Below are 263,554 nucleotides of genomic sequence, written 5' to 3' on the forward strand. Positions count from 1 at the left end.
TAACACCCCCTTCAAGCTGGATGGTGTGGATTGAACACATTCAGCTTGGGAAGCAGACGTTGAAGATGAGTGACAGTGATGGGCTTGGTAAGAAAGTCACTTGGTTGCTTAGAGGATGATATATGAAAGAGTTTGATGAGACCAAGTTGAACTTTCTCACGAATGAAGTGACAATCCAATTCAATATGCTTGGTGCGTTCATGAAAGACTGGATTGTTAGCGATGTGACTATCACAATATAAAGAGATGGGTGGCAAATGTGGAATATTCAAATCACGGAGAAGAAATGAAATCCAAACCAACTCACTACAAGTATTGGCCATCGCACGATACTCTGCTTCTGCCGAAGAACGGGAGACAGTAGGTTGCTTTTTAGATTTTCAAGAAACTAGACAACCTCCAAGCATAATACTGAAACCAGTGACAGAACGGCGAGAGTCAGGGCATGATCCCCAATCTGAATCACAATAAGCATGAAGCTGAGTTGAAGCAACTGTGGGAAAATGAAGACCTTGCCTTGGAGAACCCTTCACATATCGAAGGATACGAAAAACTGCATGCATATGAGCATCCGTGGGATGTTGCAAGAATTGACTCAACGTATGAACAGCGTAGCTAATATCGGGCCTCGTCAAAGTAAGATACATGAGACGACCAATGAGACGCCGATATAAAGAAGGATCTGAAAGACGTAAACCAGAACTGGCAGAGAGATGCACATTCAATTCTGTAGGGGAGTCAAGGGGTCGAGCATCAAGAAAACCTGAATCTTGTAAGAGATCAAGAGCATATTCGCGTTGATTGATAGCCAAGCCAGCATTAGAATGACTGATTTCCAGCCCCAAAAAATACTTTGGTTTGCCCAAATCTTTCAACTTGAAACAGGTGTGAAGATACCGTTTGATGGAATGAATCAAAACATCACTTGTCCCACCAATAAGCATGTCATCAACATACAGTAAAAGAGCCACAAAATCCTTGCCTTTCTTCAAGGTAAATAGAGAGTAATCACTTCGTGACTGACGAAACCCAAAGGAAAGAAGAACTGAACAAAACTTTGCATTCCATTGTCTCGATGCCTGTTTGAGCCATAGATAGATTTCTTTAACTTGCAAACAAGCTGAGTATTTAACGTGTGATACCCAGGAGGTTGCAACATGTAAACCTCTTCATTCAAGTCACCATTAAGAAAAGCATTGTGCACATCAAGCTGGTGCAGAGACCATTTGTGCATGGAAGCTAGTGCCAAGAAAATGCGTACAGTAACAATCTAGACAACTGGAGAAAAAGTTTCGGTATAGTCAAATCCAGGTTTCTGACGAAAACCTTGTGCAACCAAACGTGCCTTGTATCGTTCTATGGAACCATCGGGATTGTGTTTGATTTTATACACCCACTTGGAACCAATAGCACGACGACCAAAGGGCAAAGAAGTTAATTCCCAGGTGTGATTTGCTTCCAAGGCATGAATCTCAGAGTCCATGGTAGAACGCCATGCCAAATGTTTGACAGCCTCATCAAAATCAGGTGGCTCACGTGTGGCAGAGATAGAACATAAATAAGAAGTATGAGCAGCGGAAAAATTCAAATAATTTAAATACTTACTGATAGGATAAGATGCTGAGGGCACAGTGCCAAGAGAAGTCTTGGAGGGAGACATGCTTGAAACAGAATTGCAGTGATAATCCTTGAGGTAAGATGGAGCTTGGGTAACACGTGAAGACCTGCGAATAACGTGTTAGGAGTCACTTGGTATTGGTGATGACGTTTGTGTCTGAATGAGAGGAATGGTAGGATTGAGTTGACCAAGAATAGACTTTGAAGATGGTGATAAAGAGGCAGGTGGAGAAGAGTCAATGACCAAAGGTGAAATGGGTTGAGAGGTAGAGGTCCAGGAAGCTTCCATGACTGAAGGCAAATATGGAGAGGAAGACTCTATAGGAGTTATATCCACGGAAGGAATATGATGGAAAGGGAACTTGGTTTCATGAAAGGTGACATCACGAGAGATAAAAAATTCATGCGTTTCTATGTCAAACAGCCGGTATCCTTTTACCCCAAAAGGATATCCGAGGAAAATACAAGCACGTCCCCTAGCATGAAATTTGGACCGTGCATGTGGGATGACTGCAGCATAGCAAAGGCACCCGAAGACTCGCAATTCATGGAAGTTAGGTGGTCGATTGAATAGGATTTGAAAAGGAATATGTTTGTCCAACTTTCTGGTAGGCATGCGGTTAATAAGATGAACTGCTGTAAGAATGCAAAAACTCCAAAAATTTTCTGGCAAATTAGCATGGCATTTGAGTGCCCTAGCTGTGTTGAGAATATGTTGATGTTTGCGTTCTACCACCCCATTTTGCTGTGGTGTGTAGACACATGTTCTCTGATGAACAATACCCTGGGAAGAATAAAAATCCTGCATTTGAAACTCAAGTCCATTATCTGAACGAAGAATTTTGATTTTGGTGTTAAAATGTGATGCAACATAATTGCTGAATTGCTGAATGAAGGAATGTGTTTCTGATTTTGAATGCATCAAATAAACCCAAGTGGCTCTACCGAAGTCATCAACAATGGTAAGAAAATATTTATAACCATCAATAGAAATTTTGGAGTGAGGACCCCAAATGTCTACATGTATTAATTCAAAAGAAGAGAAAGTTTCAGAGACACTAATTCCAAAAGATTTGCGCTTCATCTTTGCAAGAGGGCAAATAGAACAAAAATCAAAAGAATCAGACATAGGTTTGGGCAACAATGTGCTGACTGAAGATGATGGATGCCCCATTCTGTGATGCCATATCATAGACTTGTCAGAAATGGTGGATGGAGGCAAAACAGAATGAACTAGGGTTGCAGATGAACGCAGAGGGTACAATCCTTTAAGCATGTTCCCCATTCAAATCTTCTTCGAGGTGACTGAGTCCTGCAACATACAAGAAGAAGAATTAAAGATGATGGAACAGTTTTGAGATGCAGTGAGTTTGCTAACCGAAATCAAGTTGAGTTTGAAAGTGGGAACACATAAAACTTGATGTAGAGTAATGTCATTTGGTAAACAAATTTTGCCAATATGAGTAACCTGGTGTCTCTCCCCATTAGGAAGAGTGACGTAGCAATGAAGTAAAGGTTGTGCAAGAGTGAGAAGCTCCATAGAACACACAATGTGGTCACTAGCACCACTGTCTATTAACCAAGGACTGGAATCAATTGTGGAGAATTGACAGAGAGATGTTGAATTGGACCAATTGGTACCTGTAGTAGCGGATGTACAAGATAGTATAGAATTTATATTGGATGTACTACCTGAAAGATTGGGGGAAGAAGAGCTCACACCGCTAGCTTGTTGAGACTGTCCAACATTCTGGGACATAGTAGAATTCAATTTGAGAAAGTTCATCAATTGATTACACAAGTCCGGAGACATTTGAGAAGAGTGTGGTGTTGAATCCATTGGTTCAGCCTTAATTGCCAGTATCAGCCTTAATTGCCATAGCAGAGGCCAACTCGATTGATGGAGTAGCTGAATGCGTCAAGGACAATTGATGTTCCTCATGCAAAACGATAGCCAAAGCCTTTGTCCACATAGGTAAAGGATCCAGTGATAGAATCTGACTGCGAACAGCTGTAAAACACTCATTTAAACCCATCAAAAATAACATGGTTGCCTCCTTTTGTTGATATCGCTCAAGGGCAACTTGAGCACCACAACTACAATTAGGAATGATATTGTAGTAAATAAGCTCATCCTAAAAACCTTTTTGCTTAGTATAATATTTAGTCACAGTGAGTGTTCCCTGACGGGCAGTTGCCATGGATTGACGTAGTTCATACACCCGAGTATCATTAGATGATGCATATCTGGTCTTTAAATCCAACCAAAGATGACGAGCTGTGGTGGAACTCGAAAGGCTAGCACCAATGGTGGAAGAGACACAATTTAAGATACAGGTGACCAAAAGACTATTACATCTTTTCCAAGCCCCATAACGTGGGTTATCAAGATTCAGTGATGGATAGGAGCCATCTAGTAGGCTGTGCTTGTTACGGGCTTCAAAAGCAGTAAAAAGAGTGCGGCTCCAAACGTGATAGTTCTCTTCACCGAGGAGAGCAAGTGAGATTAACTTGTTCACAGCATAATCGGCAGTTGTGAGAATAAGTGGGTCATCCTGGACATTTGAAACTACTGGAGAAAGAACAGAGGAAGTATCACCTGATTTTAGGGCACCAATAGTGACATCAATAACAGCTCCAGCGGTGGAGGGAGAAGCAGACATGACGAACTTGCTAAATCGAACCAATAATGGTGAAGATTACACAGTTAAGAGAGCCAATGAAGCTCCGATACCATGAAAAGATTGAAAGACCCTGAGGAAGTTCAGAGAGAAACTTGGTTTGAAAGAGATGAATTCTCATTAGAACTTAACCAGAGTTAGAAAGGACCTCTTATACAAGGAAGAAGAAAACAATAAAAAATACAATTGAACCTCTTTACACGCAAAGACAACCTGTCTATATATACACAACAGTACTCTCAGATCTTGCCTATACATGCCTATACATATATACTCATAACATATTCAACTATGTACACACGCCACATACACACCAACACAACTTAGCTAAGAGAGCTTTCATGTATCCTGACTTTAATGTTTGGATTGAGGAGGATCCTAGCGATATTATGTCACACATCCAGCTGTAGAAATAAAGGGCTTGGATACAACTACAGAACCATGCCTCTTTTCAAGGAGAGTGAGTTTTAGCTGCTTATTTTGCTTACTGTTTAATCTGGAGAGAATTTTTGTTTTAGTGCTTCAATTTCCCTCATTGTGTTTTCTTTTTAGTATTTATGTAATCCACCATTTTGATGGCCCGAGTGCCTCTTTTGGCCTCCAGTTCTTTTACCCGATTTTGGGTTCTTGAATATATATTTGGTCATTGACCTTTTCAAAAAAAAAAAAGAAGCTCTCTTGATCGATCATGGAAATCTAGCCAGTTTCTACACTCACGTACGCGTAATCAACGGGTGATCCTCCCCCCTACTTTGCCCGTTTATTCATTACTTTCTAGAGGAAATCTCCATTCAAATAGGGCGGCCATTCTTATTTCTGTATATAAATAATCTACATATTTTCTTTATCCCAAAAATGTCTATTTCATATTTTCATGATTCATCTTGCCACTACACAACATGTTATGGACCTTATGGTAACTAAGGGGCGGCCCTGGGCCTGGGCGAGCTGGGCCGCCGCCCAGGGCCCCCAATTTTTTAGGACCCCAAATTTAAAAAATTTTAGTTATAGGATAGTTTATTTTAAAACTAATCCCAACCTACTTTAAAGCCCACAAATATCATTTATAAAGCCTAAAAAGAATTGAGAGTTAAAACAAACTAATAAAAGTGAGGGGCCTAACCCAATTAGAAAGTAAGAAAGACCACTTAAGGTTTTAGACTCTTAAAAGTTAGATCAGCCCATAAAGAAATTAAGGAAAAAAAAATCAAAAGCCTCTTCAAAAATCAAAAGACTTTTTAAAGTGTGATCCTTTTTATGATACTGATGGAAGAGATTTAACTGTAGAATCAAAAGTTTTGTGTAACATTTTACCTAAAGAAATAAAAAAGCCTATTTAAATACTAAATCATTTGCAAACAATGGATGATGGTTTTCTAAATGCATGGATTGCGTATAAAATATTCTTGACTATTCCAATAACGGTAGTATTCGCAGAGAGAAGTTTTTCAAAGTTAAAGTTGATAAAATCATATATTCGGTCCACCATGTCGCAAGAAAGGTTAAATGAGTTAGCTTTGTTGTATATTGAAAGTGATTTGATGAAAAAAGTTGATTATATTAAGGTAATTCATGATTTGCATATCAAAATGCTAGAAGAGTCATATTTAAGTAATTTTTTTTAGAGTTAAACTTTTAAGAACTATATGATAATAACGAAAAAAAAATTAAGTGGCCCCTTTTTTAAAGTTTGCCTAGGGCCCCCGTAAACTCATATACGCCAACCTGGTCAAGCTGTGATAACGTAGTTTGATCCCTTTTTGGTTAACTTAATTGTCTATATCTATTATCAACTTCTTCAAAAACTACGGAAGACTTAACTTTTCGAATCCTATAATTATATGTATATAACTATATATTATATTTCTCATTTGACATCAATCATACGGGCCGCCCTTGTAATATAATGGAATTATATGATACTATTTAATTAATTAACCAATCACATCTTAACCAATAATTAACTATAGTTGCTCTCATATCTCTCTCCCCTTTCTCTCTCTAAACAACTCTCTCAAAAAACTCTCTTTTCTCCATGGTAGTACGGGGACGAGTTGAGATTCAACGCTTCTCCTCCTCCCCAAATGTAACTCGATCAACTAGTATTTTTTTTTGTTCTTTTGTTGATTTTCCTTCCAGATCGAGTGGTTTTCTCCTCAAATTGGTTGAACCGGGAGACAAGTCCCGTGATATATTACTTTGCTCAAGATTTCTTGAAAGCTGCTGCTAAGGTTGAAAATTTTCTATATATAGAGAACTTTAATTAACTCACAAAAAACCAAGCTGTAAATCATAGAACTTTATTCTTAAATCATAAGTACAAACCATGACTAGAACACATATGACATACATATACATACATATACTGCTTCTTCTTCATTCTACTATGCATCACACCGCACGCTTATACATACATATGTCATACATGCACGCACATACAAAGCCTTAACAAAACTAACACACCATGAGTGAATATAGTATGAGGTACATAATTCATCACACATTTATTATTATTATTGATATTTTACAATCCAAGTTATTATATATTGAAATCAAAGGTTTCAAGCACTGAGTGGGATCTGGTCAACGAACAAGGCCTTGACGTAGTCTTTGGAACTTATTGAATCTGTGTATTTATCGCCAAACTTGTAAAAGAAATGAGAAGTGCGTGAAAGGTTGACAACTGCCATGAGAAGATGCATGGACATGTTATTTGGTCTCAGCATAGGTCCTTCATTAATGTCCTTCCATGCATCTGCGACTTTCTTCTCAACATATTTGACTGCTTCGCCCTCAGAAGCGCCATATTGCTTCATATACACCTCCACTCCTGATGCGGCATCACCCCTTTTTTGCTCATCCTACAACACATATATATATATTATGATCGATATATATATAACTTTTGTTAAAGTTACATATATGCACCTAGCACATTTAGTAATTAATTTGTACCTTGTGGGACACTATGTCGTTCATGAGACGACCGATTGCCATTAGAGCTCGAACCATTTTCGGATTACTCTTCAACCATTCAAATGCATCCACTCCTGCTATTTCACCCATTCCTAGAAAAGATCCTGACAGAATTGTATGATAACTGCTTGAGATTAATCCGTTTTCCAAGTATTCATCAAATGTTGGAACAATGCCTGTGTGAAACCATTCCGCTTCAAGATGATAGGCTCTCGACACTTCTTTCATCTAACAATTAATTAGAAAACAAGTGTTAATATATATATGTTTTGCAGGACATAATTATAGACCAATTTGAATTAATATATATATATTTACCGCATATTTTGCATAAGAGACAGCATAGGATCTCCCTTCACTTTTCAATTGATTCTCAAATTCATGATAAACATTCAAAAGACTGCTATACAGAAATCTCATGTATTCTGGTAGCTGATCAATCTCGTCGATGTCCCACCTGAAAATTAATCAGGAATTAATGTTCATAATAATAAGAAAGATAGAATACACATACACAAGAAAATAGAATATTTGTAGGTGCATGTATGTATACCTATCTATTGCATCAGTCAGCAGCCGAAGTTCTTCAATTGTACCATAGAGATCATATGTGTCATCCAAAATTGATATCATTGTTATAAGTTTGGTGACAATTACTCGAGCATCCGAGTAACGAGGCTCAGAGTAAGTCCCAAGAGACCACATGTGAATTTCTGCTATTCTTTCTCTTGCGTACGGAAAGTTTGAAGGAATGTCCAAAATATTGTACCACCTGCGTGCATTTCAAATATATATATATATCAATTGCATAAATTTTGAATTAATTAATCTTTTTATCGCTTACTACGTACCTTGAAAGTTGGCTGAGCTCCCGTTGGTAGAACAACTGCACTAGATTATAATCTATTTTGGCAAATTTGAGCAACATTTCATTGCAACAATCATCTTGTTCATAGAAAGAGATGTATTGTTTTGATTCAATTCTTGGTATGCCCTTGTGAAAGGGTTGTTGCAAAGCATAAGCTATATGTTTTGCAAGAGGAGATTCACATTCACTTTCTACAAATTTGAGGAGGCGAGAACTCGTGTAAGCAAGAGCTTTGTCCAAAATATTTTCTCCATGCGTATTCAAATGAGAAGCTTCATACAAACTTAGCATGCCCTTGATATCGTTAACTAAACTTTCCTTGAATTCACCGTTACTATCCTTCAACTTGTCGAATACATCTGGAATGAATATTCAGAAGTAAGTAATCATAAGACAGAAAAAATTAAAACATAGAAGAGAAGAAATATATTTAATTTATTGACTAACCGCAAGACATTTTGTAACCAAATTGTCGAAACACTCGAAATAGAATTGCAGTAGTGTCGAGATCACATACATCATTTGGACGTGCTAGATTATGCATGGAATCAAAAGCTTGATTCAGAAAATCCCCAATCTCACTCTCAAAGTGGTACGAGACACCAAGCCGACATAACAAGTTGATCAATTTGACTGTTTCCAGGTTGTTGGCTTTGGAATCAATCAACATATTTTTCACATGCACTGTCATCTCTTCTACTTGTTTTGTGTATGATTCAAATACCTACAACGTTGTCAGGAGACAGGAGTTAAAGACGCTAATAATCCAATTATCATATAATTAATGAAGTAATCACAAGTCATATGGTGTCATTGTATTGAATATTATAACTTAATTAGCTCGATAGATTCATTTCAGCCAACTCTACCATTCTCAAACGGAGTGTAAAGCTAACATAATTAAAGAAAACTAAAAGATGTGACTGGTTATTACTGATTCGTCCAGGGAAATGGAAGCAAAGTAACATGGCCCCCATACAGCAGCATGATAATTTGCTGTCCTGCGCAAAGTCTCTGCAGCAGCAGCTGGTTGAGCTTTTGTTGCCATAGCTAGATATATAGTGTCTATATATATATATATCGAGAGAGAGAGAGAGAGAATTGTGGGTGCGGAAGTGATAAAATATAAGTTGCAAGTGATGCTATTTATACACGAAACCTAGTATCAATGAATATTAAATTATATATATATATATATATTCACGCTGTAGCCTGTATGGATTGATCTCTTATGCGTACGTAGGGCTGCTGTAGTATAATAATCCATGAGAGGTTAATCAATTGTTGCATAATGTTACTGTAGTAGCCTGTATGGGTTGATCAATTATGCGTACGTGGGGCTGCGGTAGTGCGTTAATTTTTGACTGTATTATTATGTACACGCCACACATAGAGCTTCGTCAAATTCAGGGAAATTTAGCCAGCCCCCAGAATCACGTGCCCGTAATAAACGTACATGCATACGCTAGCTAGCTTATCTAACAAATAATTCCTATGAAATAATTTATTACGTGAGCGTATGAAGAAAATAATTTTATACATAAATTCAATATTACACAACATGTTATCAATTCAACGATAAAACTCGAATATAAAAAGTACGTGAAAACAAAAGAGATAAACAATACACAAGATTTAACAAGATTTGACACACATTGTCTATGTTTTTGGGCAAATAACAACGAATAATTTCACTAATATGAAGAAGATTTAAAAAAAAGACCTTTTGAACTCAATAACTAACTATCAAATCTCTTTCTGTCGGACTTTCACACTCTGAAACCCCTCTTTGGCTCTACATGGCACCGTCCCACTATTTGCAACTCAACACAACAACCTCTCAAAACCTACGAATAATTTCTATTTATAAAGAACTGTCCCGATAAAACCAAAACTATGACTCTTGTCCGGATAGCATGAGACCTGTCCGGACAGCTTTAGGGTCTTCCTCGAACGGCTAAACCAGGAAGGAAACTCTGCCTCCAGTTGCACGCCTGCTCTCGGAACAACAACTCCATACAACATCAATTTGAGCCAAAACTCCACAAATACACTTGTACATTAGTATTTCTTGCACTTTCAATTATTACTGCTCTTTAGTAATTTGTGAAAATGGATAAATATATTATATTTGTTGAGTATTTGGATGAGTTGTAGTCAATGAGCATTAATTCAAACAAACCAAACATTCAAATAATTCCCCAAACAATGGGCGATCCTCCATTCCTCCCTACTTTGCTCTTTGTGCTATCCTAGATTAATTCAATGATTCCCGAAAGCAGTCACATACAACTTAAATGATGTGCAGTGATTGAGACTTTAGTCAAAATTTTGAATTATAACAATATTCCCTTTATTCGCTACTTTCTAGAGGAATTCTTATATATTCTTAGTTGTCTCCATTCAAATGGGCCGGCCGCGCATTGATATATAAGAAAATGTATCCAACTCTTTATGTATCTCAAATTCATCCAAAGTCTATCTAGCACGGTGAATCAACAAGCCTACATGGCGTAAATTTAAAAAATATTATCTCTCACAGTTCTATTTTGCTATCAGAAGCATTACATATTCTTAATAAATTCAGTTATAAGATGTAATTAGACAACATAATAACGAAAATCAGTATAATTCGACAATGTAATAACGAAAGTCAATGTAATAACAAAATTCAATGTAATTAAATAACGTAATACTGTTATGACCGATTATGAACAAAAATGTTAGGGATATAAGTCATTTTGATTTTGCTATGGCACAAATTAAAAAAAAATGTTAGGGAAATTAAGCCTATATACATGGAGTAAATTATTTATTTATTTATTTATTTTTATCTCTCTCAATTCTATTTTGCTATGGCACAAATACCCTACCCTCTCTATCAAAGTTAAGTTCTAGTTGCGAGAGAAATAATGATTTCTCTTGCTCTTCTTCCACGCCACCCACCTCCAAGGCAGTATCTGATATGATCTGTGGCATAATTGTAATTAGTCTTTGTTTAGCAGTTAAGGGTGGTTACTGAGTAGTTACTTTGCTGTTAACTTGCTGATGTGGTCCAGTCTGTTATCACGTGGGTATATAGTTACTTTGTGTCAGCTAGGGAGAATATCACGTGGGTATTGGTTTGTATATAGTTACTCTTCCTTCCTGTTGAGAAGGCAGTTAATGAAATAAACAAGTTCTGTTCTGCTAATTTCCTCTGTTCTTTCCATTCCCTTTCCTCTTGCTTGGTCTAGGTTGAAGGAGGCTATCAGTATCTAACTCAACCTCCAGGAATTCCACCGTGAGTTCTCCCTCATCGCTTTCTCCTTCATTGCCAATAACGAGCATGATAGATTGATGTGGCTCACATGGATCAACGTGAATGAAGATCTGAGTCTATTTATATGATATCTGGGTCTATGGATCTGTCTTTCCAATTGACTAAATGGATAGATCTGGGTCTATTTTAATAGAAGAACGGAGGGATCTGAGAATTTTTCGGGATGGGTGGGGCTGAAATTTTTCATCCTGAAATTAATTGAAATTTTCTTAATATTGACCATTCGTTTCATCTAACGGTAAAAAATATTGGGCATCCACTTCCCTCTTCTTCCCTTAGGCTGAAATTTATTTTCTATAATTGGTTTGCATCTCCAAGAGCAATGCAAGATTGGTTTCACTATACGAATCAAGAGTGGTGGTCGTCGCACGTGGAACGTGGGTCTTCGCTCAGGAGAGCAGTGGTCGTTGTCGTAGTCGCTTGGCCTGTCCCTTGCTGCTCGAGACTCCTCCGAGACTCTGTCTACCTACTGACTTGTCTTTACCTAAGAAGTCCCACATGTCTTGTGGTTAGATCGGAGATTCGGCTTTCACTATTTCACTAATAGAATCAAGCTGTTGTTAAGTTCAACGAAGGAAAAGAGAAAGGGATAAATATTGAAAAAGCTCCTGTGTTTTGTATTTTGGATCAATTAAGCCCCTGATATTTTTTTTGAGTTAAACAAACCCCTCAATTATGAGAAATGGTCTAAACAAGCCCTTCTGTCAAAAAGCTGTTAAATGATGCTTATGTGGACTTTAATATCTTATGTGGCTTTGATTTGATATAAATAATTATATCTCAATGACATGTCACTTAAATCAAAATATGAATTAAATTAAAAAATCTTAAATTACAAAAAAATCACAAATTCTCTCTCCTCCCCTATCTCTCTCTTCTTCCTCCCCCCTCCCCTCACTGTGCAAAGTCTAATCCTATGTTGGTGCAGGCCTGGAGCAACAATGATACTCTATATACTCTTTCCAATAGGGCTGTCAAAAAAACCCGAGAAAACCAAACCGACAATTTGATCGGTTTAATTATTTTTCTTTTTTGAAAACAGATTGATTGATTTTTTTAAAATAAAAAACTGAAATAATTGGTCGGTTTTGAATATTTTTATAAAACTGATCGGTTAAAACCGACCGACCGTTATTAGAAATATTATAATATATAATATATATATATATTATAATGATTAGTCATTAGTTTTTAATTTATATATATTTATATACAATATATAGTATTTAATAATTAGTCATTAGTATTTACTTTACTACTTATGACTTAATAGACATGAACTTTGAGATTTATATTAGGGAGAAGTACCACAGAGGCCCCTGTACTTTGCAAAACGGGTTATTTGAGCCCCTTTACTTTTTTTCGGGTCATTGAACACCCTCTACTTGCAAGAATGCGCTACGTTGGCCCTTGTATTACATTTCCGTTAAAAAAAAGCTGAGTTGGCAAAAGAAAATGACATGGATTTTATTTAAAGAAAATTGAAAATGACATGGCAATTGATGGGGTTAAGTTACAATCTCACACACAGAAACCCTAAATTTGTGAAACCCTTCTAGAGAGACATTTGAGAGGAAGGAGTGTCGTCGATCATCGATCTAGGTTTTGTCACAACTGGGTTTGATTTCAGATACAATCGTCGATGAAATGTCTCCAACGAAGGTCAGGGCTGTTCGGCGAAAGAAAATACAAGAGGAGGTGAGTTTGAGATTAGGGTTTTTTGATATGGGTTCGATTTGGGGTTTTTAGGGTTTATTTTCTCACATGGTGTCGATTTTGTTTTTCAGTACTCTTCTAGTAGCTCAGATAGTGAAGTTGTTCCTGAAGATAACTCCTCAGAGGACGATGAGGAGGTGATTGTTGTGAGGGAGAAGGTTAGAAACTACAAAAGGGGATGGAAGGATGTATATCTACTGCAAGAGAGTGACAAAGAAGGTGAAGATGATGATGAGCAGGTTGATGATGAGCATGATGATGAGCAGGTTCATGAGGAGCAGGATGATGAGCAGAATGATGAGGGTTTAGGTTATGAGGAGTACGATGAGGAGCCTGGGGAGAGCGAGAAAGGTGTTGATAGTGATTATTTAGACTCTTCTGATCCAGGAAGTTACAGGGATAGTACAGATGAGGATCCAGAGGTGCGGGATGATGCAATTAGAAAGAGAAGCAGATTTCCATCATACAAAAAGGTGAAAGGTATTCTGAAATTTGAGCTTAGCATGTTGTTCACTAGTAATAATGAGTTTAAGGATGCTGTTAGCAATTATGCTATAATGACTAGGATTGACATTCGATTCAGTAAAAATGAACCTAGTAGATGTAGAGCCAAATGTAAGGGAGCTACTGATTGTCCATGGTTGATATTTGCATCATATAGTAGACAAGTGGATAGTTTTCAAGTAAAGACCTATGTCAATGAACATACATGTCAACCAAAAAGGGGTTTAAAGTGGTTAACTACAAAGTACATGGTGAAGAGGTTCTATGGCTTTATTGCTGCCCACCCAGACATAAAAATTAGATATCTGAAACCCTTTATGGAACAAGCTTTGGAATTAGATGTGAGCTTAGGCCAATGTAAAAGGGTGAGGAAGACTGTATTAGCTGATTTAACGGGTAGTTGTGTAAAGGAATATGCACAATTAAGGAATTATGCTGAGGAGTTGATGTTGTCTAACCCTGGAAGTACTGTCTCATTGCTTACTGATAGGCAAGATGAGAATGGACCTGCTCCATTCAAAGCATTCTATTGTTGTTTTAAGGCATGTAAGGAGGGATTTATGAAAGGTTGCAGACCAATATTAGGAATTGATGGATGTTTTTTAAAGGGATTAGTTAAAGGGGAATTATTGACAGCAATAGGCCGTGATGGGAATAATCAAATGTTCCCATTAGCTTGGGTTGTGGTACTGGTTGAGAACACTGAAACATGGACTTGGTTTCTGAATTTGTTAAAGCATGATTTAGGTACTGCTGAAGGTGAACTTTGGACTCTGATAAGTGATAGACAAAAGGTATGTGTTTGTGTATTTTCAGTTAATGATATCCCTATCTTAATTGTATTTCATGTCCATTACTCATTTCTTGTATTCTTTGTTGTAGGGCTTGGTTGCTGCTGTAGCTGATACATGGCCAAAAGCTTATCACAGGTTTTGTTGTAGGCATTTGTATGCAAATTGGTGTAAGAATTATCCAGGCAGACATCTTAAGCATCTCTTCTGGCAGCTGGCCAAATCAACCAATATGTCTGATTTTGAGCTTAACTTCAAGGAGATTGAGAAGGTGCATCCAGCTGCTGCAAAGGATTTGATGCTTGTGCATCCTAAGTATTGGAGTAAGGCATACTTCAGTCCATGGTGTCAATGTGATTCATGTGACAACAATCTCTGTGAGGCATTCAATGGCACTATTGTGGAAGCTAGGAGCAAAAGTATAATTTCAATGCTTGAGGATATTAGAAGGGCAATGATGAGGAGAATTAGGGACAAGAAGTTGGGAGTAAATTCATGGAAGCAAGAATATGGACCACTTATTCATAGAAGGTTGATAAAAAATGTAACAGATAGCCATTTATGGGTGTGTGAATGGAATGGAGGAGGAAGTTATGAAGTGAAAAATGGGAGAAGTCAATTTGTGGTGAAATTGAGGGATGGAACCTGCACATGTGGGGCATGGCAGATTTCTGGAATTCCATGTCCCCATGCATCCCGTGCTACGCATGCCAATGGTGAAAAACCTGAGGATTATCTTGCACTTTGGTACAGGAAGGAGACATACTTGAGAGCATATCAGGTACCAATTGAACCAATTAGAGGGGAGAACATGTGGCCGAGGAGTGAGCAGGACCATTTACTACCTCCTAAGATGAGGAAGATGCCAGGGAGACCGAAGAAAAAGAGGAGAAGGGAACAACATGAGACTGTCAACAAAACCAAATTGACACGAGAAGGGAGGATTATGACTTGCAAAGTGTGTAAGGGCAAGGGGCATAATGCTAGGAATAAGGCATGTCCTGGTAGGATGACTTCCAGTAGCCAAGTTAGTGGCTTAACTTCAACAAATGAACCAAGGATGACAAGGCAAACAAGTCAAGCATCCCAAACAAATGAACCAAGGATGACAAGGCAAACAAGTGCAGCCGTGGCCTCAATGCAGGGAGGATCTAATGAACCAATGCAGGGACAACCTAGCAGGACTAGGCATGTCAGTCCTTTTCACAGGGAATGCAGGCCAAAAACCAAGCCAAAAAAGAGGACATTATTGACTGGTCTGGGTCTCTACATTAATCCTAATACAGGTCGTTCAATCCTAAACGTAAGTTTGATAATTTGCATTTTCTAGCATGCAGATGTATTGTATGTTAATGTCAAAGCATTATTTTGTTGTTTAATATTATGGTGTTTTTTTCCTCAATTTTTACAGCCTGGGACTTCTATGTCAAGGGTAATTGACCGTGGAAGTGAGAATATGAAGAACAAGAAGCATGGAGTTGATAGAGGGTCATCTCGTGGGCAAATATGATGTTGCTGGCATGTTTTTGTTGTGTCCATCTCTGTTTTGATTTATGTGTATGTTTTGTTGTTGATGTTGGAACTGTTTAATCATATTTTGTAGTATTTGAGGATGGCTTGTGTAATGGATCTATTGGAATCATGTTTATGCACTGAATCTATTTGACTCATTTTTATTAATGGATGCGATTTTTTGGAATTCGAGGGTGTAATTTGACCCATTTGTTGAAAATATGAGGGCCTAAAAAACCCATTAATTAAAGTACAGGGGGTTCTTTGACCTTAAAATATGAAGTTTACAATCATTTCAACGAAATTGTAACATATCTACTTTCATAGTAAAAACAAAGAATTGGACACGTGTCATTATTTTATTGGCCAATGACACGTCATCGCCTAGTCAACATATTATAACTTATTAGAAAAATCCAGCTCAAATAGATAACTGCCACATAAGCACCGTTATAACAGAAGTTGCTTGAGGGGCTAATTTAGCCCATTCTTGCAAGTAGAGGGTGTTCAATGACCCCAAAAAAAGTAAAGGGGCTCAAATGACCCGTTTTGCAAAGTACAGGGGCCTCTATGGTACTTCTCCCTTTATATTAATATATTTAGATAATAAGTATATATTAATATTGTATATATATATATATGTATATAATTATGCAATTTGGACTACATTAATTATTTGAAATTAATATGAGAATGAGATATTGAATAGAATGCTGCGATTTCAATAGTCTGATTTACGTATTGATTGTGGATTTTTTATGGATCTACTTATTGTACATTTCTTTCTAAATTGAGGTATTAATCGAAAAACTGACCAAAGTGGAATGGTCGGTTATAACCTCACTATTACAAAAATCGATTGGTCATTGGTTTTCAGTAATGAAAAAACTGAACTTTCGATCCGGGGATGAATATACCAAATAACCGACCATACTGACCGATTGACAGCCCTACTTTCCAACCCTGAAACCCATTTCTCTCAAAAGAGAAGTACCTAGAAATCCAGAAAAGAGGATACCCAACAATCCACCCAAAAAAGCTTGATATCCAGTTGAGGAACAATAGGGGAAGAAGGAGAGTGTTCTTAAGACTTGGTTGGAGAGATCGATAAGGTCTAGCGTGGTTATTGATGGGGATTAATTGTAGAGGATCACAAAGTTGATTTTAAACAAGGAATAATAAGATATTAGATGATGAAGAACAAACCCAATTGAAGAACCTACTGGTATCCCCAGACGCCAGTTTTAGATGAGCCATGAGACCATTAGGTTCTGCCCATCTACTCCTTGCTTAGCCAGACAATCAGCAACTCCATTAGCTTCTAGCTCTCCATGTATGAATAAACTCAACCCGATCAAGAGACTCAACAAGATTAGTTATGGCATTGATATCTTGATCAAATTTCCAGAGAAGGGGAGAAGTCTTTTGCAACCAAGAGACTGAATTGAAAGAATCTGATTCAATTATGAAAGTATTACCTACGGAAAACTCATGCTCCACCGTGATCTCCAAGGCCTTTCGGATGGCTTCGATTTCAGCAGATGTGGCATCCAGGTTTATCAGAGGGCCTGAAAAAATAAAGAGAGTCACCATTGCTATTCCGAAGCACTCATATCCTCCTATGCCAGCCTTATTTAGACAAGAGGACCCATCGGTGTTCCATTTTAAGTAACCCGGAGGAGGGGGTTTCCAGATTGTTAAAGGTCTAGGATTTTGATGCAGTTGAGCTCTGAACTTCACCCCTTCACTAGCTTTCATAAGCTCAGGACCACTGTATGGAATCAAAACATTAATTGCCTTTAGCCATAAGCCATATCTAACAAAAATGAGAGACTTCAGTAGCAAAGTAAGGCCATTCTTCAAATACTTGACAAACAGAGCTTGGTGGGCACCAAGACATGCCCCACCAATTCATGATATAGTACCAGATTGAACTTAACCCCTTTATACTCTAAGAAAAGATGATCAATGGTTTCAGCTGATAATCCCTGATGAAGTGGACAGTGATATTATCTTATTGCTTCTCCCCCCTACATTGGCAACAGTGTGGAAATATTTATTGTTCCTGTCTCCTGCTTTGATCCATTTCACACGCGACTTTTGCCTCCACAATGACTCCTGATATCTACTAAGACTCCAGAGATTGTCCATAAGATTCTTAAGGCTGCAACCTTCATCATTATCCTAGACTCGATTCTCCTTTAATTTTTTGAAACTTGTCAATTTCTGCTTCAATGCTTCTAAGCTTCTCAGTAATGTTCCCAAAAGTGTTAAGATGATGATAAATTGTTATTAAATCTCAGCCATTGGCTGAAAATGGATGGCTGAGATTTAATGAATTTCAAGTAATTTCAGCCCCCTTATCCCGTATTTTTCTATGAGATTGTGGGCCAAAAGATGTGCATAGAAAAATATTTTAACCCACAATCTCATAGAAAAATTAAGATGGATGGAGACTATGCACATATTTTGACCCGACATCTCCAATATTTTTCTATGCACATATTTTGAATGTCCAAATGATGTACCAAAACTACTAAATATGTACAAAATATGTTCAAAATAATGATGTATAGCTGCTAATGTTCAAAATATCCAGCACCTACTTTTCTATGCACATATGATATATGTATAGGTGAATAATGATGTATAGGTGAATATCTAAAACCAAAACTACTTTGCTCTTCTTGCTATCCTAGAAAAATATAAAAAAAAATATTTTTCTATTCACATATTTTGACCCATTGGAGATGCAGGGTTTGTTTCGTGTCGATAGATATTCACCTATACATCATTATTTGAATGTTTGTTTTTGTTTCACAAAATTTGACCTTACCAACAGCTTCCAAGAAATCTTACAATCACTTCGTGCCTCCTAGGCCAGATTCAAACTCTGGGTCGCATCTCCACTATACGACAGATCTGATTGGGGACCGGTTTAACACCCACAACCCTGTGAGAAAATACCTCAAATAGGTATTTGGTAAAGTAAGATTTTTTTTTTTTTTTGGTAAAGTAAGAGCTTTGTACATTTGGTTGAAGCACATATGTATATTATTTTCAATAAACATATGCGTTTTCAATACATGCATGTACATAAGTTATAAGAACTTGTACAATTTTTTTGTAAATAGATGTTCAACATTAAATGAAAAATACACACATTATTTTTTTAAATATATTTATTTATCACTGAATTTGTGACGGCAATGCCTTGAATAATCCTAGAGATTCAGGGGGTGGAGGTGTTATTAGAAGTAGCTTTGGCATTTTTGCGGCTACTTTCTCTAATTTTTATGGCCCTAATTCCATTACTTTTGCTGAGATGATGGCTATATATGAGGGTATAAATCTTGCTGCTTCCTTAGGGCTTGCAAACCTAATTGTTGAATCTGATTCTTTAATTGTTATTAACATTCTTTCTAAGAGCATGAGTTGCCCTTGGAATATGATCTACTTGAAGAGAGCTATAGCCAAAAATTATATGTCGCTGGACATCAACTTCAAACAAGTATATAGGGAGCTCAATGGTGCTGCAGATTTCCTGGCTTCCAAAAGTAAAGTTTCTGTAGTCTATAACAGTTTCTGTAATCTCTCTCCTACCGTTAAGGGTTTGCTCCAGATGGATAGATTGGGGATCCTAGCTTTTCCTATCAGAAAATAAGCTTCTTGTGGGTTTTCCGCTCATTGTTGTGTGGTTGGTTGTGCTTTAATTGTGTTTTTTTTTGTTCTTATTGTCGAGTTCAGGTTCATACCCCTCTCGTTTCTTGTAAGCCATCGAAGAGAGACTTTTTCTCTTCATTGATTAATAAAATTCCGGGCTAATCCTATTTCTTAAAAAAAAATTGAATCTGTATGAGCATAAAGCAACCCCAGCTAGGGCTTTGGGCACACTATAAGAAAACGTGTATTTTACGACCGAATTTGCCGCAAAATAATGAAATTCTATTGCAAAACATATATGCAGCAGAATTTGTGACGAATTTTTTTTACCGCAAAACTGCTCTTTATAAATATTTTGTGGTAGATTTTGCGATGAAAAATTAACAATGGAAGGCCAGGTCCAAGCCACCATGTTTGTGAGAACTTAAAATGGCTCAGTCTATTAAGCTAAGCCCATCATTAGTGGGCTTACGTTCAATGGAGAGGATCTCTATTAGAATTTCCAACCCATACACATCAACAAATATTGTCAGTTTTGGGTCGTCCGGTTCCTATAGATACATCGGGCACACACGGCTTAGCCTTCTCAGGGCCACCCATTCCAATAGTGTTCTCGTGTTAAAACTACCACATTGGTAGTTCCGTAGTTGCTGGAAATATAATTCAACATATAAGGTAGGCTAATAACCTTAACACATAACAACTGGTTTTTCAAGTAAACCTTGAAGGTTGGTTGGGCCGGGCCTTCCTGGCCTAACTCAGGGAGGACAAATTCATGAGAGCCCGATTCCAATGGGTTCAAAGCGTACAAACTATTATGTGTGGGTGATGACCCAAATTATAAGATCTCGCAAAAACACGTTTAACTGTGGAATTACTACGATATATTTTCCTTCAAGAAAATGCATTTATGATGGTAAAGAACTAAAATCATCTATATATGTTAACAGAGTAATGAACGCTATCATTTCAATGAACGCTATCTTGTTCAAAGTTGATATGAAGCTTGGATGTACATCAAGTTTTGTAGATCTGAAGCTTGGACTCGCCTTTCCTTCCCAACATGAGTGTCTAATTCTTGTTGAGCTGTATGTAACACATTAGGGTTGTTTAGCAACAAAGATAAAGCCCATGTCAATGTTAGCGATGTTGCATCTACTGCTCCCATTATAAGTGACTGCACAATTACAACTTAACTTATTAGGACTTGAATCACAATAAGAATAATAAAACACCAGAAAATGATAAAGATCCCAGCACTCTGGTATTCCAATTATCTTGATTGTTGAGTTAGACACACATGATTCAAGTGAATTCGTGGGCTCCACATGTTCCACATAATGCATATGAAATTCTATGCATAAAACTTATTTAGGTTTTGTGTGGGATGGATTATTGATTCTACATCATGTTGTGGTTATAGACAGATTGAAATGCGCTACTGCCAATAATGCATTATGACAAAATGGTAAAAATAAATAAATTTTAAAGGTGTTATTTTCATAATTAAATATTAGTATGGAAAAAACACTAAATGATTCTAAAATACTTAGGGTGCGTTTGGTATGGGAGTAAGAATTTGGGGGTATAATTTGTTACCCATGTAAATGTTACAAGGGTAATAATAATTATGGAGAATAATTGTTACCATTGTTTGGTAAAGAAGGGTAAAATTTACCCAAGCATTCATTACTCTTGTTTGTTACGGCTATACGTTACTGGTGTAATACCATTACCTTTGTTTGTTATTATTGTAATGAACCAAACTAGAAAAAAGTAAGATCATGTCTTTTTTTTATAGTTACGACTATCATGTATCAAAATTTAAAAAATATAGATAAATATGCATATATATATATACACACACACAGACAGACACATATTATATATATATATAAATTTCTAGTGTGAAATTCTCTTTGTTGGAGCTTATTTTCAATTATCATGTGTAAAGAGTTTTTTGAGGATTTAATTAAGGGGGTAATAGGTTAGAGTAAAACTTGCTATTACTTTTTATTACCCAGGTCTCTCCATCAGTAAACTTTATGTATAAAAAATAAACTTAATTACTAAAATTTATTACAGTAGTAAAAATTATACCGACAAAACAAACACAAGTAAACTTAAAATTTAATTACCCTTGTAACCATTACATTCCATTACCCCTCTATCACACACACCATAAATATTAAAATTTTAAAGGTGTTATTTCTATAACTAAAGGTGTTATCATCTTCTTAAATGATTCTCCATGTAGGCATGGTGATTCATCGTGCTACATAGACTTTGAATGGATTTGAGATGCTAGAGTTGGATACATTTTCTAGTATTATTGTCTATCTCAATGAGTGGCCGGCCCATTTGAATGGAGATAACTAATATTTCCTCTAGAAAAGTAGTGCATTAAACGGGATATTCAGATTAATTTGACCAAGGTTTCAATCACTGCACATCATTTAATTTGGATGTGACTGCTTTCGGGAGATATTGAATTAGTCTAGGATAGCAAGAAGAGCAAAGTAGATAGGGAGTATCATCCATTGGAGATGCTGGGTTTGTTTATTGTCGATAGATATTGACCTATATATACATCATTATTTGAATATTTTGTTTGTTTGAATGAATGCTTATTGACTACAATAACTTTAAATGGTCAAAAAAATAATATATTTATCCATTTTCACAAATTATTATTATATCCATTTTCACTAATTACGAAAGTGCAGTAATAATTGTAAGTGCAAGAAGGAGCAGTGTGCTAATGTATTTGTGGGGTTTTGGCTCAAATTGATGTTGTATGGAGCTGCTGTCCGGAAAGCAGGCGTGCAACTGGAGGCAGAGTTTCTTTCTTGGTTTAGCCGTTCGAGGAAGACCCTAGACCTGTCCGGACATGTCTCATGCTGTCCGAACAGGAGTCGTAGTTTTGGCTTTATCGGGATAGTTCCTTATAAATAGAAATTATTTGTAGGGTTTTGAGAGTTGTTGTGTCGAGTTCCAAACACTGAAATAGTGACGTCGAGAGCCAAAGAGGGGTTTGAGAGTGTGACAGTTCTAGAGAAAGAGATTTAGTGGTTAGTTCTTGAGTTCAAAAAGTCATCTCTTTTTTATAAATCTTCTGCATATTAGTAGAAATATTCGTTGTTATTCGCCCGATAACATAAACAGTGTGTGTCAAACCTCATTAAATCTTGTGTATTGTCTCTCTTTTTTGTTTCCATATACTTTCTATATTCGAGTTTTGTCATTAAATTCACAGTACTGAGTTTACGTATAAAATTCTTTTCTTCATACGCTCCCGTAATAAATTATTGCATGGGAATTATTTGTTAGATAAGCTAGCTCGCATATGCATGTCTCTATGTTTATTACGTGCACGTGAGTGTGGGCACTGGCTACATTTTTTTTTTCAGAAATTCACACCTCCTTTGTGTTTCGATTCCGTAGATATATCGATTATCCTCATGAGCTTGTTCCTCCCAAACCCAATAAGTGAGCTAAGCGCAACTTGTCAAGTTTGGGAAAAGGCCTAGTTAACAAGTAAGGGATATGCTTGTCCTTATTAAGGGTATTATATCCACACATCTAATCGATGTGGGATTCTAACACTCCTCCGTACTTGTGGGCTAGGTTATGCCCGATCCAACAAGTGGAGTAGAGGTCATGCCCAACTGGACCGAATTCCTCTGATACCATGTCAGTAATCTACACCCCCATACATGCCAACTATATTGTCTGCTTTGGGGTTTCGATTCCCATGGATACATTGGATTGCCCTCATGGGTTTGTTCCTCACCAACCCAGCAAATCGGCTAAGCCCAACTAGCCAAATTTGAAAAAAGGCTTAGTTAATAAATAAGGGATGTACTTGTCGATTCTCATGGATACATCGGATTGCTCTCATGGGTTTGTTCCTCTCCAACCTAACAAGTCAGCTAAACCCAACTCGCCAAACTTAGAAAAAGGCTTAGTTAATAAATAAGGGTGACCCATCGAGGATTCTAACATTTCCATGAATTTGACCAAGCTGTGTGGCGTGTACATAATACAGTAAAAAATCAACGCAGTACAGCAGCCCCACGTACGCATAATTGATCAACCCATACAGGCTACAACTGCAATATAAATTTATATATAGATATATATATATTATTCAATCATTCAGACTAAATTTTGTGTATATATAGCAGCACTTGCAACTTCATATTTCATCACTTCACACCCACAAGTAGTCTTACTTGCTCTGTATTCTCTTTCTATATACACACACACACACTATATCTAGCAATGGCAACAAAAGCTCAACCAGCTGCTGCAGCAGAGACACTCCGCAGGACAGCCAATTATCATGCTGCTGTATGGGGGCCTCGTTACTTTGCTTCCATTCCCTTGGACGAATCAGTAATAACCAGTCACATCTTTTAGTTTTCTTTAATTATGTTAGCTTTACACTCCGTTTGAGAATGGTAGAGTTGGCTGAAATGAATCTTGTGATTACTTAATTAATTATATGATCATTGGATTATTAGCGTCTTTAACTCCTGTCTCCTGACAACGTTGTAGGTATTTGAATCATACACAAAACAAGTCCAAGAGATGAAAGTGCATGTGAAAAATATGTTGATTGATTCCAAAGTCAACAACGTGGAAACAGTCAAATTGATCAACTTGTTATGTCGGCTCGGTGTGTCGTACCACTTTGAGAGTGAGATTGAGAATTTTATGAATCAAGCTTTTGATTCCATGCATAATCTAGCACGTCAAAATGATGTCTACGACCTCGACACTACTGCAATTATATTTCGAGTGTTTCGACAATTTGGTTACAAAATGTCTTGCGGTAAATCCATAATTCCTTATCTTCAATGTTATTATTTTTGTCCTTCTTATGATTAATTTCTTCTGAATATTCATTCCAGATGTATTCAACAAGTTTAGGGACAACGACAGTAATTTTGAGGAGAGTTTAGCTAACGATGTCAAGGGCATGCTAAGTCTGTATGAAGCTTCTCATTTGATTACGCATGGAGAAAATATTTTGGACAAAGCTCTTGCTTACACGAGTACTCGCCTCCTCAAATTTGTAGAAAGTGAATGTGAATCTCCTCTTGCAAAACATATAGCTTATGCTTTGCAGCAACCCTTTCACAAGGGCATACCAAGAATTGAATCAAAACAATACATCTCTTTCTATGAACAAGAAGATTGTTGCAATGAAATGTTACTCAAACTCGCCAAAATAGATTATAATCTAGTGCAGTTGTTCTACCAGCGCGAGCTCAGCCAACTTTCAAGGTACGTAATAAACGATAAAAAGATTAATTAATTCAAAATTTATGCAATTGATATATATATATATATATATATATATATATATATATATATTTGGAATGCAGGTGGTACAATATTTTGGACATTCCTTCAAACTTTCCATACGCAAGAGAAAGAATAGCAGAAATTCATATGTGGTCTCTTGGGACTTACTCTGAGCCTCGTTATTCGGATGCTCGAGTAATTCTCACCAAAGTTATAACAATGATATCAATTTTGGATGACACATATGATCTCTATGGTACAATTGAAGAACTTCGGCTGCTGACTGATGCAATAGATAGGTATACATACATGCATCTACAAATATTCAATTTTCTTGTATATGTGTATTCTATCTTTCTTTTCAATTGATTAATTTTCAGGTGGGACATCGATGTGATTGATCAGCTACCAGAATACATGAGATTTCTGTATAGCAGTCTTTTGAATGTTTATCATGAATTTGAGAATCAATTGAAAAGTGAAGGGAGATCCTATGCTGTCTCTTATGCAAAATATGCGGTAAATATATATATTAATTCAATTTTCTAGTCTCAAATTGGTCTATAATTATATCCTGCAAAACATATATATATTAACACTTGTTTTCTAATTAATTGTTAGATGAAAGAAGTGTCGAGAGCCTATCATCTTGAAGCAGAATGGTTTCACACAGGCATTGTTCCAACATTTGATGAATACTTGGAAAACGGATTAATCTCAAGCAGTTATCATACAATTCTGTCAGGATCTTTTCTAGGAATGGGTGAAATAGCAGGAGTGGATGCATTTGAATGGTTGAAGAGTAATCCGAAGATGGTTCGAGCTCTAATGGCAATCGGTCGTCTCATGAACGACATAGTGTCCCACAAGGTACAAATTAATTACTAAATGTGCTAGGGGCATATATGTAACTTTAATAAAAGTTATATATATATCGATCATAATATATATATATATGTGTTGTAGGATGAGCAAAAAAGGGGTGATGCCGCATCAGGAGTGGAGGTGTATATGAAGCAATATGGCGCTTCTGAGGGCGAAGCAGTCAAATATGTTGAGAAGAAAGTGGCAGATGCATGGAAGGACATTAATGAAGGACTTATGATGAGACCAAATAACATGTCCATGCATCTTCTCATGGCAGTTGTCAACCTTTCACGCACTTCTCATTTCTTTTACAAGTTTGGCGATAAATACACAGATTCAATAAGTTCCAAAGACTACGTCAAGGCCTTGTTCGTTGACCAGATTCCACTCAGTGCTTGAAACCTTTGATTTCAATATATAAGTTGGATTGTAAAATAATAATAAATGTGTGATGAATTATGTACCTCATACTATATTCACTCATGGTGTGTTAGTTTTGTTAAGGCTTTGTATGTGCGTGCATGTATGACATATGTATGTATAAGCGTGCGGTGTGATGCATAGTAGAATGAAGAAGAGGCAGTATATGTATGTATATGTATGTCATATGTGTTCTAGTCACGGTTTGTACTTTTGATTTAAGAATAAAGTTCTATGATTTACAGCTTGTTTTTTTATGAGTTAATTAAAGTTCTCTATATATAGAAAATTTTCAACCTTACCAGCAGCTTTCAAGAAATCTTGAGCAAAGTAATATATCACGGGACTTGTCTCCCGGTTCAACCAATTTGAGGAGAAAACCACTCGATCTGGAAGGAAAATCAACAAAGAACAAAAAAAATACTAGTTGAGTTACATTTGGGGAGGAGGAGAAGCATTAAATCTCAACTCCTCCGCGTACTGCCATGGAGAAAAGAGAGTTTTTTGAGAGAGTTGTTTAGAGAGAAAAAGGGGAGAGAGATATGAGAGCCACTATCGTTAATTATTGGTTAATATGTGATTGGTTAATTAATTAAATAGTATCATATAATTCCATTATATTACAATGGCGGCCTGTTGGGATTTAACGAAATAAAACCAAATTTAGAAAACTTGAGGAAACAAAAGAGAGAAAGAAAACATAAAGTTTAACGAGGTTCAGCACAACTTGCCTACTTCTCCGGCGAAGAACAATGAAGAATTCCACTAATATATATGTAGAAGATTACAAAAGAGACGAGTTTTTAAACTCAAGAAGTAACCCAAATCTCTAAGGACAACTCTAACTCTTACAAACAAAAACCCTCCAACTGTGGCCTCCCCTAAAAGTTACGTGAATATTGACTTTTATAGGCTAAACAATCCCAAAGAAAGAAGAAACTCTAATACTAAACGTATTCAGACTTCCCTCTCAAAGCCCAATAAGAGTCCTAATTGGTTTTGTATTTCAATTACCAATTTAACTTTGAGCTATCTTTCACAAATCTCCACCTTGGATCAAAGTTAAACACACCAAACACAAAACTAAATAGCACGCTATCCCAAAATATTCTTCAACCTTATGAACATTCTTCCTTCAGTTGTCTTCTCCAACAAAAATCTCAAACTTCAGAGATTAACTCCGGCCAAGTCCAAACTCTCTTTGAACTTGGCTGCCGGTTCCATAACATCAACCGATGTACTAAAAGTCTATTGACCAGTCTCACTTGCTTTGACAACTCTGGAACATGGAACCTCCGCATTCTGCGCCTTAGCAACTGCATCCGAAACTATGTTTCTCATTAGAGAATGATCACCCTGTCTTCTCTAAGAATTCTCCATCACAGACCGAACTAGAGTACTAACCTGCACTCCACCTGATTTTCTCATCTGAAGTTCAACTTGCTTCTGAGACCCCAAAACACCTGTACCACCTTGAAGAACATACAGAGCACCAATCATCTTCCCCATCATTACTGTCACTGATCCCCATCATTCAGATTTTGTTGTTGAGCTTATGCAAGTTTCAAATGCTTTTGATTTTTCTGTTGTTTTTTGGAAGATCTAATCTTCGCACTAAGTTTCGATAACTTACAGTTTCTTTTTTTGTTTTTTGATGGATGGTAACTTACAGTTTCTTATGAATGGAACTCTAGGTTTTCTTGGTTTCTCAAAAAAAAAAAACACAGTGTAGGAATTTGAATCATACACAAAGCAAGTAAGAGTGTGTTTAGATTGAGAGATTTTGGGGGAAGGGAAGAGAAGATAAACGAGATGAAAATAAAATTAGACAGCTTATCCCTGATTTCATAGTGGAGAAAATGCTCACTGAAATCTCTTCCTTCTATGATTGCTCTGATAAGATGATCTGGATGCGTAATCAAAATGGTAACTTCACGGTTAAGTCTGCTTGGCATGTCACTAGGCAGAGTAATATTTTCAATCCAATTTATGACTATATTTGGCATGACCTAATTCCAAACAAGATTTCCATCTTCATGTGGAAAGTCTAAAATAATAAGCTGTTTGTGGATGAAAATATTAAGAAAAAAGGTATTAGTCTTGTTTCAAAATGTGATTGTTGTACTAATTTTCCTCAAGTTGAAACTGTGGAACATGTTCTGGTGGAAGGGACCATTGATTGTCAAGTATGGTCCTTCTACTGTAATTTTTTTGGTCTCAATTTTAGTAGAATGCTATTTTATTAAGACTTACAACTTGGTGGCAGCACAAAAACAAGACGTGAGTCATTGGGGCTTTGGCCTGCATAATTCCTGCTTTTATTTGTTGGAATTTGTCGTATGCTCGCAATAAATCTAGGTTTGAACAAACTCAGCTTACTGGTGGCAAATTATTGAGGCAATTATTGATCAAATCAGAGTGCAATTCCAATGGAAAGCCAAGACTTCGAATATGGATCTCAAAGATTCAAATGTTAGTTAGCTCTTCCACATTCCTATGAGAGCCAACAACAAAGGTAAGGTTTCTATTCTTTACTGTAACCCTCCTCCTCACGATGTTACTATAATTAATTGTGATGGCAGTGCCTTGAATAATCCTAGAGATTCAGGGGGTGGAGGTGTTATTAGAAGTAGCCTTGACATTTTTGTGGTTGTTTTCTCTAATTTTTATGACTCTAATTCCATTACATTTGTTGAGATGATGGCTATATATGAGGGTATAAATCTTGCTGCTTCCTTAGGGCTCTCAAACCTGCTTGTTGAATCTGATTCATTAATTGTTATTAACATTCTTTCTGAGAGCATGAGTTGCCTTTGGAATCTCATCTACTTGAAGAGAGCTATAGTCAAAAACTGTATGTCGCATGGACATCAGCTTCAAACATGTATACAGGGAGCTAAATGGTGCTACAGATTTTCTGGCTTCCAAAGCATCCAACAGTAAAGTTTCTGTAGTCTAAGACAGTTTCTGTAATCTCCCTCCTACTGTTAAAGGTCTGCTCAATATGGATAGGTTGGGGATCCCAGCTTTTCGTATCAGAAAATAGGCTTCTTGTGGGTTTTCTACTTGTTGTTGTGTGGGTGGCTGTGCTTTTGTTGTGTGTTTTTTTTCTTGTTGCCGAGGTCAGGTTCATGCCCCCCTCGTTTCTTGTAAGCCATCGAAGAAATGCTTTTTCTCTTCCTTGATTAATAAAATTCCGGGCTAAGCCCTTTTCTAAAAAAAAAGAAGATAATAGAAGGTAAAATACTTTTTTCTCTCTTATGTTTAGATCGATAAAAAAAAGGAAATAAAATTGTTCTAATTTACTAATTATTTTATGTTAAGCTATTATGTACACGGGTAAATAGGTTTTTAACTTATAAAAAAACTTAATTAACCATTTCTTCCCTCCAAATGACTTCATTTTCGAAAATAAGTATTTTGATAAAAATTTAATAAAATATTCTCCTCAATTCTCTCAAAATTCCTCCTTTTAATTTTTTATAAACTATCCAAACAATGAGGAAAGACAAAACTCTCTCTCGGATGAGACACGAACTGAAGAGGAAAGGAGGAAAGAGAAGCTAGTTGATTTCAAGAAGACAAAACCCACGCAAGAAGAAGAAAAAGCTTCTCCATATAAGTACATTACCGAATTCCTTATTAAAAGGAAGATATTGACCAGTCAAACCAACTAGCTTTTGGGATCAATATCCCATTTACCCGATATTTATTTTTGTAATACAAGTGTACTACGTCCATCTACACTCGAAGATGCACGTACTCAACCTTGGACCCGTCTCAAAAGATAAATGGATCCCACACTTAATTGTGCCTAAAGTAAACCCATTACAAACTAATATCCAGCACTTACTTTGAGCCTCATTACTCGGATGCTCTAGTAATTCTCACCAAGTTATAACAATGATATCAATTTTAGATGACATATATGATCTATATGGTACAATTGAAGAACTTCGGCTGCTAACCGATGCAATAGATATGTACACATATAAATTTAGTGCAGGTAGTTATGTTGAAAAATATTAAAATTAAAATATTTGATGTCATGTTAAAATGGGGTATATGGTTGGAAGGATGTTAAAAAATTGGTAACTTAAAATAGAGAAATTGTGTACCTCAAAAAGAGGTACAAGGTTGGACATACTCTAAATATTCTGCCCAGTGCACACAAAGTACAAACCAACATTTCTTTCAAAGAAAAGGCCCAAAGGAGAGCCCAAACCAAAAGATGTCAATCCACCCAATGCAACTACCATAGCACAACAGCCCAAGACAGCTATCAATAGTTTAATACAATACCTTCTCAGTTCTCAAGTCTTCATACCGCAAGTCACAGGTTACAAGAAAAGATCTAGAATCAAATAGGCAAGTAATCAACAAAACAATCAACAAATAGACACAATCGACTTAGAGTGGTTCGGAGGCCCTCCTCCTAATCCACTACATAAGTTTCCCAACCTAGAACTTAATTTTCACAACTCTACTAAGGTGAGGTTTTAAGAACCTCCCAAAACCCTTTACACAAGTGATACAGAATGAATATTTGATTTTGATATTTTAAGAAATCTATTGTTTGTAAATCAATTAATATTATTTTTTAGGACTCAAATATCTTTTTTTATTAGGAGTGATTTTATTTATTAACTTTTTTAAGTATTTGTTTCCTGTTAAAATTATGTAGGGTTTGATTAGGTTTCGTTCCATTTACTATTTAAGGTTGTAACCTCATTGAGGGATTTCAGTTTTTATTTTATAAAAATTAAGAGACGGCAGTCTTTTCCCAATTCTTTGGTATTCATTCAAATCAACAAAGTATTGAAGTCTTAAATATGGTATTCGTATGTTGAATCAACGGATTTAAGTAGACTTGTTTATGGTATTCGTGTATTGAATCAAGAGGTTCAAGTACGTGTTGTTTTCACTACGCCGCGTAGCATCAACAAGGGTTCTTAGAACACCCCCAAACTTCACAATACAAATGCCATTCACAAGGGACTTTTTACAAGATATAAGATTGGTGTTCTCACAAGGTAAGTACTAAGCTTTTTAAGTGTGGAACTCTCAAATACAATATGGTATGCCTCTCGGGTAACCTATAGCTATTGAGGTCCCAAGAATGTCTCGGGTACTCTCACAAGGTAAGTACTAGCCGTTTCCGTTGTCCTTTGTTGTCAAGCACATGGCCCTTGGATCAAACTCTCTCTCCAATCTCAACTTTCAAGTGCAGCTCCTATAATGAACCATTAGATGATATCAACATTAAATCTTGACCCTTCACAGGTTAGCTGTTTGGCTTTATCTCCAAATTGTCCTTGACACATGCCTTGTTTGGATGCCTCAAAATTTTATTCAATTCAGCTCAAGACTTGTCTCCCAAATAGCCAAACATATCACTACCCATTTCTGGGAAAAAGGCTACAAGAGCTTCCGGCTATACTTCATCGACTGTACATTTCCGTAATGACAGACGTGGCAACTCGTCCACCTAGCTTTTATGCTCCATGTATCCTCATTTTACTTTGAATGAAGCTTGAGACTCCCTCCAATTATTTAGACAAGCTTCTTGTTATTTTCAAAAATATTTTCAACTCAGACAATTAAATTCCACCAATGCTAAGCTCCATATAGTCAGTCCAAATTAATCAATGTACATAAGTCTTTATGAAGCACATTATGCACAATCGGGTCCTCCTTGAAAAATCAATTGTCCAGGTCTGAATCTTCAATATACAAACTGAATTTGTATTTTCATCATATACTCAAGAATATATAGCCATAAGGCTTGTTCCAATCACCTCAATTAATTTGACCTTAGAGGAGCGATGGGTAACCTAGGATTTTCATAGTTTTCTAGAGTTCCAAGCTCATTCTTGAAAACCGGACTTCCAATGCTCCCAAATTTGAATCTTGACACTTATAAGATCATTGAAATGAATAACCCATAAAGAAATAGGAGGTAGAGCTCCTCAATTGTATGTAAGCTCAAAGAGCTTCATAAAAGGTACTTAGGTTGATCATATTCGAAAACAACCCAGAAAATTCAAATCACTACATGAAATAACATTTCATAGCAATCGGGGATATTTTGGTCACTCAACCAAGCAAGTAACTCACTTAAATCAAAAACTGATAAAACACTAGTAATCAGCTCACTGTCAAGCCCTTATGTGTGGTGGTCAAAATTTTACCGTTATAATTTTATATGAAAGATCATAGTGAATATAATTCACATAAAAAATTTCAATTCAATTGTTTCACATATGTTAAAGTTATAGCCTAACCAAGTTAACATGTATGACACGGTTGGCAAGTATATATCATGGCATTTTCATATAATGGTCAAATTAAAGTGAACATAGGTTGACGATTGATTTGAAAGTCTTTCTTTTGGGAATCCCTGTGAAATATGATATGCAAACTAGAATTCAATGAACCGATCACAAGAAGAAATTGTGATTGTGTTTTTTCTCTGTGGCTCTCTTTGTCTTTTTATATGCAGCAGCCACCTGCCACTTGCACTTTTGTCGCTTACTTATTATTTTCTTCTTCATCTCTTTCGCGTGCTCTTTATTTCCTCGTCTCTTTTTGCATGGTCTTTCCCTTCTTTTACATCAATCTCTTCCAGCAATCTTTATTTATTTGCTGAAATTTGGCAGATACCTTATTCACTTCATAATGAACATATTTCGTCAACGAACTCTTGGATTTTATGGATTGATTTTCTCATATACTATTCCAAGATTCTCCTTTTCGACACTTAGCTTGTCGAACAAATGGGCGGAAATTTATGGTGGACCCCACAGTTGACTTTCCTTGGAGTTCCCCTGCTCTAGACATACCTTTCCACCACACACCCTACATAGCCGTCAAGCCAATGCCTGTGTGCAAACCTGTGAACCCGCTATCAATAACACATCCCTTTTCATGGCACTAGCGACATGACATGAGGATACCCATGCCCTTTAGAGACCATCATCCACGTCTTCTGCCGGAAACACACTATTACCTTCACCTGAGCTGTTTTCGAATCAGTTCCACCTTGACGACAATCCCTTTTGAGATGCCCATACTTTCCACACCTCCAACTTTTGCATCATGTCCCGCTACTAATGTTGAGGTCTCCGGTGAACCATTACTATCTAACTATCTCTAAACTTGTTTGAGAGGAACCGTTGTACTTAAACCTATAACCCTTGTGAGGAAACCTTGTGAGTTGTGAAAGTCTTCTGATTTCTCTTTAAAACTGCATGTGTAAAAGTTATGAGGGTTATCATGTAAAAATCTCTTGAGTTTCGATAGGGAACTCCGAAAAATCACATATTCCATAGTAGATTGAACTGCTAAGTAAGGGTGCTTAGGGAGTTGACGTAGGAGGACTTGATGAAGTCTCTAAACCACTATAAATCATTGTTTGCATCTCTTAACCCTATTATTTTATATTTCATTTTATCCCACTCTACTGGTATTTTGCTCTAACTTCACAAATTCGGTCAGTGGTGAATATAGTAGTAAAGGACTTGTTCTTCATTCATTTACATACTTGATTAAAATAGTACACATTGCTTAATTTGGTCGTATCAGGTCTAGTTACCCAAAGGGCATAAAGGTGATTGGATTGCATTTAAATCAGTTAGGACACACGATTAGAGACCTCACTTGCTTGTGTTCTGTATTCTGGTGATTGATAAATTGAAGGGGATTCATATTTGAAATTTGGGGACACAATTCACCCTCCCTCTTGTATAACATAGGTTCTTCAGTTGCTGCCACTTGCTTCCTTCAAAGTGCGTCTGGACTCTGGATTGAGGATTTTGGGGGAAGGAAAGAGAATGAAAATGTAGTTTCCTTCTAATTCCATTGTTTGGTTAGTTTAGGAAAAAAAAGAAAAAAGGAATGACTTTGAAGAAAATTGGGAGAACATTTCATTAAGTTTTTTGTGAAAATATTTACTCACAAAATGATGTCATTTTGAGGGAAGGATTGACTAATAAAGTTATTTATAAGTTAAAAATGTATTTTACCGTTATACTTGATATGCCAATTATATTCATATAATTGTGCATCCTTTTACATGAAATCTTGCATTGTTTAAGAGTTAATTCGAATTATATGCTGCTTAAAGAATGTTATTTGCACATTTCAGGTTCCGGAGCATAAATGGAAGAAAAGCAGCTTAATGGATAGGAATGAGCAAGAAATTGGACCCGGAGGGAAAAACCGATCGATCGGCCCAAATATCCGATCGATCGGACGCTGATTTAGCTGAATTGAACAGTGGAGAATTCCGATCGATCGGACCAAAAACCGATCGATCGGCCAGAGTAATCTCGCGACTTTTGAGGCCTTCAATTGTCCGAAATTAACCAAAAGTCAAGGGAGACCAGCTCAAAACGACATAGAAGTGTGAGATAAACGACTCTGGGTCGTGGGGGGTATATAAGCTTAGATTCCTAGGGTTTTGGGGGACTTGGACCTTTGGGAGCAAAAACCTACGGTTTTGGGAGAGACCTCTCTACAGCAGCCATTGTTACAAACGAAAGGGGGTTAAGGGGTTTTTCCTTCTCTTCTCTTTATTCTTGTATTTTAATGACTGCCATTTCTGATTTTGAATTGTATTCCTTAGTTATGAGGAACTAATCCTCTAATTAAGGATCCTAATGGAACCCTTCTTTGAAGATTAAATGAAATTGGTTTCTTGTTCTTGAATCTCTTTTTATGTTGTTGATTTTCTGTGGATATGCTTATTGCTTTCAAATGCTTGATCACCATTTGAATGATGTCTAGTCTAGGTTGAAACCGGAAGGATAAACCTAGGGTTGCAAGAATCCATAGAAGACATAGGTTGTATGAACCATAGGAATATAGGTTCAAGACTTATGCAATCATTAATTGATTTCCATTATGCTTAAGGGATTTTTGATATGAAACCGAATGTTAGGAATAACAGGGATTCTATTGAAAATACTTTCAGTGTGTCTAGGAATAGAGCATTGGATAATTTGGGAAATCTATTGTCAACAACTAAATTGAGAAGTGAGAATTAGTGAACCAATGGAGTTTAGTTGGATAAGAAGTGGTGAAATTAGGAATCTTAGTGTTTACTTTGCTTGAAACAAAATTTCTGGTTGGGTGCTCTGCCAATCATTTAAGTGTACTTAGTTCTCTTTCAATTCACTTGTTTAGTATTAGGTAAAAACCAAATCAACAATTCGCTTGTCATTTTAGTGTGCTAATTGCTTATTTTGTCATTAATTTGAAATTGCCAAAACATTCTTGTGGGACGATACTCTATTCACTCTTTATTACTTGTGCGATTTTGTCCGCTTGTGAATATAAATTCACAACAAGTTTTTGGCACCGTTTCCGGGGATTGAGGTCATTTTATTTTTGGTGTCAATCTAGGTAATTTTTGTGCTAATTTGGTTTTAATTTTCTGCAGAAATTCTTTCTCTTGTATGAGCTTAGGAAGACGTGCTCTTAGCTCGGATGTGATTGATTTTGATCCGGAGATTGAGAGAACGTTTCGTATGCTTAGACGGGAACAACATAATAACCAAATCGAAGGGATGGGAGACAACTTGGAGGGAAGAAATGGAAATGGTGGAAATGGAGTCAATGAGGTGGATGGTCCCCCAAGGCAAATCGATCCTCGTTCTTTGGAGGAATGTGCTAGACCAACTTGGGATACCACTCCCTCTAGTATCCGGTATCCGTCTATCAACTCCACTCACTTTGAAATCAAGCCGGCTATTATCACTATGATCTCCAACTCCGTTGTGTTCCATGGCTTTCCTCATGAAGAACCAAATGTGAACATTGGTTCATTCTTGCACATTTGTGCTACATTTGATATTCATGGTGCTTCACGTGATGCAATTCTCTTGAGGTTATTTCCATTCTCATTGCGGGATAAAGCTAAGGCGTGGTTGATGTCACTTCCTCCGAACTCCATCACTACATGGGATGAGCTTTTGGAGCAATTTCTATCTAAATTTTTCCCTCCGGCGAAAGCGGTTCAAATCCGGAATGATATCATGACTTTCTCTCAATTCGATCTTGAATCTTTCCATGAAGCTTGTGAGCGGTTCAAAGCCATCTTGAGGAGTTGTCCCAATCATGGACTTGCGGAGTGGATTGTTTATCAAGCTTTTTATTCCGGATTGAGTATGCCAACGAGGCAAATGTTAGATGCCGCCGCGGGTGGTTTTTTTATGACTAAATCTCAAGAGGATGCTCGAAATTTGCTTGAGAAGGTTGCTAAGACGAATACTTCTTGGCCAACGGAGAGGCTACCACAAAGGCAAGGGAATCCAAGAGATGCCGATGTGATGTCCGCCTTGGCTGCTATGGCGAAAAAGATTGATGCTTTGACGGTGAATTCTTCTCAAGGAGTGCATGCGGTTCAAGGAATGCCTTTCGGATCTTGTGATTATTGTGGTGCTAGCCATCAAACCGGAGAATGCTTGATTACTAATGCATCTTCCTCTCAAAGTGAGCAAGCTAATGCTATTGGAGGTGGGCACTATAATCGGCCAAGAAATGATCCATACTCAAATTTCTACAATCCAGGATTTAGAAATCATCCAAACTTTTCTTGGAGCAACAATCAAAACGTGCAAAACCCTCCTCCTCAACAAATGCAGCCCCAAGAGAAGAAGAGGGACATTGATGAAATGTTTGCTAAGATGGTCGGGAGTATAGAGGCATTAGCCAACAACACAAACAACTTCATCAGCAAGACTGATTCTGCATTACAAACCCAAGCATCACTGATTCACAATCAAGGGGCTTCCATTAGAAATCTTGAGATACAAGTGGGGCAATTAGCTAATGCTTTATCTTCTAGAGAAAAAGGGGGACTTCCTAGCCAAACGGAAGTGAATCCGAAAGGGAAGGATCATTGTTATGCTATTACTCTACGGAATGGTAATCTTGTGAAAACTGCTGCCGATCTAGATGCTGAAAAAGCGAAAAAACTGAAAGATGAAGAATTGCAGAAAAATGCAGTTGAGGAGGGACAGAGCCCAACTCCGATCGATCGGACCTCAACCCCGATCGATCGGACCACTACATCAGAAATTGAAAATGGGACAGAGCCCAACTCCGATCGATCGGTCCCAATTCCGATCGATCAGACCACTGTAGCCCAGAATGAGAAAGTTGAAAAAATGCAGAAAAGCAAGAATTTGGAGTCTCGATATGCAATTGAAATGGATTGGCCCGATAGTTCATTGCCAGCACCTCCGGTTAAAGCGTATGTGCCTCCAATTCCTTTTCCACAAAGGTTGAAAAACACCAAGAATGATTCTCAATTCTCAAAATTCCTTGAGGTGTTCAAGAAATTGCAGATCAATATACCTTTTGCAGAAGCTTTGGAGCAAATGCCTAGCTATGTCAAGTTTATGAAGGAAATTCTTTCTAAGAAGCGGAGGTTGAAGGATTATGAGAGTGTCCAATTAACGGAGGAGTGTAGTGCCATCGTGCAGCAAAAGCTTCCAATTAAGAAAAAAGATCCAGGAAGTTTCACCATTCCTTGCACCATTGGTAGTACGGTAATTGAAAGGGCGCTATGTGATTTGGGAGCTAGTATCAACTTGATGCCACTATCAATAGCCAAGCTCATTGGTTTGCATGAAATCAGCCCCACTACAATGTCTCTTGTTATGGCAGATCGGTCAGTTAAATATCCCCGTGGTGTCATTGAGGATGTTCTTGTCAAGGTGGACAAATAGGTATTTCCAGTGGACTTTGTTATTCTTGATATGGAGGAAGATGTCAATACTCCAATTATTTTGGGGAGACCTTTCTTGCGTACGGGGAGAACTCTTATTGATGTTGAGAAGGGAACTTTGGTGTTAAGAATTGCGGATGAGCAAGTCACATTCAAAATCCTTGAAACTACCAAGTACCCGGAGGATGGGGAATATTGTTTTCGTATAGACACGGTGGATCATATCGTAGCACATACTTTTGCCATAACTTCTTGCAAAGATAATGTGGTGGAATTCATGAATTGTTTAGAATCGATTAAAGACTCTAAACCAAGAAGGTTCCAGAAAATTGAGTCTCTTGGTGTCTTACCTTCTAGACCATAATCAAGTATTGTGGAAGCTCCGACACTTACTTTGAAACCTCTTCCATCTCATCTTCGCTACGCTTATTTGGGAAACTCTAATACCTTGCCGGTTATTATCTCTTCAAATTTGAATATGGAGGAAGAGGACAAGCTTTTAAGAGTGTTGAGGGAGCATAAAATGGCTTTGGGATGGACAATAGCGGACATTCGGGGAATTAGCCCCACTATGTGCATGCATCGTATTTTGATGGAGGAGGATTACAAGTCTTCGGTGGAACATCAACGCCGACTCAATCCTAATATGAAAGAGGTGGTGAAAGCTGAAATTTTGAAACTTCTTGATGCAGCAATTATTTACCCTATCTCGGATAGTTCTTGGGTAAGTCCGGTGCAAGTAGTTCCCAAAAAGGGTGGAATCACGGTGGTGAAGAATGAGAAGAATGAATTGATTCCCACCCGAACTACTACCGGTTGGCGAGTTTGCATTGATTATAGGAAGCTCAACAATGCCACTAGGAAGGATCACTTTCCTTTGCCCTTTATTGATCAAATGCTAGAGAGGCTTGTGGGGCATTCTTACTATTGTTTCTTGGATGGTTATTCGGGGTACAATCAAATCCCCATTGCTCCGGAAGATCAAGAAAAGACTACTTTCACTTGTCCTTTTGGCACTTTTGCTTACAAAAGGATGCCTTTCGGTTTATGCAATGCACCGGCCACCTTTCAACGGTGTATGATGAGTATTTTCAGTGATATGGTGGAGCACACAATTGAGGTGTTCATAGATGAATTTTCTGTTTTTGGCTCATCATTTGATGCTTGTTTGAAAAATCTATCCATGGTACTTCAAAGATGTAAAGAAACCAATCTAGTGCTTAATTGGGAGAAATGCCATTTTATGGTGCAAGAAGGAATAGTCTTGGGGCATCGGATGTCTCAAAAGGGCATTGAAGTGGATAGAGCTAAGATTGAACTTATTGAGAAACTCCCTCCACCAACTTCGGTTAAAGAGGTGCGAAGTTTCTTGGGGCATGCGGGTTTCTATCGGCGTTTCATAAAGGATTTCTCTAAAATAACCAAACCTTTGTGTGAGCTATTGTTGAAGGATGTCAAGTTTCATTTCACAAAGGAATGCTTGGAAGCCTATACCACTCTTAAGGAAAGGCTTACGACAGCCCCTATTATTACTTCTCCGGATTGGAACATTCCATTTGAGCTCATGTGTGATGCTAGTGATTATGCTATGGGAGCGGTTCTTGGTCAAAGGAAGAATAAAATTTTATATGTTATCTACTATGCTAGCCGCACTCTCAATGATGCTCAACTTAATTACACAACAACGGAGAAAGAACTTTTGGCGGTTGTCTTTGCTCTTGACAAGTTCCGCTCATACTTGATTGGCTCTAAAGTCATTGTGTATACCGATCATGCAGCCTTGCGGTACTTACTGATGAAAAAGGAAGCCAAGCCAAGGTTGATTCGATGGATTCTTCTTCTACAAAAATTTGATTTGGAAATTCGAGACAAGAGGGGATCCGAGAATGTGGTGGCGGATCATTTGTCTAGATTGTTGGAGGGCCGGGAGGAAGCCACCATTCCTATCAAAGAAACATTTCCGGATGAACAATTACTTGCTATTCACTCCTCTACAACTCCTTGGTATGCTGATTTTGTCAATTATTTGGCCAAGGAGATCCTTCCTCCGGACTTATCTCACTCACAAAGAAAAAGATTTTTTTATCTTGTTCGGTTCTATTATTGGGAGGAGCCTTTCTTGTGGAAGCAATGTGCGGATCAAATTATTCGTCGGTGTGTTCCGGAGGAAGAGATGGTTAGTATCTTGCGACATTAACACTCATTTCAATGTGGTGGTCATTTTGGGGGAAACAAGACAGCGGCTAAGGTCTTGCAATCCGGTTTCTATTGGCCTACTTTATTCAAGGATGCCTACTCATTTGTTCTTGCTTGTGATGAATGTCAACGTACGGGAAACATTTCCAATCGAAATCAAATGCCCTTGACCAATATTCTTGAGGTGGAACTCTTTGATGTGTGGGGGATAGATTTTATGGGGCCATTCCCTAACTCTTCGGGCAATTACTATATCCTTGTGGCGGTTGACTATGTTTCTAAATGGGTGGAGGCTATGGCATTGCCCACCAATGATTCCAAAGGGGTGTTGAAGTTTTTGAAGAAGAACAATTTTACAAGATTTGGTACTCCGAGGGCGATTGTGTGAGCAATTCAATTCCTTGCTTGCCAAATATGGCATTACTCACAAGGTAGCTACTCCTTACCATCCTCAAACAAGTGGCCAAGTGGAGATTTCTAATAGAGAGTTGAAGAAAATTCTTGAAAAAACGGTCAATGCCTCAAGGAAGGATTAGTCTTTAAAGCTCGATGATGCTTTGTGGGCTTACCGTACGGCTTTCAAAACTCCTATTGGCATGTCTCCCTTCCGCTTGGTATTTGGGAAAGCTTGTCATCTCTCGGTTGAATTGGAGCACAAAGCCTTTTGGGCTATTAAATTTCTGAATTTTGACATGGCTAGTGCGGGAGAACAATGGTTATTGCAATTGAATGAGCTTGATGAAATTCGCCTTGATGCTTATGAGAATGCAAAAATCTATAAGGAGCGGACCAAGAAATGGCATGATAGTCACATTGTTCGAAAGGAGTTCAAGGTGGGGCAACAAGTGCTGTTATTCAATTCAAGACTCCGTCTATTTCCAGGCAAGCTCAAATCGAGATGGTCCGGACCTTTTGTAGTTACCGCGGTGTTTCCTCATAGCGCCGTTGAGCTAAAGCATGAAACTATGGGAACTTCATTCAAGGTGAATGGGCAGAGATTGAAGCCTTATTATGCAGCTGAATTTTCTGGAGGGAAGGTCACTCTTCCTCTCCAAAATCCACAACAATGAGCAGGCCATAGTCGGGCCATCGACTATAAACTAGGCGCTTGTTGGGAGGCAACCCAACCGGGGTACTTTCGTTCCCTAATTTCTTTTGCATTGCTTTATTTTCATGTACATATTTATTTTGCTTGTTTTAAAAACTATCTGGGTTGGATTGGAAGTGTTTTGGTGCAGGTTATGCAGAATTGTGCAAATATGGACAGTGGCAAAATCCGATCGATCGGAATGGATATCCGATCGATCGGAGCGGGTAAGTAACCAATTGACCCGTGGGAAAATCCGATCGATCGGACGCGCGGGCCAGGGTTTTTAAAGACCCCAGCCCGCGTCGCGCCCCTTTCCCATTTTACCTTCTCTCTTTTCTCTCTTGTTCTCTCACTCGAGCCCGGTTCTTCCCCCTTCTTCATCATTTTTCTTTCAACTTTTCTTTCATTCGTTCATTTCTCTCACTTGGGTTCATCTCCCTCTCAGGTATGATGCCTTCACTCTTCCTTCGCATTTAAATTTTGAGATTGTGTGCTGCCATATGTTGATATTTCTTGATAATTGGAGATTTGGGGGAGGTTGGCTGTATGGATTGATTGAACATGGATTCGAAGTGTCTGAATGTTTTGTTTGCTCTTATTCCATCATTCTTTCTAGGATACAAGGGAACCCATGACTATTTTGCACTTTGTTCTTGACTTGTATTCATTGTGCACACAACGTGTTCGATGAAATGTCTCAACCATGTTTGAGTGCTTGCAATTATCACGTTCCAATTTTGATATGCTCTAGTGACCTGAATGAGTGTTTTCTTGCCAATTTGAACTGTTCTTCACTATTGCAATATGCCCGCGCTCAAGTTCTCATTTTCATGCCTAACGTGTTTCGTAAAATGTCTCACCCACTTTTCTTTGTTTGAAATTGCAAATTCACACACGTTTCTTTGTATGCTCACGTCCATTGCTCCATTATATACATATATATCATGTTGGGTCATGCATTGAGGAATTTTGGTGTTTATTTGCCCATTATTGATTTTTGCGCAAAGTTTCTGATGCGTGTGGTATTGGGTGAGATTATGTCTTCCACATTTGAAGTGCGGGGTTTGTTTGAATGATATTAATATTTTGAAATGGATGCCTGTGGGAACTTGAGCTTGTTAGATGCATCCGACCTTGTTGTCCTTGTGTTTTCCATATTTTTGCATTGTGCTCTCATTTGTTTTCGTCTTTTGCAACATGGGACGACGCAAGGCCGCTGAGGCGTCCGGTTCCACCACACCCCCACCCTCCCCCAAGCGAGCGCGGGGCACTAAGAAGAAAACTTTGGCACCTCCGCGTCCGCGGCCATCGGAGGATAATTTTGCTTCGGCTCGCATTGCGAATGATTGGAGGCTCGACTGCCGTATCATGGACGAGCCACTGAATTCTTGGGCCGCGGGGTACTTAAGTCGAGCCCGGTTAGATTTTCTGTATAACTACCGCTATTTCCGGCTTGATGTATACTCCACTTTAGTTCGTGCTTTCTACCGTACTCTACGCACGATTGATTCCAGCGAGGGCGACGACGGCCCCGAGCATTACACTGTGAGAATACTCAAGATAGACAGAGGAGCAGTTTCTTATACATTCACTACTGCTGATATTTGTGATGCTCTTGGCTATCCTGCTTCTTATTCAGAGGATCTTCCAGTCGGCCCTCCGGTAGAGGTGGATCACACTACCATGTTCCACACTTTAGTTCCAGACCCAGCTGTACGTCAGAGAAATAGGCATGCTGCCACGAGAGGCTCTATTCCCTCTCGTCTTTGGATTATTGACAGTATGATGAAGAAAAATTTATGGCCCCATGGCCATAAATCTGAGAGACGCGGCCCAGCCTTGGAGTTACTTTATTTCTTCCATCAGGAGTGCTGGTTTGATATTGGCTATTATTTTATGCGCGCCATGCTGCAATGCACCACGGAGGTGCGTGAGGGGAAGAAGATGCAGTTGTTCTTTCCCCGGTTGATCACTCGTTTGCTCCGCCATTTGGGGCACCAGCTACCAGAGACCGGCGATGCTGCTCCTTTTCTTTCTGAGCTCTCCCCAGCCGACTGGAATCTGCGTACCGGTCATCTCCCTCCAGCTGTTGATCCGGCTGCTGAGCCGGCTAATTCCAGTCCCCCGTCCAGTCCGGCTGATCCATCACATGTTCGCTCTACTGAGGAGCGGTTAGAGGCCATTAAGATATTTGAGATAGAGACACGTGACCAGCTGGCTGCTATTCGTGCTCAGCAGTCGGAGATGGTTGCTCTTCTACGCCAGCTGTCCATGCAGTCTTCTTCAACGCCAGCTGCTCCTGTGCCTGCTTCTGCTGGGCCATCCACTGTTTCTCTTCCATCCAGGCGTCGTTCCTTCTGAGATCGCCCAGGTTGTTTTGTTCCTCTCTTCCCTACTGTGTACTCATAGTTTGCAACACTGAGGACAGTGTTCCCATCAAGTGTGGGGGTGGGAAGGAAAAACTTTTTATTAGATCATGTTTCTTCTTTTTATTGTGTTTTTCTTTTCTTTTAGAACCTTTGAATTTTATGGTAGTGTAACTTTTTCTTTGGAAACTTTTAGTGTTGCTTTCCCCCTTTATGATGCTTCCTATTGATGTGTTCATTGCATTGGAGATGAATTGATGAATTGTGGCTTAGAAAGTTGATATTGTTGCTTTTCAAAAACTTGTGGCCAAAGGATCAAATTGAAAACTTTTTGGTAGTGCACATCCATTATTTAGCAAATTGTGGAGACTTGAACCAATGTGAGTTTTTGAGCCATTCGTTTCTTAATGAGTGATATAAATCAACTCTATTGTTTTTATTCCGCTCACTATAATATTTGCTTGATCTCATTATTCTTCATCTCGGTTGCTTGCTAAGTACTCATTGCATGACATTACATCCAAATCACTTTCATGTGGGAAATTCAATAGTGTTCTTGAAAGATGAGAGTAAGGCCATTTTTGGATCTATAAATACCTTTTTCATCATATTTTATACATGCTATCCATTGCACCCTTTTTGAAGACAAACACTGACCTTTTATTCATAACCAATTTCCTTGCTTCTTATTGTGGAGAAAGAATTATTTATGTTAAATGAAAAATTGGGATGATATATGCTGAATTTATTTCGGTCATCAAGGGAGTGTGGATGGATGTTGTAGTTTCTTTTGGAAGAAGTGTGGGGGGGTATTGACTGATAGAAAAGAAGAAAACAGAAGCATGCAATTTGATTGTTGTTGAAAAAAAAAAAAAAAAAAAAAACAATTGCAATTGCATGTGACTCTATATTTGTGAATTGATTGTGAATGTGAATTGATTGTGAAGGAAAGGGAATGATGGAAGAATGGAAAGATAGTGAAGTATGGAGAAAAATTTGAATGACATTTCTTTGTATAATGATCCTCCACTAATTCAAAATTCTCTACCCTTTGCCCTTCTCATCTAGCCTTTACCCTACATTACAAGCTTAAGAAGTCCCACTTGATTTTGAGAATGCTTTGGATTTGAACACAAGTTGGTGAATGAGGATGTTGGTCAATTGCTTGGTTAAGTGACATCCATTCATGAGATCATTTCATTTGTTTCTTAAGCTTTCATTACATTATTGCATGTGGGAATTCTGAGTTCTTGTTTATAATATTCCGCCCACATGCACTTGAGAGAAACACTTAGCCACTTCAGTGCGATTTTGCTTGCGAGTGAATATCTGTGAGACTTGAAGTTGAAGCTAAAAACTTTGTAATGTGCTGTGTTTTCTGCTAGAGTTTGATTTATGATCCTAAGGCTGCTTGACATTTTATAAAAGATTACTGAGCTACAGTTTTGTTGATGCTTCTCCTTTGTCTTGAATTACTTTCATTCCTGAGAGTGTGGGAAAGTTTTAAAATTCCTTTCATTCTTGATTCTGGAGTTACTCGAGGACGAGCAAAGATTAAGTGTGGGGGTATTTGATATGCCAATTATATTCATATAATTGTGCATCCTTTTACATGAAATCTTGCATTGTTTAAGAGTTAATTCGAATTATATGCTGCCTAAAGAATGTTATTTGCACATTTCAGGTTCCGGAGCATAAATGGAAGAAAAGCAGCTTAATGGATAGGAATGAGCAAGAAATTGGACCCGGAGGGAAAAACCGATCGATCGGCCCAAATATCCGATCGATCGGACGCTGATTTAGCTGAATTGAACAGTGGAGAATTCGGATCGATCGGACCAAAAACCGATCGATCGGCCAGAGTAATCTCACGACTTTTGAGGCCTTCAATTGTTCGAAATTAACCAAAAGTCAAGGGAGACCAGCTCAAAACGACATAGAAGTGTGAGATAAACGACTCTGGGTCGTGGGGGGTATATAAGCTTAGATTCCTAGGGTTTTGGGGGACTTGGACCTTTGGGAGCAAAAACCTAGGGTTTTGGGAGAGACCTCTCTACAGCAGCCATTGTTACAAGCGAAAGGGGGTTAAGGGGTTTTTCCTTCTTTTCTCTTTATTCTTGTATTTTAATGACTGTCATTTCTGATTTTGAATTGTATTCCTTAGTTATGAGGAACTAATCCTCTAACTAAGGATCCTAATGGAACCCTTCTTTGAAGATTAAATGAAATTGGTTTCTTGTTCTTGAATCTCTTTTTATGTTGTTGATTTTCTGTGGATATGCTTACTGCTTTCAAATGCTTGATCACCATTTGAATGATGTCTAGTCTAGGTTGAAACCGGAAGGATAAACCTAGGGTTGCAAGAATCCATAGAAGACATAGGTTTGTATGAACCATAGGAATATAGGTTCAAGACTTATGCAATCATTAATTGATTTCCATTATGCTTAAGGGATTTTTGATATGAAACCGAATGTTAGGAATAACAGGGATTCTATTGAAAATACTTTCAGTGTGTCTAGGAATAGAGTATTGGATAATTTGGGAAATCTATTGTCAACAACTAAATTGAGAAGTGAGAATTAATGAACCAATGGAGTTTAGTTGGATAAGAAGTGGTGAAATTAGGAACCTTAGTGTTTACTTTGCTTGAAACAAAATTTCTGGTTGGGTGCTCTGCTAATCATTTAAGTGTACTTAGTTCTCTTTCAATTCACTTGTTTAGTATTAGGTAAAAACCAAATCAACAATTCGCTTGCCATTTTAGTGTGATAATTGCTTATTTTGTCATTAATTTGAAATTGCCAAAACATCCTTGTGGGACGATACTCTATTCACTCTTTATTACTTGTGCGATTTTGTCCGCTTGCGAATATAAATTCACAACAATACTTATACTTTAACATAAAAATAAGTATAAATTAGTGAATTAAACAAATTTTTTTTTTCCTTTTTTTTATCTATCCAAACATGAGAAAAGAAGGGAAGTAAATTATCTTTCCTTCTCCCTTGTTTGGATACATAAAAAAAAGAAGGGAAATGATTTATTATTTCTCTTGTTTAGATAGTCATCATAAAAAAAAAGGGAATTCATTTAATTTACTAATTTATCCTTATTAACTTATACATGATTTAAGTCTCCATTCCCTTCCCTCCAAATGACCCCATTTTGAGTAGAACTATTTTAGCAAAAAATTGGTGGACTCTTCCCTCCAAATCCGTTATTTTATTTTCTTCTAAACTATTCAAATAAGAGATTTGGAAGGAAAACTCATTTCCCCCTTTTTACCCTCCCCAAATCTCTCAATCCAAACACACTATTAATTACTGTCAAAAATATTTCCTTCATTGCTACCCTCCCCAAATCCATGTCTCTTTGTTTAGTGCAGCTCTCTATCTCTCTATATATAACTAAAATTTACTTAATAAATTGAAGTTACAATATTGGACAATGCTAGAGACTCCTAAAATATCACCCCCAAAAGTCCCTCAAATCTATGTGGCATTAAAATAGCAATGGATTAAAAACGCACATGTAAGACCCACTTCACATCCAACACTCTACATTAAATGGGGGTCTTTTGGGGATCATTTTTTGGGGGTCTCAAGCATTATTCTACAATATTATTGCATATATTAATGAATTGTCTAATTAATTTGCAAAAATTGACCACAGGTTGAGAGTATGTTCTTGTTCAAGAACTGTTTGTCAAATATAATGGAAATTGCTGAATAAGTAAATAACAATCAAACATATCGAAATAATGAAGAAAACCCAACAGGGAAAAACTTCGAGTCTATCAAGCGACTAACCTCATAAACAATCCACTATATGAATAAAGATTACAAATGATCTAATTATAAGATACCTTAGTGCATCCACTATCAAGAATATGTTTCCTATGACACAGCAATTACGTTAGCTGTTCAGACTTTGGCTGCCACAAAAGCATCCAAGTTGAGAAGAAGTTGTCTAATACTTCACCAATAAGTGATCTACTCCACCAAGAGCTATCTCACGTTATGGTTCTTCTTCAACTATCAAGACATATGAAACAAAACAACTCCGAAGCTTGAAAGAATCTTCTTTGTACTTGTGCACTATCTTTGATACCTTGAAAGTCTTTGACGGCAAGTATAAATAGTCTTCCAGGAACCCTAGTTGCTGTAGATTTCAAATCTTCTGAGATCCGAGTTTCCTAAGTGAGTTTCAATCACACAACCTAATTTTAAGGAGTTTCTTTAAAACGAAAATAAGGAAACTTACAACACACTTATTCCTTTAATTAAAACCTAGACAAAGAGTTTCTAAGTAAAGACAACTATATTATAGTATTTTACTAAAGACGCAATAGTCCATAAATATTCTAATCCATGTCAGTGTTGAGCTTAAATACTTAGACCGTGTTTGTTCTGATCCTGAAGCACAGTTGGTATAGCCTACATCAAGTTACTTGAAACTGTCTAGTAGGATAAATTATCTTAGGATACATCTCTACACAAAAACAAGCACATAATGCCATTATATAATAAACAATCATCACATAATGCCTGAATACTCAAACTGTCATCACTAGAAGGGGTAAAAACCCCAATATACATGTCATGTATTTAATTATTGGTTCATTAATAAATAGTATTATATAATTCCATTATAATGCAATGCGGTCCATATGACTAATGTCAAATGAGAAATAGAAAGTATACATACAGTCATAGTGATGTAGAACATCTTGAGGACATTTTTATGAAGCAACTGGACCACTATAAGAAGAATAAGAGGGCCCGGTAGTTTTGTTTGTTTTTAAAGTCCTGATTCTAGTATTTCTAAGTTTCCGTGATTGTTTAGGAGTAATAAGTCCTAGTCTATTTCTGATTAGTATTATTTGATTTTAGGAGTAATAATCCTAGTTAATTTCTTATTTTAGGAGCCTTATAAAAGGGTCAACTACTGTAACGTTTTATGCATACTTTTATTATTAAACTTTGTTCAGTGAAACTGATTCACGTGTGTAGCTCTCTGTTAGAGACTCTGCTTGATTATTTTTGGGTTTTGACGTGATCAAATCCCTTCTTGTTAACTTCCGTTCTGCGTCAAGTGGTATCGAAGCGAGGATTCACCTGGCTTGATGGCTGCCCCGCAAAACAGAGGTGATCCCATTGACGGTGCTCGTGGGAATCGTGGTGACGTGTGGGATGCGATTGATGGGCATGGAGAACAGCTTACTGATATTCAAAGGAATATCCAAGAGATGCACGAGTTACTTCAAGGCCTCAATCTGAATGCTAACATAGCACCCGTAGCTCAACAAAATCGTGCCGAAGGAATTGCCCAAGGCCGACGAGTTGGTGATGGGAGACCGCAACGAAGACATGCTGACATGCATGATTCAGATCCAGAGGATGAGGAGCTTGGAGAAGCGGAACCTCCTAGGAGAAATCGAGAGTTAGATGATTATCGGATGAAAACTGACTTTTCATCATTCAACGGAAATCTTCAAATAGAAGATTTCCTCGATTGGATTTCAGAAGTTGATCGCTTTGTAGAGATGATGGGATTATCACCAGAGCGAGCCCAGAAAATTGTTGCTTGGAAACTGAGAGGGGCTGCTGCTGTTTGGTGGGATCGACTTCAATTAGATAGGAGAAGGCGTGGTAGAGAACCTATCAATACATGGAGGAGGATGAAAGAACTTATGATGGATCGGTTTCTTCCATCAGATTATGACCAGCATCTATTTGATCTATATCAAAATTGTGCGCAAGGAGAGTATCGATCAGTTTTTGAATATACCACAGAATTTCAAAAACTATCTGAACGCAACAATTTGGCAGAGACCGAGGGCCAGAAAGTGGCAAGGTATAGGGGTGGTCTAAAACCATCCATTCAAGACCATATGAGGATGCAAATTATCCACTCATTGGATGATGCAATCAGTTTAGCTATTCGAGCAGAGATGATGGACAAAAGGAAGCCGCATGCCTCAACAAATAGGTATAGGATGCAGCACTTAGAATCCACAAATGATCGAGGAAAACAACCCCAAGCATCATCAAATCATGCAAGGCCACAAGGATTGCCAATGCGGAATGTCGCAGGAACTAGTAGTGGTGGCAATGGCGGACAGAACTCTGCAACAACAAATAGAATTGCATCTCGCAATCCAGGTAATATGCGTAATCCAGATCCTTATGCCAGGCCTACACCGGATAAGTGCTTTAGGTGTGGAAAGCCTGGGCACCGCTCCAATCAATGTCCAGATCGTCGTCCTGTAAATCTTGTTACCGAAGAAGATCGAATTGACATTAATGATGAGGAGTTTGGTTACGAAGGTGAAGATCCTTATTTAGAAGCAGAAATCGCAGAAGAGGATGAAAGTAGAGAGCATGTCAACTGTATTGTGCAACGAGTCCTCCTCTCCAAACAAGAAAATCAAGGCCAACGACACAAAATCTTTCATTCAAAGTGCTCAGTTAATCAAAAAATTTGCAACTTGATCATTGATAGCGGAAGTTGTGAGAATTTTGTGGCGAGTAGGCTGGTGAAACATCTCAAACTTCCAACGGAAAAGCACCCTTCGCCATATTCAATTAGCTGGATCAACAAGGGGCCTACTGTTAAAGTAACTCAAATTTGTAGAGTGCCTCTTTCTATTGGAAAGCATTACAAGTCTGAAGTACTTTGTGATGTGGTCGATATGGACGCTAGTCATATCTTGTTGGGTCGGCCATGGCAGTACGATGTCGATGTTACTTTTCGAGGTAAAGATAACACCTATCTGTTCAATTGGGAAGGACACAAAATTGCTATGGTGCCTCTTGAAGATCAACGTGCCAATAGTAGTTCTAAAGTAGAGGGGAGTTCATTCTTAATTCTTTCTAAATCTGAGCACGAACTTGAAGCAGATATAAGTCAAGTAAGGACAGTTTTTCTTTTGACACTTAAAGGATTGGCAGCTATGGAACAAGGTGGTGTAATATCAGCAATTTCTGATAAAGTAAAATTGCTATTAAAGGAGTTCGAAGAACTTACGGCGGAGGATTTACCAGACCAATTGCCGCCAATGAGAGATGTTCAACACCACATAGACTTAATTCCTGGTGCATCCCTTCCAAATTTGGCACACTATAGGATGAGCCCAAAACAGAATGATATATTAAAAGAAAAGGTGGAGGAACTACTTCAGAAGGGATTTATCAAAGAAAGCATGAGCCCGTGTGCTGTACCAGCGCTATTGGTTCCCAAAAAAGATGGAAGTTGGCGAATGTGTATCGATAGTCGAGCCATTAACAAGATAACAATCAAATACCGATTTCCTATCCCTCGTTTAGATGACATGTTGGACATGCTAGAGGGTTCAAAAATATTTTCAAAAATAGATCTTCGTAGTGGTTACCACCAAATTCGTATCAGGCCTGGAGATGAGTGGAAGACTGCTTTTAAGACCAAAGATGGTTTATATGAATGGCTTGTTATGCCGTTTGGTTTGTCGAATGCGCCCAGCACCTTTATGCGATTGATGAACCAAGTCTTAAGACCGTTCATTGGGAAATTTGTTGTCGTTTATTTCGACGACATCCTCATCTACAGCAGATCTGAAGAGGAACACATTGAACAACTTCGTCAAGTATTGCAAGTCTTACAAGAAAATAAGCTTTTCATCAATCGAAAGAAGTGTAATTTCTCAACCAACCGACTGATATTCTTGGGGTATATTGTTAGTTCAGAAGGAATTCATGTAGATGAAGAGAAAATTCGTGCTATCCAAGAATGGCCGACACCTAAGTCCATTACCGAGGTTCGAAGTTTTCACGGATTGGCCACTTTTTATCGGAGGTTCATCAAGAATTTTAGCACCATTATGGCTCCCATAACAGAATGTTTAAAGAAAGGCAAATTCAACTGGGGCAATGAAGCAGAAAGTAGCTTTGCATTAATCAAGGAGAAGTTGTGCACAGCTCCCGTTTTGGCTTTACCTAGTTTTGAGAAAGTTTTCGAGGTAGAATGCGATGCATGTGGTGTTGGAATTGGAGCTGTGTTGTCACAAGAACATCGGCCGATCGCGTTTTTCAGTGAGAAATTAAGTGAAGCTCGACAAAAGTGGAGTACTTATGATCAAGAATTTTATGCGGTGGTCCGCGCATTAAAATATTGGGAAAGTTATCTTATCCAGCGGGAGTTCGTGTTATATACTGATCACCAAGCTTTGAAGTATCTCCAAAGCCAAAAACACTTGGACGGAGTTCATGCTAGGTGGGCTACAGCTTTACAAAGATTCACTTTTGTCATCAAGCATAAATCGGGAGTGACGAACAAAGTCGCTGATGCCTTGAGCCGAAGAGCTAGCTTGTTAATTACATTGTCCCATAAGATTGTTGGGTTTGAGTATTTAAAGGAACTTTATCAAGATGATGACGATTTTCGGGAAATTTGGGCTAATTGTATGAATAGGCAACCGATCAATGGCTATCATGTGACTGACGGGTATCTATTTCAAGGTAATCGTCTGTGTATTCCTAAAACATCTTTAAGGGAAAAGTTGATTCGAGATATTCATGGAGGTGGTCTTGCTGGTCACATGGGAAGGGACAAAACAGTAGCAAGTCTAGAAGAGAGGTATTATTGGCCACAATTGAAAAAGGATGCTGGAAAGTTTGTGCAAAGGTGTTATACTTGTCAAGTATCAAAAGGTCAGTCACAAAATACTGGACTATATATGCCCTTGCCTGTTCCAGAAAATATTTGGGAAGACCTATCAATGGATTTCGTGCTAGGCTTGCCTCGAACACAACGAGGAGTGGACTCTGTGTTTGTTGTTGTTGACAGATTTTCAAAAATGGCGCATTTTATACCTTGTCGAAAAACATCTGATGCCTCTCACATAGCGCGCCTATTTTTCAAAGAAGTAGTACGACTCCACGGTGTACCTCGTTCCATTACTTCGGATAGAGATACGAAGTTTCTGAGCCACTTTTGGGTTATGTTATGGAAGATGTTTAATACTTCTTTAAATCGAAGCTCAACTGCCCATCCGCAATCTGATGGTCAAACTGAAGTTACTAACCGAACGATGGGCAACCTGATTCGTTGTATTTGCCAGGATCGTCCTACACAGTGGGATCATGCTTTACCACAAGCTGAATTTGCTTATAATAGTACTGTCCATAGTGCTACCGGGAAGTCTCCTTTTAGTGTGGTATACATATTTCCACCTCGACATACTGTTGATCTAGTTCCATTCACAAAAGGGGCTGGTTTCAGTAGTGCAGCAGAGAAATTTGCTGAACAAGCACAAGCTGTGCAAGATGAAGTAAAACAGAAGCTAGAAGAGACTAATGAGAGGTATAAGAAATCCGCTGATAAGCATAGAAGACTCAAAGTGTTCAACGAAGGAGATTCAGTTATGGTTTTCTTACGGAAGGAGCGGTTTCCGGTTGGCCGTTACAGTAAGTTAAAGCCTAAGAAATACGGTCCTTATAAGATCTTGAAGAAGATCAATGATAATGCTTATGTTGTTGCTTTGCCTGACGATATGGTTATCTCTCGCACTTTTAATGTGGCTGATTTATATGAGTTTCATGACGACGAGCCATTGTATCCTGAATTTCACTCGAGGACGAGTTCTGCACAAGTAGAGGGGACTGATGTAGAACATCTTGAGGACATTTTTATGAAGCAACTGGACCACTATAAGAAGAATAAGAGGGCCCGGTAGTTTTGTTTGTTTTTAAAGTCCTGATTCTAGTATTTCTAAGTTTCCGTGATTGTTTAGGAGTAATAAGTCCTAGTCTATTTCTGATTAGTATTATTTGATTTTAGGAGTAATAATCCTAGTTAATTTCTTATTTTAGGAGCCTTATAAAAGGGTCAACTACTGTAACGTTTTATGCATACTTTTATTATTAAACTTTGTTCAGTGAAACTGATTCACGTGTGTAGCTCTCTGTTAGAGACTCTGCTTGATTATTTTTGGGTTTTGACGTGATCAAATCCCTTCTTGTTAACTTCCGTTCTGCGTCACATAGGATTTCAAAAGTCATTCTACATTGATTTTTGGAGAAGAAGTTGTTAATAGATATAGACAAATATGAATTATTTAGTATGATAATTAATTTATCACGTGCGCATAATTGATCAACCCATATACATGCTACAGCCGCCATATATACACACACACACACACATAGTTTCGTGTATAAATAGCAGCACTTGCAACTTCATATTTTATCACTAAATTCACAGCCACTACTCCTAATTACCTGCTCTGTATTCTCTCTCTCTCTCTCTCTATATATATATATATATCCAGGCATCTAGCTATGGCAACAAAAGCTCAACCAGCTGCTGCTGCAGAGACTTTGCGTAGGACAGCAAATTATCATGCTTCTGTTTGGGGCCCTCGTTTCTTTGCTTCCATTCCCTTTGACGAATCAGTAATTACTGATCACATCCTTTAGTTTTCTTTATTAATGAAGAGATCATGTTTAATAATCGTCTTTAACTCCTGTGAACATTGTAGGTATTTGAATCATACACAAAGCAAGTGGAAGAGATGAAAGTGCAAGTGAGAAATATGTTGACTGATTCCAAAGTCAGCGACGTGGAAACAGTCAAATTGATCAACTTGTTATGCCGGCTCGGTGTGTCATACCACTTTGAGAGTGAGATCGAGGATTTTCTGAATCAAGCTATTGATTCCATGCATAATCTAGCATGTCAAAATGATGTCTGTGATCTCGACACTACTGCAATACTATTCCGAGTGTTTCGACAATTTGGTTACAAAATGTCTTGCGGTAAGTCCATAAATTAAAAACCTTGTTTCTCTTTCATATATGTTATAATTTTTTTTCCCTTATGATTGCTTATGAATATTCATTCCAGATGTATTCAACAAGTTTAGGGACAGCGACGGTAATTTTAAGGAGAGTTTAGCTAAAGATGTCAAGGGCATGCTAAGTTTGTATGAAGCTTCTCATTTGATTATGCATGGAGAAAATATTTTGGACAAAGCTCTTGTTTACACGAGTACTCGACTCCTCAAATTTGTAGAAAGTGAATGTGAATCTCCTCTTGCAAAACATATAGCTTATGCTTTGCAACAACCCTTTCACAAGGGCATACCAAGAATTGAATCAAAACAATACATCTCTTTCTATGAAGAAGACGAGTCTTCTAATGAAATGTTGCTCAAATTCGCCAAAATAGACTATAATCTATTGCAAGTTTTCTACCAGCGGGAGCTCAGCCAACTTTCAAGGTAAAATCTAAATCCAATTATGATTAACTAATTCAAAATCTATGCAATTGATATATATACATATATTTGTAATGTAGTTGGTACGATACTTTGGACATTCCTTCAAATTTTCCTTATGCAAGAGAAAGAATTGCAGAAGTTCACATGTGGTCTGTTGCAGTTTACTTTGAGCCATGTTACTCAGATGCTCGAATAATTTTATCCAAAGTTATAACAATGATATCAATTTTAGATGACACATATGATCTCTATGGTACAATTGAAGAACTTTGGCTGCTAACCGATGCAATAGATAGGTACACACTAATTCTTGATCAATTTTCTTCTACATGTATTTTTCCTTACCTTTTTTTTTTTGATACATATGCATTTGTTCTTACTAATATGAACATTAATTCTTAGGTGGGATGTCGATGTGATTGTTCAACTACCAAACTACATGAAATTTCTCTATAGTAGTCTTTTGAATGTTTATCATGAATTTGAGAATCAATTGAAAAGTGAAGGGAGATCTTATGCTGTGTCTTATGCAAAATATGCGGTAAATATATATAATATCAATTCAATTTTCTAGTCTGAAATTAATTAGTCTATACATTTTTCCCCATTAACACCATGTTTTCCAATTATTAGATGAAAGAATTGTCGAGAGGCTACCGCGTTGAAGCAGAATGGTTTCACACAGGCATTGTGCCAACATTTGATGAATACTTGGAGAATGGATTAATCACAAGCAGTTACCACACAATTCTGTCAGGATCTTTTCTAGGAATGGGAGAAATAGCAGGAATGGATGCATTTGAATGGTTGAAAAGTAAACCGAAGATCCTTCAAGCTTCAATGGCAATTGGTCGTCTCATGAATGACATAGTGTCGCACAAGGTACAAATTAATAAATATGCATGCTAGGGCATGAAACTTTCTATTTATAAAGAGGATTGTAGCTCTGAAATTTCATAGAAGATAGATACATTACACAACCTGGGTTATATTCATATATATATGAATACACACATACATATTATCGATCATAATATGTATGTTTTGTAGGATGAGCAAAAAAGAGGTGATGCTGCATCAGGAGTTGAGGTGTATATGAAGCAATATGGCATTTCTGAGACCGAAGCAGTCAAATATGTTGAGAACAAAGTTTCAGATGCATGGAAGGACATTAATGAAGGACACGTGAGACCAAATACCATGTCCATACATCTTTTCATGCGAGTTGTCAACCTTTCACGTGCTACTCATTTCTTTTACAAGTTTGATGATAAATACACAGATCCAAGAAGTACCAAAGACTATGTCAAGGCATTGTTCGTTGACAAGATCCCACTCGGTGCTTGAATCCTTTAATTTCATTGTATAATCATAAATGTGTGATGAATTATATGTACCTCATAGTATATATGTTCACTCATGGTGTTTTAGTCTTGTTAAGGCTTTGTAGCTGCGTGCATGTATGCATGCATAAGCCCGCTTAAAAAAATAAAAAATGTATGTATAAGGCTGCGATGTGATGATGCGTAGTAGAATGAAGAAGAAGCACTACATCTATATATATGTAGAACATATGTGTTCTAGTATTGGTTTGTATTTTTTATTTGAGAATAAAGTTCTATAATTTACAGCTTGTTTTATATGAGTTGATTAAATTGCTCTCCATTGAAATTGCCCAAGCGTTAAGGTTCTAACAACAAGTTGAAAGGGACAAATAATCCGATAACATAGAATGAAATTGTTTGTCAGATCATTCGAATTAGCAGATATCTATTAACAATAGTGAGGTGGGAGGACTTCTGTACCGAATCAACAGGCAGCACACGAAGTGCCGTAACAGGCAGCACGCACAGTCCTGTAACAGGCAGCACACATAGTGCCGTTTCAGGCAGCACACGAAGTGCCGTAACAAGCTTGGTGCACCAAAGCTAACGATTATTGTCGTTAACATACAGTATTCTGACAAAGTCTCTCCCAGAACAAGTAATCAGAATAGTATAACTCAAAGTCGGGATCCATAACAAAATGACCTCAGAATCAGAATCAATATCGGAGTATCATCAGAGTCATGATTAGAACCCGAATGACTTGGAATTAATATGAAGTCATACCAAACGGTAAATAGTAACTCAGAGCTTGTCCCAGAAGAAAATATATGAACCAATGGCATCATCATAAGTCAAATGAACGGTAATGACAATGAATATACAAAGATCACAATAGTACCAAGCTGACATCTCGTAGAAAGCATGTGCAATGTTGTAAGTATCGAATAAGTTTTCTATTCACTCACCGGATAATCAGCTATCATGCTATTACTTCCACGTCCCTCGCGTAATCGTAGAAACCACCGACCAACTGGTCACCTAAGTCATACAAACTTCCACTTGGATAATTTTAAAGCATCCCAATTATTATAACCCTTCCTAGAAATTCCAGCGACATAACGACGCTCGAATATAAAACCCCAATAATTATACAAAACATTCACAGATTTCAAGTAGTCCATTCAATATACACCCTTTCAGACTTCAGTAACTCAATTCCACCCGATAATCCAAAAGAAATTTTAAACCCATTAACTCAATTTTACAAAAATACTAAGTATAAGTTTAGCTCAATCTTACTCGAGGCAAATGAACCTTCGAATTCAACTTTAAGCTCTGTCCATCAAAGCTTCCATGTACATGCTCAAGAGCAATACAGGCCATCTCTTCCTAACTCCCAATTTGACTCGTACGATCATGTAATGAACCTTAACCTTGTAAACACAACTCACAAATCCTCCCAGTACAAACCATGGCAGCTATGAAGAGATCAAAGAGGTCGGCACACCACCCTCCCTGTCTCACGTCCTCTGCTAGCCCCTCTAAATTCTTCTCTCTTTCCTTCTTGTTTTTTCTGGACTCTTCTTTCTTCTCTCGGTTTTCTTTCTTCACGGGAAGCTAAACATAACATTAATATATTTTTAAACTTTATCCAATTGCATTTCAATTTCATTGTTCATTCATTTCATTTCAATCTCGTTACCCTTTTCAAAGACCATTATGCCCTGCAAGTTTATCAGAATTTACCATTCATATATATACAATTTTGCCCTTATGCTTAAATTCAACATCCCTTTTCAGACCGGAAATTACAAACTGGTTAGAATTGAGCATTCTAACTTTTGCAGGAAATTAAATCATCGCACCAGCTTTACATAACTGGTGCGAATTTTTTTTTTATTTTTTATTTTTCACTTGGGAAGCTAGCCATGTCAGCAAGTTCGCCGCAGTTATTAATTGCTTCTTGCTCTTGGTATCTTCCCTGGCATGCCAAAAAGGTATTTTGACTCTTGGGAATAGAAGTTTATGATGTGATGATTTTGTGTGTTTGAACACGTCAAGACTTGCTCTCAATCCAAACATTTTGATATGAAAGTTGTACACCAATCTCACCTGTCACTAAAAGAGTTGTGTGTAATTTTAAGAATACAAAACTATTGGTTCGAGAGTGCCTTCCTGAAAAATGACTTAAAATTTATCAGGTGTCAAGTGAGAAAAGCATGAGATAGAAGACAAACATCAGAATGAAGGTGTTTTTATTGAACTGAATGAAAATAGCACATCACTGGAATGTATTAGACTTTTCATTAGGAATACATCCTAAAATATATGAAAGATTGTGCTTATAAGCTAAAATAACATTGTAGCCGTGGAGGATATAGCCACGGAGGCTTAAAAGGATATAAGTTGGGATAAAAATAGTTTACCAAAGTCATGCTAAGTAAAGGATAAAAGTTTAGAGACGCAAAATATGTGTTTGACACGGGGTGCTTGCAACTTATACTTCTTCTTCGTATAGTCATTTGATCTTCATGGTGGTCACTATCTCCTAGCTTCTAGGCATGATCTTGCAATTTCATGACTTGATAGATCATGGAAAACCGCTTTCTGGCTTGCCTCTTAGGTTACTAGCTTAGATCCCTCTGAAACCTTCATGTCTTCAAGGTTGTGTTGATCATGGTGATGGATCCAGATCGTGGTCTTTCATCACGGAAGCTGTTGGAGCACTTGGTACATGTAGCTCATCACACTTCCTTGAAATATAGGCTTCATGCAGGTTGTTGACGAATTGAGGCTGACGGTTATCATCCCTGGCTTCTTCTGATGCATGGTCATGAGAAAATAGCTTAATTCTCAAAGTGTAAGAGGAAGTCAATTTCAATCTCTGGTGGACATGCAGTGACAGAGAACATGTCGAGACAAATTATGAGTGTGAGAGTATCAAACTCGGTAATCTTCTGAATTTCTTTGAGATAATCCAGCTAAAATCTCGCCCTTTAATGACAAACCGCATTTAAATGGAAGAAAATAGATTTGAAAATAAAACCCTGAGTTTTAATTATTTCGGACCATGCTTCATCAGACATTCTGATTTTTACCAACAGAATCCTGGACTTCAGGTTAGATAAAATCACAATCCCTGCAACATGAACAAACGGTTAGCCATAGAATCTCATTTCTTCTCCACGCGTCATCTGGTGGTTGGTGAACTGTGTCTCCATGATAGGCACCATTTGTCATGTGTCACCTGACGATTGTTGGTCATATTTGGTACAAACAGTCACTATATTATTGTATGTATGTATTGGAGGGAAAATTTCATTAAATTTTTGTCAAAATTCTTTCTCCCCAAAATAGAGTCATTTGGAGGGAGTGGATGACTAATTATTATTTATGAGTTAAAAACTTATTTTACTCTTGTACAGAACACTTTAACATAAAAGTAAGAATAAATTAGTAAATTAAACTAATTTTCTTTCCATTATTTTTTTTATCAATCCAAACATGGAAGAGAGAAAAGTATTATTCCTTCCCTTCTCTTCCCTTCCCTTCCCCTCCCCCCAAATCCATCAATCCAAACACACTAGATTGATGGATTTGAAGGGAAAGGAAGAGAAGGGAATGGAGTTTCTTTTTCAATTTCCTTATTTGGATAGTTTATTAAAAATTAATAGGATGGATTTGACGGGATTTGGGAGGAAGATTGCATTAAATTTTTATTAAAATTCTTCCTTCCTAAAATGGAGTCATTTGGAGGGTAGCGATGATTAATTAAGTTATTTACAAGTTAGTAACCTATTTTATCCTTATACATAATACTTAAACATAAAAAGTCAGGATAAATTAGTAAATTAAATCATTTGTCTATCATTTCTTTTTTTATCTATCCAAACATGAGATAGGAAAATGTATTTACCCTTCCATTATCTTTCCCTTCTCTTCTCTTCCCTTAAATCCCTCAATCCAAACACACTCTAAATCACAATAATTATGTATAGAAGGAATCAAAGAATGATAAAGATTAACCAAGTTGATAATAATTTAAAAACATAGTAGGAATCATATGAGCACATGATTCCTAATTTGTCCGAGAGGACCGAGACAAACAGAGATGCAGTGTATTCAGAAGAAAATTAATTCAATATATAGTTAACAAGTTAAATCCGTCACAAAATTAACAGTTAGCGACAATAATTATGTATAGAAGGAATCAAAGAATGATAAAGATTAACCAAGTTGATAATAATTTTAAAAAACATAGTAGGAATCATATAAGCACATGATTCCTAATTGGTCCAAGAGGACCGAGACAAACATAGATGCACCGTATTCAGAAGGAAAAGACTAGTTAATTCAATTCAAACAAACGGAGCATTATGCAACAATTGATCAACCTCTCATTTATTATATTCCTATAAATATATGAGTTTGTGGCGGCTGTAGCGTATATGGATGGTCTTATTATATTAATTTTCTGCCGCCCTGACGTAAGCTTAATTTATCAACCCATACCAACTACGTATATATAATTCAATCATTCAGACTAAATTTTGTGTATAAATAGCATCACTTGCAACTTGATATTTTATCACTTCACACCCACAATTACACCTAATTACTCTCTCTCTCTCTCTCTCTCTCTTTCTCTCTCTCTATACACCCTATATATCTAGCTATGGAAACAAAAGCTCAACCAGCTGCTGCCGCCGCAGAGACTTTGCGCAGGACAGCAGATTATCATGCTGCTGTTTGGGGCCCTCGTTTCTTTGCTTCCATTCCCTTGGACGAATCAGTAATTAATCACATCTTTTAGTTTTCTTTATTAGTGAAGAGATCATGTTTAATAATCGTCTTTAACTCCTGTGAACATTGTAGGTATTTGAATCATACACAAAACAAGTAGAAGAGATGAAAGTGCATGTGAAAAATATGTTGATTGATTCCAAAGTCAACAACCTGGAAACAGTCAAATTGATCAACTTGTTATGTCGGCTCGGTGTGTCGTACCACTTTGAGAGTGAGATTGAGAATTTTCTGAATCAAGCTTTCGATTCCATGCATAATTTAGCACGTGAAAATGATGTCTGCAACCTCGACACTACTGCAATTCTATTTCAAGTGTTTCGACAATTTGGTTACAAAATGTCTTGCGGTAAATCCATAATTCCTTATCTTTAATGTTTTTATTTTTGTCCTTCTTATGATTAATTTCTTCTAAATATTCATTCCAGATGTATTCAACAAGTTTAGGGACATCAATGGTAATTTTAAGGAGAGTTTAGCTAACGATGTCAAGGGCATGCTAAGTCTGTATGAAGCTTCTCATTTGATTACGCATGGAGAAAATATTTTGGACAAAGCTCTTGCTTACACGAGTACTCGCCTCCTCAAATTTGTAGAAAGTGAATGTGAATCTCCTCTTGCAAAACATATAGCTTATGCTTTGCAGCAACCCTTTCACAAGGGCATACCAAGAATTGAATCAAAACAATACATCTCTTTCTATGAACAAGACGATTGTTGCAATGAAATGTTACTCAAACTCGCCAAAATAGATTATAATCTAGTGCAGTTGTTCTACCAGCGCGAGCTCAACCAACTTTCACGGTACGTATTAAACGATAAAAAGATTAATTAATTCAAAATTTATGCAATTGATATATATATATATATATATTTGGAATGCAGGTGGTACAATATTTTGGACATTCCTTCAAACTTTCCATACGCAAGAGAAAGAATAGCAGAAATTCATATGTGGTCTCTTGGGACTTACTCTGAGCCTCGTTATTCGGATGCTCGAGTAATTCTCACCAAAGTTATAACAATGATATCAATTTTGGATGACACATACGATCTCTATGGTACAATTGAAGAACTTCGGCTGCTGACTGATGCAATAGATAGGTATGCATACACGCATCTACAAATATTCAATTTTCTTGTATATGTGTACTCTATCTTTCTTTTCAATTTATTAATTTTCAGGTGGGACATCGATGTGATTGATCAGCTACCAGAATACATGAGATTTCTGTATAGCAGTCTTTTGAATGTTTATCATGAATTTGAGAATCAATTGAAAAGTGAAGGGAGATCCTATGCTGTCTCTTATGCAAAATATGCGGTACATATATATATTAATTCAAATTGGTCTATAATTATATCCTGCAAAACATATATTAACACTTGTTTTCTAATTAATTGTTAGATGAAAGAAGTGTCGAGAGCCTATCATCTTGAAGCAGAATGGTTTCACACAGGCATTGTTCCAACATTTGATGAATACTTGGAAAACGGATTACTCTCAAGCAGTTATCATGCAATTCTATCAGGATCTTTTCTAGGAATGGGTGAAATAGCAGGAGTGGATGCATTTGAATGGTTGAAGAGTAATCCGAAGATGGTTCGAGCTACAATGACAATTGGTCGTCTCATGAACGACATAGTGTCCCACAAGGTACAAATTAATTAGTAAATGTGCTAGGGGCATATATGTAACTTTAATAAATGTTAGATGTATATATATATATCGATCATAATATATATGTATGTATTGTAGGATGAGCAAAACAGGGGTGATGCTGCATCAGGAGTTGAGGTTTATATGAAGAAATATGGCACTTCTGAGAGTGTAGCAGTCAAATATATTGAGAAGAAAGTTGCGGATGCATGGAAGGACGTTAATGAAGGACTTATGATGAGACCAAATAACATGTCCATGCATCTTCTCATGGCAGTTGTCAACCTTTCACGCACTTCTCATTTCTTTTACAAGTTTGGCGATAAATACACAGATTCAATAAGTTCTAAAGACTACGTCAAGGCCTTGTTCGTTGACCAGATCCCACTCAATGCTTGAAACCTTTAATTTTAATGTATAATAATGAATGTGTGATGAATTATATGTACCTCATAGTATATATATTCACTCATGCATGGTGTTTTAGCCTTGTTAAGGCTTTGTACGTGCTTGCATGTATGTTATAAGCGTGTGATGTGATGCATATTAGAATGAAGAAGAAGCACTATATATACATATATGTATGTCATGTGTGTTCTAGTCGTGGTTTGTACTTTTGATTTGAGAATAAACTTCTATAATTTACAGCATTTTTTTCTTTGAGTTAATTGGAGTATAAAAAATGATGAACCTTATTTGCATCCCAACTTTTGCTATGTACACCCCAAAATCATTAAAAAAAGAAAACCCTCTGATCTATACACACCCCCTTCTTACCCTACAATTTTCTTCCTCATTCTATCGTTTTCCTTTTCCACCATTATCTCCTTCTCCCCCATCATCATGTCTGCCCTCAAGTTGAGCAACTCATCAATTCAATCACCTCCCAATAGTTCAAATAAGCACATGTGTCTGTGTCAGAGATTTTGTTCATCGTCGAAAATCTAAAACTTCAATGGCAATGCAAATGGTCTCGATTTGGTGGTTTTACGCATCGGAGGAGTGTGGTTCTTGCACCAAAGAAGCTTGAAGAGGGCAAAGCATTTGTGGTTGTTGAAGCCATGATTTCTGGGTCCTCGTTTGAACTCTGTCTACCTCAACTTGTCGTGGCCATGGATTCAACTACCTTGCCAGATCTATTTGGATTTGCTGGATCATCTCCAAGCTTGGAGAGAACAAGCAATTTGAACATTTTCATTTTAAAATTATTTTTAATATATATTTTTTAATTTTCTTTAATCTTAGCCGTTGGTGAGATCCAACGACTGAGATTATGGGGTGCAGTTTGTAAAATTTCAGAAAAACACAAAATGGGATGAATTCATAATTATTATATTTTTAATTGTGGTTTATTTAGAATGGGGTATCATCAGTAAATAATGTGCTGCAAATAAGGTTCATCATAAAAAATTCCCAACTCTACTTTATTTTTAGTGTCTTTTACATTGAAAGGGTGGACATAGACGAGCAATCTATAGTAATTTCTTACCATGACCATGCCTATTGTCCCTTTGGAGTAAGTCCCTTATTTTAGGGCATATGTTTCACAGAATTTGACCTTACCAGTAGCTTGCGAGAAATGCCCATCGAGAAGGGAAAGGACTTTTTTTCTCCTGCTGAACCAATTGGGCTACCAGTCTTATAGAAATATGTTTATACTTAAATGCACTTTATTATTCAATGAATACGGACTATGGTTGTCTTGCAAACTAGGAAAAGCACGGATACGGGATATGACACGACAGTTACCATATCATTTTATGTGTGTATTAATGAAGTGTCTAACTAATTTGAACAAATGTCATGTATTTAATTATTTACACCCCACTATTTGTATGATTCTCCGGTAGAATAAACCATTTGAAATTTTTGGAAATGTAGTCGACGGTAAAAGTACATTGTTCCATTTTTCAAGCTAACGATTATCATCCATAGCTCCTTATAGTGGATGGTCATGGGAAATGACTTGATTCTCAAAGTTTAGGAGGAAGTCAATTCCAGTCTTTGGTTGACGTGTAGTGGCAAAGAACATGTCGAGACAAATTAGGAGTGTGAGAGTATCAAACTCTATGATCTTCTTAATTTCTTGGAGATAATCCACCTAAAACCCCGCCCTTTCAATAACAAACCGCATTTAAATAATAGAAAACATATTTGACAATAAAACCCTACGTTTTAGTTATTTCGGACCATGCTTCATCAGACATTTTGATTTTTAACGACAAAATTCTAGATTTCAGGTTAGATAAAATCACAATCCCTGCAATATGAACAAGTGGTTAGCCATAGAATCTCCTTGCTTCTCCACGCATCATGTGGTGGTTGGTGAACTGTGTTCCCATGATAGGCTCCATGCTTTCAAGTGTCAACTTATGATTGCTGGTGATATTTGGTACAAACAGTTACTATATTATTGTATGTATGTTTTTTTTTTTTTTTAAATCTATTGTATGCATGTATTAATGTATTGTCTAACTAATTTGAACAAATGTCGTATTTAATTATTGACACACCGCAATTTCAATGTCTTTACCTTTGTATCTTCAATTTTAAACTGCTTGCCTTTTCTTTTACCGCATTAAGAAATTAAAGTCCCCCCAAATTGTACTATTCTCTCTTTTCTTTTTAAGAACATTAAAACAAAATAATTATGTATAGAAGGAATCAAAGAATGATAAAGATTAACCAAGTTGATAATAATAAATACATATAAGCATATATAAGCACATGATTCCTAATTTGTCCGAGAGGACCGAGACAAACAGAGATGCAGTGTGTTCAGAAGAAAATTAATTCAATATATAGTTTTTTTTAGATAATTCTGAGATTTTATTAAGATTAATTCAATATATAGTTAACGAGTTTATACTCCAACTAGTACAAAAAATATATTGAAAAACTGGACTGACTTTCTCAAGCACATTACATTATACCAATCAGCACAAGTGTGGACAACAATAATACAAAAACAAAAACAAAAAAAGCTAAATTAATTAAATAGTATGAATAATGTAAAATGGGAAATATAATGTATACATATAATTATAGAATTCCAAAGATTCCAAAAACTGATCAAATCACATTATCACAGCTTGACCATGCATGTTACCAAAACAATGTTGTGTAGTTCAACAATACTCTTGCAAGATGATCATGACTAACCGTTCGTTCATTTTGCAGAAGATGATGAGTGGAGAAGCAAGGAGATTCTATGACTAACCGTTCGTTCATTTTGCATTGGAGATTACTAATAAGATATTTCTTCTAGAAAATGGTGAATAAACGGGTTGTTGTTATATTGAACTATCATATAATATACACGTCTAAATTTTCTTATAATAATTTAAATTTGATTAAACGCAAATCATTTTGGGTGTGATATATTGTAGGGCTTTTGGGAATCATTGACTTAATCAAGGATAACAGGAAGATGTTGGGTTTGTTTTTTGTCGATAGAATTCACCTATACATTATCATTTGAACTAATGCTCATCGTCTACAACTCCTCCAAATACTCGACAAATATAATATATTTATCAATTTTCACTAAAATTAGTCGTTTTTCCATGATAAATTTTTATTTGAGATGTTGGTTTTTCTCCAAACAAACGGAACATTATGCAACAATTGATCAACCTCTCGTGTATTATATTCTTACACATATATGTGCCTCGCGGCTGTAGCCTATATTCATTTTCTTGCGTCCCCCACGTAAGCTTAATTGATCAACCCATACAAACTACGTATATATAATTCAATCATTCAAACTAAATTTTGTGTATAAATAGCAGCACTTGCAACTTCATATTTTATCACTTCACACCCACAAGTACTCCTAATTACCTGCTCTGTATTCTCTCTCTCGCTCTCTACATATAGCTATGGCAACAAAAACTCAACCTCCTGTTGAAAGTTAATTTGCAATTTTCATAAGAGATATTTTTGAAGAATAATCTGGAAGTCATTCTCTCTAGAAGTAGCTGTTAATATGTCTAAGTTATCCAAGATGTCCTTTCTTCTCCCTAGGTGCTTGGTTACTAGAAATAATTAAGTTAGAAGATTCTAGTCTATGTATCAGCACTTTATAAATTGTAGTAATCCTATGCAGAAGAATAATACAAGAAAATCAGTCTCTAATTTGCAGGAGCAGCAGTACTGCAAAATATTCAAGTTGTAATTGAGAATTCAATCATAAAAATCCTTCTCAAGCACTCACTTTTCCATTCATATTTCCGCTGTCCCAACACCTCCTGCTGCTGCGGAGAATTTGCACTTGGTATGCCACGGGTGCGGCAGGATTCATGCTGGGTGCGGCTTTTTTTTAAAATATGGGATTCGGCTTGGATACGGCGTAGTACGACTGTGATACTTCTTGAGTACTCCTGACCAAATTCTTAACTTATTTAATAAATTTGGACTGAAATTCTTAACCCTATATGATACACCAATTATCTATTAACTTAAAAACAAAATCAAAGCCTATTAGCCCAAGCCCATTGCAAAAAAAGGCATTCCATATACTATATGAGAGTATTAGACAGACTTAAAATTTATAAACATATTAATATAAATATATAAAATTTATATTTATATATGTCATATCCCACCACACTCTTATCCTAGTTTTTGGAAGAAATGATGAATCTCCGTATCCCGTATCCCCGCACCCATATCGGTGCTTCTTAGCTTTGCGCAAGACAGCAAATTATCATGCTGCTGTATGGGGGCCTCGTTACTTCGCTTCCATGCACTTGGACGAATCGGTAATTAATCACATCTTGTAGTTTTCTTTATTAACGAAGAGATCATGTTTAATAATCGTCTTTAACTCCTGTGAACATTGTAGGTATTTGAATCATACACAAAACAAGTAGAAAAGATGAAAGTGCAAGTGAGAAATATGTTGACTGATACCAAAGTCAGTGACGTGGAACAGTCAAATTGATCAACTTGTTTTGCCGGCTCAACGTGTCCTATCACTTTGAGAGTGAGATTGAGGATTTTTTGAATCAAGCTTTTGATTCCATGCATAATCTAGCACGTCAAAAATGATGTTTGTGATATTGACACTACTGCAACTCGTTTTCAAGTGTTTCGATAATTTGGTTACAGAATGCTTTGCGGTAAGCCCATAAATTGAAAATATTTCTTCTTTTTTATGTAGCTCATAGTATATTCACTCATGGTGTTTTAGTCTTATTAAGGCTTTGTACGTGCGTGTATGTATCTATAAGCGTGCGGTGTGATGCATAGTATGTGTATATGTATGTCATTTGTGTTCTAGTCACGGTTTGTACTTTTGATTTGAGAATAAAGTTTTAACAATCTTGCTGAGTTAGTGGCTATTTCAAGCAATATCTCTCGATCATGATTAAAGCCATTAAATTCATGATTTCATGGCTACCGATATTCTTCCTTTCTATCTAGGAATTATCTCACATGACCTTTGATTATTATTGGCTCATATTATCTTCCGAACTGGGCTGATTTTGACACATGACCGTTGATTATTAATTGGCTCATATCACCTTCCTAATGGAGCTGATTTTGATTCCTATTATTTAGCTATTATCAAACGCCTCTTTCTTTTGTCAAGGTTTTTTGTTTGTATTTATAGCACGTATTGTAATGATTAAGTCAATGAAGAAAAACATAAGTTTATTTTGAACTTCTATTTAAAGTTATCTCCATATAATTTATTTTTACATTGAAAAGGTTGGAAGAAACAACCAATGTAGTGATCCTTTGGCATTAGCATAGCTATGTTCTGGTTAAAATAATACAAACAACAAAATTAAGCACACGAAAATTAACAGACACAAGATTTATGTGGTTCAAGAATGTGTCTGCGTCCAAGGAATTGCAAAGATTTCACTACTTTCAGGGAGAATCAAAGTACAATTCTCCCACTTGAAGACTGCCTTCATCATACACCCATAAACCACGATTTCCAATCAACAAATAGTCACTGTGCAATTCTTTCCAACTCCTCATGTTAGAAGGCCAATTGTAGTTGCGCACAACTTCAGCTTGTCAGTCGTGACACTCTTGGTTAGCATAACCGCGGGATTCTCACTGTCATTTATCTTTTCAAGCATCATATGTCCTTCATCAAGTAATTGTTGAATAAAATGGTACCTAATATGAACGTGTTTATCCTTGAATGAAACATCGGATTCTTGGTAAAAGAAATATGACACTCTGACTATCGCTGTAGAGAATGTCCTTCTTCTCAGTCATGCCTAACTCTTTAAGGAAAATCTGCAACAAACCAACTCTTTTGCAGATTCAGACATATAACTTTTTTTTATATAGAGGATGGTACCTCTGAAATTTTATTAATACCCTTACTTATGGCCCCAAATTGTTGTCTAGCTTTTGGTAAAGAGATTTGATTGTGAATGTGCCACTAGTTCCTACCTATTACGGCCCCAAAGGTTGTTTATATGCACTTCTTTTCTCTCCAAGACTACAACGACACATTTGAAGAAAAATACAAGATCTTGTTTCGGCTTCGAATATTAGTTTCATGTTTATTCTCTCTATAAGTTCAGTGATAGATCAAATGTCTCCTGGCTCAACAGGGTTACTAGCCTACCACCAATGGATGGGCTCGATTTCGGCTAAGAATGATGCTCTCCTATTCAATAGGAGGTGAGAAGGATTAATGTGTTTGTTTTAAAACTTCAAGATTTTGGTCAGTTTTGTGATGTGGTGATACATGGTGATTATGATGAAGGTTGCGGCTCAAGATGTGGGAGAAGATAATGGTGTGACAGCATCATTAAGTAGCATGGCTAGACTTGAGATAATGGACTACAGTGGTGATGCAAGGGGAGGTTGCGATCTAGCAATAGAGATCGGGACATAGAGTTGAGGAATGTTGAAGATGGCGGTGACATCAACATGATATTGGATGTAATTCCATTATTATTTTTGTATTTCAGACAATAATTCCATTGTTTTTGTATAAAATTACAAAATGATATGTAATTGCATTGTTTTTGAAAATTCTATACAGTAAATCCTTTACTTTTTGTATTGCAGATAGTAATTCCGTTTTTTGTATTTCAGTTTGAAATTCCATTATTTTTGTATGCAATTACATTATTTTCAGTATTACGGCTGTAATTCCATTGTTTTTGTATGCAATTACATTGTTTTCAATATTTTTAAATAAAACAATGGAATTTCTCGTGCTATATATGATATTACATTGTTTTCAAAAATAGTAGAATTTCAATAATAACACAAGACGCAATGAATTATGTGATACGTCCATTTCAGTTGTTTCTCAATAATATATACGTTCAACTCAAATGTCAATGTTTTTAACTAAAAAAGTTATATTTCTCATGTTACACTTGTTATTCCTTTGTTTTCAAAAACAACAAAATTTCAGTAATAATATAGAAAAGAACGGTCTATACTTTTTTGCAAATATGAATTTAGTCTAAATTTCACATTTTATAGGCCTAAATTCAAATAAATTTCATAGCTTTTTAGAAAATCGTGTCCTTATATTGTTTTCAAAAAAATAATAATTAAGAATGACCATATAAACAATATCGACATTGCATCTTGTTGAAAAGAATTTTACGTGATGATTTCGGATATGTAAATTTCTTAGAAATCTAACATCGTCCTCCTAATAAAAGGGTTTGCCTACTTATGCTATATGAACAAAATAAAAGTTAGACAGAATGCGACTCTCCAACTCTTTTTACTCTGCCAAATGTCTCTCTTATGTAGTAGCCAAAGCTTCCTCAAACCCTACTCCTAATTGAATTACTACACCAGCGGCCCACATGGTTTCCTTCAATTGCAATAGGAAAGTCTTCCTATATTTCATCATCAACGGCCCACATGTTTCCACTGTTAAAGCTTGGACTCCTCCTTTGAATTGCGCACGATTAATGAAAGAAAGAAGATAGAACAACTTACAACCAGGATGAAACCCAGCACAATTAATCGAGCAAGGCCAACGGAGCCGAACCAAAGGCTAATCCACCCCAACAAACACATATAACCCAAAAAACCAGGAAAGTTATAATTGAAACACATACTACATCTAGACATCCTTAGTTAACCAAGCCGTGAGCAGGTTTGATCTACCCACTGGCCACTGCTTGTTTAGCAAGTCTGTCCGCCACTGTATTAGACTCTCTCCACACGTGATTGAAAGTAATGGGGGATAGCAGAGAACATAGGTTAATGGGGTTAATATCACTTTTGGACACCGAAAGATAATCAGTGTTTCAATTTGCACACTGTTGTTTAAAATGTTTCAATTTGGTCACCCAATGATAAAATTGTTTCTCGGGCATATTTTCCATTTTGGGGCAGTCAAATTGCACATGTGACAATCAATATTTGGACAGTCAACGAGTCACATGTGTAGTTTGACTGCCCCAAAGTGAGAAAATCTGCCCGGAATGGATGCATTTGAATGGTTGAAAAGTTACCCCAAGATCCTTCAAGCTACAATGACAAATTAATTAGTAAATGTGCTGGGGGCATATATGTATCTTTAATAAATGCTATATATATATATATATCGATCATAATATATATGTATTGTAGGATGAGCAAAAAAGGGGTGATGCTGCATCAGGAGTTGAGGTTTATATGAAGCAATATGGCACTTCTGAGAGCGAAGCAGTCAAATATATTGAGAAGAAAGTTGCGGATGCATGGAAGGACGTTAATGAAGGACTTATGATGAGACCAAATAACATGTCCATGCATCTTCTCATGGCGGTTGTCAACCTTTCACGCACTTCTCGTTTATTTTACAAGTTTGGCGATAAATACACAGATTCAATAAGTTCTAAAGACTACGTCAAGGCCTTGTTCGTTGACCAGATCCCACTCAATGCTTGAAACCTTTAATTTTAATGTATGAGTTGGATTACAAAATAATAATAGTGTTTAAAATTACAACATCTGAATAAAATGTTTAAAATTAAAAAACTTACTGTTGAACGCCTTTCTCTAAGAACATGAACAACTTTCCAGGAAAACTCCAAGGATAAACCCTTACCTTGGACCATTCACTAAGAGTTGTCATGGACTTCAGGACAAATGCAATGGTAAAGTGTTATTGGGCCAACAAAGATGTTGTCTTTTGTTGATGTGACTGTATTGTAAAATATGTTTTGATTATATGGTTGTATTGGGATAAGTGTTTTATTGATGTGGATGTATTGATATTTGATGTTTTGGCGTAGTTTTGTTGTGGATAATATGGAGGAATGGAATGTTGTTGGCCTCCATGTTGGGTGGGAATAGAAATTATATAGAAATTTATGTTTTGTTGATGGGATTGCATTGGAAGATGTGTTTTGCTAATGTAGCTGTATTAGAATGCGTGTTTGAGTTGATTTTTTGTATAATAGAGATGTGACCGGGCTAATATTTTTGTTGGCCCAGCAAATAAGAAACCATTGCATTTGTCCTCCCTGAGTAAACTTATTGGGCAGACGAGCAATGTTTGGGCCCAACTACTTCGGCCCACTTTTAGTGGACCAAAAAAAATATAAGGAAGCCCAAAAATGCAATCTAGTCCACTCACTCGTTTCATCCTGGACGGACAAGGAAAAACCAGAGAGAGAATATCATAATCATATAGTGAGATCAAATAACACTCACTGGAACGACAACAATTCGACAAGGCATCAGATCCAAACGTCACAGCTCCAGATCTAGTTGATCGGCAATGGCCTCGACTTTCAGCGGGGATGAAACGGCACCATTCTTCGGCTTTCTCGGAGCGGCTGCTGCCCTCGTCTTCTCATGTAATTGATCGTGAACTCTCATCAACTTGTATTCTTTAATTTATATAGTTTTAACTTCCTGTTATGATATATGTATACTGATTTTGATATCGTTTCTTTATGAACTGATCAATGGTAGTTATTTGATCTGATTTTTCCTTTACGAAATATTTTATTGGAATCGTGAAATCAAAATTCGTTTAGATCTTTGACTTTTGGAATTTTGATTTCCATTAATTAGGACCGTGAAACACGTCTATTTGTTTAAAATTAATATAACAATAAACATCAGGTTTCATTTTTGTTGTTCTTGTTGTTGATAATGGATAATTGCTAGTTTGATATGACAATTATATGTATTTTGATCCAGATTCTGGCTTTCAATTATCGGTTGGTCACTTGCGGACAGTCAGATTTAGGTTTGTTAGTCGAGCTATTGAAGCAGACTTATAAGTCTGCCGTTTTTCTTTTGTTCTTGCAGCTGGTGGTTCTCTGTTCAATTGGTTGTACAATCTCTTTCAACTTATGTTTTACTAGTGTGTGGTGCTTTTTACTCAACTAAGATTTATATAATTGAATGAACCTTGTTTCTCAATTTATTGTGTAATTATTATTAACATGTCAATAACCTGAGTCAAGACCATCATTAGATGAATTTGTAGCTTCTTTTTGAGAAGTTTTTTGTGGTGATTAAATGAGTGTTTAATGCTATCATTGTAAAATTCTGGGTTTATTTGTGGGTTAGGCATGGGAGCCGCATATGGGACAGCTAAGAGTGGTGTTGGTGTGGCGTCAATGGGAGTGATGAGACCCGAACTGGTGATGAAGTCAATTGTTCCTGTTGTTATGGCTGGTGTGTTGGGTATATATGGTTTAATTATTGCTGTCATTATCAGTACTGGAATTAACCCCAAGGCCAAGTCATACTACCTTTTTGATGGATATGCACATCTCTCATCTGGTCTTGCTTGTGGACTTGCTGGGCTCTCTGCTGGAATGGCAATTGGAATTGTTGGTGATGCGGGTGTCAGGTATAATTTGATCATTCTTGCTTAAGGATATGCAATGCATATGCTGGTATTTATTGTTAATTTAATATTCGTGATAAATATCTATGAAGGGCTTATGTGACACTACTTTTTACATCATCTGTCTGATGGGTCTGCATTTTTATTACTGTTTAAGGTATTAATCGATACAATATCTTCAACCTTTCTTATGTGAGGGGAGATTACAGTAGACTGCTAGGCCATTCTCATGGCATAGAAAATTGAATCTGTCTCCTACATTCTAGGCCTTTCACTGGGGGTAGAAAATTTAATTTTTCTTTTTACATTCCAAAAGATTAGATGGCCTAGAAAATTGATGATGACGATAATGATGAAGGGATTTGAGTATTTTACAATGCAAGGCCATTGCCAGGGTATGTTTGGAAGTTACACTAGCATAAAAGCTTATCGATAAGATCTTGGGTCCTTTGCAGGTTTTGCGGACTATTCATTAACTTCATCCTAGGGCTTCATAATTGATTTCAGCCATGTGATCTGTATGTTTGTTGGTTTTTTGGCACCTATATATATATATACACTTATGTGATTTCTTCCTGCTGGGATTTTATATCACTCATCATTAGTTATTTGATACCTTTACTTTGCATTTGTTTCTCAAATAACATGGCATGCTCATTGCATTCAAAATTAAAAGGCATGTTCATTAGGTTTTTCTAGTTCTCTTCTATTTGTTTAAGAAAACTGTTGATGGGCTTAGTCATCATTGTCTGTTGTTTTGGAACAAATGAATGCATGGTACTGCAGGCAACTTTTATGATATGGTTGTAAACTGACTGAATTTTTTTTTCTTTAAGTGAATATGGTTGAAAACTGATGGCCATTGATTTCTTACTAAGTCTCTTTTATTCTTTCAAGTGCTTGTTGTTGCAATGCCTTCTTTTATCATATAAGAAACACCAATGTATGTGCATATGGAGGGGTATGCAAATGCAAGATACTTAACTTTCCCTATAGAGTGGAAGACTTCGGTTTGAATGCTTTCTGAAGGTATTAATATCATAGAGAGATTATTGTCTCTTCATGACTGCAAGATGATATTTTATCTTTTCCTTCTGCAGAGCTAATGCCCAGCAGCCAAAACTTTTTGTTGGAATGATCCTTATCCTCATCTTTGCTGAGGCTTTGGCCCTTTACGGGCTAATTGTTGGAATCATCTTGTCCTCCAGAGCTGGTCAATCCAGGGCAGATTAAAAGGGAACTGTGGCGCCTTGTATTCTTTAATTGCTTATCCGTGTTACTCCAGGAAGATTTTTATCTATTCTCAGGTTGGCTGATGACGGCCCTTGCTGGGGCCTTGAATTTTATTGTACAACTGTCTCATCAAGCATCACGAGGGTCATCTGTGCTATTCGTAGAAGTATTTAGTTTCTCTGCGCAATAAAAAGTTGGGAAGCTTTTCATGTGTGGTTCTCTCTTATCACTGTATTTTGTAGACATTTCAAACTACCATAGGTACTTAAAATTTCTGGAACCAGTATGTCTGGTCCTTATTATTTATGTATACTTTACTCAATTGCTTGCATCTAGCTTGCGGTACCGGTAAGCCTCAAGATTATTGCTTTCATTAATTTTGGTTTCTAAAAGCTAAGCATGATAGATCATTTACTTGACCTAACAGTTGAGGTTTGAAATCGAGGCCTCGGTTGTAAAAATTCTGTTTAATTTCAGATATTAAGTTCATGTTGATTGGGGTGAAAGTGGTGAGCACAATTTGATTTTAGGAGACAACAAACATGGGGGAAGAAGCAAACGTATTTGTGATATCATTTTTCGCACCAACTGACTGCATAATCAGGCGGCATGTATGCAGATAACCACTTTAACGATTCAGTGAATCTTTCGACCAAACAAATAGATATATATACATCCATACAAAAAAAAAATAGATATATATACATATATATATATATATAATGTATAAAAGGATTAAAGTTATAATATAACAAAAGCCCTCAAAAAGCACAATAAAAAAGAAATTAAAAAAAAAGGCAAGAGAACCTAATTAATTTGCTTAATATTCATCCAATCCAATCCAATGGACACTGTTAAACAAACAGATAGGGTTAAAAAAATGTAAGGCAAATAGTGGCCACCAAAGCCTCAGCAGGTCATGATAGTGAGATAAAAATTAGGTTATACCACTTCACTAGTTCACCTGTGTGTGTTTGTAATGCATAGGAAGCCAATTTTTCAAAAATGAAAGCTTGAATTGCCTCTGTTTTTTTTTTAGGTTATACCTCTTTTTTGCGCACTAACTAACGTGGGCCTCATTATTTTTAGGTTTTTGGTTTAGGATGCATGGCTTGGCACACTCTCCTTTATCTCCAACTGGTATTTCTTTTTATGGTGTATGGTTCAAAAGGAAGAAAAAGAATTACTTTTTTTGGATTTTTCTGCACTTTTATGATGACAGTTGGAATCGTTGTGAGGATGCGTACTGGCCTTAACGTGGGCTTTTGAATATTTGGTTTTATAGTTTATCTATGGTATAATGCATATTAGTCAGTTCTAATCTCAGATTAATTCAATATTCACATATATTTTGATTGGGTTTGGTTTGGATTGGAAGGTTCAAAAGATACAGAAAAAAAATTTACCAGAGATAACCAAATCAATTTCCACCACTTAATTATCAAGAGGAAATTATTGTACAACTATTTCCATTTTAATTAATGTGCCTTTAAACCTATCAGTTTAACAAAAGTTGATTATTTAATTAACTTGGTGGTCTAAAAGCTTTTGTGCTTTAGATTATGAAATCAACTTGAATATTATCCCAAATTTCAACTAAATCCACAAATAGCGAGTTGTGTTTTGACCCATGAGTTTAAGCTCTTAGTAGCTGAGTTAAGGAGGAACAAAGTCGTGCGGGCCCGATGTATTCTCGGGAACCGAACAACCCAAAGGTGGAAAATATTACTGATATGTATGGGGTGTGGATTTCTGATAACTGAATTTTAATTTTATGGTTCATGATACAAGTGCGGATGTTTAATTATAATTTCTTTTGTAAATCAATATTTTTATTGTCATCATCCATATTCCATATTATCATACATCATATAACCTAACCTTGGATGCATGCGTCCAGAACAAACACATTTGAAGCCATTATTAACATCTAGAACCTCTTTAAAATATATATATCTACAAACACATATGCATTGTACATACATCACTTGGTGTTCTTAATTTAATAAATTATTTGAAAAGGAAAGCCTCCTTTAGAATATTTCTTAATGATTATTGTAGATCATAAAATCTGCAATCAACTTGTTATCGTCAATCGAAGCCTATGACAACCCTGCAAGATCAAAGGAAGATTGACCGTCAAACTTGGACACTAGTGTGGTGTCGACCGAACAAGCTTCGAGAGTCAAGTCAGTCAACGGTGGGAGATATTTAAGTGAGAGAAGTGAATAGTTTTTATAGAGAGAGGGAGAGAGACGTATCAAGTAGTTGATAGAGTAAATGAGGGGTTCTCCTCTATTTATAGTGCTCCAAATCACGTGGTCAGCATGTGTTGACCGTACGGACGGTATGCCTGTTCTTGTGCTCATTGCAACAGTGGGCCTTGGGCTTTGTTTGGATTTGGGCCAGGTACATCTTCGATCGGATATCTGGGCCAATCTAACCGAGGCCTTCATTGGGTCTATCGATGTATCCTCAGGTATTTCGAGCCAACGATTTTTGGCCCATACAATTATATATGAATTCCATGACATTTCTTAATGATGGTGACCTAAAATGAAGATGAGATTATCAAAATATTAATTAATTTTTAAAATATATCAAGTTAAGATTGTTACCGAAAAAGAATGACATCAAATTGCCTGGTGTTGAAATACAATGCTCTTACATCAGATTAGAATATTCTATAATATTAAAAGTTCATATGATAAAATAAAATATATTGAAGGATATAAAATAAATAATTAATTCGAACTTTTTGGCTCATGCAAATGATAGTGATCTAATGTGTTACCAATAAGTAGGTCATGGAAAATGTTACGTGATTGTTGTAGTCAAACCTCAAACTTAGCTTTAATCAATGAAATTGTGGATGCAGAAATCATGCTTTTTTAGCCTTGCATGATTGTTACCGAAAATGTTACATGATTGTTGTAGTCAATCCCCTCGAACCTGCACGTATTGATTTCAGGAAATTATCTCTCCTCTACCAAATTATTTATCATTCATTTTAGTTGGTCACTTGGGTACTCACTCTTCCATCACTAATAAGTCATAGGTGGTTCGAGTGGATCAGCTTCATATAGTCAACCTAGGAGGAATCAGGAATCAATCCAGAGATTGAGATGGATCACCCTCATATCACAACGAACCTAACTACTGGATCAACCTCCTCAACGTCCGGATCAAAGCGAGATTTTAATAGATTCAACAATCGGGATAAGATAATCCCAACAAACGTGGTCTCGCAAACTTCCAACCTAAGATGATGTATGCACTCTGGATTGTAACATTTAATACTTTAATTATTCTTGAGAAAGACACGGACTTGAGCGTCGCAATCCCTCCCTTTGCTTTTGTAAGTCAAAGATTTACCGTTTATGTCATAACTTAGACCCCAACTGCTGACGTGTAGGTCGTGCATATATTTGCAACCACATAAATTTACTTCTTAAACCTATTCTTAAATATTATTTTTTTTAAAAAAAATTACTTTCACAAAACAGTTTTTGAAAATTCAGCCAAAAATGGCATCCGTATCCTTAATTTTAGGATCTGTTTGGTATCACTTTTGTTTCTTGTTTTTTGTTTTAGTTTTCAAAAAATAGAAATAAAAACAAAAAATATCGTTTGTTTGTATTTTCTGTTTTGGTTTTTATGAAAACTAAAAACAGATTTTCAAAATTTTTGAAAACAAGAAAAAAAAAAGGTTTTTAAAAGTTTTGGAAACTGAACTAGTTACACTTATTATAGATTGCACTTTCTTTAAGATTTAAAATTGTAAATTGTATAGAGATATAAAGATAATGATCAAATATACTTTGGGTTATTGTTTTATTTCTTATCTTTTTTTATTTCTATTGATGTTTTCAATGGTGAAACACGGCAAAGACTGCAGCTATAAAAAATATAGTGATGTGAATATACTCCATTATTATGAAAATAAAAGCATAAACATACTTTTTTTTCTTCAATTTTATGCTTTCAGTTTTTTTTTTTCTTCAGTTTTTAGTGTTTAACCAAACAAGTTTCAATTTTATATTTTCATTTTATGTTTTATGTTTTATGTTTTTATTTTTTATTTTTGTTTTCAAAATTTTTGAAAATGATACCAAACACAACCTCAATTTCTTAAAAATAAAGTAGAAGTTAAAAATTATAGTCTTTAAAATCTTTTAAATAAAATGAAAATTAGTTTAAAGGCAACTTTTTCCATTTCTCCTCCCAACATCACGGGTACGTGATAAATGTGAAGCCAGCCATCTAAGTAAAAGAACAAAAAAAAAAAAAAAAAAAAAACAACATTGGTAGGCTTAGGTGCGTCAGGAATCTCCCGTTAAAGTAAGGCCCTCGCCTGCTCTATGTGGGCCTCTCTCTGCTTTTTTGAGGCTATGGATCATTATTGGTGGGCCCTATGCTGAGTTGTCGCCACCACCACTGGTAATCAAAACTCCGCAATAACCGCCAGCGCAGTAAACGAGGCGTCCATTCTTTAGAAGAGCAGCGTACACCAAACCCATTAAATCCTACACGTACCAGCTAAGGGCACCTGCAATGGTTTAGGGGGAAATGTCCTCAACAAAATTAATTTTGGGTCCCAACTCTATTACATAAAAAGTCAAGTCAAACACGTATTCTAATACAGTCACATCAGCAAAACACAAATTTCTATACACTTTCTCTTCCCACACACTTTCTCTTTCCACCCAACCCAACAACATTCCATTCCTCCATATTATCTACAACAAAACTACATCAAAACACCAAATACCAATACATCCACATCAGCAAAACACTTCTTCCAATGCAGCCACATAAGCAAAACACGTTTTACAATACAGCCACATCAGTAAAAGACAACATCTTTGTTGGCTCAATAATTGTCTACCATTACAAGTGCCCTAATTACAACATCTTTGACCTATTAGGGCGACTCCAAATAAACTAGTTAAACATGATAGTTGAATAGTCAACTTTAAAAAAGATAACTAATTTGTGGTGAGCCATCTACAACTGGTTATGAGAAACAGAGAATGGTCAAAGTGGAAAATATTTGGTCACTGGTGAGATATCTGTCAAAGAAATTTCGACGATCAAGTTACTAGCATGAAATAAACTCAGACAAGGTAAGTAATCAAGTAAAATGCAAAGCATGAGATGAGGTGCTAAGGACTCGGTTGAGGGTTGGGTGATGGAGAGTTAAGTGTTTAGGCTCTATGAGAGTAAGATTGAGCATGCCCCCCTTTGGAGAGAATGATGGATATTTATAGCGGGCCTTGGGCGACCAACGGTGACGTAAGCCACATCGCTGTAGATTGCGAGTTAATCATGGGAAGGTGGCTCTGGGCAACATGTGTGTGTGTCAGAGCACGTGGCTTAACATGGTTGACCGATAAGGGGATCGTATGACGACAAGTGGTGCCGTGTCAAGTAGTGGTTGTAGGTAGTCTATTATGGCATGCGAGCTATAGAAGTTGTGTTTGGTTTATCGGGGTCGGGGTCGGGGTCGGGTCGACCATTGCCTACAGTACCTGGTATCGTAGATTGGGCAAGTCAGAGCAAAACGGTCGATGGTTCAGACTTACGGTTAAGAGGTGAGGATCGTGTGTATATATGCATGAGCATGATCAGTAGTAAGAGTGAGGTTAGATAGAATGTTCATACATGAGGTGGGCGTAGCCCATGCCCGCCAACGCCATTTGTCCCCGTATTTGGTCTTTCGCGGGCTTGGATGCCCATGATTCTTGTCGCCCATGAGCCTGTCGAGGTTAGGTCTTGGTGGATGGTGGATGGTAGATGGCGACCCAATATGCAGTTTCTTAGATTTACTCTGACCAAATGTGTTTATTGGACTTCGTGTTGATTACAAAGGTGGGCCAGGTCAATTTTTGGCCGCTACGACAAGTATCAACAATTTTGAATCTAATATTGTATTTTGTGTTGAATAAAAAATTTAAATTGATTAAATAAAAATGCATGAAAAACCTGAATGAGAATAAATCGTTGGAAACAAAGCGTGTAAAATTTTTTTTTAAGTGTTGAATACACAATCAAAAGGTCAAAACATTACATAATTTTCATATTATTTTTTGAGATTTTTAAAAATTATTTTATACCTTAAATGAGGAAAAAAAAATGGGCGGCTATTAAAAAAATTTCTTCATGAGAATTATTAATTTAGTTGTTACCAATGATTAGATGGGTTAATGTAAGAAGAAACCCAAGAAAATAATTTATATCAACATCAATATTACAAAGATGCATGCGGCATGCCAAACATTAAGAAACCAATGACTTGAATGACAAGGCCAAGGAAGGAAGCTTGTCAAACAATCAATGGAGTTGCGGGTAAAAGAAGAATGGTTTGTACAATAATTAGTCTACGCACATGCATGAGAAAAAAAGGTTTCATTGGTCTTCATTGTCATTATCATGTGGTCCTTTAGAGTCCACTCTTAATTCATACTTTGAATCTTTAATTCATGACGTAATTGCATATTGACCTCTATAACTCCAACTCACAATATTTGAAATGAAATTAGGTAATTAAATTTGGAGAATGGTTTAGAATATTGGTGTGTATGCGTTTTTTTGAATCCAAACATGTTCGCCCTAGGTACCTCTACTAGCATTTTTATACTTCCCTTCACGATTTTTATTCCAGGAAATTATATCGTCTCCCTACTCAAACGACTTAAGGGTGTCAAAAATAAACTGTCAAAATCGAAACCGACCAAAACTAAATCGATTGGTCTTTTTTTTTTTTTAAGAAATTACATATTTCTCCATTAAAAACGAATCAAACCAAAAAAATTGATCAAAAACTGACAAACCGATCTTTTGATTTGTTAAATTTATATAAAAAAACCGACCGTTTAACACTCATATTTAGTTTTGGGACTGGGAGTACACAATTAACCATCTGTATCTCAAAGTGGACAATACCTTGAATACAACTGCCCCACGTTTTAACTCCAAATTCACTGTGGTTTAGACATAATTTGTGTTGTTGATTCCACTTTGGGGGGCAGCAGTGACGTATAAAGAAAATTACATGCTTTGAGAAGAGTCAATTGGTTTAGAACCACAGTCTAGCTTTCCCACAGATTCTCTCGGAGTTAAGGTTTTAGCTAAGCCAAATCATTTTCTCGCGATATTTTCATATCCTAACCCACCACAACCGAATCTTCAATGGATCCGATTCGGTCCACCAAACCCACATACGTGGAGCCCTCCAATTTTCAAAGTCATAAATCCAAGGGTCAGAGGATTATAATGAGAAACTGTCCATATTTGACTTGAATGGCTGGCAGGATTCACCATTTATGCAAATCCAACAACCCATCCCACCATATCTACCTAAGTATTTTTGTGCTAAATATAAATAATAAAAAAATGATATGTTATTTATTGCATATCATGTTTATACACATGTAACTTGTGCACCAATTCAAATTATGAATGACCAATGAGAGATGATTCGATTAATAATTGACTGTGTTATACATATAAATCATAAAAAAAGGTATGTTATTTATTACAAATATATCTTGATAATATGGGGCAAATAGTCACATTTATCTTTCATTCATTTTTCTTAAAAGGTTTAAAAAAAACGAGCATGCTATTTCTGAAATATTTACCCTCCACCTAACCATATTAATTATACACATTTAACCTATGCGCCAATTCAAATTATTAATAACCAACGAGATGTGACTTGATTGATAATTGATTGGGTTAGACATAAGTGTATCCAACGTTCGATTCCAATGAAAAACATATTTTTTAACGATATTTCAAAGAAGAAAAAAATTTCAAAGTATTAATGAGCTTAGAATTTAATTGAATTTTTTGAGATTTGTTTTTTTGATTGTGCATGTTTTTTTAGAGATTTAAAAGTAAATGCTTAGAGAGTGGCACGTGATTATTATTTGTAATTAATTTTTTTTAGAAAATGCCAACTTTAGTAAAACTGTAAAGTAATTGACCACCTGCCCCCGGAATCGAAATGGCAAGTGCGAGAAGACCAGCTACCCATGTAGTCATGTACTCGTGGCAAAATCAGGACCCTTAATGGAAATCAGATTACCGGGAACCTTCCTGCTTATTTCCTGAACCTAACACGTGTACTTATCGCGATACAATCCATTTTATCGCCGTCGGAAGGAGAGAGAAGCCTCGCGAGAGCGAAATACGGGAAGCAAAGGGTCCCATCTGCAGGCCACGCAGCAACTCGACGCCGATTTAACGGTAAGAAAGGAATCTCACAGGGTCGAGACTCTCAAAATAAATAAAATTAAATAAAAAATTTGAAGTTTGAAAAATTTAGAAAAAAGGAAATTATCACAAAACACGAGAAATTGAGATAAGATGGAAAAGTAGTTCAGCACAGAATCGGGCCCACGGCCCAACCAGCTTTCCTATATAATCCCGCCTCGCCATTCATGCAATTCTCGCCCAGTTCACCTTCGGGAGGCCTCTTATCTGGATATAACTCCTCAAACCCTAGCTCCTTCTACCTTCCAGATTTCTCTCACTTTCTATTGCTTTCCGGGAAAATCCTTGGTACTCTCTTCTTTCCTTCCGTATCATAAACACCATTCCCTAGATCTCTCCTCATAGTGTGCGTTTTCTTGTCTCATCGTCTTTCTTTTCTATTCACGCTATTGTACTTCTGTCAATCTTGAAATTTTTTTTAAAGATCTGTATGGTGTGGTCCGCTTACGGTGCATAAATCGAGCGTTCTAATTTTTTGGTTGTTCTCTTGAAGTTCTTGTTTCGTTGTTATTTCTTCTGAGTGGTCGGTGTGGGGATTAGAGAGCGTCGTGGAGTAAGGAGGAGGGGTTTCTCCGGTATCGGTAGATCTTCTTCTGCTTCTTTTGAGGGGTAGCCGGGGCCTCGGCCTCGGCGGCTTTAAGCCCCTACCTACACAAACGAACGAGAATTAAACTGTATAGAAACCAAACCTTTTTTATTTAACAGATCGTCGCGGAGAACAGGATGCCGGCCCTGGCTTGTTGCGTAGATGCTGCCGTAGCGCCTCCCGGTTACGCTGCTTTTGCCGGGGATAGCTCCTTTGCCGCGCCGATCCCTTTAACCGGTGAACCTCAGGTGTCAATCACCTCCGCCTCCGCGGAAATCTCGTCCCATTGGTCGCCTTCCCTCTCGGCCGCGCTGTACAAGATTAATGGCTGGGGAGCGCCGTACTTTTCCGTCAATTCATCCGGCAATATTTCCGTCCATCCTCACGGCACCGACACCATGTCCCACCAGGAGATCGATTTGTTGAAAATTGTGAACAAAGCTTCAGATCCAAAAGCTGCGGGTGGTCTTGGCTTGCAGCTCCCTCTAATTGTCCGGTTGCCTGACGTGCTTAAGAACCGTCTAGAGTCCCTCCAGTCAGCTTTCGACTTCGCCATCCAGTCCCAGGGATATGAGTCTCACTACCAAGGTGTGTATCCCGTGAAATGCAATCAGGATCGTTTTGTTGTCGAGGATATTGTGAAATTCGGATCCCCTTTCCGCTTCGGATTGGAAGCTGGGTCGAAACCAGAGCTCCTGCTTGCTATGAGCTGTTTGTGCAAGGGAAATCCTGAAGCTCTCTTGGTCTGCAATGGATTCAAAGATGCCGAATACATTTCGCTTGCTCTACTAGCCAGAAAGCTTGCTTTGAACACTGTCATCGTTCTAGAGCAAGAGGAAGAGCTCGATTTGGTCATTGAAATAAGCAAGAAGCTCTCTGTTCTCCCTGTGATTGGTGTTCGAGCAAAGCTAAGAACAAAGCATGCGGGTCATTTTGGCTCTACATCTGGTGAGAAAGGGAAATTCGGGTTAACCACTACGCAGATATTGCGGGTTGTGAAGAAACTGGTGCAAGTCGGGATGCTTGATTGCCTTCAGTTGCTGCATTTTCATATTGGGTCGCAGATTCCTTCAACAGCCTTACTGACCGACTGCGTTGGTGAGGCTGCGCAGATTTACTGTGAGTTGGTTCGCCTTGGAGCACACATGAGAGTCATTGATATTGGGGGTGGTCTGGGAATCGATTATGATGGATCCAAATCAGCAGATTCAGATGTTTCTGTTTCTTATGGGCTGGAAGAATATGCATTAGCTGTTGTGCGAGCGATAAGGTTCGTTTGTGACCGCAAGAATGTCAAGCACCCTGTACTTTGCAGCGAAAGTGGCAGAGCTATTGTTTCTCATCACTCTGTTTTGATATTTGAGGCTGTCTCTGATAGCATGTCCAATGCGCAAGGGATGAACCCGGTCGGGTTCCAGTACTTCATTGAGGGTCTGGGTCTGCCTGAGGATGCTCTCTCAGATTACCGGAATCTCACAGCTGCAGCTGTGAGGGGTGAGTATGAAACATGTCTCCTCTATGCAGATCAGTTAAAGCAGCGTTGTGTTGATCAGTTCAAAGAAGGGAGCTTAGGCATTGAAGAACTAGCAGCAGTTGATGGTCTCTGCGAACTGATAGCCAACGCAATCGGTGTTTCCGATCCTACCCGCACCTACCATGTGAATCTTTCTGTTTTCACTTCGATACCTGATTTCTGGGGCATCGATCAGCTTTTCCCTATTGTTCCCATCCACCGTCTTGACCAAAAGCCAGTTATGAGGGGAATTTTATCTGATTTGACCTGTGACAGTGATGGGAAGATTGATAAATTCATCGGTGGGGAGTCAAGCTTGCCGCTGCATGAGCTGGAAAGTGGTGGAAGGTACTATTTGGGGATGTTCTTGGGCGGGGCTTATGAGGAGGCCCTCGGGGGAGTCCACAATCTGTTTGGGGGACCTAGCATAGTCCGTGTGTCTCAGAGCGACGGCCCTCACAGTTTCGCAGTGACGCATGCTGTTCCTGGCCCGTCCTGCAGGGATGTCCTTCGGGTGATGCAGCATGAGCCCGAGCTGATGTTTGAGACCCTCAAGCACCGCGCTGAAGAGTTCTGCGGCAGTGGACAAGACGATGACAGTGATGGCGATGATCATGGCATTGGTAATGCTGCTTTAGCTAGCTGCCTTGCCCGTTCTTTCCACAACATGCCTTATCTTGTGCCTGCATCCACTTGTTCCTTGACTGCTATGAATAATGGTGGTGGCTTTTACTACTGCAATGGCCATGGGGATGAATACAATGCTGTTGTTTCTTCTGCTGACTCTGCTTCTGGTGATGACGAGCAGTGGTCTTACTGTGTTGCTTGAGAGCCCCATCTTCAAGTGGTTTGTCCAATTTTCAATTATAATCTAGTTTAGTTCGGTCAACATTTAAATTCTTAATGTCATTTTTATTTGAAGGGAAAGATGGAGAAAAGCATAAACACAGTGTTTGGCATTTTGTGATGAAGGAGGGGTTGGGAAATCAACTCTTGTTTTTGTAAATGGGATTCTTGGTCTCCTCTTTGTATTTTCTCTGTCTGTTTATTAGACTTTTGAAGAAATTGAAGTTGAGCAATTTTATATCGCATTTTCTCTGCTTAAAGAACTGGGCGTGTGGCATTCATGAACAATGAATTGTGATTGCTATCTTGCAATTCTCTCACTTTGTGATCCTGTCTGGTCCCTTTGTGGGTTGAGTTGGGTGCGATTCATTGTGTTCTTTCAGAAAAGAAATGTGGATGGGATCCAACTTTCGTGAGAAACGATAGTAGATTCCCAAATCATGTTTTATTGGGACCCAATTGTCTGCTTAGCAATTTGGAATATGCCAATTTGACTATACCAAAAGCTCCTCGAGTGAAAGAGCAGTGGTCGTGATTTGTGAGACACTCAAATGATGTGATGACAGGCTGAGTAAAATACTGAGTGAGTTCATTGTTTTTGTTCAATGATCAACCTTATTTCTCGCACACTGAAATCGCATGACACTTACCATAGGACTCTACACGAGTATAGAGGAGGTAACCTCAAGTTAGAAGTCGAGTATTATTTCTGATTGCTGTTTGTTCCATAAAACTGGGCTTGGAAATTGAAATGCATCAAAGGAAATGTAAAAGGGGTTCAAAGGCAAGATATGATATACATAGCACAAATCATTGGTAGTAGTTTATATGTGAGAGGTATCTGCTTCTTCCTATCCTATCCTGTTAAATTGTGGGCCGTTGGCCTATGCAAGGAAACGTCAAAACTACTGGGTGTAGGAGTTTTTTTTTCCTTGATAACCTGGGAAATCCTCAGCCCAACTGCCACTTTGTGACCCCTACTATGCAACAAGTCTGACTGGACATCGGCTTAAGCCCCACGGCTATGCTACTAATTAGAATCAAATCTTAAGCACAATTGTGCCTAACCCAGCCAATTGTTCGGTGTGAGAGTTGAATACACAACTTTTTGTTTTTTTTTTTAATACGCAACTATTGACTTCCAGTAAAAGAGTTTTGCTTGCTGCCAGAATCTTTGTTCACGCCTGTCGTGCAAAAGTTGAAATCATATTCTTTATAAGAATTCTTCTTTATAACAGATGTAAGATTCTTCTTGTCAAGTTTTCCAGTCTGAAAAAAACAGAGGAAATACTTTCACAAACAGATACCAGTATACCACAATTAACTTGTAAGACACAACAACCAGTTCTCCCTTGATATTCTCTTCCCAGTTCTCCTTTGATATGCACATCATCATAAATGGCTTTTAGGACCATAAATCAAAGTAACATCCATTCTTTCTTAGTATTCATGAACATAAATCTTTAGTGCTGGTCCATTGAGAAAGGAAAACAGTTACTAGTTGGGAATAGAATCTCTTTTGTGGCCTTAAAGAAGAAGTGAAGATTTAAAGATGCTGTACTCTTCTTCAGTTAAAAATGTCTTTGGTTGATGTTCAAGGCCCTACCGCAATTTCTAGTATGCTGTTGTAATGGTTCGAATTTCATGGAGGCTGTGAGAGCTACTTTACTTGGAGAGGAGAAGTCAATTTGCCTTCTATGTATACTGAAAGAAAGGGTGTGCTGTATAGAGTCCTTTTTAATATTTTAAGTGGTGGTAGCACTTTCTTGACCACTCCTTTGTTGGATTCTGTGTTTAGCCAAACCTCAAAAAAATTTTTTGGTCAAAAGAGGATGCTGTCTGCTTGGAAAAGGTGAAGATTAGTTGATGCCAAACAACGTCAACCCCGGAAATTATGAATTGTATCCTCACTAGAAGTAATATTCGTTTTGACCCAACTTACTATATAGTCAAGTAAGGGTGTAAATGGTCCCTTTTTTTTTTTCGGTTTATTGACAAGAATTTAACTGACCGATCGGTCGGCTATAGACGGCTATTTCAATTATTCATATTGTAAATCTCATCCCATTCATACCAACAATATTGTTCATGTTGAATTGTCAAATTCATGTGGATATATCGGGCTCGTACAACTTCATTCGTCCTAGACCCAGTAAGTGGACTAAGCTCAACTCTCTTAAGTCTACTAAAAGACTTTATTACTAGAGTGGGGGGCTTGCCCTTATAAAGGATATTATGTCCACACATCATTTTCGATGTGGGACACTAATAATTCGGCCGATTAATTGTTCCGTTTTGATTAAATATTTTTTGAAAATATCGACTATTCGATTCGATTTTTCAGATAATTTCTTACAATCTTATAGTCAAGTAAAAAAATTTTGTGCGCGTGGGTCTTACGTCCCAATTTTAGACTTATATCGAATGTCCAAAAAGATAAATTTGTATGATGTTGTTTTCGGTTTGGAAGGAAAAAACAAAAAAAAAACCAACTCCATATGATCATAGTTGCACCAAAGCAAAATGTCAATTGTAACACATAAGATTGGATTTGCTTGTTTGAGGCCCGAGTGGCTAGTGAGCCTATTCTCAAGGTCCAAGTGTCTAGAGATCCTCTTCTAGGGCCCAAGGGGCTAGCTAGTGACCTTGTTCGAAAGGCCCAAGCCCAAGGGAATCAATAGACGTGCACGGTAATGATGGGCGTGAATAATATTAATAATATACTAATACGCACCGCGGCGCATCTTAGTTTTCCTTTCCCTCGTAACACTATTATTCTTCTTTCTTCCCGGTTTCTTCTTCTACAGTTCAATCATTCCAAGCGTTTTCTTCTCGAATCAGCCTCTCCGAATCGGTATTCTTAGAACTTGTTCCCTATATTTAGTAGCGTAGTTTTCCCCACCTTTTGTTTTGTCTAGATCTGTTTATCGGGCTCCAAACCGAATTGAATTGTATGAGGACCTATTGAAAGAATAACCTAATGAAGATGAATTTTGTATCTTATGCTGAATATTTTTTGATTTTTAAAATAAGATGTTTGTCTGGGGTTAACCTAAGAATTTCTAATTTTCTGGGGTTCTAAATTAACGTAGTTTGAAGTTTAAAGTTCCGATTTTTCTTTTCTCGAAGTTCTGAGGTCTGTCTATATTTTATTTGCTTGGGAGAGTAATTCTCGTTTCGCTTTCAATATACCTGGTGGCATTCGCTAGGTTTTGTGTAGGATGTTTAATTTTGATGGTTTTCTGCTTTCTTTTTGTGTTGATTGAGCTCCATTTGTTTGTCGTGAAAAACATGAATACTGAGAGTATTTGGAACTATGCAGTTGTGTTGTTTGTGTAGGAACGAAGGAAATTTGTTACGTGGTTGGAATATCTGAACACAATACAAAATGGTATGTCTCGCGTTGCAGATTGAACTCTGTTTTTCCTTTGGATAATGGTTAGCTATAACTTATTTTTGAGATGGGGATTTCTGTATGCCACAAGGTGTACTAATAAGGAAATTTATGGTCTAAGAATTTTGTTGTCTAACCTTTGTTATAAAAGACTTAATTTCTAGATGGGGGAAAAACGTATTGACTATTGACCATATCATGGAAGATTTTATAATGGTATACTGGATGTTTCTAAAACATGGGTCACATGATAAGTTGATAAGCACTAGTGAAAGTTTCTTGAGATTGTATGTTTCATTGATGTTCCTTTTTTATTTGCGTTGTCTTTGAATGGAGATGGTTCAACTGTCAATGATACCAATAGCTTTGCCACAATAAATTTTTCGGGTGGCCTAAAAACTCCTGTGTTGATGCGTGTTAACTGTTAAGTGTTGATAATTCAGTTCTTTGTACATGCACTTTCACTTATTTGGGTGCCCTTAGTTGTGTGTGTTTTCTGATGCTTTTACAGCGTGTTCACCCATCATGAGCGCACAATTATGTTTCACTTAAATTAATTTTTAGTACTCAGACCTTAAATTTTGTGTATTGGATAGTTCAAAAGCAACAAAGTCTTAGTCCTAAGTCCTAACTAAGGTGGGGCCGGTGGGCTATAGAACTTCCCTTTTGTCCTCTCATCTAGTCTTTACCTATATGATTGGCCTTAGGCTGCTTATATGGTGCTTCACTTTGTGCAGTCAGTTATATGAGACCTTCTCTTTATTTTTTAAATTTCCATCTCTTCTAAAATCGATCTTGACCTCATCCTTCTACATCGCTGAACCAGTACTTCTATATACCAATGGATGGAAGTTCGTTGCAAGGTTTTTTCTACGTTGCTGGTTGATGCTAATGCTATTAATGCACCCGTAGTGAAGTATTCTTCATGTCTTCTTTTTTCTCATTTATACATATGCCTTAATAATCATAATTCAAAGCAACTATGTCGTGCTTATGTACATTAATCTCAACTAATTGAGGTTAGCTGTATGAATCCGTTTCTCTGGTTCTTTGGATGGCAGGCTGAGCATGAAATGGTTTTGGGAATCAATCTATATTTTTCGCACAACTGAGAAATCTTTTTGCTTGCCGTTATTGCAGATGCTTATGAAAAATAATTTTGGAAAACAAAACCTGGAAATTCTCGTTGCTTCTTGATACCGCTCATCTTTTCTATTTTATTTGCACATCTAGATAGAATCTGAACAAATCAGCCAGAAACTGGAAGCAAACCCTAACATCTAAATTAGCCTCCTGATTTTAGATGCATAAGTCTGTCAAATTTAATTATTTTTTATCACCTAGCATTTGAATGCACCAAATAGCCCCTTGCTTCTTCAAGTGTTAGTTGCAAGGAAATTACGGGAAAAGGGTATTTGAGGGTGCAACATTGACAATTTGTGGCATCAAACATCAGTTAGCTTGCGATTAATCAAGTAGGTTTGTTATCGCATGATGTTTGGCCACAAAGGAGTCACTAGCTGTTATTACCTCGCGTTTTCGATTGATTTTAAAATACATTTGCTAGAGGAGGCAAAACAAGGTGATGGATTTCTATAATCTGAATATGGGTGTTGAACTCCATGCCATTGGTCTTCAAAGTTCTCTGATTTCTTTGCTTCAATTGTCCTTCAAATGCATTTGCACTCGATGTTGCAGTTGAATGTGGACAGTTGAGGAATGTCATAATCGGTATACGTTTATTGAATATCATATGTTGTTTCGTGGATGTTATTGTTTTTTGTTTTTAATGTTGTTGTTAGCACTGCCTACATTGTTGCTGGTCCTATTCCGATTAAAGGGTAAAAGTGATAGCAATCACTATTCATGTTACTTATGTCACTATGACCTTTCAGTTTTTTGATGGATATGGTTATCACGGAGCATCATTTGAGCAGACATATCGATGTTACCCTGCATCATTCATTGAAAAGGTTTGAATGCCTCTCTCATATCTCACTGGTTCAAAATATTGGTGTTCTGCACTGACTGGAAATTGCATCATTCTGTTAAAACATATGCAAAAAGGGATATTATTATTAAGAAGCACCAAGGCTGTTCAAACCAATCAAATTACAAGATAGTTAAGCTATTGCTTTCAAAAAAATCCCTATAACAATCGTTACTCCAAAGTTTTAAAGTGCTAAGCTTACTATTCATGAAGTTATCAAAAGAGGGCTCTTTGTCTTGAAAGATTCTTTCAAAGAAACTTATGTCTATTTCACTGGAAAAAACATTCTATACTGTTTTGTTTTAATTTTAACATGGGGAGACTTAGCATCCATTCTACATGTAGCCATGCATGGTATAATGATGGTTATACAGAAAACTTTCCATGTCGATTAATTAACTGCTTTATGGTTCTGATTGCTGTTTTTCTTAATCACCTTGCAGCCACAAATTGAAAGTGGTGATAAAAGTAAGTCTCCTGGCAAACTAAATGTATTTTAATCATCATGATTTCCCTTTTCTTTTGCCTCCTTATGATGTTTATATTGATGTTGTTTCAGTTATAATGCCTCCCTCGGCCCTTGATCGACTAGGTCAGTCAATTTTTAAGTTGAATGTTATGTATGGAATTCTTTCGAGATATGATCAAGGTATTACAGATTCTTTGCCTTGAAACTAGAATGCTAATTTTGTATGTAATGATGCAGCATCTCTACATATTGATTATCCAATGTTGTTTGAGCTTCGGAATGAGGCTACCCAAAGAGGCTCTCATTGTGGGGTGCTGGAGTTCATTGCTGAAGAAGGCATGATCTATATGCCATATTGGGTAGGCATTGGGAATAGTTCCCGTCAGTCTCTTGGCATTCCTGTTTGATTTCATCCGAATTCACTTTATTTGACAAGACATTATAGATTTTTAATTGCTGCTCTTTTATAATTTAGATGATGGAGAACCTGGTCTTGCAAGAGGGGGATATTGTTCGAGTAAAAAATGTGACACTTCCCAAGGGGAAATATGTCAAACTGCAACCCCATACAACGGACTTCTTGGATATTTCTAACCCCAAAGCTATGTGAGTATAATTCATCTACCTATTTACTGGTTGCTTACAAAGCTGTTACAATTTCTTGACACTTCTCGGAAGCATATTCTTCATGAAATCATTGGTTGTGATAAGTATGACATTGTCTAATGTGCCATGTCCTGTTATTCTTCTCCGGACTGATATTGTAGTCCAACATATGCATTCAACCTTGTACACCCTTTTGTTTTTGTTTTGGTAGAAGCTTCAGTTGCTGACATGTATTTTTTGAGAGGCTTTTGTCCTTTGGAGTAATAAAGCCTGGTGGGTTATCCAATTTGTTTTGGCTTCTAAGTCTTGCAGCATTTCTGATGTTCTGACTCCCACCTGAATTCTTCCTTGGCCCATGACATCAGTACTTAGTGTAGTCTGCACAATCATGTATTCATTTAAAAAATTGATCAACTTGTGAACTTTTTATTTTCTTGAGCTTTTGCATTGATTTGCTTTATTTGATAAACCTGAAAGCCTACAAATTCACTTGCCAAAACTTCAAAGGCATGTTTGAGAATTTACTTTAGATTGTGGCAACGCAATCTCAGATACACATAACCTCTGGATGCTTGTGCCTTCTTTGTTCATTTGTTTTCTTTTTGCTGCAGTTGCTTCTGTGCCAGCAAATCATACACGTGAAGCCAAATCAATCCTAAGATAGAGAGAAGATCCCTACAGACACACACTATCCCCATAAAAAACTAAAGCCCCCACATCCTCATTGTAAAAGAGCTAACAAGCAAGAAAAGGCCTATTTCCTATAACTATAACATCAATGCTAAGATAGAGAGAAGATCCCTACAGACACACTAGCCCCGTAAAGAACTAAAGTCCAAACATCCTCATTGAAAAAGCGCTAAGAAGCAAGAAAAGGGCTGGCTAATTCCCCATAAATATGCTAAAAAGTCAACCTTCATGCCTGTTTGGGGAATAGCCATTTGGTGGAATGAAATTACAAGACATCCATGAACTTATGTTGGGCATAACCAACACTTGGCTAGATATTTGGATTTTGGAGTGCTATTAAAAGATTCTGCCAAAAGATGAAAAGGATAATTTTGGGACTTGTTGGATGCGTCAACTTATATTTGTTTGCTGTCAGAAGAGGAGTGTAGCTATAAAGGTGAAAAACGTGTAGCAAAAATTTTGCTATCTTTTACTTTTTTACGTCACTAGAGAGGGCTTAATTTGTAAAGGGAGAGGAAGGGGTTGCTTGCGTGCTGGTAATGTATCATGAGGAGTTATCTTGTCTTTATGTCCATGGAATTAACCACTTGTTTGGTTTTGTACAGATTACATTGTTCACCTTTCCTTTCCCTATAATTATTGCATTGCTTGGTGTTGTAAATTCCTATTAATGACTCCAGTTTTTACATTGCAGCTTGGAGACAACGCTGAGGAATTATTCCTGCTTAACCACTGGGGATAGTATAATGGTGCCATATAACAATAAGAAGTATTATATTGATATCATAGAAACTAAGCCTTCAAATGCTATAAGTATCATCGAGACTGACTGTGAGGTGGACTTTGCACCTCCGCTGGATTACAAGGAGCCTGAAAAGCCTGTTGCACCTGTTCCATCTGGAAAGGCACCAGCACAAGGTGCATGTTGCTCTTAAGTTTTGCCTTCCTATCATTTCTCTCATTTTTGTCTTTTTTTTTTTTTGGGCTTTTCAGTCGATTTGAGTCTGACATTTCTATACTGAGTTATCAGAAATTTATTTAGAAATTTCTCTTAGCATTAAGTTTTGCATATTTCAATTTTTTGTATGGCCTGATTGTATATTCTTTCCAGCTTGAGGAAGTGGTTGATAAGCAAAGCTCACCAGTTAAATTATTGATTCTTGATTCCTCTGAAAGTTCTAGTTGATACTATCAGGAATTCTGTTCCCTGCATTGATGGTTGAAGGAAATTAGAAATGTGGATATCATTGGTTGTTTCTTATGTCTCTGATTATATTAGTAAAAAGGGGCATATTGTCTGGGATAAATAGCAAGAAATTAAATACTACTTGTTCAACCTACATATGCTTTAGGTTCTTTGTGTATAGTATGTTGCCGTGGGTGGAACTGGCTTGAACACTTACCTTGGTTTTCATTGTTTGCATTTTAAGTTTACTTGAAAGGCAATCCATTTGCTTAACATTTGGCATCCACAGCAAGAATAGCTTAATGGGTGTGATGTGTGAATTTGGCCGACCCACAAGCCAGTACTTTTTATTGATCTCAAACAATGAACATCCTCTCTGTTATTTGCAGTTGATGAGGTTCCTGCTGAAGCAGAACCAAAATTTAACCCTTTTACTGGATCGGGAAGACGCTTGGATGGGAAACCTTTGAATTACGATCCTCCACCGGTCCCCTCCTTGGGTTCTAAAGACAAGGGATCTGCAGTTGCCAATGGAAAGGGGCAGCCTTCTGCAGGGTCAAGCTCACAAAGTGCCGCACGCCAGTCGCAGGGAAAGCTTGTATTTGGGTCAAATGTAAGCCGTGGACCCAAGGCAACAGAAAAGGTACTTGTAAATAGTTTCAAAAAATAATTTCAGGCCATCACTTGGTAATATTCATTAGTAAATAAAAAGGTGGAGCACATGCATGCAACGCCTAACAAATTCACCTGTATTCTACAGGATGCTGGGAAAGAGACTAAACCAGAGGAGCCCCAAAAGAAAGAGGAGCCAAAATTCCAGGCATTCACTGGAAAGAAGTACTCATTGAGGGGTTGATTGTTATGCTGACAATTGATACCTTGTTCTACTTGCTTGTCCTTTGCAGCAGGTGAACCATAGGATTACATGGTTCTCTATGATGATGTATCATTAAAGATGGAACAGTAAGTTATCATTCCAGAATGAATGAAAAGGGTACATATAACTTAATTTTCATTTGATTGTGAAGCTTCAGTAGATTCGTGCACTTGTGCCTTGAACAGATATTGACAGTCGCATTTGTGTCGTTTCCCGTGCATTCTATATGTGAAGATGCAACAAATTTGAATCACTAGTGCAAGTGAAGTCGTGGTTTAATCACGTGTTTCAGGATTTATGTTGTCTCCATTCGTCAGCCTTGAATTAGAAGGGAAAATAATTGAATTGGCCATCATTTTGGTTTATGAATGCACGAATTCGAAGTACCGGTTCATTAACGCATGCTAGGACAGTTTTATATTGGAGTTGCCATATTTTTTAGAGCTATTTGACATGCTTTTGATTGTAGATCTTTACTAGGTTTCTCCCTAGTAATGACTGCACTTCAGTGAACAAACAAAATTTTTGAAAACATCAGTTCATGGAAGTCGCTATTTTGAAAATTACAATCTTCCATTTCTCCAATGACAAGCCAAAGAAACCTGCCCACAAGGCACAAACTGTCTGGCAAATTTTACTTCTGCTTCTTCTCTAGTGTTGGAGAAGGTAGATCCTATACCAGGGGACAAAGGCTCTACATGATGTGTTAATTATTTTGCATTTCATGCTCTCATCTTATGACAGAATGAGGGTATTCATATCGAAAACCCAACTCCTGAGCTCTAGCAGGAACCACCTTTTACCCGTCGAGAACATGTAAAGAGCTCCATATTAGTATTTCAGCAAAACATGGAATTAGGAAATGAACAAAGAAGGGAACATCAAAGGAGTGAAGTCATTACCACAGAAGCACCTTCTCCAAGTACTGCTTTGGGAGCAAAGTCAGGAACAGGCAGCCATGATGGCCGCCCCAGGACATTTCCCAATTGTTTGCACGTTTCTGCAAATCGAACAGGGTGCGGGGCAGTCCCATTGATAACACCTGACATACAAGTTACTGAAACTGAGTTGACAGAGCAGCAAATGATATGCAACCATATTAAGTATGATCTGTTACACAAGCATGGTAGCAAAGTCTCTTTATCTGGGCTGGTATGCACAGCCCTACTATGTTTCAATACTGAATAGTAAAAGCAAAAGGTTAAGTCAGCAAGAAATCACAAATGAAAGGTCTAGCCTGCTGAACAACAAACAGAAAATCGCCTAAACAAAAAAATTCTGGCTATCTAGACATCTTACAAAATGTTACCCTTGTAAGATGGATTGGATAAAGCTTCATATATTAGGTTCACTATGTCGTCCAAGTGAATCCAGGAAAACCTGCAGAAAAGGAGAAGCGTCAAAGATTGTGGAGCCCATAATTCACTTATGGAAATTTTGAGAAAAATACGTCAAGATACATACAGGTAAATTATCGAAATTACAATGCAGAACACAAGGTGTAGCCGAGTGCAGAGTGCAGAACCAAGGATTTATTACAGAGTTCTAAAATTGCATCGTCATCTGATGAAAACTGCGGCTTTATTTTCTTTTAGAAAAAGCAGAACAGAATATTTAAGCAACCAGCTCTTACTGGTGGCTTGAAGATCTGCTAATTTATTTTTTTTACTCCCAATCAGAGGAACACTGAGCTGTCTCAAGCACTTCAGTGGGAGTGATAGACAGATTAATTGAATATCAAAAACTGGACCTCAAAAGAGAAGATGCCTGTTGAACTAATAGCACATTGAAACTAAATAGCTCAATCAACCTGTACATACACACATCTCAGATGACCATCTCGTACTAATGGGTGTTCTGGCCAAATTTACAACTGCAGTTGAGCCTTGAATACAGTCTTTCCACTCTAGCTCCTCTGCAATCACAATTCCTGGAAAGTTGTTGACGACAAAAGACAGCAGGTAGTTCAAGTGTTAATATTCTAGAAGGAAAAACAACATCAGACTATCAAAGAGTTGCTGAAATGTATAATGCATTTGAGATTTTGAATGTCAAGTTCAGAGCACACATTACTGCAAACAATTAACAAAAGGAAGGCTGCTTAATCCAGAGCTAGAACATTGAGTCTACTAATAATTAGACAATTCCAAGCAAATGAGAAGTATCGCACTGGAATAATATTTTTAGGACAGTAATCCTGAATACTTGGAAGTGTTCATTACCTTCTTACCAGGAAATATTAACTTGGCTTTAGATTTGGAGCGTGTCAAGACATGAATGTAATGATTATCTGCATGCCAGATGGATGAAGAGAGAACTTCACAATATCAGAAAGTAAAAAAGACACTCAGAAATATTTCCAAGCTAGGCAATGGAGCACTACAACTCGTATACTTTTTTAAAAACGAAAAAAAAAGGAGACAAATGCTGTAGTATGAGGTAATACCTGCTTGCAGTTTTTGCACCAATCTTCTACCTATAAAGCCAGTAGCTACTGTTACGGATACAGTCATCCGATTTCCCTGCAACCTGCAAAAAGTCAATAGAACCCCGAACCAAAGCCATCGCATATTCCTGAAGAAAATATTAATGCATAAACATACTTTAAGAACTTAATTACTACGCTCTTTGTTTCCCAGATAAGTTAGAAACTATATTTGTAGCTACTAGCTATTAGTGTCATATCATGCGGTGACACTCCACACCTAACGATGCATTGCTCAGAAATCAAACAAAGTAACCAGTTTAACATTGACAAATACGTGCAAATAAAATTAAAATTTTACCCATTAATTTAGGCAGCCGTATAAATGATTTTGAGTCAAAACTAACTTGCTGAGTAGCCAGTTCATAGTAAATGACATTGATATTGCAACAGACCCAATTCAAATAATAAACCCAATTATAATCATAAATAAGAAAGCCAAATTTTGTTTGACACACCTTCTGGGTTTGATCAGAGACGCAGCAAACCCTGAATCTCTTGGCCTGAGACATCTAAAAAAAAAAAAGAACAGCATTGTTATAACCAATGAACGACCAATGTAATAATGGTGGAATGGAGAGATTGACACTCACAGGGAAAGGCCGAGGAAAATGAAGAGAGGGAGTAGAGGAGGGAGATAGAGACGGCCCATGACAGAGTGGCAGTGGCTCTGCAAAGCTCCATTGATTGCCGGTGCCAATACTGCAGAAGCCGCAGCTGACGAAGTGATGGTGCGGTTTATGTTGCTTTTTCAGGGTATCTGCGGTCGTGGTACTGGTCAAGCCCAATTATAGAAACCAAATGTAAGCCCAATTGTCCCTTCCCAGCCCAGCTACAAGTCTTCAACACATTTGGGCCTGGAGAATAAGGCTTAATTGTTGGGCTCCATTCTGGGGCCCATTGTAGAACCTAAACCCTAAAGCCCATGTAAACACGTTTCAGGCCTCATATCCTCAGACGAGCGAGTGCAAAGACTGGAGAGAAGAAACAGGACGAAAAATGCCGATGATGCAATGGTGCGGCGCCGTAGCGCGACGGGTGATGATGACGGAGCGAACGGCTTTGACGTCGTATTCATCATCATCAGGAACCACGGGAGGGGCGGTTCCGATACTTTGTGGTCGTGGAGACAAGAGAACGAAGAAAGGGAAGAGATTTAAGGGATCGTACGGTAACTCGAGGCCTAAGAAGGAGAAGATGATCGAGCGCATCAAGGACAAGGTCGAGGTCCCCAGGTCTACCCCTTGGCCTCTTCCCTTCAAGCTTATCTGATTTTATCTTACAATAGCTTACGCTCTGTGCCTCTGTCGTTGTCGCTCTCAATTCTCAACGTTGTAGTGATAGTAGTGCTGTTGTTGCAGTTAGGGTTCGATTCTACCTGGTTATCATAGTAGATTGTGTACATTTCTATTGATTCTCAATGAATCTGTGTTCTAGGTTTTCTTAATCAATTTATTTGATTCAATTGCTTGTGAATGGTTTATCTTTATGAAGTTTCATTGATTTGACTGAGCTCAAATTGTTCAATTTCTCTTTGGAAAATAAGACAGAGTTGTCTGCTTAGACCATATATGCTATTTTGCTACAAGAACATACATACTAGTGTTTTTTAATGATTCTACTATTTTGTTTATTGCCCTTAGTAGGTAAATAGAGTTTGATGGGAACATTTTATACTTCTTTAGGCTAAATTCAAGGCTAACAGACAATGTTGGTACTTACATATGATCAAGGAAGGAATGGGGGGTTGGCTTAGGCATACTAGGGAATTATAGGATGCTTTATTGTACTAAAAAAAGATTAATTTTCTGTTCTGTTTCTCCTGTATGACCTAAATACCTAATGCCTTGTTTGAGAGCAAGCCTTAGTTTAGGAAAACTGTAAGATATTGGAACCTTCTCTTTGAACAGAGCGTTTGTTTTTCTTTTAACATGCGGATGTAGATGTATGGCCCCTTTGGGGACAACCAATAAACTTGGAACAGTACAAAGGAATGAGAATAATGTATGATGTGGATGACTGCCAGGACCAGGGGAGTTCAAGATTTTTGGTCTGGCCGGTTGAATGCGCTTGATATGGTAAAGTCTGGTTGTTGTAGAGAACTTGATATGATAAATTCTGGTTATTGTGGAGAAAAGTATATCGCCCTTCCATGATTGCTGATGTGATTTGGGAAGAAACTAGATATTGAGGGAAAGGCCTAATTTACTCGTGGATTGAGGATGGAGAAAATTTGGGGGCTCATCAGGTGCCTGTTATATGAACTTTGACCTTTACATATTTGGCTGAGATATTTGTTATGTGCGACTTACAATATATTTGATTGGTGAGAACAAATTTGTAATTCATGAATTCTACTACAGAATTATAATATGTTTCAACTAGGTAATTTACTTAGATAAGTAGGATATGAACAGCAATACCAATTTTCAGAATAATTAGGATTACAAATGTCCACAAATTGAAAATGATAATAATACATAAATGATTGTAAAGGGGAAAAAGTCAGGTTTATTTTTTCCACAGGATTAGAGCTAGATATAGTTGATTACTTATGCAGAAACATAACACTACCTTGTGTCTTCAGTGTCTTAAGCAGCCAAAGAGGAGTGATGTGGGAAATTGAATAGTCTGACAAAAAGAAGTTTGGATCTTTCTTTAAGGCATGATAGTCATATAAAGTTATAAACCATGTAATGTAGCCATTGGCGAACTGATACAAGAACTCGAAGGATAAGAATGAAACTTTTTTTTATTAGCACAGCATCACTATCAAATCTGATACCATCCATAATTTTATGTCAAACAAAACATCTAAAATCTGTGCTGTAGTCATAATGCGTTGAAATTTCCTGTCTCCTGCTTTTGCTGCAAGCGACCCAACAAAGCTAGCACTAGCTCTGTAGTTATGCCAACTCCAATAAGGAAACAAACCAAACCAACCATAATGCTGAGAATTCTAACTGGAACTGTTAGAACTTCGCATCTTTCTCTTATTGGTTCTGTTGCTAGCCTAAATCCAGTGTAGATAACCCATAGAAGCAAGGACTTGATAATCACAGCCGCAAAGATTTGGGCAATAGCCATATAGTTTGTCTTGATCTCATGAGCAGGTAAGTTATTCATCTTTGTCAGATGTAAGAAATCAAAACTTAGAAGTATAGAATAAATCTCAAGTATGATAAATAAGCAAAACTGGGAATGCTAATGGCAGAATCAATAAGATTGTCTTCATAATATATCTCTTCTTTTGGTTGTTGGCTGGCAATTAGAGTTGAAAAGATTTCCAGAGGAGAAAAGATACTGCTTTTGAACCATTGATTAAAGCTTCTATATGGTTCTCAGCAGGAGATAGTAGTTCCATCACTTTTTGCTTGTGTTCAAGCATCCACATGATAGTTAAACATATATAGGGAGTAAAGCGACTACTTTAAGTTTAGAAGGTTAGGTTTGTATTCTTCCTTGAAGAAGAATGCCAGACTCCTCCTGCGGTTTGCTTGGCAAATGCAGAAGTAAATCTGCCATTATTAGAAAGCCGAAGATCGGAAGCATGATTCGTATGAGTATAGTCACAACCCCAATAGGGAACACCAAAGCAGCATACGCAGCAAAAGTTTTTGACTATCTAAGCATTTTGAATCCACATTGCATCGCCCATAAGAGCATTGCCCCTGAAACCAAACCCTTCATGGTTTGAATCAAGATCAAATGTACAGTGACACCATCTCTGAAATTCATCATTTTCATCAACTTTGTTACTTCATCATCAACCATAGCTGAATATTTATTTAAAAGAATGAATAGACTAACAAAAAGACAATAATGACTTATTTATGAATAAAGCTTAAGAGAAGTTTGTTTCTGGATTCAGTTAGTTGGATTATTGATTAATAGACGAAGACTTTATCATTAGGTGTATCCCCACGTCTTTTTGATTAATATGAAGATCGGATTGTGCCTTAATATGATGTTCTTATCACCTATATCTAATATATGCTAAAGCTGAGTTATGCTTCATGCTACATTTTTGCATGATATCATCTGATTATCAAATATAATCCAATGATAATAGAGAAGATGACTTTCGTTTTGTTTGATGTTCCACAACTGATTCCATTTATTTGGCAGGAAAACCCCTATTTTCTCTTAAAATAAAGAATATGCGGGTTATAACTTGTAACTAATACATTGAAGTTTTCCAACACAAGGTTTAGTGTAAAATGGATACCATTTTCCATGTCTGACAAACACGATGGAGAAACCCAACCAAATTAGATAAAAACAAATGCACAGAAAAGAGCGACGGAACATCTCAGCACGTTAAAGGTTCAAATGACATTTTGCTTCAATTAGCAGGAACAACATGCTGGCCGCCATTTCTTCTGCATTATAGGCATCATCATCTCAGAGTGAGTAATAGAAATTACTTATTCAATATAATCAGCAAGAAATTTTTTTTACAAAAAAAAAAAAAAAAACTAAGGGGGAAAAAACTGCAAGGACGTTTCACACTTCGACAGGCAAGGACACTATAATATTGATCTGGCTTGACGCTTGACTCAAGCTCAATCATTTAAAAATAGCACATGCGCAAACTTCAAGCCCATTTGACAGGAGGTAGGCTTGCTCTCGTCTTATATTCTCCATCCCAACACCACCATCATCAGCAGAAGTAAGCCTTAACTGAGTTGCTACTTCTTACACACCACCACAAGCCAACGTCACCCATCCCCTCACCCAAACCCAACAAAAAAAAACTATAAAGCATAAATCTCTTAGATTTCCTTATATTCCCCAAACTTAATTCGAACTTGTTAATTATTAGGTTTATGATTGATTTAATCTTTTAAATCCTAAGATTGATTATAAATGGTTGGTGATCCATGGCGCACTTGATCAGCTAGTCACTTTGAAATCTGGATTCTGGATTTTAGCTCTTCAATTCTAAAATCAAGTTCCTGGGTTGATTCTTAAAATATTTTTATCAAGATCAAAGCTCTCAAATTCAGCTCATCAAGGCTGACGGCTGACCAGAGTTAACAAAGCCGAGCTGAGATGAAATTGAGTGAAAAATTCAACAAGTCATACTAAAGCATAATCGTTAAAAGGTCGACACACCCAACTAGCTCAGGCAACATACGTCCATTATTGAGCCATTATTTGGCTCAGCTTAACTCAACAGCAGCTCTTGCAACAAGAGAGGAATGCATGCTTTTCATTTCATCCCTGTTCCTCAATAGAAGAATACATATAACTTCTAATAGATGAATAAATCATATATCCGGAAGACAATAAGCCTCATAAACAATTTATATAGGCAGTTGAAATGAGCTTTTTATTCAAAATAGAGAGTCAAACGAAGCGGTGATAGCTCATGATGTTTCAGTTGCATCCAAGATCAATAATCACAAGGTGTGTCTAGAATCAACAAAAGACCTTTTTTGGAGGTTACAAAGGCCAATAATTCAAGCTATAATTAAACTCACACACGAGTTGATGAAAGAATATATCCAAAAAGATTTGGCTAACCTTTATTGATTGCATGGGAAATGATGCCAGTTTTAGGCAGGCTCCTCCCGACCATAGTCATATACAATCTCAATCTAATGCCAACAAGAAAAATAAAGAATGGGGTCAGAAACAAACTATGACAAGAATTGAAAGGCTTAATTTTTCAATGATTAGATTTTAGCTAATAAATGCATAAAATAAATTGTATACGCATATATCAATCTCCAAAAATTTTTCCAGCTTCCGTATCATGTTTCTCATGGTCCTAACACAGAAAATGAGACCCATGCTTCCACAGTTCATACAACTCCAGAAGACACGAATACAAAATGTTCAATCTCTGGAACAGATGAAGCTAGTGAAGCTCAAGAATATTGAACATGGATACCTAATGACTAGTTGAGTGAAAATTGAAGGATACTTATTACAACTGTTTAACTTTTACTTCACTCTGATGGCAAAAAGAAGTCCAGTAAGCTCCAACAATGAAAAGAAAATTGCAGCACAAGATGTAAACACAAAATGAAATGAGATTGATCATGGAATACCTTTTATTAGGTCTATTAACATGAATAAGTGAGAGTAAAACTAAAAGAAGAAATAATGCTAAACCACATAAATGAACTATCATAATTACCCCAGGTGGAGGCGGCGGGTTTCGGGTGAACTTGCTACCACCAGGAGCCCAAGGAACTGTACATGAAAAGAATAAGTTAGTTTTAGGCTGCATACCCTTTCAATTTAAAAAGATCATGAGCATTCCGGAAAAAGTCTTGCATTTTGACAATCAAATGAAAAAGACTAAACTCATATAGTCTATGAGACCTATTTTAAAAAGGTGGAAGAAATGACATGGCTTCAAGGAATTCAAGAAAAAAAGTTCCAACAACAGATTCTATTAACTGTACATAATATTGTTCTAAGCTAAAACAGCAAGCAAAAGTTGAAGAAAGTTATCAGTAATATCTAAGCACCCAAACCAATCAACTCCAAGAATAATGTAACAATCTGGATGTAAGCAATCAGCCAGAAGCTCTGCAAAGCCAAATCAGTCAGCTTATGACCTACTAAAAGAGATTATGAGAATTAAACATTTGAACCTATCACTGCCAGAGTGGTTAGAATTTCCTGAAGACTAACCCAATGGTTGTTGAACAATGTCCAAACACAAAGAAAGAAAATGCTATTATCTAATGACCTTGCCGATGATTTGATGAAGTGCCAAATTTTGCCTCTATAGTCAATACTTCAATTTAGGAAATATTTGAAATGGAATGACATTTTTCAGTCTCTCTTTCTTTTCTTTTTTTTTTTTCTTTTTTTTCTTTTTGAGAAGCAAATTTGGTCAATTATAAAAACATTCAAATCCAGCCAAGATATAAAGGTGGATTGAACCAAAACAAACTCCCAAACTCAACTAAGGATAATTTATTTGGTACTTTGGAGAGGATTTTACTTTAACTATACTAAGATGGTCTAGTCTTGTATATGCTATGTAAAGATATAGCAATAAAGATATCAAACAATAATTATAGGGAAGACCACACAAGAACAGTTTTTTGACAGAACAAAAGATTCCAATACATTTACAAGGTGATTCAATAAAGACTACTAGATTTATTTTCCTAAAATTAGAACTGAAAGTTGTATGAACCTAACGAACCATATTACCATATCCAAACCATATGGAAAATTCCTACAACTTCGGCAGTTATATGGTTTATTTTTGATTTCTGCAGAGTCTCATATCAAGAAAATGTTAAAACAAAGCATGTTAAGGCTACATATCAAGGTAAAATATTCACTCATTTGAGACAAACAGCCTACACCAGGAAACTCCATTCCAAAAACCTCCAAAAGATCAAACTGTCTATGAAGGCAAAACAAATTGAGAAACAAATATTTCCTTTCTTTATGTTGATATTCTTGAACAACAACACCAATCGAACATAATCTAAAGAATTGGCAAGTACTTGAGCATCTATCACTGAACTCACCAATATAAGGGTCAGGGTGACGCCACTTATTGTACTGTGCTTCACCATCAACTACCAGGCTATCAATTGTATCAAGATCTTCCTAAAACCAGCAAGAGAAAGAACACAAGATTAGCAGATAAAGTAGATAATAGTACAACTACCAATCCAATATAAATTCTCTTGAGTTACACACAGAAAAAACGCAGGATTTCAATCATTAGTACGGGCAGTAGTGATAAGATATGCAAGCCGACCAGTCTATGCTTCATATTAAGGAAGATAGATTGCCTAATCCTTATAGATGAAAGACATTGGAATTTTTACGGTTTCACAGGACTAATTAATACAAAAATCAGCCGGAAAAAGTTGTGTGCGTGTATATTATATTATATAGAATTTCGTTCATCGGAATCAACTAACCAAAAGATAACATATTTACCAACAGAAACAAAATCAACATAGTTTCTATGATAATCTAAATTGCAATAACGAATTGTACAAATTCTTTTACGAGTAATATCATATCGCCAAAAAATAAGAGAGAAATCAGAATTCGAAGAACCAACCAAGTGTTTATTAGCTTCGAACCGCTGGCGGAGGTCATCGGCCTGGAACAGACCAACAAAGAAAACGAAGAATTAATTACTGAGAACTCAGAAAATCGAGGTAGAAAACAAGCAGATCTGATTCGAGTGAAGGAAGAAATGATGAGAGTACATCATTATAGAAGAGGTGGCGGTGGACGGCCCAGTTGAGAGTCTCTTTGAGGGCACGCCGGTAGAGAATCCGAACCCTCTCTTTCTGCGCTGCTCTCCGAGCTAGATACCCCGCCGTTGATGCGACACTCATCTCTCTCGCGACCCTGGTTTCTACTCTCTTCGTATTTGGGTCCGATACTCCGATGCCCTCTATTAGACATTTGACAGGGAAGGCAAGTAAAATAACAGTTACGGTGTCGTATCACTTTAAAACGCGTCGTTCCCACTTCCCAGTTGAATTGCATGCCTTAGTACCTTAATCTTATGATTTTAACTTTTAAGAGCATATATGCTAATTAGTAAAAATAAATATCAACATGGAAAACAGCATATAGTATTATTTATCAATATATATGAATATCAAAATTGTATATCAAACCGTAAAATTCCAATCAAATAAATATTAGTATTTTGATAACCATATCTACTACCATTATTTAACCGTATATACTGATATCAAAATTGTCTATCAAACTAACCCATTAGGCAAGGGCTCGAATTTGAATCTTATCTCAATTCTCAACTTCACATTACGATAATTTAGGCATTTAGCAAGATTAGAGTGATATTTTTCGACATTCTTGGTTTTGTACTGAAATTTTATTTATTTTGTTGCACACAATTTTGTCTTATTTGCAATGGAGACCAAGAATGTCCGTGGACTTCGAGACAGGGTGTAAGCCCGGCCCACCATCACTGTGAACCCCAACTTCTCAAAGTACAAAAGTGGAACCCACCGAACAAAGTAATGGCATCGCCAGCGGTCGTGGTTCACACGGCATTGAAGGCGCGTAGATTTTTCTCTTTAACTCACAAGCTGAAACAATGAAACAGATCACGCACGATAAACACAGCCACGCATCACCATCCCAAAAGTAACGACGACGTTTTAATACCGGTGGGAGAGGCTGGCTGACACGTTTCATTAATATATTTTTCATTCGTTCTGAAAATAAAAGAAAAACCTTTTGCAAATAATATAAGAGCGAGTAGTTGAAGTTGTACAGACACTCGCGCGTCGGTATATACGAAGAGCCGCTCCTTCTTTCTCCAGCTTCCCAGCTTCCTCCACTGTTCTTCATCTTCGACACTGTCTCTCTATGATAGGTTTTCGGTTTTGTTTTTGAGTTTAGAAAATGAACTAGTTCATGGCCTGTGAAGCGACGATAAAAATGGCTTTGAACGGAAAATAACTGGAGAGACTGAGAGAGAGAGAAATAAAATGCGAACGCTTTGCGATGTGTGCGAGAACGCAGCCGCGATTCTCTTCTGCGCCGCCGATGAGGCTGCTCTTTGCCGTGCCTGCGACGAAAAGGTTTGTTTCTCTCTCATTGTCACGCCAAAACATCTACGGATTAATATTTACACAATTTCAGTGCTCAAGATTATTTGAATTCGTTGGTTGTGATAAAATTTATGTCCACGCTAATATTGACTCGAGTTCGTTTTCTTGAATGGAAATTTTCTGTTGAGGTGGAAAAGCAGTGACTCCCTTGTTTGTGAGTAATTGAATTGATCTGGGAGTGAACTCTAATTGTAAATTTTGTGCTGTTAGAAGTGAATTCCAGTATAAGTTAATGTTCCTGGCTCTAATTCTTTTTCTTGGACTTGAATCTTCAGCTTTATTGTTGGTCTATATCCTCTACTTAAATCCTTTCTTATTGTAATTGATTGTTATTGGTGTGATCTCTCTCTTTCGTAGTAATGCAGACACTCGATCATAGTGCTTTTGAAGAGTGCCTTTGATAGCTGTCTTATTGATATGTAATGTAAGGCACATTGGATCCATAATTGCAATCGCCTTATAATATTTTAACATAGATGTTATTATGGTAGTGAAATGGGTCATTATACACATGATAAACAATAAGAACATAAGGTTTATACTTGCTATACTAGTGAGCATTTGTGGAAATTTTGTGGGATGTGGAGATTGAACTGCAGTCAAGGTTCAGACCAGAACCACGAAGGAAACAGAGAGTAGGGACAAAAGCAAAAACAATGCTTGTAGGTCTCATAGTGAGATTTTGTTAAGGAGCGCTAATGGTTCAAGTGTTGGCACCTCATCACTTTGTCTTATCGGCAGGTGTTCTAATCATCCCATCCCCAAACACAGTAAAAAAGAAAAGTGGAACAATTAAAATGATATATCAAGATTTAGTTATGAATTCACTCTACTCAAAGATAAAATTGCAGAAAAGTTTATAGGGTATTGACCTTTTCCATGTAAGGTTGTATTATTTTTCTAGGGGAGTGTTCACTGTAAATATCCTTGGAGCAGTGTATTTATAATTCCTTTTACGATGGAATGTAGGTCCATATGTGTAATAAGCTTGCCAGTAGACATGTACGAGTTGGGCTAGCTGAACCCAGTGAAGTTCCACGCTGTGATATATGTGAGAATGCGCCCGGTATGTGAGCTTCTTTTTATGGTCGTGATATTTGTGTTTTTATTGTGGGAATCTGCAATTTTGATTATGTACAATGCTTTGATACTTTTTTTCTTCCTTTGTGTATCTGTAGCTTTCTTTTACTGTGAGATAGACGGTAGTTCGCTTTGCCTGCAATGTGATATGATTGTACATGTTGGTGGCAAAAGAACCCATGAGAGATATCTCCTCTTGAGGCAAAGAGCTGAGGTTTGTGTCCCTGGACTTGACAGCATTGATTCTACGCACTCAGACACAGGGAGATTCCTTTGATGCTTCATGACACTTACAATTTTCCCTTTACTTTTCTCATATAGTTTCCAGGGGATAAAACTTCTCATTTGGAGGAGTTAGGGCTGCAACTTTCTGATAAAAATGATGTAAGAAAGGACCAAAATATGCCTTCTAAATTAACAATGAAAGAAAACCAGCAAAATCACCGGGGCTCCCCTATTCCAATGCTAGAAAATAATTTCGATGGCGATAGCAAGGTGGATAATAATTTGATTGATCTTAACACTAGGCCCGAAAGGATACATGGGCAACCTTCAACTAATCAGGTATCATTTTTCAAAGTTCATATTTTACTTTTCTGAATTTAAACTTGCATGTTGAGAACTATTATTTTATGCTTTTGTATTATGGTACAGGGAGTGGACGTTTTGGTTGGCAACAATCATGACTCTGCTAGTGTGGTTCCTTTTGGGTCCGTCAAAAGTGAGCCTGAGAAATGAGCAGGTATGGTACACATACACGTGTTATTTCATATATCTCTTGTTCGAAATGGTCTAATTGATGATTGGTTAAAGAATTTTTGCTGGTTTTCAATGTTAATTAGTTTTCATAGCATGGACAGAATCTGGAGGACTTAGAAGTGCCTTATGGTGTCACTTTCACTTTCCTCGAATCCCGAAAGACAGACTTCCTGCAAAGAAGCCCTTCTAGCCGCCAATCGGTCCTTTAGTATTTAGTTCAAGCGGCATCCCATTGCTCTTTTTTTTTACGGGGCCATCTTCTAATTCTAAGGCCAGGAACTTTATTCTGTAGAATTGAATGCTGTATGCTAAATGCAAAGAGCAGAGTCTCTATGTGCATTCTCTCGTTTTGGTCAATTCTGAGTTTGGTTTAGTTTGGTTTCTTGTAAATGTATACTGTTAGCTAGCATATTTGTTGGATGTGAATTGTAATTTGTAAATCTCGTGGTTCTAATTCTAAGATCTCATTGCTGCTACCAGCATAAGAAATTCCATTTTTGTTTTAGTTTGTGAATTTTTAGAAGTTAATATCTGGCCAGAGCTTGATTCTATTTTTAAATCTACACAGAGGCCGACCTTGTTTCTTCGATGGAGGATCTGCAAATGCTAGCTTATGTTGAAAGTTGAAACTAATCTTCCCTTTTCTAAATTTGTGGAACTTGCCAACAAAGCTGACGATGTAGAGATTTGGAAGAAGAGCACAGTATTGAGATGTAACACTGCATTTCCTGCTGAAAGATGAACAAGAACTAATCTACTGCAGTTTGTTTGTACCGGTGAATGACTAGTTGTCATCTCAGATGGGTTACCAAAAACTAGTGGAGTGACTTGTAGTTTTACTGCTTTCCAGGTTCTTTGTAATTTTTTTGTACCAAAATGAAAATTTTGAAATCAAATGTGCATTTATTCCAGACATCATTGTTTCTTTTGCGAGCTTGTGTGTAATTTGTGGTTAACCTGGAGAATGCTTCAAGAAACATCATATAAAATCAAGCTGTTTTCTTATTCCACTTGATTTGGTTGGCTTGATCTGCTAGGCCCTGAAAATCTTTTTAAAAAACCAGCACAATGGGAATTCCACTTCTAGGCTATTAGGTTTTTGGCTTTCCAGATTGTTAGAACAGTGACTAGGCATCTCGGATTTCTTGATTCAGCTATTAGGAGAGATGGGGGAAGGGGCTTGGAGGTTTTGTTAAGTTTTTGAGAAGTGAAGAAATGGAAAAGGGTTATAACCCTGTTTGGGAAAGAAGATGTGAATAGGGAGAAAGGTTATTAACTTGTTTGGGAATTTAGGGGTTTTCAAGAAAGAAGTAGAACTGCTGCTGTTCATTATTGAACTTAATAACAGATAAATAGTTGAAGAGTATTGTAAGATTGAATCGTAGGTCAATTTCTTGGCCAAGATTTCAAAATTCAAACTGCTAAAGCAAGCATTTTTCAGATTTTTAATTAAGGTGATGCAAATGTAAATGCAGACTAACTAATCCCATCAGCAAGAGGATTATTAAGCGGCTAAAAGGTAAACATAGCGATGAACAAAGCATTACAAATTTCACAGAGACAGGTAGTCTTTCATGTTCTGCTCCATCTTCTTCCCCTGTAGCTTTGCTGCAACAAGCTTAGTATGAGTAGCCCTTGACGAACATGCCTTTCTTGGCCTCCTCTGACTCACCCTCGCCGGTGTATTTTCCGAGCTGAGCAAGAGAGTTAGACTTGGCACGGATGAGCAGTGCCTCCTGAGCTGCCTTAACATTCTCGGGTCTCCCTCCCCATGTCTTCAAACAAGTGTTCTGGAGGGCTCTAGCATAGGAGAAGGATACATGCCATGGGTTGGTAGACTGGTTCATTGCATTCAAGTTCTGAGTTGCCTCAACCTCAGATTGCCCACCAGACAAAAACTGCTCATTCCGAACACCACCACCAATTAGTCCATGTTTCATAGAAAAACTTTCTAGTATACCTAGTGTTGTATCACATAAACTTTCTAAACTTTATGTGTGAAACTATAGTTATTGTCCGAAAGAAAGCGAGTCAGATGGCACATGTAAGATTTTTGTGAAGTGATAGTAAAAAGTGTATGTGATATGTGATGAAACTTGCCATGATTCCAGGGACAGCAGGGGGGATTCTCCTCTGGAGGAGCTTGAGGGTGTAGTCAGCAACTTGTTGAGGGGTGGCCCTGTCCTTGCACTCAGCACCAGGAGTGACCATGCTGGGCTTGAGGAGGATACCCTCATACAACACATTGTTCTCAGCCAAGTAGAAGAACACCTTATTCCACACCTTCTGAGCAACTTCAAAGGTCCTCTCAATGCCATGTTCACCATCAAGCAAGATCTCTGGCTCCACAATTGGGACCAAACCATTGTCCTGCCAAGATTAAAAGTCTCGGTTAGAAACAGAACTTCAGTTTGTATCAGTTTCATGAATTGGGTTTTCTGGGAAATTACTTGAGCAATAGCAGTGTAGCGAGCAAGACCCCAGGCTGCTTCTGTCACTGCCAATTCAGATGGGCCGTTGGGAATGCTCACAACGGTACGCCTAATCAATCATTCGAATCAAATTCTTATTAATTACTTCATTTAATAAGCATGAAAATCCCTGAATTGCAATCATATATGCAGGTTCAAATGTGGGTTTGTGATTTTTATACCATTTGGCAAAACGAGCACCCTGCTGGTAGTAAGCAGCTGTGCGTGAAGCCAAACCGTCAAGTCCTTGGCACCATGACTCATCATTGGAACCAGCCAGAGGCACCAAACCCTGTTGTTCTCATTATCCACACAACAAGTCAGTCAGCTTCTTATCTAAAGATACAAAACTTCCTATGCACATATCATCATCGTCATGAACAACAAAGTCTACATCTCAATTTTGGTGCTCCTTACATGGATCTATTTAAAGATTTACTTGGAGTCTACCAGGTAGATTCTTCTTTACTATTCAATCCAATCTAAAGCTACTTTCTCCACTTTAAATACTTCATATGTGCATATGTACATGCACTTGTGTATTCAAGAGGGCTTACCTTGTCGACTTTGATGCCAGGGACAATATTCTGCTCAACAAGCACATCAACCATCTTCTTTCCATCAGTGGTGGATTGGTACAGCGTCTCCTCAAAGAGGATAGCTCCAGAGATGTACTGTCCAAGTCCTGGGACTGTCACAAGGAGGGTCCTGTAGGCTTGACGGTTAGCCTCCGTGTTTTCAAGCCCAATTGAGGCCAAACGCTTCCCACATGTAGCATTTGACTCGTCCATCGCCAAGATTCCACGACCTTTTGATGCAACAGTTTTCTACAAAACCCAGAAACACCAACCAGTGTTTCAATGTTTCAGGTATTCAAAAAACTCTGAGCTATTTTAGTCATTTAAAAGGTACACAAACACTGTCTTCGGGCATGGCCGGACAGAGCTTTTGAGAACTAAGGGGAGCCAAAAACCTTAAATGTTCCTTTTCAAGCTTATGTTAAGCATAGTTTACCTCAAAAGCTTAAGCTAGATGTACAGGACCAATACAATTATTTGAACCTCTCATTGCAATTATAGTTATAAAGATAATGTAAGAGAACTTACTGCAGTCTTGATAAGCTCATCTGCGTAGGAGGAAGCAGCACGGACGGTGAGGGCAGGGGAGGAGGTGGGGTGGCAGCGGACAGTGGAGACTGGAGGCTGGCGGAGGGTCAGGGATTGACCCTTCACCCACTCAGACTTGTCAAGGACTGGAGATGACTTGAGAAGAGTTGCTGATGCCATTTTTTGCTTCTCTGTTTGTTTTGGGCCTTTGAGAGGAGACTACCAAGTTGACACTATAAAAAGCTTATCTCACTCTCTCTTGACACGCCCCTCTTTGCCACACATGTATTCAGCGCTGTACATTTATAATTGTGATAGTTTGTACTGTGATGTTATCTTAAGATGTCTCATTTGAGGTTGTCATGCACCCGCCAATCGGAATCGCCACGTGGATGATAGAATGTACACTTGGCACTGGCAGGTTCCATTGGTGGTTCAAACGGATGGTTTTATGCCCACCTTGTAAAAAAAACTGAAAGAAGAAATTAGGACAATTGGAAGAGGAAAAAAAAAACCACAGATTTTTTTTTCTTCTTACATGTAGCCAAATGTATCATGTCCAAAATATTGTTGTTTTGAAGTTTTGGAGATTTCTCTGGAAAGTAAGAGGTTGTAATCTCCCTGTGGATTTGTGTTTTCAGCTTCAACTTTGGTTTATGGCCCTGGTTTAGTTGCAAGACTTGATGACACTGAGTCCATGTCAATGATGGACACCTTGCCAAATCATCTCTTCCATGTAATTTGTATCATTTGGTGGGTTTACTACTTCACTCCAGGGTCCAAACCAATTAGCATATGCATGGCTTATGTAAGTGTCAATGATGAGTGGTTGAGGGTCCTCTGAAGTCCCTTGCCACAATTACAAATCTGATCCTCACCCCTTTGCCTCAGCTGCACACTGTTGTGTTGTACAGCTTATCTTAGAATGCCTGAAATTACAGGCTCCATAGTGACTAGTTCTAAGTATCCCAAACCACGAGAAGGGGAAGGAGGGGGATATGTAGAGAGAGAGAGAGAGAGAGAGAGAGAGAGAGAGAGAGAGAGAGACAGAAGTTTGATGACATAAAATGTCCCACCCACAAAATAGAAAGTTCTGTTCTATAATAAATAGAGAGTTCAAATTCAATTTTCATGTATAAAGTGGCTAGTAATCCCTTTTTTGGCATAGCATTAAGGGCAAATGGAGGATTAGCTGCACCAACTGTAACTCACTAATGGTAACCATAATATGCCCTCCAACTTTCTTTTCACCCTTCAAATTCAGCAAAAATTAAGATGCAAAAATGTGAATAGAGTCACAAGACTAGCCCACTGAAACCAAATTCAGTATCACCGATAATAATGCAAACAAATTTATTTTCATCTAACTGGAAAGTTGATTCAAAGACAGGTCTGCAATGCCAGCAACTAGATCATCTATGGATTCTACTTGTAAATCCTTCCATGCCCCTGAATCATCGAATGATGGTGGCGATGGTGAGGCACCTCTAGAAAGGGCCTTTTTCAACTGTTCGACAAGCTTATCTTCCTCATCTGGGATCTCCAGTTCCCAGACCTTGAATATATCCTCTGTTGATGGCTCCAACTCATAAGCTGAAAGACCCAAGTCAAATCCTGAAGCAGTGGCTTCGCTGGCAATCTGGGCTTCCTTATATGTAGGAAGAAAAGCAGATCTCAGAGTTTCTTCAGAGGGGTTTTCCTCTAAATTTTGTGACAGTGAAATGCTACTTCCTTCATTTCTAAGACCATAACCGGTTACTTCTGCTACTTCATTGTATGGAACAACATTATCAAGATCAGTTGCTCTCAGAAACTTGGCATTTTCTGCCTCTTCATTGGATGGAAGGATCTCCATGTCAGTTACTCCAGGGAAACTGTCACTTCTAAGAACAAAAGAGTCGAATGATTCAGGTTGAGAACTGATAATTTCCAATAGCACATCCTTTAAAGTATTCCAATCACCATCAGAAATTTCAGGATCTTTAATCAGGCAAGAATCGGCCCAAGCTATATCTTCAGGGGAGAGCGCATCTCCATTTCGGTTAGACTCGAAAGACTCAATGCCACGAGGAGGCACAGGGAGGCCATCTTCAACATTCATGGCTACAAGCCTACAAACATATGGAATAAAGTGATGCCAAACAATTCTAGAGAAAGAATTTGGTCATTCACAACAGAGTAAAACAGACGATACCAAGCACCTAATACGAGCATACGCCTCCCAATCAAGAGTTACATATCATATAATTTAATCACAAAGGTTCCCACAAATAGATCAATTCCATAATTGAAATGACCAGGAAATAAGTTAACTTCGCCGTTCCCATCTTCTTCTTCTTTATCCATTGCAGAAAGATAAAATAAATTGACTGAACCTGATCATCACCTATTATGATACAGAAGGCAATCACCACATGTATGAGCTATAAGATCACTGGTATTATAAGTTATAGATACTTGCTGTCATCATTTCATTTGAAGTAGTGCCATACTATCACATACATGAGCAGGCATGGGGAAACTAACAAGTTTCATAAGGCACAAAAAACTAATGCAATTGGATATGGAAGCCTAAGAAAGTAACAAGTAACAACAATCAGATCTTATGAAATTTCTCAGATTTGATAAGGCACCAAAACTAATGCAATCAAAGACATAGACATTAAGCCCAATCATCTCTCAGAGAATTTCAAAAGAATAAGGAAAACAGTTTGAGATGTACTTTTCTAATAGAAAATAACATGGGGATGAAATTACAATTGATCATCTATTATGCTAGGCTAACCAACCCCATATAGAGACCACAGAGCTCTTTTGGGGCTCTATCAAGCTAAGCTAAAAACACTTAATATGGAAAATCCATTCACCCTCCTCCCTCAACTCTCCACTAATAACCCAGAAAAGACTCTGGAAGTAAAAATAACAAAAATGGAAGCTTTTGAAGCAAATATTTAAAAGCAAAAGGGTTTTCACAGCGAACAATTGTAATTCAAAGAAAATGCGGATTCAGCAAATATACAGCAAAAACAAACAACAAACAGAACCACAAGGATTACTCTCACATATAATAAACAGGAATTCCACCACCACAAACTAATACAATACAAACCCAACTGAAAAAGGGAAGCACCGGAAGGGAAAAAAAAAAGAAAAAAAAAAAAGAGGGGGATTTAACGAAAGATTCAAGGAATTTAACCGTGCCAACAGAGAAGCTTACCAAAGTTATGAAAAACGAAAACCCTAATCTCGACGACTGGCAAATAACGATTTTGAAAACGTCGTTCAAAACGTCGCCGCTTTAAAAAACAAAAAAATATAAATTCCGTTGCCGGGACTTGAACCCGGGTCTTTCGGGTGAGAGCCGAATATCCTAACCAACTAGACTACAACGGATCTGGTAATCATTGGACAATTATACCTCAAACCTTTAGCATATCAGTGCCTTTGCTTACCGGCAGACAAACTCGGTAGATGGCAATTGGTTCCTGCAGAAATTGATTTAAATCCGCCTCCAATTCCAGATACAGAATGATTTTGGGACTGCGATGAGAAGATCGAAGCTTGCTCTTCCTGCACACAGATTTCTGATCATGAGTTGAACAATTATGCTTCTTATCATCTCACTGGTGGCTGAAAGACATTTTAAATTTTAATGATCATCACTACAGATTCTGGTTGATAACTGGGTATGTCATGCATATGTGTTTGAATTTGTTGATTCATCGTAGTTGTAAATAAGAATGAACTTCCCCACATATGCAAGACAATTAGAGGGTGTATGAACTTGCTTCAGTACACTCTTTTCTGGGGTTACCTTCACAATGCTTGAGGTCTCTCAAACTTTACCTCTCATCTTTTAGCTAGGCACCATCTACGAGGGAGGAAAATTCGTTGATATTGTGTTGTGTTTTGATGTACCGGAAAAACATTCCAAATGCGGTGCAATCTGATTCAGCAAAAGAGACTTGTTTATTCAAACTCCACCTGAAAATTCAGTTGCGTCATATATACTCTCGTAAATCGAAAGAAAATCACTTGAGAGTACTTGAGACTATTTCCATATAAACAACATTAAGAAATAATATAAATGTAGAACGTATCATTACTCGAGACTCCCGATGTATATGAATCAATGATTGTATTCGCAGTGATTTAAGTACCCATTCTTCTTTTTCATGCGGGTATTTGTTAAGTGTCATAAAGCACAATTTCATAGGTGGAGGAACTTGATGCGTTGAAGAAATTTGTGTCTCTACGGTTGTAGTTATACTTGGAAGAGTATTTTATCCATACAAGATTACTTCTGGTGTCTGCAATAGCAAGAATTCAATTGGTGGAGAGTCAACATAAATCACCATGACATATTCTTCTCCAATTAGAGTGAATAATGAAAAAGGTTTCTTGTTATTGATGGATGAGTGGGAAAATGTAGCTCGGCTAAGTGAAGGCAATGCAACATTTCTTACGAGTTCGGATTGAGTAATAGAACTATTATAGAGAGGAGATAACGGAGAATTTAGATTAATAAGATCGATGATGAGATGATTTCCTTTGCCTTCAGCCAAATATTGAATCAAAACATTGAACCAACTGATAAAAATAATAAAGCCTTGTTACTTGCTTATACCATCGGAGTCTAGTAAACTTTGGATGCTTATATACGTAATTGGGGAAAAAAATCAAAACAAGGTGTTGGTGTTATTTTAAATAAACAATTAGAAATAAAATATTTAATGTAATCAATTATATTATTCAGTACAACACCCATGGAGAATAAAGAAAGCACTGGAGAAACTTCGAATCATATGTCGCGAATGATCTCCATGATTCGTCTCTCCCTTACAGGGCTGACGTGTCAATTTTTTTTGAAGTGTAAATTGTAATTTTACATATGTAGGGAGTGTAAATTGTAATTTTTGGATGTATTCTTCAAATATGAGGATAGGGAGTGTTATAGAGAGACTATTGAGAATGCTCTAACCTATCTATTTGAAGGGGAAACAATAAAAAAAAAATCTCACATTGAAAAATATGGGAGTGAACACTAATTAATAAGTGGGAATAAGCTAATGGGTAAATAAGACGGGCTTGGATATGGATCCAACCCACGGGCGTAAGGGAGTGAGTAAAGAGGAGGAGGTATGGATTTTAAATTTGGATCGACCCATTAAATCCAACCCAGCCTATAAAAACCCCTCTACCCCAACACTCACTACACAGTTCTCACAAACTCTCTTCTCTCTAAAAATGATCTCTCTCTAATATTCTTTGGATAGAGAAAAAGGTGTTCTTGTGGAGCTTCGAGCTAACCTGTAGGTTCGAGTTACCTACACGACCGAGTCGAGCTGTTGTATCCCAGAGGAGTCTAGCCAAGAGAAACCTGGTGTACCTGTTCTGAATCAAAGAACTACAGAGGGCTCGAATTTTCTTGAAGAGAGCAAAATACGCATGCCTCAGTCCACTACGATCGATTTCTTTTCTTGTATTTTTGCTATTATTTTGTACTCTTGCACCAACACAAGGAACTAGGCAAGGACAAAACAAATTGCATAATCTGTTTTACCTTCTTTTCTTTTTTTTTTGGTGGGAATTTAGCTGTTGATGTAATCAATGTAGCTGGCTTTATGCACTTAAACGGTGGAACAATTTCCTTATGTATGCAAATAGGTTTTCACTCAAGATCTCCTCTTGGGAGTGATAAGACATTATTATAGAACAATATCGGGGTTATCACTATCACTTGCTCCGATACCTTCGTTCGGACAGGCATCAATTCGAGGGTTTGGCCGACCGTATCTTTGACGGGTCATTATGGGGTAGTTCAGCTAATGTGTTCGATCTTTAACTGTGATTGAATATTAGTCACGATCGAGCCTCTATATATTAATTTCTGAAATACGTGTAAATAGTATTTTTCACAAATTATATCTTGCGATGGAAGTTGGAATTCATTTGGAGTTTGTTTGCGATCATGTTGGATATATATACTGCCTGCCTTTTGAGTTACACATTAGCAGAGACCCAATCACACTCATTGATGAGAATTTCAAGCTAGAAATATTCATTGTTTTCAACATAATTAGCCAAAATACTTCATTTGTTATATCACTCAACTCAATTATTATCAAGTACATATATGAGATTCATAAAAGTAGTGGCATGGTACCTGGTTGTATGTATATATATATAGAGGAATTCTCCTATAAGTACACAAAGTATGTATATATATATATAGAGAAATATTCATTGTCCCAAAATTTTTGCTACCACTCCGAATATCAACTTATTAGTAACTGTTGATGTTGTAGGAACTAAGCGATAGGAAAATATGGGTTCTAGTGAGGTTTTCAATTGAGAAATTAATGAAAACAACGGGTCCAAGGCCAACCATACCTTGAATACCAAAATTTGATTTGTGTATGTAATTTTTTTTTACTACATCCAAACACTACTCCACGAAAATCAATTACTTCATTGTTAGTTGTAGATTGTGTCATTACCTAGCATTCATGTTGTATATGAACCATCCCTTGTAAGGATGGTTGTATTCGCAGGAGTCTAAGTACCCACTCCATTTTTCGCGTAGAGCCTCACAAAATTCCGAGCCATAAGGAATGGTATCATAGATGGTGGACTTTAGCGGATTAAAGAACTTTCCATTTTTATGGTGGTTTCTATTAGAAGAAGCACATTGTGTCCATATAAGGTTACTTCCTCTATATATATATAGAGAGAAATCATTAATCTCTAACCAAATTTTTTATGTGAAAAGGATAAAAAAAAATATTTATGATATATATTGTTTAAAATACATGTCTTGTTTCTTGCTTAGACCATTGTCGTCATCAGTCACAGCTGGGTGCTCTTGTTATTGCAACAGATTGCTCCAAGAGAATCTAAGCAATTTGAATGATACGGCAACTCGGCACTATTTGTTTTACTTTCTTGGTTCCACATTTTTATCATGAGTAATATTATTTTATTATTAGTCGTCATTTTTGAAGTTATTTTTAATTACTTATAAAAAAAGATGATTATTAGTTGTCAATTCAATTGTTTATTAATCAATGTAGGTGGGTTTTTATGCCCCAAAACGGCAGAGTTTTGTTATGTACCCACATATGTTTTCAATAACGTCATGATAATGAAATATATTTAATAATATTAAAAAAAATCAATTGTAATTTAGTAGACCCACATCTAGCAAAAAGTAAAAACTTTGGTGCACAAAACTCTCGTCTCTAAATTACACCATCACTGGGTCATATGTTCGTCTGTTAATAATTAGATGTAGAGGTGTACATCGGTTAGAATCCGGCCTGACCCATTGCTTTTCAGGCTTGAACGATTATTATTTATATGTAGAAATGCCAAAACGATCCCCAAGATATAAAGATATAACAGATTACTGTTCAAAGTTTACAAGATTACTGTTCAAAGTCTACATTTTTTGGCCTAGTAACACTCGAGATTTTTATTTCCTGAAAAAAAATGTGTTTCTAATTGGAATTGAATATTGGACATGTAGATGCCTAACCCAGCCGAGACTTGACAGTTGTTAGAAATAAAAATGGCATCCTACGATTTTTATAATAACACTAATATAAGGACATTGCACAAACACTCCCAGCTGCTAATCTTGTCCGTCGGTTAAGCCAAAGCCAAAGCCGGTTTAGATCCTCTCTCTTGTTCCATTAGACGAGTCCTTAATTCCTTCGCCATGATGGTGTTTCCAAATGTGTTGGCTAATCATTAGATTTTGAGGATCTGGGCGCTCCGCAGTTCGTTTAAAATTATAAAGTCTACAATTTGAATCCAATGGTTTGAAATGTGTGTCATATCACACGACATTTTTGTTTTTACATTTTTAAAACTTGTCTGATTTTTTTCTTCATCATTGGATTTGAATTGTAAACTCTAAGGAATTGCGTTCATGTTGGATATACCGCCTATTGAATTACACAGTAACAGGGTAACAGAGACCCAGTTAATGAAGTTGATGACAATTTCAAGCTATTAATATTCATTGTTTCGACATAATTATAGCAAAATATTTCACTTATTATATCACTAATCAATGATCATCAAGTACAGACATGAGATTAAGAAAATTAGTGACATGATAACAGGTTGTATTTATAGGTAAATACTTTACAAGCCGTACTCATCTTCTTATTATGACGAGTTCGAAGCGGTAATTACCTTTCTTTTAGACTTAACATAGTTGCATTGAAGGAGATAAGAGTTCCAAGACGCTACAATCAAAATGTGCTGCAATCTGCTTCAGCGAAAGAGACTTGGTTATTTCGGAGGTCAATCTCCACTTGTAAGTTCACTTGTGCCAAACTCCCGAGAATCGAAATATGATCATTTGGGACTATTGTCATGCAAATCAAATTATCTTCATACGTTGTAAATGTGTGTTCATGTTTTAAATGAAGGTCTGCGCCGCTAAAATGGAAGACCATTTCTGGAAGGTCATCAAGGTTTATGGATTGGAGTTCGTAGCACAAATTAAATTGTTCTGGTGGATTTACTACTGGGCTACCACCAATCACATCTTGAACGAGAGCTTTGAGATCGTTGTAAAGACTTGTATGTAAGATTGTAAGAGTTGTTCCGGAATCTATCATGACGTTACTTGGGAGTTGATTTCTACTTGTTCCCTTTTCTCCTATGCCAACACTTTCAAGCTTGACATAGTAATGATCAAGGGGATCTTTGGGTACAAGTTGAGTTGAGACAACTCCTGTCCCAGAAATTTTTGCTCCCACTCCAAATCTCAACTTATTAGCAAGTGTTGATGTTATAGGAACTAAACAATAGGAAAATATGGGCTCTATTGAGGTTTTCAATTGAGAAATTAATGACAAAAACCCTGGTCCAAGGCCAACAATACCTTGAATAGCAAAATTTGCATGATGTATGTAATTTTTTTCACTACATCCAAACACTACTCCATGAAAATCAATTACTTCATTGCTAGTTTTATTTAAGTAGACTGTGTCATTACCTAGTATTCCTGTTGTATATGAACCATCCATGTAAGTATGGTTGTATTCGCAGGAGTTCAAGAACCCACTCCACTTTTTGCGCAGCGCCTCACAAAATTCTGAGCCATAAAGAACGGTATCATAGGTGGTCGACTTTAGCGTATTAAAGAACTTTCCATTTTTATGCTGGTTTCTATTAGAAGAAGCACATTGTGTCCATATAAGGTTACTTCCTGTGTCTGCAATAGCAAGAAATCCAACAGGTGGGGAACCAATATAAATCTTCATGATATAGTCACCTTCAATTTCAGTGAGCGATGACATAACTTTATTATCATTGATATGCATAGATGAGTGAAAGAAGTTGGCTCTATTAAGGGAACGCAGTGCGGCCTTCTTCATAAGCTCCGACTGAGTGACAGAAGGATTGTAAAGTGGAGATAATGGTGAATCACGGTGAATAAGATCGATGCTGAAATAAGTTTCTTTCTGGAAAGTTAGGGATTGACTAAAGGCTTTGGACAAAGAAAGAATAAGAATCAAGATCAAATGAGGCATTGTTAAGTAATGGGAAAGCCAAATAAAAGAACGGAGGATATGTTTTTTCGTTTGTGCTACAAGCCATATATATAGTAAAGTTGGTGATATTCAATTTGCAGGAGAAAATCATTAATCTCTAATGAAATTGTTTATGTGAAAAGAATAAAAAAAAAAATTATGAGCTATATCGTTTAAAATGCATGTCTTGTTTCTTGCTTAACTAGATCATTGGAGTCATCAACCACGGTTGGGTGCTCTTGTCATTGCATCAAATTGCTCAAAGAGAATCTAAGGAATAGCAAGGCAATTCGGCACTATTTGTTTTACTTTCTTGGTTCCGAATATTTCTTATATTCCTTCCGTCTCAATTTGTTTGTCATCCTTTAAAAATTCAACTTTTTAAGGAGACATGATTTAACACAATTAACTGCACAAGATAAACATGTTATTCCAAATTTGTCCTTATTTATGGCGGTACTTTTTTTTCTTGAAACAAAGGGTAATTAAAGTTACAAGGGTAATTTTGACATACAACAACAAAATTATTAATTAATGCAGAAAAGTGACACTAATTTTAGGATAACTCGAAATAGAAAGAATGACTAACAAAGTGACACATAAGAACTGATTGCAAGTTTCCGTCATGGTTTGTGTGTCGCTAATCAATATTTTTGGGCGTAGTAATACCCGAGACCAAGACGGTCGTTACAATAAAAAATGGCATCATACGATTTTTATACCAACACAAACACTCACAGCTGCCAATCTTGTCCGCCGGTTAAGCCAAAGCCAAAGACGGTTTAGATCCTCTCCCTTGTTCCATTACAGCCAAGCCTAGGATACGAGTCCTTAATTCCTTCGCCATGATGGTGTTTCCAACTGTATTGGTCAATGATTTTATCACTTGCAACAATATCATTTTGATGGTTCATGGATGATCTTTTTCACGAATTTGTTGGGCCATGGATATCATTTTGAATACAACAATACCATTTTATTATCTCTTTTAATGGGTAGCTCGGGGCATGAGATATGATTGGCCTCCATGTTGACTCTAAACATAGACCACACTTAAAAACCACACTCACAACTACACCAATAAGCAACCAATTTAACCCCCACAATCCCCTCCCCTCTCTCCGCTACCTGTAGCACAGTATCTATTCCCTCCACCATGTCAGCCTACTTTTCCTCAATCACCTTAACAATACATGTCTCTCAATACATTTTGTTGTTCTCGACAAAAACTCATCATATTTACAAGTACTCTTAGGGATGAGCATGCCTAGCTTTTTAGCTGGAGGTACAGTGGAAGAATCTTTATGAAGTATTCATCTAAAAATTTATTTAAAATAGCAGAAGGTGACTTTGTTGCCATTGTTACAAGGAAGAGTACTCGAAGAGATCAAATTTTTGGTGGCAACATCTTACACTTGGTTTCTTCTCTACTGCTGCATTTGCTCCTTTCTTATCCCCTCGTTGGGCCCATTTGATTACGACATTCATATGAGGTTACATGATGGGCCGGGCTTCACTGGCACGACTTAATTTAGTCAATATAAGATTTGGGCCTTTAGATGCCCAAAAAAAAAATTGTGGGCTTCTGATTATTCGCTGCGAGGTTGCAACTGTTTTTTTTTCTCTCTCTATTTGTCTACGGGTTCTTTCAATTGCTTCCACCTCGATCATTAGCTGCTTTTTCTTCATTGGAGGGATCTAAAGGTGCCCACCGTAAAAAGGATAATCTGTCAGCTCTATTTGTGAACAGAATCACAATGCGGACAGGTTCTCTAACCAAAGAGACCGGGGATCGCAGGGAGGAGATTTTGGTTATGGAGGGAATAAACCATGGAATAGGCAGTCATCGTTTGGTAGTGGGGGAGGTCCAGGCAGGTCCTCCCATCCCCAGGCATTCCCTTACAGGGCGGAGAGTATGCAAATTCCATGAGAATGGGAAAGGATCTTCATGTGATTAGGTGCACAAACAATTGAGGGTAGGAATTTTGAGCAGTTAAATCTGTACAGTAGTTCTATTTATAGTTGCCTTTTAGATAATTAAAGCTTTTGTAAAACCTTGTGCAGCCTGCTTAGCAGCTCAAACTTGTTATCCATCTCCCATCCTATTACGGATCCGGGACTCTGAGTCGGCTCTCAAATTCATTGATAATTTGAGAGTGTCAAATCTCCACCATTAAATTAATCTAAAGGCTATATACATCAGCCAAGCAGCCTCTCCAAATTTACTTTTCCCTCCCAAAGCTTTTTCACAAAAATTAAAGGGGCATTTCTCCCTCTAAAAGTCAGGACGAACAATGATATTTGTGGATTTCTCAAACGGAACAGGATACTTCTCACCATTGATTTGGCTTCTTTCCAAGAAAACTAGAGTTGGATAGGAGATGTGGTTGTGTGTTCATCGTCGGATTAATTGAATGGTCGGGATTAGATAATTTGAGACTCTCAAATTACATATGAATTTGAGAGCCCCCAAATCCTCATATTACTCACTATTTGGTTTATTTTTCTTCCTATTAACATATTCCTGAAAAATTAGATCGTGAAATGATAGATGAAATTTTTTTTTTGTTCTTATGACAAGTTTTGAACCCAACAAGCCTCATGACTGGCTTCATATTTATCCCTTTTTGTACACGGTATATAATTTGAAATTAGGTTCCATTCTCAATGGAAAATAAATAAGAAGGGTAAAAGAGTATTATCATTATCATCAAATTTTCTCCCGTGAAACATATATGGGTGGGTTTAGTCAACCGATTGTGAGTATTTTGACAACAATCAATTGAGAATTGTTAAATACACATAATTTTTTATTAAATATACACAATATTTCAATCAATCATTTCACAAAAATTAATAAAAGATTAAAATAATCAAAGAATGATGTGATGGCATCGGAATTAGTATTTTTCTTCTTTTTAATAAAAGTATGGGTATTTAAACTAAAATACTACTAATTATCATTTTTTATAAATATACAAGCATAGTTCATAAAAATATTACTTAGCAAAAACAATGGACATGTTTGAACATATCTCCTAATAAATTGACTTCAATTTTATTAAAAAGAACGTTATATATATATATATATATATATATATATATATATATATATATATATGATGTCAATAAGATATGATACATATGATTTAATTACCTTATGTAAATTTATTTAAGCACAATAACACATGTTACATTACTAATCTTCTACCATAATGGTTTTAGGAGGAAACCTAGAACGAATATGATGCATGTATGCATCAAGTTATTCCATATATGATAAAACCCATGCAGTTGCGCACTCATACTTGAAGTAATTCCACTAACGCATAATGGTAGGCATTGGATAACCCCCAGCTAAGGAAACCTGGACGTAGTGATTATTATTAATGTGTCCGATAGCCATAGCAACATGTTGATACTGTAGTGGAGGAGTTGATCGCAGTGGTAAATATGTGAAACTGATACGGGACTACGAAGAGGATTCGCAATCTCGTATCTAAGATAGAAGAGAAATTACGAACAACTGGGTTGACAAGAAAAGTAACTTGATTTTGTCGAAGAAATCCTCTGGATACAGAACTCACCACCGAATGATTCGACACAAAGTCAAGGATCTAGTGACGAATGGATTCGATACAGAAACACCACGAGTTCACGCTCACTATCTAGCCTAATCGTTGATACAGAAGCACCACAACGATAAAACTAGGGTTTTAGAAGTTTTTCACAACCAAGGAAAAGAAAGCCTCTCAATTTTATTAAGCACCAGAATTCTAAATCCCATACAAACTAGGGCCTTTAAATAGTTGCGAAATAAATCCCCACACATTAGGTTTAGGAAAACCTATTAAAAAAAACAACAAAAATACCAAAATTCGTGCTAGCTAAAAAAAAGGAAACAAACTCGAAATAAAATAGGACGCAACATGACAAAGTCAATCGTAGGCTGATTTGGCTCGAGCTACCAGAGTTTGTCTCGAGCTAAAACACATAGTTCTCACATGAGCTGCTACTGACGCAAATTTGTTATGGATCCGACGTCCGCGTCATTCTCCTCCACTTGAAAAAAAAAACTCGTCCTCGAGTTATGATTTGACTAAAAAGAGTTGTCTTCTCCATGATACTCAAAGAGAGTCGATCCTTTGAAGTCTTCGAGTCCGTTGGTTGAATTTGTATTCTTCCATCCCAAAGAAACAAATATTTCGAATAACACAATCTGTTCAATATACTCACGAACTCAACAAATTCCATAAAATTTGGATGACCCAAATTTGTAGTTCTCAACATCAACTCCTTGACAATATCTAATATTGAGGCGCTAATAATGAAATTAGAATCCTCAATCCCAATAAAATCAACATGTTGCACCTCACACTTTGTTGCCAATTTTATAGAATTTTGAGACTGGTGAATAATATGGTCTTCAATTGAACCTGCATCTTCAATCACAACAATTTTGTCATTATGGTGCAAAAGTTCTTCTCTAACTTCTTCTTCCGAATACTCTGCATAAGCCGTCTCCTCCCCCTCTAGGATAGTAACCACTCGTCGATTTGGGCAACTCGACGGAATATGCCCAAATCCTTGGCACTTGAAACACTTCCTTCCCTCCGGCTTATTGATAGGCCTTTGGAAAGTCTTAGAGGAATTAGCTTGTTCTCTTAGGACCTCCACCTTTTTAGAAGTACTTGGAGGTGTAGTGTTGCTAGAAGAACTCGTTGTCGATCTAGAATTGGATGGTTTATAAGGTGTTTGATATCCGGGTTTGTGACCCCTTTGTTTTTCTATCTTAATAGCCAACCTCTTCACCTCAATGTATGTCCAATAAGGTTGAAGTACCACCGCATCTGCAATCTCGACCCTCAACCCCTTCAAATACCTCCCAATAGTTTGCTCATCTGGTTCGGATATGTCACACTTGAGCATGAGATGATCAAACTCCCTTGTAAACTCTGCCACAGACTTCTCCCTTTGCCTCAAGTCATACAACTGCAAATAATTGTTGTGCATGTATTCTTCACTCAAGAACACTCGTTTCATAACACTCTTCATCTTTTCCCATGTCCGGATTCGCTCCTTGCCTTGCCTACGACGATCTCTCTTCACATTCTTCCACCAAATTGAGGCATAACCTTTCAATCGGATGGCCACAATTTTTACTTTCTTCTCTTCGGCATACTCTTTGTAGTCAAATATGCGCTCCACTGTATGCAACCAATCAAGGAAGGAATCACAGTCAAGCCTTCCATCAAATTCGGGAAGCTCAATTTTTACGTTATCAAAATCCTTCCGCCTACGATCGTAATCAAAATCAGGATCGGGTTCGTCAAAATCCTCCTCTTCGCTAGAAGAATTTTCAAACCCCCTTCGTGGCCCCCTAGGCCGAAACCTAGCCGGTCGTTCCTCATCAAATTGGGGTTGTTGGTTCACTCGTCCCATTGGTCGTGGAACCGGCCCGCGGGCTGTCCTCAACGCGGCCAACTCCCTCCGTAATTCTTCAATCTCAGCTCTCAAGGCAGCTTCGTTATTGCCTTGCGCCTCATGTACATCATTCCTTGGATTAGCGGCTGCATCGTCCTTCTTGTCTTCGGCCATGGTTCTTTGTTCTATGCGAACAAGTCTCTTACTATTAGCTTCTCTTCTCCACATAAACAACCTGAACAGCTTCGATACCATGATGATACGGGACTACGAAGAGGATTCGCAATCTCGTATCTAAGATAGAAGAGAAATTACGAACAACTGGGTTGACAAGAAAAGTAACTTGATTTCGTCGAAGAAATCCTTCGGATACATAACTCACCACCGAATGATTCGACACAAAGTCAAGGATCTAGTGACGAATGGATTCGATACAGAAACACCACGAGTCCACGCTCACTATCTAGCCTAATCGTTGATACAGAAGCACCACAACGATAAAACTAGGGTTTTGGAAGTTTTTCACAATCAAGAAAGAGAAAGCCTCTCAATTTTATTAAGCACCATAATTCTACATCCCATACAAACTAGTGCCTTTAAATAATTGTGAAATAAATCCCCACACATTAGGTTTAGGAAAACCTATTAAAAAAAACAACAAAAATACCAAAATTTGTGCTAGCTAAAAAAAAGGAAACAAACTCGAAATAAAATAGGACACAACATGACAAAGTCAATCGTAGGCTGATTTGGCTCGAGCTACTAAAGTTTGCCTCGAGCTAAAACACACAGTTCTCACATGAGCTGCTACTGACGCAAATTTGTTATGGATCTGACGTCCGCGTCAGAAACTCTATACAGAACTAAGAACGTGTAGTATGACATTGTACCTTGAAGCAATCAAGAGACCCATGTTTGATATTGTCATCCAATGTTGAACTGGTGCTGCTCTATCTAATTCAAAGAAGTTTAGTGAGTTGTGAACACGATATGCATGCTCTTCACTATCAAACAGTGCAACATATTCATGCTAGAATTTGCCCAACTCATCTTCAAGTCATGGCGGACAGTATCCCATGCATGTTCGCCAAAACCAAGGCAAGCAGCTATCGCCCGAAAATCACAATTTTCATCAAGTATTACATCTTGTACAGACCCAATGTAAGAATGCAATATTGGCAAAAACTGATGAACATAAATATGTTCATGCTTAACGTTACTCGGTCTGGAACTTCTTTGTGTAGGGAGTGGTGGAGTACTATAGAGGGATGAGCAACTGTGTCTCCCTGAATGCTGAGAATGATGAAATTCGTGGTGAACGGATTCAAATGCAGAAGAATCTGTATGAGTTACTCTACCTGCCTTTTTCATCGAGGATGGGCGTCCCATTGAAATATTGTGTCTACTTTGTTGATAGGACTGAAGAAAATCATGTTCTACGAAGTCAGGTGCGATAGGATTACAATGAGTATGTATGTCTGCTTTTTTCTTCGAAGAGGGGCGTCCACGTGTATTTTTCATAACAACCGGATCTTGTACTAAAGTAGTTAAGGGTTTAATTATCTCCCTGATGTTTCACAGTAGACTGAATTTTCCTGGTCGTGAGTGACGCTTAAATTGTTCTACAAACATTTGTAGCTCAACAGTACAATCGATGTCATCGTCTCTAAAAGAAACACATGGCGATAGATCTAGTTTCTTCTAGAATGCATCGATGGAAGCAAGTGGTATAGGCTGACTATTGTTCATGTAAATTGAAAGCTCATGCGCACACAGTTATCCGTAGATTGTACGAAATTTACATCCGCAGGAGTGTGAATCTTCTCCAACGACTTTGGATTGCTCATAGTCTTTGAAAATTATATTCAACGCATCAATCGAAACAAAACCACATAATTCCCTAAATTGATCTGTGTTGAACCGACGCTGAATGATATGTCTAATTTTCTCCAAACTAACCTTGATTGATGTGACCTGAGCTTGGACGAGCTGATGAATTAAAGATACTACAAACTCAACATCTGACTATGATGATCCCAGGTATTTCTTTAACTTTGCATGCTGACTCTCGACTCTATTAGTGGTCAAGTTCCCGAAATGCAATTACTTATTTGTCCAAGCGAAGATAAACATCTCCTTATATGGTGTCAACCATACATCTTTAATGTAACTAACCACAACTGCATAGTTTTGTAGGATTACCTCTAGGTGCGACAAATTGTACACATAAGCAATCTCATTTTTTGATTCCACCAACGTATTCCAAGATGAGTAGAATGCATCCCATGATTCCTTGTCTTGAAATGATCTTTTGCAGTTCGTCAAAACACTCCTATATATGTGCCATCTACAGAGTAGTTTCTTTGCATCAAGAAATGCCAGGGCACATGATTTCATCAACTCCAACTCTCTATCGGTGACAATAACTCTTGGGGCAACGCTTTCCTTAATTGTTGACTGCAAACACTTTAAAGCCCATGTATAATTGTCATCTTTCTCGGAATTTAAGAGCGCGAATGCTATGCAATATGTCATATTTGTTTGAGTCACCCCGACAATCTCAAGAAGAAGCATCCTGAATCGTTCCTCTTATATGTTGCATCCATTAATAAAACATGCGGGAATGCACGTAGTAGTTCTAACGAGTCTGGATGAGCAGAGAATAAATCCTGGAGCTCGTTGGTCATATCATCCGTTTGATAATAGAAAATGTACATGTGCTGTGTAGGAATGACATTAGAGACTGAATATAAGGAATTACTGGCTTTTTCAGATTCAAAGTTCGAAACTTCTGTCGTGCATTGTATATTGTTTTAATAGTGGACACATTGTTCGGATCTCGTTTCTTCAACGATGCCAAGATGTCCCTCCACATATGATGCAGGGGCATGGTTGTGCGTTCCACATAGCACTCTTACCATCCCATCATTAGCTCCACGTAGTTTCAACCCTTTAAGTCTGAAAGGATAATCAAGCTTTTTCGTGTCTGTTAGCTTCATGGAGGTTTTCTTCCTTCTGTACGTGCCACCGCAATCGCATTGTAACAATAACAATGAGCTCGATGAGCTTCTTGTAACGATGATGAATCCCAAATTATGCCCTGTTTCTTGAACCTAATCAATCAACGATTGACGTGAATCGAACACCTGAAAATAATTTATAAATGTTATAAATTAAAATAGGTTTGCTAAATATGTTCAAAATAGAAGACATATTATTTCCTTGGTTGTTATACCGCCTAGGTTAAAAATTGATTTGTAACGTCAACTCCAATTTTCTCTTCACAATCATCCACAAGTTCTTCTTCTTATTTCATTTCGTTTCTGATAGTATAATCCTGTTAACAATAAATTTCACTTGAGCTTCTGTAATTAATCAAAATATTTTGTGAAAAAAATAAAAAAATGTTTTCAGTATCTATATTTACCTGATCACTAGAACTACTACTTGACAATCGTAGATCTTCGGCCCAAGCTCTCATTTCTTCCAAATGGTCCATATCCGTAAGAATAAAAATTGAGTCCGGAGGTCGGTTGAGTGTATAGAAGATGTTACCACCCTACAACACCCATTTAAAAATGGTTACCAAACTTAATCAAAGGCTAACTAAATAAAACCAATTAAATTTATTAAGACTATCAAACTCAAATAAAACAAACCCAATAATTTATAAACTTAATCCAATCTGCACATTTGTCCAAAATTAACAAGTATGGTCAATTTAATCATTCCCACTTCATAAATAAAACTCATTTAATCTTGGCTGAAGCATAACACTTACTGGACCGGATAGGATAGATCATCAACATAAATTCCACAAAAAATCAGGTTCATCTGAGAAGGAAAGTGTTGTGAATACCTTAATTGTACAGCTCTACTCACGAACGAGAACAATCTTCAAAAATGAAACAAGAAAAAGAAAAAAAAATCAAAAACAAGGGGAAGGACCGTGAAACGGTGAAAGAGATCAAACAGAAGTTGAGCTATTTGAGGAGAATGAAAGAAGGTTAGGTTAGTAACGAAGAGGTAGTGTCTGATTTATAAAAAAAAAAAAAAGAAGCTATCAAACTACTCGTAAATGTTTCTAACGTTTGAAACAACTCTTTAAGGTCTAGCGCACGTGAATTTTGTGGTCTTAATACCGCTATACTTTAATCCAGTAGAATAACACATGTCAAACCAAAAATCACATGCTAGGCAACTCATCATTTCACTTTTATTTTTATTTTACTTTCTCCACTGGAACACCACTCCTTTCTCCCACGAACTCCCTGTCACAAAACACACATGACCCACCACACGTCTCGTCTCCACAATCAAAGAGACAACTAGACAGATGCATTGGTACTAGTAGACTATATTTTTCAAACCTTGCCTGACTGACTGTTTTCAGTGGGGTCAAATCAATATTTGTGTGTATTTAGTAAAAAATAATGTGTATTTAGATGTACCCCAATCAACTATGTGAATATGAATTTAATGTTAAATCGCACGTAAATCAAAAGAATTAAATATCAAATCAAACATAAAATAATATAAAACAATTTAAACCAATTATTGGGGGTGAGATTACTAGAAAGGGGGTGAGAGCAACCGCAATGATAATTTTTTGCTGGGGACAATAAAATGGGTTGAGAAATGTGTTTTGCTGATGTAACTGAGCTAACAAAATATATTGGTACAATGATGTAAATTTATTGACTTGATTTTTAATATAATAGAGGTGGGGTCTAATATTGATTTTTGTGGATTTGTGGATGTGGTAGATGATGTGGGCTCCAAATGAAGCCAACATGTGGGCAACACATGAGTCCATGCCTACATATTGTTGCCAACAAAATGGGACCATCAAAATGGCCTTCTTGTGCCAATAGTTTGGTAAACGCCCCAACGAAATCACACCCATGCCCCTACAAAATGACATTGTAGTGGTTGCTATGAGGATACCACTTCTCCCTCTATATAAGTCGGGTGAAATTATTGACCCGATTACATGGGTCGATTGAATAGGAACGTCTCTTTTAATAGACCGACGGAGTCTGTGGCGAAGGAGTAACAAAGGTTCTTCGATGGAGGTGAATAGAAGAGAAGAAGGAAGAGATCCTCAAATTGAGAACCCTAGCGGCCCCAATAACAATCAGAGCAAAGTATACAAGGGAAAGTCATGCAAGGGATGCCTCTACTATTCTTCGGTTCTCAATTCCAAATCCCGGAGTCCAACCTGCGTTGGCATACCCAGAACCCTCCCCCAAGGTATCGCTATGTATCTAATTACATGTATGTGCGCGCGCTTTGCTGGTTTTCGTTTCTTTTAATTTTTCGATTGAAATTGTTGCTGTTCTGTATCGTTTATGCTATTAGTTTTATCATCACGCATTTCCTGTGGTGTAATGATAGGAAATTGATTAGGGTTGTGCAAAGGAATCATTTTATTGCAAGTTTCAATTTTAATTTCTTATTCATAGAGGGATATGCTTGTCAGGGATTCGGGTAGGGGAATTGATTGAAAATGTCTTCCAATAGGGGTGCTTAACTCTGATCCCTAATTTTATCTGTCTGAAAAATTCAGGTTAAATTCCTGTAGCATATATTCAGCTAAGGGACATGCTTGTAAGTAACATGGTGAAGTATGATCATGCCTGTGTAAAGTTTACTCGAGGAGCTCATGTAGTGTGTTGATCTTGGTTCGACATGCGCACTGTGTTCATACTTAAGCGGGCTAAAACTCTAAAACTTCATATTTTCTGTTACAAATCTGATAGTTGATTACCTTGATAACTTTTTGTGCTACATAATTTGTCTTTCCATTTATGGTTTTCATGAAGCCACCTTGTGTTTCTAACTGCATAGAATTTTCTTGTGCTTGCAAAAGTTATGCAACCACGATCTCCAGAACTGTTTTAAATCCATGTTTCCTCAGAGACTCAGAATTCCGATAATCCCTCAAAATGGTGTTTTGGTTCTAACATTTCAACGAGCTCCTGCAGTTACATCCAATTGCATCTAATATTCTAATGGCAAACACTAACTTTACTAAACTGTCTTTTTTTTTTTTTTAACTCTTCCAAATTCAACCTTTACTTCACTGTAAAAACAAGCATCATGACTAGGCTTAATATAGACTCCCTTGTCTGGCTACTTGAAGCGAGCAGTGCTTTGTCATTAGTCATTTGCTAATCTGCATTAAATTGTTAGACGTTAGTTAATATATGCGGTTGATCAATGAATAACATATCCTCAATTTTGTGCATTTAGTGTTATCTAATTTTTATATTACTATTTGTTTCAGCTCATTAACGCTTTTATTCCTCAAAACCTCTTTAAGATATGTGCTGACAGTTGAAGTGTATGACAGTGCCTAACTATATTGTGGGAGAAACCAAGTCAGAAGCTTCAAAAGAGGGCCGCAATCTTGCGGACTTCAAGTATGCTTGTGTTGGGTACTCAATATACTTGGAAAATAAAGATTCTTTGACCGATCAGAAGAATAGACCAGCAGAATTGCCATTCTGTGTTGGTGTCGAGGTTATGAAATTTTTATTCATTTTTAGATTTTGATTTCATCTGCTTTTATCCTGTTAGTGTTGGATATTGATTATCTTAACTCAAATTACAATTTGCAAGAAAATAGCAAATTACAAATTAAAAAATGCTACAATGTAATCCTGTTTGCGACTAGGTGTGTTTCCCTCCCTTCCTTGCTATGTCTCTCTCTCTCTGTAGTGGATGATCGATACACCAGATTTTGAATGGAAAAGAATTTTACCGAACAGGCACCAAGAAGGTGCACTGAAAATTACGAGGTCAAATAAATAGCCTCAAGTAGATTGTTACAAGAATGTTAACACCAAAGTATTAAAGTAGCACCAGATATTGACATATTGTCAATAAACACATATTGAACAATCCCTATTATCAAAAGTTCTAAAATTTCTCTCTTTCCATAACCCCCTAAGAATAGCCATAGGGACCAACTACAGATCCTTCCCCTTAGTCTTATTGGTTGATAGATAACTCCATGCCATTAATTCAGCTTTGACAGAACAGTGAGGCACCCAACTCAAGTCTCAAGCCAACGAGACTCTAGAAAATCCTCCAGATGTCACTAGCCAAAGGACAGTGAAGAAGAAGATGATCAATAAACTCAAGATTAACTTTGCAAAGGATGCGCTTGTTGAAAATATTGAAACCCTCTCTCTGCAACTCTCTGCAAGTTGTATGAGGTCAGAATCTTGCTCCATTCAAACTCCCAGCAGAAAAAGACACTTTCGGAGGGCTTTAGTCTTCCAGATACATGACAATGGAAAACATTGGTTTCCAAAATGATGGTTTTCCAATATGATGTGCTTGCAGTATGATCTGACAGTGAAACAATCATCTTTAAGAATACACCAGAATACTATCTAGAGCAACGTAAACAGTCTGAAGTAATAATTTTTAATCCGTAAAGGCGTAAACTATATGTAAAATTTATACTACTGCAAAGGATACCTTAAAAGCTTGTTCTTTTTTTTGTGGGGGCATGTGTGTGGTGCTGGGCTCAAATTTTGAGAATCTACTTCATTGAGTTTAGTCATCTTTTTAGCTTAAAGAATTACCAATTTAAATCTTCTGCCCTAGGGCAACAACATGGACTCATAGCTATTTTGCAAGCCTTTATCATCTTTGGTGGTCAATTATAATAATTTTGCTCTGTAAGGCAGTTAGTTTCTTAAAGTAGGCAACCACTAGGGCAAGAGCTCCTTGGTTATTCTGTGCACTTTTTCTTGAGATGCAATAATTGCTGCATGAAAGATTTAAGTACTAAGCTTCTTTTATGTGTCTGGTTTTTATCATACCCAGTGTCTCCATATTACGCTAGCATCTAATTTTCTCAAAAGCTGTTGCTTGCAACTTGAAGTATGATTAGCCAAGTATATTTGTGTTGTCTTGTATTTCCCTCTAATTAAATTATTTTATGCTTTGTTCTTGGTCCAGGTATTGCTGGATAAAAGACCTTCAACAGCTGGCCATGTTCCTGCTCACGTTCATAAGAGTGGAGGTACTGAATCTAAGTTGTATTTTCATAATATAACAATCCTACATCCTCTTCTTCATCTTTTTGAGTTCTGTGAAAAAAAATGAACTTATTTTGTATTATGGTGCCACGTCGTCTTCTCATTTGGAAACTACACAGTGATTGCTTGATGGTTGACAGTAACTTAAAATTCTCTTATTGTGAAGAATTTAATCCCTGGTAACACTGCAGGTCATCCAAATCTAATATCTCGTTTCAATTATTGTGCAATTTCTTGGAAAAATTAGTGTTTTTTTTGGACTTCACCAGGGGTGCAACCTAGAGGGAACATGTTCAATTCTAGAAACAGTCTCTCCACATATTTTGTGGGGGGTCTGTCCCTAACCTCACCCACTGCGAGAGCCTTGTGCACAGGAGTTGTTTACCTTTTACCACCAAGTCTCTTGGTGCTATTTGATCCATGTAGGAAAATTAATGTACATGTCAAGTTGGGGTTGTGTTTGAGAAACTTCTATTATTAATATCTTTTTAAGTATCTTTTCAAAAAAAAAATCTTTTTAAGTATCTGGAAGCGAAATTGCATCACGTAACCCTAGAGGTATAACCAAATCATTTACAAATGATTTTCATTCTCATCATCTTATCTCATTCCATTCCAGTGGCTCAACCAGTAACCAATGGTGAAAATATCTTCATCTCAAATAATGTGGGTTTAGAAATCCTACCTAACATATTGTTGGATTATAGTTGTTATTCACATAAATCATGCTAGATTGATGTTATTCTGAAAACAAAAATTATGCACTACTTCCGTAGTTGTGGTACAGCCGTTTTGGTCACTTCTAATCTGCTGTCGAAAGTAATTGATCTGGTGGAGATTTGGACTAATACCCTTTTTGGGAGGCTTTGTGGTGGAGTGTTGATTATAGATTTTCTGCATGATAAATTTTAGTAATTTGTTTTGCTTTTTTGTAGACGGTGCTACTGTTCCTGAACACAGGCCAACAACTCATTCCACAGGGGAGGACTTCTTAAGTAGGTAAGAAAGGAACTTCGTAGATAAAGGTTAATCCGCAGCATCAATCTTAATCTGCTGTTTGTTTTTCATTTCCTGGATTACTTCTTCAAGAAGACCTGAAGGTCAATGCGTTGTTTAAATTTGCAGGTTCAAAAGAAGTGCAGGCCTTGTTGCATCAGGAGTTGTAAGAAATGCCAACAGAGTGGGCAACCACATAAAGCAGAGTCTGGATGACATGTTGTTTAGACGACCCAAATGAAAATCTCTTTTATCAAAGTTGTCATATAAATCAAGAGTGGATCACACGGTATGAAAATTGGCATCTTCCATTATTGCCAATCAAGGTTAAGTTATTTTTTGTTTTCCTTCTAATTATGTTTAGTATTGCCATTGTAGAGCAACAAGAGACTCATCTTTCAGTTGCTGTAACAGACACTTGCCTTCATAATTTCTTCTAGTAATAATGGTGCATAGGGTTTTGATGCACCATTTTGCTGTTTTGGACAGGATTTTAGTTGCTCCTTAATGTCTGATGGTAGCAACAAAAGGCATCTGTTTTTCTATAGAACTAAGCCAGAAGGCTAAGAAATGTTGAGAGCCGCCCCTCAGAAACCATAAACAAAATCACACACATTGACAAATAAGCACTCACATTCAAGAATAGAAAATGGCAAGGAAAGAAGCTTTGACAACTTGCAGTCACAACACATTAGCATCTTTCGTTTCTTTTCATTGTCCATAGACATGTAGAAAATATTACTACCTGAAAAGTTTAATTATGACATTGTGACTTTTGCTGGAACGATAGAATATGACCCTAATCGAATTGTATACATTTGTTACATTTGTGATGGTGAGAAAATAATTTTACATCCCAGAGGCTATAATTGGAGATACCATTGCCTTTCTGGTACGGACATTCCGAATAAAAATAAAATATAAGGGTGATTGTAGCCCCCTTCCTTCTTAGCGGAGAGGATTGTTCATCATCCAATTGCTCTAGGACGGCAGGATTCTGCAAATAAATAGCTCCCTATTTGCATGGTTCCTTGATGTCCATAAAAAATATTTTAAAAGCACTTTTTAAAAATATTTACCATAATGAAAAGTATATCTGCCTCTTTTTCCTCTGCAACGGCAGGAACTTCATGATATGCTTCTCTACAATGCTAGTAATATATTTATGAATGTAGAAAATTCAATTGCCTACTTGCAACAATATTCCAAAATTTCGACAGTGCAGATATCTTCTGCCTTTTCCTCCAAGTGATCAAGAACTAACCATATTAAAGAATTTCATCAAAAATTCTATAGAATCTGGGGCTTGGCAAGAAAAACCGCCCACACTTGAACATTTTATCTGCCAGTATTTCGGGCAGCCGTCTACTAAGAATGACATTGAAAGTTCTGTTAAACGCCACCATCAATATGAAAATATAATTGCCCTACATAAAGATGCGGACAACAGCAAACCCAACCGCCGCTATGGAAACAAGGGCACCAATGTAGTACTTCATCACATCATATTTTGCTGCTGCCAGTTGGTCTCTTAATGCAAGGATTTCCTGTAGACAAGTTTTCATAATCCTCAAGTCCAACCACTAAAATCAAGGATTTTCTAAATTCAATCATTCAAACTACCTGGTCAAGTTTTTTAGTAAGGTTGGTCGTTTCAGTATTTTGATTTGCAAGCTCGTCTTTTATACGACTGCATTCAAATGGCAAACAATAAAAGCAGAGATGAAAGTGAGGGTATTTCACTGATATGCTTCATATGGCACATATCATTCAAATGACACTTATTTGAAAATTGAGTTCACTCACCTTCTTTCAAGATTTAAATCCAAACGCTGCCCGGCAGTGACATTGTCAATTTTAAACCTATTTCAGCAAGCAAGCCTTTTACTGCTAAAATTGACCCAAAAAAACTAACATAAAAGAAACATCTCAAAAATATATTTATGAGAAACACCTCAACTCACTGCGCATTTTCTCGATGCTGTCTTGGAGTTTTTCAGTTTCACTTTTCAACATAGAAAAATGACGCTCCTGAATTCAGAGTAAAAAATAATCAACACCAGAGTAGCTTAAGATACTTATAATCTATTGTACAAGGAGAATTAATTCAAGACGTATGTCAAGAAACAAGGATTAAGGACCACTAAACTATCAACGAGATTTAGAAAACATGCAAGAAAAAACAAGTGAAAAATGTAAAGCAGACCGCCAAGAACGCTAAAACAAGCATATCCCACTTGCCCAACCCCATTGTCTAGCAAATTTCGAGGCACCAGTTGGGGCACTATCAGTCAAATTCCTAGTTTTGCCACCAATAAAAGGGGTTCAACATCAAAGAAATAACCAACTATACTTGTCTACCAAGAAAATAAATTTTGCTTACATAATACCCAAATGAGCCATTTATCCCACAACCTAAGGGCAAATGCAATGAGAAACAACTTACTGGGCCAACATTTTTGTTGTCCCGGTCCCACCTCTATTACACAAAAAGTCAAGTCAAACACGTATTCTAATACAGCCACATCAGCAAAACACAAATTTCTATACACTTTTTCTTCCCACACACTTTCTCTTTCCACCCAACCCAACAACATTCCATTGCTCCATATTATCCACAACAAAACTACACCAAAACATCAAATATCAATACATCCACATCAGCAAAACACTTATCCCAATACAGCCACATAAGCAAAACACATTTTACAATACAGCCACATCAGCAAAAGACAACATCTTTGTTGGCCCAATACCAATTCACCATTGCATTTGCCCTAATATTAACCCCAATAGCATAAAATCTCTAAAATCCGTAAATTTCACTGTTCAGGGTACTGTTTACACCTCCTGAATAAACCCTAGATTCTCGCTTTTCCTCGTGCTACTCCCAAGATGCCAACAGAAATAATGAAAATACTTTCAGCAATTTCTTCACTATATCTTTTTGGCCCAAATGAAGAAAACTACATCGAAGGAAGACAAGAACGTGGTTTCTCCCTGCACCAGACCAGTTCTGCAAGTCTACGAGATTACAAATTCAGAGGTAACCAAAAGCTCTAAGAAATTAAAGAGCCTTTTCATAATCATCTCAATACGTAAGATCCTACCCCAACAAGAGCTTCATCATAGATAAAACCAACTAGCTACCCCATAGAACTTTTTATTTAACCCACTTCCTCTTCTCTTTTGCAAGTTTGGGGAATATTCCCATTCATAGGATGAATATCCACATCCAGGAATAGAAACATCAGCTTCAAAACGCAATGTCAGATAACCATATAGTCTCTGAGTAACATCCCCAATGCTAGTAATATTTTCCCAAGAGTTTGATATTACTCCATACTCAAGATAAAAGGTTAGCTACTCATTACTTATTGATGTTAGATTTAAAGAGCATGCTTCGTTACCAAGTTGCCAAAACTTAACCATATCAATTTATGCAGCCAATACCTGTGAACTTTCTAGCTCTGATTTGAATTTTGACAGATTGGATTCTCTCAACTTCACAAACTGCACAAGTAATAGCAATAAAATCATGTTTAACATGTCCAATATAAAAATGACATAATCACAATTAAATAGAATTGCAACTCATTTCTTGACAAACTTACCTTTTCCATTTCTTCTTTGGTAACCAATGAATGTCCTACGTTCTGCAATTTTTCGTTCAACACCTCAGTGATAGCTGAGACGATTGCCTCAGCCTGTTTTGCAGGCATGCCTTGAGCTTCTAATGCCCGCACCTTGACACATCGTGAAAGAAATTCAATAACGGAGAACCAAACAAACAGGTCAACAATATTTATTCTGCTCAAGAAATGGATATACCATAGATGGTGTATCGGCTTTCTCATCGGGTTTCGTGAGCTCAGAAATCTGTCTGTACTGCCGGAATGCATTGGTTACCGAAAATGAAGTCGAGGAAGAGGCATCAATTCGAAGACCGACATTGCAGTTCGATCCTAGTCGAATCAGCCTCCTGTATATGACCATCAATTCTCTCTCTCTCTATACGCAAAATTCGAAAAACTCAAACAATAATGCCATCAGAACAAAATACGGCACAAAGAATATGAAAGGGAACTGAATCACAGAGATCGAGTGGAGGGATGTGGACCCAGAACACCCAAGAACCTATAAGATCCCTCAAAATCAGAGAACAGAGAGAGGAAACGCAGCAAGACACGAAGGTTGACGAGTTACTTGGAGTTGAATTCACGAAGGATTCTCCTTTTGCTCTGGAAGAAGCGAAAAGAGAAATGAAGTCGGAGAAAGAGGGAGGCAATAAGCGTTGCTTGTACAGTTCGTTGCAGAGTACCATGACAACGGCCCTAGTCTTGACCCATCTCATTTTCTAATGTTTATAATTTATTTATTCGGAATAACTTTTTTTTAAAAATGCAAAAAATTAAATTTCAAATTATTTGGTATATAATTACTAGTCATCAAATGATTATTTATATAATAGTGAGTTATAATTGATAAATAAAATTATCACAAAAATTTAGAATGAAAAATAGGTTTTTTTATTTAAATTAAAACCTTACACACCCCAATGGCCCAATGTAATAATTGTTGTTTTTTATGTAAAAAAAAATATGTATGGTTTGAGTTTTTTTTTTTTTTTTTATGTCCATGATATTTATTTACTTGAAAAATATATAATTATCTCTATAAAAAAAAAAGAAAAATGTATAATTATCTAATAAAAAATGCATAATTATATTTATATTTTTTTTGTAAATGTATAATTAGTTTTGATGTAATATTTATTTTAGATTTCCGTGCAAGTAACCCCTAACAAGCAATCCCAATCCGCCCATTCCCTAATCCTTCTTCCTCCGACTTCTTCGTCTTCCTTTCCCTTTTCGCTGCTAAAAAATTTGTCAATCGAACTCAATCTTCGCCTCCCGCCGCCGTATTTTCGTTTCAAGAAGATAGAATTGATGGCGATACGTAAGAAAATGATTCAATTGGCGTCGCCCGGTAATAGTGGAGTCCTGAAATCTCATGGTCTTATTGATGCAAGCCTCTTCAATGCATCGCGGAACAGAACGGTTTCTCAGCTGACTAAACCTAGTGCACCTAACGGAAATCGCGCATTTCTTGTCAATACTCTAGCTCTGGTAAGGATTAACTGACTTGTTAGCGTATATTTCTTCTTTTATGTTGGACTGACATTCTGTACATCGTCTCAAGGTTCGGAGATTAGAAGCTCCAGGTGTGCCTTCAAAACAAGCAGATGTAATCACCTCGTCTATTACTGAGGTGTTAAATGACAGCTTGGAGAACATAGAGCGTTCATTCGTTTCAAATGCAGAAATGGAAAAGGTAAGTTCATAGAATTGAATTGCTATTCAATTTTAATTGTAATTATGTCATCATTAAGTGCTGCAATGTTGAACTTGCGCAGTCTATGATGTTGCAAGAATCCGAACTGTCAAAGTTCAAATCACAAGTTCAAAGTTCACAGGTATCATACTCACCTTAGATGGATATCTTGCTTTGATCTTTTGGCTATTGAAGTTTACTTTTATCATGTTACCTTTTTTCTGGAGTGATTAAATCACTTTGGCGTTGACACATGCTATTTCAATCTAAATAAGGCATTGAGAAATTGAACTTAATTCTGACATGAAGCAAAAATGCTAATGTTGTGACAAGAATGTTTACAATTAGTTTTATTATAGGCCTTTTTCTGTTGATATTTATCACCACCCATTAAAAGTTGAAAGAATTGAAGGGGAGGAGGTGAGTTTCACAAATATGTACTGAGTAACTGGGCCTGTAGATTGACTAGATTTAACAATAAGGTGTCAAGCATACTAATGGTTTTGCTAGGCCTTGTTCCACTGACATTTCTAGTCACCTTCAAAAATTTGAAGGAATAGGAAGGAGAGTACTGGAGTATGTAAAGGGAGGAGGCTAGTTGACAGGGACGCTAGTTGAAGAGGAGGACATCTGATTGCTAAGGCTTTGAAAAATGGGATTTTCTTCGAGTTAAAACCTTCATGAGCCTGTGCTATGGAGTTAATCTCCTTGCATGTATTTTGCACATTTTTTTCACTCATGGTTTGCATTGTCCAGGAATATTATTAAGAGGTATTATTAGTGCTAGCCTGTTAGCTTCTTATTTAACACCCAGTGCTCAAGAATGGTGTGCATCTGTTTTTTGTTCTTACAAGTACATTGGTTGCCAAGCGCCTTTTATGGCCAATTCAGGAATTTCACTAGAAAAGGCCCGGTTTGGAATTACATACTAAATGTTCTTTTCTAGATGGATCAACTCATTTATTGATTTCTTTGAAACGGTGGTCTCAAGAAGAAATCTTATTGATAGTGGCGTCAATGGGTGCCTCACAGTTACATGTGAAGACTGAAATCAGCTATGAGCAACTTAGTCTAATAGACTAACACGTCAAAGTGTGAGTTCTCTTGTATATCGTAGGTGCCTTTGAACCAAGTGCAAGGTTTTAGAGCCATTTGCTTTTCAAGATACTGAAGTGTATTTTAATCCTTCAAAGGCTTTCCTAATCCTTTTTTTCTGCATTATCATAAGATAGCTTGTGGGATGGAGCCAACAAGTCCTTTACCCCTTCAGTTCATTTGAGATTCTAGAAATTTTCAAAGCAGTTGCCTGGTTTTGTTGATCAATTGGTTGAATATTCCATATAATGGAGATAATAACATAATTACTGAAGTATGCCCTCACATTTGATGGAGGCAAAAACAAATTTGTTCTAGGATAATGGATCATTTTTATCATCTGATTTAGTGGTGGTTTGATGTTCAGGGTTGTTTTCCTGTGGAACAAAAAACTTTTGAAACTCTTCATGACAAAAATGCATAGGTAGGTAAGAAGTTTGTTACACATTTCAGGGTTAATCTTTTTTATTTCATTCCAAAGTACTATCCCTCGTTTTTTATGCTCATTCTATAATTATCTTGCAGAAACAATGCAAAGGATTTTGTAAATTATAGAGAGAATGGTTTGAACATCAAGTTAGGTTGTAATATTTCAAGTTGGATGTTTAAGCACATTTTGTTTTCTAGGCCATTTATCTCCCTTTTTGCTTTTGTACGTATATGTGTGATCGTTTTTCAGGCACATGTTTATTGTTTTATTTGTTAGTAGATGAAAGGTCTTTCATCATTGCTTGTCAAATTACTATTCTTAGGACAATGAATTGTAGGTACTTCAAATCTTATACTGTTGATTACTGTGTTGTTCTTAATTAGGAGTATCATTTTTCCATGTTGAAAGGCGAAACTGAAAAACTCCGAGTTGACATTGATAAAATGCGCAGTGAATTGAGGTGTGTGTTGTATATAAAGTATATTTTTGAGAGCTTTCTTCTACACAAGGTTTTTTTGTCAATATGTTAACTATAAAGACTTGTAGGTATGAAATTGACAAGGTCACCGCCGGACAACGTTTGGATTCAAATCTTGAAAAAAGGTGAGTGAACTCTATCTTCAAATATTTGTCGTCTTCAGTATATCAGTGAAATACCCTTGCATTTGTCACTGCATTTCTGCTTCATTTACTTGTCATGATTAAATGCAGCCGTATAAAAGATGAGCTTGCTAATCAAAATGCAGAAACCACCAACCTTGATAACAAAATTGATCGCGTAAGTTAAACGATGGCAATTGTAAAATGATTGTCTTTGATGTGGACTAAAGGATTATGAACTTGACTTTTGAATTTCTCTACAGGAAATACACGCATTAAGAACCCAACTGGAAGCAGCGAAGTATGACGTGGCCAAGTACTGCATTGGTACTCTTATCTCCATATCGGCAGTTGGGATTGCTGCATTCCGCATCTTTATGTAGGGTGACTACATTCTCGTAATTAATGGTGACATTTAACTCAACTTTCAATGCCATTCTTTCTCAGCACTGGCTGCCTGTATGGTATCATTGTATGGTAGTGTTAGTGCCTAGAATATTCTTTTGGCAAAGACCAACTCTGTGGGGCTAAGTTGTCATGAAAATTTCCCCTATATAAAAGCTAATTTTGGCTGGAACTCGTTGGTATGCAAGTTTTTGAGCTGTCTGGCAAAAGAAAAATGCACAAGAGTGCCATAGAAAGATATGGAAATGGATCTAGCTTTGAAAGTAGGCAATTCCATAGAAAGATATGGAAATGGATCTAGTTTTTTTACTAGCATTGCAAGGGATTTAGGTCCGACAGTCAAATTACATGTATATGTATTTTGCAATGTGAGTGTTGCGCAGTGGACTGCTCAAATTATTCCATTTCTTACTTTATCAATGCTATAGTAAGCCATTGTCTATACAGTACAGTGTACAGAGCTATGTCTCTACCCTTGTTCACCGAGAATGGTGTTGGGATTACCTCCATGTTATACCTCAAGATGGCATGTGAGCCTACTTCTTCATCTGACGATTAGACAATTCTGTTGCACAAACCTATGAAACAGAAAGGACGTACTCCCCTGGCCCTGAGTCGGGGGAAACTGATAATATTGAAAACTGAAGGTAATGAAGCATAGGAGGCGCTGATCTGGTCATTAAGCACAGGAGCTCCCCCTGTGACCTATTATTGGAGCATTATATGTATATATACATTTAAAATTCCTCCATCTACTCTCCTTCTTTTCCCTTTGAATCAAAAGTATTGACATATATTTCTATGTGATGTTTCATACTAATGAATTGATCCATTTATAAATTGATCGCCCTAATGGTGGAAACTCAGACAAGGGTTAGAATGGCAGTTCCAGCTCCTTCGTGAAGGTACCATTTCTATTTACATTGTGAAGGTTTTGATGTGATTTGATTTCACTTTTAGCACTGCTAGATCCTTGTGTCCCGTACTGGAGAGCATTTGTGTGGTGCTCTCTTGATTTACTTTCATATCTGAATTTTTCCATAGATTGGGTTTTGATTTTCAGAATCTTCAGAAGATGCATGTATTGAATTGGAAGTCGGTCATGAGTCTCTATAGATATTGAGTTGCTGACTTGTTGATAAGAGCACTTTGTAGACACACCAGTCACTACTTAGACTGAGTCAGCGGCCAATACCACAAATCTCTGGTTCAGATATTTTAACTCACTTTGGTGGTCCCAGACTCAAATCATTACTACCTAATTTTTATTACTAAAGTTGGCCCCAATACTCTCTGTCTCTCGTCCACAAGGGAACAAGTTGTCATCACACCATCAAAGCTTTGATATAGGACTACTTTTGAAGTTTGAAGTATTTACCAAAAATATCAACCAGTCGAAATCATATTTTGGGCTTGGATTGAATTTTGTGTAACGTTGTCCCAATTCGATGAAAATTTGATTAATTGAAGTGAAACGATGTTTTGAGCAAAGCAGAACTAGGATCAAACCCTTAGTCCCACCATCATTTTGAATATCAAACGGGGTCATTTTTTGTTTTAAGGGCATTGTCGTAATTTTCCATTTTTGTGTTTTTCATCATATTAGAATTATAGCATACTCTAATAGTCATTATCTTCCATTTTTATGAAATATATCACAACCGTAGAAAGGTTTCTCTCATTTTCTGATAAATTTCAGTGTAATTTGATTTTGAATCAAACGTTGATTCGCTTCCTTTGTTGTTCTGTTTTGCGTCAAAAACTGCTAAACAGACTTGAACATTTTAAAGACCCCATCCATTCATAGACCTTCAATTAAAAATGTAAATAGAAAATAAATCAGGAAAACAAAAAAAAAAAGAAGAAAGAGTTACCTTTTGATCTAAATTTCCTGCAAGTCTGCAACTACTGACCTGATTTTAGAGAAAAATTTTTCCTAAAAAGCTACAAAAATTAAGAAAACTAGAACATTAAAGTTTAATAAAGATGCTACCTAATTAGAAAAAATTCTACAACCACTACCTTGAAAATCAGTCTAGAAGTTAATCTCTAAACCTTAACCTTCAAAACCTTTGAACTATCTGGTTCAACCGGGAGTCCGGTTCAGCGGTCTCCTTCCTCTTCCTCATCTCTAACACTTTCCGATGACTATTCGAGTGAATATCATCCGAAAAGGTTGGGCTGCAAGCCGGTCTATACTCCGGAAAAAGTTGACCCGACTTGTACCGAACTCCACACGCATTGCACAGCGTTTTGGGCCCCAATGGGCCGGTTCTCCATTGCGGGGTCTTTTGGACCTGGCAATGGCTGCACCTTCGTTGAAACTGACCCGCCCATGTTAACCCCATGGTCCTCTGAGCCGCCGGTGCTTTCTTTAGTTTCTTCGCTGGCGGCTTGTCAAAACCAGGCTCGTTGGTGACTAAGAGACAAGGTACTGATGATGACACCGTGAGTGGTGACCGGAGTCGCCATACTCGGCCAGTGGCTCTCGTCCGCTTTGTTCTTGCCTTTGACGGAAAATGAGCAGGAAAGCATGGAGACTTACACACGGACGGTTTTGGTTCCGGCTCTAACCGGTTCTTTGTATGGCTCTCTGTTTTCTCCTTGTAACAAACAGGGTACAACAGAGGAAATTCCGGTACCGAATCGTCCACAAATTGCGATACCCATTCAAGGTCGGCAAGTTCGTCAGTCTGAGAAGCATAAAACAAATATTAATTTCAATTGTAAATTTTAAAAAAAATCAAAAATATTTCTCCTTGAATATTTTGTGAAAATAATTACCGGAACAGAGATTTCGCCGGCGCCAAAAGAATCGGAGTTATCAGTGGTACCGGAGAGAGTGCTAGAGTTAGAATTATTATCATCGTCCATGCGTTCTTGAGAGGAAACAGAGAGTCTTTCCTTTTCCTCCTCATCTTCTTCGTCACCAAAGCTGTTCTCCTTCAATTCTCCGTTAGAGAAATCAAGAAAACAGTCAACAGAGAAATCATCGCCAATATTAGTGTTCAAGAACACGAAATCCTCCAAAAAGGCTTGCTGTGTCGTCGTCGTCGATTTCATGGCCAATATTTCTCTCTGTAAGCTCGACTTCAACGCTCTAGATTCCACACAGTACTCCATATCTGCATGTCAATCAAAAATTAGAAAACAAAAAACAAAAAGAGAATCAGATTCTCCGTGCGTGTATATATAATTGATGCGTGATTACCTGATAAAGATGAAGATGCGTTGGAATAGAATGAAAAACTGTAGATAGATATGGGAGAGAGGGTTGGTTGGATGGATGAAGCACTGAAATGAAGGCTGGTTCGTCGGCGAAACTGGTGCGGAATTTATGGCTTCTCTTTTTACATGGCCTTTACTGTTTATTTAATGAAAAATTAAATCTGATATTCTGGTCAAGTTTTTCTTTTTTTTTCTTTGAAAGAGAAAAACGGGTCAAAGCAAAAAATCTGATGAATAGAAGGAAAGGAGACCAGAAAGATACGCGGACGACTTGACTATAGTATAGGTCGGATATTTCCGTGAGCAGTAAGCAGCGGATCTCCCCTTATTTTATTTTGGGAAAGCTGGTGGCCGCGTGTGAATTCTTTCAAGGCAAGGGGCGGCCTGATTCGACATTGTTGTTTACTCTGATCTGGTCGAGGTGGTTTTCGTTTACCAGCGCGTAGGTGGTCTAAGTTCCTATGACCGAGTCTTTCTGGCCCCTGTGAACATCTTTTCTTAATGTATTAAAAGAGGCCCCAACAAAAGACGAGAACCCAATGCCAATCGCTGATCTGTTAGTGGACAGAGCAGCTGGGCAAAAAATTCTGTCATTCATGGACGGTCACTTGAGGTATAACCATATTTTCATCTCCCCCTTCACAAACATAAGGATTAGGTTGCTAGGGTGCGGTGCGGGGACTGTCTCGATATCATCCTCGTCTCGTATACCAATTAACAAGTACAGGAGCTACCAACTCGTATCCTTCGCTCCGGGAACCGGGTTGGATAGGCATCCTAGGTGCACAAAGAAACCTACCAGTAGAAACTTCCTAGGCTAGGTGACTTCAGTTCGATAGTCTTTCTAATCCTTATTCGGCTTTCTAGGAATAAGAACGGCAAAACCATATTTTATGCCCTCGAAGTTGCATGGGTTTCTCGTTTCTGTCCTTAAAGTTTAAAATTTACCCCAAATATCCTTAAAGTTTCAAAAAGCAAGTGTTTTTTGTCGCGAAATCAATTTTCTGGCCATTCATCATCAGAACTTGATTAGCTGGCAACCAGAGATCCAAGCTGGCAATTACATCTCATTATTATATTTATAAAATTTTACATGTCATTTTCTTTTAAAAAATAAACAATTTTTTTACCCAAAATAAAGCCCTAGAAACGTGAGAGTCCTTAACACTCCATATTCGTCTCTTTGTTATAGTCCGCTACCGGTTCTTCTTCATTCATCCACGGCAGCTTCATCGAAGTATACGGGAGCTTCATCCCAAGTTCATCTTTGGTAATATCCATTATCTTTATTTCTGTTCCTTTTAGTTTCTTTGGTAGAACTCCAAATTTGCTGAATACGAGATGGTGAGAATCACAGACATTGAGAAGCTCCTCTTGCTGATAAGGGTAATGTCGGACATTTCCCTTAACAACAACACGATCTTAGTTGTGGCGTTGGAGAAGAACTCTGTAATGAGCCTTTTGACTCCGGTGATGCTGATTTTGACATTAGAGAGGTTCCAACTGAAGAGGTTGATGATGAGATAGAAGGAGATAGGTTCATTGATGTAGGTATTGAGGCTGAGGCTGAGACAATATTTCATGGCATTTCGAGTGATGAAGATCGAGATGAGGAGGTATTCGATCCCATCATTGACTCGGTTAGAGGACTGAGTGATATGGAATGGGATGAAGAGGATTTGGAAAGCTTACCAAGTGAGGATGAGAATGATGTTGATGTAATGCAAAAAGATGAATCTTTTTCCACTTTTAAGCCTCTTAAAGACATGTCAACTTTCAAATGGGAAATTGGCATGGTGTTTACTCGTAGGGAATAATTTGTGAAAGTTGTGGGCACATATGCAGCATGTTGTGGAAGATAAATGGAGCGGAATAAGTTGGATCATACTAGGGCTAGGGTTATGTGTTTTTCAACATGTAAGTTTCATTTGTATGCATCGAAGATCACACACGAGGATACTTGGCAGCTGAAACCTGCCTACCTTATTCACAGTTTTACAAGAAGCCAGAAGGTTAGAATGCTTAATTCAAAATGGCTTGCTGTTAAGTTGGTTCCCAAATTGAGAAGGAATCCTAAAATGAAATTGAGAGAAATAATTATGAAAGTCCAGGACAAATATGTAGCTTCTATTAGTCTAGGTCTTGCTACCATAGCAAGAAAGAAGGCTATGGATGTTGTTCAAGGTAGTCATAAAGAACAATTTAGAAGGTTGCATGATTTTTGTGGTGAAGTATTGAGGTCTAACCCTGGGAGCTCTTGTGGTGTTTCTGCTACACTTCAACCTGTTGAGAGTCCATCAAGAAGCTTGATAGCCATGTTTGATAATATCTATATATGTTTAGAAGTATGCAAGAAATCATTTGCTTCATGCAAGCCAATAATAGGAGTAGATGGATGCTTTTTGAAAGGTGTATATGGGGGCCAACTTTTAACTGCAGTAGGCAGGGACCCTAATGACCAAATGCTCCCCATTGCTTTTGCTGTTGTTGACAAGGAAACAAGGGCAACTTGGAGATGGTTTCTTGGTCAACTACTAGAAGATATTGGGTCACACACCACTAATAGATGGACTTTTGTTAGTGACCAACAAAAGGTATGTGATTTTCTTCAACATTTATTTTCAATTTCCTTATAATGGACAACTGTACTTCCTAATTACTAATGCAGTGTATGACTTTTTCAAGGGCTTGGGTTAGTTTTAAATGAAGATCTACAGGGTGTGGACCATAGGTTTTGTGTAAGACACTTATATGAAAATTTCAAAAAAGTTTTCCCTGGTTTACAGCTGAAGGAACTAATGTGGAAGGCTGCTAGGGCAACCTACCCCCAAGAATGGATGAGGGTGATGAGAGAGATAGAGCAGATAAACCCAAATGCTTATGCAATGCTCATGGGTATTGAACCTAGATTTTGGACTAGGTCTCACCTCAATGGTCATCCAAAATGTGATACCTTAGTCAACAACATGTCTGAGACATTTAATAGTGTCATATTGGTTGCTAGAGAGCTTCCTATTTCCTCTATGAAGGAGATGTCTTACCTAGGATACAAAAGAGGATCGAGAAAAGTTGGAATATAAGTGGGAAATGGGTTGCTAGGTGGTCTGGGAACTCAAAATTTGTTGTGACTTCAATGCAAGATACCTTCACAGTTGACCTAGATGATAGAGAGTGTAGTTGTAGATTGTGGGACTTGACTGGTATTCCATGCGCTCATGCAATTAGTTGCATCAACTTCAAAGAGGAGTCTGTTATAAGTTATGTTCCAAAATGCTTCAAGAAGGATGCATATGTACAATGTTACTCACCTCTTGTAGCTTTTCTCACCACAAAGATCACAATCTCTCTTACTCAACTTATTCAGCAGATACACATCATAAGTGTATGTGTTTGTGTGGTCTACATACACATGCACATACCCATATTCCACTCCAATCCATCCCATCTCTTTGTATTCATCTTCATCTTCCAGTAACTTCAAACCATGACAGAATGGTTTCTAGGGCTTGGAATACATAAGGGCAACATTGACAAAATCGGCACCTAAACCTTTCATCCACCAACTCATCTCAGAACTACCCCAATCCTCCATTCTAACACCCATACATGTATGAATTTTCTCTTATGTATTCCCAATTCTGAAAATCCAAATACCCTCCCAGTTGAACAATCATCTTAAACTTATGATCAACATTCATCTTGGATCGAAAATCGAAAATACTAGCTGGAGATCCGAACTTACCTCACTCAATCCATCACGCTAATAGGAAGAAGAACAGCAAGCTTCAGAGTGGATAGGCCAGCGTGAAGAACGACAATATTGAGAAACTAGAGTTGCAGAAGTAGAAAAAGTACGGTTATAAAATCAAGGCTTTATTTTGGGTAAAAATTTTGTTTGTTTTTTAAAAGAAAATGACATGTAAAATTTTGTAATTATAATAATGAGATGTAATTGCCAGCTTGGATCTCCGGTTGCCAACTAATCAAGTTTCGGTGATGAATGGTCGGAAAATTGATTTCGGGATAGAAAACACTTGCTTTTTGAAATTTTAAGGATATTTGGGGTAAATTTTAAACTTTAAGGACAGAAACGAGAAACCCGTGCAACTTCGAGGGCATAAAATTTGGTTTTGCCGAATAAGAACTGTAGGAATTAGGGATCAGGAATCCGTCTTCTTTGCAGGGTTAACTCTTGTTTGCAACGCAGTTCTCTTAAGAGCCATTTTCCTCTGTATCTTTTTTGCCAAAACATGAGTTCATTCGGATAGATTCAGAGTATGATGTAGTAAAGTAGTGAAATCTTGGATTGGCTTACATAAGCAGTCATTTTTTGCCAAAATCCCTCATCAAAAACCAAATTAAAGTTAAAATGTAGAAACTATATATATATATATATATATATATATATATATAATAATTATATATATGTTAGGAATTCTCTCATGAGATCCTAAAATTATGTTCTAACTTTTAAAAGTGAAATGTATGCAATGAGGTCCTGAAAAGTGTATGAAATGTCTTTTATTTTATATCTAACAATCTAGAATTATCATACACTTTTCATATTGAATTTGATTTTTTTTTTGAATAAAAAGTATGTCGTTGGGTTCGCAGGACCAATCAAAATATAAATATATTTTTTTCAAATTTAAACAAGAATATTTTGGTCCCTAAACCTAAATAAATTAGGGAAAAAAAAAAACTCACAATAGCATAAAATAACTAAAAAACAGAGAATAATTAGAAAACATATAGTCCTAAAACTCAATCTCTCCATTCCAACGAACTCATACCATTAATGACTTGCTCATCAACCAACGAAGAACTCTCTTCGAATACAAATCAACCACCTCGGTGTTCAGCCATCAAAGTAACCCATCCTGGCAGGCTGATTTCCCGATGCTTTTCATGTCATTCTGTGTCTTTTTTTGGCAGGTTGATTTCGTTCTGTTTCTTGGTAGGCATACTGTTGTTCTTCTGTATCTCAGGTTAGTTTGCTGTGTTATGGGGTTTCACCTACTCATGTTGGCTTGCTATTTTTTGTTCCTTAAACTTTTTTCTTGTATTTCATATGTGCATTTTAATTGTTTGCTATCGTTCTTGGTTATGTATGTTTTCTTTATTATTTTTGGTTTGTTCCAATATTGTCCTTTTTTTAGAAGCAACGTGAGATTTAGTTTCAAAAATTAAAATTCTTTAGTGGGCGATTGGAGAGTCATCTAGCTAAGCAAGAAGTACAACTCTCACTACGAACTCCTTTTAGGTGGAGGGCGCTGACACCGCAGAGGGATTTTACGAAGAAATCCATTGAGATGGACCAAAAAAATGACACAAAGAACTTGAATTTTCTTTAGGGGAGAAGTTATGAAATGACCCTGAATTTTCATTTAGGACCAATTTGTCCCTTGAACTTTTACTTTCGTATATCGTTTGCCCCTACGCACACATTCCTTCTATTTTTGTTGATGTGGCAGTTGTTTTCCGTTACTAACATGACATGTGGTTTTCAAACTTACTGTCACATCAGCTAAATAAATAGAAATTGTAACGGATTATAGTTTTGAAAGTTCAAAGGCTAAATTGATCCATTCACGAAAATTCAAGGGTCATTTCAATAGTTATCCCTTTCTTTAATTGGACAGATTGGATTTCAATTTAGTTATATCTTTATATCAGGAAGAGCTAAAGGAAGGAACTCATACTTTCAACTTTCAATCCATAAACATTCACTTCAAAGTCAAGATAATGAATGGTTTTATAATATGATTCAACATATGGTGGAGAACCTCAGTTTCAAAGACAAGCTAAGAGGCCGTTTGGTTTATTTTCTTTTTCTATTTTCATTTTCTATTTTCTGTTTTCTATTTCTGTTTTCTAAGTTAGAAAACATGTTTGGTTTAAAATACTCAAAAATTGTTTTCTAAAACATAAAATGGGTTGAAATTTTGGTTTTCAATTTTATGGTATAACTTGGAATTCCACAATTTATATGAGTTGAAGACCTCCACCAGAACTTAAACCACATCAAATCCTTTTCAGTGTACATGTTTGATGTGATGTAAGAAATAAAATATTAACACTAGTTGTGGGCTTGAATTAAGCCGTTTAACTTGAATAGAGATAACCCATGAAACTAGGCCCTAAAGAAATAGACCAAATAAGCTTTAGTCCAATGGCAAAGCTCAATCAAGTAAAAGAAAACTCCAGAGAAGACACGAATCATCCTGAACACAGCAAAGAAAACAAAGGGCAGCTAGGTAGCCATGGAAGCTGAGCAAAACTCATTATGCACGCAAAAGGCCAAGCCATTCTCAAAACCCACTTCCCTTCTCTCCCTTCAAAACCATCTCAAAATCAACTGATCTGCTCAGACCAGAAAATAAATGATGACTGAAAAAAGGTGCGATAAAACCTGGCGGCAGTGACGACTCTGGCGATCGGATGGCAGCAGCGACGACTCAAACGAATGGCGGCGGCACGGGTGGATAGATAAAGGAAGAAGGGAGAGAGAAAGAGAAGAAAGAAGGGGGAGAGAAAGAGAAAGAGGGGGAAGAATGGAGAGACAACGAGACGAAGGAAGCAGAATGCGGGATACGAGTTACGACGGATGAAGATTAGCGTGTTTATTTTAGAAAACGTATTTTTATTGTTTTCTATTTTCTAATGATTTTCCTTTTGTGTGTTTTCTAAAACGTTCAACCAAACGCGTTTTTAATAGTGTTTTCTATTTTTCAGCAATTGAAAACAGAAAACAATTGAAGAAAAACATGTAAACCAAACGCACTCTAAGCTTTCCAAAGGATCGATTGATGGAAAACTATGTGCGGCCAATATCAATATGTATTGTTGGGCATCAAGTGTGTTGCATATATATCAGTCTTTTTTCAGTTCTAGTAGTTTTCAAGGAAAAAAAATTGTATTAATCTGATGAATTTTGATATTGTAAATAAGCAATTGACTAAAAAGTTCAGTACTACAGGACAACCCACGAGTATATAACACGCATGGTTCTGGTTGTAATGTGTATATAGGTTTTGCTGTATTTTGTCCAAATTTTTGAGTATCTTTATCAAAATCTGTGTACTCTTACTCATCTTGGTATTCATCTTAAAAAGGTTTGAACTTTGCAGCTTATTTCAAAATTTTCTTCCTTATTTTGAATATGAACCTACTCACCTCTTATTAGAACAAATATCAACTACTCTTCAATTAACTACGAGTTAGATAATATAAAAGATGTGTTGATATGCTTTTGGATAGCTCAGACTCTGATTATTATACTGACTGCTCCACCAAAGGTCCGACAATTACAATGATTTGCTTTTGAACATGTCAAATAATTTTTTGATGGTTTCTGTCTACAATTTTTATATTTCTTTTGGTATGTATTTCGTTTCCTTAACTTTATTGTTCAAATTTCTTTTTTCGATTTGTTTTAATGATTTATGTTGTTTGAATCTTTTTTTAGACTTTTGCAATCAGTTGCTTTGGCGAGCAAACACATATGCTAAGCAAACTTAGGGAAGCTTAAAACAAAGGCAACACCACTAAAAAGCTGAAATTTTGGAAAAAAACTGTGAAGATTTTTGGTCTGTGAGGCTTTTATACAGCTCATATTACTATTGGTAGCCTTATGAGTGCTCGTCTTGCAGTTAGTTCCCCTTTCTATATAGGCTTTGGATATTAAGTAGATTTTACATGTGTACTTTTAATCAATAATTATCACATATGCCACATAAGACTGAGGGTAAAACGAGAGTTAGAGGGTATAACACATTGCTCTTTTTTAAATTACCATATCATCAGCTCATCAAATTGATATTATAAATCATTCTTCAATCTGTAATGCTTGATCAATTGTTGATGTATAATCTTTACCCTACAATAATGCAATATCCCGCAGCGTAGCGTGGGTTCATCGTTAGTACTTTATCAATCCTGAACTTCAATATTTACATGTCCACTTGCTAATTTGGGCAGGTATACAGGTTCTTGCCATCTTGAGTGGAGCATGCCAACATGAAGTCATTTTGAGATGCTAGAATTAGGTAATGATTAATAGCTTTGGTATATCAAAAATAGAACATACATAGATAATTTCAATTCCTAACCATCAACAACGTATTTTCCTGGAAGAAAACATCTCATAGTATGCGAGAACACTATTAGGATGGATGACCTCTTGAGAAGACAGAATCGTGCGGGTCTGACTGATGCTCTGTTTCTCAAGTCTCATGCCATGGTAAACCTATATACTCTTTGTTATATTTTACGATCCACAATAGTGGGAGTTTGAAGCACTGTGAACCCAAGAAAGATTCAACAGTCAACTAACTAACTACCCCTGGTGTGTCTGAGTGTTCAGCACATGCTCTGAGCATGCTGCTGCGAGTCCAAGATATGAAGAGATTTGTGTGAAACAGATTTCAATCATGATTTTCATAACTGGTACTTAAATTGATTTGAAGGAATATCACATGAATCATATCATAAAAAAAAAAAAATCAGATCAGGGGAATGGAATTGGTTATCTATAAAGAGACAACAGGTATTCCCATCATAAGAATTGAAACTGAAACTAATTAGCAGGCATGGCCAGTCACTCAAATGCTTCAGATTCAAACTCAAACTCAAACCCTCCTCCACTCCCTAACATGCCTCCGCACGTCGCATTCACTCTATTTGATGCAGCTGGAGAAGAACATGAACTGATATTGCCATCAGGGTATCATTTTGTGCCGAAGGATGATGATCTGATTTTGTTCTACCTCCACAACAAGATCATTGATCAAAAAGATTACCTGACTGTCATGACAGAGATGGATCTGTATAATCATGACCCTGATCAAATCCCAAATGGTAAATTTTCTTCTTCTTGTTTTTTTTTTTTTCAGCTTCATCAGCGGTTCTGTTCAGTTTGCATTAATTGGCAAACTTCTTTATTTACCGTGGAACTAAAACCATATGCAGATGAGTTCAAGTATGGCCAAATGAACGATGAAGCATACTATTTCACAGAAATAGATGAAGAATACTTAACCAAGTCGTCACAAAGCCGAGCCACAAACAACGGTGTCTGGAAAAAGATCGAAGAGGACGAAGATATTGTTCACAATGATGAAGTGATTGGATTCAAGAAAATTCTGGCTTTTTATTGGAGAGGAAATGTTGAACCAACAGATTGGAGTATGCATGAGTATAGAGTCAATCCTGCATCGTCTCAGTTCGAATTGCTCGATGAAAATGCTAGGGAAAAGGTAGTGAGCACAACTATATTCTTCTATCTGATTTTTTTCAATTTACTTTTTTCATATAATTTTGTTTTGGGTTTCTGTTGCTGCAGATGAAAAGGTATGTATTATGCAAAATTAAGAAGGTGACTGATGAGCCCAATTGACTAAACAGCTTACATTTTAGAGCACTTGTCAAGTTATCTATGTTGTTGTTTTCATTTAAATCCCTATATAGGTCACCAAATTGTGTTTGATATGTACTAAAGACTAGTAGTTTACTTTGAATCATTCAAAGAAAATTATCAAAACAATGGGTTTTCAGAAACATTTTAAGTGTTATACACAGACCCTAGAATTAAAGAATTCAAAAAATTAATTCCCTAAGCTATATTTTTTCAAGTGGATCGTACAATAATGATTGCGCTGGAAATTTTCTCAAATAATGATCACGGAACACGTTTTTAGGTTTTACGAGAGAGGTGAGAGTTTTTAGGTTTCTAGGGAATTGTTTTTCAATTTAATTCATGTCATGTAAGCCGTTAAGTTGGAAATGCAATATAGACTTGGGATGGATTGGGCCACCAATGTGTTGGGCTCTTTAGTATTTTTCGTACTGTAGAACATGTTCACAATTGGTATCAACACGACATCAAGACTGGAACCTCACCCAACATGATGGACTCAATGGGTCAAGTCTAAGTCTCATTGGTCTCATTGTTCTGGGTCTTTATGGATTTGCTTATTAGTTTGGATGTTATCATCAACAACGCATTTTTCTGAAAAACAACGTTTTGTAGTAACTCCGAAGTTAAGCGTGCTTCTGCGAGAGCATTATTGGGATAGGTGACCTCCTGAAAAAACAAAATCATGAGGGCTCGATATATCCACGAAAACCAAACAACCCAAAACGGACAATATTGTTGATATGTATTTGGGCTGAAAATTCTAATATCTACTATGAAAATTGGATAGGTAATCGCAATGACTTCGAGACAACAAATGTAGGAACAAATGATCACTAATGATAACAAATAACTTGTGACATTCTGATCATGTTTCTGCACAAAATTCGTCCATTACAATTCTCACAATCAAAGGTATCCTAACTACATGTGAAGCATTTTCCCAGAACAGATATCCAAATGAGTATCTTCCCTGAATTCTTAACTTGGACGAAAATGTTACCTTGAACTTCATCTCCTTTACCCTTGAATTGAAATGCAAAACAGATGGTTTAACTCTCACATAAGTACCAGCGGGGGCTTGAACACGAGCGGTGTAGACAGAATTTACGGGGCCAACATTGGTCACCGTTCTTGAAACAGTCAACTTTCCTTTCAGGTCAGGAATGGTGATAGAAGGCAGATTAAGACTTATGAGGAAATTGTTTGATTTACCACATGAAGTGCTAGTGTTAGTCATCAAGCGGCTGATGGCAGTGTCATTGTACCCCATTGAACAAAGAAACTGGATATAATCTGATGTTCCCATGTCATAAATGAGACCAGGATTTAGGGCTTTGTTAGGGTTAACTTGACCACCTCCATAGTCAAATGGATCAGCCACCTTGTGAGGAGCTCCCTCGGCCACGATAGTTTGGCCATATACATCCACCAGAGAAGCTGCACAAGAGACAGACAGATAGTCAGTCATGTAGGTTAGGCTTCTGAGCAAGCAAAATCCTGGCGCATTTTTTGCTTTTTACCTGTTGTGATTAGTGCAGATTTGATAGCTGCAGGGCTCCATGTTGGATGGATAGCTTTCAGAAGAGCTACAATGCCAGAAATATGGGGGCAAGCCATGGAGGTTCCCGACTCAATTTTGAAGTTGACTGGATCAGAAACGGAAGAAGCTGGGGACCATGATGCCAAGATATTCACACCGGGAGCAGCAATGTCAGGCTGCACGGCACATTCAAGTACGTTAATCATACATAGTGAAAACAATTTCCTCGCAAAACAGGATATCAGTACCTTAAGCACGGAGGGTGAAAGGGAACTTGGTCCTCGAGCAGAGAAGAATGCCACTTCAGGCGATATCTGTTGCCCAATGGTCGTCTTAGTCAAGCTAAACTTGACCATGGGATTACTTCACAAGAAAGAAATTGTTAGAAGTATGGACTACTGATTCAAAAAAAAAAAAAAAGAAAGAGATCATGCTACTGCTTTTTAAAACAATTAATTCAAAGGCCTGTGTACTTTTTACTTTTCAATGCCTACAAGCAGAAGCCTTAAAGATTGTTCCTTATTGCCCACCAATATGTTGCAGCTCTATATGTGATAAATCAGTGGGAACAAAGGTAATCTCATACCTGCTTGCATCCATATATGAGAGAAGATATGTTCCAATAGTAAAGTCCACATGTACACAAGGAATATACGAGGAGATGGTGACATCTTTACTTGGAAACTGTGCAAAGATGAGACCAGCACCTTGAACTCTTAGTACGGTCCTTATAGCAGTGGCAGCAGTCTTCTGTGACGGAGATTGGAAGCAGATAATTACTTTTCCTCTTGCTAAAGCAGCATTCAGGCTTCCCGAATCACAATTACTGTTAAAAGTATGCACTATCAAGCTACGCATCCTACATCAGAGGTGGGAATTCATAGGCATTTCATGTCCAAAAGAAGAGAAGGAAAGGTATTATACCTTGCAGCATCTTCGTCTTCCTCAGAAGCTGCAATGTCTTGACCATACACAATGGGGTAAAACTGATTCACATGTTTCCCTGTATAAAAAGCCTGACCCTGTTTGAGAAATTAAAATTTATTTCTAGGTCTAAAATAATTTAATAGTCAGCAAGAGCCGGCTTAAACAAGCAGATATCAATTATGTAAGAGAGATCTACTTCACATCAGGGACACAGGAACATTACGAAGCCATTTATAAGCCACTGTAAATGCTTTCTTTAAAGTACATGTATACGTCATTGCAGACATAACATTTGCCAATGGAAGAAGAAGATTGGGAGGTACCTGAAGAGTTTGATTGTTCCCCAGCGTAATCACAGTAGGAAAAGCTCTATCTATGGTGCTTGCAGCAACAGTAACAATCCATGGAGCTGTATTTATTACAGTTTGACGATAAGGACCAGAATTTCCCGCAGAGCAGACCACAGATATCCCTTTCGCCACAGCATGGAATGAACCAATAGCTAATGGATCCTCAACATAAGCAGGAAGTGGAGGTGATGAGCCAAGAGAGGCTGAAAGCACATCCACGCCATCAAAGATTGCATCATCAAATGCAGCAAGGAGGTCTGCAGAGCTACAACCACCAGTAGCCCAGCAAACCTTGTAGATTGCTATCCAAGCAGATGGAGCACCACCTCTTGCCAATCCTTGGGCTAGTCCCATAAAGCTTGCATTTCCTATCAAAGCACCGGCTGCAGTAGATGCAGTGTGAGTCCCATGGCCTGCAGCATCCCGAGGAGATAAGTATTCGAAACCATCACTTGTATCTAACTTCCCAAATTCAGCTTCATATCCTTTGACATACCAACGAGCACCAATAATTTTTCTGCACAACACATCCAAGCACAAAGTGTTAAAATGGCATTTGAGTTCATCCAACATAAACCTCAAACAATGGCATCTTAATTGAGCTAATAAACTGAACAATCATTAAATTATTTGACCATCACCAAAAATGTATTCTTGAATTTTCTCCAATTTCAGAGGCTCTCCAGATAATGGATACCATTTCTCAATGTAATTAGAAGGAAATCCAGGCCTAGGCACATTACACCCGAGCCACTAGTTGGAGGGGTAAAGATAGTGTGTATTGCCCTGGTGACCAAGGTTTGAATTCCCCTCCCCCGTTTCAAAAAGAAAAAAAAAATCCATGCACATTTCCTCTCAAGTAAGTGGAAGTGAAACAACCCGACACTGCTAACGTTATTGACAGATTCCAGAGTTCCTAATTTTTTCGAAGTAGCATGCAACGTAAAAATGGTGCAATTATACTGAAACTGAATGATACGCAAAGAAATATATAGAAAGATGCTAGCAAAATCAACCTATTACAATTGGATGTATTAAATTGTTCTCCTTTCTCGCATTTCCCTTTCCATCGACGTGGAATCTCTCCTATGCCCTCATCGTTGAAGCTTAGGGATTCAGGCCATACACCTGCACAGGAAAACCCAAGAACACGATCACGATAAACTCCTCAAACGCACAAGGAGGAGCAGCATTTCTATACCAACCAGTATCCAGGACGCCAATAATTGATCCAACACCCCAATGCCTCTTCCCGAGAATTCCATCAAGAAAATGAGGCTTCACTTGCAGAAAATCCCAACTTCTAGTCGTCTGCAAACTAAAAATTCTATTTGGAAGAACGCGGACAACTCCCGGGAGATCTGTCATGAATGAATCATTAAAAGAAATTTCAAGAGAGACTTGTGCAAACAACAATTCGTAGAATTGTACAGTTCACCAACATTATAACACCTGCAATAAGCTTGGCATGAGACTCTGTCAATACAGCAGCAAACCCAGAAAATCCATGCTTGTAATTGTACAGAATCGATTCCTCAGCAGCTTCTTTGCTGTAAAATTTAAATTGCAGCCCTCATGTGAAACACGCTTTTCCAAAATTAGGATTCCATATATTCAATAGCGTGAAATGTGATGTATGATATGGAGAATTAGCACCAAAAAGAAAATCATATGAAACAGGAAGAGGGAAATTGACTCCAACACTGGGAAATTGGAAACGTAAGGTGATCATTCTTTATATAATGTGACGGTAAAGCAGAGAGAATCGTTACCTTCCAAGAATCTTGGAGAGAAGCTCATGGTGTGAGTCCTGAATCAGCTCGATTTCATCGTGGGGTGTCTCTCCCAAATACACAATATAAACCTGACCAAACCCACAAATCCACTCACCCAAATCATCTCAAACACGCAGAATCATTCATAAGAACAGAAATTGAGGGTACTCACATTGGTGGTAGCACTTACAAGAAGACACCCATACAGTAACACAGCAAAAACGAGAACAGAAACAATGGCTGAAGCCATGGGAGACAAATCCTTAAAGATACTTTTAGGTGAGTGAGTGAGTGAGTAGAGTCAATGCCATCTGTGTGTATATATATATATGTGTGTGTGTGTGTGTGAATGTGGGGACCACAATGCGTATCTGCTCCACCATGGCCATTGGCCACTAGAGTGTTTACATGTGACACTTTAGTGGGTGGAGTGATGCGCCATATTCAACATTTTCTTGTACCGAACTGTGTTTGCATTCTAGAGTAAGAGAGAGATTGATTTTTTTTTTCAGTAGGTGTGACTTGTGAGTGTCAGGGACAATGAAGAAACGAGAGATATTATATGGATTCTGATTTCTCGGTGTATTGGTCGATTGGAGTCTTGTCGTGGAGGGAGCAAGTTAAAGTGGGAGGGCAACCGTTGACTGGACTCACTTTAAACGGCAATTAAAAGAGAAGTGATAGCGGGGCCACTTGTTTGAATTTCCGTTGAAAGAATCTAGACTGAGTTGAGATGGGCCAAGCATTATAGGCGGAGAACATTAAGAGTCTCTATGAACGGTAATGCTAAATCACCCAACAAATTTTGTGTCCACACAATATCATACAACAATATATGTTTCCAATAGCATATATTGTTGTTTAGCACCAAACGACAATTTTTCGGTTAGAATTCCTAAGCAATTTCGTGACAATAATATCATAGTACTTCTCAAATTGTTCAATATAGTACCATTTTAAGATAATATTGGTTCACATTTACTTTTATTTCCCATTCTACCCTTCCTTATTAATGATATTCCAATACTATCCCAGCCCCTTTTTCTTCTGCAATCTACGTCAACCCCTTCTTCTTCTGCAAATTCCCGCTCGTGGCTATTGCTAGGTCTTTGCCTTCGCCGTCGTGCCTTCGTCCTCCATGATTTCCGGTTTCTCTCATAATTTTTTTTTAAAAAAAGCAGCAGGGACTATGTATGGCTTTCGAGTATGAGTATTCAATCAATCTTTGTGAACAATTGAATTTCTTTGAATCCCAAACAAAAAATTCGAAGTGCAAACTGGTTGCCTAGAACACATCATCTTCAAAGTGAGAACTATGTTATTTTAATTTTAATTTTAATTTTATTAATTAAAATCCTTTTATTAATATTATAAATTATTTGTTATTTATTTTATTATTTTATTTCAATTTGCTACAAGTTAAAAATAAAATACCCCTACACATAATTTGTCACAATAATTTTAACACCAATATACTATCAGTAAAAGTACAATCAAACCTCTACCAACATTTCATGAACCATATATGCTACCATTTTTTACCAGCATATATTGTAGACAATATATACTACAATATATGCTACTGTTAAAATTGTCTACCAAACGGATCATTTATCCCAATTTCTCCCAATCCTACATGACATTCCACATCAGCAGTCACATCACTATTTTGTCTCTATATAACCACTCACATTCTCTGTTTCTTCTCTTTCTTGTCTTTCTCTCTCATTTTTCTCCCTCCCACTCTCACAAAACACCACCCACCATCACTGTAGCTCTTCCGTCCAGCCACCAATCGGAGCCTTCCACCCACAGAACAGAAGCGCCCGACCACCACCATCATTTTTCGACACTCCAAGCCACCCACCGTCGTCTGTATCGTTGAAAAAAAGCTCCCAAACGACAAGCTCATGATAGCACAAATCGCGTCGATCCGGCCACCTCTTATGACGTCTCTGACAACCGACTTCATATTTGGACTCCAGGCGTTGATACACACCTTACCCATCCATTTTCCAACCAGATAGCTACCGAATTCCGATGACATGAGCAAATTGCATTGTTTCAAAATTAATGTAATTTGTCGATCCGGGCATTCAGCCACCTCCAACAACAATGTAATTTTGTTCTCTTTTTTTTTTGCATATTTGGAAGTTACATTGTTTTGAAAACAATGTAACACTGTGTTTCAACCATACGAGTGATTATGCTTTTAAAACAATGTATCTACCTTGTTATTCTTGTTTGGTTTGTGGACTATTTTCTTTTGCAGCTTATATTTGTCTATTGTGGAAATTACCTTCTTTTGAAAACAATGTAATCGCAGGTCTGTGTGAAAAAAAATAATGTAACTGCATGTCTGTATACAAATAAACAATGTAATTGCATTTGTTAACAGTAAAAAAAACAATGTAATACCATTCTTTTCAATGTAATTCGTGAATATGAATGATTTACTTGTTTATTTGTGGTTAAATGAGATGTGATGAAATAATGGAAGTGTCAGAGAAAATGAAAGTGGGAAATAAAAGAGGGAATGTTTGATTTTCAAATTTTAAACAAAAGAGAATGGAGAAAGAAGGGGAAAATTTGATTTTCAAAAAAATTGGTTATGTCAACAAATATTCCTTGTCAACATGACTATGTGGCACTGCCACCTGGACTTTAGACAACTTGGGTTAAAAAAAGTTGGGTCATTAACATTTTCGTTCTATGAATGGAGAGATTTGGGCAAATGAAAGAGAAGGGAAAGAGAATTTCCCTATAATTCTCTTATTTAGATAGTTTAAAAACATTAAGGGGAAGTTTTTGATGAGAATTAAGAGGAAGATTTTATTAAAAAATTGTCAAAATACTTCTTCAAAATTGGATCATTTGGAGAGAATGGATGAATAATTAAGTTATGAGAGATTTGGGCGAATGAAAGAGAAGGGAAAGAGAATTTCCCTACAATTCCCTTATTTGGATAGTGTTGAAAAAAAAAGTAAGGGGAAGTTTTTGATGAGAATTAAGAGGAAGATTTTATTAAAAATTTGTCAAAATACTTCCTCTTCAAAATGGGATCATTTGGAGGGAATGGACAAATAATTAAGTTATTTATAAGTTAAAAACCTATTTTATCCTTATAAATATTATTTTAATGTAAAAAATTAATGATAAATTAGTAGATTAAATTAATCTTTTTTTTATATATCTAACATGAGAGAGTGAAATGTATTCTACGTTTCATTCCTTTCCCTTCCCTTCCATTCTCTTCCATTCCTTCAAATCACTCAATCCAAACACAATCTAAGAATTCTTGGGCTTAATCTTTGAGAAGGCGACGACCACCATGTAGAGTGTAGACATCATATTTCAAGCTTGCTTTGCAAGAAACCAATTTGCAATGTTTTTATATGACATTTCCTTGAGTTGCTGATCTTACTTACAATATTTAAACAAGATGTCACGAATTTTTTAGCTCAATCAATTTAGATTCTGGAATGCTTGTTAAGACTTATATCCCACATCGATTAGGTGTAAATCATCAATGTGATTTATAAATGAAGATTGAATCTCTCAATAAAAAGAGTCCTTCTAAGGACAAAATTGTTGTACTTTTGATTATTTCAAAAGGACTCTCATTTGACTTGTTCTAAAAGTAGACTAAACGGAGAGAAAAAAATTCGCTTCTTTGCCTTCACTCCATTATTTTTGATTTATCTGGGTTATTAAAATTAAAGTATTGGTTTGCTGTCTACCTCGGTCTTTGAGTGCACAGAGACTAAGAAGGTACGTACATTGTAGCCACTATAATTTGTTGCACCGAGTTTTTTCTCCTCCGAGGGGGTGGAATCTACCTTTAAGGACAGCTAGCACACCTCTATTGAACAACCGTAGATATCAACTTCTCCAACAAATTATGGGACCAGAGCGGACAATACCTCTTCGAGTTGTTTGGGTTGGATTTAAACATGGTATTAGATTACGATCCTCAGACCTATGGGTATCAGAGTAAGGACTCGATCCAGAAGGCCTCTACTCGTGTCCTCAATGTGGTTTATAAATATTCAATCTCTCTCGACAAAGAGGATCCTTCTAAGGGCAAAACCGTGCGGGCATTAGACCTAGAGCGGACATTGGCTTTTGGAGTTGTTTGCCTCGAATTTATGTGATGCTCTCATAGTATCTGATTTATAATAGTGCTAACGAAAGAAAGAAGCTAATGGTGTCCAGGGTACTATCTGTTATATAATGGCTCATATTAGAAAAATTACTTAATACCTAAAAGCTCTGAGAAAAATGGAAGTTGTGTGAGAGGGGAGCATATATAGTGTATCAATATCGTGGTTACACTTGTTGTTTCGTTACTGTTAACAGGGGCCGGAGCCCCCGCGGTATGGTTTGGTATTACTAATGTGGGTTAGCTATTTTTGTATGGGGTATAACTGTATTTTCGGGTATCTAGGTAGCTGATATAAAAAAAGTTAAAATCCTAGCCGAATGTACTATTGAAATTCCTATATTAAAAGCAGCCATAGACCCCATGGACGTAGGCATACTATCAAACCATGTAAATCATGTTTTCTTCTTCTTCTCTTTATTGTTTTTCAATTGCTCTATCTATTGTTCGTTAATCTGCTGTCTATGAGGGAACCTGTTTCACAACATTATCTTCTGTGGCTAACACGGTCATGGCCAATCCATAACGGATGTGGACTTGTGTCTTGTAGCACAGCAGCACATGCTGCACATCCTCCTTTTGAGAGTTGAAGAAGTTACATCCAAAGTTTCCCTCCTTCAAGAGTTTGAAGGAGATTTATAAGTAGTTGTTTATTGGTTCTCTCGTCATTGAGACTCATTTTCTGCTCTCTCATTCTCATACCTTTCAAATTCGATCCACAGCAGAAAATAATGGACAAGAACTGTTGTAGTAATTATCTGGTCTCTCTTCTTGTTGTAGTCTTATCCGATATCTTCCTTCCATTATCATTTGGTTGGGTTAATCATTCTGTTGTAACTTATGTGTATTCTTAGCTTAGAAGCTTAAATAGTCATCTCAATAATCATAGGAGCCTTAGCTGGTATTATCATACCAGCATGTAATATATATATATATATTTGAAGGATGGTGAAGTGAGTATTCATTAGAGGCTACAACTTTCATCAAAAAAGGAGACGTAAGATTTAAGCTTTGAACACTATTGAGTACTTCTCATTGCCTTTAGCTTTTAGCTTGCTAAGCTAGTAAGCTTGTAGAATAATTGAACGGTAAGAAAATATTTCGTGGTTGGTCCGATTCAAATTCGCCTGTTAATAATGATTTTCAAAACTCAATATTTAGATTGTGGACGTGGTGAGTGAAAACACAAAAGTGCACGTTTGAAAGTGTGTTCGGCACGTATCAAATGTACTTTGTTGCGGTGGACAACGACAAATATTTTTATCATAGTAACTCATTTTATCTCACCATAATTTTGAATACAATTCAACTCACATCGAAGGTAAAAAAACACAACGCATTCTCAAATGACCTAATAATTTGATTGGTTTGAAACATTAATTGGATTTTTTTTACATTAATTGAATATAAATTGGCATTTCATTACGAGCAAATTGGCATAATGCGACGTCGTTTAATTAAGTTTAAAATGGGAACGGTCTCATTGTAATACTGCTACTTTCTTCTTTCAAAAAACACAAACAAAATGTCTTCTGGTAGTGGTACGAGACGACCCAAGCTTAGCTAGTTCTTGCAAGAAAAATTCAAAAGGTTAATCTCTCTCACGTATTCAGTTCTGGTAGATCAAGAGATTTCGTGCTCCATCGCTAATGGACGCGATAAGAAAGCAAGCGACGAGGCTCAGAGAGCAGGTCGCCAGGCAACAACAGGTTCTCTTCTCTCTCTCCATGACAGTGAACCCTAATTTTTCATTCAAGAAGCAGATCTAATACCTTTTATTGACACTTTTCATATATACAAGTCTGTTGAGATATCAATTTGAGAATTTTTGTTTTGTTTTCTCCAATCGCCGATTTCTTTCTCTTGCGTCTGTCTGTGTGTGATTATGTCTATTTCAGTCAGATATTTTCTGCTTGTATGCACTTTCGTTAATCTGATTTGATTGGAAAAGCTCTTGCTAGCTGTTTGTTTGCTGTTACCCGACTTTCCAGTTTTGTCGTTTCAATTTGGTAGATATGCCTCTTCGTGTTTCGAATTAGATTAGCTCAAATTGTAGATTAATTTCGAGTGTTAGATCTGTTAGGTATTATTGCGGATGTACTATTATCATATTTGGCAAGCAAAAGATATGTTTGATGTGTACAGGGAATTTGGGAGGACGTAATTTTGTGCATGATAGCTTTAGTGGGAATTAATTCACTTCATTTTGCATTGAACTCTGATTGGAATGACAGAGCCATGGCTGCATCATAGTGGTATTATTTTGGAAAGTTAATGGAATTACCATTGTCAAGAAGGCTCAGGATTTTCACTGCTTGCTATATTTCTCGACTTCAAAATGTTATATATGTAATTGCTTTAGGATAAAGGATATCATTCACATTTTACTTTTCACTTCAAAAGTCTTTGTGAAAACAAGTTTGTAAACTTAGGCGGTGTTCAAACAATTTGGAGGTGGAGGTTACGGAGGTTCAGACAATATGGTTACTGATGAGGCAGAATTCCATCAGCATCAGAAACTTGAGAAATTATACATATCAACACGTGCCGGCAAGGTTGTTTATCCAACTTAGGCCTGTCTTTTTGTGTGTTGCAGTGTTAGTTCTCTTCTTCAACTGACTATATTTTGTTTACATTTTCAGCACTTCCAAAGGGATATTGTTCGAGGTGTTGAGGGATATATTGTGACTGGGTCCAAACAAGTTGAAATAGGTGAGTTTGCCTTGATGTCATTGTTTCTTATAGTTCCAGTCTTAATGTTAATCCTTTTTATTTTGGGCCTTGTTCACCAGGAACAAAGATATCAGAGGATAGCAGAAAATATGGTTCTGAAAATACATGTACCAGTGGTAATACATTATCTAAAGCTGCATTGAACTATGGGCATGCTCGTGCCCAAATGGAGAAGGAGCATGGGAATCTATTGAAAGCTCTTGGTACCCAGGTTTGAACTATTTTCTGAATACCAGAATATTAATTCAATATTTAGGTGGTAGGATGCGTATATCCTCCTCCTTGTTATACAATGCACAATTAAGCATTTACTAGATGGCTCTTCAAGCATTTCCTATGAGGTTTTCTACAAAATATGTATCTGAGTGGAAGTTTTATTATATACAAACATAACCTAGTACTAGCTTGGTCCACGCACTAACATATGTTTTCTCTCAAACTTTGTTTGACAGCCTGTTGGATTTGGCCCTTGACTTGTACTGAACCACTATCATGCTATTTCAAATTTATAATCAAATTAGTATTCTTATAAGTGGTTTGTGTTCTATCTGCCAGAACTAATTGTTCTACATTTTTGCCGCATCTCCCTTTTTTCTGTAATTATCACCGGCTATTGGTTTGCATGTTTAATTACAAAACTCATCTGCTCTATTCCGAGTGTAGAAAAAAGAAGAGACGGACAATAGAAAGTAGATGTTCCCTTGTTACTTCTTTTACAAAATTCTTGGCCATGTTAAACCTAAAATTATGTTGCTGAGAGGATTCGGGGAGGCAATGATGTAGTAACTTGCTTCCAAGTATTTAGCACACTGAAACGCGCTTCTCCTCCTTGCTGCTTAGGCCGTTAGGCCATCGCGTCTTATCTATCCCTCCTACATTGTAGGGGAAAAAAAGAAAGGGGTCCATTAATTATATCCTTGTCCTTATTTTACAAAAGCATAAATATGTTACAGTGATTGACTAGTTTGTTTCAAGTATCGAGCATACTGAATTGAAATTCCTCCTCACACTGCCTGGGCTGTCAAGGCCACATGTTCCTGCTTAAGGTTAGGATTCAAGGAGAGTTGAAGAAGAGTGTGTTTGCATGATAATTCTTCATATTATCTGTAAGAAGCACCAATTTTTTCACGCTTAAAAGTTCCAACGAGAATCCATGACCTTTATCATTATGGAAAGGTCTGACGATTGATATTGAACTTGGCATTAAATTTCCGTTGGTTGTATTCTCGAAGGCAATGTTTTGATGTATACTTCAGCATTTGGTTATAATATTGTGTGGTTGATTAGCAATGGATTGTTCTTGTCAGGTTGCTGAACCATTAAGAGCTATGGTGGTGGGAGCTCCACTGGAGGATGCTCGTCATCTTGCTCAACGATATGACAGAATGCGACAAGAAGCAGAGGCTCAGGTATTCCCAAAACTGCCTTTTACTGGGCTTCTTGATGGTTGTGGGAATTAACACATAAGATTACAAGTTACTTTTCTTGGAAATTGGCTCTCTTAATTTCTTTACAATTTGGTGTTTACTGGAGAGATGTCAAGCCTTTTATTCTTTTTTATGGCCTAAGATCAACTATCTACAAAATTGTTTGTCTTACAATATGATTTTCAAATCCTAGTTGATAACCCCTATTCCTAACTACAATGCAAACCTTAAAACCTAGACAGGCAATTGAAGTTTCCAAGCGCCAAGCTAAAGTGAGAGAGACGCAGGGCAATGCTGAGAATGTCATGAAATTGGAAAGTGCAGAAGCAAAGCTTCAAGATTTGAAAACCAACATGCAAATGTTGGGCAAGGAAGCTGCTGCAGCGATGACTGCTGTTGAAGCCCAACAACAGAGGTTGACCCTCCAGCGACTTATAGCTATGGTATAGTAATTTTCTTCCCATAAATACCATTCAATTCTTAATGGTATGTTGATAGGAGTGGCTAAATACACCGTTATTTTTGTTAAATACACTAGAACATCAATTTAAAATTTGTGTTTTTATAAATACACCACCCAAAATTTATTATTATACCCTTAAATGTATTTTGATTAAAGCACACTCATACGTACACCCCATTTTCGTCATGCATCCTATTTTGTTTCATTATGGTTTGCTTGAAATTTTTAGCGGTAGAGCTGAAAAGATAATGAAATGATTATTTTTTTTATATTTTTTCGTCTCCACTACAAAATCATGGTTGATTTTCCTTCAAGGACATTTTTTAATGAGATTTAATTATTAGACACTTTATGAGCACAGTAGGTGGATTTACGCTTAGCAACTTTTAACTGGAAATAACTTGAGGGATGAGAGGATTAGATGAGCTGAACATGTTCTACATAGTCTGCATGTCTGTTAAATATTTAGCATGTGATGATTTCGTAAGAGATTTGGATCAATTATCATGGTCGTAAATAGGATTACTAAATATTCTGCAAAAGAACTGAGGAATATCTTTGATTGTGTAACCTCATGTCTTTGAAATTTTAGAGGTTTCGGAGTATCTTGAGAGCTCTTGCTTAGTGAATCAAAGTTTTTATTGCTTTCCTGTGGCTTTCAGCTGATATGAATGGGATGTTTTTGAGACTGCAACCGCTTGTTTTTAATATAATGTGTTTTCTAGTCATTTTGTAAAAAGGCATGATTGTCCAAAATTTTTAAAATTTTTTTATGGTGTTGTATTTAACAAAAATGGCGGTGTAGTGAACCACTCCCCATGTTGATAACAGACTGAGGCTTTATCAATCTTTTTGTCTGTACTTTTTAAGGTTGATGCAGAACGTACTTACCATCAGAGAGTCCTTCAGATACTTGACCAGCTTGAAGGCGAGGTAGGAAATCATTATATTATGATGTTTTCATCTAGTTTTCCAATCATTGCAACTAAAATTACAGTGGCTTGACTTGGAACATCAATTTATGATCGTGATTATCTGTCCTTGTAATAGATGGTATCAGAGCGTCACCGAATTGAAGCATCTCCTAACCCAACTGTTGAGACTGACATTCCACCCCCGCCTCCTTATGAAGAAGTTAATGGAGTATATGCATCTCAAACACATAATGGCTCAACAGACAGCATGGGTTACTTCTTAGGGGAGGTTAGTAACGAGCCTTTTGTGACTATGAGTGGTACTGGTGTGAAAGGCAGCTACTGATACTTGCTATTTGATTTTTGTTTGACATTCTGTTGCAGGTTGTACAGTCATATCAAGCTGAATCTGATGTTGAACTATCACTGTCTGTTGGTGATTATGTTGTTGTTCGGAAGGTTTTACCTCTCATTTGAATCTGTGATTACCATTTTCTTCTGTGACTTGTTTCTACATATTATTCTTTTCTTTATCTACAAATTTTCAATGATTGCATTCTCGATAGGTGTCAAACAATGGCTGGGCTGAAGGGGAATGTAAAGGGAAAGCCGGATGGTTCCCGTTTGGATATATTGAGAGACGGGACCGCGTTCTTGCCAGCAAAGTGGCTGAAGTATTCTGAACTTTGCTACTGGGTTTTGGCCTCAGGGATTTTGTATGTGTGTATGTTTTTAATTGTAAGGTAGAAGGGGATGTTGTCAAAGAAGAGCAGAGCTCCTGTCTTTTATGGACTTCTGATATGTGTCGTAGATTTTGGGACAATCTCCTCTTCTTTGTTTTATTTAACCTCAATGTTGTACGAATGTCATTCCTTGTATCATTTGATTTATTTTTTGGTGCAAGGTTGTAATCACGTCTGTGTTTAGTTGCCAAATATTTCTAGGATACCCGAGTCACTCATTAATTGGAGCAGTAAAGATGGTGTGTATTCATGGTGATTAGGTTTGAATCTTTTTCCCTGTTTCAAATATATATATATTTTATTTTTTTTTAGGGAGTGCTTATGAAAATAATTATTTGACGAGTTATCCAATATTACACGTGGGAGGCCCAGTTGTTGTATCAAATTGTAACGCATAAGGAGATGGGTTAGGAAAGTAGGAAGTAGAGGTTAGGGTACTTGTAATGGTAAAGTGTTATTGGCCAAGAAATATGTTGTCTTTTGCAGATGTGGTTGTATTATAAAGTGTGTTTTGTTTATGTGGATGAATTGGGATAAGTGTTTTGCTGATGTGGATGTATTGGTATGTGATGTTTTGGTGTAGTTTTGTTGTGGATAATATGGAAGAATGGAATGTTGTTGACCTCCATGTTGGGTGGGAAGAGAAATTGTATAGAAATTTGCATTTTGCTGATGTGGTTGTATTGGAAGATATGTTTTGCTAATGTGGTGGCATTAGAATACATATTTGATTTGACTTTTTGTGTAATAGAAGTGATCGGGTCAACATTTTTATTGGCCCAATAAATAAGAAACCATTCCGGTTGTCTTTATCATGGACCAGATGGCCTGGCCCTGTAAAGCAGGCTTGGGAAAGTTTTTTATGGACGGGGCTTGGGTTGGTCATTACTCATTAAGCTCGAATTCTTTTTGGGCCAGGTTTGGATTAAGAACTGTACATTTAGCCTGGTCCATGCTATGTGAGATCCTGGCCCGGCCCATGATTTTATGAAGGTCCCACGTAACCATGCGATGGCATACGGTAATTTTGGTAAAAAGCTTCTGCACGTCTCTTATACACAACAAAATTATTAGTTCCAACTTCTCTAAGCAGTAATCAAGTGACCTAATCATATAATTTCGTTTCACACAGTATTCTCGGACTCTCATTGCTCTCAAGTCACATTGGAGCTCTGTGACTCGGTCCTGTCCGCAAGCTTTGCACGAGTTCTACTGCGTACAATATCCTCAATCATAAAATATTAACGCCCCAGATTCAAGTACAAATAGGAACCTTCGGCAGATCAATGGCAGATCATGTATTGATTAACACATCATACGAAAGCAAGGAACAGTTCTAAATTGCTTTACAAGAATTTAAATAGGCATTATGCTTATTATATGATCACAGCTAGACTAAGAACCAAACCAGAGGTCACTTATGTCTGCTGCTGATAGAATCTGTTCGGCCAATAAGAAAAGTTGACTAAGCACACTTAGGTCCTCGCAAAGATACATTTCATGTCGGTTTTACAATCAATAGTTTCCATAAAATATGTTGAATATACAGTCAACCATATCCATTGCAAAACTATATACTCAAGCAGAAGATAAGGATGTCCATTGATAAAGGATTGGCATTGGCCATTCTCGTCCGGCATCCATGTTACAAGAAACTCAGTGGCCGACGTCCTGCACGAAAGAAACATGAGCCCTCATTTCCTTTTCTATTTCACTTTTGTCTATATTAGTCGCACGACCAACCATTAACCTTCTGCTGAAGAATAAATTCATAACAATAAAAAAAGAAAAAAAAAACTTACCCTACTTATTTGGCCAGCCAGGGGACATATTGGCGATAAAGATGCCAAATACAATAAAAAGGATGACCAACTGCATACAGGTTCAACATATTTACAAAAAATCAGCAGATGAATAAATATTTTCCAAATAGGCCAAGAGACTTCTTAAGATGAGATGATAGAGGCAGAAACTCACCAAAAGAGGGGCATATTTTGACCCGTTATCAAGTACGTAAGTTTTCCTGGTAGAAACCCATAAATTATTTGTCAATGAAACTTCAGGAAATAATTAAAAAAAAAAATAGAATAGAAAATAAAAGAAAAAAGAACCATATCTAAAGCCTGAGGATAGCCAAAGTCTTTGACAAACCTCTTATTTAGGACACCCGAGTCCCTGCAAGTTTTCTGTATTGCTTCCAGCCTGCTCAGTGTTTTTACTGCATTAGGATCATTCTTGTCAACCTACAGTCAGCAGTAGTAAATTTTTAGTGCGGAAGAAGTCGCCGTGAGGAAATTTAGAAAAGGTACACCGTGCATAGGTTATATCAAATTACCAACCCTCATAAAAAATTAAAAGAAATCTTTCATTTTTTTCAGTAAACAAAAGAAATATTTCATTTATAATTTTTTTTCTGACTCATAAACCACCACAGTTGCACTGAAGAGTATCACAATGAAAATGTGACTTATCAATGCAATTACACTATTTTGGAAGGGGTGTTGATCTGAGGATGTGATAAGAGTATTCCATTTTCTTAACCTTGTCTCCAAGTTAGACAGAATGGTAACAGGCCAAAAAAAAATTTTGAAGTAACTTTAAGAAGAATAGAAAACATTCAGAAGCAAAAAAAATTAAAGCTGTGGATCTTATTTGCAAACCATTAGTCCAGAAATGGTAGAACCATTATACCTTGGACGTCAGCATTGAGGAAAAGTCAAAGAAAGCACCATACACATCAGACATTGTCCTTGTTTGGTCAATGACTTTTGCAGTGAGACCTAGAAACATAGCCACAAAGTATCAAAGACTGTTAGCTGAGGAAATATCACGCAAGGAAAACGACAGTAGCAACAAGTGGAATCAAAAACATCAACAATGTTTCATCTTTTATATGCATCTCAGTCTATGAAGAATCAGAGAGTGCATGGAGCATGATGCCCTAGAAAGCATAGACGAGATCAGTATCATCACCAAATCCTTAATCCCACAGCATATACAGATAAAGCATGATTTTCCAAGACCAAAGGTCACCAAATTGCTTCCCTTTCAAATAATATCTCCTTATCTCACAGGAGGCATTTTGTTTAGACAAACATAAATGGTGTGCTATTGCTAATATAACACACACCAACTCATCTGAACCAGGGAACACAAAAAAATCAGCTATTCCATCCACAGTTAGTAGGGGTCCTTACTAATTGTCATCTATGTAACAAAGAACTTGATAATTCATGTGGCTTCACTGATCGCAAGCAAAGTGGAACTTCCCAAGTAAAGCAGAACTTGTAAAAGTAAACAACTCCCGAGCACAAGGCTCCCGCAGTGAGCGGGGTCAGGGACATATAGGATGTACACAAACCTTACCCCTATGCACATAATACGTGGAGAGACTGTTTCCATGAATTTAACATGTACCCTCTAAGTTGCACCATTGCAACTCTACCATTGGGCCACAAACGAATGAAAAAATAAGTCCTCCAATCTTAAAAATTCTACACGCCTCATAAACAAATGTTCTGTTACATATGTAACATGCTCATTTTCAACTACAACGCAAATCACTGTACAAGGGTTAGATATCTTACCACGCCTCATCTTCACTACGCCTCTGAAGACTTCAATGTTGTTGTAGCACAGTGCCAGCGTTCCAATTGCCATAATCTGGCAAAAACAGTACACGTCAAATGGGATACAATCTTCCAGAAATATCAATTAAGGCACACTAATATGGATACATATCAGATGTTCGAACCATAAAATATTATAAAGTTTCTCCTTTAAGGCCGGAAACAGTTCCAAAGACTTTTCAATCGAATAGACGGCATGAAGTGATGGAAAACTAGAAAATAAATAAACAGTTCTGATTTGAATAGACGCGGCAGTACAGAATATCAAATTGAAGACTAAAGGGCTTCAAGTCGAAACAGAACAAACAAGACTACTAAATAAGGTCGAGGAAAACACAACAAATCCAGACTATCAGAGAGCCGAGGATAAAAGAAAAGAAGCTCATTATAGTTTAGTATATGCTGCAATCAGACAAGAAATTCCACAAGCAACTGTGCATCGGGTGTAAGCTCCAGGAATTTCATCCTATCCGCCATGTTATTAGCAATAGTATCATTTTAGTATCAACCATTCGTCTCATATATTCATTTACAAGCCCAAGGGAAACGTCAGCCATAACCCAAAGGATGCCTGAAATGGTTCGCTGCATAGCGAAACTAAAGAAAAGAGTTTACAATGGAGCTGTCAGCCTGTCACAAAAATTCCTCTTGCTGATATATACTGTCTGGCTTACATGTTTAAGTCCTGATGCAAACAAGTTACAATCTTGAGCACCATTGATACAGTATTTTAGTTCTTTCCTTTAATACACTCCTAAAAGCAAATTTTAAAAAAAGTATTCACACATCAAATACTTAAATTACAAGACATTGAATGATATTTTAGGAATCTGTTGAATTAGAATCCAACCTGAGGGATGGCGCAAAATCGAAATATGCCTGGTTCTCGCAGCGCGGACATGTACTTTAAGCAATCCTCAACATGGATCAAGGCATTAGTTACCATGTCATTCAAGCATTGCACTGCCTTGACTGAATTCTCCTCATATTTCAAGTCCTACGATACCAAAAAGAATGTCAGCTTAGATAAGGCGAAGCAAAGTAAATTATGAAATGTATAATTTCACAAATTTTATGTCATTCTGGATGCAACCAGATTTCATTAAAGCAAGTTGATAACGTTAAAATAGATCATATGAAAGAAACAAACCTCAAGTTTGTTAACATATTTACTCCAGATCTCGCGAGGCCAAAACATGCGGGACTTAGGTATCTCGTTTATATCCTCCAAATAATCACGAATGATGTTTGTTTTCTGTGATTTATCAGAAGCAGGAGGTATGACATTACTCAATATATTCAAATAAAAGTTAAGTAGGTGGATAGCATGTTGCTGCTTGATACAACAGATCAATACCTGAAGAAATAATCCCATGGAATTCGAGAGAGAATCTGAAGCCAAATCTTCAGATCCAGAGGCATGAAAAAGCTTGGAAAGACCTAGCCCTACGAGTCCTGCTACATAGTGGCAATATTCATCATAGTCATCGATGGATTCCACCTGCAATTAACCAATATTCACGTAAAACAAAATTATCATTCGACTATCTTTAACAGCAGAAATCCAAGGGGCAACTTAAACTCCAAACATATATCTTCACCATTACTATTTGTGATATATGTTGGTGATTTTTTTTTCTAGGAAATCATCATCATGATAATAACTGCATGAAAATAGAGACTTAAACAAATCACTAGACAGCACAGAACTACTTTTTTTTGGGTGAAACTAGTGCTTGTCTTGTCCACAATTAATTGATTATGTTAGGTATCTATCTATCCATTGCTCCTGCAACATGCGTCACTTACCTCCTTGCATATAAATTTTGCCATTCCTGCGCCCATTCGCTGTGTTATTTCTTCAATGGCCTCCTGATAACTGCCATGAATACCATGGATTAGTCATACAGAAGAGAGAAGCATGCAGAACCCGCTAATATGAAATAAATCCAACTCAGGCTAGGTTCTGACTCCCCAAGAATAAACACAAAAGTCACAAATATTATGGGTTAGCAAGGGGCAATATGCATTATTAAAAGTGGATTATTGTTCAAATGCATACAAGATCCTTTAATAGTTATGGAAATTAAGTTACAAGAACACAAGTTACCCTTTTCCAAGCTCCAGAAAAGCAGTTGAAACATGATGAAACTGGTCCATGAGCACCTTGTACTCTTTTGTGCCACCTTGTAGAAGAGAAAGAAGTAAATTAGCACGAGAATTAAGATCGTAAAAACACCCTAACACATACAAATTATAACTGTGGTCCACTAGACTTGGACTTCTTACAGTGAGGAGAAGGTATTTTCCTGACCCCTACAATATGAAGATGTACACGAAAGCTAAATCCCCTAGTCATAGATTTGTGAATCAAACTCAATGTGTTTATTCCTTATGATAATAGAGAACATACAGAAGAAGATGGAAATGTTAGATGATAAATGACTCTTAAACAGTAGAGAATTCCCCTCCTTGACCCCGTACTGGAAGAAAATATTCTAATATACAATGAAAAGCAGTTGCTTGAGAATAGTCGCATATACAAATAATTGAAAGAATTTATCTAATTAGACTTTTCAAGGAAGGAACTAGATCCATGTAATTATTAATTGACAACAAAGCGTAGGAAAACATAAATGAGAAATCGGAGAGGGTGGAGTTTCAGAAACACTTACATGAAAAGTGCCAATCTTGCTCATATATGTGCTGATGAAAAGCTTTGAGGATAGGCACTTTCACATCTGTAGGTATGCTAGTGTCATCCTCTGAGAGAAACCATTAGAACAATTTCAATAAGAGATAATATATATCAACGAGATATGATAGCAAAAGCAGGAGACGATATAAAAATCAATCTCATTTGAGAGATGATAGAGGAAACAACTTAAATTTATGACATGAAGGAAGGATTTTTGAGGACTAACCAACAGTATCGAGGGCTCGAAGAACCAAATAAAATATGCACACCTGCAAATCATAATAATATCTTTGCAAAATTAGAAACAATATAAATCATCACTAACTCACTCACAACAACGAATCATAACAGAATTGCCAAGAAAACGTATATAAATTCCCGCACGCATGTCATGGCTGCACATATAGAATACACAAAACTTACAGCGTCGCGGAGCTGGGGACCGAGCTGTTGAATGACGAGAGCGAAGCTCCGAGAGACTTTAAGGAGCATAGTGTAGCAGAAGGCCCAGTGAGGCTGCGGCGGGATCTGCTTCTCCGCTTGCTTCGCCGCCATCTTCAGCTTCAATAGAGCATACACATCATCTGGATGCTTCAACATCGTCCCTAAACTCCCCATCTCTCTATCCAAAATTCAGATCCTAAGAAATCAAAACTCGCAGATTCACAAATCTGTGGAATTTGCAGTGGTTTTTATAGGTGAGAGGAGGGAATTGGTGGTCTAATGTGGCGTCTGTGAATCGGAGATCCAATTCTCTTCGTTGAAAAAATTGGATATGATTTGATATGATCGGTTTTGTGTTGAAAATGTGATTATTAAATTTTGGGCTCCTGAAATTAAAATAAGGCCATAAATTGGAATAATAGGGACGGTTTGAAAAAGACAAAGAGGCTGCGGAATCTAAGTAAAGGTTATGGTAGGGATTTTATTTATATTTTTCTTCTTCGATGAAAATTTCAGGAGGGTTGGATTTCTTTGATCAAAAGTTTTGAGTTCACTTTCAAGGATATAAAATTATCATATTTTATTATGTTAAATTTAATTTTTGTTTCGAATAAAATTACATCGTTGGAGTCACAAAACCTATTAATCTATTAAATCTTTCTTCTGTTGTTGTGTAGATGATGTGATGGTGTGCGACAACCATTGAATATTTACATCCACCTCTTGTGCAACAATCACAAGAGGTGGAGAGAATCCCACTTTTTTTCATTGATATATATATATTTATATAAAGGAATTGTTCTATAAATATCTAAAGTAAGGACTTAATAAGTACACATGTTTTCACATTTAAAACATGTGGGATCCAAAAAAGTGAGTCTCACTAGTCATTTCACTTAAATCAATTGTCAAAAACCTATATTTATTTTAAATACTTACTTTGAATATTTATAGGAGAATTCCTATATATATATATATATAAGATCGTATAATGAAAATAACTATAGAAACAGATACAAAATCAAATATCTAAACTAACTTCTCGATAGAAGGCAACCACTATTGTTAGCTACAAGATGAGATAGATTACATTCAAAAATAAGTTGCAATTGTATAGATGGACTTTATCTATTAAAAAGGAGGCAAAAAATATATATATGATGGGGAAAGAAACTCAAGAGTAAGTTTCATGATTAGACATTGACGATGATGAGGAACTTTTCCACTTCACCCAACCTGCTCAATCGGCCAAGCCATAACATATGGATTAGCTTCAATGAGGACATGCAACGCCTGCCACCCTCTACACTTGTCCAACCCCTTCGGGTCCTAACGTAATGTACAAGACTTTGGAGGCTCCAATCAGTCAAGTCATTAAGGGCATCCCTCCCAACTCATCCTCGATCGAACCAACCATGAACCATGAACCATTCTCTTTGATGCCAATTTAGCACCTTCTGCCTCACATAATATTATGACCACCTCCTTCGATGAAAGATCTTCCACAACAATAACTTCGACCGAGCATGAACCTTACGGCACCATAAGGTATGAGATTAACTCCGATATTTAGGAATATATAAATCTTGAAAATATATATTTATATATGTAAAATCACCCACAAACTAGTCTTCCATATTATATGCAATATCTTTCGAAATTTTAGAGATATTTTTTTCCCTGTTACAATTCAAATTCCTTTTAATTTGGGTGTAGTATTCCCATAAAATAATTGAAAAACAGTGTAAAAAACATGAGATGGGCATTTTAACTTAATGATAGAGTAAAATGACCAAAAAAAACTATTTATATGCAAAATCTTACATATCTTCTGTAGTTGAATATGCCGTAATAAATCATTCAGCAAGTCATATTGAAACCCACCTACAATTTACTTGTAGTTGCCAATCAAATGTTAAATGTTAAATCGTGGACAATACCTACCAATTGAATAGATCCAATTAATTTGATAAAATAAAAGTCAAAATATTACATTATTTAAATATTCAAGTTTTTCCCTTTTTTCTATTCACTCTTTGTTTGAACTTTCATCAACTTTGTAAGGTTTAGAATAATAGAGTAGTAGCAACGAGAGGTGGTTCGGTTAATAATCGGTGTTGTAAAATATAAATATATAAAAGAGGCATTTGTATGCTTTGGATAAAATTCTGGCTGCATGCAGTGAAGAAAAAGATAATAATATTTTCGAGAATGCGAGGGCTCCGTGGCACAACGCGCACAGAATCTGTTTGTATAAATTGGTCCAAACTAATTAACACAAACAACTGACAAATTCCACAATAGATAAAATCCACTCTTCAGATTTCATTGCACTGCCTTATCCACTAAATTCACCGCGCCAAATTTGGTAGCGATGGCTTCTGCTACAACTCCTACTTTAATAACATAAATGATATGAATCCCATAAATAGAATCTCAATTATCTCGGTGACTGATATGTCATTCTTTGATTCAATCATCAGATTTTGTGAGCTCCTACACTTACATCAATAAAGGGATAAGATGAATTATTGAAATGATTGAGATTCCATTCATTATTGGGGGGATCCCTAACATTTTTGCTTTAATACATAAGTGACATGAATCCCAATAATCTCAGTTATCGTACTACTCAAATTATGATTTTTTTTTTAAATTCTGCACGATGATTGACATTCAAAACGAATATTCATAGCGCTAGCAGCACGGAGAATGTTTGGTTGCTAAGAAAATGAACGAAAGTTCACATGTTTGCAAATCAACATGTCAAAGTTTGAAGAAAAGTTTGAAATATACTATAAATATGGCAAAAAGATACTTTTGGTCCCTCAATTATGGGACGTGTTTCATTTTTATCCCTAAGTTTTTTTTCCTCCCATCTGCATCCCTTAACTATTGAAAAGTATCATTTTCGTCATTTTCAGTGAGATTGAGGTTGAGGAAAACCTAATCCGACAAACAATATAATGTCACATAGGATTTTTCAATGGCTGGATTTAATCAAGGGGTAAACATGATACTTTCTTATAGTTGGAGAATGAAAAGGGAAAAAAAAAGAAAAAAAGAAGAAGAGAAATGACGAAAATAAAACTCGATCAATAGTTAAGACATGAAAAATACTCTTTTACCCTATAAATACCTTCAAAAACTCGTTGGCTTCAAGGGTTTCGACGAAAGAAGCCGTGACATTATCGGCGACACCAGACTTGCCGACAAGCTGTGACTTGAGTTTCTTACGCAAGCTGGGGCATTAAAAGCCAATTCCTTCTTCTCTATCACCATCAAACTCAGAAGCTTCATACGCTTAGAACTCACACTCACTCCCTCGCCATTGGCGCCGCCGTCCCTAACACCCTCCAATTGCCGATTTTCGGTTTGAATCTCAATTTTCTCATCGTCACTATCAATATACTCTTCGAAAAGTACCATTGTTATCTTCGTATTGGGCCTCTTGGAACGGAAAAATCTCCTTTGGAGTCACAGAAGAGAGTGTGATAGAAAAGGGAGAGGAGGAGAGAGAGCGGCAGATGAAGCGAGGACGAGTGCGGAGAGAAGAGAGGGAATAGTTAAGCAGGGTTTTGAGAGAGAGGTTTTGGTGGTGCTGGATAAGCATAGCAGTCTCAAGAGGAAGCTCATCGTCGTCACCATTGTTGTGCGCTCGTTCAACTGAGCTTCTCCCAAAAGATTTTGAAGGAGTTTTGACCTTCGCGTGAAACATTGTCTATCTATATTATATACACAAACGCTTTTCGAGGATCGGGTGTTTGGTCTAGTGGTATGATTCTCGCTTCGGGTGCGAGAGGTCGCGAGTTCGATTCTCGCAACACCCCTCATACTCATTTTTTCTTTATTAGGTTCAGATGATTGGACCTGAAACCCATTATTGATCAGTACTGGACCACAATACGTAACGCACAGAATGAGATGGGCCCCCATTATTAAGAATCAGTACACTGTACACCAGAACGACTGGAAATGAAATGGGAAACCCCCCTTATTTTTTGCTTGTTCCACTTTATTAGGTTCAGATGATTGGACCTGAAACCCATTATTGATCAGTACTGGACCACAATACGTAACGCACAGAATGAGATGGGCCCCCATTATTAAGAATCAGTACACTGTACACCAGAACGACTGGAAATGAAATGGGAAACCCCCCTTATTTTTTGCTTGTTCCACTAATGGCTATGTTCTTTACCAAACCCAATGAATTTCTAGTCATTTGAGCTAGGAAGAGTAATAAAGGGAAACCATCGCGGGAAGTGAAGAATACAATCTGGGTGACTATGCACTCAAAGCCAGGTCAAAATGACTGAGCATAAACTATAAAGGGAATTATAATGAGTCGTAAGTAATACTATCAAAAAAAAAGTAATACTATCAAAAAACTTGAAACCAGCCACAGTTGAATTCAGCAAAACACTGCATCAAAATACATGTTAGGACAAAAAGTCCCACATCGGTTGTTGAGGGGCTTGGTGTCTAATTTATAAGCTTGCCCAAGCCTTCAAACACTTGTCAAGCCTTTTCCAAATGGAAGGGGCTTGGAACTGTCACGGCCCAATGGGCCGAGATAGTGGGGAGGCTTGGCTTGGGTTTGTGCCGTGCTGGGATTTTCTACATGATAAGAAGTCCACTCGTTGGGCCTTGGGCTTTGATACCCAGTCCACGAGTGCGGGGGAGTGTTAGGACAAAAAGTCTCATATCGGTTGTTGAGGGGCTTGGTGTCTAGCTTATAAGCTTGCCCAAGCCTTCAAACACTTGTCAAGCCTTTTCCAAATGGAAGGGGCTTGGAACTGCCACGGCCCAATGGGCCGAGATGGTGGAGAGGCTTGGCTTGGGTTTGTGTCGTGTAACCTACAGATATATATATCGATCCATGTGATTGCTTCTGAAAACAACACGTCAGTCTGGAAACTATTTGAAATATTTTATAATAATTTAGACTTAAAATTAATTTTAATAAAATCTTATATTTATTATATTAAATTTAATAAACAAAATTCATTGTAAATATCATTAAAAAAAATTAATCAGAAAATAGTTTAATTCAACAGTTTTTTCGCTGGCGTCAACTTTTAGTTCGTCAAACTTATACCTCATAAAATATTACACAACTTTAAAACTCAATATTTTTTCCACAACTTTTCCGTTAACATTTAAAATCAATTCAAACACTCTATCAAACGCACCAATTATTAACAGATGAACAACGAATATGAACATTTCTCCTAATAATGAATTAGGGTTCATATCAAGCTATCTATCTTTATCAGTTCAATTCAAACATGATCACAAAAGAAAATCACCTTCCGTTTATGTAAAAACACCACCTGCCATCTATAAAAATCGAAGTACGATAGCAGAAGAAAGAAACGGGTCTGCAAATCGCACGAAAAATCGCAATTTGCAAATTCTTGTATGCTTTGGTATTGAATCACGAATTGAGAGCAATTTAGTCCATAAGAATAATGCTTAATTTTTTTTCCTCCTTAATGAATTATGGTTTTAAACCCCATAAACCTTATGGGTACAAAAAAATTGTATGGACCTATTGCAACTAATTTTCCCTAGACTTTAGGACACTAGACCAATTGATCTCTTCCAGCTCACTCGCATTTCCCTTCCAAAACCTATCAATCTTATTTAGGGTATATGTTTGTTTTGGGGCTCAAGGGACAATACCCTAAAAGAGTTTTTTTTGGAAGTATCCTAAAAGAGTATCCTATCAGGGTATATTACCATGTTTGGAAAGAATTGAAATTAGAGGAGTATTTTTTTTTTTTAAGCGGAAGATAATGTTTTAACATATTTGCGGTGAAACACATTACCCTTTGGGCCTATAAAGCGATCGCGGTGAAAGTATATGATTCATTTTATTATTTTCATCCCACATTCCACCGCCCTTTGTCTTCTTCTCAAAACTTAAGTTATGCCCAACTCGCTTACATTTTTCTCCATCTCTGATCTCTATCGATCATCTTCTCTTTTTTCTTCTTTTTTGCTCGCATCACGCTGCTCTACCTTCGATATATCTAGATGCTTCGATTCTCCTTTCAAATTAAAGGTATCTTATTTGATTTCGTTTTTATTATTTTTAAGGTAGATTGATTTTTTTTTTTTGATAATTTATAGGTTTTTTTTTATATATTTTAGACATCAAAGATAGATTACAATATACTAATCTTGAAGATTTGTTTGCCCCATTTAGTCAAATTTCTGTTGTTCCATGGATGTGATATATCTATTGAGGTGGGTTTGTTTGGAGATTTGGAATTTTTGATTAAATTTTAGTAAAACTAACATTTAGGGTTTAATTACATAACTTTTCTCGAAACAAATATTAAGAATTTTTGTAGTTTAATTGCATTTTGTTCCATTATACATGAATTATGAGTACCTGTAATGTATATTTTATAAGTTAATTACTTGTGTTTGCTCTGGGTTTGAAGAACTATCACAATTGTTCAAATTTTAGTTTTCTATTGTTTTTACTTTTGATGATTTCTTAATATTATTGCGTTATAGAAATAATAAATTTCTTTTAGAAAGGTAATTGGGAGGAAGAAAATGGGATCATTTTTTTTGAAAGGAAGTTTGTATTTTTATTAAAAACCAACTGACAGAAGATCTATCATTACAGCTTCCTTGAGCCAAATAGGCTCGAAAGATGACCTTCAAACACATAGAGTCGAACTTGATAAAGCAAAGTGTGCAATGACATGAGCCACCTTGTTAGTAGTTCTCAGACAATACATAAATCTGAGATTCATCAAAGATTTAATCTAGGTGCTCAATTTTATACCTTCAATTAATACATATAAACATGAATATAATATCGGAGATTACATATATTTTTGTGTTACTTTTTTTTTTCTTTGATAAATTAGACATCAAAGATAGATTTCAATATACATTATATATTTTGTGTTGGGGCCTTGCCTAGCTAGGCTATGTCTTATCATCTGCTTTTGTTCAAAAAAAACCAATGCTAGCAATTTCTGTTATAAAATTGTGTTTGAACAGCTTGATCTTTATTTTCACTAGTAATACTAAACAAAACTAGTTGTCAAAGGTTTCAATACTTGAAATTAATGATATCAAATGCTTTTTTTTGTCAGTTATTCTTGAAGGAAGTTGTCAAATTATATATATTTATATATAGAGGAATCCATCTCCTATGCGCACTTAAATTAAGCATTTTAAAATACACATATATGTTTTCACTATTGATTTGAAACATGTGGGATCCAAATCAGTGTGCCTCACTTGTTATTTCACTCATCCACACCCTTAAAAAGTTGTGTGTATTTTAACTTTTAAGTGCGTAATTTAGGTGTGCATTGGAGAATTTCATATATATATATATATATATATAATGCGTGGTCCTCATTTTTGTTGTACTTTATTACAATCATTAGATTTCTAATACGTAAAATTGATGCGTATAATTGGTGCGCATTTTAGAATTTGTCTATCTGTGTGTTGTTATGTATTACTTGAAATTTATTTGACAAATATTGTATACTAATTGATTTTGTGATGTGTGTGTGTATATATATACATATATAGGTATATAGGTATATATTATGCCTATGTATGGTTGTGTTGAGAGGAGTGCGTGCGCGTTATTTTCTAGCTCCTAGCTACCAATGAAAGTGATTTGCCAAGTTTGACACATCAAAGGAAGAATCTGCCTCAGCTGGCACATATGCATATACAACTATAGGAATATACTTGTATATGTGTATGCAAATACTTACGAAAGATGATATATACTCATCTTTGTGCATATATATATATAAAATGTCTTTTGTAAAGATGCACATATACTTGTCAAAAACATTATGCACATTTATGCGAGAACACAACTATCTCAGAAATATTTCGAGTTCGAGTCTCCCTATTCCCCTTCCCTTATATTTAAAAAATGCACATATATGCATTAGCATACATATGGTCATATATTTATCACTCAGAGATCATACAAATATTTATGCTGTCATCTCCATTTGCTGATGTGGAATTTATATCATATTTTTGGACATATATATATATACACACACATATATGAGATTAGTATGGTTAATTACTTGGTCCATGGCTGATGGGCATGCATGAATTTTATTTTCTGGAATTAATTTCCAGGTGATGGAATATTTTACTAGCTACAGCAGTTGTTTATATGCATATTATTTTTTCCTTCATTTATCAAAATGTCATCTGACTCAAGTTCTATATATATATATATATATAGATATGTACGTATGTATGTATGTATGGTCGCATTTGATCATCACTAGAACTTTTTTTCCTGTTCATGCAAATCCATATAATCATGTATGGAATTATTCCTCTCTTTTTTCCCCATTTTTAATTATTAGAATATTATATATCAATCCCTATTGTTCACAAAGCATGCAGAATTTTGAAAGTGAATTTTTCTGATCGTGAATATTTGTGAATATCTAACCCTAAATTGTTTGAATCCCATTAATCTCGTCGAATCCCATTAATTACCTTGATTAAGAGGTCAAGAGTTCAAACCCTACCGATCATGATTTCCAACCGTTAGACTTGAGAGTCAATGGAATAAACTAAATTACAAATAATGGTTCTTGACATTAATTCATTCTGTAACAAATTTCATGCAAATAATAAACTGAAACCCAAACCCTAATCACAGTTCACAATAAGAAACCAGCATTGGCAGATCAGTGATCACCCTGCAGCCTGGCTGTCCCATTTTGTTCCAATGAACACCTGATCCTCTTTCGGACCCATATGCCCACCGTAGTCTGTTGCACATTTCTGGAACCAGTACGAGGAGGGCTGAAAGTCACCGGCAGAAATCGCGGCGAGTCGCACTCAAAATGTACATCTTTGAACTGAGTCACAAACTCTTCCTTTCCCTGCTCAAACAAAGTAAGATAAACCTGACATGTACATATTACAATTTACAATCTGAGGCAGATCGATGGAGATAAAATGATGGATTATGATTGAATACCTGGAGTATAGCGTAGGCAATGAAGCACCTCTTACTGGATTTATAACCATCCAAAGCCTTACCCTGAGCAGCAACGGTGAACTTCCATACCGCTCGAGGGTCGGTGAAGTTCACAAATGCATAGCCTTTGTTACTACCAGACCTGCACCACCATAAAACGCAAGGGTATGATTGGAAATATCTCATATATATATAATATATATATATATACACACACCTGAAGTCCATAGGCAGGTAAAAGAAATCATAAGCCAAAATCACACGCTCTTCAGCAGAATCATAACGTGATTTCCTATTTTCATTTTTGCAATGATAATCCAGGAATTTCATGACCAATCCACGCCTGCCATATCAAAAAAAATTATTAACAAAAAACGTACGCACATAATTAAACATGAAAAAAATATATAACAGACGTCGTTTGCATGATGTGTGTTCATGCAATTACGCAGATTTTTTGAAAGAATTATTACTTGCATCCATTTGGGATGTTCTTGATAATTATGCTTGTTTTGTTGCCGTCATTTTCCACAGGTATATTAATGGCACCGGCTTGCTCAAGCACATGCGAGCCATTCCCAATTCCTTGACCATCTCTACTGGAACTGGAGGATCCGCCCTCTTGATGCAGATGGTCAGTACTGCTGCTAGAGCCATGATGTCTAGCAGCACTTCTGTACCCTTTCTCCACATTAGCATCTTGGGAATTCACATCATCTCTAGCAGGAATTGCCGCCACATTATTGGGTGAATGCTGCAAAATGGGCCTTGTGGGAGCAGAAATAGCTACAGGAGGTAGCAAGAAAGCCGTTCCCGGTGCCGGTGTCGACAAAGGAGGAGCAGCAGGCGGGCTGAGGTAGTAGTAGTATTGATGATGATGGTAGGAGGGATATGGTTGATATAGATGGTAATAATTACTAGTAATAGGAGATGAGAAAAATATAATACCAGGAGGAGGAGGAGGAGAAGAAATGTTGATTTGTGTTTGTTGTTGAGGTAGAGATACATAGGCAGGAGCCTCTGGATTCAGAGTACTTTTCACTGGGGAAGTCATTGGAGTTGATAATGCTTGAAAGAATTTAGAGATTGTGATGGTTGTTGAATTCTCTTGATACAATTTGGCATGGCTTTTATAAGGATTGCAAGGCTCTTTTTTTGGAAGTTATATTTAATTTTTAATTTTAATCTTCTGTTTTTTGGAAACCTCTTAATTCATAAGATTTAACTTTCCTTTTATATTGTGGCACACCTTGATTATTATAGACAGTTAATAAATGTCACAAAATACCTCATTCATCTCACTTAACTCTCTCTTTTACAACACCTGAGCCACTAGTTGGAGTGATAATGATGGTGTGTATCACCCTAGTGATGATCAGGGTTCGAATCCTCCCTCCCCCGTTTCAAAAAAAAAAAAACTCTCTCTTCTATAATCCGAGTAAAGTGAAGTTACTCCTCCCTTCTTAACCCTACTCACTTAACTCTTTAAAATACCAATACAAACATATCCTTAGAGTTAAAGATTCTTAAAATGACGTGCCCACCATTTTTTGCAGAGATGAGATGGGAGAGAGGAGAGAGAATAACTAATAAAAATGTTGGAACACACTTTTTCGTGAGCTATAAACCAATGCGCGGGGTATTTTGTCAAAATCTTTATTTTTCATATTCTATTTTATCTACTCAACCACTTTTACAAATATTTATGTGAATGCTTTAACCCTAATTAATTAACTCTTTATTTTTCTATCCAAACAAGTAGAGAGTGAGATATTCGCTTTTCGACAAGGACCTAGACGAATACTCCGCAAATCATACAATTTCATGATAATTTTATGTACAGTTTCACAAAAATATTATACAATCAACCACCAAGCTCCAAAGAGAGAAGACTCTCTCCTTTGATAATTAGAATAAGAATTTGTTCTTACAAGATTTTTTAACCTAGTAGGGAGATTTACACAAAAAAATTTAGAAATAAGGAAAAAAGTTACATACTTATAAAAATGCATTTTCATTGTAAGACATGCTTCTTCTTCATTTTAACTTTTGTTGTGCCCTAAACCCCAAGACCAATAGAATCAGCTTTCTACCCCGCTAGCCACCTAGCTCTAACGGAGGAGGTCTCTCTCATTCACAGCCACTTGCGTCCATTGATTCTCTATCATCTTTGGACTACTTGTTTCTTCTATCATCCGCGTGCATCAATTAATTCTCCCCTTGTTTCTCCATCAGATCTCTTTTTTCTTCTTCTATTGATTGAAATTCTTCTAGATCCTTCTTTAATCAGATCTACACATGCAGAAGAGACGGATCTTCAAGTGGTGCTTTTGTTCTAGAGAGAGAAATAGATGTATTTGAAACTGGATCTGCTTATATTATATTTGTTTTGGATCTGTTGATGTTATATTTGTTTTAGATTTGTAGATATTAAATCTATTTAATGTCTTATTTGTTTGTCCAATTTATCAATCTTCATTGTTGTGCCCTTAGTAAATGAAATTTTTGTGACATATCAATAGGTCATATATCAACAAGTCGAAATAGATATAATGAAATAGATAACATGTCAACAGGTCGAAACAAATAACATATTAGTAGATCCAATGGGCAGAGTGGACTATCGTTGTCTGGCTATAGATCAAGACCTTTGACCCACCAAAGAGAAGTGTTGGAGCAACACGACCAACCTCCAACCATCATTAGCTGTCGTCAGCTGCTGGTTCCACCGAATTCTGACCTTGAAGCCACGGCCAATGATGAAGTAACTAGCCTGATCCGACTGTCAGAGACGATGTCGCCGCAAGTAACCACACACGAGAGTGTTCCCCATTCTTAAGCACACTAGTATCCCCATCCATTGACTTGTCGGAATAGCCTCTGTAGAAAGAGGATCCGATTTTGGGTATCGAATGGGGAAGATGATGGTATTTTAGTCAATAAAACAAATGTTTATAATTTTTTGTTCTTTATAAAATACTATTTTTAAACTTTATGAATTTTATCCAACAAAACTTATTTGACTGTTCTTATTGTGACAAAATTAAGTGGCTTATATCTAACTCAATCATTATTTATCACTTACGTTTTTCTATTTATTCCGGATGGCTAAGTTTTAACTACTTTTTTACAAGGCAAGTAATAAATCAGGCTCAGCCCTACAAACGGGGCCAAGGCTGAGGTATCCAAATACTACTTGATAAGGCCCAGACCTAGACAACATGGCCCAGCCCTCGTATATAACTTGAAAATTAAACGACAAGGCTGAACCGGTATATCTGCATGTGTTTGTGGTCCTTGTGGATCACACTAGGTATTGTATTATAACAACTCTTGGATCTTGGTCATCATACATAACTAACATGTGCACCTGAACTGAAATAATTTTGCTATCCTCATTTGTGGAACCCACATGTCAATGGCACGAGCCCAAGTTGCACCGCACCTAAGCCCATTTTGTGGATCCTGCTGGTTCATTCATGAATCTAAGGTCAGGTCATGACCATGACAGCTAATTAGCTTCAACATAAGGTATAACCACTCACAATTCCACTCGAATATACGTACACTCCACATCTCTGACTACATGGACCACCCTAAAAATAAAAATAATAATAATAAAAAAGGTTTCATGTGCCAATCAACCAACCTGAATGACAAACTCTGAAAACATTTTATTCTCTGGTTGTACTTGTACCCTTTTCGGATAATAGAATAAAAAATGTCCATTTAACCAATCAATTGTGAATTTTTTCTAATCATATATACATAGACTCCTAGTCGTCGGTTGGTTAAACATAACCATCTTTAGGGTTCAAGATTATGTCACACTTGGGACCCCCAGTTTCCCTTCCCTAGCTGCTCTAAGGTTGCATGTTTACATCATTCATTTAATTTGGATATCTATGTATCTATATATATATAGATATACAAGCTATACATATGCAGCTATTTAGAAAAGACTATTCTGAATTCTTTATCCGACATTGAGAATGAGTGGGGGAAAAATAATTGGATCGATGGTTGGTACTCGCCCATATATATCAGCAAGGTCAAATCTGGCCAGCTGAGTCTGAGTACCGACATGGCTGCGATCATAGCGATTCCTGGTAGGGGGAGTGTAATCACTTGGGTGATTATGGAGTTGGTGAATCGTTTTGGGATCATATAATATGAAATCGGGAGGTTCTGAATTCGATTCCTACAGAAAACAATGACATTGTGGCTATGCATTGGACTAGCTTTGGAAGTTCTGTGCGCGCTAGCCTGATGGTATGAGTTTATGTTCATAATCGGATGTTTAAAAAATAAACTTGTAATATAAAAAGAGCACAGTAATGTACAACAAGAAAGTGATATTTAACAACCTTAAATCCATAACTCTATCTCTCCCACCTTGAAACACATCTTATTTGATTGTCGGAATGTCGACAGCCGAGCCATCGGCCCCGACCTAAGTCTTTGACTCTGTTTACTCTCTTGCAAGAGCTGTTGGAAGAAAGAGACCTGACGTGCAAGCAACGTGTATGTGGGCGAATTTTATCCCGTACAAGGAGATCGAGTGGTGGAGAAATGAAAACCAAGTCAAATAATTTTGTCTCGCATTATTTTAATTTTTTTTTTATTGATTCATCATGCAAGTGGGGATTCAAATTAGACTGCCGTAATTGGTGTTCAAGTGCTGTTAATTGAAAACAAAGTCATACCGACCGCGCACTTGAGAGATTTTGATAAACAAATTTTTTGTGCAACATTGGATGAGATATGAATAATGGTTAAAACTCTCAAAAAGTGGTCCCAAAAAAACCTCATTTAATATGGAGTGTTGGATGTGAAATGGGTCCTACATGTGTGTTTTTAATCATTGGTTATTTTAATGCCACATAGATTTAGAGGACTTTTGTGAGTCTCTAGCATTGTCCATGAGATATTGTCCCCTATGCGATACTTCTACGGGTTTTTCTACCATCTCTCATGGTTTTATCTAAAAATTATTATTATTTTCCCGACTATTTTATTAGTAGAACCCATGACCTCTTTAGTTTATGGAAGTGAGTACACATCTTACCACTCAGGCTAAATGGCACACCTTCATAACTTCACTAATTTAGTAGCCGCGGTTGTGGGTGTCAGAAACAGCTTGCAACTGAGAGATGGGAAATGATAAAAATGTTCACACCACAAATGACATACATCGGTCAAATCTGGTTGTATAAATGGCCCGAGTTATTTGTGACCTACTTGCGGGTAACCTGTTAAGGAGCTATGCTCTTTTGGATCTATTTTGAATTTCATTTACTAAAAGGGTTGAGTTTGAGCTTAACTAAGTTTCGCTTGTCAGTTGGAGGACCTACTTATCTAACAAAAAAAATATTATTATAAATAAATAAATATAATAATATATGATAATACCAAATTCACCCTCTAGTCAAAAACAGACACGTCGTACCCCTAAAATTAGTATTTAAAAGATGTATCTCGGTAAACCTTGTCTCAGCCTAACTTAACAGGTACACTAAATATCATAAAGGCTGCCTTGGCCTCGAGATACCTATCTCGGAATGAGAAGCTTATCTCGGCACAAGGCCAAGGTGAGTAGATTCCAAAGTATAATAGAATTCTGAAAGAAGATTCCTAACCCAACTCGAAAAATAAAGGACGAACACTCCTAACTCAAATAACAATTCCTCAAACTCGGAATTCTAAGATCGTAGTCCATTACAGATTAGAATTGATCCACCTAATATATAAAGGTACCCGATCAGGTAAAACATTCATTCACAAATTTTTATACTTTTCTTCCTAAGAGCTCTAATCTCCAAAGTTCTTAGTCTCTCTACTTCATGCTCTCAGACTTAAGTAGTATCGGAATGTCTTTACAAAGAAAAACACCTTGGGGAGACTCTTTAGTTTATGTTTGTTCATCTTTTAGCCAAGAAAAATTCGTCATCAACAATCAAAGCCATCTGGTTTGGATTAACTTGGTACGACGTTAGCAAAACAAACAAGATTTACATGCCATCAATATATTAATATAACCGAATTTGTTAGATTTTGTACATTTTTAAAGTTGGATTTGACTTATCGTGATTATTATTTTTTTTATGGCAATTATTTCTAAATATTAGATAAATTATTTATTATTTTTGACACAAACAAGTTTTTAAAGCTCAGTTCGAGTTTTGACATTTTTTAACAAGGAGTGTCCGAACTCAATTTTTTAAGCTCTGCAAAGAGCTCGAGTCCAAAAAAAATGATGAGTCGAATATGAGCATGCCAAAACTCAACTTGGCTTGACCATTTTATACATATTGCTTAGTGACATCCGATGACGTTATATTTTATAAATCTAATGACTCACAATATAAAAGGGTAAACTAAAATTTTTTTGGTCAAAGTTGTCACTTTCCATTTAATTTTATGTTTGTCTCTAAAATTTAAAATTTAAAATTTTTAAAAATAAAACTTAAAATAATTATGAGCCATTGGATTTGTAAGATACAACTATACAATACCATTGACATGTCAAATGCTGGGTGTGTTTGCCCTGTAAACCTCTTGAAGATCGGACGTTAAAACCAGACATGTAAAGACATGAATCACATGGAATGGTATTTTCCATCCCCACCGTCCATTAACTCCACCAGTAAGAGACCCTACTCTCCTCGCACATCAATCGCTCTTGTAGTCGAACATTTGCCATTATTTCCTGTTTGAAAATTTATTTTATAATTATAGGAGGCGCATACATATATAGACAAATGAAGAGCACAAATATTGTGTTGGAATCATTAATATTATTTCTATTTTCTGTAACTTCCTTCGCAAATTAATCCACAAAATGTTAAAAAGATCAGTCACTATTTTAAGTCGTGTCGTATTTGGTAGCGCGGTTGGATTGATTTTCAATGCTAAAGAAAAAACTGTGAAAAGAAAAATAAACGAGCTTAAATTGTGTACGTAGTATGTTATGAGGTGTTTGGTGAATTAAAAACTGATGTTAACAGAAAAATTATTGAATTAAAATATTATAATATTATAGATGCATATATAGTCAAATGAAAGAACACAAATATGTCGTTGGAATCATTAATATTATTTCCATTTTCTGTAACTTCCTTTGCAAAATTAATCTCGCAAAATGTCAAAAATATCAGTCCCTATTTTAACTTTTTTGTCGTGTCGCTATCTCTTAGAAACAACCAATACTTCATTTTCTCCGTCTCCACACGCTCCTCTCCAACAGCCACAGATTATTTTTATTTTATTTTATATAATTTTCTGTCTTCTGCTATATAATTTTTACGGTAAATTCCAAATTCAATTAAAGGCAATTTTCCCCAAACGTGTATAATAATATATATATATAGTCAATTGACGAAATTGCCCAGCTCAAATAATTCTCCCAAGTCCTCTAATGCGAACGTGTAAGGTTAATTTTGTCTTAGCGAAAAATACAAAGGTTTTATTAAGACATTTTTCTAATTTGTCGTAGTTTAGGCGAGCTGTTATTCCCGCTCATTCTTTGTTTATTTTTCAAATCTGGCTACTGCGCGGGTCCATCTTCGCACGTTTAAACTAGCTCGCAGGCTAACCCTCCACGACACCAAACAGTAACTTCCATTGCCCTTTCTCTGATACAGAGGTCATTTAATTTGAACTTATAAAGCAAAACATTTAAAAATAAAAAATAAAGAAAAAAAAATCAGTCGTTCTCGCTCTCTAGTTCTCTCATACCACACTGTTATAGAAATCCTTTCTCTGCAACTCCTTTGTCTTAAAGAAGAAGAAACAATCTCTCTGTCTCTTCTGTTCTCTCCCTGTGCGTATATCTTCGATAGCTTAAAGCGTGAAAGCTTATAAAAAACACAATGTTATTCGCTTTTGTGTATCAAGCCATGTGAGCTTACTGACATATTCTCTCATTTTCTTCTTCTTCTTCTCTCTTCTACTTTCTTCTTTTACATTATTCTACCGAGTCATCACAGGGCTCGCTAGGTCGAATTAATGGCATCGTCGTCTCGGGCACGCAGTAGCTCGCCGTTCTCGTATCGTAAACCCTCCAGTCCTTACTCGTCCACTTCCTCGTATTCGTCTATCTCCAGTAACAAACTAATGCCTCGCTCGTGCTCTTCCACGGCCTCCTCGTACTTCAACTCTGGAGGACGATCCATGACTCCGAGTCGTAGCCGCTCCGATTCAATGTACGGCGGTCCACCCGGATCCAATACTCCCGCGCTAGTAGGTTACGGCGCCGAGGAGCCGATTGCAGTGCCACTTGACGCGCCGCGGAATGGAGATAGCATCTCGGTGACGGTTCGCTTCAGACCGATGAAGTAAGGGTAGATCTGAGTGTACGGGATCAGATCTATGGGCTGTTTGTTTACATTAAATTGAAACCTTTTGTTTTTTAGGCTTGCGTTTCGGAGCAATGTGATCGATTTGCTTAATCCTGTTTGTTTACTGGAAATTATTGTAGTGAGAGGGAGTTTCAAAGAGGAGATGAAATCGCTTGGTATGCGGATGGGGATAAGATCGTGAGGCATGAGTATAATCCCGGAACGGCTTATGCGTTTGGTATTGTTCATTCAGATTTTTCTAACTTTTTTCTTTTTTATTTTGACTTCATATGCAAATTCAATGGAAGGCGTTTATAGTTGAATGAGTGACTTGCTAATGCAATTGGGATTAATTTTGCAGTTAAAGTATCTATTGCGGTTTCATTTTATTCATATAGGGATGGTTTACTATGGCAGATAAAGTTTTCAGTCCTCAAACACCTTCTCCGGAGGTATATGAAGTAGCTGCTAAGCCTGTAGTCAAGGCTGCAATGGAAGGCGTTAATGGTACAGATATGGTTTCAAATTTTCTTACTAATAGACGTGAAATTTTTGTGTGAATAAATTGAGATTACTTGTTAGTCCTAGGAATGAAATTGGTTAAATGGAATCAGTTAATTGATTGCTTTGATTGACTTATGTATTTAATTCGAAAGGACTTTCATAATTTAGCATGACTGTTAATTGCACAGGGACTGTTTTTGCCTATGGTGTTACGAGTAGTGGAAAGACACACACTATGCATGTAAGTTATGTTTCTTGATTTAATTTATTTTTATCCTTTTCTTCTCATGTATTATATTTGCTTGGATTCCAATTCTGATTACATTGTTCACCATTATGCTTGAGAGACATTGTATGCTGAGGAACAATTTTTTAAGTGTAGCCTTGTCTCATGAAAATGGTGACCAGCTACGAGCTTTTAGAGGTCAGGAAAATGAAGTGGAATTTTTGGACATAATGTTGCATCAAATAAGGAAGTTCACTGCGAACTATGTTGTAGGATTGTAAATGATGTACTGATCGCTACAGAATATTGAGTTCTTTGCTTGAGAATAGTGTTAAGTATTATTATCTCTTCATGGAGTTGAAATGTGACGAAATCTTTATTTTATTACCCCAGTAAATTAAAATCAAAACTCCCCATGTTTATATAGTTTGTACAAGTTTCAATGCTCTCATATAACATTGTGTATGAGCATAACTGTATATCATTGGCAATTTTTCTGAACTTATTTCTTTTTCTCATTGACATTTGGCACAAGTTGTGTTGGATATGTGGCAACACAAGTAACAACAGGATAAGAAATGAAAATATTAGATTTAAGGTGGAAGTATTATTGATTGAATATAAGATACAAAAACTTTCCAAAATAATTGGACATGTACAACATAGAGATATTGGCATACAAGTTATATAGAGGAGCATAAATTGATGTAAGAGATTCTGAAAGGGGGAAGGGCAGCCAAAAAGACTTGAATGGAATTGATAAGGATTAAGGAAGGATGTAGATTTTATAGGGAGAGTGAGGATCAGAGAGTCTTTCCTTAAATTGGAAAGAATGGCTAAGTAGGATCCACCTGGTGGATTCCAACCAATTTTCTCATATGGCTTGATGTAGCTAATCCCAAATTAATTGTGTAAAAGACTTGATGGTGAGGACAGAGATGATTTAAACATGGTGAAAATCTATTTTGGTCTTAAGTCATTCACATTCTTGACTCTTGAATATGGCCATTTTATGATTTCTTAATATGAATCTTGCATGTAGTATACAGATTACAGGTATAGTTTTTGACTCATTTTTTTGCGATAACATGAGCAGGGGGATCAAAATTCTCCAGGGATCATACCTTTGGCCATAAAGGATGTTTTCAGCATTATTCAAGATGTAAGTGTAATTACATGACATAATTCCTTTGAAGTATGTTATTGTCAGTTGCAGTTTAAGCTCTTCAGTTCCTTCCGTACTGAGTAGTAACTCTCTTAAGGCACCTATTTCTTCTTTCATTCTGCTTATTCTCTAATTTATATTTGTGGAAACTGTACATTTTTTAATTATGCAGTTGATATTTGTATCATACTTTAAAATTGCTGGTATCTGAAACATTTCTTTTAGCTTCCCAGTGCTTTAATTATCGGTATCTCTGCTCCTTCTCGACCCGGTTTGACTTTCCCACAACCAAAGATTTTTACCATTTCGATTTTACTTTTCTTGAGAATGAAGCCATATGTAGCAATGGGTTTTATAGAAATTTAATTTAGTGACTTTTCACTATTTTTTCCAACTGATTTGCATCTTACGATTTTTTTCTTTATTAGATCTAGGAAGAGCTTATTTATCTCTTTGATTAAATCTCTTAACGAATTAATGTTTACTTGATTGATGTAATTTTTTTAGTTAAATTCCTTTTTCTTTCCTTTTATAGTTTTATCAAATTAAGGATGAGATACAAAATATGAATAACTAACTGCAGTCTTATTGTAGACTCCAGGAAGCGAGTTTTTACTACGTGTCTCATATCTGGAAATTTACAATGAGGTAAGTGAAATTACGTATATAATATGTGTGTGTGTATGCATTTATATGTCAGCATTTCTGTTTACAGTTTGAGATAAGTCATTTGGAATTATTATCATCTTTCTATCATTGCTATTGACTTCTTGTGCATAATAACCTTATAGATAAAGTCTTTTCTTCCATGAACTCTACAAAGTATGTGCTCTAAAGTCTAAACTTTAAATATTCTGTGTGTGTGGTGCATGCACTAGTTTATTCCCTGTGGTGCCTGAGGGTTTTGAAGCACCAATTATGCTCAAGTATTTATTCTTATTGTATAGAAGTTATCTGATTTATTTATTTTTTTCTGATCGTACCTTAAAACTCCAGGTGATAAACGACTTGCTTGACCCAACAGGTCAAAATTTGCGTGTCAGAGAAGATGCACAGGTTTTTTGTTCAACTTGTAGTTAATTTCTAATTTTATTTTTCATGCTTCTGGAACAATGTGAAATCTTTTTTATTATGTTTCTCAGTTGTTTTTCTTTTGTTGAATTATATTTATTTTTATGAATTGACGTTGTATGTTGTTAATCTATTTAATTATTTTCAAAATGGAAGAAGAAAATAAAGTTGGATGTCATTGTTTGCAATGAATCCTTGAGTTGCCTTTAAATTTTGATGCGCTTATGTCAGGATATATTTGGCTAATATCTTGAAAGCTTCTCTTTTGTGTGGCCACTGTTCTCTTGATTTTGGGGGATTGCATTCTTCTTGTTCTTATATACACATGGATAAATTCTTAGGGAACTTATGTTGAGGGTATGAAGGAAGAAGTGGTTTTGTCTCCTGGGCACGCACTTTCTTTCATTGCTGCTGGGGAAGGTACTCACTGGGACCTCTTCTTTATATAACTTCATCGTGTAGGTTCTTGGTATGATAATAATACTACTCAACTTATATATATTGCAGAGCATCGTCATGTTGGCTCAAATAATTTTAATCTGTTCAGCAGCAGAAGTCACACAATATTTACACTGGTACAATATAATCATATTCTATTATAATTTACAACCTGTTGGTCTGTGTCTTGACCAGGTGTTTTGATTTTTTTCAGTGCACTAATGTCTTTTTGCTTGTGGTATCTACATGTGAGCAGTATCTTGAAGTACCATCATATTACCCTATATGCTAGTGGTCCTGTGTCATCCTTTAACGTGTCACATGTTTGTTATAGAACACGTGAATTTAGCAAATGCTGTTTTTTTGTACCTCTGTCACTTCTAGAAAAAGGTTATTTGAATGACTTTAATATTATGGAATCTAATGCTTTTCTTCCATGTCATGATCTATGTGCTTTGAATCCGATTCAGTAGTGCCTTATTTTGGAGAACCTTAAATAAGCTATTCATAGACCTCCTCTACATCACAGTCAAGACAAGGTGCACACAGTTTTTTTTTCCCTCATTACGCACGCCTCAACTAATCTGTTATACAGGCACAAGAGCAGTATCTCAAATCATAGTTTTCTACGCTAAATTCATGATTCTCTCCCTGCCTAATCCATGCATCAGGAGTTGATAAAATTACAGCACAGATTTTTCATAAGCTAAGAGACATTTTTTTTTTGTAAAGGCTTCATTGCACTTCTGATTTTTTTTTTGTGGATTCTTAAATGCAAAGATGACAGTATTCTCAAATGGAAACGACATTAATTCCTTGATCTTTTCAATTTTCTGTGCAATATTTGTTGGAACAACATATCATATCAATTCATGATATTAGATCAAGTGTATTAAATTAGTTTTGGCTAATTTGCTTCTCATATCTTGATCACATTCTTTTTCCTCTTTAGTTTTCAACTTTTCGTCAACCATATGCATGCTCAGATGACAGCAAAACAAGTCCTTGTGCCGTTTATAATGTACTTTTCTTGTGTGCATCTTCGCAAAAATACTCCTGAATTGGAACACAAATTTGGTTGTTATTGTTTTACAGGTTTTATGTTGGCTCTCTCTCTCTATCTCTACTTTTTAAAAGTTTTTTGGTATTTTCCCTTGTTGTTTTGGGTTTTATATATTCTGTCACTTCCCATCTTATTATTCTTCCCTAATTTCTTTTGAACTTGCAGATGATTGAAAGCAGTGCCCATGGTGATGAATATGATGGAGTAATCTTCTCTCAACTTGTACGGTTGAGTTCGTTTTCCCCCAATCTTTATTACCATTAGAAGAAATTATTTTTTTTGCCAGATGACTTAACTGACTACTATTACCTTTTCCTGTTGATTTATTTCTCTTCTTCAAAGAATTTAATTGATCTAGCTGGATCTGAAAGTGCGAAGACTGAAACTATTGGAATAAGGAGAAAGGAGGGATCATACATAAATAAGAGTCTTCTGACCCTTGGAACTGTAGGTGCCTTTTGATTTTGTATGTTGTTTTGATTAAATCAATCCTTATGTTTGCTTTTGCTGGTTGTTTATAATTTCTAAGTGATTTATTTATCTTCTCAAATGCAAAGTTTTAATATGCCACCTTCAGAACTATCAGTATTAAGTGAACGTTCCAACTTAACTCACGTCCAGATAACAGTAATGCTGAGTCTATGTTAGGTGGCTCTCCAAGCATACAATCTATACTTTATGGTTCGATGATTTTCACGGCTAAGCCTAGCTTGTCAGGGACACCAGTCTTCGTTGAGTCATTAACTAGTAATAAATATTGACTGTTAAGTCTGCTAAATCTATGAGGTACAGCAACGCAAAACTTCAATGTGGTATCAGCATGAACTGAATCCAGTCCAACTCAACTCTTATAATTGAGTTGATGGGAGACAGCTATCTAAGAATATCGCCCATAGTTAATAGATTGATAATTTCCAAGGTGAAGTTGAGATTGGTAGGTCACAGTGTTAGACTGTTGATAAACTTCTCATCTAGTCTTCTGAGTTTCGACTACTGAGTCAAACTACCTTATGTAATTGGGTATAGGCTCTAAGATTTAGAATGAAATTATTCCGTTTCTGCTGAAAAGAAGTTGCAATCATTGTGGTCTCCTTATCTATGTTTTTCGATTTCAAGTTTGTGAACTGATTTATGGTTGCAACATGAAGGTAATAGGAAAGCTAAGTGAAGGGAAGGCATCTCATGTTCCATACCGCGATTCCAAGCTTACCCGCCTTTTGCAATCTTCATTAAGTGGGCATGGACATGTTTCGGTGAGTTGAGATGTGAAATCAGTATGTGATTGATGAAAAAACATCTTAGACACAATTTTGCATTTACTGTGGAAATTTTGTTTAATTTTAAAAAAAAAAATGAGAGTGGAGCTAACTTGTTTGAATAGAAACAGAATTCAGTTCTACATATGCCTTTTTGTTTGGCCCTTTAAAGTGCAGTTTTTTTCATGTTTCAATTTTAGTATTCACAACATTGAACATATGATGCAATCTTCTTGTAGATTATTTTGCTCATCAATAGACAATGCCTACCAATGGATCTAGTAGTTTTGTAGAAAAGAAATTTACCTTTCTTCCCCCCCTTATTTTACAGCTTATCTGCACTGTAACTCCTGCATCTAGTAGCATGGAGGAAACTCATAATACATTAAAGTTTGCTAGTAGGGCAAAACGGGTTGAAATCTATGCATCGCGTAATAAGGTGCGCTATTAACTCTTCAGACTTTACACTATAAATTTTTTATGCCAAGGTACTGTTGATTGAAGTCCACTCATGCCTTTGAAAATACATGCTCGTTTAGATCATTGATGAAAAGTCTTTGATCAAAAAGTACCAAAGAGAAATCTCGAGTTTGAAAGAAGAGTTAGATCAGCTAAAGACGGGAATGCTTGTTGGTGTCAGTCATGAGGAGCTCATGAACTTAAGGCAAAAGGTTTTACTACTATCTCGATCTCGATTTCTCACCCTTCAATTGCTTTCTTTAGTGTACCTATAATTTAACTAGTAATGATCTCAATTTAATGTCGTTTGTTCGTTGAATAGCTGGAGGAAGGTCAAGTCAAGATGCAGTCAAGGTTGGAGGAAGAAGAGGAAGCCAAGGCTGCTTTAATGAGTAGAATTCAGAGGCTAACGAAGCTCATACTTGTTTCTACAAAGAATTCAATCCCTGGATGTTTGAATGATATGTCCAGTCATCAAAGGAGCCATTCTGTTGGAGAGGATGATGTGAGTTATTTTTCAGTTAGTCAAGTGAACTGCTGATCAAAAGTTAGTTGTGAATAAAAGCACAGTTGTTTTTTCTATTATTATTTTATCCTCAGCATTTCAAAAAGTTGAAGGTGTTTAGTGTCTGATTCTAGTGGGAAGAAGGAATAAAAGAAGCACAAATGCGTGGTTGGTGTTTTTTATTCAATGGTGATGTGGATTCAATCCCATGCCTCTATGGCAAGGTGGTGAGGAAGATAACTACTTCAACTTGTGCTGTTCCTCGTGTATTTGCTCAAATTATGAAAAGTTGTAGTTAGTGTCATATTCATGCCAAAATAAGACTGTTAAATGAGAGCTTCATGGTCTCGAACACCTTGGCTTTGTGCTTTGAGCTTTTGATGATGTACACATCTATCACTTAGTGCTTTGTTCTCCACTCAACTAGTGCTGTAATTTGTTATTGGTTCACAGTAGATTTGATTATTAGTATGGTTATTTGCCCAATTTCTTGTCTGATCATTCCCCTCCAAATGATACTAGATTCTCCTTAAAATCGTTGCTTATCTTACCACTACTACTAGCAGTTATCCTATGAAGGAAAATGATGTTTGTCTTTCCTCACTTCCTTTACCAGAGGTTGGATCTTTTGAAACAGGGCTCACTACTAGTAGAAGGCGAAAATCAGAAAGATTCTCCATTGTCTGCTTCAGGAGTTCCATCAGATCCATCTTCTGACTTCAAACACAGAAGGTCTTCCAGCCGGAGAAACGATGAATTCTCCCCAGCTAGCAGTACAGTCACTGATACTCAAGTGGGTGAACTTATAGTTGGTTCAAGACTACCAGCCGTATGTTTCACTTACTCATAATTTGATCTTTTTAGTTGCCATTTTGTTTTAATTTTATCTTATCACTAATTGCCTTTCCTTCTCTAGCGTGAAGGAAGAGGTGCTTGTGAAACCCGTCTCGCCTATTATTTCATGTTTTGCTGCTGTTTTGAAATACTAAAGGACTATTTTTATGTCCTCCTTTAGCCTCTGGTAGTTGTTCCTGGCTAAAGGATGCTCATTTGGCTGTACCAAAATGTTTACATGGTCCTTGTATTGTGTTTTATTGTGATTCTTTACCGTAAATAGACGTTTAAATGCATTTCAGTAAACGGTTCCAGGAAAAGAAAAAAGGCTTTCTAGAAAAGGAATGACTTCACAATTCAAAATGTGTATTATGGGCTTGCAGTGTTATAGATACTGAAATTGCTTTAGCAGAAGTAGCCTCAAGTTTTTTTGTATTTACTATTGTAGGGTGGTATGAGTTCAGATCAAATGGATCTTATTGCTGAGCAAGTTAAGGTACTTTCTGGAGAAATTGCATTCAGCACTAGTACCCTTAAGCGCCTTGTGGAGCAGTCAGTAAACTATCCCGACAGCTCAAAAACTCAGGTATAACCTTATTCCCTTTGCCTTTGAACTTTGTTGATTGTAACCGCACTGAATTTGATTCATATTGCTGCGTAAATGATTTGATACTCTTGCCCTGGCATGATGAAGGTACTGAATTTTCGTATTTTTTCAATCTTATGGGCCGTTTTATTTGCAATCTTTATTGCAATAGTCTATGTTGTGCTAAAATTATTATATTACCTTCATGGTTTGACTGCCCAATGATTCTTGTCTTACATGATATCAATCAAGCTGGTTATATGTGAAATTCATATACAACTTATACCGATATACTCATATACGCTAATGCATTTTCCCTTTGCATGTGATTTAGTTTCCTAGATTATATTGATTTAGGTTCTGATTAGGTTTCCTTTATTTCTAGTTTTCTTTAATCCATAGATTTGACTTTGGCTTTATGCTCCTATATAAGGGCTTTCTTTGTACTAAGCAATACTAATTGAATAATATCGAATCAATATTATTTCTCTTATTCCTCTTTTTTTTTTTTCTTCCTGTTTCATTCACTCTCGTTTCTTCCCCACACTTGGTGTATGGATTCTCGATCCTCTATTCATTCTTTTCCTTTTATTTGCATTTCTTTTGTTTGTGGCTTTGATTTGGATTTGAAAATCGCTTTTGTTGGGTTTGAATTTTGAATTTTATTTTAACTTGATTTGGATTTGATATTGTTTTGCCTTGAGCCGAATTTAATGGCACTTTATTTTGAAGTGCATTTGATCCCTCGTCGAATCTTCTTTCTTTCTTGTTCTTCGCCTTTCCTTCCTTTTGTCGGCATAAGTTGAGTATGAATCTTTTTCTTTTTTGGTTGTTCTTTCCTTCCTTTGAATTTGATGTTGTGGAAGCATTTGACCCCTCTTTGAATCGTCTTTCTTTTTTGTTCTTCTTCTTTCCTTTGAACTTGATGCTGTGGAAGTGGTTGACTTGATTTGGTGTCGTGGAGGCTTTGATTTGATTTAGTGCTTTGTAGGCGTCGATTTGATGCCTTTAAGGTTTTAATTTGGTCCGTAAATTTTTTTTTTGGTTTGGAGTTGGTTTGCAAAGGCTGATGGAGATTTAGGAGGCTGTAGAGACTTGCTGCCTATTTGATTTGAAAAATTGCGAAGACTCCATGTTGATTGATTTGGAGACTGTGGGACTTGACTTCTTGGCAGTGCTCTCTTCTTGAAGTGAAAGATATTTCCTTGCAAACTCGATGTTGTGATACCATGTTGAGTCTGAGAGGGGGTGTTAGAGTGTACTATTATGATTTGGTTTCGTAGTTATATTGATTTAGGTTTCTGACTTTATGTTGATTTAGATTATATTGATTTTGGTTTCCGACTTTATGTTGATTATGTTTCCTTTATTTCTAATTTCCTTAGTCTATAGATTTGACTTTGGCTCTATTCCCCTATATAAGGGCTCTCTCTGTACTAAGCAATACTAATTGAATAATATCGAATCAATATTATCAACCTTTTATTCTATCACATGTCATGCATTTAATCATCAATGAACTAGCTTAATTTATTCTGTATCTTTGCTTGAACTTCAATTCATGCCATTGGAGTACAATCAATTAAAAAATTGATGCTTTGTATTTGGCATCCATCACTTCAAGATTTCACGTCCTAGTGATACAGATGTGTTTCACTTTAAGAGCATGTATATCCACCTGGATGACCTTCCAACATTTCTCCATTTTTTCTCTATTTCAGATCCAGAACTTGGAACGTGAGATTCAGGAAAAAGGGAAGCAAATGCGAGTTTTAGAACAACACATCATTGAAAGTGGTGAGGCTTCCATTGCTAATGCATCATTGGTTGATATGCAGCAGGTAAAAGACTTTCTTCATGCTTTGTCATCATTATTGTTATTATGATATAACTGGCAGCTACCTTGATTCTTCTTTAATCCTTTGCTGTTTCAACAGACGGTTATGAGATTGATGACACAGTGTAATGAAAAGGCTTTTGAGCTGGAGGTTAGTATTTTGTATCGGTATATTATTATTGAACTGTTGGTTAGAATGGTGCATTCTATTGTGATGAAGAAATTTATTTAGCAATGTTTTGTTTGGAGTAGCAGGCTTTTTGATTTTTGAGGAAAACTAAACATTTGCTCCTGAAAAGCAACCATGCAACTGTATTAGCAATTCCTTGGTTACGGGAGACATTTCCTGAACCTCCAAGGAGAGATGAATTCTTGTTCATACAATCACATTTGCTTCAATCTTGATTTTTATCATGTATTTGATGGTCGTGTTGTGCTATGTATGTAAAACTTCTATGTATTATTTTGATCTAAGGATTGACATGGTGCATCAGTTTTCATCAAGCATGCCATATTTGCCTCAATTAAATAAAAAATTGTTTGATCAATTTATGCAGATAAAATCTGCTGATAATCGTATCCTTCAGGAACAACTGCAGAGTAAGGTCAGAATATCCTTCTCTATTTGCTTTTATCCTTATTTGATGTGTTAATTCTGGTAATTTCGTTTAAGGGCAATATCTTTCTGGTTGAGGATGTTCGTGATGGCAGCTTTATCTACTCAACATGCTACCTTTTTGTGCCCTTCTCCTTTTTGTATGAGGTCTGATGTATTGCCTGATTTTTGGCAGTGTACTGAGAATCTGGAATTGCAAGAAAAAGTCACACTTTTGGAGCAGCAGCTGGCTTCGGTTGCCGGCGATAAATTGCTCCTTGCTCCTCAACAGAGTGTTTGTGATGATTATGTTGACGAGTTGAAAAAGAAGGTTCAGTCTCAGGTGATTTCATCATAACTAGAATGAGCTAGCTCCTAATTTGACTTTATGGCATTCTTGTAATTTTGTTACTCTTATGTCTTGTTCATTTTTTGCTGCTTCATATTTTTCTACATGGAAGCGTAGTTTAACTTCTGTCTCTTTAGGCTATTCTTAATAGTCTATTTCCTGCTTTATGTAATCCTTTTTTTTGTCATCATTGGCGAACATTTTCTATTAGTTTCATGTTGAAGTACTATTAGTACTTCTGTTCAGTTGGTGTACTTTTGAGACGGTGGCACATCAATAAACTACTATTTATTGCTCGGGTATCATGTCCCATAGAAATGTCCAGCACGGGATATTATTAGCAGCGCTAGGTTGTTGGAGCATGTTAGTTAATGTTACCGGCATTGTATGGCTGAGTCGAATTTAGTTCTTTTCATCGTGGAAGGTTTTATTAGAACGTGGAACTAAGGTTGAGCCACTTTGGATCCAAACTCATGAATATCTTTTAATTTCAAGATGCGCCAAGTGAGATTCAAAATCAAGGCTTTTGGGTGTATGACTGGCCCCCAAGTCCCAGTCTCATTTTTACTGCAGTACCTTGTTCTGCATGGAATGTAGAATTTGTAACACTTTATCCTTAGATTGAAAGAATATGTAGAAGTATGCACTTGGAGGTTTTGGATGTGTGTTTATTTTGCCTGATAAAGTTTGAGAGAGCTGCATAAAGTATTGGGTTTTGGATGGTGGCAGTTTTTGATACACCATTTCAAGACTCAAGTCTTTGAGGCATAACTCTGATGAGAAGAAAAAGAAAAGAGGGATTAACAGATGCCGTTGGCCTAACCTAGGCACTCTCAGATCCATATTCAAAGCTGTTCCCATTTTGAAATGGAAGAATTAAATAGAAACATCCCATTTTAGATATTTGGGTTGTTCACTTCAGATTACCTACTGTTCCACCAGTTATAGTTAGCTGAGCACTAGACGTGGAAATGTGAACTGAACTTTGCACTTTATATCTCAATACATCACACTAAAGGACATGAAGATTTGCATCTCTGATACGCAACAAAATTCTTGACATGATTGGGTTTATGCATGCCATGAAATTAGAGGAAAGTGAATGAATAGCTCATTCTTGCTTTCTTTAGTTATCTGGCTAATGGAAAATTCATAAATACATTATGAGACTATCTGCAGCTGTCGTGCAAGGAAATGCTTGTTTCTGGTGCACCATTAATCGTCTTACACTGGAGTAATCTGGTGCTAAAGTGGAAAAAATTGTTGTAGTCATTAGCCTATGGCTGGCCAGTGCTTAACATTTGAACTGATTACATTTTTTCTGGCTTTTCTCTACAGGAGATTGAGAATGAAAAACTGAAGCTGGAACATGTTCAGCTTTCAGAGGAGAACAGTGGGTTGCACGTGCAGAATCAGAAACTAGCTGAGGAAGCATCTTATGCAAAGGAACTGGCCTCTGCTGCTGCCGTTGAACTGAAGAATTTGGCTGGTGAAGTGACCAAGCTTTCGTTGCAAAATGCAAAACTGGACAAAGAGTTATTGGCTGCTCGAGAGCTATCACATTCTCGAGGTGGTGCAATGCAACCTCTTAATGGCGTTAACCGCAAGTATAGCGATGGCATCAAATCAGGGAGGAAGGGGCGGCTCTCTGGTAGAACTAACGAGATTCCAGGATTCGCCTCTGATGACTTTGAATCATGGAATCTTGATCCAGATGATTTGAAGATGGAACTGCATGCAAGGAAACAACGGGAAGTGTCACTTGAGGCGGCCTTAGCCGAGAAGGAATTTATAGAAGATGAATACAGGAAAAAGATTGAAGAGGCAAAAAGAAGGGAGGAAGTTTTGGAAAATGATTTGGCGAATATGTGGGTATTGGTTGCCAAGTTAAAGAAAGAGGGAGTCGCTGCTCCTGAGAACACTGACGAGAGGCAAGATGATGGGAATGATCGATTCAGGCATTCAAAAATAAATGGCATTGATAGTAATGCCGTCCAGAAACAAAGTCAAATATCAGATGTGGCGAAACCAATGCAGGAAATTCCAAAGGATGAGCCCCTCGTTGTTCGCCTCAAGGTAGCACCAAAACATATGCATATGTTGGTTACCCATTTAATTGTTATTCTTTTAAAATTTCTTGTGTGTTTTCTAATTCTACTTAAAGTTTCAAATTCAGGGGAGGTTAATTTGGGATTCCTATCAAAATATTGTCTATTGCTGAAGTGATCCTTAGTACAAGGACATAACAAAAAGAATAGCCATTTAACTAGTAGTGGTTGAGTGATGAAGGGAAATTTCTTGCAGAAAAGGAAGGATATATTGGAAACTGTGGGAATCAATTTTGTGTATACAAACATTTTTGTTGCATTTCTTCATGTCCAAATCTTTAATTTTCCTACACGACTTGTGCGCCAATTTGAGAAATTCTCTTGTTATACATATATTTTATCTGTAGCTTTCTGCAACTTGCTAAAACTTTTTCAGTTTTCAAGGTCTATTTATTTGCTTATTTACTGTTCTTTTAGGAATTTATTGATCTTGGCAGTCCTTAAATGCCTCTAACTCTTTAGTGTATCATATATATGCATGCATATATTGACCTTTTTTTGAAATTTAAATTGCTAGTCTGTAGTTTCTTGGGATCCCCTGGTTAATTGAGCTATGGACACGAATGTGAACATTAGACAAAATTGTTATTTGTTGTAGTAATCTTATAATATGTTCATCCCTTGTCTCTTTAGTTTTGGAATCAATGGGTTCAAATTTACGAGTTATTTGAACTGCATCTTTATGGTTTCAGGCAAGAATGCAAGAGATGAAGGAAAAGGAACTCAAAATCATGGGAAATGGAGATGGAAATTCCCACATGTGTAAAGTGTGCTTCGAATCGCCTACTGCAACAATTCTTCTCCCCTGTCGACATTTTTGTTGTAAGTCACTTTAAGTTTCTCAGCTTCTGACATTTTATTGAGTTTAATTAAGACTTGTTTATCGCTGGTGTACATAATGCAGTATGTAAATCATGCTCACTTGCTTGTTCTGAGTGTCCATTTTGTCGCACAAAGATAGCAGATAGACTTTTTGCGTTCACTTCATGACAGTGCCGTAAGGCAGCCTGAGGTAAAATCCAGCATCTTCTGTTTGTTTGTTTCTCAAACAGAAAATAATTTGTTTATTCATTCCATGAAAAAGCAGGGCCTTCATCATGGCACACAGCTTAATTATTTTTTCCTTCTTTATCCATCGATTTATCTGATTTGGCATGTATCATAGGCATGCTTTCATTACTGACTATCGAACATTCTCCCATTTTTTATTTGCAGGGTGTCATTGTTATCCTGTTGTTGTAATCCATACAACCGCAGGTGTATTCTTTTATTAGTTCACATGTATTTAAACTGTCTAAAAGGGTATACCAATGTATTGTTTTTGTACCTCTCCCCTAGGTGTTGTAAAATAAGGGGAATTTAAGTTGAAAAGACGGAGAAAACTGTCATATGTTTGGCTGTGTACAGAAATGATATACGTTTTTTTTGTAATGAGCAATTTTCCCTTCCGTACTGGTACTACTAATTTGGTCATTTTACTTGCTTATACGGAAGCAATTTCTCTGTTATCCTGAATCACCTCCAATCAATGTCTACATAGGCTTGCTTTTAGTCGAGTGATGGTAATTAGCTCGGTTAAATTTGGTTGTGGCATACTTTTTATAATGAAGTCTGAGCTGCATATGTGAATATTGCATTTGCAGACTGTTGGAACTTGGAATGTGCAGCTTAAAAGATCATTGAACTTGGAATGGAAAGGCCTTCTCTTCCCAAAACAGAGTCTACCGTTCGGTGCTTGATTCACGCCAAAAGGAATATTAGATCGACAGAGAACAAGAAGATTTAACCTGTTTGAAGTTTGAACATCATCGCAATGCTTCAAGAAAAAAATAAAAAATCAGAGTACGAGGATTGGAACTCTTTACGTAATTCCACGTTTGATTGAAAAGCAGACAAGAATGGATAATCGACAGAAAAAAAAATGGACTGAATTCATGGCATAGGAACTTGGATTGGCTTATCTGGGGTACATCAAACCATCTTTATCAATGTCTGGCTTACTTTTCAGATCACTTGAAGTTGCCAAGTCCACCTAACTCATAACAGAGCTGTAAAGAGAAGGATACAGAGCAAGTCAAAAGGGAATGGGATGAACCTTGAGGGACCCAGATGGCTAAATCTTCTGATGATGAAAGACAACTTATGTTGCTTTCAAGATCTCCCATGTTAATCTGGTCAATAAAAGATGCATCCTTTTCTACATGTAGGGTGCACTCCAAATTTGACATGAAGGATCAAGAAAATCATCGACACGCCAACCAGGTACTGTCTCCATCAAATACTCGGTCATGCTGCTGGTCGAAGTGGTTGGTGGTGATGGTTTTTCAACTGAAGAAGAATTGAAAACTTCATCAGAAACAATTGATCTGGGATTCTCCATGGAATGTTGCTGGCAACTTCTGTTCTCAGAATTGACGTAGCCATTAAAGGATGATGAAGTTATGTATGAAGAAGAAGAAGAAGAAGCAGAGAGTTTCACCCCCGTGATTAGAAACCTATTGTGTTTCTGTGTATGTTCATTGGCTTTGTGAATTGGAAGGTCGCATTCTCTACACAGAATTGCTCTATCTTCCTGACAAAATAGATAGGCACGCCTCTCCTGCACAAAGCAGAACATCAACACAGCATCCTATAAATCACTCCAGAGACTGACCAAATTCAGTCACAAAACTGAATTCACAAAGAATATTTCCTCTAACCCAGTGAGCAGTGAGACAAAAAAAATCAAATACCTGACAGATATCACAAAGTGGGGATTCCTTGAAGGAGGGTTGGAGCAGAGAGAAGCGTGTGTGCTTGCTAGCAAGCTTGTTTGCATGGTGGATCCGGAGGTCACAGGCATCACAAAGAGCAGCCTCATCAGAAGAGCAGAAAACAGAGGCCTCTTCTTGGCCACACACGTCACACCAGATCTTCATTCTTCTTTGGTTCAATCTAGTTGAAACTGGAGTTTGGTACTATATTAAATATAAAGAAACAGAGCAGAGATTGAGATTGGCGTTGTGATCTGATTGTGAGAGTTTAAAGGGGATACGGACAAAATGTTGTGGGCGGGGGGAGCAATAGGGTGGCTATGGATAAACAGGCTAAGATCAAAGAAAGCTCTCTCTCTCTTTCTTGAATAAAGAGGGTCTCAACTGTCTTTGGCTTATCTAAAGCTTTCACTCTCATTCTGAGTGCGCCTGAAACTGGGGCGGGCTAGCTATTTATTGGTTTAGAGCCCAGTATCTTCGTCCCTCTATTCATCAAATCTACACATACATGTTGTAGCAGACATATATCTATTATATATATACAGAGAGAGAGAAGGGGTAATGAAAGTGATGAATCAGTGCCAGTTTAAGGAAGATCAAAGCTGGATGAATATGTTGCATCATCGACATCATCCTAAAAGTTTGAGGGTCGGTTACATGACACTACAATATTCTTTTCCACCATTCATTTTTATCTATGGTCAAATTTTAATCAACTCATATTTTGAATTCATATATTTTGTTACTACTTCAAGTCATATCTCTCTAAGTCGTCTTTTTCATTTTCTACTCTATCTTATATAAATTCTCTCGATTTTTTCCTCCGCACATGTTACTTTTACATTGTACATGTCTATACCATCTTGAACGTCTTATCTTAGATTTAATAATTTCATTTATTATCTTTTATTTCCTCAACCAGCACACATCAATGCAGTATTCAAATTGCTCTACATGTATTTTTATAAGCTATTCTATCAACACTTGAGTCATTAGTTGGAGTGATAAAGATTATGTGTATCTGTTGACATGAGCTGTATATTTCTTGTATAGTAAGTGTATAAATCATTGACCTATAAATTAGGAAGACATATCACTGATTGATTTTGTATAGTTAGTATTACGGTAGTCTATGTAAATCATTATAAGTTTATATGTGAGATAATCTCAAGAGAATAAACAAGCTTTTTATCATATTATTCTTATGTTTCCACGATTCAACAGTATTACTCTAATGATCAATAGTATTGTTATAATGATCAGGATTTAAATTCCCTTCTTCCCGTTTCAAAAAGTTTACTGGTAAGATATTTTAAAGAACTTGCTTTTCTCTCTCCCACTTATTCTCTCTCAATATATTTTTTTCTCTCGACCCAAGATGGAAACACCCTAACTTTTTTATGGTGTGAAGGCATTTATTTCCGTAATTGACTCAAACCGCACCAATAATAGAGAGCATTGCATCAAACATTGACAAAAATAAGCACCCCCGTTCTAGTCAGAAGGCAAATTAAGCAATATATATATATATTTTCTTTCTGATCAATGAAGGCCGCTAACACTAGAAGACAAAAAGCACTTTTTCCAGGACTTGAGTGATGAGTTTAGAGTGTGTTTGTATCGAGAAATTTGAGGAAGAAAAGAGAATGAAAAGTAGAATATATTTTCCTATCTCATATTTGGAGAGAGGGAAAAAAAACTCAATGTGCTGTTGAATGGAAAAATGAGAACAGAAGAGTGGCTGCACCACTCATTAATTACTTGAATTGGTTAAAAAAATAGAAGAAAACAACAGAAAACAATGAAAGAAAGGATCAGTAAGTACGTACATGCGTTGTCATGCATGAAACATGGGCCTACAGTTGTACTACAACATAGACTTGCAGTACAGCCTATGACAAAGTTTGGCCCCAAAACCCATAGCAGGGCTGTTTAAGCCCATGGAAAGGCCCGATATTCGTTCCTTCAGTGTCGGCCCAATACTAGCCCAAACGCAACATTAAGGTTTTCTTTTAAGGAGCAGCTATTCTTACACACATTTAAACTCGCGACACACACCTTACTTATCACACCTTAAAATATTTTTTAATACACACATGCAACTTCTCAAATTACACTTTCAAACATTAATTTCCACCGAGAAATCTCTATCATGCTCTTCCTACTCACTCCACCATTGTCTTATCTCATTCATGTCTCACCTGAGGTTCACCACGTTCCTTCCCCACACACACGTAATTACTCATTTTAATTTCAGTTCTTTAATTTCCATTTTTTTTTTTATAAAGATAAACTTTTTGTTTAGGGTCAAAACCAACCCCACTTCACTGTTTTCAACACTTCTCGTTTGTATGAAATTGAGGTCCAAGAGAGGCAAGAGAGGCACTGGAATATCTGATCAGTGACTTCAAATTACAGCGCAGGCTTGTGAGATCAACATTATATATATATATATGTGAAGGAAAGGAAGTGATTGACCAGATGATTGGATCATCAACGCCATCTCCTCGTGGCTGTGAGAATCCTAAAAATACATCTAAGCGTGCACTCAAAGAAACATATATAAGATTTCATCAACAAGTAATATAGTGAAAACATTTTCGTTTGATCTCAAGAAATAAGATAAAATATCATCGAAGCATCAGTACAATCATGTTTGGGCTTCAACCAGCCCCTTAATCGAAGGAAAATTAGTCACACATCATCTGTTCTGAAGACTAAAATACATAAAAGAAAGAGAAAACCAAATAGTAGATCTCGGCTTGCTTGTTGCCAGTTTCTCCTTCTCTCTGTGTCCTCTTCTGTTCGTTCGTTCGTGTCTTCTCAGATGACCTCAACATCCCTTTTATAGTTCAGCAATCGGGCACCACCAATTGAGACTTTTGAAACAATATAGGAATTAAGTTCAATTACCATAAGAAAGTGTTTCTTCTAATTGATATAGAACTCGACTTCCAATACACTTCTCCATATGGAAAACTGAACTTAAATTGACTTGGAGAGTTTTCATTGACTTCTAGCACAAGGTTTGAGTGCCCCAAATTCTCTCAAGATTTGTTCGTTGTCTTGAGTACCAAGAGTAGTAACTTGAGGTATCAAATCTTCTAAATTCGCATATAATTTCTGCACTGAACCACTGACACTAAAACTGATGCAACTTCCTCTAGGAAACTCCAAATCATGAACCGTAAAAAATTATATGGAAACTAGACTTCTAAATCTTTTCAACGGTATTTGTCTGATTCTTCCTTAGCATGTCCAATTTATTCCGTGAAGTTGACAAATCTGTTTTGGAACCTGACTTGGCTTCAAAATTATGAACATATTAATCTTTTCTCATTTCACCATATTTTTGCCTCTTTAGCTCTCAATCACATTAGGGACGTATTCCTTTAAAACTTACACAAAATACATCAAAACAACCAATTTCATAAAGGAAACTAGTGCAAAGTATAGGAATAAGGGATGCAAAATGTGCATAAATATGTGTTATAAAGACTAAAGAAAAAAAAAATCAAAGAAACAACACCATGGTTCTAGATTAGGATCTTGGCTTCCCCTTCAATAAGAGAAGCCGATCTCCCTTAGATCTGGGAGTCTTATCACTATGAACCAAATATATGTCATCGAGAGATATGCTAGAAATGTCGATGATCGAAGATCCGCCATGGATAGAGATTTGGAAAGAAGAAACCCTGAATCAAACCTTATTCAAACTTAAAACATGAAAAAAGTGTATAAAGAAGGAGATCGGAAATAGTAGCAAGAGAGGAGGAAGTGGAGAAGAAGTATCTCCACCTCCTCCAAACAGATCTGAAGGAGTTGAGATAAGTTACGAGAAATTTTTTTTGGAAGTGATAGGTATTGAAGTCTCAAAATAAATACAATTATGCCAATTTCTGTTGATATGCAACTCTCTTGATCCAATTGAGCGAGCAATCTACTTTCCTGAGATCTACCTCCACCAGTTGTGGTCTCTGGATTGTGATCCGCTTTAATTTTTTTTTATTTAAAAAAAAAAAAAAAAACAACGGTAGAATTTGCATTCTACAATTCTTTACCAATGTGGAAGGATCATCTCTAGCATTGGCTCTATTTCAACATGATGTCAAAAAAATAAATGAAAACTGGATCATACGTATAGATAATTTAATGTTGGTCAAATTGTGAGGGCTGAATTGTATAGCAACAAATTATCATTATAAAACTCAGCAGTGGGTACCTAATTAATCATCAAAATAAAGACCGAGAAGTTGGATCCAGATCCAGACTAGTTTTTTTTTTCCCTCTATATAAACACTGTAATTGGGTAGCTAATCAGCCATTGTAAACAAATTAATGGAGGTGGAGATAATATCCAGAGAGTGTATCAAACCGTCTTCTCCAACACCCAGTCATCTCAGAACTTATAACATCTCTCTTCTTGATCAGTTCCAACCTCACGTATATGTTGCTATCCTTCACTTTTATCCACCAAACAAAGCTTCAAGTTCTGAAACATCAAGAGTCTTTAAACAATCTCTCTCAGAGACACTTACTCTTTATTATCCTCTTGCCGGAAAGGCCAAGGATGGTCTTTCCGTTGATTGTAATGACGAGGGTGCTTGCTATATCAATGCCAGAGTCAATCGCGATTTAAGCCATTGTCTCAAGCAACCAACTCAAACAATAGTCTCCAACTTTCATCCTAGTGGGATTGTTTTTACTGAGGTAACACCAGGTGCTCATGTTGCTGTGATACAGGAAACTCTTTTTTCTTGTGGTTGTATTGCCATAGCCTTTGCTTGTCCGCACACTATTTTGGATGCAACTGGTTCAACTGGATTCATGAAAACTTGGGCTACCATTGCTAGACAGCCGAGCACTGGAGCCAATTTATCTTCCAATTTTAATGCGTCGTCTATCTTTCCACAAACTAGTACTGCATTTCCAGAGGATCTAACAGCTGTTAACTTGACGAGTTTCTTCCATAGAAATGGCAAATTTGTTGTAAAGAGGTTTGTGTTTGATGGATCAGCCATAACCAAACTAAAGGCTAAAACAATGAGCTCGGGGGTCCATAACCCAACGCGTGCAGAGGTGGTGTATGCAGTGTTCCTTAAGTGCATCATGTCAGCATTGAGGGTAAAATCAGGCAAACAAAAATCAGCATTGGCAATAAATACTATGAGCTTGCGACGGAAGGTAGTGCCCCCGATCCCTGAAACCGCTGTGGGGAATTTTGTTTGGATAGCTCCCATACTCTCTCAAGTTGGGGACATGAAATTGTCTGATTTTGTGCGTCGGATAAGGGAATCCTTGTCGCTTATCAATGGTGACTTTGTGAAGAGTCTTGAAGGTGATGGCGGGTTTAACATCTTATGTGACTCTATGAATGAGTTTCGTAAATTGTGTTCTAAGGCTTTGTCGGAAGGAGCGGAACCAATTGCATTGAATAGCTGGTGTAATATGGGGTCTTATGAGGCCGATTTCGGGTGGGGAAAGCCTTTATGGATTCCCTTTTTTGGTGCTGCTAAACCACCCAATGGATTCTTCATCAACCTCATGGATACAAGACATGGAAATGGAATAGAAGCTTGGGTGGTATTGGATGAAGAAACCATGCCAATGCTACAACATGACATGGAACTCCGTTCTTTAGTCTCAGTAGATCCAAGTCCTCTACAAATTGGTTTGTTAAGCTCAAAGCTTTGATCAATGTTGTTCTTCTTGTATTATCTTTTGAAAATGTTGTCCTCCTTGATCAATGTTTGTCTTCTTGTATTGTCTTTTTGGAAAGGCTTGTGCGTGTATACGAGTCCAACGGTGATTTCTCCACACTGACTTTGTTTTTATATTTTTATCAGATGATTTTAGTTAGTTTGGATAATTTTAATTACAAAATCATCCAAAGGATAAAACTTTGTGGTTCCCATCTAGCCAAATAGCCAACACAAAACAATTATAAGGTTGACGTAATGTAAAGTGTTCACAGATTAGCTCCAAGGTAGAATTTGTTCTAGATTTTCTAAGCTATAGAACATAATAATAGGCACTTCTTAATTGATCTCTGTTAGGGACTAAAGGATGTTTTTCGGGTTTTTGTATCATGCTGTTTTTTTATTTTATTTTAATTGATTGCAAGTACAATTTTACGATCTATGTTGCGTGTATATTGATCACCAAAAGTAATGTAGGACAAATAAGAGGCCATTAATTGAAGTCTACTAGATATTGAGATGGCCCATCTAGTGCTAAGCCTACAATATTAGGAGGGTCATCTAATTTATTTGGTGGCTAAGTTTTACTTGGATATTAAGTTTACTTAGTGGCTAAATTTTTAAGTTTACTTGTTTATTAATTTTTCTTAGGCAAAAAGTTATTTACTTGGCAGTTAAGTTTCTAGGTCTAAGACCATCTTGTAACCTTTTGAATTCAGATTTTCATTTTTGAGAAAAACATTGAAAACCCTTGAGAGTTCTTCTCAGTTTTGGTGGATTCCACTGTCATTTTCTTTGATCAAACGCTGACTTGGTCTTCTTTGTTATTTTTGTCCGCATCAATTGATATCGAAGCAAGTTTTCGCCTCTCTTGGTGGTTAACTACGAAAGAGGAAGAAATCATAAAGTCATTCGACGAGGGGTGAATGATTTTCGGTAGACATTCGAGGAGATTAACAGTAAGCTTAATTAATCTACTCAAAGTTAGCCATGGGCCAGTTTGGTACACAATTTATGGAAGCATTTATACTACTTTTGAGTATAAATATTAGTTTCAACCAAACAACAATTTAATGACACATAATTCGAAAGACTTTTACCCATCATTTTCATTCAACTTTCACATGCTATTAATGAGAAGCTTTTTTGGAGCATTTCTAAATTGTTCTCATTTTTGTCCCCGATAAGTTGATGTTATTCCAATATTACTCCAAATTAAATAATAAATAAATTAAATTCAAATAAATTGATAATTAAGTAATTTATAATTTATTATTATCTTTAATTAATTTAAAATTCATTATATTATTTTTAATAATTAAATTGTTTGTTTGGATATAGCGTATACAACAAATATGCATAATACCCTTGCACGTAATTTATCACAAAATGCTACACAACATAAATGTTAATAGCAAAAGTACAACCAAACACCTACTCAGCATTCAGCCAGCATTTCTGCTACTAAAATTGTCCAGCATTTCTGCTACCACTATTTCTGTTAGCATATCAGCTACTTTACAAATACTCTACCAAACTAACCCCATAATCAACAAATCAATGGGTACGACATTCGTAATATTGCACAAAATCAACCTGTCGATCCATATGTTTTGAAACAAAGTAGGAAGAAGATTTGGGTTCGTAATTGTAAAGATATTCCTTACTTGATAAAGCTCAAAATATGATATTATTTGACGTGGTTATTGATGTAATAATTCTCGCAAATGCGATTGATTATGAATAATACAGATAATGTAAGTACGCGATCAATCCCACGTAAACAAAGTATACTTTAATCGTATTACCTAACTCAATAAACTAAGTGAATATGAGCAAAAATAATTTTTAAGGAAAAAAGAAAACAAAAGAGAACTTAGCTAGAAAGAAAATAAAAATCAGATTATTGTTGAAAATTTTGTAGACAATAGGAGAAAAGACTAGGGGTAATGATTTCGTCAAGCAATCCAATTACAATTCATAAAGATCAAACATACAATATCATATTCAATTCAAGGGTTGATTCTTTCTCAATTATGTTGGTTCGTTCTGTCGTAGTGCCAACAAATATCATTAAGCAATGAATGGATCATATTCGGTCGTAGTTGTCAATCCAAAACATCAAACAAACAACACCATGGTCCTAGATCGGGATGTTGACTTCCCTTTCAACAAGAGAGGTTGATCTCCCTTAGATCTGGGAGTCTTATCACTATGAACCAAATATGTGTCATCGAGAGATACACCAAAAACGTCAATGATTGAAGATCCGCGACGGATGGAGATTTGGAGAATAGAAACCCTGAATTAAATCTTATTCAAACTCAAAACATGAAAAAGTGTATGAAGAAGGAGATCGGAAATAGTAGCAAGAGAGAAGGAAGTGGAGAAGAAGAATCTCCACCTCCTCCAAACAGATTTGGAGGAGTTGAGAGAAGTTGCAAGTTTTTTTTTTGGAAGTGATATAGATATTGAAGTCTCAAAATCAATACAATTATGCCAATTTTTGTTGATATGCAAACGATCTGTACTCTCTTGATCCAATTGAGCGAGCAATCTACTTTCCTGAGTACCTCCACCAGTTGTGATCTTTGGATTGAGTTAATGTCACTTTTGACCATTGATAGATAGGTCATGTTTCTACTCAGTCCCTCACGTTCCAAATGTTTCAAAATAGCCATTGACTTTACTGAGTAGTGCAATGGTCAGCTTTTTTTGTTAATTTGGTTAGTCAAAGTACTGACATGGCACCTAGACCAAACAGAAATATCGTCTAAATAATAATGACAAGGCAAATAGCTAGCTTATGTGTCTCTGTTAAATGTTGTTATTGTGTCATATGTGTGTGAGGGTTGAAAGTGATTAACGAGTGTGACCGCTCCTGCACGGAATGGTGACCTGGGTGGGGACTAGCGTGGTCTCCTCCTTCTTATCGTCCCTTGAACGGTACTCCTGCATCAACCTCTCCATGGACGCTGACGGGACCCGTGACCGCTATCTCATGTTCACCACATATTCCTTCAATTTCAGCGATCGTAGCATAAGCCAGAAAGACGTCGTCGATCTTCTTGTCTGACAGAGCCAGACCCAATATCGTAATTCTTAGGGCTTGCTAGTGTACGTTGCTCCTTTTTAATCAAATTCGCTATAAAATAAAAGCATATGAAACATAGGTTTCTTGACTTTTGAGTTTTTTTATGTGAAATCGAAGCATGGAATTGGTGGGTTTGATTTAGTCTCTGAAATTGAATGTCTTTTTCATGCCATGTCATCAAAGTGACTGATCGAACCTTAGCAAGTCTTGACCGTGTAACAACTCAGTAATATCAATGGTCAAAGTGAAACTTCTCAAACTTGAGAGGCTGAGTTGTAACATGACCTATCTGTTAGTGGTCAAAAGTGACACTAACTTTCTTTGGATTGTAATCTGTTTTAATTTTTTTTTTCAAATTTTTTTTGACATCTTTAGAATTTGCATTCTACAATTCTATACCAACGTGGAAGGATCATCTCTAGCATTGGCTCTATTTCAACATGATGTCAATAAAATAAATGAAAACTGGATCATACATATAGATAATAAATGAGTTATATATGGGTAAAAGAGTTGGTCAAAGTTAGACAGCCTAGTCCCTTCGATTCGAGGACATCCACTATATATATATATATAAGCAGCCAACCTTATTGCATGTGATTGTATGCGACTCTGTGAGCAGCTAAACAAAAACAAAGCTAAAAAAATATTTAATGTTGGTCAAATTGTGGGGGCTGAACCGTTTAGTAGCAGACAAGAAAACTGAGCCATGGGTGTTGTGGCAACCAGGGTCACGACACGGACCGGCGATGAAAGGATGAAAAATGATTTAATGTAGGGAAGGTGTTAGGCACCCCACAACCCCTAAAAGGTTACCTAGATTGATCTATGTGCTTTTTCTTGAAAAGTTGTTTGTCCAATATAAATGGTATTTTGATTTGAAAAGATAACATTAATTAAAGCATAGGTAGGAGCTGAATGTCATCAAATCCTCCTCCTAATTAACTTCAATTTAGTTACCATTATTTTTACGAGTACAAATGATACCTTAATTTGAAGAGATAACATAATTAAAGCCTAGGCAGGAGCTGAATGTCATCAAGCCCTCCTCCTAATGAACTTTAATTTAGGTATCTAGTAAATTAATTTATCATTGTGTTTAGAAATACAAATGACACTTTAATTTGAAGAAATAACATAATTAAAGCCTAGGCAGGAGCTGAATGTCATCAAGTCCTCCTCCTAATGAACTTTAATTTAGATATCTAATAAATTAATTTATCATTTGTTTTTCGTTTAAATAAAGATAACACAATTAAAATCTAGGCAAGAGCTAAATGTCATCAAGTCCTCCTCCTAGTTGACTTTAATGTAGTATCCATTAATTTGTTTTTATGAAGAGTTGGTAAAAACGTGATTATTGAATTGATGGATTGGTAAAACTAAACCCCTAAACATACATCAATTTGGCAAAACTAAACCCCTAAACATGTATACTTTTCATTATTTCCACTACCCTATTACATGGCTTATATTTACAAGAATATACATGCCAAATAAGATAAAAATATATACAAATAATGAAATATAAAGATAAAAATACAAATATAAATATGGCCCATGGAGCCTATTAATTGCTCAAACCCGATCCAATCTCCAAATAAGCTATCCGGCCCAAGTAAAGTCCAGCGTGGTCCAAACCCAACATCAAACACAAAGAGAGATCAAAATAGAGTACTCAAATGTAAACCAAGATTCAAATTGAATCAAACCCATAATTATGAGTAATCCAACACAATCTCAATTCAAAGCACAAATCAGATAGCTTAACTAGGATTATTCCATTTCGCTTCACATGGCACCCACCCACTCAAACCAATTACAAGTAAATTCAATACACGATTTCATACAATATAGCAAACACACTAAATACAAACCAAGGTCATTAATCATCACAAACCTAAGGTAATCAAGATAAACCAAATCGGGGCACCAACGAAAAAATTAAGTTCAATCTCGGTGAATCAATATACATGCTACATAACCAACCAAGATCTAACACAATACAAACACCAATAAGCTCCTGTAAACCCAAATAATCGCATAAAACAACCCATGAATCAGTACCATCTTTCCAAAGAAATCATCCCATCCGTCATTATTTCAATATCATGACCCCAGAAAAAAATAAAAACATATATCACCATCAGCCATCAACACCATTGCGTGAAACCAGATTTCAACTTGGTGAATAGATAAGATCCCAGTCAGGAAAACCAGAACCAAGTACCAACACCAGATATTAACACAGTGAGTAATCGGAAACCTCAAAACCAGACATCAAAACATCAAAACCAGATATGGCAAACCCAACATCATCACAATATATCAATCGAATGTATTCCATATATCAACACAACATGAAAACCAGAGAATATACATTACGTCTTCTTCTAAAAAAAACAAGGAAACGAAGAGAAGGAATCAGAGATGTATAACCAAAGAAGTAAAGCTAATTGTTACCTTCTCAGAGACGGAGAAAACGAAACCCCCTTCTTGTCTTTACTCTCTATGTTGTGCAACGGCCCAAATCTCCTCTAATATTCCCTTTGTTCCTGTCTTCTCTCTTGGTTTTTTGCCTTCTTTTCCACTCTGGTTTCTGCCTTTTGTTTGTGTTATCTGGCTACCCTATTGACCCGATTTCCCCTTCTCTCAAAACCCTCTGTTTTTCTTCTCCCCTGTTTCTCTCAACTCTGCCTTCCGATTTTCCTTTTTCTTCTCTTTCTTTCGTGCGGCTCCCCTAGTCCCTCTTTAACTTATCTTTTATTTCAAAAAATCCCAAAATACCCCCAAAAATCCTATTTTTCTCTCCCTCTCTAAAACCCTCAAGACTTACATTTTTGTCTTTTCCTTATTTTTGTGAAACCCTAATAAAGGAACCACCTTTCCCTCTAAGGATTTTCTTTTGTTTATTATTTATTTAATTGTCCTATTTTTTAGATATTTTCTAGGGTTTAGATCTTTTGGGTTTAGGTTTGAATTTTTATGGGCTTACGGTCCAAGAGGTGGGTCTTAGGATTTTTGTATGCTATGGGTCCAAGAAACAAGTTTTGAATTTTTTGTAGGCATGTGGGTCTATGAAACGGGCTCTTGAATTTTGAATTTTTGCATTATTATTCTTCTTCTTCTTTCTTTCTTTTTTTTTTGTTTTGTTTGGCAGGACGAAAATCGGGTACTACAGGTAGCTAGCTAATCAGCAAAAGAAAGACCCTGACGTTGGATACAGACTAGTTTGTGTTTTTTCATTCTATATAAACACTGTAATTGGTGATTAGCAAGTGTAAACAAATTAATGGTGGTGGAGATAATATCCAGAGAGTGTATCAAACCCTCTTCTCCAACACCCAATCATCTCAGAACTGATAACATCTCTCTTCTTGATCAGTTCCAACCTCACGTATATGTTGCTAACCTGCACCTTTATCCCCCAAACACAGCTTCCAATTCTGAAACATCAAGAGTCTTTAAGCAATCTCTCTCAGAGACACTTACTCTTTATTATCCTCTTGTCGGAAAGGCCAAGGATGGTCTTTCCGTTGAATGTAATGACGAGGGTGCTTGCTATATCAGTGCCAGAGTCAATCGCGATTTAAGCCATTGTCTCAAGCAACCCACTCAAACAATAGTCTCCAACTTTCTTCCTAGTGGGATTGTTTTAACTGAGGTAACACCAGGTGCTTATGTTGCTATGATACAGGAAACCCTTTTTTTCTTGTGGTTGTATTGCCATAGCCTTCACTTATCCACACACTATTTTGGATGCAACTAGTTCAAGGTAATTGTTAAATGCACATGAGTTTTGCTAAATGCACACAAACATGTATTTTTGTGTATTATATGAATTGACAATTGACTTGACGTATGTGTATGTATGATATAATGGCGTTACTTTTTATGTGGAAAGGAAGAGGAACCGTTGCTTTTTTTTTTCTTTTGTCTTATGACATTTGCTTTTAAGTTTAAAGGGAAATGACCATCTAGGGGCAAAACAAATTTACTTATTCCATTTATTCAAATTCCAATAATTACAATAATTAATTAATTACCTTATTTATTCTTCTTTTTTTCTTTGAAAACTATGAACTTCAACATATATCTTAAATGAATATTTTTTGTGTTTATGCATCACTGGGATAATTATCAATATGAATTTTTTTTAGAATATTAATGTATTTATTATTTGAGTTTATATAGTTTGTTCAACTTAGGAGCACCTAATTAAAACTATTTCTATATGTTAAGTTGTAAACTAAAATACTACTAATTAACATTTTTTTTATAAATATATAAGGTTAGTTCATAAAAATATTACTTAGCAAAAACAATGGACATGCTTGAACACATTTCTCAATAAATTGACTTCAATTTTATTAAAACACAATAACACATATTACATTACTAATTTTCTACCACAATGGTTTCAGGAGGAAACCTAGAACGAGTATGCTACATGTATGCACCAAGTTGTTCCATATATGATAAAACCCAAGTAGCTGCGCACTCATACCTAAAGTAATTCCACTGAGGCATAATGTACCTGTGCTCATGTAGGAAGGACATTAGAGACTGGATGTGGGATTTACCAGCTTTTTCAGAAGTTCAAAACTTCTGTCGTGCATTGTATATTGTTTTAATAGTGGACGCATTGTTCAGATCTCGTTTCTTCAATGAAGCCAAGATGTCTCGTGGCTTGACATAATTGCTAGACATATCTACCATTATCTCAACTTCAGATTCAGAAAAGCTACAGGCGTATGGATGCCCTCCATATATGATGCAGGGGCATGGTTGTGCATTCCACATAGCACTTTTACCATCCAATAATCAGCTTCACGTGGTTTCAACCCTTTAAGTCTGAAAGGACAATCAATCTTTTTTGTGCCTGTGAGCTTCGTGGATGTTTTCTTCCTTCTGTACGTGCCACCGCGATCGCATTGCAACAATAATGATGAGCTCGATGAGCTCCTTGTAACGATGATGAATCTCAAATGAAGCCCTATTTCTTGCACCCAATCAATCAACGATTGACGTGAATCGAACACTTGAAAATAATTTCTAAATGTTCTAACTTGAAACAGGTTTGCTGAAGATGTTCAAAATAGAAGACATATTATTTTCCTAATTGTTATAACTCCTTGGTTAAAAATGGATTTGTAACGTCAACTTCAATTTTCTTCACAATCATCCGCAAGTTCTTCTTCTTTTTTCGTATCTTTTCTGATAGTATAATCCTGTCAACAATAAATTTCACTTGAGTATCTGTAAGTAATCCAAATATTTTGTGAAACAAATAAGAAATGTCTTTGGTATCTATATTTACCTGATCACTATAACTACTACTTGACAATCGTAGATCTTCAGCCCAAGCTCTCATTTCTTCCAAATGGTCCATATCCGCAATAATAAAATTTGAGTCCGGAGGTTGGTTGGGTTTAGTGCATGGAAGATGTTACCACCCTACAACACCCATTTAAAAATGGTTACCAAACTTAATCGAAAACTAACTAAATATTTTTTTCGTTATTCTTTAAACCGAGCAAGCTAGGGATTGTGCACTCTGTTCGTCCTTCCGAACAAAGCGGTGCTTGAGGATCCACTGCTATTGAACAATGAAGACTTAAATATATTTTGCTTAGAATGAAAAAATAGAAGTTGCCTGTCTAGTGTGCCATATTAATTTCGTGGGCAACGTCAAAAACCATAACATTGGGAATGTAGGTCCAGCCGAGACTATGTTCAACTGACCAAGTGAAGTTGCCTCAATAGAAATGTTTTCCCCGGGATCAAGAGATATAAAATTAAAAAAAAAAAAGAAAAAAGAAAAAAACGTACGTAGATGGCTCGACTCACATCGGCTTGTCTCTTTGCCTCATATCATTAATTTATAGCCCATTTGCTAGTATCTCTTCAACTCTTCATCATCTGTCAGTACTTCTTTTTTATTTGTAAGTCTGTCAAGAGTGTGAGAGAGATCTTGTTGTGAATGGCTATTAATAATAAAAATGGGTTGTCAAAGAAGTTGAAATGCAGATCAAGAAGAGGGAGGAGAGCCGGAGAGGGCTTCGTCGCCGGGGAATGGCGATGAGAATGAAAATAAAGAAATTGCAGATGCTTATTCCAGGTGGGCATGGACTTGAGGCCGACACACTATATCTCTCATCTATTAAGCTTATTTCACTGTTCCTAACCATTTGATTGCATGAACCAGTCGGCGATATGAGTAGGTCAATGCACCTGTCATTTCTTTAAGTGGCGGACAAGTAGCGGCATTTTAGGGGTGCTTACACGTGGCAGAAGTTTTATTCACAGAACTTAAATCATGGTTGATAGAATATTCTTTCACGTGTTCCATGTCAGTGTTGGCCATGCCATTTTCATCAAACGATTGAGAAAATTGAAATATGGTACGTAAAGGACGACATTTCTTAATTAACCCCACACAACCCATGCCAACCAATGAACCAACCAACCATTTAGGGTGTATAATACCAAAATAATAAATAAATTAAACCTAGCCACCTTAATGAAAACATGGAAATTAATTAGCCTCTATATGTTAAGTTGTAAATTAAAATACTACTAATTAACATTTTTTATAAATATATAAACTTAATTTATAAAAATATTACTTAACAAAAAGAATGGACATGTTTAAACACATTTCTCAATAAATTGACTTCAATTTTATTAAAGCACAATAACACATGGTACATTACTAATCTTCTACTATAATGATTTCAGGAGGAAATCTCTACATGTATGCATCACGTTGTTCCATATACGATAAAACTCATTCAACTTCGTACTCATACCTGAAGTAATTCCACTAAGATATAATGATAGGTATCGGATAATCCCTAACTAAGGAAATATGTCTGTACAAAATTAAGAACATGTAATATGATGGGATCAAGATCTGAAAGGTTTTGAACAGGTCAAATTCGAAAGGTCTTAAAAACAAAAACAAAAAAAAAAAACAATAGATTCTACACTCTACAGACAGTGAGAGAGAGATAATAATAATAAAAAAAATTAATTCGGAGGAGATATAGAAGGTTTTGATCAGGTCAAGATAAGATCAACGCGGTAAAAAAAAAAACACACTGCATAAGGGTATTTTGAAAATTCCAAAAAGATGCTTTTCTTCTTTCCAGGTGAATTAAAAATAAATTTAGAATTAATGACTGTGTTGAGGGTTACCCGATGCTTACCATTACGCCTTAGTGGAATTACTTTAGGTATGAGTGCGCAGCTGCATAGGTTTTACCGTATATGGAACAACTTGATGTATACATGCAACATACTCATTCTAGGTTTCCTCCTGAAACTATTATGATAGAAGATTAGTAATATAACAAATGCTATCATGCTTAAATAGAGTATTTGTTAATAGACTCTGATGTGAGTGTTTTAATACATGAAAAATAAAGAATTTTTTTAGCATGAAAAAATGGCTTGAATTAGTGTAACAAAAAAAAATATTAACACCTAATAGTCTTTGAGTCTTTGACTGATCGAAAAATTCTTTTAAAAATACAAAATAAAAAAAAAGAGACAAAAAAAGGTATAGTCAAAATGTTGATAAGGAAAAGAATAGTAAGGAAGTCGACGAGGGGTAAAAAGTAAAAAAGAGGAAAACAAAAGTGAAAAAGCTATTGTGGACCCCACTCATAGTAATATATAATGTAATGATTATATGTAAAAAGAAAGAGAGAATAAAAAGGTATAGTGATTGTGTATGTGAAGAGTGAAAAGACAAGTCAAATGTCTAATTGGGTGTCTTGGAATCAATGTTGTGTGCATTTGATAAATTTTGTGTGCATTTAGATGCACCCCTAGTTCAACTGGATTCATGAAACTTGGGCTACTATTGCTCGACAGCGGAGCACTGGAGCTAATTTATCTCCCAATTTTAATGTGTCTTCTATCTTTCCATAAACTAGTACTGCATTCCCAGAGGATCTAACGGCTGTTAACTTGACAAGTTTCTTCCATAGAAATGGCAAATTTGTTGTAAAGAGGTTTGTGTTTGATGGATCAGCCATAACCAAATTAAAGGCTAAAACGATGAGCTCGGGGGTCCAAAACCCATCGCGTGCAATGGTGGTGTATGCAATGCTCCTTAAGTGTATCATGTCAGCGTTGAGGCTAAAATCAGGCAAACAAAAATCAGCATTGGCAATAAATACTGTGGGCTTGTGACGGAAGGCAGTGCCATCGATCCCTGAAACTGCTGTGGGGAATTTTGTTTGGATGACACCCATACTCTCTCAAGTTGGGGACACGGAGTTGTGTGATTTTGTGTATCGGATAAGGTAATCCTCGTCGCCTATCAATGGTGACTTTGTGAAGAGCCTTGAAGGTGATGGCGGGTTTAATATCTTATGTGAGTCCATGAATGAGTTTCGTAAATCGTGTTCTAAAGCTTTGTCAGAGGGAGCGGAACCGATTGCATTGAATAGTTGGTGTAATATGGGGTCTTACGAGGCCCATTTTGGGTGGGGAAAGCCTTTATGGATTCCCTTTTATGTTGCTGCCAAACCACCCAACGGATTCTTCATCAACCTCATGGATACAAGACATGGAAATGGAATAGAAGTTTGGGTGGTATTGGATGAAGAAACCATGCCAATGCTACAACATGACATGGAACTCCGTTCTTTAGTCTCAGTAGATCCAAGTCCTCTACAAATTGGTTTGTTAAGCTCAAAGCTTTGATCAATGTTGTTCTTCTTGTATCATCTTTTGAAAATGTTGTCCTCCTTGATCAATGTTTGTCTTTTTGTATTGTCTTTTTGGAAAGGCTTGTGCGTGTATACGAGTCCAATGGCGATTTCTCCACAGTGATTTTATTTTTATATGACGATTTTAGTTAGTTTGGGTAATTTAGTTACAAAATCATCCAAAAGATTAAACTTTGTGGTTCCCATCACTTTGGTGCCTTTCGAGGTCGTGAAGATTTGTTTGTTTAATTTTTGCATATTGTGTGTTTTGTTGGTTGAAGATGGAGTTTTGCATTTGGGGCTTTCTTGGTGATTGATTTTGGTTGTTTTCAATCGAAGGAGATACAATAGAAAATGATTCACACTTTAATACATTAAGACCGGATTTCTGCGCCTAAGCAAGGACGTAGGGCCTGGAGAAATAAATCCGTGAGGGTTTCGGCCCAAAACAGATAATATATTAATGTGTTTGGGCTTGTGGGCACTGCGAATCTATGCAGAGTCCAACCCAATTTATCCGAATCATCAGAGTGGGTGAACACGTTTACATTTTTGCTCTCCCCTTCCCCCAAAATCTCTCAATCCAAACACAGTCTTAAGTGGATCTAAGAGAGAGTTCATTTAAGATCAATGGGAAGGAGCGTGCAAATCGAGTTGTGCAGATTTGATACTGTTTGGGATGTGTGGGAATGCAACAAATATTAGCTCCAAGGGAGAATTTGTTCCAGATTTGCTAAGCTACCGAACATAGTAGGCACTTCTCTTCATTGACCTCAATTAGGTCCTTATTTTAAGTCCGCATAGGAGAATTCTTATATATATAAATGTAAGTAATATAGCTAAGTCTAGCTAACAAGTAAATTATGAGTATTATAAATAATATACATATATATAAGTAATAAAATATACAGGTATGGGTACGAGACGAGTTGGATTTCGACAAACTCGTCCCCGTATCCGTAATTTTCCCCATAAAAATACTCTGACCTATTAACTAACGGGGCGTATCATTTTGATTTGGGGTAGATCATGCGGGTACCAATCAGATACAAGTATTTTTGACATCCCTAATCACAATACAATACTATTTCTTCTCCTTCAAAGACAAAAAAAATTAAACAGTGAGTATCTTTTTAATAGTTTATTAGCATAAAAAAGAATAAATTTCATACTAATTGAAAGGGATAAGTACTGAAATCGCCTTTGTATTTTCAAAAAAAGTCAACCGAGCCCCTAAACTTTGTTTCAAGTTAAACAAACCCCTACATTAACACTCATCCCATGGGTGTTTCCATTATCGCAATTTGCGAAATGGGCCATTATTCAGTAGGCATACGCGAATGCTTCCTTTTGTTATCTTCCCGCAATATGTCTCGGCTCAGGTCTCAACTGGTCCATGGGTGTTACGGGGTCTTCGATGTTGCACAAGGTGTACCTACCAAAAAAAAGCTTGCTTGACCTCAGTGGACCCTCAGTCCATCGGGGTCTTGTGATGGTAACGTGCCCCACGTTTGGGTCGTGACAATTGTTAGGTGTTTGTTTAGGCCCTTAGGAATATATTCCAAATTGTTGTTAAACTTGTCAGTACATTTGCTTAAATTTGCATTTAGAACAATGCGATCTCACGTTTTTCTTTATTTTGTAGCCTAGAACTTCCTTGCTTTCTTTGTGGATCTACTTTTTTTGGAGAATCTTAGGTGTTTCTGTAGCTTTTTATTAGCGATTCATTTTACATAATTAAAACCTAAACATCAATTAGATAGTCAGAGAACCAAAGGAATTGGGTTTTCGATATCTATGTTAATGATCAGGTGTTTGTGTTGGCTAAACAAATAAGTAAATCAACAGCAAGAGATCGTACAGAAAGTGAGCTCTGGTCTGAAAATCATTCAATACGAGCACTTACGGCTCTAACTTTCTTACAAGAATACTTAACCTACTTCAGCAAACCTAAACCTTAATGGAAAAGACTAAATGGGACATGCCTATATGGCACATACATGACACACCAATACTGAAATAACTTTTTTTTTTGATAAAGAGGACGGTACCTCAAGATTTTATTAAAACCCTCACTTATGGCGGAGGAATACCGTGGTTACAGACAAAAAGACCTTAAAGGAAAAACAAAAACAAAAAACAACAACAAACCTTAAACTAAAAGACAACTTCCAAAAAGGAAGCAAAGACCGAGAAAAGAAAGAGCCTATCTCAAAACCAAGCAACGAACTCTAAAACTTGATTGACCCTTAATTTAGCTAGCTCATCTGCAACCATAATTGAGTCCCTCTGGAGTACTCTACACAAGAACAACTTTAGACTATTTATGGAAACCAAGCCACAAGATAGTCTCTTCTTTCAATTCCTTTCTTTGCCAGGCAGTCAGCCACATGATTGGCTTCCCTCCAAATATGATTAAAAGTGACTGGAGGTAGAACTTGCAGATAGTTGTTAATAGCATTGAAATCCTGGTCAAGCTTCCAAGGATTGCTAGAGTCGTTCTTAAGCCAAGAAATAGAATTTAGAGAGTCTGATTCTATGATTATATTACCCCTTTCTGCTACTTCATATTCAACAGACAATTCCAAAGCTTTTCTAATAGCTTTAATTTCAGCTCCATTTGCATCCTGAGATTCCACAGAGCCTGAAAAAATGCAAATGAATTTTCCCTGGCTATCCCTTAAGACACCACCAACACCTGCTTTGTTCCCTTGAAAGGATCCATCAGTATTCCATTTAAGAAATCCAAGGGGAGGGGGAATCCAGAAAACATTAGCTCTGACAGCTTTGCACAAATTTGATTTGAACTTCAACCCATCACTGGAAGTCATAATTTCTAAGCCACAATAAGGAAGGGGGATGTTGATAGCTTTAAGCCATAAGCCATACCTGATGAAAATTAGATAGAATATATTCTCCCAATCCAAATGACTATCCTCAAAAATCACCTTGTTTCTCTCTGTCCATAGGGTCCAAGTAGTGGTAGCAAACATCAAATACCACACTTTCTTTGTATCTTTACTAGAGGCAAACGACAACCATTCTTCAAATAAATTAGAAACTGATCTTGGAGAGCACCAATCCATACCCCACCAATTCGTTATTCTATACCATATTGAATTTGCTCCATTGCAATGCAAGAGGAGATGATCAATTGTCTCTGAATGAGAGTTGCAAATTGGGCATAAATTATCATCCACAATGCCTAGTCTGTGAAGCCTATCTCTTGTATTGACTCTGTCATTCAGAACTAACCAATTGAAAAAATCCACCTTTGGAGGAGCCAAACCACTCCAAACTTTAGAATAATTAATTTCATGAACATAACTTCCATATGAATCTGTAGCACAAGTCAAGGATTTAACTGAGAAATTCCCATCTACTGTAAATCTCCAAATAATTTTGTCCTTTTTGAAAGGGCAGATAGCAACATGCTCAATGATACCCATAAGATCTTTAACCTGCTCTTCCTCCCACTGAAACAGATTCCTTCTCCAAACCAACCTCCATTTCCAACTATGACCATCCCACACACCAAATTGCTCTACAGATTGACTTTGAGACCTTGAAATGCTAAATAATCTTGGAAAACGATCTTTGAGAGGAATATTACCCACCCAGAGATCTTCCCAAAAATTAACCTTTTCTCCATTGCCCACACTAAAAGCCAGATCTTCTTTAATAGCCCTTTCAATCCCTCCCTCAGAAGCCCCCAAGAGACTCTGAATATTCTTCCAATTTTTAGATACTGTGATGGAAGCAGAAGGATCTAAAATCACATCAGGTAGGTTATATTTATCTTGAAGCATTCTCTTCCACTCCCATTTTTCACTATCCTTGGCTGCATTATATCTCCAAATCCATTTAAAAAGTAAAGCTTTATTCTTCTCTATGATGGACCCTACCCCAGCACCTCCCTTATTCTTTGGCTTTATAACTTGACTCCAGCTTATGTTGTGAAGTTTCTTTTGAGTCTCAGAATCTCCCCATAGAAATTTACTTTGCAACCTCTCAATCTTCCTAGCTACACCTTTAGGCATTTTAAAAAGAGACATGTAGTATGTTGGTAAGCTACAGAGCACAGACTTAATTAAGGTCAATCTTCCTCCCGAAGATAACTGCTTTGCCTTCCACATAGCCAACCTTGTTTCAACTTTTTTAACAACAGGATCCCACATTCTATTCCTCTTCATATTTCCACCTCAGGGCATGCCAAGATAATTCATAGGTAGAAAATCAGCCTTGCACATCATCATCATTGACATATTCTTAACTGTGTCCTTATCAACCCCAACACCTACCAGAGAAGACTTGTGAAAATTCACCTTGAGACCAGATAAAAGTTCAAAGCAACGCAGCAACCGTTTCAAATTTAACAAGGAGTCTTTGCTTTCTGTACAAAAGAAGACAGTGTCATCAGCATACTGAAGATGAGAATAAACTGCCCTCCCAGCCTTAATAGTAATTCCTTCAATCAGATTCAAGTGGTGGCATTTCTAATCATTTGGTGGAGACCCTCAGCAGCTATTATAAATAGAAAAGGAGATAAGGGATCCCCTTGTCTCACTCCTCTATGTAAGTTTACTTCATTAGTCGGAGAACCATTCACCAGAATTGCTGTTTTTGCAGTTTGAACACATTCCATAATCGACCTCACCCATTTAAGACCAAACCCCATCTTAATTAAGACACCTTCCAAGAATCTCCACTGAATAGAATCAAAGGCTTTTTCAAAGTCTATCTTCAAAATGAACCCTTTCTTCTTTTTCTTCTTCAGATGATCTACCACTTCATTGGCCATCAAGATTGAGTCCATTATTTGTCTTCCTTTAATAAACCCTGTTTGAACTTCACTGATAACGGAACCCAAAGACTGTTTTAGCCTATTTGCAAGAGTTTTAGAGATAATCTTATATAGACTGCTAATTAAACTAATTGGCCTGAAATCCTTTAGGCTCTCAGCTCCTTCAAGCTTAGGAACCAAGGTTATAAATGAGGAATTAACACCTTTAGGAAGATGACCATACTGATAAAATCTCTCCATCATGCTCATTATGTCTCCAGAGACCATCTCCAACATGTTTTTATAGAACCCCATGTTAAAACCATCCGGACCTGGTGCTTTGTTACTATCACAACTCCAAACAGCTTCTCTAACTTCTTCAAAGGAAAAAGGAAGCTCCAAAGAAATTCTCATTTCACTGCTGATGCAATTAAAAGTCAAACCGGGCATCTCAACCAACTTTCTACCATTATCAGAATACAATCTTTGATAATGCTGAAGCACTTCATCTCTGATGGTGGTTGGATCTGCAATTCTTCTTGAGCCAGTGACTAGACTAGTAATCATGTTCTTCTTACCTCTAACAGAAGCAACTGTATGAAAGTATCTAGTGTTTCTATCTCCTTCCTTAACCCACCTTGCACGAGATTTCTGTCTCCAAATGGACTCTTGAAACTTGCTTAGATACCATAAAGTAGACTGCAAACATTTATAATTATCTTCTTCAAGGCCCGATAACATCCTCAATTCCTTCAATTTTTCCAATTTGTCAATAGCATCCTCCACTTTCTTCAAATTCTCATCAATATGACCAAAGACACTGACATTCCATTCTCTCAGAAATTGCCTCAGCCTTTTTAACTTGGGAACTATACTGTAGTGTCCCCTTACTGAAATAGAGATTCCAGCCCAAGCAGAGCTTAAAAACTGTCTAAATTGAGGATGATCCCACCAGCAATTTAAAAATCTAAAGGGCCTAGGACCCCAGTTAAGATTCATCAAGGAGATATGAAGAGGGCAATGATCTGACAAACCTCTGCTAAGACCTTGAAGAGAAAGATTGGGGAATTTGCGAAGCCAATCAGAATCTATAAAAACCCTGTCAATGCAACTCATGCTTCTGGAATTACAGCAAGTGTATTTTTTCCCTTTTAGAGGAACCTCAATCAGATTACAACAATTCACAAAATCACCGAACCAATTCATCCGTCTCGTCACTGAGGTACCTCCTAGTCTATCACTAGGAAGAAGAACTTCATTAAAATCCCCCCAAACCAACCAAGGAAGAGAACTAGCAGTTTTCAAATTGGCAATGCTTTCCCATTGCTCCAATCTCATAGTGTCTGTACTATGGCCATAAACAGAAGCTATAACACATCTGAAATTATGGCAGGGAATGATCCCTTCTAGAATAATAAATTTGTCCCCCATAATGGCAGCCTGCAAGGAGAAGGAAATTGGATTCCATATACATAAAAGACCCCCTGAAAGGCCATCCGCATCACAAGCTTTCCAATCAAAAGAATCAGAGCCCCAAATAGATTTGACACAGTTATAGTCCACTGTCGAAAGCTTAGTCTCAATTAGACAAAGAAAATCAACCTTTTTATCCCTAATCCACCTTTTAACAGCTCTTTTCTTCAGAGAGCTACCCACACCCCTAATATTCCAAGAAAGAAAACTAACCATACTGAGAATTTAACCTTACGAAAAAAAATAGGCCTGATTAAGCATCCTTTGGATGGATGCTCTCCCATTCCTGCTCTTCCCGGGTGATTAGATCTTGTACCTCCCCTTCAATCTCCGAATCCTGCTCCCGACTGCTCAATCCGATCTCCTTCCCCAATCCCCAAGTTTTCTTTGCCTCCTTTTTCAACTTGCTTTGAGTCATATTAGAGCTTAAATCATCTGTCATTGCATGATCTTCAGAGTTTCGGTCACCTGAAAACCTAATTATCTTATTTCTGTTGTTTATTCCTTCATCCGAAACAGAATTACCCACCACCTTAGCAGACTCTTGACTATTCACCGTAGGTTCCTCAGAATCTCTCCCTTCAGATAAAGCAATGGTTTTATTCCTGTTCATTATTCCTTCATCAGAAACAGAATTACCCATCACCTTGGTAGACTCTTGACTATTCACCGTAGATTCCTCAGAAGTGCTCCCTTCAGATAAAGCAATGATTTTATTCCTATTGATTATTCCTTCATCAGAAATAGAATTACCCATCATCTTCATAGAATCAGTTGACTTGCTCTCTATTGCAGAGTCATTTTCAGCTTGCATAATACAACTAAGACGCCTGAGCTTCCTTTTCGTGGGATTTGCTAGTTGAGCCATCATTAGACCGTATTTACCCGTCATCTTCATAGAATGAGTTAACTTTCTCTCCATTGCAGGGTCATTTTCAGCTTGCATAATACAACTAAGACGCCTGAGCTTCCTCTTCGTGGGCTTTGCAAGTTGGGCCATCATTAAACCATATTTCAGAGCTCCTTGAGTATACCTGGATTTTTTCCTCACTAGCTTTCGCTTAGAGCTTCTCCTAATATTTCTGTCTTCTTCATCTTTCTCCAGCTCACTGGAAGCCACCATCTGAATAGGATCATTTCTATCTTCAGAGTCCATAGCCGTGGTATTGATTGACCTTCCCTCGCTTGAGACACTCACCTGAGTTGAATCAATTCTTGTTCCTACATCATTATACACATCAAACTTATTTGTTGACCTAGGCCCCTTTTTATTCCTTCGATCCCTCTTCTTCTTTTTCTTTCCTCCAGTAGATCTATTTTCAGACTGAGGTTTGATGCAAGTTTCAGACTCACCACTAACTTGGGCTTTGGTGTAATCCAGGTCTAGGTTGCGGTCCTTCAGCCTATCTTCCTTCATAATGCTGGGCCATATATTGGGACATATGCCACCCTCTGATTCACTAATAGATTTGACATCTCCACTTGTTGGGCCATCCCCTAAATAATGCTTTCTGGCATTAGGCCCAACAACACTCCCACCCAAAAATCCAGGCCCATTTTTACCATCTGTGACTGCAATACCCATTCTATCTACAGCCTGCAAATTCTGGCATATCATGACCGTATCCGAATTGTCAGACTTGTGAGATTGCGTTTCTGGCACTCTATTAGTACTGCTGCAGTGAAATGATGGAGACCTATCCTTCTGACTCCTGCCTTTGTTCCCGCTGACATTCTGGGATTTGAAATTCAAATTGCGGACACTATCAGTTCTCCGGTCACCTGAATGTTCTCCCACTGGACTGATGTTGCCGGAAGAGAATAGCATCAGCTGGCCATCCTCATGCACCCCTTTCAATACATCAAACCTACCGGAACTGCATTCCTCTAAGCTCTCAGACTCCAGCATCCACCTACTGCAACCTCCATATCCATCATCTTGATCATACACTCTAGCTTTCTCTTCAAAAAATCTCCCGTACCCAGGTCCATCCACCGGATCCTCAGTAATTTTAATCAAAAAAATATCTCCATCCACTGAAAGTTTTATTATTTGGCAGATAACATCCTTTCTTTCTGTCCCTACAAGAACCTTAGCAACATCTAACCTCTGTTTTTTGGCAGTCAAGATATCCACAGAGACTGTGTTCCCGACAATGTCACCAATCATCGTGAATAGTCCAATGTTCCATGCATGCAACGGAACCCCTTCACATCTAAGCCAGACATACCTCTCCTTGCTTATATCCCGAAGCTGCCAAGGTTTAATTGATTCAAGCAGCACCTCCATCCAATCTGGCTTATTTAACATGGCTGCCTACATTTCCTTTTCAGAAGAGAAAGTTAGAAGAACCATCTTACCCCCCATGGGAGTAGGGATACATTCTATACTGTTTTCCTCTCTACATTTGTCCCTTAGCTGTTGTATCGAAGAACTTTGCCATAACCGACCCACTGCAGACCTTTCCACCCACTCTCTATCCTCACGGACTGTATAGTACTCTAGCTGCACTTCATTATTGTCCAATTTGGGTGAGGGAATGAGCTCAGTATTTCATGGATTTTTTCCTTCATTCTCACTGGTTTTGTTAGAGGCCATGTCCACCGCATCCACTTTTCTCCCCAATCCATGTTCGCTCCTAACCACATCCACATAGCTTTTAGAGTTTTCTTCCCGAGATTGGTGATTATCCTCTTTCCTTCCACCCATCTTCACTCTGCCCCCCTCATCCATCAAAGCCTTTGCTCTCTGATTGACTGGCATTCTTGGCTTACTCATGTCCTGATTATACCGCACTTTGTTTGCCCTGAGCTTGTATGTACCTATCCAGAGACCTTTCAGACTATTCAGAATCACCTCATCCCTCTCTGAGTTGTGGAATTTGACGAATCCGAAACGAACTCCTTTCTTGTTAAGTTTTGTCGGAACATAAACCTCCTCCACTTTTCCATATTGTGAAAATGGCCACTTTAGTGCCTTTGCATCCCAATCCGAAGGGAAGTTCTCAAAGTAGTATTTTTTGGATGGGATTAAAGAATGTAGCTGGTTAGGGTCATAATGGTGGCTAAGAATATGAGGTTGGTTCTGTGGATAATTAGTTTTCTGGCATGTGTTTGGGCTTACAGTAGTGTGTTTTGACTGGTGAATGGATAAGGATGGATGTTTCTTCAACAGTTTCTTCTTCTTATGAGTGTACCACGTTCTTTGCAAGTTTTCTTCATGTTTGTGGAGATAGTATTGATAGGGATGACCCACTCCAAATGCTTTGTAATCACTTGCTGATGTGTTAGTCCCGGAACTGATCGTCATTTCTTTTTACTGGAATCCTTAACAATTTTTAAGGTTTCAATGTACATGACACTAAGATTGTGTTTGGATTGAGGGATTTGGAGGGAAGGGAAAGGAAATGAAGGGAAATAGAGTTTCCTTCCAATTTCCTTATTTGAATAGTTTATTAAAAATTAAGGGGAGAGATTTGAAGGGATTTGGGAGGAAGATTTCATTAAATTTTTATTAAAATTCTTTCTCTCTAAAATGGAGTCATTTGGAGGGAAGGGATTACTAATTAATTCATTTGTAAGTTAAATATCTATTTTACCCTTGTACATAATATTTTAACATAAAAATAAGGATAAATTAGTAAATTAAACAAATTTTCCTTCCTTTTTTTTATCTATCCAAACATGGGAGAGGGAAAAATAGTCCCCCTTCCCCTCCCCTCCCTTCTCTCCCCCTCCCCTCCATTCTCTTCCCTTCCCCCCAAATCCCTCAATCCAAACACACTCTAAAGCTTGCAGAAGTCGAACTTTTATGAAAAATGACAAGCTCCAGATTTTGCATTTGGGTGCTGCTATATACACACCTAATTTTACTTCTCACACTCCATTTTCTCGGGATTGGAATCTTTATGATTAATTTTTTTTATGTTAGTTTTGCAAGTCATTATGTGCGGTACCGTGTTTTTTGTGTAGATCCCAGCTTTGACCCCAACCCTCTTGAACATAGTAGTACATCAAGGCTCACGCCTCCAAATGTTTTGACATTGGTAATAGAGCCCACTAGAAAAAAGCCATGGAAAACATGTACAAACCCCCATTCATTTGTTTTGACTCTGTCAACGGCACTCCTTTGCGCTCGGCTCGGCTTGGCTTATATATTGTACGTATATATTGACGTTGTTTGTCTATATTTATTTTTTAAAAAATGTTTATAAATGTAGTTTATTATCAAGAGAGAGAGTGTGTGTAATGGGTGGTCCAGATTCCTTGGTACAATGATATGATGATGATCCTGAAACAAGTGGTGTACACTAGTAATTTTAGGAAAACTTGAGAGATGAAGTATGAGGAAGTTTGTGTATAGTAATATCAAAAGCCACTCAAAAAGTGACACCTGTCATTTGTTGTTGACAAACCTAGAACAATATCCAACCATCGCCTCCATCTCCTCTCTCTCTCCTTCCGGCAGTTAGCGAAGAAGAATTACATGGCGTCGTATTCAATTGTATTGAAACCTTTACATTCACAGTTTTGAACATAGAATAATGTTCTTAAATCTTAATTATATATCTTAGAAATTCAGTCGTGGAACAACTAAGTATCGTCTAATTATAATATCCTACCAATAGGACACATACTGTAATATCCTGACCCGATTATACACTGTCCATAGTACTTTGACACGTTGATCGAGGTGGAGTGAACCTCGGTGATCGTGAATCGGGATTTGGGGAGAATAAAAAGTAAATTAAGATAAAAATATGAAAATATTTTTAATAAATGGGGGATTTAAAAGGAAAATTTTTGGAGCGAGAATCACTCAAATCATATTTAAATTGGATTTATTATGAATTTTTGAAGTTAATAGGAACATTTTATTAAGGGGTGTTTTTGAAAGATGAGTGTTTTTGAAAGTAAAAGATTGTATAAAATAAAAATAAAAATTTTTTTTTGCAAAAATACCCTCTCTCTTACACGGGATTCTCTCTCTCTCTCTCCTATCCTATTTCTCTCTCTTACACTGGTTCAACGACGATCTCTCGTTTCCGGCGACAGTGACGGTCGAGCTTGATACCAAAAGGAGCGTATGGACGAGATGAGCATAACCCAACTTGAATCTAGGATTGAAGTTCCGGCCACCGTGAACTTCCTTTGGTCGATCCGGCCGATTCAGACGACGGTTTGGCTTGTTTCAGGTACCTATGAGTTGATTTCATCGAGCTCTTCAATTTGATGTAAGATTTGGTAGGTTCGGGTGGCCGGATCTCCAGCTGTGATAGGTTTGGGCCGACTCTGGCCGAGTTGACCCGATTTGACCCATTTGACTCGGTTTGACCCATTTGACTCGGTTTGACCCAGTTTAATCCGGTTTGACCCTGGTTGACGCGGTTTACCACTGTTGACCGAACGTATTTTAACTGTATTTTCATATATCGTGTTTTTCGATGTAGATAGTGATCTTGGCTGAGATTCGGAGCGGGTTGACTTTCGGAGTCAGGAGCTAGTCGGGGACGCGTGCTTGATATTTGCATCCTGATTTCCAGGTAGGGTTTCCATGTCTCTCGCGTGTGGTTCTAGAGTTCCGGTTTCACAGACTCTTATTATTTTGTGGTTTTGTCGGTTTTCAGGGGTGGAAATGCGACTTGTTTGTATGTTTTATACGTATTCTCTGTTGATTATCATTGTTGGTATGCTTTTAGGAGTGAGATGATTGGAGGTGGTTGATGTAGACTGTGGGGCCCATATAGGGGCCCAATATATTGGATTATGATGGATTATACAATAACTCGGGTACGTACCTGTAGACCGTCTGAGGTGAGGTGCATCATAGGGGACGCTCTCTGGTATAGGCTATGCTATAGGGATATCCGATCCTCATCCAATTTCGGTGTGGACCTGGATTGGGAGACACCCTACGGGGATTAAGGTGGGTCCAGGGGTGGATTATGGATTACCAGAGACTGGTATTTGTGGTTACAGTGTTGTATAGCCTTATCAGATGTCATGTTACTTGGTTGGATTACTGATAGTTAAATATTTATTGTACTTTATATTCTACATCATATTCCTTTATTTCTTTATTCTAGATATCGGTGTTTCCTTTCTATCCCCTACTAAGCTTTATGGCTTACCCCTCTTCTTATTTCCCTTTCAAGTGAGTTGGATGTAGGTGACGACGATCAACGACAGGACGCATGAGCTGGTGTGTAGCCTCGAGCTGACTTTTTAGCCTGGCGTGGGGACTTTGGGTATTGTATTTTGTATATATTACCTATTTACTCAGTATGAACTCGGGTAGATATGTTTTCTTATTTCCGCTGTGGTATAGATACTCCGATGGTTTCGATGGGTGTATATATATGGTATTTTGAAGGGATTGTTTCCACATCATGTTTCAGGAGTTGTATCACTTTATATGTTTTATTAGATTTATATATTGGATTAAGGGTTGGTTCGGGGGATGGGGTCCCCTGTCGGTCATGTTCTTGTGGGTGTAGGCACATTTCGGTATACCTTAGGAGAGAGGGGCGTGACACATACAGGTATGATTACGCAGCTGCATGGGTTACACCGTAGACGGAACAACTTGTATCATACATTCAATGTAGATGTTCTATATTTCCTTATGAAACCTTTGTATTATAATTTACATAATTGTAAGAGTATTGAAATGTTATTTGTCTGTATTTTAGTTGAATATTTGGCAAATAGAGTTATCCTATAAGTGAAGCCACTGAAAATCAGTGAGTGAATTAAAACATATATATGTATAAAAAATTATTATACTGAAAAAATACATTAACAATTATAAAAATTTCAGACCTTTTTAATCATATTGAAATTAATGTTGCCTGGTAACTCTTACAACAATTATAACACAATTAATCGATTATTAATTGATTTATCCCCTAAAAATCATTTAAAAAAAATAAAAAAAAAGTAGGCGTGTGTGTATGGGTGAGTGGAATTTTTTACCAGCATTGACAATGATATGATGATGATCCTAGTAGGTAAGTAAGTAGATAGAGGTAGGGTGGCGTGTTTTGGAACAACTCTATTTCCTCATGCCCTGACTTTTTTGATACGTGTGCATCTATCTCTACAATTTGTGTAAGAACACAAGAAAAAGTACCTAATTCTCAACATTATAATTACACCTAGCTATCACCTATACATGGGTGGGGTGAAAAAAGTAAAAAACGGGGTGAGAATAGTCCCGCCGTTTGCATTTTCTAAGTCTGCTAGCTCATCGATTGCGCTTGTTTTGCGCCATACAGTGTGGCATCTCTCTAATGAGTAGGTTCAAGTCTCCAAGCAGTTGCTATTATAGAACCATCAGATTTCAAGTTGACGTGATCAAGTACCATTTACTATCCCGGAGTACTATTATTTTCGAAAAGCTCATGAAATACTTGTGGTCTTGATATGTATATTTTTATACCTCATTTTGATGCATAGTTCTAAATAAATTCTCAGTAATTTTGATGGAATTGAGTTGACGTTATTCGAATTCCTTGTGCTTTTTTTGATGGTTCTCATTGAATTTTTATGTTTCCCTTATCCTTCTTTTAACTACATAATAATACCTTAATCTTACGTTACAAGGTTAAAAGTTCATACTTGATCTTAAGAATGAATTGGTTTGATTTTGAAAAGTGATTTGAGATATGGTTTACGATTCTTGATAAGTGCCATCAAAGACCTGTGGCAACAACTACCGCAATCCCAATCGTGGCTATCAGCCAACGATCAGGAAGCTTCACCTGACCAACAACAAGATACACAACCGACTGACTTGCCCGCGAGGTCTATGATGCATCCTCCACAGCCACCGTGACACAGTCAGCACACTCCATGCGCACCCGGTCAAAAGATGGAATAACCAAACCAAAGCAACGGATAGATGGCGCAATTAGAACTTTATTGACTCATTAGCGGATGGTTTTGACATCAAGGACTTGGGACCTCAACACTACTTCTTAGGTCTCTAGGTTGAAGAACAAACGGGTACTTTACATGTGAATCAGCTCAAATATGCGCGTGATCTCCTTCAAAAGCATCAGCTACTACGCAGTAAATCGGCTTCCACTCCTATGGCTGCTAAAATACTGCTCTCTTTCACAACTGGCACACCACTACCAAGGCCTACTGAGTTTCGCAAACTTGTTGGTTGCTTACAATCTCTCACACTCACAAGGCCCGACATTGCTTACGCAGTCAACACGATCTCTCAATTTATGAGTGCTCCACATGACATCCATCTAATTGTTGCCAAACGTATTCTCCGGTACATCAATGGAACACTTGATCATGGCCTTGTTTTTCAGCCTCAAAATTGCTCAGCTCGCCTGTGTGCTTATTCCGATGCAGATTGGGCTGGTTGTCCCAATACACGGCGATCCATGAGTGGTTATTTTGTTTATCTAGGTTCCAATCTTATCTCTTGGTGTTCTAAGAAACAACCCACTATAGCATGCTCAAGTGCGGAGTCTGAATATCGAGCTTTATCTCATGCATGTGCTGAAACAACTTGGTTACATTATCTTCTACAAGATCTCGGTGTTCAACTGCAGTACCCAATGCTCTTGTATTGTGGCAATCTCTCAATCACATATATGGCTGCGAATCCGGTTTTTCGTGCTCGAACACGACATATTGAGCTTGATTATCCTTTGTATGTGAAAAAGTAGCATTGGGCAGCTATCTTGTTCAATTCATACCATATGTGTATCAACCAGCTAACGTTCTTACAAAACCACTTCGCAAGACACGTTATCGGCCGGGGATTTGGGGGCTCCGCAATTCCTTAGAGTCTACAATTCATATCCAATGGTGAAGAAAAAGTCATACAAATTTTAAAAATGAAAAAACAAAAACATGGTGTGATGTGACACATCTCTCAAGCCATTGGATTTCAATTGTAGACTCTACAATTTGAAATTAATTGCGGAGCCTCCTAATCCATCGGCCGGACCCTCACTACCAAACTTGTCCAGCCAAGGCAGCACAGTTTGCGGGGGGTATTAATGATAAATCAGAGACATCACGATTGGCTCCTACAATCTCTCCTCAAGAGTTAATGCCCACATCATAATCTCCTCTCATGATGGTTGGCATAACTCCCTCCTTCTTGATTGTCAACACAATCAATAGCACAAGCTTATATTAGGAGTGTAATCATTCACACATGTTCCCACACATGTTCACACATATGTACACATTTATATATACCTTGTAAAGATTACATCAAAATTAACGACTCAACATTCTTTACAAACTCACTCCTCTTTTAGGGCTCTTGACCTTGGGTTTCGGACTTGAAATCCCTATTCTTCTTAGGCTCAACGAAGGCGAGTAGGGGAAATCCACCAATGGGCATAGGTAGCCAGTCTAGCAAAAGAGGACTGAGCTTCATTCAATCAATAATCCCAAGAATCTGCATCGAGCTAGTGGCATGTGGCTGGTTGGTTCATAGGTCGCCCCCTACCGAGCCATATATCAATTAACTAAGCGAAGTGGAATTTGCCCTGAACGTAAGGATTCTTCCGCATGTTCTTGTAATTGGTGTAAAAAGCTATGCTTTATGGTCAAGGAAGACGGGTTTGTTTCCTAACTAACAGGAAAAGAGGGAGATGTGAGTTCGACTCTCGTTCTATCCGTGTTCAGCAGTTTAAGTATATGGAAACTCCATGTTGGAACTGTTGATGGCAGTACCGCTCAACTCCGAGATGCTTGAAAGTCTATGTATCAATGTTCCCCAAAATAGCATAGAGCCCCGAAACGAGAAGCCATGCTTTAAGCTAAGTCAGTCGGGATCGTCTTTCTTGCTAAACTGAAGGAAGGATCTCTACCGAGGATTCTCATTCTTCAGCTGGCCTATAACCCACCATGCTCTCTTCTTTTTGAAGGATGGGATCATACCTCTTTCAGAAGGCCCCGGGAAGGACATTCGAGCTTTGCCCTTATGCGAAAGTTTCGTGGGGGGAAGCTTACGATTTTTTGAGTGTGTGAGGTGGCCCCGAGAGCTGAACCAAAGCCGGCCGTTTCCAGACCAGGAGCTTTAAGAGTTGCCCAGAAGAGGAGAGGTGGTTCAGATTGATGTCTTTCCGAGAGCTTCTCAACTGGATCCATGAGCAAGACCTCTGCTTTTATCTTAATAGGTTAGATAAGCTGCTCACTAAGGTTGGCCCTCCCCTTACTCCATAGGGCAGCCTTAGCTTGGATCCGGACTCCACTCGTGGATTGGAAGAGGCTGCTACATATATGCTACCTCCAATTAGTCGAAGACTTTGGGCTCTTGGGAGACAGTCTCTGACTGGAATAGCTTTCTATAAAGGAGAATAAATAGAATCCTATTTCTCCATTGACGATTCAGTCCTTGATTCTTAGCAAAAAGGAAGAATCGAGGTGAATTGTTCACCGGGCACGAAAAATCAATCTGATTTATTTCGTACCCTTAGCTCATTGAGAAAATGGGTAAGATTCTACAGGATCAAACGTATGGGACTTAAGGAAGGATGGAAGAGAGATCTAATTTTATTTTGTTTCATAACATTTTTTCAAGTATGTGGGTTTTTCTTTTGTTTACATTATTCCGCCCAGATTCGCTTGATAGAATATTTTAGCCAATTTCAGTGTGATTTTGTGAGGTTTGAAATTGAACCTAAGAGATATGTGATGAATGAACACTTGTGCGATTTTGAGATGGATATGATGTTTTTGATTATGATCTTATTGGCATCTCTGAATTAAAGTTTGAGTAAGTTAATTTTGGTTGTGATTATGGTGGTATAGGTTTCTGAGATTAATGAAGGAGTAAGAAACTAAGTGTGTTTTCTTCTTCTCTTGTTACTCGAGGACAAGCAAAAGATAAGTGTAGGGTATTTGATATGTATATTTTTATACCACACTTTGGTGCATAGCTCTAAATAAGTTCTCGATAATTTTGATGAAATTGAGTTGATACTATTTAAATTGCTTATGTTTTTATTGTAGGAGAGTTTGGGTGAAATATGGAGCGGAGAAGAGATGGAATCAGCCTTAAAAAGGCAATAGAAGGTCGCTCAAGCGCCCAAAAAGAAGCATCATGGACCAGAAGCACCTATCTAGGCGCTTGAGTGGGCTCGACGCTGACAGTTTCCTAATTATCATAGTTTTAAGTTTCCTACTTCTCTAACCCCTGACATATAAATAAGGGGCCACGAAATTAGATGGACACAATATTTTTCGGGATTTTTGGGTAACAAACCTCCTTCTCTCCAAACTTAGGCAAGGTTTCAAGGATTCAAGACTTTCTTCTCAACCTCAATTCCATCAATCTCAAGGGGGTTTTTCTTGATTCACTATAAGATTATTAAAACTCCCTGAGTTTGACACTGACATGAGCGTCAGAGTGCCCCCGAGCCACGAAGGGCTGCCCTCTCCCTTGTTGTTGCAGGATTCATATAGGTTTGCCGCTACGTCAACCTTAACATTGTGGATCATCCAGATTTTTGCATCCATAGTAACTAAACCTTATTGCTAAGGTGTGATGTAGCCTAGCCTGAATATTGCAAGTTATTCAATTTGATGAGTGCATGAGTTGAATAATTCTTGTCTTTAATTTCTATGCTTAAACGTTTATTGTTTATTTGATTGCTTGATCACCAATTGGATAGGCACATAGACTCATCTAGTAAGACTAAGGATCTAACATAATTCACGTGTCTCAGTGGAACTGAAATTAAGAAAATCAATTGTCTAATATTGAGAACACGGTTTAGGGGATTGATCGGTTGTTATAGTTGTTCTTTAGGTCGTAATGAGTCATTAGCTTTAGGTTAAAGATTACGAACGAATAGGATTAGTCCATTGTTTAATGATACTTGCTGGCACCGCGAACAAACGAACTAATATAAGTGAGAAAGAATCAACCCTTGAATTAGAACGATAATTATGTGCTTGTTGATTGAATAGTTGTGATAGAATTACTAAGTGAAACCATTACCCTAGAACTCCTCTCATCTTGGTAACAAATTCTGAAATTTAATTCTTGTTAGTTTAGATAGTTTAGTCAATTAATATTTTCATTCTCATTTCTCAATCAACTCAATTGCTTGGTTAGGTACAATAGTTAAATTAGACTAGTCTCTTTGGGATCGACCTCGTACTCACATACACTGTGCTATTCATAGTCAATCTTGCACTTGTGACTTGTGAGAATTATTACATCAGGTCTCTAAGGTGGTAACTATTTACCTATTACAATTTGCAACCTTCAAATTGTTGGACAAAGACTTAGTGTCTAGGTCAACATTGTCTTTTTGATGATTGTGCGTCAAAATGTGTGTGAGCATGATTGACTTGAATATAAATTAAAATGTGAAAAAACATGTTTTTGATGGGTGCTTGTCAAAATACATGTTGAATATTTTGACTTGCTTGTGAATCAATTCTTTCTTAAATAATACTTCGAACTCACGATCTTAACTATGATTATATCTTGAATCAATGATTCATGTGCTAAATATTGCTTATGCTTATAATAATCTTATATGTGCAAAGATTGATTATTTGAACTCTGACTTATGTTTTAAGCATGAAGCTCAAACGAGCTTACAAGCATTTTTGAGATCGTTTTAGATTCAATTTTCTGTTCATCTTTCCGGCAGTCCAAGAATGGTCTTGGAAGACCTAGTGCTTGCTAAGAAATTCCTAAACACCTAGCTAAATCCACTAAGAAGAGGTTGTTTTAAAATTGAAAAGTTCAACCTATTTATGAAAAGTGCCAAGTTGGCTAGACTTGAAGATAAGTTGCATTCATTGAAGTGAAGTTCAAACTAGAGTTCAATCAATTCAGCAACCATTGAAGTTAAGCTTGCCATATTTGGTTTAGGCATGTAAAGGATGAGATGTTCTTGCTATTTTAAAGCAGCTGACTTTGAGATTAATTGGAGATCAAGAGAAGAGGTTCACTTACCTTATGTGACGCCAAGATTCAAGGGATGAGAAATCTCTTAACCGTTTGAATTTGAATGCAGAAAATAGAATAGCCAATGATTCTATTTTTAATGAAGCAAAAATCAAAGGAGCTTTCCAAGTGTATTCAAAGAAGTTGAATATATTCAAATTGAAGAACTTGCTTTCCTATTTTTTGAAGACCATAATTGAAGATATGTTCCTAAATAAGAAAAGATTACATCTAACCTTATGAAGCATTATTACTGATTCTATGGAGATTCTGGAGCCAAAATTACAAAGTCAAAAGAAGATCCTATTTCCTATCATGTGATAAGGTGATTGCTAAAATCAAATCAAGATTGCTGAAGAGTTTCATTCAATCTTAATGAAGAAAATCCTGGTCTTTTACATGAAGCAAAATTGGAGAGCTTGGTTTCCTATTTGGTGAAGACCGAAACTAAAGTCTTGTTTTCCTAAACTTGGAAGAGTGCTTTAGCCGTTTCTACAAATTCAACTTGGAGGTTTCATTCCTATATTTATGGAGAACAAAATCATGGTTTCCTATTCTACAAAGAGAAGATTGTGGAGTTGATTTTCAAATCAAAATATGCATAATTGAATGAAAGAAAATTAAGGCTCAAAGGAAGTTCATTAGTTCTCTATTATAGGAAGACGTTAGAAAGCAATCTTCTTTCCATATCTTGACGAGTAAATCGTGGAGTTATTTTGATACAATGAAAATCAAAAGAGGAATGTGCCGAGATTGAGGAGAAGACTTTGAAGGTTTTCAAACCTAGTTGTTGTATCTATATATGTAACACATTTTTGCTATAGAGAATAAGAGGAGAAGCCGAGCCAAAATTCTCTATCATCTTCCTCTGAAGAATTCAAGAGTTTCTATTCTATCTTCTTCAAGCTTCTGCCCTTAGAGCATACTTGCGGCTGCAACCTTGAATCTTATTTGCACATCATATTTCCATCTCCACATTAGAGAGCTCTTTGTGTCAAAAATTCAAAGCTATATCCGTGAGCTATCATCATTGTTCTCCTAGTTTGCTGCTGTACACGCTGAGAGAGAACTTGAGCCAAACATTTATAAAATCCCTTAATTTGGTATACCATCCTTGTGAGGATTGTATACCCAATTAAGGGCTTACATATAAACTTAGAACAAGTAACTAGGTTCATGAGTTACATTGAGAGACAAATCAGAATTGAATTTTTGCTTGAACTTGAATAGACAATCGGTAGTAATACTTAACCGTGCGTGTTGTGCTTTGAGTGACGATTTTGTAAAAGATGATTCTTAATAGGAATTTGGGGACGTAATTCACCCCCTTGTATAGCATAGGTCCTTCACAAATGCCTCACTTCTTGCATTTTTAAATGCCACTAGTGTTTGCGTTAACTTTGCAACTGCTGCTTCCTAACTTTGGTCAACAGAGACAATTCCTACAACCAAAAGCCAAGCAAGGACAGCCATGCATATGCTGCATGCTGTTACGTGTATGGACCACACACATTTTCATATCGGAATACGATTGCATCGACTCATCGTGGTCCTCCTGTAGTGGTGCCGCCCTTGAGGTATATCATAAAAGGAATCTTTGTGAAGTAGTGGAAAGGAAATGTGTGGAAATGAATCGGCCACGAAATGGGAGATTTATAACCACAACTTAAAATAAAATCACTGGAGAACCAAATATTGAGAACACTAAGGAAGAATAAATCTTTTCCTCGACCTGTAACACCCCTTCCTTTTTACTGACTTATGGTGAAATCTAAACAGCCAAGTCCCTTCCTCTAACCATACAAAATCTAAACAGCCAAGTCCCTTCCAGGAAATCCGATATAGACATGTTTCATGTGATTCTGTGAGCAACTAAACAAGTGTTGGTCAAATTACACAAAAACAAAACTAATTAAATTAGAAATTTAATGTTGGTCAAATTGTGGGGGCTGAGCCACGGGTAGCTAATCAGCAAAAGACAGACCGTGATGTTCGATCCAGACTAGGTTGTTTTTTTCTTTCTATATAAACGCTGTAATTGGGTAGCTAATCAACAAGTGTAAACAAATCAATGGAGGTGGAGGTAATATCCAGAGAGTGTATCAAACCCTCTTCTCCAACACCCAATCACCTCACAACTTACAACATCTCTCTCCTTGATCAGTTCCAACCTCACATATATATTACCAACCTTCACTTTTATGGCCCAAACAAAGCTTCCAGTTCTGAAACATCAAGAGTCTTTAAACAATCTCTCTCAGAGACACTTACCCTTTATTATCCTCTTGCTGGAAAGGCCAAAGATAGTCTCTCCGTTGATTGTAATGATGAGGGTGCATGCTATATCAATGCTAGAGTCAATCGTCATTTAAGCGATTGTCTCGGGCAGTCAATTCAAACAATAGTCTCCAACATTCTTCCTAGCAGGATTCTTTTAACTGAGGTAACACCAGGAGCTCATGTTGTTGTGATACAGGAAACTTTGTTTTCTTGTGGTTGTATTGCCATAGCCTTTGTTTTTCCGCACACTATTTTGGATGGAGCTGGGTCGTGTGGATTCATGAAAACTTGGGCTACAATAGCTCGACAGCCGAGCACTGGAGTTAATTTATCTCCCAATGTTAGTGCATCGTCTATCTTTCCACAAACTAGTACTGTATTTCCAGAGGATCTAAAAGTTGTTAACTTGACGAGTTTCTACCGTAGAAATGGCAAGTTTGTTTTAAAGAGGTTTGTGTTTGATGGATCAGCCATAACCAAACTAAAGGCTAAAACAGTGAGCTCGGGGGTCCAGAACCCAACGCGTGCAGAGGTGGTGTATGCAATGCTCCTTAAGTGCATCATGTCAGCATTGAGGGTAAAATCAGGCAAACAAAAATCAACATTGGCAATAAATACCGTGAGCTTGCGACGGAAGGCAGTGCCAACAATCCCTGAAACTGCTATGGGGAATTTTGTTTGGATTACACCCATGCTCTCTCAAGTTGGGGACATGGAGTTGTGTGATTTTGTGCATCGGATAAGGAAATCCTCTTCGCATATCATTGGTGACTTTGTGAAGAGCCTTGAAGGTGATGGCGGGTTTAACGTCTTCTGTGAGTCTATGAATGAGTTTAGTAAATCGTGTTCTAAGGCTTTGTCGGAGGGAGCAGAACCAATTGCATTGAATAGCTGGTGTAATATGGGGTCTTACGAGGCTGATTTTGGGTGGGGAAAGCCTTTATGGATTCCCTTTTTTGGTGTTGCTAAACCACCCAATGGATTCTTCATCAATCTCATGGATACAAGACATGGAAATGGAATAGAAGCTTGGGTGGTGTTGGATGAAGAAACCATGCCAATGCTACAACATGACATGGAACTCCTTTCTTTAGTCTCAGTAGATCCAAGTCCTCTACAAATTGGTTTGTTAAGCTAAAAGCTTTGATCAATGTTGTTCTTCTTGTATTATCTTTTGAAAATGTTGTTGTCCTTGATCAATATTGTTCTTCTTGTATTGTCAATTTGAAAATGTTGTCCTCCTTGATCAATGTTTGTCTTTTTGTATTGTCTTTTTGAAAAGGCTTGTGCGTGTATACGAGTCCAATGGCGATTTCTTGTATTGTCTTTTTGAAAATATTGTTCTTATTGTATTGTCTTTTTGAAAAGGCTTATATTGTTCTTCTATCCAAACAAAGAAATTGAAAGAAAACTCTCTTTTTCTTCTCTTCTCTTCCACCCAAATCCCTCAATCCAAACACACAGTTAAAATCAATGGGAAGGAGCTCGCAAGGCGAGTTGGGCAGATTCAATACCTTTTGAGATGTGTGGGAATGCAATGAAGATTAGCTCCAAGGGAGAATTTGTTAAGATTTAGAACATAATAATAGGCACTTCTCTTCATTGATCTCTGTGAGGGACTAAAGGATGTTTTCCGGGTTTCGAAAATGACATGTAGTCCATAGTTTGGTAACTCATAAGAGCCTAACAGGTTTATTCTATTAATTTAATAAATGAAATAGCTTTATTCCACTCTTTTATCCCAGAATTCATTGTCCAAATTTTATTTGTTTTAATATAAATTCCATTTTTTTTAAAGCACAGTTTAGAAATCATTGTTTTAATTCTGAATTCATTATTTTTGAAATTCCATTAATAAACAATGGAATTAAGATTCACCCGATAAAACTCATCGGCAATGCATCTTGTTAGAAAGAGTTTTATGCGCTGATTTTGAATATGTAATTTTTTTAAAATCTAACATGTATTTTGAGAGTTAAAACGTTTTTAAATTTTGTTTAGGAGACTTGGACTACCACTATATGGGCTATCTAGCATACTCTTATTGTCCAATTGTTTCACAAGTTTTATTTTCTGGATACTAGTTCAATAGTAATGAACTATGAACTACTCAAGTAGCTCATCACTCACTTATATAATTTATGCTTATTTTTAAACTTTTTTCAGCATATATATGATTTGTTGTTAACGTCAAATGTTGAGATGTACTCTGTTGATTATGAAGATATGTGAGCTCCATTTAATTTGGGCTTTCTCATCTCCTCAATACTATTTAAGACATATATAAATGAAATATGTTGTTTTATTTGGGCGCAACTAGCTTATATAGCGAAAAGAGAGAAGGCGAAGAAAAACCGAGTGTCTGAAACTGACGGGTGCATTAATACTGGTGGCTCTATTTCACATTGGAACTATTTTAAGAAATTGATAGATTTTATAATTTTGGTGTCAGTTTTACATCTTCAATTGTTTATTGGATTTATGAACAAAATTTACTTGTCTGTCGTAACTTACACTGCAACAAGTAGAATATGGTCGGGATCCCACAAAGGCTGAGGTCTTTCGTTATACCCATCTGAAAAGGGCTGCTTAAGAATTCGTTGAACGCCGAGCATCCACCACATATGTAAGTAATACAAATGTTATAAAATTTGTAAATTAATATGATATTTTAAATCATTATGATATTTGACATTATATCTTTTTTAATTTTGATACAGGATGAGTACATAAAGTTGAAGGAAGCCCAGTCCAATCAAGCATCGACCACTGGAGAGTCACCTGTTGAGCCGCTTGATGATGACTCCTTGTTCTTTAAGGCGACTAGGGGGATCAATAAGAAAGGTCGTGCCTATGAATATGGATAAAATGTGCGTTGTCTGCGCTTTTTATCTTCCCAGAGCACATCATTTGGATCGCATCCTCATTGTTCACAGCAGGAGATAGAGGATCGTGTGGCTCTGATGAACTTCGAACTAGATGAAGCTTCCGGTGGTGAGTATGAGTAGATCTAGTTTGAATACAATAAAAATGTCATAGAACTATCGAATAAGCCATGAGGGATGGAGATGAAGCTTCTTGCTGCGGAGACGAAGCTTCCAGTGGCAGGCTGAGATGAATCACGTGTAAGAGGAGCTATTTCATGTTTGAGGATGAAGATGAGAATATTTTAGACAATAAAATAATATATTTTAACTTTTTATCCTTTATAGAATAGTATGAATATTTTAAACTTGATGGACCTTATGGTACAAAATTTATTGGAGTGTCCTTATTGGAACAAAACTTTTAATGGAGGGACTCACCTCTAATTTTTCCTCTTTTAATTGGGGGAAGTATGTTTATACTCAAGCTTTCTCCTATTATGCGCACTTAATGTACGAACTTAAAATGTGAACATATGTTCTTACCATTAATTTAGAATATGTGGGACTCAAAGTAGTGGTTCCCGCTTGCCATTTAACGCATCTACATGCTTAAAAAGTAATTCGCATTTTAAGTCATAAGAGGATTTCTATATCTATATTATTATAGTAAATCTTATGTGGGGGTTTTTTTTTTTTTTTGAAATACCGCTAAGAAATATACTTCACATTAGGGTGTGTGTATATATATATATATACATATATAATTATTTTCTATATATAAATACACACACATGAATAGCAGGGCGAGACGTGATTCGGGTTGAGAGGCAGACCTTTCCCTGTCCCGTCTTGCATGCGGGTTGAGATTTTTTGCCCCGTCCCCGCCCCCGTCCCCCACAAGTCTCGGATCGGGAAAAATCCATCCGGATCGGGTTAAGTCGGACACAAATTGCCACCCCTAATTCTTTAATACAGTGTTTCATAAAACATACTCCATTATTCTTTACTTGAAACCTCATCCACTCACTTTTTATTTTTTTATGACATTAAATAAACCTCATCCACTCACTCACAAGATAGAGTCCACTCACTCACAATTTATTTTTATTTTTATTTGTGGCACAAACCTCATCCACTCACTCACAATCGTCTATTCGTCTCTATCTCTTGAACTTCCAAGACCCAAACAAAATGGAGTGGGGTGCTATGAGATTCCTTCTGTTTTTTCCTCTTCATTCCCCCTTCTTTTTTTTCTCCATCTCTCATTAATCTGTAACAAGCAATTGCACTGAGGAGCTTCGACACTCTCTTCTTTCTTAAAGCCCTATGGACATTTCCAACTCGGATGGAATTAAGTTTTTGCAGTTTCACTATTTGTAATTCTTTTGGTTTTGAAAATTTTCAAGTGGAGGAGCTTCTCACATCATCATTCATGCTTGTGGGTTCTCTCGTCTTGGGTTATCTCAACAATGAAGGAAGGAGGTCAGGGGTCTGAAGGAGAAAAAAAACCCGACGTATTAAAAAACCTCTCCTTCCACGAGCGTGTCTTTATACTGCGCCGTTTACTGCCCGTTCGGTGTTTGGTAGCTGGGTGTTGCCCAGCATTTTCCGTTGGCGGAGACGCTAAGCATTCGTCCAACCAAACGGACCCTTAGTCTTTTTACTTTTTAGTCCGTTGACTAATTAACCGGGGACTTGTTAATTTAGATGATCACTGGAGGCAGGACAGAATTATCTGTTAATGCGGTCAAATAAAAGCCTCGTAACAAATACAACAATATGTAACTTGCACAATCAGTAATTATCTTAAACTTTTGAGTCAAATCTGTAAATAACAAAAATAGTAGGATGGGTGAAACAAGGAAGCAAGGAATCTCCTCGCAAGCAAGCAAACGACCCGTACGGTAACGAAAACAGGTGTCATGCTATTATTGGCACCTACTACGTGTAACCAGTACAATAACATCTTATACAAGAAGCTATAACTCCGAATGAAAAACAGCGGAGGAGCAGCTGGTGATAATTCTCTTTGAAGAAACGAAACGAAACGAAACGAAAATGGCTGAGATGGGGAACGAACCTAGGGCGCAACCACCAGCGATGGAGTCGCTCATTGTGCACGATGTTGAGGAGATCGATCTATCGTACTGGGAATTAATCACTCTCGCCGATGCGCGCTCAGATTCGGACCTTGACGACGTCATTTCGTGGGAGTCCGAGTATGACATCAACTCGCCACGGAAACTGTCCGACAATGAAAACCAAGATTGTGATCATCATAACCCCCCTGATCTTGACGAGAAATTGGACGGTGATGGGCGTGACAGCGTTGGAGAGATTGTGCCGGCTGTGGCGATCCACAAATCTATTTATGATGATGAAGATGAGGAGGTGGACGACTATGATGAAGACTACGGCTTGGATGATGAGCTGGTGCCATGGCAGGTGAGTGGGAAATTGGGGAGGCAGAGGATGAGGAAGATTGGGAAGAGGGTGTTCGCGAGAATGATCAATTCAAAGCGATATCCGCATAGCTATGTCAAGCCCGGGTGCGTTTATGGTAAGCATGGGCTGGGACTGAAGCACAGGTGCTGATCATGATGGTCGACCGCAAGGTTCGATTCTAAATTGGGGAACCATAAAGGTCTGGTCTTGATTGTGCATATGGTGGGATCTTGATTATGTTTAGGGAGTAATTAATCTGTTCAGTTAATTAGTAGTGTAGTTTGATTGTGATTGGGGTGGGTGGATGGTTGGCTGACTGACTGATTAGGCTACGGCAGTTGAATTTGCTTTCATGGAATGTTATTTTATTGCATCTCAATTTCTATAAATATAATCTATTTGATGGCGCCTTTATTTTCTTGATTGGCATTGGTTGAAATTGTTGTTCAGGAAAATGGGACTGTAATGGTTTCGAGTTTTGGTGGGTGATGGCTTGGTGTTTTTGTCGTTTTGCCTCAGCTTAGGCTTCTTAGCTACAATCTGAAAATCACTAAAAGCGTGATTAATAAGAAATCTGAAAATTAGTTAATGGGGAACTCATAGAATATTGATTTGGTTTATGTGGAATATCGATTTGGGTTATGTCATGAACATAAGAGTCTAAAGGGCCTAGAGCATAGCTTGACATTTACCAATGGCGCTTGAGCTTTGAGCTTTTGGTGTTTGAGGTTGAGTTAAGTGGCTAAACCTTTTAGTTCCGTGGCGTTGTTTTTCGGGCTTAGATGGTCAATTAGCATTAACTTTTGTTGTTTCCTCAATGTAGGCTTCGGTTCATTTGTTTTGCCTACATTGAGCGATGGTAATCTATGTTATTAACCAATTTGACCTTTTCTCTCTGTGTAATCTCAAATGGTAGTAAGTACTTTGTTGTCTGTACATGTGGTTAGATGTATTTTAAGCTGTATTAGGTTGTGATTTGGGAGTCCTTCTCCAAGGAGAAGATTTGGGTTTGTTTGTTTGATTGTGGGCATCCCAAAAGTTTCTATGCAACGGATTGGGAAGCTAAAATGCCTCGAAGAGTAGCATTTTCATGTGGTATCGATATGGGGCAAATTCTAATGATAAATAGTTTGAAAAGAGGATGTCTCCTTCTTGTGAATAGACGCTACTTAGCAAAAGGGGAGAAGAATCTGCCTATCATGTGCTGCTGCGTTGCCTGTGGGCTAGGCAAGTTTGGGAAACGTTTTGTTATCTCTTGGGAATAAGCTGGGTTATGGTGGCAATCTCGTCTCCAAGGTAGTGCCACCGTGGAAGTTTTGGTCCAGAAACAAAACTAGCAGGTCTATTATACAGCTTATTCCAATGGCTATCTGTCAGCTAGTTTCTAAGAAGAGGTTCCTGAAGGAATTTTTTGGATGGCATTAGATTATCTATTCTTTAACTTACTCTGTTTTGCACCTCCACACCTCGATGCACCTCATTAATAACATTCTTTTTTGAATTCAAAAATCTTGAACAATTCCGCCATGCTAGAAATGTATTTGGATGCATAGTTGCTCATCTTATTGTATATTTTTTTTGGATTGGGATTTCTTTCGAACCTGTGAAGGGTGGGGGAGCTTTAAGCTAATTTTATGAGTGATTAGGGGATGGCAACTTCCTTTCCCCTCATTAGTCTCTCATTGATCTTTTTGGTACGCTTAAGGTTTAATGGCTTATAGATTGCAGATAATGTATGCTTATTTTATGGACGATGAGATGCTTGAATTCATGAACTCGGAAGTTGGGAGTATGTGCTTATTTTTACTACGATCTCCCTGGTTATGGCCTCTCCAAAGAAGATAGGTGCCTGCGATATTTTTTCGCCTTTTTCTGGACATTAGAATGTAACATTGTTCTTGAGTACTTCAGTTTGAATTCCAGCTCTTGTTGCTATAGTCTTGTTGCAATTCACAAGTTCTTGTAGAGCAACAAATTGGGACATAAAAACAACCCACAAAAGGAAATCGCCACACACTTAGGTTTTGACAGTAGCATATATTGTACGTAATAAATGGTAAACAATTTTGACGATAGCATATATTGTACGTAATAAATGGTAGCAGATGTGGTGATTGAAATGCTAGCAGGTGTTTGATTGTACTTTTATTGGTAGTATATATATGATGTTAAAATTGTTGATTTCATGCAGTGGTAAATGTGATGATTGCAATGGTATTATGTAGTGATTGAAATGTTAATAGGTTTTTGGTTATATTTTGTTGGTAGTATATATGATGTTAAAATTGATATGTAAATTACATGTAGTGATATTATACATTTAAGTTGTAATTGACTTAAATAAATTAAATTGTTGTGTAAATTACATGTAGTGATATTATACATGTAGTTGATGTGGTTGTATTGTAAAACGTGTTTTGCTTATGTGACTGTATTGGGAGAGTGTTTTGCTGATGTAGATGTATTGGTATTTGGTGTTTTGGTGTAGTTTTGTTGTGGATAATATGAAGGAATAGAATGTCGTTGGCCTCCATGTTGGATGGAAAGAGAGTGTATATAAATTTGTGTTTTACTAATGTAACTATATTGGAAGATGTGTTTTACTGATATGGTTGTATTAGAATACGTGTTTACCTTGACTTTTTGTATAATAAAGATGGAATCGGGTCAACATTTTTATTGATCCGACAAATAAGTAACCACTGCAGTTGCCCTTACAGCTTGGTGTAAGCCAAGTGATGGGACGTGGTTTATAAAAAGAAGCTCAACCTAAAACACTTAAAGAGCCCCTTCAAAGGTCATATAGTGTGGGCCTTGGATCGAGAACAAACAATAAACTCAAGTGGATTTAGTTGGGCCAAACATCTCTTCTATCTCACCTCTATCTACTTCTCTCTACTTTCTTCAAATAGTAACACATGTTGATGCCCATCAAAGAACTCGAAAATTTATGTGCATAAAAAAATAGTGTGGGCAAGGACTCTACAAATGAAGATTGATGACACGGGCCGTTGTTTAGATTCTTTGTGTTCACTTTGGTGTCAAACCATCCAGTGCAGAACAGGATAATTACAATCCCATCAATGGCTCATGGCTTGAAGAATAAAATAGCCAGACGTTCTAATTAAGAAACTGTTGCATGCCAGGATGTTATATAAACATTGCAAAAGTTGACCCCAACCAAAGCAATGGTACACTGTTTCATCAATCCATTTTTGAAATTGATTGTGAGAGACTATTTCATTGATTGTCGCCCGAAGATGCAGCGGAAAGAGGTAGACAGACTGCTCAAGGGCTGCATAACATTAGGGACATGCTGGAGACGATGTCTTGGAGACATGCTATGTTCTACATTCGCCTTAAATGGACTTATCTTTCTCAGGACATGAAAATTTCCATGTCAATGGTGCGCGAGATCAATGAAATAGTCTAATGACGGCTAATGAGCTGGTCGACAACATGGCCGAGGTAAGTGTCAATGCTAGAATTTGCAAGGAAATTGTATTTCATGATGAGTTTTAGCATATACACAGGAACAACATAAGGACTTGGTCAGTTCAGTATTTCAAAGTTACATGTACTAGTTAGAGTAGAGAAATGGCAACAGCTGAGGTACTGATAATCAGTATAAGCATGATCGCCGTGCCGAAAGAGCCGATCAAGGAACCCAAAGTTCGCTCACAAAACGAGTAAGCTTATTGTTTGGTGTAAGTCAAGTGATGGTTTATAAGATAAAATCCAACCTCAAACACTTGAGATTCTTTTTCTGAAGGACAAAGTTGTGTGGGCCTTGAGCCAAGAACGAATGATATCTCAAGTGAATTGGATTGGACCAAACCTCTCTTCTCTCTCACCTCCTTCTTCTACTTCTCCCTACTTTCTTCTTCTTCTTCAATCTCCATTATGAAAAACACACAAAACAACAAGCTTCAAATTATATTATGGTATTGGAGTAAATGTCCATTGTAGCTTGGTGTAAGCCAACAGATGTGGTTTATAAAAGGGAGAAGTATCACAGAGGCCCTCTAAGTTAAGAAAAAGGGTTAATTCAGCCCTCTATCTTTTCTTTGTGCCAAATGAGCCCCTCAACTTCAACTAATGGGTCATTCAAGCCCTTGAGTCACTATTCCGTCAAAACGTTTATGATGTGACCGTTAAGTGTTGAGGTGTAATTTTTTATTTTTAAATCAATTCCACGTATACAACCACCAATACAATGATTCCATGTGGCAGAATTAATTTTTCTACATTTAGTCAGTTAAAAAAATTTCATTATTTGTTGACTTATTTTCTAGGGGTCGACGAAGCCCTTTAAGAATATGGGATGGGTCCATTAAGCCATTACAATTTATGTAATAGGGTCCAACGAAACCTTCATGTACCTAACCTGTTGCTGCAATCCACATATCAACATTCATAAGAGACTTACAGGATACTTCAGTGGTCCCAAATCAACTACAACACAAGACAATAGATATTCAAATTCATACAATTTCAGGGATACTAAGTCCCAATAGAAATCCAAATACTGGAACAATAAAAACCATCATTCAACGACAACTAAGTTCATAACAAACAAAAACAACATAACAATTCCAAATAGTGAGACAATAAAATCCATTCTTCAAGAGCCACCTCCAACTTCATTCTGGGATGAGTTGTTCTTAGTCATGGATTTTTGGTTTCCGCGGTCAACCATCCTAGCCATTGAAGTTCCAGGCTACAATAAAGACAAACAAATCATGTGTTAATACATTTTGATCACAATCTAAATATAGAACAACAGAAAGTAAAGTGTACCCATTACTTACATTGACAATTGATCGACCTGTCTCAGGATTGATATAAAGGCCAATACCAGTAAGCAATGTTCTCTTCCTTGGATTGCTATTAGCCCTACATTCTTTGTGAAAAGGGTTGATGGACTTGATAGACTTTCCTTGTCTAGTTTGACATGAGCCAATTGTGGTCCCTTCCATACTTGCAGTAGCAATAGCAAAAGCAATGTAAGGAGAATTTTGTTGGTTTGGTGTCCTACATGCAGTGAGGGTACTCCTTTGGCTATTGGCTCCTGGACATGCCTTGTTTCTTGCATTGTGACCTTTGCCTTTGCAAACATTGCAAGTTACTGGCCTCCCAACTCTACTCAATTTGTGTTTCAATACATTCTCATTCATTTCCCTCCTCTTTTTCTTCTTTGGTCTCCCAGGCATTTTCCTCAACTTTGGAGGAACCACAACATCTTGATCAACAACAAATTGATTAGAATCATGTCTGACTTCATAACTCCCTCCCCCATTCCACTCAAACACCTATACATGACTCTCATTCACATTGTGCAAAAAAATTTTGTGTATCAATGGACCATAATCATGTTTCCATGAATTGACACCAACTTTCTCGTCCCTAAACCTCCTCATCATTGCCCTTCTGATATCTTCTAACATATATATTATAGACTTGCTTCTTGTCTCAACTATTGTCCCATTAAATGCTTCACACAAATTATTATCATTTGAATCGCACCTTGACCATGCTGAGAAGAAAGCTTTGCACCAATGCTTAGGATCACACAGCATCAAGTCCTTAGCAGCCTCTGGGTGCACCCTCTCAAGATTCTTGTAATTCTTATCGAAGTCATACTTGTTGGTGGACTTAGCTAGGGCCCAGAACAAGTTCTTCAAATGTCTTCTTGAGTGTGTTTTGCTCCAATTTGCATACAAATGTCAACAGCAGAACCTGTGATCAGCTTTGGCCCATGTTACTGCAACAGCCCCAACCAATCCCTACATATAATAGTATTGAATTAGCTGCCAGATTAACAGGACATAACATAAATATTAAATTATTAAATCAAACATGATAAACATACCTTTTGTCTATCACTTATTATTGTCCAAAGCTCTCCTTCAGCAGTCCCAAGATCATGTCTCAACAAGTTTACCATGTCTCAGTATCCTCCACTACAACTGCAGCCCAAGTAACAGGGAACATTTGGTTGTCCCCATCCTAGCAATTGCTGTCAGTAGCTCACCCTTTACCAACCCCTTAAGAAAACAACCATCAACTCCTAACACTGGTCTACATCCATTTAAAAGCCCAACTTTGCAGCTTTTGAAACAACGGTAAAATGCTTTAAATGCTGGTGGATCATTCTCATTCTGTCTATCAGTGAGTAAGGAAACAGTGGAACCAAGGTTAGACCCTAACAACTCCTTAACATAATCCTTGAGTTTAGCCTACTCCTTCACACAATTACCTGCCAAATCAGCCAATATTCTCTTCCTAACCCTTTTGCATTGAGTTAAGTTAATTTCTAACTATAATGTTCTCTCCATAAAGGCTTCAAGTACCTAATCTTAATTTCTGGATGTGTAGCTACTAGATCATAGAATTTAGACACTAAAAACTTAGTGGTCAGACTTTCAATACCCTTTTTGGTTCACATGAGTGTTCAGACACATAGGTTTTCACTTGGAAAACTATCAATCACTTTGTCATAGGATGCAAAAATAAGTCATTTACAATCACCTGCCCCTTTGCATTTAGCTCTGCATCTTTTGGGCTCATTTTTTGTGAATCTTAAATCTTTCCTACTCATAATTGCATATGTTATGACAGCTTCTTTAAACTCTTCATTAGACTGAAATAACATACCAAGCTCAAAAGAGGGTATACCTTTATTGCCTTTGAAACGTGGATATCTACTCTTCTTTATGATGACATCTTCTCTAAACTCAGGGTCCTCATCACTGTTTTCATCATAGCTGGCAGGATCAGAAGATTCTAAATACTCACTCAAAGTTCGTCTGACTCACCATTTGCTTCATCATCCTCACTAACATCAACATCTCCAGCACTACCACCAACCTCATCAATACCACCAATCCCAGCATCTCTAGCACTACCACCAACCCCAGCACTACAACCAACCCCAGCATCTACATCAATACCACCAACATCACCATCAATAACATTTGCATTGTCACCATCATCCTCTTTGTCACTTTCCTGCAGCATAGCCACAGACTTCCATTCTCTGCCAAAATTCATAACCTTCTGTCTAGCAGCAATGATCTCTTCATCATCCTCTAAAGATTCGTCCAAAGGGAGAAATTCTTCCTCACTTTCTTCTCTTTTC

The 263,554-nt window shown here is 37.0% G+C and overlaps 28 protein-coding genes, 1 long non-coding RNA gene, 3 other non-coding genes and 2 pseudogenes across 44 annotated transcripts; 20 read left to right on the forward strand and 14 right to left on the reverse strand.

Annotated features, from left to right (window-relative positions):
• Positions 1-6,810: 6,810 nt before the first annotated feature.
• On the reverse strand, positions 6,811-9,190 carry LOC120003135 (probable terpene synthase 6). The gene is made up of 7 exons (XM_038852048.1): positions 9,077-9,190; positions 8,590-8,866; positions 8,126-8,501; positions 7,828-8,046; positions 7,593-7,731; positions 7,254-7,502; positions 6,811-7,159 (listed from the first exon to the last, which is right to left on the reverse strand). Exons 1-7 carry the CDS (start codon positions 9,188-9,190, stop codon positions 6,860-6,862), a joined length of 1,674 nt encoding a protein of 557 aa, XP_038707976.1. The 3' UTR covers positions 6,811-6,859.
• A 3,859-nt stretch (positions 9,191-13,049) lies between these two features.
• On the forward strand, positions 13,050-16,155 carry LOC120001481. 3 transcript variants are annotated; one of them, XM_038849840.1, is made up of 5 exons: positions 13,050-13,162; positions 13,263-14,478; positions 14,567-15,133; positions 15,470-15,778; positions 15,887-16,155. In XM_038849840.1, exons 1-5 carry the CDS (start codon positions 13,107-13,109, stop codon positions 15,983-15,985), a joined length of 2,247 nt encoding a protein of 748 aa, XP_038705768.1. In that variant the 5' UTR covers positions 13,050-13,106; the 3' UTR covers positions 15,986-16,155. The 3 variants fall into 3 exon arrangements, with proteins under 3 accessions (XP_038705768.1, XP_038705766.1, XP_038705767.1); XM_038849838.1 differs by having other exon boundaries at positions 14,567-15,778; XM_038849839.1 differs by having other exon boundaries at positions 13,071-13,162; positions 13,266-14,478; positions 14,567-15,778.
• Positions 16,156-23,934: 7,779 nt separating this feature from the next.
• LOC120002543 (casbene synthase, chloroplastic-like) lies at positions 23,935-26,442 on the forward strand. The gene is made up of 7 exons (XM_038851311.1): positions 23,935-24,048; positions 24,211-24,487; positions 24,567-24,942; positions 25,044-25,262; positions 25,344-25,482; positions 25,585-25,833; positions 25,930-26,442. Exons 1-7 carry the CDS (start codon positions 23,935-23,937, stop codon positions 26,227-26,229), a joined length of 1,674 nt encoding a protein of 557 aa, XP_038707239.1. The 3' UTR covers positions 26,230-26,442.
• An 11,913-nt stretch (positions 26,443-38,355) lies between these two features.
• LOC120002544 lies at positions 38,356-41,905 on the forward strand. The gene is made up of 6 exons (XM_038851312.1): positions 38,356-39,552; positions 39,763-40,160; positions 40,272-40,545; positions 41,063-41,163; positions 41,406-41,494; positions 41,716-41,905. Exons 1-6 carry the CDS (start codon positions 38,463-38,465, stop codon positions 41,903-41,905), a joined length of 2,142 nt encoding a protein of 713 aa, XP_038707240.1. The 5' UTR covers positions 38,356-38,462.
• An 11,975-nt stretch (positions 41,906-53,880) lies between these two features.
• Positions 53,881-56,537, forward strand: LOC120002687 (casbene synthase, chloroplastic-like). Its single transcript, XM_038851453.1, has 7 exons — positions 53,881-54,070; positions 54,157-54,433; positions 54,522-54,897; positions 54,975-55,193; positions 55,300-55,438; positions 55,531-55,779; positions 55,948-56,537. The coding sequence occupies exons 1-7, from the start codon at positions 53,957-53,959 to the stop codon at positions 56,242-56,244; spliced, it is 1,671 nt and encodes a 556-aa protein (XP_038707381.1). The 5' UTR covers positions 53,881-53,956; the 3' UTR covers positions 56,245-56,537.
• A 496-nt stretch (positions 56,538-57,033) lies between these two features.
• LOC120002689 lies at positions 57,034-57,825 on the reverse strand. Its single transcript, XR_005469178.1, has 2 exons — positions 57,525-57,825; positions 57,034-57,263 (listed from the first exon to the last, which is right to left on the reverse strand). It is a non-coding gene; the product is annotated as an uncharacterized LOC120002689 (long non-coding RNA).
• Positions 57,826-60,750: 2,925 nt separating this feature from the next.
• On the forward strand, positions 60,751-63,338 carry LOC120002686 (casbene synthase, chloroplastic-like). Its single transcript, XM_038851452.1, has 7 exons — positions 60,751-61,017; positions 61,101-61,377; positions 61,457-61,832; positions 61,914-62,132; positions 62,214-62,352; positions 62,437-62,685; positions 62,788-63,338. The coding sequence occupies exons 1-7, from the start codon at positions 60,901-60,903 to the stop codon at positions 63,085-63,087; spliced, it is 1,677 nt and encodes a 558-aa protein (XP_038707380.1). The 5' UTR covers positions 60,751-60,900; the 3' UTR covers positions 63,088-63,338.
• Positions 63,339-72,290: 8,952 nt separating this feature from the next.
• On the forward strand, positions 72,291-75,098 carry LOC120002688 (V-type proton ATPase 16 kDa proteolipid subunit). The gene is made up of 3 exons (XM_038851454.1): positions 72,291-72,485; positions 73,210-73,495; positions 74,593-75,098. Exons 1-3 carry the CDS (start codon positions 72,407-72,409, stop codon positions 74,723-74,725), a joined length of 498 nt encoding a protein of 165 aa, XP_038707382.1. The 5' UTR covers positions 72,291-72,406; the 3' UTR covers positions 74,726-75,098.
• An 8,091-nt stretch (positions 75,099-83,189) lies between these two features.
• LOC120001883 (arginine decarboxylase-like) lies at positions 83,190-86,195 on the forward strand. Its single transcript, XM_038850392.1, has one exon. It carries the CDS (start codon positions 83,729-83,731, stop codon positions 85,931-85,933), a length of 2,205 nt encoding a protein of 734 aa, XP_038706320.1. The 5' UTR covers positions 83,190-83,728; the 3' UTR covers positions 85,934-86,195.
• A 2,490-nt stretch (positions 86,196-88,685) lies between these two features.
• On the forward strand, positions 88,686-95,458 carry LOC120001200 (ubiquitin recognition factor in ER-associated degradation protein 1-like). Of its 2 annotated transcripts, none has more exons than XM_038849420.1 (10): positions 88,686-88,804; positions 89,273-89,341; positions 91,240-91,317; positions 91,778-91,802; positions 91,894-91,926; positions 92,041-92,162; positions 92,279-92,409; positions 93,794-94,017; positions 94,675-94,928; positions 95,046-95,458. In XM_038849420.1, the coding sequence occupies exons 2-10, from the start codon at positions 89,339-89,341 to the stop codon at positions 95,139-95,141; spliced, it is 966 nt and encodes a 321-aa protein (XP_038705348.1). In that variant the 5' UTR covers positions 88,686-88,804; positions 89,273-89,338; the 3' UTR covers positions 95,142-95,458. The 2 variants fall into 2 exon arrangements, with proteins under 2 accessions (XP_038705348.1, XP_038705347.1); XM_038849419.1 differs by having other exon boundaries at positions 88,701-88,804; positions 89,290-89,341.
• Positions 90,921-90,998, forward strand: LOC120003183. Its single transcript, XR_005469303.1, has one exon. It is a non-coding gene; the product is annotated as a small nucleolar RNA R160 (small nucleolar RNA).
• A 334-nt stretch (positions 95,459-95,792) lies between the features above and the next one.
• LOC120002546 lies at positions 95,793-98,473 on the reverse strand (annotated as a pseudogene).
• A 112-nt stretch (positions 98,474-98,585) lies between these two features.
• Positions 98,586-99,672, forward strand: LOC120001611 (30S ribosomal protein S31, mitochondrial-like). 2 transcript variants are annotated; one of them, XM_038850000.1, is made up of 2 exons: positions 98,586-98,882; positions 99,333-99,672. In XM_038850000.1, exons 1-2 carry the CDS (start codon positions 98,647-98,649, stop codon positions 99,373-99,375), a joined length of 279 nt encoding a protein of 92 aa, XP_038705928.1. In that variant the 5' UTR covers positions 98,586-98,646; the 3' UTR covers positions 99,376-99,672. The 2 variants fall into 2 exon arrangements, with proteins under 2 accessions (XP_038705928.1, XP_038705929.1); XM_038850001.1 differs by lacking the exon at positions 99,333-99,672 and having other exon boundaries at positions 98,590-99,159.
• Positions 99,673-101,767: 2,095 nt separating this feature from the next.
• Positions 101,768-106,049, reverse strand: LOC120001478 (NADH dehydrogenase [ubiquinone] 1 beta subcomplex subunit 9-like). Its single transcript, XM_038849835.1, has 6 exons — positions 105,855-106,049; positions 105,704-105,745; positions 105,156-105,237; positions 103,796-103,851; positions 103,177-103,250; positions 101,768-102,029 (listed from the first exon to the last, which is right to left on the reverse strand). The coding sequence occupies exons 1-5, from the start codon at positions 105,984-105,986 to the stop codon at positions 103,209-103,211; spliced, it is 354 nt and encodes a 117-aa protein (XP_038705763.1). The 5' UTR covers positions 105,987-106,049; the 3' UTR covers positions 101,768-102,029; positions 103,177-103,208.
• Positions 106,050-106,897: 848 nt separating this feature from the next.
• On the forward strand, positions 106,898-109,992 carry LOC120002793 (B-box zinc finger protein 19-like). Of its 4 annotated transcripts, none has more exons than XM_038851618.1 (6): positions 106,898-107,210; positions 108,210-108,306; positions 108,419-108,534; positions 108,642-108,884; positions 108,975-109,062; positions 109,163-109,626. In XM_038851618.1, the coding sequence occupies exons 1-5, from the start codon at positions 107,118-107,120 to the stop codon at positions 109,056-109,058; spliced, it is 633 nt and encodes a 210-aa protein (XP_038707546.1). In that variant the 5' UTR covers positions 106,898-107,117; the 3' UTR covers positions 109,059-109,062; positions 109,163-109,626. The 4 variants fall into 4 exon arrangements, with proteins under 4 accessions (XP_038707546.1, XP_038707547.1, XP_038707544.1 ...); XM_038851619.1 differs by having other exon boundaries at positions 109,172-109,626; XM_038851616.1 differs by lacking the exon at positions 109,163-109,626 and adding an exon at positions 109,648-109,992 and having other exon boundaries at positions 106,899-107,210.
• Positions 109,993-110,460: 468 nt separating this feature from the next.
• LOC120002438 (fructose-bisphosphate aldolase 1, chloroplastic) lies at positions 110,461-112,937 on the reverse strand. Its single transcript, XM_038851218.1, has 6 exons — positions 112,657-112,937; positions 112,108-112,377; positions 111,733-111,842; positions 111,530-111,620; positions 111,180-111,449; positions 110,461-110,977 (listed from the first exon to the last, which is right to left on the reverse strand). The coding sequence occupies exons 1-6, from the start codon at positions 112,834-112,836 to the stop codon at positions 110,699-110,701; spliced, it is 1,200 nt and encodes a 399-aa protein (XP_038707146.1). The 5' UTR covers positions 112,837-112,937; the 3' UTR covers positions 110,461-110,698.
• A 931-nt stretch (positions 112,938-113,868) lies between these two features.
• Positions 113,869-115,995, reverse strand: LOC120002439. 3 transcript variants are annotated; one of them, XM_038851221.1, is made up of 2 exons: positions 115,874-115,995; positions 113,869-114,767 (listed from the first exon to the last, which is right to left on the reverse strand). In XM_038851221.1, exon 2 carries the CDS (start codon positions 114,755-114,757, stop codon positions 114,020-114,022), a length of 738 nt encoding a protein of 245 aa, XP_038707149.1. In that variant the 5' UTR covers positions 114,758-114,767; positions 115,874-115,995; the 3' UTR covers positions 113,869-114,019. The 3 variants fall into 3 exon arrangements, with proteins under 3 accessions (XP_038707149.1, XP_038707150.1, XP_038707147.1); XM_038851222.1 differs by lacking the exon at positions 115,874-115,995 and adding an exon at positions 115,853-115,866; XM_038851219.1 differs by lacking the exon at positions 115,874-115,995 and adding an exon at positions 115,719-115,814.
• TRNAE-CUC lies at positions 115,977-116,049 on the reverse strand. Its single transcript has one exon. It is a non-coding gene; the product is annotated as a tRNA-Glu (tRNA).
• Positions 116,050-120,917: 4,868 nt separating this feature from the next.
• On the reverse strand, positions 120,918-122,207 carry LOC120002547 (probable aspartic protease At2g35615). Its single transcript, XM_038851313.1, has one exon. It carries the CDS (start codon positions 122,205-122,207, stop codon positions 120,918-120,920), a length of 1,290 nt encoding a protein of 429 aa, XP_038707241.1.
• Positions 122,208-132,558: 10,351 nt separating this feature from the next.
• On the forward strand, positions 132,559-137,172 carry LOC120002743. 2 transcript variants are annotated; one of them, XM_038851533.1, is made up of 6 exons: positions 132,743-132,884; positions 133,201-133,241; positions 133,987-134,156; positions 135,609-135,672; positions 136,624-136,687; positions 136,814-137,172. In XM_038851533.1, exons 1-6 carry the CDS (start codon positions 132,796-132,798, stop codon positions 136,923-136,925), a joined length of 540 nt encoding a protein of 179 aa, XP_038707461.1. In that variant the 5' UTR covers positions 132,743-132,795; the 3' UTR covers positions 136,926-137,172. The 2 variants fall into 2 exon arrangements, with proteins under 2 accessions (XP_038707460.1, XP_038707461.1); XM_038851532.1 differs by lacking the exon at positions 133,201-133,241 and having other exon boundaries at positions 132,559-132,884.
• Positions 137,173-137,846: 674 nt separating this feature from the next.
• On the reverse strand, positions 137,847-141,020 carry LOC120002742 (mitochondrial calcium uniporter regulator 1-like). The gene is made up of 7 exons (XM_038851531.1): positions 140,516-141,020; positions 140,299-140,430; positions 140,138-140,197; positions 138,639-138,715; positions 138,491-138,547; positions 138,308-138,374; positions 137,847-138,231 (listed from the first exon to the last, which is right to left on the reverse strand). The coding sequence occupies exons 1-7, from the start codon at positions 140,678-140,680 to the stop codon at positions 138,112-138,114; spliced, it is 678 nt and encodes a 225-aa protein (XP_038707459.1). The 5' UTR covers positions 140,681-141,020; the 3' UTR covers positions 137,847-138,111.
• Positions 141,021-141,461: 441 nt separating this feature from the next.
• Positions 141,462-144,772, forward strand: LOC120001616 (coiled-coil domain-containing protein 90B, mitochondrial-like). The gene is made up of 7 exons (XM_038850007.1): positions 141,462-141,813; positions 141,887-142,018; positions 142,101-142,160; positions 143,927-144,003; positions 144,090-144,146; positions 144,255-144,321; positions 144,407-144,772. The coding sequence occupies exons 1-7, from the start codon at positions 141,634-141,636 to the stop codon at positions 144,524-144,526; spliced, it is 693 nt and encodes a 230-aa protein (XP_038705935.1). The 5' UTR covers positions 141,462-141,633; the 3' UTR covers positions 144,527-144,772.
• A 1,632-nt stretch (positions 144,773-146,404) lies between these two features.
• LOC120002777 (GATA transcription factor 5-like) lies at positions 146,405-147,928 on the reverse strand. The gene is made up of 3 exons (XM_038851590.1): positions 147,760-147,928; positions 147,333-147,673; positions 146,405-147,241 (listed from the first exon to the last, which is right to left on the reverse strand). Exons 2-3 carry the CDS (start codon positions 147,669-147,671, stop codon positions 146,612-146,614), a joined length of 969 nt encoding a protein of 322 aa, XP_038707518.1. The 5' UTR covers positions 147,672-147,673; positions 147,760-147,928; the 3' UTR covers positions 146,405-146,611.
• Positions 147,929-149,638: 1,710 nt separating this feature from the next.
• Positions 149,639-155,297, forward strand: LOC120002548. The gene is made up of 7 exons (XM_038851314.1): positions 149,639-150,370; positions 150,445-150,468; positions 150,563-150,810; positions 150,876-151,158; positions 152,712-152,764; positions 155,075-155,157; positions 155,245-155,297. The coding sequence occupies exons 1-7, from the start codon at positions 149,639-149,641 to the stop codon at positions 155,295-155,297; spliced, it is 1,476 nt and encodes a 491-aa protein (XP_038707242.1).
• A 649-nt stretch (positions 155,298-155,946) lies between these two features.
• On the forward strand, positions 155,947-157,173 carry LOC120002549 (NAC domain-containing protein 2-like). Its single transcript, XM_038851316.1, has 5 exons — positions 155,947-156,005; positions 156,142-156,224; positions 156,366-156,635; positions 156,747-157,033; positions 157,120-157,173. The coding sequence occupies exons 1-5, from the start codon at positions 155,947-155,949 to the stop codon at positions 157,171-157,173; spliced, it is 753 nt and encodes a 250-aa protein (XP_038707244.1).
• Positions 157,174-157,973: 800 nt separating this feature from the next.
• On the reverse strand, positions 157,974-162,070 carry LOC120001703 (subtilisin-like protease SBT3.9). 2 transcript variants are annotated; one of them, XM_038850128.1, is made up of 11 exons: positions 161,959-162,070; positions 161,784-161,875; positions 161,464-161,561; positions 161,217-161,372; positions 161,028-161,139; positions 159,985-160,528; positions 159,659-159,750; positions 159,321-159,560; positions 158,983-159,097; positions 158,715-158,910; positions 157,974-158,631 (listed from the first exon to the last, which is right to left on the reverse strand). In XM_038850128.1, the coding sequence occupies exons 1-11, from the start codon at positions 162,034-162,036 to the stop codon at positions 158,060-158,062; spliced, it is 2,295 nt and encodes a 764-aa protein (XP_038706056.1). In that variant the 5' UTR covers positions 162,037-162,070; the 3' UTR covers positions 157,974-158,059. The 2 variants fall into 2 exon arrangements, with proteins under 2 accessions (XP_038706056.1, XP_038706055.1); XM_038850127.1 differs by having other exon boundaries at positions 157,975-158,631; positions 159,659-159,756.
• Positions 162,071-167,439: 5,369 nt separating this feature from the next.
• On the forward strand, positions 167,440-172,510 carry LOC120001366 (SH3 domain-containing protein 2-like). The gene is made up of 10 exons (XM_038849651.1): positions 167,440-167,657; positions 168,381-168,503; positions 168,591-168,660; positions 168,741-168,892; positions 169,989-170,090; positions 170,351-170,551; positions 171,442-171,504; positions 171,622-171,774; positions 171,870-171,944; positions 172,052-172,510. The coding sequence occupies exons 1-10, from the start codon at positions 167,598-167,600 to the stop codon at positions 172,166-172,168; spliced, it is 1,116 nt and encodes a 371-aa protein (XP_038705579.1). The 5' UTR covers positions 167,440-167,597; the 3' UTR covers positions 172,169-172,510.
• A 996-nt stretch (positions 172,511-173,506) lies between these two features.
• On the reverse strand, positions 173,507-179,366 carry LOC120002694 (squalene synthase 2-like). The gene is made up of 14 exons (XM_038851466.1): positions 178,979-179,366; positions 178,782-178,824; positions 178,533-178,622; positions 177,968-178,043; positions 177,667-177,736; positions 177,215-177,358; positions 177,008-177,112; positions 176,708-176,854; positions 175,816-175,891; positions 174,920-175,008; positions 174,380-174,471; positions 174,206-174,251; positions 174,031-174,100; positions 173,507-173,899 (listed from the first exon to the last, which is right to left on the reverse strand). The coding sequence occupies exons 1-13, from the start codon at positions 179,171-179,173 to the stop codon at positions 174,032-174,034; spliced, it is 1,242 nt and encodes a 413-aa protein (XP_038707394.1). The 5' UTR covers positions 179,174-179,366; the 3' UTR covers positions 173,507-173,899; position 174,031.
• Positions 179,367-182,757: 3,391 nt separating this feature from the next.
• TRNAP-CGG lies at positions 182,758-182,829 on the forward strand. The gene has a single exon. It is a non-coding gene; the product is annotated as a tRNA-Pro (tRNA).
• Positions 182,830-187,716: 4,887 nt separating this feature from the next.
• Positions 187,717-189,066, reverse strand: LOC120002550 (protein MEI2-like 1). Its single transcript, XM_038851317.1, has 4 exons — positions 188,486-189,066; positions 188,230-188,355; positions 188,013-188,154; positions 187,717-187,914 (listed from the first exon to the last, which is right to left on the reverse strand). Exons 1-4 carry the CDS (start codon positions 189,064-189,066, stop codon positions 187,717-187,719), a joined length of 1,047 nt encoding a protein of 348 aa, XP_038707245.1.
• Positions 189,067-195,693: 6,627 nt separating this feature from the next.
• On the forward strand, positions 195,694-210,801 carry LOC120002195 (kinesin-like protein KIN-7D, mitochondrial). Of its 2 annotated transcripts, none has more exons than XM_038850830.1 (25): positions 195,694-196,348; positions 196,492-196,589; positions 196,769-196,858; positions 197,044-197,096; positions 198,178-198,243; positions 198,841-198,894; positions 199,243-199,302; positions 199,659-199,737; positions 199,825-199,892; positions 200,984-201,040; positions 201,161-201,265; positions 201,967-202,071; positions 202,406-202,513; positions 202,614-202,745; positions 202,856-203,038; positions 203,655-203,867; positions 204,321-204,458; positions 206,180-206,299; positions 206,396-206,446; positions 206,853-206,900; positions 207,087-207,233; positions 208,578-209,315; positions 210,040-210,169; positions 210,252-210,359; positions 210,563-210,801. In XM_038850830.1, the coding sequence occupies exons 1-24, from the start codon at positions 196,020-196,022 to the stop codon at positions 210,335-210,337; spliced, it is 3,258 nt and encodes a 1,085-aa protein (XP_038706758.1). In that variant the 5' UTR covers positions 195,694-196,019; the 3' UTR covers positions 210,338-210,359; positions 210,563-210,801. The 2 variants fall into 2 exon arrangements, with proteins under 2 accessions (XP_038706758.1, XP_038706759.1); XM_038850831.1 differs by having other exon boundaries at positions 203,676-203,867.
• A 412-nt stretch (positions 210,802-211,213) lies between these two features.
• LOC120002196 lies at positions 211,214-212,930 on the reverse strand (annotated as a pseudogene).
• A 3,508-nt stretch (positions 212,931-216,438) lies between these two features.
• On the forward strand, positions 216,439-217,794 carry LOC120002551 (stemmadenine O-acetyltransferase-like). The gene has a single exon (XM_038851318.1). It carries the CDS (start codon positions 216,439-216,441, stop codon positions 217,792-217,794), a length of 1,356 nt encoding a protein of 451 aa, XP_038707246.1.
• Positions 217,795-255,868: 38,074 nt separating this feature from the next.
• On the forward strand, positions 255,869-256,831 carry LOC120001615. Its single transcript, XM_038850006.1, has one exon. The coding sequence runs from the start codon at positions 256,027-256,029 to the stop codon at positions 256,561-256,563; it is 537 nt and encodes a 178-aa protein (XP_038705934.1). The 5' UTR covers positions 255,869-256,026; the 3' UTR covers positions 256,564-256,831.
• The last annotated feature ends 6,723 nt before the right edge of the window (positions 256,832-263,554 follow it).

Source organism: Tripterygium wilfordii, chromosome 7, assembly GCF_013401445.1.
Source record: "Tripterygium wilfordii isolate XIE 37 chromosome 7, ASM1340144v1, whole genome shotgun sequence".
Lineage (NCBI taxonomy): Eukaryota > Viridiplantae > Streptophyta > Magnoliopsida > Celastrales > Celastraceae > Tripterygium > Tripterygium wilfordii.

Coding starts and splice junctions, on each gene's coding strand:
- LOC120001883 (XM_038850392.1), top strand. CDS start 83,729: ATGCCGGCCCTGGCTTGTTGCGTAGATGCTGCCGTAGCGCCTCCCGGT.
- LOC120002551 (XM_038851318.1), top strand. CDS start 216,439: ATGGAGGTGGAGATAATATCCAGAGAGTGTATCAAACCGTCTTCTCCA.
- LOC120001478 (XM_038849835.1), bottom strand. CDS start 105,986: ATGAGTGTCGCATCAACGGCGGGGTATCTAGCTCGGAGAGCAGCGCAG. Junction 105,746..105,854: donor GCCACCTCTTCTATAATGAT/GTACTCTCATCA, acceptor GGTCTGTTCCAG/GCCGATGACCTCCGCCAGCG. Junction 105,238..105,703: donor TCGAAGCTAATAAACACTTG/GTTGGTTCTTCG, acceptor TGCTGGTTTTAG/GAAGATCTTGATACAATTGA.
- LOC120002438 (XM_038851218.1), bottom strand. CDS start 112,836: ATGGCATCAGCAACTCTTCTCAAGTCATCTCCAGTCCTTGACAAGTCT. Junction 112,378..112,656: donor ATGAGCTTATCAAGACTGCA/GTAAGTTCTCTT, acceptor TGGGTTTTGTAG/AAAACTGTTGCATCAAAAGG. Junction 111,450..111,529: donor GCTACACTGCTATTGCTCAA/GTAATTTCCCAG, acceptor TAATCTTGGCAG/GACAATGGTTTGGTCCCAAT.
- LOC120002743 (XM_038851532.1), top strand. CDS start 132,701: ATGGAGGTGAATAGAAGAGAAGAAGGAAGAGATCCTCAAATTGAGAAC. Junction 132,885..133,986: donor ACCCAGAACCCTCCCCCAAG/GTATCGCTATGT, acceptor AGTGTATGACAG/TGCCTAACTATATTGTGGGA. Junction 136,688..136,813: donor GGGGAGGACTTCTTAAGTAG/GTAAGAAAGGAA, acceptor TTAAATTTGCAG/GTTCAAAAGAAGTGCAGGCC.
- LOC120001481 (XM_038849838.1), top strand. CDS start 13,107: ATGAAATGTCTCCAACGAAGGTCAGGGCTGTTCGGCGAAAGAAAATAC. Junction 13,163..13,262: donor GAAAGAAAATACAAGAGGAG/GTGAGTTTGAGA, acceptor GTACTCTTCTAG/TAGCTCAGATAGTGAAGTTG. Junction 15,779..15,886: donor CAGGTCGTTCAATCCTAAAC/GTAAGTTTGATA, acceptor CAATTTTTACAG/CCTGGGACTTCTATGTCAAG.
- LOC120002742 (XM_038851531.1), bottom strand. CDS start 140,680: ATGGTCATATACAGGAGGCTGATTCGACTAGGATCGAACTGCAATGTC. Junction 138,716..140,137: donor CAGAGCTAGAAAGTTCACAG/GTATTGGCTGCA, acceptor CTCTGAATTCAG/GAGCGTCATTTTTCTATGTT. Junction 138,548..138,638: donor AAAATGCGCAGTGAGTTGAG/GTGTTTCTCATA, acceptor TTGCTGAAATAG/GTTTAAAATTGACAATGTCA.
- LOC120001615 (XM_038850006.1), top strand. CDS start 256,027: ATGGCTGAGATGGGGAACGAACCTAGGGCGCAACCACCAGCGATGGAG.
- LOC120002777 (XM_038851590.1), bottom strand. CDS start 147,671: ATGGAGTACTGTGTGGAATCTAGAGCGTTGAAGTCGAGCTTACAGAGA. Junction 147,242..147,332: donor CCGGCGAAATCTCTGTTCCG/GTAATTATTTTC, acceptor TATGCTTCTCAG/ACTGACGAACTTGCCGACCT.
- LOC120002547 (XM_038851313.1), bottom strand. CDS start 122,207: ATGCCTCATTTGATCTTGATTCTTATTCTTTCTTTGTCCAAAGCCTTT.
- LOC120002549 (XM_038851316.1), top strand. CDS start 155,947: ATGGATGACCTCTTGAGAAGACAGAATCGTGCGGGTCTGACTGATGCT. Junction 156,636..156,746: donor CCCTGATCAAATCCCAAATG/GTAAATTTTCTT, acceptor AACCATATGCAG/ATGAGTTCAAGTATGGCCAA. Junction 157,034..157,119: donor ATGAAAATGCTAGGGAAAAG/GTAGTGAGCACA, acceptor CTGTTGCTGCAG/ATGAAAAGGTATGTATTATG.
- LOC120002793 (XM_038851618.1), top strand. CDS start 107,118: ATGCGAACGCTTTGCGATGTGTGCGAGAACGCAGCCGCGATTCTCTTC. Junction 108,307..108,418: donor TATATGTGAGAATGCGCCCG/GTATGTGAGCTT, acceptor GTGTATCTGTAG/CTTTCTTTTACTGTGAGATA. Junction 108,885..108,974: donor GGCAACCTTCAACTAATCAG/GTATCATTTTTC, acceptor ATTATGGTACAG/GGAGTGGACGTTTTGGTTGG.
- LOC120001200 (XM_038849420.1), top strand. Junction 91,927..92,040: donor CTCGGCCCTTGATCGACTAG/GTCAGTCAATTT, acceptor GTAATGATGCAG/CATCTCTACATATTGATTAT. Junction 94,018..94,674: donor TGGAAAGGCACCAGCACAAG/GTGCATGTTGCT, acceptor TGTTATTTGCAG/TTGATGAGGTTCCTGCTGAA.
- LOC120001611 (XM_038850000.1), top strand. CDS start 98,647: ATGCCGATGATGCAATGGTGCGGCGCCGTAGCGCGACGGGTGATGATG. Junction 98,883..99,332: donor GACAAGGTCGAGGTCCCCAG/GTCTACCCCTTG, acceptor ATACTTCTTTAG/GCTAAATTCAAGGCTAACAG.
- LOC120002543 (XM_038851311.1), top strand. CDS start 23,935: ATGGCAACAAAAGCTCAACCAGCTGCTGCAGCAGAGACACTCCGCAGG. Junction 24,943..25,043: donor GAGCTCAGCCAACTTTCAAG/GTACGTAATAAA, acceptor TTTGGAATGCAG/GTGGTACAATATTTTGGACA. Junction 25,263..25,343: donor CTGACTGATGCAATAGATAG/GTATACATACAT, acceptor ATTAATTTTCAG/GTGGGACATCGATGTGATTG.
- LOC120001616 (XM_038850007.1), top strand. CDS start 141,634: ATGGCGATACGTAAGAAAATGATTCAATTGGCGTCGCCCGGTAATAGT. Junction 142,161..143,926: donor CACAAGTTCAAAGTTCACAG/GTATCATACTCA, acceptor GTTCTTAATTAG/GAGTATCATTTTTCCATGTT. Junction 144,322..144,406: donor TTGATAACAAAATTGATCGC/GTAAGTTAAACG, acceptor ATTTCTCTACAG/GAAATACACGCATTAAGAAC.
- LOC120003135 (XM_038852048.1), bottom strand. CDS start 9,190: ATGGCAACAAAAGCTCAACCAGCTGCTGCTGCAGAGACTTTGCGCAGG. Junction 8,047..8,125: donor GAGCTCAGCCAACTTTCAAG/GTACGTAGTAAG, acceptor AAATGCACGCAG/GTGGTACAATATTTTGGACA. Junction 7,503..7,592: donor TCTCTTATGCAAAATATGCG/GTAAATATATAT, acceptor ATTAATTGTTAG/ATGAAAGAAGTGTCGAGAGC.
- LOC120002694 (XM_038851466.1), bottom strand. CDS start 179,173: ATGGGGAGTTTAGGGACGATGTTGAAGCATCCAGATGATGTGTATGCT. Junction 177,737..177,967: donor TTTCTGGAGCTTGGAAAAGG/GTAACTTGTGTT, acceptor TATTCATGGCAG/TTATCAGGAGGCCATTGAAG. Junction 177,359..177,666: donor CAAAATTTATATGCAAGGAG/GTAAGTGACGCA, acceptor GGTTAATTGCAG/GTGGAATCCATCGATGACTA.
- LOC120002688 (XM_038851454.1), top strand. CDS start 72,407: ATGGCCTCGACTTTCAGCGGGGATGAAACGGCACCATTCTTCGGCTTT. Junction 72,486..73,209: donor TGCTGCCCTCGTCTTCTCAT/GTAATTGATCGT, acceptor TTTGTGGGTTAG/GCATGGGAGCCGCATATGGG. Junction 73,496..74,592: donor GTTGGTGATGCGGGTGTCAG/GTATAATTTGAT, acceptor TTCCTTCTGCAG/AGCTAATGCCCAGCAGCCAA.
- LOC120001366 (XM_038849651.1), top strand. CDS start 167,598: ATGGACGCGATAAGAAAGCAAGCGACGAGGCTCAGAGAGCAGGTCGCC. Junction 170,091..170,350: donor GACAAGAAGCAGAGGCTCAG/GTATTCCCAAAA, acceptor AAACCTAGACAG/GCAATTGAAGTTTCCAAGCG. Junction 171,945..172,051: donor ATTATGTTGTTGTTCGGAAG/GTTTTACCTCTC, acceptor CATTCTCGATAG/GTGTCAAACAATGGCTGGGC.
- LOC120002544 (XM_038851312.1), top strand. CDS start 38,463: ATGGAGGAAGAGGACAAGCTTTTAAGAGTGTTGAGGGAGCATAAAATG. Junction 39,553..39,762: donor CATTCCATTTGAGCTCATGT/GTGATGCTAGTG, acceptor CCGATCATGCAG/CCTTGCGGTACTTACTGATG. Junction 40,161..40,271: donor GTGTTCCGGAGGAAGAGATG/GTTAGTATCTTG, acceptor ACTTTATTCAAG/GATGCCTACTCATTTGTTCT.
- LOC120002195 (XM_038850830.1), top strand. CDS start 196,020: ATGGCATCGTCGTCTCGGGCACGCAGTAGCTCGCCGTTCTCGTATCGT. Junction 207,234..208,577: donor AAAAGAAGGTTCAGTCTCAG/GTGATTTCATCA, acceptor TTTTCTCTACAG/GAGATTGAGAATGAAAAACT. Junction 210,170..210,251: donor CCCCTGTCGACATTTTTGTT/GTAAGTCACTTT, acceptor TACATAATGCAG/TATGTAAATCATGCTCACTT.
- LOC120002686 (XM_038851452.1), top strand. CDS start 60,901: ATGGAAACAAAAGCTCAACCAGCTGCTGCCGCCGCAGAGACTTTGCGC. Junction 62,133..62,213: donor CTGACTGATGCAATAGATAG/GTATGCATACAC, acceptor ATTAATTTTCAG/GTGGGACATCGATGTGATTG. Junction 62,353..62,436: donor TCTCTTATGCAAAATATGCG/GTACATATATAT, acceptor ATTAATTGTTAG/ATGAAAGAAGTGTCGAGAGC.
- LOC120002548 (XM_038851314.1), top strand. CDS start 149,639: ATGGAGCGGAATAAGTTGGATCATACTAGGGCTAGGGTTATGTGTTTT. Junction 151,159..152,711: donor AGCAGATACACATCATAAGT/GTATGTGTTTGT, acceptor TTTTTTTGGCAG/GTTGATTTCGTTCTGTTTCT. Junction 155,158..155,244: donor CAATTTTTATATTTCTTTTG/GTATGTATTTCG, acceptor ATCTTTTTTTAG/ACTTTTGCAATCAGTTGCTT.
- LOC120002550 (XM_038851317.1), bottom strand. CDS start 189,066: ATGACTTCCCCAGTGAAAAGTACTCTGAATCCAGAGGCTCCTGCCTAT. Junction 188,155..188,229: donor TACCTGCCTATGGACTTCAG/GTGTGTGTATAT, acceptor ATGGTGGTGCAG/GTCTGGTAGTAACAAAGGCT. Junction 187,915..188,012: donor TTGCCTACGCTATACTCCAG/GTATTCAATCAT, acceptor TTGTTTGAGCAG/GGAAAGGAAGAGTTTGTGAC.
- LOC120001703 (XM_038850127.1), bottom strand. CDS start 162,036: ATGGCTTCAGCCATTGTTTCTGTTCTCGTTTTTGCTGTGTTACTGTAT. Junction 161,373..161,463: donor TCATGCCAAGCTTATTGCAG/GTGTTATAATGT, acceptor CATTCATGACAG/ATCTCCCGGGAGTTGTCCGC. Junction 159,098..159,320: donor TCATATATGGATGCAAGCAG/GTATGAGATTAC, acceptor TTTCTTGTGAAG/TAATCCCATGGTCAAGTTTA.
- LOC120002687 (XM_038851453.1), top strand. CDS start 53,957: ATGGCAACAAAAGCTCAACCAGCTGCTGCTGCAGAGACTTTGCGTAGG. Junction 54,434..54,521: donor TGGTTACAAAATGTCTTGCG/GTAAGTCCATAA, acceptor TATTCATTCCAG/ATGTATTCAACAAGTTTAGG. Junction 54,898..54,974: donor GAGCTCAGCCAACTTTCAAG/GTAAAATCTAAA, acceptor TTTGTAATGTAG/TTGGTACGATACTTTGGACA.